The sequence below is a fragment of the Lepidochelys olivacea genome (genome assembly GCF_965140295.1).
Source record: "Lepidochelys olivacea isolate rLepOli2 genome assembly, chromosome: 7".
Taxonomy (NCBI): Eukaryota; Metazoa; Chordata; order Testudines; family Cheloniidae; genus Lepidochelys; species Lepidochelys olivacea.
The window spans coordinates 81,335,534-81,539,592 of record NC_140417.1 but is presented as its reverse complement, the minus strand read 5'-3'; the positions used below and the strand labels follow the sequence as shown (position 1 = coordinate 81,539,592).

The 204,059-nt window shown below is 40.3% G+C and overlaps 4 protein-coding genes across 11 annotated transcripts; 2 read left to right on the top strand and 2 right to left on the bottom strand.

Annotated features, from left to right (window-relative positions):
• The first annotated feature begins 48,537 nt into the window (after positions 1–48,537).
• Positions 48,538–123,018, top strand: HERC4 (HECT and RLD domain containing E3 ubiquitin protein ligase 4). Of its 4 annotated transcripts, none has more exons than XM_084635235.1 (26): positions 48,538–48,921; positions 50,364–50,464; positions 53,238–53,520; positions 61,883–62,042; positions 64,322–64,398; positions 71,455–71,676; positions 73,814–73,905; positions 76,138–76,268; positions 77,372–77,532; positions 78,001–78,077; positions 83,211–83,335; positions 85,681–85,740; positions 85,883–85,994; positions 86,623–86,812; positions 89,877–90,049; positions 90,897–91,016; positions 100,102–100,125; positions 101,816–101,914; positions 103,588–103,755; positions 103,930–104,073; positions 105,255–105,421; positions 106,184–106,250; positions 106,758–106,840; positions 110,575–110,758; positions 112,437–112,539; positions 122,126–123,018. In XM_084635235.1, exons 3-26 carry the CDS (start codon positions 53,295–53,297, stop codon positions 122,332–122,334), a joined length of 3,174 nt encoding a protein of 1,057 aa, XP_084491361.1. In that variant the 5' UTR covers positions 48,538–48,921; positions 50,364–50,464; positions 53,238–53,294; the 3' UTR covers positions 122,335–123,018. The 4 variants fall into 4 exon arrangements, with proteins under 4 accessions (XP_084491361.1, XP_084491363.1, XP_084491362.1 ...); XM_084635236.1 differs by lacking the exon at positions 48,538–48,921 and adding an exon at positions 49,438–49,616; XM_084635237.1 differs by lacking the exon at positions 100,102–100,125 and having other exon boundaries at positions 48,540–48,921.
• Positions 123,019–124,307: 1,289 nt separating this feature from the next.
• LOC311524292 (cytochrome c oxidase subunit 5B, mitochondrial-like) lies at positions 124,308–132,764 on the bottom strand. 2 transcript variants are annotated; one of them, XM_084635240.1, is made up of 4 exons: positions 132,716–132,764; positions 127,934–128,004; positions 126,091–126,190; positions 124,308–124,596 (listed from the first exon to the last, which is right to left on the bottom strand). In XM_084635240.1, exons 1-4 carry the CDS (start codon positions 132,747–132,749, stop codon positions 124,484–124,486), a joined length of 318 nt encoding a protein of 105 aa, XP_084491366.1. In that variant the 5' UTR covers positions 132,750–132,764; the 3' UTR covers positions 124,308–124,483. The 2 variants fall into 2 exon arrangements, with proteins under 2 accessions (XP_084491366.1, XP_084491365.1); XM_084635239.1 differs by lacking the exon at positions 132,716–132,764 and adding an exon at positions 132,269–132,425.
• A 17,234-nt stretch (positions 132,765–149,998) lies between these two features.
• SIRT1 (sirtuin 1) lies at positions 149,999–175,862 on the bottom strand. Of its 2 annotated transcripts, none has more exons than XM_084634821.1 (9): positions 175,365–175,862; positions 171,661–171,777; positions 170,640–170,881; positions 169,029–169,181; positions 165,353–165,500; positions 160,389–160,468; positions 154,638–154,824; positions 152,409–152,987; positions 149,999–150,468 (listed from the first exon to the last, which is right to left on the bottom strand). In XM_084634821.1, exons 1-9 carry the CDS (start codon positions 175,768–175,770, stop codon positions 150,152–150,154), a joined length of 2,229 nt encoding a protein of 742 aa, XP_084490947.1. In that variant the 5' UTR covers positions 175,771–175,862; the 3' UTR covers positions 149,999–150,151. The 2 variants fall into 2 exon arrangements, with proteins under 2 accessions (XP_084490947.1, XP_084490948.1); XM_084634822.1 differs by lacking the exon at positions 149,999–150,468 and adding an exon at positions 150,493–151,320.
• A 186-nt stretch (positions 175,863–176,048) lies between these two features.
• On the top strand, positions 176,049–199,675 carry DNAJC12 (DnaJ heat shock protein family (Hsp40) member C12). Of its 3 annotated transcripts, XM_084634824.1 has the most exons (6): positions 176,049–176,128; positions 180,292–180,323; positions 189,677–189,755; positions 192,848–192,987; positions 197,076–197,277; positions 198,404–199,675. In XM_084634824.1, the coding sequence occupies exons 2-6, from the start codon at positions 180,318–180,320 to the stop codon at positions 198,496–198,498; spliced, it is 522 nt and encodes a 173-aa protein (XP_084490950.1). In that variant the 5' UTR covers positions 176,049–176,128; positions 180,292–180,317; the 3' UTR covers positions 198,499–199,675. The 3 variants fall into 3 exon arrangements, with proteins under 3 accessions (XP_084490950.1, XP_084490951.1, XP_084490949.1); XM_084634825.1 differs by lacking the exons at positions 176,049–176,128; positions 180,292–180,323 and adding an exon at positions 186,306–186,547 and having other exon boundaries at positions 197,175–197,277; XM_084634823.1 differs by lacking the exons at positions 176,049–176,128; positions 180,292–180,323 and adding an exon at positions 186,306–186,547.
• The last annotated feature ends 4,384 nt before the right edge of the window (positions 199,676–204,059 follow it).

The following is a 204,059-nucleotide window of genomic DNA, read 5'->3' as shown; positions in this document are numbered from 1 at the left end:
AGCCAGCATTGCAAGCTATTTACGTGCCAGATATGCTAAACATATGCCCCTTCATGCTTTGGCCACTGTTCCAGAGGACATGCTTCTATGCTGATGAAACTTGTTAAAAAATGTGTTAATTAAATTTGTGACTGAACTACTTGGGGGAGAATTGTATGTTTGCTGCTGTGTGTTTTACCTGCATCCTGCCATATATTTCATGTTATATCAGTCTCCGATGATGACCCATCATGTTGTTCATTTTAAGAACACTTTCACTGCAGATTTGACAAAACACAAAGAAGGTATCCTAATGTGAGATTTCTAAAGATAACTACAGCTTTCAACCCAAGATTTAAGAATCTGAAGTGCCTTCCAAAATCTGATCGGGACGGGGTGTGAAGCATGCTTTTAGAAGCCTTAAAAGAGCAACACTCCGATGCGGAAACTACAGAACCCAAACCACCGAAAAAGAAAATCAACCTTCTGCTGGTGGCATCTGACTCAGATGATGAAAATGAACATACATTGGTCTGCACTGCTTTGGATCATTGAGCAGAACCCATAATCAGAATGGACGCATGTCCTCTGGAATGGTGGTTGAAGCATCAAGAGACATATGAATCTTTAGCTCATCTGGCATGTAAATATTTTGCAACACCGGCTACAACAATGCCATGAGAATGCCTATTCTCACTTTTAGGTGACATTGTAAACAAGAAGCGGGAAGCATTATCACCTTCAAATGTAAACAAACTTGTTTGTCTGTGATTGGCTGAACAAGAAGTAGGACTGAGTGGATTTGTAGGCTCTAAAGTTTTTCGTTGTTTTATTTTTGAATGCAGTTATTTTTTGTACATAAGTTGTAAGTTCAACTTTCATGATAAAGAGATTGCACTACAGTACTTGTATTAAGTGAATTGAAAAATACTATTACTTTTATTTTTACAGTCCAAATATTTATAATAAAAAAAATATAAAGTGAGCACTGTAAACTTTGCATTCTGTATTGTAATTGAAATCAATATATTTGAAAATGTGGAAAACATCCAAAATATTTAAGTAAATAATATTCTATTACTGTTTCACAGCACGATTAATCGTGATTAATTGCGATTAATTTTTTTAATTGCTTGACAGCCCTAATTCCTACCCTTTGTTTCCTATCTTTTTACTAGTTACTGATCCATGAGAGGACATTCCCTCTTATCCCATGACTGCTTACTTTGCTTAAGTACTTTTGGTGAGGGACCTTGTCAAGGGCTTTCTCAAAGTCCAAGTACACTATATTGACTGGCAATATATTGAGGGGCGCTGGAATGGGGTGGGAAGGAGGAAGTGGCCATGGCTCCATAACTTTTTTCCTGCCTTAAGGGCAAGTGATGGGGGGCAAGGGGGCGGAGAGGAGCAAGCAGTGTGCAGAGCCTCGGGAGAAGAGGCGCAGTGAGGGCAGGGTCTCAGAGGAAGAGGCAGAGTGGGGGCGGGGCCTCGGTGGAGCAGGGATGGGGGCGCAAGGGAAGAGGTGGAATGGAGCCTCACGTGGGAGGGGCAGATCAGGCTACAGTTCAAGCGTTAGTCACCTCCGCACTTTTAGAGAGCTTCCAACGCTCCTGCCTTGTCCACATGCTTGTTGGCACTCTCAAAGAATTCTAACAGATGAGTGAGGCATGATTTCCTTTTATAATAGCCATGTTGACTCCCAACATCATGTTTATCTATGCGTCTGATAATACTGTTCTTTACTATAGCTTCAACCATTACAAAAAACAAATTACGGCACAGCATGTACTGTACTTTACTTACTTTACATACTTAGAATATTATGAATTGTTTTATCCATTGATTAAGACACACAGTTCAGCACATTAACTTCACAATATGTATTTGAGTAAAGGTGGATATTGATTTTATACTTTGACAAGAATGCCATTTCTATAATTTCTATAATTGGACCATATAAAACTATTTGAGTCAAGTGAGCCAAGATGCAGTGAACCATTAAAGATGACAAGATGGTATTGGGAAGCCCAAATTTCAATTCTAAATGCCTTAATAAGAATTCGAAATCCTACATTTGGATGCTCAGATCAGCATTTCAGCACATAAATTCTTGTTTTATGCATATAAGGCCCAATATGAATATCCAAATGTGGGACTTGAATATCCTATTAAGGTGCTTATATTTTGAAAATTCAGCTTGAAGTTGTTTAGAAGAAAAGGAGAGATTCCATGCAGAGGACTAGGTAGTAGATGTGTGTGTGTATATATATAGTAAATGTTCTCTGAATGAAGTTAATACAGGTATGGCTAGTTACTGAGTTTACCAATACCAAAAGATGCAAAGTAGAGTACCTCTTTCTTACTTTATTTATTCCTTATCTTAGTGTTTGTTAAAAGGAAAGGTTCTTAAAGGTGAAACATCTATTTTATATTTATATAGGTTCCACCTTCCCCCAACAGACTTCTAGTGTCTAATAAATGTAAATCCCTCCTCTTTACATCATTTTCTCATCCATACCTTGAGACCTGAAACGTCCCCTGTCTAGCTAGCCCTGCTGATGGACTGTGCTATTATACTTCTCTTGCTGCCCTGTCACCTCCTAGCTATAATTCTGCAATAAGCAGCCCATTTCCCAAAGTGCTGCCCGAATCCCAGTCTTAATTTTATAGATTGGAACTACATCAGGCTTGAAGCCTTAAATTATCCAAAGTGGGTAAAAGGTGGTAGAAAGACCATTTTAGCTATACACATGTTATGTAAAGTTGTTGCGGAAAGAAGCACAGAAAGAAGTCAAAGAACAGTGTAAACTGAATTTTTCTGAACTAAAAGAACTGCTGATAAAGGATTTTCAGGATTACAGAATTGTTATAGCAACAGGCCCAAATGCAAGATCAGAGAAAGTGTGCATATGTGGACCATCAGACACTTGTTTTCATTAGCCAGTTTGGATGGGACAAGGTTGCCATCCCTTTTGTACACTCCCTTTCTGGGGAGTACTTGGCAACTGGTTTATGCCTGGAGGACGCATTAACAAGGATCACTGTCATCTTGGCCTTCATCATCACCAACCCATGCTGGGACTCAGAGACACCACTACATTTTATTTTTCCTGATCCTGTAAGATGTTCTCCACAGACCAGATGGAAGGAGGGGAACCAGACATTATCATTATTTCCATGGCTTTATCTTAAGCAACTCCTAAAATTGGAACCTAATGTTCTACTATTACTGCTTTCATAGTGGGTCAGTTTCCTCACAAAACTTATTGCTTCTGTCTCTTCTCTATCTTTCTCTTTTTGTCTTCTGTTCGTAAGAGTCAGGCTTAGCCAACCAGGACAAGTCAACGCTTGCATCCAGTACTGGGTTTACAATGGTGCCAATGGTGCCACTGCACCAGGCCTACACTCGGAAGGGGCCCATTATGGTTGCCAGCCTATCCAGTTTTCAACTGGAAAGTCCAGTGAAAAAGCAGACCTGGCAGTGTCCTGACACGAAAAGTCCAGTTACAGGAGTAACTGCAATCAACCTCCCCACCCGGAGGGCAGGGAGAGCAGCTGCTGCTGCCTGGAGGAGCTGCAGCTCAGCTGGAGAGAGAGAGAACTGGCTCCCAAGGACCTGTCTCCTGGGGAGAGAGATAGGTACCAGCTCTTGACCATACCCTCCTGCCCCGCTGTGCTTGGTTGACACAACGTTCCAGTGGAATTTTGGCACATAAAAGAACAGTGATTTGGGAGGCTCACAGCTTTGTAAATGACTGGACAGAGAAGGGAATATTACCTCTTAGAGGACAATGTCTTTCTAATACATAGGTCAATGCCAGTATAGATGCTACAATAATTTCTGGGCCAGCTTCTGATCTAGTTTACAACCATGCAATCTTACTGAAATATAATGGAGCTAAAGTAGAATATTGTATCTGCTGATAGCGTGCAAGATGCTGTACAAGCCACAAATAAAGACACAACCACTGCCCTAAGGAGATGACTATCAGAAAGGCAGATAACATCAAACAAGAAGTACTGGTAGACCCTCCAAGATTGTAATAACCTAACTTGTCAGCCAAGTTGTCCTTAGCATGTATATGTGTATGTAAATGGGAGGGCACAAGGAGACTTCTTCTCCTATTTATCTATATCACACCTGGGCCATGGACAATTTCAGTCCCTCTGTTGGGCTCACCAGGGGCATAAATAATTCCAGAGCAGGTGGGGAAGAAGAGGCAGAGCCATAGCCTAGTTCCTACTCCATACTATGGAGCTGGCTGGGCATGGGGAGGAAAGCACATTGCCTGTTTCCATTTAAGGCTGTCAGAGACACAATCCCTTACAGAGTGTCTCTGGACTGGGGCAGTTTCATATCACTCCATTTAAGGCTGAGGCTAAATGTTACAATCTGTCTCTTTGTGGTTTTATACATGGGAATGGTTTGAGATTTTACATGAATTGTACAAGTGTAACTAACAGCAGTATTTGTCCCACTGATTTGCCTGGGCACGTTTGTTATCCTGAAAAATTCATTATATTTAACCACAATGTCACTCCATTTCTGTGCTCTCTGTAAAACTAAATGCATTGTCCATCAAGACCTGAAGAGGAAGGATGCATTCCTGTACAAATATGAGCACAATGGGTGGTCACAGGAGGAGATACAAGTTGAAAAATAACTCGATGAGACCAAACCCTGGCATCTCCTGCAGAGAAATAAAGGTAAATGCTTCATAAATTGATTGGATGGAGAAGATATATGGACTCATCTATTGATGACTAATCCAGATTTCATTTATATAGATCTATTGGGATTACAAATTTCTCATTTCAGTGTGATGTCTATTCCCACGGTCCTCATTAATCATCATGCAGTTTTTCTGCACCTAGACAAAACAAACAGTTGTGTTTCTGTGTGTTTCTTCTGAATCTTTGTGCTAGGGCTTTGTTGTTCCTCTGGATTCTTCATAAAAAACATTGAAACACAAATAAAATTATCTCTAATTCCCTGAAGAAGTAAAATTCTGATGTCTGGTAGGTCACTGAAGCCAGTCATAAGGAGGAACATTTGGCTTAGCAAAGTAGTTGGAGAATGTACACTAGCAAAAGAGTACAATAAATAGGCATCTTTCAATAACAAAAAAAGGAGCATTACTTTGAAAATATAAAATAGCAGATATTTTATGCAAATTCTTATGGTCATGCAAATTCTTCAGAAAGGATCTTTAATAAAAATAACAAAAACCAAAACATGTATAACTGAAGCCTGATAACTTTAAAATACCAAGGGCTAGATTTTGACTAGTTATAACACAATCACATAGGGGAGTACAAAGTGTCTCCCCTCTCATGTGGCCAGACTAGGGCTGCTTGCCTGATGACTCAGACCTCAGACACTGGGGGAGAGCTGAGGCTCTGTACCTAACACTGACCCCTGTAAGCATGTGGGCAGGAAATAGGCAAAACTAAGGCTCCACCCAACTATGTGCCAGCCAGCAAATCTGGTCAGGCATGAGGTGGGAAAACAAACAGTACCCCAGAAAGGGGATGAGTTAACTTTCTTCCTCCTATCCATCAGAGCAGGAGTGGAGCACAGAGTTCCTCCTAGGAAAGTGCATCTAGGCATATCTTCATACTTAGGCTGAACATAAAAAGCTCAATCTAATCCTAGTTATGCTTACATATTTCTTTAGAGATCATTCCGGGTCAAATTGTTGTATCTAACTCTATTTTCAGCTTGCCTAGAAGATAATTCTTTTGTTCTATTTTTAGTAAGGTAGAAGTTGGCTGCTAGTCAAACATCACACTTTGAGACAGCATTTGGTTATCTAAAATCAGAAATATTGTGAACAATATGATAGCTAGAGTCAAATGAAAAAATGCTGAGTTTCACCAAGGACTTGCTTTGAGAAAATCGAACAACCAAATTACAAATAAGCCTTGAGAGATGTGCAATTTATTTTATTTTATTAAAAGAAGTTGTACTCTTCAAGGACTCCACAGAGCAAAGTGATAAAGAAGTACATAGAGAGTTCCTATATTGCAATGGTAGGGACTAAAGAGGAATGTGAAGTACATTTGGATAAGCTAAAACTGTCCTGATTTCAAATTGGTATCTGAACTGCAAAGTATCCAGATTTGGATCCAGTCTTTAACATCTCCTTTCTGGCTCAAATATCAGGATTTTGGTTTGGCCTAGTTATGTCTTTGGGATTTCCTCTTCATTTTTCTCATCAGAATGTTGGAACAGCCAAAGAAGAGTTTGCCCCACATAATCTATTCCATGCTTCACAGTGAATCCAATGCATAGCGGGATAGAAGTTTGGGAGATTAGTCAGTGATGTGTGAGATACCCATACAGTGCTGATGTGATCAATAAAGCTTATACAGAGTTATGCATCTCTCTATTTAGACTCTGTGACTTGACACCCTCCCACCCCAGTAAAGCGCTACTCAACAGAGACAGTCTCTAGCAAGGACACACTAGACTAGATTTTCTCAGATAAATCAAAGCACCAAAACCTTAGCCAAATTTTTTAGTGGAGATTGGAAAAAAGAGCATCTGTTTTAGTAAACCAAAAGTCAACAGGAGAAATTGTGAGCTATTTCTAAATAGCTTGTTAGTGATATTTAGGATGGAAAATGGGGAGATAAAACCTGATTTTCTCCACTGACACAAGGACAAAGTCTAGCAACATTGACTATACATGGTTCTTCTGTCCACCGTGCTAATTTGGGTTCAATTAACTGGATAAACACTGAGTTCCAAAAAGCCTACATTTCTGCCAATGTTCTGTTGTTAGCCAAATGTCCTTTAGGGTAAGATATACCACAATGCTCGAATTGGCTTCCACAAGTCGATTTTGGCAATGGCTTGACCTAAATGTCATATGTTGAAAGCAAGGGGATTCCTAAATGACAGAAGCTTGTCCCATGAGACTGTCACATGCCAATTCATTTTATATAGTATGGAGTCACTTAAATTCATTCTCTTCTTGTCACCGAAAGAATCTTGAGTCTTGTTGAGATAAATGATAGTGAAATCTTAGCAAATAGGGAGAATTCTTGGACACAAGTCAGCTCCTGTGTTTGGCTAGGGAAAAATTTGAATGCCTGATGTTACAAGCGATATAATAATAAAGTGGTAATCTGGAAGTGAAGCATTCAAACACCTTCTTTGGCATTCAGTCTGATTTTAAAATGAGTAGATTTAGTCAATATATATCATTTCTGCCTGCCACTTCTAACTCCCATTAATAGAATATGAAAGAAACTGAGGTTTAAAACCTCCAGCCATAGAATAACTAGCAAATTGCTAGTTTGACCTTTTTTCTTGCATATTGAAATTTGTGGGTCAGATGCTGAGAGGTTGCTCTGTTCATGTCACACGAGCTGAGGCCTTCTTCCTGTATTTCTACTGCTTCTGGTTAAAAATCTAAATCATTAGTGATATTAGACTATATCCATCTCCAATTAATTTCATTTAACATAAGTCATCCCTACCCAATTTATAAAATGTAACATTAATCAAACACAAACACTAAACAAATTAGTTTTTAATAATTAAAATGGTACATAGGCAATTAAAAAACAAGCACATAGATGTCACAAGTGATCTTTCAGATATCTAAAGATCACAATCACATTCCCACATGCTTGTGGGAATTGTCACATAACAGTTGTCCTAGTTTCTGTTTCCGGTTACTGCCTGTTGATATGACAGACTTTGAGACGCTCATGAAAGGTTAGGCTGGAGCTGGGGAGTTAAGTCAGCTGTGTTCTGTGTTCCTAAGGCTTTTTAAAAAAAATGTATTATGGAAAATTACTTACAAGAAAATGGTATATCACTTTTAGATACAGGTAGTAGTTTTTAGATACAGGTAGTAGTTTTTAATTCAGCTGCCCACACCAATTGCTGTTAACTTCATAATAGAAATCGCATTTCAAAATACTGGCATGAAAACAAAGAAAAATAAAGGAAGCTTCCCAGTTCTCAGAGAAAGGAACAGCCTCTGATAGGAAAAATACCTATAATAATAAGTGGGGTAAAATGCAAGTCTGTCTATTGCTTCAGATATATTTTTCTAGATAATTTACTTTTCAACATTCACATTTTAATATGCATCCTGCTTTGTTTAATCTATAATACATTTTAGAATCCCTAATAGTTACAAACATAATTTGATTGGGAGGCTAAGAAATTCTTACAAGTGTTTGCTCATTGTTACATAATTTTGTAAATAAGTAAAAATAATTTAAATATCTCCACATACTGTTATTCCAGCCTCTAGGTTGTATGTAAGTATCTAGTTTCTCATGGATTTTTTTAAAATTGTGGTTATAATTGATGTAAACTGAGGATCTATGGAGAAAACACTGACTCCCTTTGGGACTGCTACAGCTTCTACTGAAGTCAATGGGAATTTTGTCATTGACTTAGATTGGATCAGAACCAGGTCTTCTGTGTGAACAAAATCTAATGAACAAGGTAGAGTGTTGCTGAATTGTGGAGGACAATTACATTTTTATTAGTGAGTGTTGACATATTTCTGCAGAGGCCATTCTTATGAATATATATTTTAAGCCTTGCCCTTGAATATTTATTCACCTGACCCTCAATCTCAGAGTTACATCAATGGGATGTCGAAGAAAGAAGCAACATAGAACTTTCAAACCTTCATGAAATTAAAAAAACACATAGAAAATTTCCCTTTTCCTTTATATTGTTCTTTTTTAAAGCTTCTTTAATCTTGCCATATATTAGGAACTATATATATGGTATTGGAGTATGGTCACAATAAACCACTTTTGTGATTATCATGCACAACAGATATTATCCCTAGTTCAAAGTTTAGATGCATGGTGCTCTAATAAAATGAGACTAGTTAAGACCCTCTCTTACCCTGATTTTGAGTTGTTTTTGCCTTCTCAGCAGCTCTCTTTGGACTGCAAAGCAAACAATATCTTTGAGCAATACTAGCTGAAGTCAGATTGAAATTTAAATAAATTCAGGATTAATTTTAAAATATAAAACTGCTAAAGATGAACATGTTTTCTAAATTATCTATTACTTATCAGAAGTCAGCATTAGCGCTGTAGTCTTCGAGGGCTGACGTAGTTGCTTTTCCACAACCAGATGTCTTCCTCTCCTACTGGGATGTGAGGCTGGAACCAATGTCAATGGGCCCTAAATACAGTATTGTACACCCTGATACTGTAAGCCTTTTTTGACTCAAGTAGTCCTTAATCACATAGACCGTCCCATTTACATCAAGGATTACCCCCATAAGAAAGAGTTTGTATAACTGGGCCCAGAGATGATGCATAACTGTGGATAGTGGGGGGAGGGGCACCATTAAAACATTTGGGGGGGCGGGGATATGTGACCACCCCATGTGTTGCCTCTGCCTCCATCTCCGACTCACATCAGTCGGTCTGCAAGGCAGGCAGCAGAAAGTGCTGAGACTCCAGCAGCAGGGAGGAGAAGCAGCCCCGTGTAGCAGATGTGGGGAGCTTAGCCAGCCTCCCTGTTGCTTCCTCTCTCCCCATGCTGCATGGACACACGGCGAGTGCTGCCGCTAGGGGGACCCACATCCTTCTTGTTACTGGGTGTCCTGGTGAGAGGCATCCCGAGAAATCGGGGAGGGGGGTGGGGGTGTCACATGACCCCTGGGTGCTCCGCTCCCACACGCATCACCTCTGATTCTGGGCCCACAGTTTGTAGACTTTGAGATTTAGCTCTCTAGAGTTGTGTGAACAACTGATTTTTCTGTTTGCTGCCCAGCCCAAAATACCATAAAAAAATTCATTTTGGGTCTACCTAAAACAAACAAACAAACAAAAAAAATCAGTTTTCTCAGTGAAATGAAAAACAAACAAAAATAAGTTTCGGGTTGATTGAAACATTTTGTTCAACCTGAAACAAAAACGTTTAGTTTCATTTTTAGATTTTTTAACCCTTTAAAAATTAGTTTAAACAAGTTTCAAAACAAATATCAAAATGTAAAAAAAAATTTAAAATGTAAAAAAAATCAAAATGTTTTGTTTAGAAACTTGTATAAAAATGGTTTGAATTCTTCTACATTAAAACTAATTTTTTTCAGATGAAACTATTCACTGAATTCAACACAAATTTTTTAGTAGTTTTGCTCAACCCAAAAATGCACTCTTTGGCTAATAAAATATTTGTCCCAAAGATTTTGCACAGCACTGCTTTGGTAAACCCAAAGGGAGAACAGGATGTTATGTATAGATACAAAAAAGCCACAACTATAAAGCAAAGTAAGAGTGACAAAACTTTGTGCTCCTATTCTGGCTCCCATCCAAACATAAGGAGACTTGACTCGATGGGTCCTCCGTGCCCAGAACTATAGATAAGCTTTCCAGGCAGAAGTTAAAGATCAGAGATTGGGGCCCAAATGTTTTATGGAATATGTAGCCTGATTTAGCCTCAGTCTTATCCACCCCAATTCTTTATATTATTCTTGCTCGTATTAGGACTGATCAATGCATGGGAGCACTATGAATAGGACTGAGGACAGCTTGAATACAACCTTAGTTCATGTCTGAAGCCAAAACTTAAATGTTAGCGCTCAGATATAATTTTAATATATTTCATGTGTTCATTGTTAGGCTGACACATTAAGATACCCAACAAGGTACTGTGTGGTATTTTAAATTATTTAAACAATGAGCTATGTTCTGCTGTGTTATACCATGCACACGAGGGCATTACTTCAGTGGGGTTGTACTGGTATACCTGAAGCAGAATTCAGCTAACAGTCTGTATGATAGGGATGGACAAACTTAGTGGTATTTGAGATTTCTTGTTGGGTAGTCCTGGTGTTTGGGTGTGCAAACTTGCTTGAGATCACAAAACTTTTCCTCTTGTAATTTAAACCTATGATTTCTCAAAGGAGATTCAGTTTAAATAAAAACATTTTCTAGTGAAAAGGAAGCCTTTCCTCCTGCCAAGTACTGGGCTGTCACAGGTGGATGCCTTATTTACAATAGATAACCTGTATTTTTCCTCATTAGAATTTTTTTCTGACTACTTTTCTTCACTCTTTTTTCCCACAGTCCCGCTATATTTATTTTTCTCTCTGCCTGTTGTATGCTCCATTTTCACCCCAATTTTTTCACTACATTTTTCTTCCTTTTTTTTTTTTGCAGCCTCTCCTAAACAAAATGTGAAATCAATTAACACTGAAGTTATAAGACTTTCAAACTACGAGATTTGAGTGAGTATGAAATTAGGGAAAATGAGTTTGCCCATCCCTGCAGTACATTGGTTATTAAAACAAGTGAAATATTAATTAGTATAATGGACTGATTTGTACTGAGCGATACTGATTTACTAATCACTCAGACAATGGTTTATGATCTTTGACTGCATTATACAATTGTTCTTTATTGTTCTATGTAATTTTTAAAGCCCAAAATCTCACTATAGCATTACTTATAAAAATTTACTTACCCTGCTAATGCTAGCTGTTGGCAGGAAACATTGAAGGTCTGTATAATTCCTTCAGTCCCATAACAAAACTGTTGTAAAATTTTAAAAGAATATACAGGAATAGTACCTAAAAAGTCTGAACTATGTTGCGTCATGATCTTTAACTATGATAGACTATTGTCTATAAAAGCTTGCTCCTGAACTTATTGTAGAAGGAGTTTTTATTAGCTTAAATAAGTAATTACTTTTAATTATCAGTACAAATACATTTAATTTTATTTAATGTTGATAGCATTCTCTGAGGAAAAAAGAGGAAAGAAAATATATCCTGTACTCATGAACTTTTAGGAAGGCCAGGGGAAAGAGTAGAGTTGAAATATATGAAATTGGATCCTTTAATATTTGCTGATTTTTTATTTAGTTTACAAACCTAAGAGCTTCTAAGTAAATTTAAACCTAATGATGTGAACAAAAATCTACCAATATAGTGATCAATTTGCTTAACATGATCTGCATAATACTATCTTGACAAAGCAGATGAGCTCAAGAGCTACTCTATTCTCTTTTAAATTATGTATTATTTAATATAATTCAAGATGTGCTTCTGATTACTGCTTAATGTTGCAATATATTGGGCCAAACACTTGCCACTGGCAGTCAATGTCTTTCTGAGTGAGGTGGGGCCGGGGAGAGAGCAATGCCCTTCTATCTGGAGTGTTTCTGCAGCTGTTGTGTACATTAATCCAGAGAGCAGATCTCCCAACACTAAATATAGCCAGCAGTGTCATTTTACTTGAAAAAAAGAAAGAAAGTATTTAACCAAGGAGTCATATTAAATTAGGCTCGATTTTCTTGATGAAGGAAATGCAAATTACTGTATATTGGTGTAATTCTAGCAATTATAAAGTAATCATTTCGCTATATGGTAAAAGGGGGGAAAACAAAAGTAAAATTCCAGCAATGCAATTTTCATGTCATTGCTGCCTTCTGTTGATTCTTCCCTCAGGGGCAAACAGGCTGAGGGAATTTAGGAACCCCACCAATCCTATTCAAGCTCTTTACGATCCTACAGGACATTGTTTCTCTTTCACTCCTAACTCACATGCTTCAGTGTAATTTAAATCAGATGGTTTAAAAGCAATCTGCTCCCTGCATATTTCTGATCTGCAAAAAGTAGCACTGCGGTATACATTTTCATCGACCCTCTGTGCACCTGTGCAGTGTTATCAAAACACAGTAACAATCTAAAGTAAAGACATTACCTTTTTCAATTTCTCCAGAGGTTGATGTCCAACTCTGGCACTCAGCAACGATGCAATTATAAACTTAAAGTTATAGAAGCACAGGAATTCTTCAGGTTCTTAGGAACAGAAACAACTAGAAGTCCATAGGTGAAAGGAGTTAACCTTAGTTATAGTGAGGATGGCTGTAAGAAGCTGGACAACCTGTCACCACCGGAGCAATAGCATTTGTCAGTTTGCAGGTCCCAAGTTATTTTGAGCAGCATAAACCATGTGCCTTTGAAACATTCCACCTCATTGGACAGGAGAATATTGAGCAAAGGGATTCCACTATAACAGCACCTATGGACAGCTATTCAATCTTTCTACCCACAAAACTGCTTCTGCAGATGCTTCTGCAGTCTTTTGCTGATTCAACCATGGAATAATCCCAAATATATTTGCATTATATTAATTTCCTCTTGACAGAGAAGTTTATATTTGAAAATAGGAATGGCATAATTTAATCTTTTCATTTACTGTATTTGTTACAGGCAGAATCTATTAGAAGTGTAAGATTACACTCACAGGGAAATCCATCAGCATGTAACAACTTAAATGTTATGCAACTATATAGACATAATCCTACAATTTCAATAACAACTTGTGATAGAGACATTATTAAAAATAAGGTGCTCCTGAATTTTTCTGAATGCTCACGTGGCACAATCTTGCAAAAACCCCTAACAGTGGCCAGTAATTATAAATCCTCCAAAAGAAAAAAACAACATCCTGCTAATTTTAGAACTTCGGAAATGTTATATTGAAAATAAACTTTGGGAAACAAAAAACAAACAAACTAAAAGCCTAGTGGGGCGAACCAGTTTCAGCTGCAAATAAAACTGAAATGTCAAAATACATGTAGAAAAACTTCAAAATATTCAAAGCAAATGACAGACTAAGCAGCCATGCAACTCTTTATTAACATTATTACATGCAATATAGCATATAAGAAGTAATTATTGATTAAATTCATGTGACCAAACCCCAGCACATCACTTTGAAAATGCAAAGGATAGATTTTTTTCCTCACACTCATTCTAGATACTGGCAGGAAAGAGGTCTTTGGTTCCATCGTCTGTTAAAATATCCATCTTATCTAAGTGCTATTGGATTTCTAGCACATACAAAAAGTACTGAGCCATAACTCCATCTTTATATCTTCTGGACAGTAGATAGGTAGTATCTCCATAGCAGCTGGTTCAGCGGCATATTAACTCCTAGGCCGAGAAGGCCTAGGCCTAGGGTGGCAAATTTGCAGGGATGGCAAATTCATAATAACAGCCAGAGGCTGCTTCCCTTGGCGCCGGTTTGCGCCCTGCGCCTGTGGCCCCACCCCAACTCCACCCTTTCCCCGCCCCCATTCTCCACCCCCTCCCTGCCCCTATTGGTCCCCTTCCCCAAATCCTCGTCCTGGCCCCACCTCCTCTTCTGAGCACACTGCGTTCCCTCCTCTTTTCCCTCCTTCGCGAAGCTGTTTCGCGCATAAGCACTGGCAGGGAGCGGGGAGAAGCAGGACCCGGCGGTGCACTCGGGGAGGAGGCAGAGGCGGAGTTGGAGTGGAGGTGAGCTGCGGCGGGGGGGCCGGGAGCTGCTGGGGGAGGGGCAGCAATTATTTCAGGGCCCAGGGGCGGCAAAATCATTAATCTGCCACTGAGCTGGTTTAGCTTTCTGTTATAAATTAGATTTCAACCCCCTCCAGTTTCATCAAAACAGTAATAATCTGTCTGAAACTTATCCAGTGTGCTCCTCTGGCAGAGGAGAATTTTTAGGAAATGTACTTTTGAGGTGTAGTTATGAGACAAGGCATGATAATGTGAAAAGTCAGAAGTATTTCACTTTTGAAAAGTCTCCTAAACTTTTGGGGTGTTTTTTTTGGGAACATTGTGGCATGAACAGCTTGGACTCCAATATCAATTTATTTTGTTGCCTTCAATGATACTGAAAAGTTGAGTAGTGAATTCAGTCCATTTGTGGAGAATTTTGAGAGTTCCATGAGGTCAGATGTACACTTCATTATCTGTGATATCTGATGTGAATCTTACAGGATTGGCAAGAGCAGCCTACTAATAATGTAATCATGGGCATTATGACATCGACATGGACATTACAATACCTACAGCCTACAAATACTGCAAGCTCTGTGTGGTCTGTTGTGCCTCTTAATATGTCCATAAAACCTACATGGAGTTTGGCTGAGATTATAGTTATTATAAACTTTGCATGGGCTCTTGCAGAACTTTGAACTTCTGGCTGGACTACTGTAGAGCTTTTCAGTCCTGTAGAAAGGCCCATTATGATTTAGTCTGACCTCCAGAACACAAAGCATAGAATTTAAGCAAGTGATACCTGTATCAAATCAATATAGATTAAAATACACTCCAATTTTTGAAACAATAATGGACATCAAAGTGTCACAGAGTCATTCATCAAAACAGTAAAAAAACTTCCATAACAAAAATTAAGCTGGAAGTATACAGTTGTTAATATATATCAACAATGCAAAGTTAAAACCTTCAAAGAAAACTATAGTTGAAAGCCAGAGTTTTGCCTTACAAGACACTCCTCCTTTCTAATGCCATTTGGATAACCCAAATACAAATTATTCTGCCCCTTAGAATCATAGAATCATAGAATATCAGGGTTGGAAGGGACCCCAGAAGGTCATCTAGTCCAACCCCCTGCTCAAAGCAGGACCAATTCCCAGTTAAATCATCCCAGCCAGGGCTTTGTCAAGCCTGACCTTAAAAACCTCTAAGGAAGGAGATTCTACCACCTCCCTAGGTAACGCATTCCAGTGTTTCACCACCCTCTTAGTGAAAAAGTTTTTCCTAATATCCAATCTAAACCTCCCCCACTGCAACTTGAGACCATTACTCCTCGTTCTCTCATCTGCTACCATTGAGAACAGTCTAGAGCCATCCTCTTTGGAACCCCCTTTCAGGTAGTTGAAAGCAGCTATCAAATCCCCCCTCATTCTTCTCTTCTGCAGACTAAACAATCCCAGCTCCCTCAGCCTCTCCTCATAACTCATGTGTTCCAGTCCCCTAATCATTTTTGTTGCCCTTCGCTGGACTCTCTCCAATTTATCCACATCCTTCTTGAAGTGTGGGGCCCAAAACTGGACACAGTACTCCAGATGAGGCCTCACCAATGTCGAATAGAGGGGAACGATCACGTCCCTCGATCTGCTCGCTATGCCCCTACTTATACATCCCAAAATGCCATTGGCCTTCTTGGCAACAAGGGCACACTGCTGACTCATATCCAGCTTCTCGTCCACTGTCACCCCTAGGTCCTTTTCCGCAGAACTGCTGCCTAGCCATTCGGTCCCTAGTCTGTAGCTGTGCATTGGGTTCTTCCGTCCTAAGTGCAGGACCCTGCACTTATCCTTATTGAACCTCATCAGATTCCTTTTGGCCCAATCTTCCAATTGGTCTAGGTCCTTCTGTATCCTATCCCTCCCCTCCAGCGTATCTACCACTCCGCCCAGTTTAGTATCATCTTCTCAGTCCTCACAGCTGATATCATGTTAGCAGCCCCCATAACATTGACAGGCTGTAAAAGTAATCTAATGGATTTACTTCCATATGTGAAAAACTTCACTTTGAACCATAATTTGGACATATTATTTTAGTCAATGTAATTACTCAAAGCTGTATTTCTGGCTTTCAATTCTAAGATATTTTTACTGAAATACTTTTTTGGTAAATTCTCTCATAATCACAGATGGCTTTTGGAATTCTCTAATCTAAATTTGCTTAGACTTTTTTGTTTAGCAGTTTTATATGAAATAATATCTCTTATGAAACAATCCAGAAAACAAATAGTGTTTAAAATGCTTGCCCTGTGACCGGGGATGTTTATGAAATTGTTTACAAGAAACAGCCATATATAATCAAATTTTAAGTAAGTGATTATAAAAATGAATTACATTTTAAAAATGTAATCTTGAAAATGAATATACTCTTCTTTCAGTTACTTTCTTGTCAGTCTTGAAACTCCTGTCCAGGGCATTACTGATGATGGAGTCCAAATGCTGTCACAATAAGAACATAAGAATGGCCATACTGTGTCAGACCAATGGTCCATCTAGCCCAGTATCCTGTCTTCCGACAGTAGCCAATGCCAGGTGCTTCAGAGGGAATGAACAGAACAGGTAATCATCAAGTGGTTCATCCCCTGTCGCCCATTCCTAGCTTCTAGCAAACAGAGGTTAGGGACATTTCAGAGTATGGTTTGGCATCCCTGCCCATCCTGGCAAATAGCCATTGATGGACATAATCCTCCAGGAACTTAATATAACCACACAAAAGCAATCTAAATGGATCCAGTAATCTATTTTGTCCATGTGAAAGTACTCCATACTATTTATCTGACTATTTTTCATAATCAGTCATTTATGAATAAGATTACCATTTCAAATTAATGTTAAGAATCCTCCATCCAACAAATGTTGTTAAAGCACTATTTCCTTGGTACAGAATGAACAAAAAAAGTTTTGTGTGTGAGAAAGAAAGAGAAACCAATGAGCACAGCATCCAATATTAAATAGATACATAAAATAAACACCCAGAGCTATCAAGTGGGCACACAAAATTTGTTGTGACTAATGCCAAGATATTTTTAAAGAAATTCAAGTAGGAACTATTGGATACAAATGTAGTACAAATACGTAGTTTGCAACACAGGGCATCCTCATCATTATGAAACAGAAACTAATTCAGTATGAATTTATAGGTGAAATCCTGCCTGTACTGAAGCCATTGACTTCAGTGGGTCCAGGATTTCACATCCAATATCCATAACTACAAGTTTAAACAATTTATGTATTAAAATTGTCCCATCACAACTGTGAGAATTAAAGGAAGAAAACAAAACTTGATCTACTTACATTTCTTTGGGTTTAGTACAGTTTGTTTTCTACTGATTAAGATCCTGACTCAGCAAAGCTCTTAAACATGTACTTATCTTCAAGCACATCAGTCATTCCATTGATGTCAATGGCACTAGAGACATGCTTGAAGTTAAATATGTGCGTAAGTGCTTATGGGCATAGGTGAATTTCAAGGAGGAATACTATCTCAGCACCCCTTAACTCTGATCACTGATATTTCATCTGTATTGGAGTCTGTAGGCCCCTACACTCCAAACAAGACCTTAATATTTGTAATGAAATTGCAAAACAAGAAAGAATATCCATTCAGCAGAAGACATACCTCCCTTTTGAACCCATCTAACTAATATAACTAAGACACAGTAAGGAATTCTTACATCAAAGATTTAATACATTCCCAGTTGCTTTAACCCACTTGAGTACATCATAACATGTTCCAGGTGTTTAACTCACATGGGTATATCATAACATATTCCAAGAGTTATGTAATTCACCATAGCATACAAAACTAACCAGAATGCATAGTCCAAATAAGGACTACTCAACTAAAGAAAGTAAAAGGAAATCTAGAAAGAGGATATTCAAGCAATTTATATTCACTACAGTGTACAAAAATAACCTCCGGTAATTTGTCAAAGTGCATGACGCCAACTTCAATCTTAATGTACAATGAGACATGAAAAATGGACAACAGAAAAGAGGAAAACAAATACTCATGCACCAAGGCTGTGCCAGACTGAGAGTGTAATCTGAGTACACAACATTAGCTGCTAGGTTTTCTCATTTATATTCAATTAGATATAATTACCGGTATATTATCTCAAAGATACAGAAATTCCTCAGTGGAGATAAATGCACTATTTTACTAGAATAGTAATCCCAGGTTTGTCATATCAGTGGACTGTCCTTTTTTACTATTTAAAGGCCATCTTATAAATTTAAGTAGACAAACAACTACCTGCTGTTGTCAGCATCCCTCATGTTCTATTTTATAACGAGTCTCCAGCAACAAAATTGCACACATGTACTGAATACAGCTGCATTTCATTGAAAAGGTATAAATTCCATTACCTGTCTAGATGTGTGCATGTACTTTTCTAAATATGGATTGTAGGGATAATTGTGTGATCAGATGTAAGTAATTAAACTATAGGTTGGGCTCAAGAATGATTTTAATGGTTTCATCTTTTACTTCTATATAAGTTATTTTGTCCATACTGAAGTTGAGAGATAAATCAGTCCAATGTATCATTTATAAATTAATTAAAATATTAAATATGTCCCTAGGTAATTAAATTTATAGTCTTCCTACACTAATTGATTACATTAAATCAATGCAATAGTCAAATCAAGGTTATAATTGAAGTATAATCAATAAATCAGTGGTTCAATTTATCTGGTTCACCAATTACTACAATAAGTCATTAAATCCAATTATAATTTACAAGTTAAGGAAAACAATTCTTTTAATATTTCACAGGAAGATTATGGGGAGAAGCTGTTCCCTTTAAGCAATTTAACTAAGAGTTTGTTAAAAACAGAGGCTAGTCTTAGGTTGGTTTTAAAGAAGTACAGCTCTTAGAATGCTTTCCTAGTAACTTCCTACTTTGACTCTCTCTCCTATGAAGCTTCACAGTTCACACAAACCACATCAGATTTTTGTTTATTTAATCTATTTCCTCTCCCCACTTTAACACAGTGCCTGCATCTTTCTGGCAGTCTTGCACAGATACAAAATGATTTCTACAATCCTCACTCCTAGCAGATTTAGGATGACACGTGCTTAACCTTGAGATACTATTTAGATAACAGACTTAAGGCTATGGTTTATACCCTGAGGAACAGTTAGTGATGCACAAAGAGACACACATACAGAGACTCATGTTAATGGGCATTGGAGTGATTTGAACATCTTCCAATTGCTCTACAGAAGAATTTTCAAGCCTTCTTCTTAAAGTCCTTAACTTATGAGATTGATCTTAGTTTTGGAACTAAGTTAATATTTACCAGTATCTTTATCGACAATAGAATGAAATGAAGATTTTTTGCATGCAGGAGGAAAGTTTGGTTTCTTCTCTCTCAGTTGTAGGCTTCGGGCTTGGCTTAGCTAATGTTCAGTATCTTTCCCCTTTTCTTCTTTGTATGGCCAGTTCAGGGAAGACAGCAAGATACAACATTGGGTGGTGATGCTGTTGTGAGACAGGCCCTTCCCCTGCTTTCTGCATGGTTAGTCTTTTATAGGGGTCAGTGTCCCCTTATGCTGCATCAGGGGACACCCCAATATCTTCAAAGGCCTGGTACCTGTAATTTGACATGGACCAATGACCTGGCATCTTTGTCTTGAAATCACATAGACGATTCCAGAGTAGAGTGTACATGTTTTGCAACAATCCGTTAATAACCAAGACATTTCTTGAAAACAGGTCATAATGAGGAGCGGGAAGGCAAACTTCTACTTAGGCCCCAGACATATATGTCTCAATTGTTTAAACATAATTGGCAGTTCATCAGCATTGATACACATTCACTCATTCCCCCACATCCTCATGACAGTGAGTTAATTATGACACTGAAAATAACTCTAAGAGGTGGGGACAGAATCTAGGGCACGTGGATGACCTTACCCTGATAACCTTTTGCCCACAAGCCAGAAAGCTGTCTCACACATCTCCTTAGAATGCTAACTTTCATTAAACATTTGACCAACCAAATTTATTTAGGCCTAAATCCAAATATAGCTCATGTTCCCAGCAGGATGCCTTCTTGAACTGAGCCCTAAAAAAGAATACATTCTAAAATGTACAAACCAACCAACAAATTATTTTATTCCCTTCAGAGATGACATCAAGATATAAAGAGTTTAAGGGACTAGAAAGCGATACAAAGAGGTGACACAGACACGCAACAATCCTCCTCTTTTCCAGTGTTTTGATACATTTTTTTGCAATATTTGCTTTTTATTTGGGAAGAACTCAGTTTTATTTGGGAAGAACACAGAACTCAAACCTTGTGGGATATGCGGAGAAAATTAAGTTTAGGGCTGTCTTCTTCTATGCCTATGTTGAAGGAATTCTTCCCTGGCCATTTATAGAACTTGTAGGCCCTCTTTATGCCCTTTCATTCCTTTCATCTGGTGAAAGAGGGGAGGGAGCTGGGGTGAAGATCTCACTTTGTAAGTCTAAAAAGTCAAATTTTTGAAAGATGGCCATGTTTCTGATGTCATTTTATGTATGAACAGATTTTTGTCTGTGGTTTCAATTCAGTTCCAAATAAAAAGATTTCAGAATCACCAGAACTACCATCATAGTTGGTACCAGAGTTCTGATTGCCCATTCGATTTTAATGTGTTAGTTTTTAGCATTCACGTACAATAGTTCTGGTAACAATGATTCAGTTTTTATTTTATTTATTTATTTATTGTCAAGGCTTTGAGTCCCTTGTTAAATCCTTCACAGTCTTATTATATATCCTACTGAGGTCTAATGATTCAGGGATTTTTTTTAGTTGTCTGGTGTAACCAAGTAGGAGCACCATCACATACCCACTTTTGGGAACTGCTGATCTAGTTCATCCTCCTGATGAATATATTTATTTATGATTTGGAGAAGAAAGTAGACAGTGAATTAGTAATGTTTGCTGTTATGGGCTGGCGAACCAGCTTCAGAAGAGATGTATAACAGTTCTGTAACTGGCTTGCAGGTTGGACGTGAATTCCATCCCTGAAATCTCCATTTTAGTGCCTTGTACAAAGCCCAGTTAGTTACAGAGTTGGTGCAGGAGCTGTGAATTTCACCCTAGCTATGTTGTTTGGGTCATCTTTCCCTGACTAATCAGTTATTACCTGTTATTCGAGGTAGGATTCTCGATTTCATGATTTAGTATTCTGAACTGCTTTGGCAAGTCAGGTCTTTTTTTAATCCTGGATTTGTAATTATTTAACTCAAAGCCTTTGTTCTTTTTTAAATAAAAATGTTAATATTAATTTCCTGGATGTTGCCACTAAAGATGGGTCCATAGTAACTTTCAAGCAACATGTGAGATAATATCAGTTTGTATATTTTCCCTTCATAACATTACGCAGTGCATTTCTTAACACCAGCATGCAAGGCATTGGGTGACTGCACTCAGATACTATTATTAGAAAGTGTAGACATATCAGAAGGATTGAAAAAAACAGCGTACTGGTTTTTTTTTAAATATATGACACAAATAATCACACTGGCACAATCCTTCAGTCCTTACTGTTTTCTCACTCAGAGAAAGCTCCCAATAACTTTAATATTTAACATGACAAGGCTATTTTTGTGTTTCAATGCAAGTATTGCCTGAGTAAGGACTGCAGAATTTGCCCACTATCATTAGGTATATGAAACAGGAGTTAGGCAGGTCAGAGATAGTGTTCATTGACACGGTCTGATCCTATTTCCATTTAAATCAATGAGAGTTCTATTACTCATTTCAGGATCAGACCCTTTCTAAGGAGTCATAACTAAAGTCATAAAGGTAGTACTTGACTGAGTGATTAATTGAGCTGTAATCAGTTCTTCTATTCTCCTCTTCATCCAGTGTGTTCACGGTTTAATCCTATATTCGATGTGCTTTTCAATATGAAATAGCAAACTAAAAATGTATGAGTATTTTGCTTGCTTGTATCTGAGAGAGTCCAAAGAGAAAATCTTGTTGAATCCCCACTCCCAAACATAGAGAGAGTACCCATAAAATGTGGAGGGGAGGGAGTTTTTTTGGTAGATGGCAATTTGATAAAGAACAGGTAATCTTTTATTGTGTCATATAAACATGTATATTTTGAAACTATGGTGTATAATTATAATTCCTCAACTTTGAATTTTAAATATATATCCTTATTACCACTTAAATGAGAAATTGAACAGATCTCGACAGATTGCTAAACAAGATTCAGTAGTTACCTATTTTTAATTCCCAGTGAAGGTTTTCAAAAATACTGCATGAACAGCATCAGTCTCTGTGTAATCTTTTTGTTTCAGATTTTTTAAAGTGGTTCCTCTGGCTAAGAGCCAAAGAACATTGGGTTTTATTTTAAATTAGGATGTTTTCTTTTATAGGATTATTGGGTCCATTTAAAGGGATTGCTCAGCTTGAAACGATGACTGACTGAAAAAAAGATAGCAAAAATTATTTTTCTCTATTTTTGTTTGTTTACTTTGTGCATCACAGCAATTTTTATAATTTTCACTGTTTCCTCTGTATAGTCAGTATTTACTAAGGTTCTCTCTTATGCATTTAATTACTTTTTTTTTAAATATAGACATATAAAGAAAACTGGATTCTTACACTAGTTAATATCCAAAAATTCAAGTGGATAGTTTCTCTTTATCATTTTAACACTCAGTGCTATCTAAGGCTCCAATCCTGCAAGTAGCTCCATGTGAATGACTGCACCACACCTAAGGTGGGGCAGAGTTTGTCTGGGGCTTTCCCAGAAAGGACATCTCTGCTTTATGGTGGGGGGGAGGAGAGGAAGGACGTCAGAAACTGCTGTAAAAAAGGTGCTCAGCAGTCAGCTTTGCAGCAGTGACTCACCCTCCCCCACTCCCACCCCCAGGAATGTGAGGTCCGAAGGATATAAAGGTACAAAACCTGGGTGTGGCAAGTCTCTTTGTTCCATGCAGGGAGGAAGCCAGCACCCACCCACCCACCCTCCCTCCCCTAGTGGAGGCAAATGGCAGGCTAGGTTAGGACCTGCTGTGGGCATTACACTAGTTGCTTCTTTTAAAGCGGGGCTGGGAAGGAATTTTTCCTGTACCACCTGAACTGGCTTTGGTGGAGTGAGGTTTTTTCGCCTTCCCCACAGCAGGTGTGAGGGAGGGCCTTTTCTGGTGAGAAGAAAAGGTAATAGGCCATATGTCTTATTTTGTAAGGTTGGGCAGATGTCCAGTGCAGGTACTCCATAGGGAAATGGCCTGGTAAAAAGACTTAAAAGGAGGTACTAGATAAAGGAACAGAACAGGGGAAGGGGGTTGGGGACTCCTCTGATTGGTACAGCAGAGAGCCAACCCTCCCCCTGTTCTCATAGCCCACCTTAACCCTCTTACGAGGGTGGTGGATGGTAAGGTCCTAGCCATGGGTCGGCTGGGGGACCTGGATGGAAGCAAAGGGGGGCTGGTGGAAGCCCCGGAGAATTGATTTGAATAAACATGGATTTGCCTGCACTGTACACTTTATCTGCTGGGTAGTCCCAGACTTCTGTATAATATGTGACCTGCTTAAAATCCATAACAAGCGTCTCCTGTCCTTCTTGCAGTGTACCCAGACAATGGATTCCTGTGCCTGCACAGAACTCCATATGGCTGCAGAGGTCTGCTTATAGAGCTTCTGGCAGAATTTGGACCTAAGATAGAATCTCTGATTGACAAATATTGTAGGAATCAAAGAAAACTACTTGTTCTTCGTAAACAGCAAAATAAGCATAGAAAATACAAAAAGAAGATTAAGAGGTTCAAACATCCACTTGCTGCGGGGGGAGGGGCAATAGACCCTGTCTGATAACAAGGCACCTGAAAGTATTTAACTGGAATTCCTGACAAACAGTTAAACATTAAAGTCTTTGGTGTTGTACTGTGGTCTCTGCTGCAAAAGGAATTTTGCCAGAGTAAAGAATTCAGACTCAGGCCTTTTTATTTTCTCTTTAATCCTTTTGTTAAAAATAGTTTGAACTGAACATATGAAATATGGGTATTACATAATACAGGAAAACACTGATTAAAAACTGATATTTGTAGAAGGCAGAAATTGTGTCCTACAAAAGAAACATCTAATGCATAAATGAAAGAACATCTACATTACATATCTATCAATGTATGGCCTGTGGTTTTTGCTCATTCCAAGATAATTAACTGTGTCATTAGAAATAGGGGGTTCTACAACTGGTTTTTTAGTCTCTCATTCCTGATTGTAGTACTTTTTTTCTTTCACTCTTTACATTAGTGAAAATGGGAGTTATGTTATATCTCCAAGGAGGCGAGAATATATCCCTAACTATAGAGAATTTCAAAGAACTTTTTTTGAGCAAAAGGTGATAGAAATCTCAGAAATTCCTATTGTATAAATCCAAACTGCCAAAGAGCTACAACAAGACTAATTTCTTCTGCAATCCCCACAAACAAACACTATTATTTGTCACCTCTCCATTTCTAAAAATAATACAATGATACATGGCTCTCTAAGTTAACACCATCCTTTGGGTCTTCCAGGATATTTTGTATCAGCTCTTTGTCTGTTAGATTATGAACTTCATAGAGCAGAGTCTGAGGGTTAAACCGTGGTCCTAGTGATATCAGTGACAAAACTCCCACTTTCTACAATAGCGAAAGGATTGTATCCTGTATCTTCCTTTTTGGTGTACACAAGCGCTGATCACACTGATCATATACATCACTAAAATAAAAACTAGCACCAGCGATTTCCTTCACAGTCCTGCTTCACCCCTCAAACATCATTTCATATACTATGTTGTGTGATATCACCAAGATCCCCATGTTTCTTCAGCCAACTGGGTTTCTTTGAATAATTGAATCTTTGCATGCAATAGTAAATAAAATGTTGTCTGAAATGCTCTCATAAAAACTGGACAAGCTAGACAGCCATGTGGGTCACAAGAATAAAAGAATTAAGAGAAATTGAAAGACTTACGGCCTACATTAAATTAATAGTTGAACTATTTGGGTAAAGACTTAGCAATAGGATAAAGTGATTATAAACAAAGAATTGATTTAAATTTAATAATATGTATAATTAGAACTTATTCTGCTTTACCTTTGTGGTATTCTTTACCTAGCATATCTGCCACCCTCTCATTTACGCCATATGTAAGAAAGTAACTTTTACTGCCAACAGTTCTGTAATACAAAATAAGTAACTAAATACAGGGACCAAAGTACAGAATAGTGAGAAGCAGACTGTCTGGAACCCAATGTGACAGTAAAGCATAGTGGTTTTATGGACAGAAATATGGCGATATTTGAGAATTAGGTGAGTATTAAACATCTGCATTAATGTGGACTGAAGGCCTCAAGTCTCACAGAATTTATTTATAAATTCATCCTAAAGATGCTATATTTGAAAAGGAAGGATGACGCTATATACAAATAATTATTTTATAGAAAGAGTGAAATTTCCACATTGTACTCAGGAGACCAAAATGAAAGGGAGAGGTTAGGAAGATTGTGCTTTTATTTTTTTTATTGCAGTCCATGAACTAGAAGGGCCCCATTGTGCTATGCATCATTCAGACATATAGTAAATGACACTCCCTGCTCCCAAGAGGTCACAATCTAAAAAAACAAATAAAAGAAAACTATGTTATATGTTAGACTTCAGTGACAGTGGAGGCAGCTAAAGAAAAGTAGGAAACACCATTTTATAGAGGTTAGAAGCTTAACATGGTCAGCTGGATCCTTACTTCTACTTCCCTCTGAAAATCAACAGATTCTCCACTTTTCTGGTTTTTTAACATCCCCCTGAAGTTGGAATTGAAGTGATAGGAGCCACCAACTAATGGTTGTTGTACATTAGCTTATTGTTCCCCGTCACTATTTTTCTGCTCCATCACACATACTAGTTTTTGGAAGTATCTCAACTTTGTCTCGGTAATTTCCAGCTATATCTCAGCCACTTCTTTTCTTTTTTGTTATCATTTAAGGATTGGAAACTTTCTTGATGGTGCAATAAAAGATTGAGCCAGTTATATAGCTGCAATCAGGCTGAGCTCATCAATGGAGCTGAATTCAAGAAGGAGAGAGGGGATTGTTTGAATAATTTGCTCCCTGTAAAAATAAGCATCAGCCTAAGGACTTGGCATTTCCGTTTTACCAGACACAGTTGTTTGGCCAAGTATTGTATAATGGCTGAAGTACACAAGCCCCAGGATGATTAAACTGGATTCTTTTTAAAACGAGCTCAAAACTAAAGCACCTCTCCACTACATTACCTTTTTCTCCTTTCTTCCTCCTTACTTCCCAAGCTTCTCTAGTGTTCTCAAATATGTAATAAATGTAACCACTCTTCCAATCAATTGGCCTGAACACAATTTTGAGACCACGGAGAGAATCAGTTTAACAGCTGATAAATCTTCTATCAAAGAAAAGTATCTTGCTCTTGTTGGGCAATCTGTTCAATGACCAATAGGTCTTATCCATTAACTATACTAAGATCCAAAGCTTTTAAAATAACTAACAAGGGAAAAACAGTCGACAGAAGTGGGCAGTAGCAGCTGAGCAAAATTCAATATGTGGCTATCTTTCCTTCTCAACATGTGCTCTCGTTACCAAATCAATAAGTCATTTGAATAATGCCATAGAAAACACATTGATATTCCACATTTGACCATAGCTGATTATCATAGAATATATTGGAAATGGGCAATTTTTAGAAAACTATGGACCTCAAACAAGGTGTTTTAAAAGTCAGAAGTCCTGATTAAAAGCTCATTTAATAATGCATATCTTTCACCATTTATTTTACTATATACAACTATATATTTAGTCAAAAATATCACAATACATTCTTTACTGGTATGACTTAAGTGTAATTGCATATGTGTAATGGAGAGCAGAATTTGACCCAGTATATTTGAGCTGAAAACCTAAAGAATTTAGGAAAGGGTCTATCTACAACAGCTGCCTTTTTGAACTAAAACAGCGAAACAACTGTGGTGACTATTAGTACAAACGTGATGAATGTTAGCATATACTGTAATGAAGGAAAGATGCTCAGAGATTGCTGCCTGCTATCTGAGCTGATGTAACACTGCTGCACTGATTCCTAATGCACAATTTATATAGACTGGAGATGCCTTCAGCACTTGTGAACACTCATGTATCATTTTCTTATTATGTATGGTGACCTTGAAGGGTTTTTTAAGGGTTTGAAGCCCAGTATGAATTTATTTTGAAAGGATCACATAGCTAGTAGGAGCCTGAAGAACTGAAGCCAGTAGCGGAAGCCAACCCGTTCTGGAGTCTTAGAGCAACCAAAAATAGAATGAATGGCTAGAACTTTGGAGCATCAGAAACCTTGACACCAGCTGCAAACAGCAGAACTCTAGAGGAAGTTAATTCCAATAAGATATCCAATAGGACAAAAGATTTAATAACCCAGAAGTCAAAATGATATTTATTAAGTGTAACAGGATGATCTTCTCCTTTAATACCCTGGGGAGGTCAGGGTGGGTGGGACAGGGAGCAGCTGACAGTACCTCAGAGCAGCTTAGCAGACAGGTGCTGGGAATCAGCTGGCACAGCTGATCAGCACCTCATGACTGGCCCTCACTCACAGCTGGAATATAAAGGAGAGCTCAGGCTTGAAGGCAGAGAAAGTTAAGAAAGAGAATACTCTGATAAACAGAGTGGGAGGTGGCAGGCTGCCTAAGGTAGCTACTGAAGGCTAGGAGACCTCAATCTGAACTCCTGTTGTGAGTGTTGCTTTTTTGATAATTTTCTTGCTCTGTTTGGGAAGACACCAAACAGACCCCTAATAAAAGGGACAGAAACTTAACCTGGGTGTGGCTGTCTCTCTATCCCCAGTGTAGGGGCACTAGCCTACAGTAAGAATCACTCCTAACTAGAATGGTTTAACTACCAGTTTTGTTGATACAAGGGGATGGGGACATTAGTTTTCCAACCTATTTTTACAGCTTTTTACCATCACTTCCCTTCCAGTCATTCTCAAAGATTTTTCAGTGATAATTATGGGTTCTAGCTAGAACCCCTCAGACTTTGTGCTTAATAGATCTCATAAGATAAGCAGGTATGGGATAGAGTTCAGAGAAAAGCAACATAAATGATCGGTTAAGAAGCTGGAGGGATTAATTGAAGAGGAAAAATTAATTTGTATAGCTTTAAGAGATAAGGAGAGTAGCATGATAACAATTTACAAATATTTGAAGGATGTAAACACCAAGGAAAGAGATAATTTATTTAGCATGGTACAATAGGTATAATTGGATGAAATGGGAAATAGGCCTGCTTGAATGTTACAATGGGGCAGATCAAACATAATTTTCATATTTGTATAGAGCAAAAGGTCTCAACACCCTGGGCAAGTGGTACAAAGGGACTTCAGTCATTATACCAGCCAGTAAAGTGAACTAGTGGCTACATGTATGTGTGGCTCTGAGTTGAAGGTGTAGATTTCACCTTTCCAACCCATCTACACTTCTGCTGAGAATGACTGGTTACTCAGGCTTTACACAGGAGAAGTGACTTTCACTTGAACAAGAAAATGTAGGGTCTTTTAAAAGACAGACAAAGCTTTTACCTATGTTTAAATAATGAGCATCCATTCGCCAACACAGCGCAGTGCTCTAAAGACTCCTGAATCTGAGATGGACAGCACTGTAAAATGTGCCTGTTCAATTTAACTGTGTCTCATTATCAACCATCATAAAGTAGAACTCACATATAGGTGATAATACTTTCCAGAATCATGATACCTATAGTTATTGAAAACATTTAGTTTTCACTGTCATCCTCACAACATATCCTAGAGGAGGAACTAGTGGAGAATACTATTGTCTCTGGAGCGTGATCCAAAGCCTTCCAAAGTCAATGATGAGACTCCAGTTGACTTTGACTGCCTTTGAATCTGGCCCTTACTAACTAATTATATTGGAGAGTGAAGTGGGGGTAGAACAGAAGTTTTATGGAATTTAAAATTATCCTCCTTTTTTCCAAAACACTCTATGGACTTCCTTTACTTTGTAATAGTAGCTACTGGCTTCTACATAGTAGCATATCTGGGGCATTAACTTTCTGAAATCCTCACCCTTGTTAGGTGACTGGGTTGGGAAATAAATTTTAGGCTTTTACCTGCACTCCCGTGTGTCACATTATTTTATCAACTTACTTACTCTCCCCTGCCTGTGATTCTTCACTCTTTCCCTTGTACGGCCTCCTCTGTCTGAAATTCTCTTCTTCCTCCCTCAGGCCACTGAGCCATCTCCTTCTTTAAGTCACGTCTTTAAGCTTTACTTTTCATTTTAGTTTTAACTGACTTTCAGTATAAAGTAATTTGTGGTCATCTTGTAAAGTGCTTTCAGATCTACTTATCAAAAAGCACCATATAAGAGATAGGTATTATTATTATTATATGACAAATGTGGCACAAATTGTATGTTAACTAAATACAAACACATTTCAACCTTCTAGTTATTGACGACTCTTCAAGAAGAAACTGAAAATTTTGTTACGAGACACTACTTTTTTTTTTTTTGGATGATGATGATATAGTCAGGATTCACTTTAAAATACTGAGAAAGTAAATAAAAATTTAGAAAATACTTCAGGCAAACTTTTCAGAGTGTGAAAATGAAACTTCTTTAAATATATCTTTTCAAATGAATTTAGTACTTGTGAAAAGGTGTGCAAATTTGTGTAAAATTGATGGTAACTGAAGCTCTTTGTTTATCCAAGAGCAAGCATTGTGTGCGGAGTGCCAATGTAAGTGTACCCACTAATGTACCATAACTTTGACCAGAGGGAAATCATTTAAGAATAGTAGAAGACAGAACTTTTTGTCAGCCATTCACTCTATGCTGAGCAGCCCAACAAAGATGACATATGCACCAAGTGTGATTTGTGTGTATGTATGTTGTGGATATATGTCCTCTATTAGAAACTGACATGACATCATCAACAAATTTCAAACAACCCTCCAAACAATCGGCATATTTTAATGACTAGATTTAATCCAGTTGCTTTGTATATACAGTTCAGCCTCCTGAGCCATTGAGTTGACATATATAAGCTACCAACTCACCCAAAGCAAAGGATCAAAAGATATATCATAGCATTTAAAATATAGCCTGATCTGACAAACTGTGTAATTTACGAACTAACTTTAGACCGATTAGTTCATCAGTGACGTATACTAAATCCTTTTGCAATCATACTTGTTATAAAATTAATGTTCTTATTGTCTGGCATGCCTGTGATGCATTTTTAAATGTCTTGTGTCTGTTTGCTTAAAAGAGGAAGACCTTTAGAAGACTCCAGACCCCAAAATATACAAGGAAAAAAACATCTGTTTAGTTAAGTCGTTGTGGGCATCTAATTAGATTATCAGTAGTGATTTAAGGCCAGATGTATTTATGAGCCTGAATATGGATTAAAGGAGCTTAGTTTTAGATTCCCATTTTTGAAAATCTTGACCACAGTCTTTGTCACACATATATAGGATACATGAAAAATCTTTCCTATGAGTGGAGAGCATTAATATTGATCTTTCACTGTGCAACTGTCATGTTTCAGGGTACAATCCAGACAAATGATTACCTCCCCTGTAACCCTGGGTGCTTCAAATGCCCTGCTGCTGTGGCTCACAGCCTGGACACCAGCACTCAGTTGACAAACGTGTAGGTCATACCCTGAGCATCTGTGTGCTGTAGATCCCTGGATCAGCAGGTCTGATTCCAGCAGCCTGCCTACAGCACAACAGCCCTACCCTGGCTTCCACCAGCCGTCGTTACGATTTTAAGGGTGACCCCAACACAGTCCCAGTCCTGAATTTTCACAAAACCATCTGCCTAGCCCTCTCCTGGAGCCTGCAGAGAAATAACGTTTGTTTGCTCCTTTAAAGAGACTAAAGTACATTACAGCTTATTAACTTAACTGAGGTGAATACACCCTTTCCTTCAAACACAGCACTGAGTTGGTTTACAAAACCAGATAATTAGCAATAGGACATAGGTTAAGTGATGCCAAGTAAAAGAATTAAAAGCAGAGATGGTTACAAGCAAATGTGTGAAAACATATCTATAAGGCTAAAACTTAATCTAGCAAGGTACAGGCTGTGTTCAGGATGGTTTCTCTCACCAGTCATTCTTCTTTCCAGCCATGACTGACTTTCCCTCAGGCAGGACCTTCCACAGAAGTACAAGGTGTTGGCTTCCTAAGTGAAAGATCTTTGCCTCAGCATGTTTCTCACCTATATTCAGTTTCCAGATACTTGAACCCCCTCTTAGTTGAAGGCCCCATCTTTCTTAGCTTGAAAGAGCTCTGGCTCTTTGTCAGTCTAATGATGGGTGCCAAAATGGCTTTCTGTCTCTACTTATATCTCTCAAAGTTCAGTGACCTTTATTCAAGAGGCAGGATGACCTCATGCTGTTCTTCCTTTCCTGTGGTCTTGCCATCCCCCGGCTAATTTGAATGTAAATGCGGCTTTCATTGTTTGTGGTCACAGCTTGCTTAATTTTATTGGAGACAGATAGATAGATGTAATATTACCTCCTATCTTGGAGAGACCTGTTTCTCCGTTTGGTCACAGACTGTAAAGCATAATATTAATGAATATCCATAATTTCTTATGTAGTGTTAATACATACAATTCACAGGGATATTAATCACCTGTGTGTTAGAGCCTTTCACAAAACACCTCACTGGATACACTTTTATAGTACAGAAATATTGTATACAATCAGTTGATTCAATTGCTTATTGCTTGAGGTTCAGATCCCCGGTCTTTATAGCCCACATAAAGTTCCTCTAAACTGTCTCCTCTCATGCTTGTTAGGTCAGACCTGTTGACTAACTCCCCCTGATATGCCTGGTATAAATACACTTTAGTTATAATTCAAGCATATATCCGTAACTCTTAATACATACTGTATACATATATCACACAGCAATGTTAATGATCAGTGAGTTGTTAGTTTTCCAATGACATATTACATGATACCTTTTTAGATATAGATTATAACTATATTGAGTTGGGGTACACTGAATTCATCAGGCCAGCTGAAACTCATTACCTGATACCACGGATCCTCTTGCCCTCTGGGACTGGGATGCTCTTAGGGTCACAGCGACGTAATTAGGTTGACCTATCCCCTCCACTGTAAATGTAGCTAGGTTGACAGAAGAATTCTTCCATCAACCTAGCTACCACCTTTCGGAGAGGTGGATTAACTACGTCAATGGAAAAAACCTCTTCTGTCAATGTAGGAAGCATTTACACTATGATGTTATAGCAGCACAGCCGCAGTGGTGAAGCTGTGCCTCTGTAGTGTAGACATACCCTCAGATTTTCCCCTTTTTATGTTGATTACTGTATGTGCAAAGATATGGGGATAGAATTAAGTATTATGGTTGAATCTCCAGAGTTTCTATTGTTTAGGGTGTCTTTCAAACTATAATGCTCCTTTGATGTTTAAGTGAGATATGACTACAAACTTTACAATAACAACACTTTATCTACTAACGTCCTTAAATTTCTAATCTTAACCTAAAGAACCTAAAGTATGTAGATGTATGGCCTTATTTTTTATACAAATTTTGAATCCTTTAATCTATTTGTCAAATGATTTTTCTTTTAATTTGTTTCGAGGGGGGTAAGAAGGGGAAGTTTGTTTTGAGGGGGGGTTGGAAGAAATCATCAAAAAACGTAATATCATCATTAAAATGTATTTTAGACTTATTGGGTTAAATATGGATGTCCTTACTAAGTCAAAGCTCATAGTGAAGTCAATGGAATAGTAAGGACTACATTGGGGAGACTGCAAGATTTGGTCCATTGTAATTAAAAATTCTAACTAAATCTTATGTTAGGCAATATGTTTTTAAAAGTTAATGGTTATCATAAACTCTGTGTAAATATGCAGACAGTATAACTCTTAAGAACTCTGTATTCAGAGATCATAGCTAATATTAACTAATTTGACATGTTGACAGAGTTTATAATGGTTATAAACAGGCTATTTCTAGGTTCACATCTATTATAAATGCTGCACAGAAGCCAGTGGAGATTATTATAGTTATGAACAACTATTTCAATGCTCCTGGCTATTATAAACTCATTGGAGAAGCCAACTAGGCTTATAATGGTCGTGAACTGACTATTTAAAGGCCAATTTACAAACTCCACCAGGAGGCCAACTGGGTTTATAAAGTTCATAAAATGACTATTTTTCAGGAATTGGAACTCTAATTTCTAATATTATTTATTACAAAAATATTTATTATTACAAAAATCAGCCAAAAGGGCCAAATATCACTTGGTTTCAGCCCATGTATTTAAAACTGTGGAATTATACCAAAAATAAATTTGGTTCATTATGTTTACATCTGATAACAGTCTTGTCTGACTTTTGAGTTTATCCTGATTTCATCATCATACGGTATTTTCTGTATGGAAATGTTCACATTTATGAAAATTATTGTCAAGTTCTGGACACATTTTTTGCAAGTCTGGGTGGCTATCTAAGTCTCAAAGCATTTTTTGTGGCTTATTTAGAATGTTGAGTTTTAAGCTGAAATTGGTTGTATAGTATTTCTTCTGGTATATTGATTGGCTTTGCCTGCCACAGGTATTCAGGAGGGAGAGCAGAAACTGTTATGACTCAGTTTCACAGTGGGGAGAGGCTGCATTTTGTGGGTTTTCCGCTGAGACTGTCAGAAATATAGTGTCTCTTGTATTTCCAGGGTCCTAGGATTTTCCTCAAAAACATGCTTACAAAGGCTTACATCCGTGTCAAGAAGCAGGTAGCAGCTCTGTGTTGTCTGTGCTGCAAAGTGTGTGTGGTGGGGAGACGGAATTCTAAATTAGGGATCAGTGATCATGCTTGGTAGCTCCTTTGTGGAGATTGGAGTAAGCCACTGATACTTTCCTCCCCGTCGAATAAGAAGACACCAAGTACAGATGATGGGGGTTTGCCAAAGAAAACTGCTCTACTGCTGCTGTTTGAAAGTGATATATAGAATGGCTTTGACTTGTATTTCTGCAAACGTGAAATATTGAGTTGATGTAGCTTTTTGTATTTTCACATTTTCAAAGAAACATTGTCAAGATTTTCCAGAAAAATAAAATGTAGGAAGCCTCAAATCACCTGAATTTGATGTGAAAAATCAACAACAAAAATTGTCACCACTCTTGCATAATTCTTGTTTTAATGAACAGGGAGAAAAAAGATCGCTAGCTTGCAGCCATTCCAATCTCCTAAGGTTAAACTTCATGAGTATTTAGATATGAGACTTCCAGTGACATAAGGAGTCAGTGGAATAGCTGTGTACATTTTGTGCTGTAGATGGTAGTTGTGATTCCATTTTCTACAAATTCTCCCCTGTGGTTCTGGTTGGATTTATCACATAACCTCAAATTTCCCCCCTAAATCAAAGTAAATTATACAAAAAATACACCAGTACAGTGGTAAGGTTGAGTTTTTAATCACGGAAAATGAAGGAAATTAAGAGTAAAAGTTCAAAGAGGAGTCAAAACTCCCATCTGCTCACATATAGACTGTGGTGCTCCTCATGATCTGTAGGCCAAAAATGGTCCTATTCTCCTTTTAATCCCAGGACTCTCGTCCAACATGAACACTGCATTCAGTTAATTTCTGAAGTGGGAAATCTCCTGTGTTTAAACCAGATGCAAACAGCAGAGCCGCACTACATCCTTGATAATTCCCTTTCGGTCCATGTTCTACCAATAGGGTCATAGGAGCAACAAGATGGAATACAATGGGGGAATCTGATCAACATCTTAGATGTCTACACAGAAATGCAAGGACTATGGGAATGAACAGAAAGAACTGGAAGTCTTAGTACATAACTAAATTATGACTTAATTGTATCACCAAGACACAGTAGGATGAATCTTATGATTGCAATATCGCTACAGAGGGGTACAGCTTGTTCAGAAAGGAGAGGCAGGAAAAAAAGGGAGGAGGTGTTGCATTGAACATCAAGAATTTATATGCTTTTTCTAAGGTCCAGAAGGAGGTGAGATGCAGACCAGTTGAAAGTCTCTGGGTGAAGGGGGAAAAGAGGGGTGACATCATTGTAGGAGTCTACTATAGACCACTAAATCAGGAAGAGGAGGTGGATGAAGCATTTCTAGAACAAAACAGAAATACATAAAACACAAGACCTGGTAGTACTGGGGGGACTTTAACTACCCAGACACCTGTTAGAAAAGCAATATGTCTAAGCCCAAAATGTCCAGTATGTTATTGATATGTATTGGGAACAACTTTTCATTTCAGAAGGTGGAGGAAGTAACCAGGGAAGCAGCTGTTTTAGATTTGATTCTGACTAATGGAAGAATTGGTTGTGAATCTGAAGGTGGAAGGCAATGTGGGTGAAAGTGGTAGTGAAATGACAGATGTCATGTTTCTAAGTAAATGAAGGAGTTAGAGCAGCAGAATAAGGACATAGGATGTCAAAAAGGAGACATAGGGACATAGGATGTCAAAAAGGAGACAAACTCAGAGAACTGGTAGGTAAGTGCCCATGGGAAGCAAATTGAAGGGAAAAGGAGTTCAGGTGAGTTGCCAGTTTCTCAAGGAGACAGTATTAAAAGCACAACAGCAAACTATTCCAGTGCAAAGGAAAGATAGGAAGAATAGCAAGAGACCAATATGGCTGTATCAGGAGCTCTTTAATTACCTGAAAATCAAAAAGGAATCCTACAAAATATGGACAAATTGCTAAAGATGAGTACAAAACAATAGCACAAGCATGTAAGGACAAAATCAGAAAGTCTGAGGCACAAAATGAGTTACACCTGGCAAGGGACATAAAAGGGAATTAAAGAGGTTCTATAAGTACATTAGGAGCAAGAGAAAGACAAAGTGAAGATCCACTACTTAGCAGAGAAAGAGAGCTAATAACGGACAACACCATGAAGGATGAAGTGTTTAATGCCTATTTTGCTTCAGTCTTCACTAACAAGGTTAATTTTGACCAGATGCTTAACACAATTAATATTAACAATAAGGGGGAAGGAACACAAGCCAGAATACGGAAAGAACAGCTTAAAGACTATTGAGATAAGTTAGATATATTCATATTAGACCTGATGAAATTCAACCTAGGATACTTAAGGAACCAGCTGGAGCAATTTTGGGAAAGATGACTGAGGGTGGACCTGATAACAGTTTTCAAATATATGAAGAACTGTTATAAAGAAGATAGTAATCAATTGTTCTCCATGTCCACTGAAGGTAGGACAAAAAGTAATGGGTGTAATCGATACTAAGGGAGATTTAAGTTACCAAGGGAGATTGTGCAGTCCCCATCACTGGAGGCTTTTAAGAACAGGCTAGACAATCCTGGTTTAGGTATATTTGGTCCTGTCTCAGCACAGGGGTTGGACTAGATGACCTCTCAAGATGCCTTCCGGCAATATATATCTATAATTCTATATTCCGGGATGGTGCCAATTATACCAAAATAGTTCTTACTAGGTTTGAGTGGTACATGCAAAGTCCGGGGCCTTGTCCTTAATTTAATCATGAAAGGTGGGAAACTTTATTGACCATCAACCCTGCACTAATCAGAATGAACAGAAGACTAGATAGATAGATTCCTTGTTGGCAGACATCCCATCTTTTTGAGAGTTAACTACAGGAAAAACCAATGGGACTGAATTTAAATATTTTGTTCCTCCTACTTACTTTCTTTCTGCCTTTTCTCCCCTGCCTATTATTACAGGAATAGAGGAATGAATTAGCATGTCCAATAACCACCTGGGCAGAAGGTCTGAAGCTATTAGTTACCTAGGGGCTGAGATCCCCACCTCCTAGGACTATCTTGAACCCTCACACTCTGTGCTTCCTTCTTTTACCGTCAACCAGTCCAGCACCCATGTCACTCTGTGTCCATCCTGCCCTCTTGTAGTCAAACATTACCTCCTGGATTTTCTTCCCCACTTGCAGGTCCAGGGCTGCTCCCACTGGTCAGATGCTCCCCAGCTCCAAACCTCTTCCTGGTGCAGCGACCCCACTATCTACTTCAATTCTCTCTCTACCACTCTGCGTTGCTGCCCCCCTACTCACCAGATACACACCTTCCCACTTTCACAGAGAATCCTCTCTCTCCAACTGAGTACTCCTTGTAGAAATACAGACTTTATCTCCTGGAAAATGTTTTGCTGGGTGGGAGAGTGTTAGGAAAAAAGTCAGCCTGGGAAGTGGGAGAGAAGGGGTGTCTCCAGTTTCCACACAAGCATTATTTACTTCCCATAATCTCCCGTCCTGTCTCATCCAGTGCAGCCCTCCAGCCTGTTAACTCTTGCAGTTCAGCCCCACCCCCCTGAGAGAAGAAATCCATCCCTTTTGCTTTTCCGTGAGACTCTCCCTCCTCCTTGCCCCAATCCCTGGGAGAACAGACTCCTCCCTTCTGGGTTCACATTCAGACCTTTCCTTCTTCTTTCACAATGAGAGAACCTAGCTCCTCCTTAGAACATTTTAGGATAATTAATTACACTAAAACAATCCAGCACAGAAATTTATCAAAAAGCCAACTCTACTCACCATGAAGTGATGTGACCTGCCTGTAGTGTGAGCGAGCCTCGGTACAGTGTCCTTCCTGTCCTGTGCTTCTTTGCTTGTCTTAGTGCAGGCTGCTGCCTCCCTGGTTGCTCTTTACGAAGTAGTAAGGAGGCTAATTTTAGGGTGCTTCATCATCCTGCCATGGAAAGACATGGTGTCATGTCAGAATCAGCAGCATGTGGCACTACTTGGAGCTGCTATTTTATAAGCTAAGATTTGTGTTCTCAAATTAGCCTCTGTAGGACAGAAATGACTCAGTTATTGATATAAGATTTCTAGAGCAATGTACCTAAAGCATTAAAGATCAGTATTTCATCCTTAAAGAAGTAATCAAGAGAACATTTTAATTACACTAGGATTGCTGTTCTATTATCCAACACTTAAGACACTCTGGATACAAAGATTTGGGTCAAAAACTAGTGTATGGAAATTTTCTGGCATTTCTTTAGCACTTAGCCTATTGCCCCATTAATATAATTGAAACATTCTTACAACAGGGCAGTGGTCACCAACCAGTAGATCGCAGACCAGTCGATCACGATAGGGTTACCAATCCTCCTGCAGCCAAAGCGGGAGATTGGCTGCTAACAGTCCAGCAGTGCAGTGGGGCTAAGGCAGGCTCCCTGCCTGTCCTGGCCCTGTGCAGCTCCCGGAAGCAGCTGGCATGTCCAGCAGCGGCTCCTGCGGGGGAGGGGCAGGAGGGTCTCTGCGTGCTGCCCTTGCCTGCAGGCTCTGCCCCCACAGTTCCATTGGCCGGGAACAGGGTAAACAGCACCCGGCCGGAGCCCGCACCCCTGTCCCAGCCCTGATTATATGTCACAGAATCATAGAATATCAGGGTTGGAAGGGACCTCAGGAGGTCATCTAGTCCAACCCCCTGCTCAAAGCAGGACCAATCCCCAACTAAATCATCCCAGCCAGGGATGTCAAGCCTGACCTTAAAAACTTCTAAGGAAGGAGATTCCACCACCTCCCTAGGTAATGCATTCCAGTGTTTCACCACCCTCCTAGTGAAAAAGTTTTTCCTAATATCCAACCTAAACCTCCCCCACTGCAACTTGAGACCATTACTCCTTGTTCTGTCATCAGCTACCACTGAGAACAGTCTAGAGCCATCCTCTTTGGAACCCCCTTTCAGGTAGTTGAAAGCAGCTATCAAATCCCCCCTCATTCTTCTCTTCCGCGGACTATAGAATCCCAGTTCCCTCAGCCTCTCCTCATAACTCATGTGTTCCAGTCCCCTAATGATTTTTGTTGCCCTCCGCTGGACTCTTTCCAATTTTTCCACATCCTTCTTGTAGTGTGGGGCCCAAAACCGAACACAGTACTCCAGATGAGGCCTCACCAATGTCGAATAGAAGGGAACGATACGTCCCTCGATCTGCTGGCAATGCCCCTACATATTCATCCCAAAATGCCATTGGCCTTCTTGGCAACAAGAGCACACTGCTGAGTCATATCCAGCTTCTCGTCCACTGTAACTCCTAGGTCCTTTTCTGCAGAACTGCTGCCAAGCCATTCGGTCCCTAATCTGTAGCGGTGCGTGGGATTCTTCCGTCCTAAGTGCAGGACTCTGCACTTGTCCTTGTTGAACCTCATCAGATTTCTTTTGGCCCAATCCTCTAATTTGTCTGGGGCCCTCAGTATCCTATCCCTACCCTCCAGTGTATCTACCTCTCTTCCCAGTATAGTGTCATCTGCAAATTTGCTGAGGGTGCAATCCACACCATCCTCCAGATCATTTATGAAGATATTGAACAAAACTGGCCCGAGGACCAACCCTTGGGGCACTCCACTTGATACTGGCTGCCAACTAGACTTGGAGCCATTGATCACTACCCGTTGAGCCTGACAATCTAGCCAACTTTCCACCTTATAGTCCATTCATCCAGCCCATACTTCTTTAACTTGCTGGCAAGAATACTGTGGGAGACCGTGTCAAAAGCTTTGCTAAAGTCAAGGAACAACATGTCCACCGCTTTCCCCTCATCCACAGAGCAAAGAAGGCAAATCAAAGAAGGCAATTAGATTAGTCAGGCATGACTTGCCCTTGGTGAATCCACGCTGACTGTTCCTGATCACTTTCCTCTTCTCTAAGTGCTTCAGAATTGATTCTTTGAGGACCTGCTCCATGATTTTTCCAGGGACTGAGGTGAGGCTGACTGGCATGTAGTTCCCAGGATCCTCCTTCTTCCCTTTTTTAAAGATGGGCACTACATTTTTGTAAAAAATGTCATTCAGAGCTGGTTAAACAGATCTAGAGGCCCCAGTTGTTCTCCATTGTAGAAAACTCACACAGAGGACAGAAAATTCTGTGAGATTCCCATTGCAATTTCCACCAGATTGCTCCTATGGGGGGAGGTGAATTTGCCCTCTGTGCAGTAAACAACAGTGCTGGTCCAGTCATCCTAGAGATATATCAGAGGGCAGGGCCATGGGCTCAGAGGCGGGTACCTACAAGCTCCCATCTGGCTCTACCTGGCTCCCTCAAGCTTTGCAGCATCAATGGTTGTGTAAAAACCATGCTGCTAAAGGTTCTCCTGCCTATTGAAGCACCATCCTTGAACCACCCTTCTGAGAGGTTCCATAATGCAGAGTGACTCCACACTGTAGAATACAATAAATCCACTAACCAAGGATTTCCTGCAGGGGAGAGAGTGCATATCCCCTAGCCTCTCACCATGTATGGATCCCAGCCCAACAAATGGGCTTCCACAAGACCTGAAGAAAAGAGGGTATGATGCTACTTGTCTCCCAGCAAAGGCTCTTAGGGCTTTTAATCTCCTCTGCTTGCAAAAGTGAAATTTGACAAAGAGGTTGTGGAAGAATGCCTCTGAAAGGGCTAATAATATAGGGTCGTATTGAGTCCAACTGCTTATTACTCATGCAAAATTGCCATTGAGCAAGAAGTGTTGAACTGTAAGGCCCAAGAAAGGAAAATCTCCCAAGATAACAAGTGAAACAAACTCAAAATATTGCTTTGATTTTGATTTTGTTTAAATCTACCTCCGAATCATTACTTACTCATATTTCCTGATGGCACATTACATGGAAATTGTGGGATATACCAGCATTAAATTATAATTTCTGTTTAATGAATAATTACATGTATTGAAAAAGAGATGTGACATTTTGGGATAAATTAGTTAATGTATTTTCATACCCAACTCCTCCTTTTTCAGCACATTTAAGCAAATTACAGGGAAATATTTTTCCTTTCAGGAATTATACCAATGGTAATAATATGATCCGTTATCTTCAAATACATGTATACATCACCACACACTGGTCAGAGGTCATATTACATGTGAGTGTTAATATTTAAAATCTACTTCACATTGTGAGTCTTTACATTTAATATTCTGGTGCTCTCAGATATTGTACTGAAGCAAAAGAAACTTGACTAAAACCAGCAATACAGAAAATGAGAACATGATGAATAGACAAAATATATATATTTCATCTGAGTAAATACTTCCAGTTTTAGAATACTGAGAATGGTAAATGTGAATCAGTCACACTTTTTTTAAAATGAGACACCTATATCACTGTCACCATGAAAGTGCTAAATCATTGTGGCCTTAATCAAATTTGTCAATATATAATTTTCTTTACAAATGAACTGCATCTTTTTAGTTTTAACCCTCAATACTAAAACCAGAGGAACCCTCACTGCTAGAGAGAACCTGCTGAGTCCCTGCCTGGCTGGATGCATGAGGGAGATTTTAGTTGGGGCTGGAACAAGAATATTGACGAGAAAAGACCATACACTGATTTATATTTTCTGTTTTCTTATTTTTTTAGACCTTACATAAAAAAGCAAAACAAAAGTGTCAAATCCCACCAGTGGAGTCTTCCCCAATAGTTTAAGAAAGGCTGCTGTAAAGTGTATCTGTATGCTGGCCTTACTCACAGAGCCCTGAAGCATAGACCTGCTAACAAGAGATTTTTCAGACTTCTGGGAAAGAAAATTTGCTTTAGAGACACTGTTCCCTCATTCCATGCCCCTAATCTTAGTTGCAGTGGGTTTTTCTTCCATCTGCCTACATAAGAGGAAGAGACCATCATCATGGAAACCATGGAGTTTACCAAGCAAATCCTACAAAAACAAGGAGTATTTATGCTCAGTAACAATATATCACCTGAACACTTTGTTGCTTCCACTGAAAATGCAGTTGATATATCTGTTTAGTATAACAGAAGATTATTTTTAGCACTCTCAAACTAAATTTGCAAGCTCAGAGCTATGTGATTAACTGGAGGCCAAATTGTCCCTTAAATGTGAGAAAAAACAACTTAGGTATAAAAAACACTCTGTCTATTTCCACTTGCAGAATTTTCTCCAAGTAATCCCGTTAACAGGGTATAATTCTGCCCTTTTGGAACTGACTGTGGACTGAGCCTCCTAAATCTATGGCTCTCCCCAGATCCTAGAGCTCTCTGGAGATCCATGGAAGCCCAGAGTTTACACCAGGGGTGGGCAAACTACGACCCGGGGACCACATCCGGCTCTCCAGGTTCCTGCTGGGAAGCAGGGTCTGGGGCTTGCCCCACTCCGGTGCTCCATCCAGGAAGCGGGGTTGGGGTCTTGCCCCACTCTGCACAGCTCCCGGAAGCCGTGGCTTGTTCCCTCCCCGGCTCCTTCATGGAGGGGCAGCCAGGGAGCTCCTCATGCTGCCCCCGCCCCAAGCGCAGCCCCCGCAGCTCCCATTGGCTAGGAACCACAGCCAATGGGAGCTGCAGGGGCGGCGCCTATGGACAGGGCAATGTGCAGAGACGCCTGGCTGCACCTCTGCATAGGAGCCAGAGTGGGGACATGCCTCTGTTTCTGGGAGCTGCTTGAGGTAAGCACTGCCCGGAGCCTGCCCCCCGACCCACTCTCATGCCCCAACCCCCTATCCCAGCCCTGATCCCCCTCCCGCCCTCCAAACCCCTTATTCTCCAGCCCCACCCCAGTGCCTGTACCCGTAGCCCTCCTGCACCCCAACCCCCAATTTCGTGAGCATTCATGGCCCGCCATACAATTTCCATACCCAGATTTGGCCCTCAGGCCAAAAAGTTTGCCCGCCCCTGGCTTACACACTACCTCCTGCTACTGCGTAGTAGCTCAGACAAATGGAAATTAATGATAACTAATGATGTGAAAAAATCTAATTTTACCTTCTACTTCCATTTCTGCGGTCTTGGCCTGACCTTCTACCTACCTTTATAGTTCTGTGGAGAGACTTCCATGGATCACGAGAAAGGGGAAAATGCATAAAGCTGAGTCTCTTCCCACTTCTGCACCTGAGGGGAGATGCATTAGAGCTGAGTCCCCTCCACCTGTGGAAATAGAGTGTGATACAGCCCTTGAGAATTTATTTTTATTAGGATTAATTTATGATTGCTGATTTGGAAATATGACAACATAATAATGTACAATTATGGTAGCAGCATTTGTTTCCATGGTAGGTTTTTAGATCTCTTTGCAGTCAATTGGCTCAAAGACAGAATATTTCCATGGAATGCATTTACTGAGCTGGTTAATTGCATTGTGACTGACTAACATAACACATTTGCCAAATCCAGACAATTTTTGAGCATTTATTCCTCATCTTCCCTACCACTGATACTTCCTACAAGTACTGGGTGGGTTCATAACACAAATTGTCTGATAGACTTTCCTGAATAACTATGATTCCATCAACACACACTTCCGTTATCTCATAAGTACAAAATGGGTTGCCTGGATCCCTCTTTCACTTTTTTGATTGTGTGTCCCTAGGGTGGCTCAAATTAGACTATATGCCCAACTTTATACTTTTAATTACAAGTAATATATTCACTAGGTAAGATATATCATAAAATAGATTTATGTAAATTGGTATTTCAGTACCATAGACCTTCTACCAATTACTCAGACAGCAGATCTATAAATCAGTTCTTGCCTGTTGGGGAAATTACACAGACGCAAAGGGGTTCACTGATGTCCAGTCCACCTTCTCTATATCTCATTCCCCAAACTGAAGGCCAAGCCCAATCTTTGTTGGCTCAGATCAACTCCAGTATTTTTCGCTGTCATCAGATTCCCTGTAATCTGGCCTCACATCCCTTAGGTCTTTACGATCTCCTTGTGCTCATACTGACCACAATAATCTTTTTCACAGAACCTTATGGGGAAGAGATTGCTATCTCTTTCCCATGAACTGGTGCTTGGGACATTTTCTTTCCTGACAGCCTCTTTTGTCTTCAGAGCTCAGGTTTCTTCTCCAGGGCTCCTAACACTGCTTATGCTCACCAACAGTGTATACAGCCAGTATAGATAACATCACAAAATAAAGGTTAACCAGAATATAAACATAACTAGGCAAACATTGCTTAAAGTGTAGTTAAACAGCCTCTTGGTTTAGTTAATTGTGATATCGATCACACAGGCTGAAAACTAAAGCCTGACATTTATAAAGTCAGCTGTCTTTTCAGTATCCCAGGAAGGTGTGCCTGTTCTCCAGTCAGATTTTCATGTCCCCAAAAGTCTCTCAGGCCTTGTCCACACACACAGTTGCACTGGTTTAACTAAAGGTGTGATATTGAACCAGTTTCATGAAACTGGTGCAACTCTGTTGTGGTACTCTCCTCAGTGTACCCAGAACCATAAGTGTTACCTTTCTGCCTCAGGAAAAGTGATCTTTGCTGGGGCTTCAACTGTGTGTCACTCCCTGCCACACCAGTCCTGTTGGCCTTGCCAGCAAACTCCTTGAGAGTCTGCCAATTTTAACCTTGCCTTGCTGGTAACAATTAATGAACCCCAGTTCTCCAGAGACATCCCTCTGACTGGACATTCACAGAAATTATTAAGTTTGCTGCCTCCAAAGAGATAGCCTGTTAGTGTAGTTGAGGACTCTCACTTTAATTCAGTATAACAACACTGAAATGGTTTACTGTGAAATTAAGAATAAGTTTATTAATAAAGAACATAATTTAAATATTAAGCAAGAGAAAAGGACACTTATAGTTACAAACAAAACATACTTTCTAGCCTCCAAGCCTTAACTTTAGCAGCTACAGTCTTTTCCTAAACAGCTTTCTCACTGACATTAAGATACCAGCATTGCCAGTTCTTGCAGCAGGAAGATCCAATGTTCACAGAATCAGAAGGTTCTGTCTCCTTTCCCCCAAAGTGACAGATAACTAGAATGAATTTTTGCTCCTCTTATACTTCCTGAAGTCCATTGTTTTTGTCTCAAGAGCCAGGAAGACACCCCCCACCCCCATGTGCTCAGCCATGAGCCCTGAGCCCTGATACTGTTTCCTCTGCCACTTGTTAGTTTGATTGCTTTATTTACCTCATATGTAAATGTACTTTCATTGTTCTCTGCCTGTAATCAAGCCAGGCAGATAGGTAAAATCCACATTTCTTTGTCTAAGGCAGGCTAGTTTATCTACTGGCTCCAATATATATTTTAACAACATATTTCCAGCACACATGAGTCTAAAAAATAACCCGTACATACATCATGCAATGATATTCATGACGAGTGTGTCACCAGTTGTCATATGATACTTTACAAGACACTATTCGGCAAAATATTCTGACAACAGTGTGTTGAGTGTGCCCTTTGTCAACTGTCATAAGGGGGCTGTTAGGATCACGTACGTGTATGAACACTTTTACATCAGTTTAAATAACAGGGGCAAGCTAAACTGCTGTAAGTCATGTTTAAATTGATATGAGTGTTTATACACAAAGTGGCACTGTTTAACTAAACTGGTGCAACATGACACCTTTAGTTAACCTGATGCAACTTCTTTGGGCCGTAGACAAGCCTTAAATCCAGTGTCAAATCCCATTATATTTCCCTATATAACTGAAGACACTCTCCTTTTATAGTTCCCAGAGGGTTTGTGTGCCCAGGCATTAAAAGTAATTCATTCACATTAACTTCATCCCCCAGTTTAGAAATCAGTTCACAATTATAAATGTATTTTCAGGTCACAATATATTTGTTTAAGATCATTAAACAAACTTGTTTAATTTTCCCCCTGTTTTTATTCTCCTAATTTGCATGGATGCATATTGGGTGCACTTGAAAGATCTTTTGTCCGTTTCCAAGGACTCTTTTAAATGCACAAACCTTGTATATGCAAACCATTTAAGAAATCTTTAAGACATTGATGCCTGTGAAAGTGCCTGTGAAAGTGTCTCCATCTCACTTTACTTCTTTTAGCATATTAATGACATAAGCCTAGGGCTTTATGTTTTGTGGTTGATTATCAGATAGTAAAACAAATAGAACTCATTGAACAACCAAAGCATTATCATACTCTCATTCTAGAACTTCTCCATAGACCAAATGCACTGGGGGGAGGTGTTTACCATGGTGACCCTTGTTGCCTGCTCTGAGATATCTGAGAACTGTTGAGACATGGTCATGGCCCATCATAGCCGATGGTGGATCATCACCTCAACTCAAAGAGTAAATTGTCTGATTGATTTGTAATAGATTTTGCATACCAAAATAGATATTGGTATGAAATTAGTCTGACCTGTTGTCTTTTCTTAATGTTATTCTTGTAATTCTCTTCCTATTGCATGCAGGGGACAATAGAGGAATTCTCTTTTGGCTAATTTAACACCTGTTTATTTATACATACATGTTCACAGATTGTATAACCTATTGGAAAAATGTGTTGCATCATCTTTCAAAACCAGAGAGTTAAATTATGTACAAGATAGATATTTATCTGAGGATTATTAAATAGATTACTAATTATTTTTAATATTTAACATGATCTTGACCTCCTAGGTCAAGGGAAGTAGAAAGGGTTTCCTTACCTGCACCACAGACCTTTATATGATACTCACTGTGGGGGATCCCATCTAGGCCAGCAAATTATAGCTAGCTTTGTAAAATGCTGAGCTGCAACTGGCAAGCCTGAAAGGATCTGACACTACATATTGCAGCCTGGCTTAATGGATCTTGGAAGAAATTGCTGAAAGCTATAGTGCTACCAATACACTGTGATTCAGGGGATGGATTCATTTTAATATTTATACTAGAGGACCACAAACGTACTTCATTGCTTATGTAGGCCAAATTGTACACCCAGCCAGGTCCTTGCTCCCACTGTGGCCAGGCCCCTCGCTCAGCCCAACTCACAGAAAAGATTAAAGAACACTACTGATTTTGGTGAAAATCAGAAAAGCCTGATTTCTAATGATTTCCACCGGTATTACACCTCTGGGCATGAGTGGCTAGCCAATATTCAGGGGCTTGCAGATTGTTTCTATTAGGAGGAGAAACTGATGATAGATATTTCTTGTATGCAATCCTGTTTATTTATAAAGAAAGTACACAAAGTCCTGTTTCCCAGAACACAGTATGAATCAAACAGGGTGCAGTTTCTTTACTCACAGCTCCAAGCCTCTTTCCAAACAGCATTCTGCCCCAAAGTTCCCTATCCTTGCTTTCTCACAAGGCTTCATTTCCAGGCCTTCTTTTGTTGCGTCTAGGGCTCCCTTGCTGCCTTTTCTATGAACCTCTGTGATGTTTCTGCTGCTTCTCTCCCAAACAACAGTACAGGAAATTGACAATAAGTTAATTTTAATTTAATATAAGCCAAATAACACAGCATTACTTAATATTGATAGTTATATGGTTATCTAACTATATCAGTTATTTTCCTCTGTAATCTGGGCAATTTCAACCTTTTCTTTAGAGCATCTAGTGTCATGGGGCAAAGTTCATTTGAGTCCAGTGAGTATTTGCTTCCATGTTGACACATACTTTGAAAATCATAGGATATCGTGTAGTACATCTGATGCTGTTTATTTTCATGCGCTTCTACTGTTATCTACCTCAATAGCATCTTTAAATAAGTCTTGACACAGGGCGATTTTACATCAGCCTGACCACATGTTTCTCTCTAATCATGACAATCAGTTGACACTGGATAGTGTATCTTGAACATGGAGCAATCCCAGGTCTGGGACATTCACCAGGATCCCGTCTTCTACCTCCCCTTGTCCACTTTCACTGAGCCTGAACACGATGAACAAACGGTTTCAGAGTAACAGCCGTGTTAGTCTGTATTCGCAAAAAGAAAAGGAGTACTTGTGGCACCTTAGAGACTAACCAGTTTATTTGAGCATAAGCTTTCGTGAGCTACAGCTCACTTCATCGGATGCATACTGTGGAAAATACAGATGTTTTTATACACACAAACCATGAAAAAATGGGTGTTTATCACTACAAAAGGTTTTCTCTCCCCCCACCCCACTCTCCTGCTGGTAATAGCTTATGTAAAGTGATCACTCTCCTTACAATGTGTATGATAATCAAGGTGGGCCATTTCCAGCACTTGTAGTGATTAACACCCATTTTTTCATGGTTTGTGTGTATAAAAACATCTTCCATATTTTCCACAGTATGCATCCGATGAAGTGAGCTGTAGCTCACGAAAGCTTATGCTCAAATAAATTGGTTAGTCTCTAAGGTGCCACAAGTCCTCCTTTTCTTTTTGATGAACAAACCGTTGTTGGAAGGTAAAATCGTTTGACAGCCGGATACTGACAGCGCCCAGTGCAAGTGAGTATCGGGGGCTCGCGGAAGAGGCAGTCCCTGAGGTGCTGGGGGGCTCCCTCCGGGGCAGCGGCTCGATGATTTCCGGATACAGTTTGCTCACTGTACCAGCAGCTATTTATTCAAAAGGCCAACGCTGCAAACTCCGCTCCGGGGTCGCTCTTTCTGTGCGGGGCTGGGCCTGGCACCGGAAGCTGAGGGGGAGAGGGAGAGGGAGAGGGAGTCCTTGCCCCGAGTGGAAGCGGCGAGGCCGGTCTGAGCAGAGTCTCTCCGTGCTCGCCCCGCTGACTGGGGGCGGGAAGCAGGAGCAGATCCCGCCCGCACACGCGGGGCGCGGCGCCTGCGCAGTGCGGAAGCCTAGCCGGACCCGCGGTGCTAGAGGCCTGTCACTTCTTCCTGGTGCTCCCTCCTCGCTGCCTGGCCGGAGCAGGATCCCCTCTCTCGGGGCTCTCCCCGGCCCTTCGGTGAGTTCCACCGGGGCGTGAGGCTCGTTAGCCGGGGCCTGGCGCTGCCGCCGGGGCGAGGGGGCGCGGCGGGGCGGGGCCGGGCCGGCCTGGCGGTTGGGACCGGGCTCCGCTCTGTGAGGGTCGGGCGCCGGGCTGGCGTGTGGGCCCAGTGCCGGCCCCGGCGGGAGGGGCAGGGGCCGAGCCCTGCGGTGCCCCAGGGGCGGTAGTTACAGCGCAGTGGGGCCGGCGCCCTGCCCTGCGGCACGCACAGAGCGGGACGGCCACCCGCCCCTTCTGAGCTCTGCGCGGCCGGCGCCTGGCCCGGTACGGCCCGTGGGCGGGGCCCAGCCAGCTTCACTCGCCGCCCCAAATTGCTCTAAACCCTTGCCCCTGTCTGCTTGCGGGACCATGCTCCAGCGCGGCTTCCCTGCCCGCGGCCCGCTCCCCGGCGGTGGCTGGCGTTCCGCTCCTTCCCTTGTGCTGCGAGTGGGGGCGTGAGGTGCGGCGCAGTTTGTATGGGGGGGTGGTTTTGAACAGACCCGAAAGATCCAGACTTCTCTGTTCGAGCATTATAAGACCCCGGGGTGCTGTTTGGCAAGTAGGAGTTGGTATCAGCGGGCCAAAATTTGCGTGCACCGAGTTTTATCTACAGCAAAGGTGCATTTCATTGATCCGTTGAGTGTAAAGCAGCCTGGGATCTTTCAGGCTGAAAGGTATTGTATACGATAAATGTTAAATATTATTTATTCTGCATGGGATGTTTGAAAATGGGATTCAGAATTTGGCAGTGTTTCCTTGAATGCAGAACGTTGCCAACAATAATAATAATAATAATGGAGAATTATAGTCTATACTGTAGCCTTTGAAACTGCTAGGTTTATGCCATAGTTTTTCAGAGCTTTTCACTGTGTGTACAGCAAGTAAACCTAAATCACTAAAGCATACTGGAACTTTCCAGCCCCTTCCTTTGGCCCCCTCATTGTTTCTTGTTCTAAAAAAGTAGGAGGTTGTTTCCCTCATCTCTCCCATTTGTTCCTTGTCAGTATCACACTGTTTTTAGTGGGCGTCTCAATAAATAGTGACTCAGACTTGAAAATAAAATGCAGGGAGATTCATGATTACTTGCTAGAAAATAAAATGTCTTTCAGATCCTTGGCTGGAACCATAACAGAAGTGCAGAACACTACTGTTCGGTACTGAAAATCTCCAAAGTTCTTAAATATTTTCCTGCAGAATAATGAAGTTAGGGTTTAAATTAAATTTCTAGTTAAGTGAAAATATTAGAATTCCTTTTTCCATTAAATTAATGTTTTTAGATTTGATTGTTCTGTAGTCTGTTCTGCTAAAAAGTTAATTTATGGATTTTTTCCCCCCCTTTCCCATCAGCTGTGAAGAGTACTTGATTGTGGAAACCTTGGATCACTACAATTGTAGATCTCTTCTATTCTTCTGTGTTACAGGTTGAAACTTGTATGGCAGTCATGTATGTGGATCTGTGATGGAGCTATAACTATGTCCCAAGTCAAGCCAACATCATTTTGACCGTCCTCTTCTGAATGTGGTAGGATAATAATTACTTTTCCCATAGGGTAACCTATCTCTATCTGATAGGTTTCAGAATGGTAGCTGTTTGTCTGTATCAGCAAAAACAATAAGGGGTCCTTGTGGCACCTTAGAGACTAACAAATTTATTTGGGCATAAGCTTTCATGGGCTAGAACCTACTTCATCAGATGCATGGAGTGGAAAATACAGGAGCAGGAATAAATACATGAAAAGATGGGAGTTGCCTTACCAAGTGTGAGGTCAGTCTAATGACACAATTCAATTAACAGCAGAATACCATGGGAGAAAAAATAACTTTTGTAGTGGTAATGAGAGTGGCCCATTTTAAACAGTTGACAAGAAGGTGTGAGTAACATTAGGGGGAAACTAGTATAGGGGAAATTAAGTTTAGGTTTTGTAATAGCCCAACCACTCCCAGTCTTTTTTCAGGCCTAATTTGATGGTGTCCAGTTTGCAAATTAATTCCAGTTCTGCATTTTCATGTTGGAGTCTGTTTTTGAAGTTTTTTGTTGAAGAATTGCCACTTTTAGGTCTGTTATTGAGTGACCAGGGAGATTGAAGTATTCTCCTACTGGTTTTTGAATGTTATAATTCCTGAAGTCAGATTTGTGTCCATTTATTCTTTTGCATAACCCTCTGCCATATACACTGTCCAAACCAGACAGTCTCTAAGCAAAAGAATAAATGCTGTTAATTGAATTGTCTCATTAGACTGACCTCACACTCGGTAAGGCAACTCCCATCTTTTCGTGTATTTATACCTGCTCCTGTATTTTCCACTCCATGCATCTGATGAAGTGGGTTCTAGCCCACGAAAGTTTATGCCCAAATAAATTTTAGTCTCTAAGGTGCCACGAGGACTCCTCGTTATTTTATCTCTATCTGGTTATGCTTTAACCTTCTGAGACAGATGAATTGAGTTCCACAAAGGTTACTGCATTTGGGCTGTTTACAGTGAGACCATGAAAGTCGATGTACTGTCTTTTACACGCTGACTTTTGGTAAAAGAAATGGTTTGCTCTGTTATCCTTGCCCATAATTTCGCTCCTTTCACTATTATGCAGCCCTCAATGTGGTAGTTGGCGACAGTAAGTCTGTGTGTGATGTTGTATTTATATAGTTTGTAAAGCACATGAGGATCTTTCAGGATGTAGTATTGTTTAAATGTACTATATTTATGATACATTTATATTGAATATTCCCTTCTTCAGTCATGCTATTTTGATTAGTGTTAATTAATGAACAATTGCAGTAATTTTTCATCAAGAATATTTTTAGGTTCTGTTTTGAAAATATGGGGAAATTCCTCTTCCTGTGAAATCAGTTCTTTGTTTTTTTGGTGTTTTTTTTTTGTTTTTAAATCACAAGTACTTCACACAAAATTAGAAACCAAAAAGAAGAGAAATGTTCCATTGTGTCTTCTCAAAATCTAGCTGTAGTCTGTCAGTACAAACTTAAAAATGGGATCCAGGCATCAGGGAGCAGGGATGGATGAGTTTGTGTCCATGGATGTAACTTAACAAGGTGAATTCAAAGAAGTGGTTGCCCTCCTTGGGCCCCAGTTCACATTGTGATTTGCCTCCATGGACAGTTGTGTTGTGTGAAGCCGCAGAAAAGTGCACTGGAATGGAGCAGTCCATCTACCTGGATCAGAGTGCAGGATAAGACGAAGGTTTCTAACCATCAGAGGAGTGAAGTTTTGGAATAGCCTTCCGAGGGAAGTAGTGGGGGCAAAAGATCTATCTTGCTTTAAGATTAAACTCGATAAGTTTATGGAGGAGATGGTATGATGGGATAACATGGTTTTGGTAATTAAATATTCATGGTAAATAGGCCCAATGGCCTGTGATGGGTTTTTAGATGGGGTAAGATCCAAGTTACCCGGGAAAGAATTTTCTGTAGTATCTGGCTGATGAATCTTGCCCATATGCTCAGGGTTTAGCTGATCGCCATATTTGGGGTCGGGAAGGAATTTTCCTCCAGGGCAGATTGGAAGGCCCTGGAGGTTTTTCGCCTTCCTCTGTAGCATGGGGCACGGGTCACTTGCTGGAGGATTCTCTGCTCCTTGAGGTCTTCAAACTACAATTTGAGGACTTCAATAGCAGAGATATAGGTGTGAGGTCTTTTTTAGGAGTGGTGGGTGAAATTCTGTGGCCTGCATTGTGCAGGAGGTCAGACTAGATGATCATAATGGTCCCTTCTGACCTAAATATCTATGAATCTATGAATCATGGTCTAGGGTCTGATTAAAATGTCAAGTGTCAAGAGACTTGTACTTGGTAAATATTATAATTATTGGCATATCAGTTTGTATTATCAGTTATACAAGTTGATAGAACATCTTTTAAGTTTTTAAAGTGCATTGGCAATTTAAATGTAGCCCAAAAGAGTCTTTTATAAAACTGAAGACTAGAAAAATGTTAGAAACCTTTATAAATTTTCAAGAAAATACCAAAGGAAATAGTTATCTTTAAACCAATAAATGTTCCGGTGTGGTGACTGAAATCTAAATACTGCAACGCTTGGATCCTGATAGTAAAAGTGAAAATGATAGTGAAATTATCTGTCTCCAAGTTGAGAGTAATGCAGAAAGTTAACATAGAGCTTGAATAGTGACAAGTATGTTGGACTCTTAAAAGTGTTTCAGTTATCAAAGATTTTACTACAGAAAAAACAAATATTTGTTTACATATTTTTGAATGTATGGTGTTTCTTTAAGTATTCTTTATAACAGTACTTTATTTTTTTTTCCCCTGAACACTGTCACAGAAGGAACATTTTGAACAGTGAAGTTGCAAGATCTTACTCATCAAGACAACTGGAACCATGTTGTGCTGGGGAAATGCATCCTTTGGACAGCTTGGATTGGGTGGAATTGATGAAGAGATTGTATTAGAACCCAGAAAAAGTGACTTTTTCCTAAATAAAAAGGTCCGAGATGTAGGATGTGGACTCAGACACACTGTTTTTGTCCTGGATGATGGGACTGTGTATACATGTGGATGTAATGATCTAGGACAATTAGGGCATGAAAAATCCAGAAAGAGACCAGGTAAGTTAAAAGTAATGAAGAGTGGATTTTGTGTGGGTGTTGGTTTTTAACTTTAGTTACCACATTTAGGCCTCAGATCTGTAAATATTTTTACATGTGCCTATCTTTCTGAGTGTGAGTAGTCCCAAGCACATGCGTATTTGCAGAATTGGGACTTTAAAGATTTTCTTTTTATGGTTTTGATTTTTGTACTTCTGTTTCATTGTGTAGAAAGTAGTAAGCATATTAAATCCTATGAAGCTATACAATTACCCAACCCAGCCTAATTGATAGCATTTTATAAAAATGACATCTTACCACTTAGCTTAATTTTTCTTTTTTTAATTTCAGGCTATTATTGTACCTGAAGTGACTTTATTGGTTGTATATAGGTACATACAGTTATCATGTCAGTTCATAGCCTTTCTTCTCTAGATTGTACAAATCTAGTAAATATGTTATAATTTCAATAGATTATTTTAAAATATATAATTACCTGTGTCATGTTGCCATGTGATAGACTCATAGCCTTTAAGGCCAGAAGGGACCATCATGATCATCTAGTCTGACTCCTGCACATTTCAGGCCACAGAACTCTAGGCCTCAATCCTACAAATTGCTCTATATAGGTGGACCTCTGTCCCCGTCAGAGAGTCTGCATGTGAACGTGGGGGTCCCCTCTGAGAGAACAATTTTTAGGTTAAAGACCTTAGTTTGTACATCCCAGTGTAACCTTTAGTGCTTGATTTTTGTTGTTTTTTAGATGCATCATTTTGCCTGGCTAAGTTCCAGTTGTCTGTCATGCTTAGATCTTTCTGTAACATTCTCTAAATGAAAAACCTTTAATTTATTATAACTAAACCATTTTCTGTTGACTTCTGTTTCTCTAACAACTCTGTATCTTGTAGTTTTTAATTCTGTTTCACAATGCTTGCCGTTCCTCCTTTGTGTTTGCTGATATTGTTGGTACGTGCAAGCTATACTCTTTCCTCTAGGCAGGGCACACTAAATATTAGATTCAAGACTGACCCTGTAGAACCCTGCTTTTTACAGTTTCACACCACATGTAATCGCTGGTTTATAGTTCTTCAGTTATTTAAGTATTCATTTACAGTATATTTACCCAGATAACATATTAGCGAGATTACCTTGTGGAACTATACCATTATAAAAATTAATTTAATTTAATATATAGATAATTGCGTATACACTAAATAATTATCTCGCAGATCAGTGGATCATGGCTACAGCCTGCATGGATACACAATTTATAGCCGCAGAGTTGCAGGGCTCTAGCAGCAATGAGGGAGACCAGCATGGCCACGGCCAGCGACCAAGCCAGGAACTGCAGCTGGGCAGTTCCAGTGGGCAGGGCTGAGGGTGGAAAGCCACACTGGAGGAGCTGCCTGGGCTGGGCACTGGCTCCTTTGATGAATGGCCCAACATGCTGCTGCTTTCGCCACTGTAGTTTCTGCCCCAGTCGCTGACCATGGCCCTGCTGGTCTGGCTCGTTGTCACTAGAGCCCTGTAGCTATGCTTGTATCTGTGGATATAAACTGTGTATCTGCACAGGGCTCTCATCGTAGCATTATAATTTGCCAGTTACATGACAAACCATAATAATTTTCAGTGTCTTCCTCCACGAATAGTCCTGAATACCTAAAATCCCCTCGTTTGAATAGTTTCCTATTTTATGTTTCTAATTTGTTGCTGTTCTCAACTTAAATTATTTTATACTGTAGAGTGCCTAAGCACCATTGGCAAATTCTCAAAGTATGTTGATGGTGTCCATAGAAGAACCTTAGTTATATGTTTGAAAGTGAAAAATGTTTGATCTGAATCCTTTCAGGAATTAATTTTAGTGTAATTCACTGTACTTCCATTGGTTGGGCTTCATTCTTTTTTTTTTTTTTTTTAAATTGCATTAGGTTAAGGTCCAAATATACATAACATGCAACACTTCCCACACTACTTCCCCACACTCAAAGAAACCCAACAACACATCACAGTTTCAATTGTTGGAGGCAAAGGTGGTGGTAGTGCTGTTCTTCAGTATAGTTCAAACAGCAAACACAGAGCAACATCTGAAGATTGGTGTAATGTTTAATTAGATCTTCTTTCATGTAAGTTCGAAAGGTGTCCTAAATGATAAGCCTTCAAGTGGGAAACAGCCTGGACAGGCCATTGAATTCTGAGATGAGTCAGTAAGAGTTAAATCGCTCCTCTCTTTGATAGCTGAAGAAATCATAGAGTACAGCAGAACCAATGTGGTCTTCCTTGAGGCAGGCATGATCGTGGGACCCAGCACAGCTATCTGTGCCCCAGTGTGGAACCACTGTATCTGCAACTGTATGAATCCTTCAGTCATTTCATTGACATGCATGTAATAAAAGCTATTTGCCTCCTAAATAATTGCATGTTAACGGATTGTTGGACAAACCATCATTTTTGCCACAGTCTCAGTAACCCAGCTTCTCACAGTGGATATCAAGATGGGGGGAGGGGAAAGGGAATCTGCCTCCCACAAGTTAAGGAACATCTCTACATGATTTTCACACACCCCCCCCCACCTCCACTGTGAGCAGCTGGGTTACTGGGTCTGTGGCAAAAATGATAGTTTGTCTGACAGTCTGTAAACACGCAATTATTTAGGAGACAAATAGCTTTTTATTTTCTAACTAATCATTGTGATGGGAAGGTAGTTTGTTTAAAGCAACACTCTCTTGTTTTCGTTTAAAATAATCAGAAAAAATAAAATTTCTGAAAGCGTACTCTGAATAGTGTGTCCTCTCTATTTTTTTTTTTTTTTTTTTTTTTGGAGCTTTCAGCTTCCATACTGATGTTAGGAAGGGTCTTCTAGGTAAGCCTAAAAAGTCACAATGCCAAACAAATTCAGGCTCACTCCTTCCTCCTCCCCTGCTTATTATTTCTGCATTTTCATACCAGCTTTGCTGCTTCTGTTACTGGCAAACACCCTCTTGCAGGGATTGTGGAGGAGTAAACACGTGAGCTCTCTCCAGAGTAGTACATGTAAGTGATGTCTTCATTCTATTGCCATACAGTAAAATTGACTAAGCATAAAAAGCTGTCAAATGCAATAGGTAAACAAACTGGATAGAAAAAAGTATTTTGTTCCAATCTCTGTCAAGTTATAGTAATTTTGGAAGTTACTTGTAACAACGAGAGATTAAAAAAAACTTTCTCAAATGGTTATTTGATTTTCAAATAGATTAGGTCCATTTATTGGTTAGCGTCTTTATTTAGAACTTAGTTCTAAAGGGCTGCTTCCTAAGTTGCATTCTAGATGGTTGATATTTACTTCGTTTTAAAAAGCTAATTTTTTTATTTAAAAAAAAATTGGTAAGTTGATATTAAACTGATTAACTTAAGCTTCATTGTAATTTTAACACATGCCTCTCTAATTGTGAGCAAGCATTTGCTGGCGTGAACGTGCATGTTAATTAAGTTAGCAGGATCTGACTTTTGTAAATTTAAATAGCTATTAAGATCTGAATATGTTTATCTTGTCCAGTAAATGACACAATTTGAAGACCATTTTGAAGACTACAACTGTAAATAGCATGCTTCCAATAGACATTTTTGTTACCTTGGAAAAATAATTAACTGAGCTGGGGCCTTTATTACCTTTGTACGCAAACAGCAAAATGTGACAATTGTCTTTTAATATGATTAGAATTAATACAAAAGGAAGTTTCTATACCATGACCGACTTTTAAATTGTAGAATTTTAAAAAATGTGGCTTGTTGGAACCCCTATGCTGTTTTAAAATATTCGTGTGTTTTGTGTGACTTTCTGTGACACCCATCACTGTTTCATCTGAGGATGTTCATGCCTTTATTTAAACCCTATTATGTTATCATGGGATAAGAGGGAAGGTCCTCTCATGGATCAGTAACTGGCTAAAAGATAGGAAACAAAGGGTAGGAATAAATTGTTAGTGCTCAGAATGGAGAGAGATAAATAGTTGTGTCCCCCAGGAGTCTGTACTGGGACCAGTACTGTTCAACATATTCATAAATGATCTGGAGAAAGGGGGTAAACAGTGTGGTGGCAAAATTTTCAGATGATACAAAACTACTCAAGATAGTTAAGCCCAAAGCAGAGGGCAAAAGCGTTACAAAGCAATCTCTCAAAACTGGATGACTGGGCAACAATATGGCAGATGAAATTCAATGTTGATCAATGCAAAGTAATGCACATTGGAAAATATAAACCCAACTATACATATAAAATGATGGACTCTAAATTAGCTGTTACCACTCAAGAAAGAGATCTTGGAGTCGTTGTTGATAGTTCTTGTGAAAACATCCACTCAGTGTGCAGTGGCAGTCAAAAATGCTAACAGAATGCTGGGAATCATCAGGAAAGGGATAGATAATAAGACAGAAAATATCATTGCCTCTAAATAAATCCATGGTATGCTTACATCTTGAATACTGCATACAGATCTGGTCATCTCATCTCAAAAAAGATATATTGGAAAAAGTTCAGAAAAGGGCAACAAAAATTGTTAAGGGGTATGGAACAGCTTCCATATGAGGAGCAATGAATAAGACTGGGACTTTTCAGCTTGGAAAAAAGACGACTTAAGGGGGATATGATAGAGGTCTATTAAAATCATGTGGAAAAAAAATAAATAAGGAAGTGTTATTTACTCCTCCTCATAACACACAAACTAGGGGTCAGCAAGTGAAATTGATAGGCAGCAGGTTTAAAACAAAAACAACACACTGTCAAACTGTGGAATTCTTTGCCAGAGGATGTGAAGGCCAAGACTATAACAGGGTTCAAAAAAGAACTAAGTTCATGGAGGATAGGTCCATCAATGGCTATTAGTCAGAGGTGAAAAACCATGCTCTGAAGTGTTCCTAGCCTCTATTTGCCAGAAGTTGGGAATGGATGGATCACTGGATGATTACCTGTTCTGTTCATTCCCTCTGAAGCACCTGCCATTGGCCACTGTTGGAAGACAGGGTACTGGGCTAGATGGATCATTGGTCTGACCCAGTATGGCCATTCTTATATTTTTATCAATCCATAGATCACTGACAATAGTTTGTAAATGAGAGGTTGTATAACTAGATTATATGACGTACATTCTATTATGAGGTATATACATATAGATTCTTGTAAAATATAGTGTTCATGCTTTAACTATGACTTGTGTGCACAGTAGTTATTCACTGAACTTTCCGTATCTTTGTCAATTTAATTTGAAAATAAACCAAACTTAAAAGACAATGCACTGGTGCAAAAATTCTGTTTTTAAGAGCTGTAGTGGATTGCTTTAGACACCCAAATGTATCTATCTTAGGGGCTGCTGCATGACATTTTCCTCCTATGAAGAAAAGTGAATTTGTGAGGCTCTGTTTAACAAGCACCTGTTGGAGCTGAGAGAGGGTTTGAAAGCAAGCTGTTCCTAATTTTTTAAATAACTTAAATGTACCAAATTTCTAAGAGTATGAAGAGTGTATCAAGTTGTTTGTGTTTTGAAGTATTAAAAGAAGTTGGTCTGAAATTTTATGTGGTCTGAAGCCTTAAAGCCAAGTTATAATCTCCTCTTGTTGTTAGTATTTATAATAGAAATACTTACAGGTCCTGAATACTAGCATTTATTGCTATCTCAGTGGTTCCCAGCTGTGTGCTATGTAAAGGAAAAGCCATGTAGTGTGGGTAGCAGCGTCTCCTGCTCAAGTGGTTCATGGTGTAAGACATAGCTGTGTAGTAGTTGCATGATCTCCAAAAGTGATTCATCCTTCAAGGATTTAGGAGGGCTTTAAATAGATTAATTGATATTCTTCAGTTCTGTCTTTTTGTACCATAATCTTTCCTTATGTGGGGATGGGTGCTGCTGTGAGCTTCGGGAAGATCAGAGGACTCTTTCTCAGAAATAATTACTTACACCCAAATAACTAGTTCATTTTGCCTTCAGTGGTAGTGAAGCTGGGACACGAGACCAGCAGGAGAGTTTGACAGCATAATGGCTGCAAATTGTTCGTTCATTTCTGCAACGCTTTAGCATTTAGAGCTGCAAGCTCCTGGATTTGTCTGGAGTTATCAGAATAAAAGCCTTCCCTTTATTGACTGTCTTTTTTTGTGATTACTAGTGGGTTTAATCTTCTCACCAAACTGAACTTTTAAATTAGGAGCAAGCGTGAGCATGAAATTTACAAGCTATTTCTGTGTGGCAACATTTTTCTTCCTGAGCTCCTATTTTCTTTTTATCTTCTTCCCCCCCCCCCCCCATTTGACTTATTTATAAAATGACCAGATACGTGACATATTGGTCTGCCTCTTATTTGGCGGTACAGGGAATGCTTAGAGTAGAGCTACACTTACCGTTCAAGTTATTTTTATGTTCTGTAGATTGCCATGTGTGTGAGGGGAGGGCAAAAGAGTGGATTTCCTGTTTGCTTTCACTAAAGGGCTTCTGTGTACTTCTGTATGCTTGCCAACTGTTAACTTATCTATAAGAATTCTGTAACTGCTGCAGTCACTCAGTTGCCAACCTCGTGTTCAGAAATTATGTTTGGCTTAAAAATAAATTTTTAAGCCAAAGTTGTTGGGTGTGTTTGTTTTTATTAGCCTTCTGGCTTCTGAATCTTTATACTCAAGTCATGTTCTCAGACTTTTCCCAATAGCCATGGGGCATAGAAAGTATGTTGTAAAAAAAATGAAAGTTGAGAGTCAAAGGACTACAGGATCTGGGGCTTTAAGAAAAACATAACATGTTAGAAAACTACACTTCAGGTGTTCAATAATTTTGTGTGCTTCAATATTGGGGTGCCTAATTTGACATCTTGCACCTGATTTTTCAGAGGTGCTGAGGATTCATAGCTTTTATTTAACTCAACACTTTAGAAAATTGAACATAAACTGTCTGAAAATGGGCACATGATTCATGGAGACTTATGAAAATTTTGGTGTTAATGACAGGACTCTGATATTCCCCCATAACATTGTTGAAGTTGAAATAAAAATTTCTGGAGGTTTCTGAACACAAGAAGTTAAAGAGGAGGAAAATAGTTGTTTTTTAATACCACAAATGCTGTCAAAAGCAGTTTTTACTACCTTGGATTCCTTTTCTGACTATTACGGTTTTCCTTGAGTCTTCTCCTTTTAAGGGATGTTGAGAGATCTGTCATAAAACATGTGCCTTACCTGTACTACTACTAATACTACCATAAATTATTAAAGCATGAACAGTTTTTAAAAATATCATTTAGTCTTACTGGTTTGTGCTGTTTTACTTTTTTTGTTCTTCATTTTGCTTTGAAAATTAAAGGACAACTCAATTTCACTTTATGGTTCTCGTGCCAGTAGTACAGTGCTGCAGCTTTTGGATTATTAATGCTTGAACCCAATCAACTATTATAATTGAAATTTCAAAATAAAATTTAAAAAAATTTAACGTATAATAAATGACCTTTGAAAACATAGCTTTGATTCTAATAGGTTCTCTGTCCCATCACCTCCCAGAGTTTGGCCCTGAAACCATTCAGCAGTCGTCTCCTATTCAGCTGTTGCATTAGCTTATGTCCCAGTACATTCTTTCTCAGTCTATAACTAATTCCCAGTTTATGAAAACCACATCTTCAGATAAATATATATGTTTATAATTTTGCTCAACTGCCCAGTTTCTCAAGTTTTGCTATTGAGTGCATGGGGATGTAGCTTATTTGACCAGCACAAGAGCACACATTGAGTACAGGCAAACATAGCTGAAGATATGCACACACAGAGTACTGACAAACAAGAGGTTAACAATGGAGTCTTATGTCCTTAATTCACTACATGTCTTTCAGAGGTCTGCTGTGTGTATCTGTGCATCAAATTTAGCTTTTAGGCCCTGATTCTTCTGTGCATGCATGCAGAAGACCACCCATGTGGAGTCCAATAGCAAGGCACAATAAGGCCACCATCCGCAATGAAGGACGACTTAATGATGATGATAAATAGTGCATAGTGGAATGTTTTCCTCTTCTAGAATGGTTATACATTTAATCATTCAGTAATAATCACCTTAATGTTAATTGAGTCTGTGTAGTCATTTTCATGAATGAGATTAGAAGAGAACCATTACTGTTATCCTGCATTTTCTGTGTATTACAGTTGATAGAGTGCCCTCGTATTGTACCAATATTTTAATCCTGGTCACTTCTTATATGGGATAATAATGGGGTGAGATTTAACTTGCTCTTGTTGGGATTATGTCATTTCTAAAGGTATTTTGGCATGGTTTTGGTCTAATTTTCCATGATATTTCATTTAATATCTTAGTATACAATGGCAGGAATGGAAATTTTTTGTTTAACTGTAATATATTAGAACATAATTTCTTTCCTCTCTCACTTTTTTTAGAACATGTTGGTGCCCTGGATGCCCAAAATATTGTGTCTGTTTCATGTGGAGAAGCCCACACACTAGCATTAAATGACAAGGGCCAAGTGTATGCTTGGGGCCTTGCTAATGATGGACAGCTAGGCTTGCCTGGAACAGAGGAATGTATCCGAATACCCAGGTAAATAAAAAAGTGATCAAAGTAAAATTTGTGTATTTTTTTTTTAAAGTAAACTTGTTACATTGAAAGACATGTGTAAGTGAAACTGCTCAAACCATTCCATAATTAAAATATTTGTCAAGTAATTCTGTGAAGTATAGAAGGTTACTTTACAGCTGTGGAACATGATAATAATTTTTATTACCTTCTGCCCCGTCACTCAGTGGGTTCTTGCTAATAGGCACACTTGGTAGATGTTTAACAGTCCTTATTAACTTAAACAATATTTTTGGTATACCACCTTATGTTCCATTCCAGCACATGCTTCAACTTTACTACCATGAGTAGTTTTATTTAAATCAATGGAATGTTGAAATCATGGTGGTAAAGCTAAACACGTGTATGTATTTGCTGGATTGGATTCTTAATCATCACTGTTAAGCTGTCTAGCGTGGCTCAAGCGTGTGAGTACCAACTTCAGGACAGACTGTTAAGAAGCAGGGCACAAACCCCAAGCTGGCTGTAAATTCTGTACTTAGATTTCACCAGCCAAGTATCCCACGTTAATTCCACTTCAGAACTTACAACAAAGACAACGCTGGTAGCCAGTCCTATTATAAATGAACTGAAGATTTATTAACTAAGAAAAACAAATTTAGTTATTTACATGGTTAAAGAAGATAAACATACACATACTAATGAGTTAGCCTTAGGTTTCAAAAGGTGACAGAAGCTGCTGTATATGCAATCTCTATATGTCCTTTAGGGCCAACCCAGCCTAAGCAGCTGGGGATCTCTGATGTATGCTCAGAAATCTTGCCCACTCAAAGTCCAAGCAGCAGAGAGAGACCGTTTCTTCTTGTGGGGTATTTTTATTCCTTTTGCCCCAGAGTTGAAGCTCATGGGATGAGTTCACGAACATGGCTCTCTTCATGGGTGAGGGGAGGAATGCAATTAAACAAGTAATTGTTCTTTGACGTTTCACAGTGGCTCGTTTGGTTTCAGTGGGCCTCCTTGGTGGGTAGGAAGTAACACTTTCTGTAGGAAGCCAGCATTTTACATTAAGTAAGGCTCCTTTTGTGTTTGGTGACTGAGGGCTTGTTTACACTTACAGCACTCCAGGGGCCAATATAGCGTTTAGTGAAGATGCTGCCTATGCCAATGGGAGAGCGTTTCCTGTTGGAGTAGATACTCCACCTCTGGTAGTAGTTATGTCAACTGGAGAAGTCCTCCTGTCAACATAGCTCTGTCTGCACTGAGAATTAGGTTGGTGTATAACTATGTTGCTCAGGAGTATGGATTTTCCACACCCCTGAGCAACGTAGTTATAATGACATAAGTTTGTAGTGTAGACCAGGGCTCATATAATTACAGAGGATTACAATGCAAACCCTTACTATAAACTTATAACAGGAGGTGCAGATGTTCTAACTGAGATTACTACAAGCAGCGTCGTACAAACCTTTCATCAAGTCTGAACACATTCTTATCAACTTAACGTATATGGTAACAATACTAACACACAGGTGAGCCAGACTGGTTTCCAACTATATGCTGGTCTGTGCTCAGTTGAGGCATAGAGGTCTTGGCATGGGCTGACACCTGGTCTGCCAACGTCACAGTCACAGCATTAGTTTAAAACAAAATGCAATGACTGATTTCATGCATCTTTATATACACTTACAGGCTTTTGAGTAAGCTTGTCAAGTCAAACAGCTCACGTAAACTTGTTATATTCCTAGCGTGAAATTTTGGCCCCACTGAGTGCAGTTTCAAAACTCCCATTGACTGCAATGGAGTGAGAATTTAACCCTCACATTCAAATGTATGTGGCATAAGGAAAATCAATCTGATCCTTGTAAACCCATTGGAATTATTTGGCCAAAAAGTTGCATTACCATGGTGAAGAATAACTCATTTTAAAGCTTTTGTTAGATCTAGGAGGCTAGTCTCCTTTTGCATCTCCCGTTCAATGTTAGATCTTCAGGTGGATGACATCCTAGTGACCCTGAAACAAGAAAACACCAAACAAAAGTCCTAATTCTGTAGAGAAATTGCTGATTTATTAATAAAATTCAGTAACAAACTTCTTTGGGTTCCAGCTATCCAGAGTTTTGGATTAATATTTTGTAATTTACAAATTAAATTAAAAGATGTTTTATAATATTTAAAGTAGGTTTAGCTCTTCTTTTGTGGAAAGGTTTAACTTGCATTTCTGTATTATTCCTCCTTCAGATGTTGTACTCTTTCGTAGTGCCAAGATCTGGTGGTCTAATTCCTTCTCCATTTTAATCCCATAGAAATATCAAAAGCTTATCAGATATCCAAATAATGCAAGTTGCCTGTGGCTACTATCACTCACTTGCACTCTCAAAAGGTAAGTAAAGTTGTTCTGCAGTATTACTATTACATAATTCAAAAGGTTTTTTACAGAATATTTTTAAGAAGGAACCACATTTTAAAATATATCTCCACGGTGCCTTTGACACTTTTCCAAGTTCCACTGTCTATTGCCTTAGCTATGTAAAACTTCTTTTTTTTTTTTAAATAAAATTCTGAATTTTTTACTTGATATTTATTATAAAAACATAGCTGTATCCTGATAGCCCTAGGATTATTGTTCTCTGCTACTCTTTAATTGAAATAGGTTTAAAAGAAAATAATGAAATGTATGACAAGTCTCCAAAATACATAATTGTTTTACTGATGTTCCTTGAGAGTATTCTGGAAATCAAAATGTGAAAATCCAGTTTGTCACTTGATCTTGATGAATGAGAGCATTTTACAATGTTAATTATGGCCCTAATCCTGCAGACTTTTATGGATCTGCATAATGTCATGTGTATGAGTAGTCCCATTGATTTCAATAGGCCATTCATGTTCTCGTCATTTTTTCAGTTGTCCTGAACTGAGTCTTGCCACCTTTGTTAGTGATGATTGTAAAGTGCCTGGTCATTAGCTGATTGGTTCATACTAGGGCTGTTAAGCGATTAAAAAAATTAATCGTGCCATTAATCGCACTGTTAAACAATAGAATAGCATTTATTTTAAATATTTGTGGATGTTTACTGCATTTTCAAATATATTAATTTCAATTACTACACAGAATGCAAAGTGTACAGTGCTTACTTTATATTTTTATTACAGATATTTGCACTGTAAAACACACAAATTATTTTTCAATTCATCTCATACAAGTACTGTAGTGCAATCTCTTTATCATGAAAGTTGAACTTACAGATGAAGACAAACAAGGTTGGTTACAATTTGCAGGAGATAATACTGCCTGCTTCTTGGTTACAGTGTCACCTGAAAGTGAGAACAGGTGTTCACGTTGCACTTCTGTAGCCGGCGTTGCAAGGTATTTACATGCCAGATATGCGAAAGATTCAAATGTCCCTTCATGCTTCAACCACCATTCCAGAGGACATTCTTCCATGCTGATGATGGGTTCTGTTCAATAACAATCCAAAGCAGTGCAGACTGACACATGTTCATTTTCATCATCTGAGTCAGATGCCACCAGCAGAAGGTTGATTTTTCTTTTTTGGTGGTTTGTGTTCTGTAGCTTCTGCATCAGAGTGTTGCTCTTTTAAGACTTCTAAAAGCATGCTCCACACCTCATCCTTCTCAGATTTTGGACGGCACTTCAGAGTCTTAAACCTTGGGTTGAATGCTGTAGCTATTTTTAGAAATCTCACATCAGTACATTCTTTGCGTTTTGTCAAATCTGCTGTGGAAGTGTTCTTAAAATGAACATGTGCTGGGTCATCATCCGAGACTGCTATAACATGAAATATACGTAGAATGTGGGTAGAACAGAGCAGGAGACATACAGTCTGTCCCCCCCCCCCCCAAAGAAGTACAGTCACAAATTTAATTGACACTTCTTTTTTTTTTTTTTTTTAAACAAGCATCATTGGCATGGAAGGATGTCCTCTGGAATGGTGGCTGAAGCATGAAGGGGCATACAAATGTTTAGCATATCTGGCATACCTTGCAACGCCAGCTACAAAAGTGCCATGCGAACGCCTGTTCTCACTTTCAGGTGATGTAAATAAGAAGCAGGCAGCAGTATCTCTTATCAACGTAAACAAACTTGTTTGTCTTAGCGACTGGCAGAATAAGAAGTAGGACTGAGTGGACTTGTAAGCTCTAAAGTTTTACACTGTTTCGTTTTTGAGTGCAGTTATGTAAAAAAAAAATCTGCATTTGTAAGTTGCACTTTCACAATAAAGAGATTGTACTTTAGTACTTGTATGAGGTGAATTGAAAAATACTACTTCTTTTGTTTATCATTATTACAGTACATATATTTGTAATAAAAAATAATATAAAGTGAGGACTGTGCACTTTGTATTCTGTTATAATTGAAATCAATATTGAAAATGTAGGAAAACATCCAAAATATTTAATAAATTTCAATTAGTATTCTATTGTTATAAGTGCGATTAATCATTAATTTTTGTGAGTTAACTGCGATTAATTGACAGCCCTAGTTCATACAATATACAGTATCCACTGAAACTCAGCCTGATATTTAAAAAGTAGACTTTTTTGCACCTGTTTTTGCTTGTGAAAATTAAATATGCAAATGTGTATGCACTTGTTCATTTCTGAAAATTAGGACTCCCAATTTTTAACTTTCACAAGATCTCTGACTAATGGATTTAAGCAGACATTTGTGGAACTCACAGAGAATGAAAATTTCACCTTCCAGTGCCTATCTATTCAGAATGTCACTAGTTACAGCAGGTTTTTTTGTTTTTGTTTTTTGGTAGATGCATTTCTAGGTTTTTTTTCTCACTTTTCTTTTAATGCTACACTTGTCCCCCCCAAAAAACTTCTTATTATGAAAAGCACAAAGTCAGTGTTCATTATCTATACCTCTTCCTGGGGCAGACCATTAACTTAGAGTTAGAGCAGCATAGCCTTGTTTCATGTCTGACCAAAATTCACTTATTCTTGCCAAGGTACATATGATTTCTTTGTGGCATTACGGAGCACGATTATTTCCTTTTCAAGTCTATTACCTTCCAGAATAGGGATCACGTAAGTGATAGCTTTTTTAAAAGCATATTGAGTTGTCTTCTGCAAAATAGTGGTTTAGAACTGCAGAGTTGTAGAGAGGATGTTCAAATTCTTTATTCACCCTTGCATATTTGCTTGTCTTTGAACTTACTTCTACCCACGAAGATAGTTAGTTAATTCAAGTCAATATATATTTTATGCGCTTTAGGATAAATGTGCTTTCAAACATTATAAGATTTATTATTTTAGTCACATATCCATTCAAGTATTGTAATTCAGTTTTGACCATGAAAATGTAGTACCTGGTTTCAAATATGTAGTTCCACTTTCACTAGTGGAAAAATTCCTTTAGTTTTCTAGCTAGTTATTGTGAAATATAACAGTGTTAAATGTACTGCTCCACTGAATGGCTGATTCAGGAGGCTAGGGTACTGATTTCTGGCTACTACTTATAAATGGACATATTTTTTTCTGGCAGGACAAAGTGTAAAAGAATATCTTACAGTACCAGCTGCTTGGTTGAACACAATTGCTTCATCTAGGCTTTGAACACTAAGTTTAAAAAATAGATACAGCAAGTTATCTGCAGTTCTAGTTACATGTAAGATAATTACAGGGGATTACACATAAGTACTGTTGAGCAAGAAAGCATCTAATTTCTGAATATTTTCACTTGAGTATTGGAACAGCCAAAATATTAAGACCAAACATTGGCTGTCACTTTGTCACAGACAACACATTCAGTTGTCTCTGATCAGATTAATGTTGAAAGTTGAACTCCATAACCTTTAGGAAGTTAAATTCAGTGCAGATTGGTAATACGTTGCATAGTGCCTAGTGTGTGTCTCTAGGTATGAGAAGGAGGGGGAGTCTTGTACTAGAAGTAGAGTTCTGGATGCAAACAATTCCCCCTTCAAGGCAGGCAACATGGAAGCAGCACCAAATGACATTAGTTAGAGATGTCTTGGGGAAGGATGCATTATAGGGTTAGGCTTGGGTCTAGGCCACAGTGCATCCCAAAGTGATATTCCTGTATGATTCCCAAACAGGCCCGTCAGTCATGGTCTTCAATGGAACATTTCAAGCCCTGAACCTCCTCCACACTTTTATATGTGCCTCAGCAGCAGGGGATTTTGGCTAATTGCTCTAAATTCACTGGGCATTTCCTGGGACAGGAGACAGTGGCCTGAGCTGGCTAGACTGCACTGTGTTCAATGGAAGGAGTCTTTCTGGAGTTCACTTTAGGTGCTGCAGGTTTGCGTAGGCCAGAGTAGGGATGGAGTGAAATTAGGCAGGTGGACCTAGTGTCTGAAGATGGGAAATATCAAACTAGGCCTGGCATAAACACAGACATTGAACTGGTTTGACTAAATTTGTTTAAAAACTGGTGCAAATGCCTGTGTGGTCCCACTTACCCTAAATCAGCTGTAAACTGATGTATGTGTACACAGCAGTTGGGAATGTGCTCATCAGCACAAGTAGGCAGATGTGTGCCAGCTCTGCTCGAGCTAGGGCACTAAAAACAACAGTGTGTTCAAAGCAACACAGGCAGCAGCTTAGGCCAGCCACCCAAGTATATACCCAAGGGGTTGGGTGGGTGTCATTCGAGTGGCCACCCTGAGCTGCTGCCTGTCTTGCTGCAGCCAGACTCCTATTTTTAGTGCATTAATTCAGGTAGAGGTATGCATGTCTGTCTGCCCACACTGGGAAGCATACTCCCACACGTTGTGACCCAAACAGCATCCCAATGCAAGAGGGCAACGGGCTGACTGATTCTGGTAATAAGTGTCAACTGGCATGACCAATTCAGTATGTCACAACTCACGAATGTCATAACCTATATCGGAAGGTGTCATGTAAGATAACAATAGAAAGTTAATAACATACTGATCATTAATATTGTTGCATGGTGTATGTATGGAGGAAACATTCAAAATTACAAACATATAGGAAATTATGTTATCAAAGTGTGTCTGCTAGGCAGGGCTAAAGTTACCCCACCCCAGACAAAGTGGTTCTGCCACCTGGAAGATATTTCCAAGGTACATCAAGAGACAATGGGAATACAAATTACATAGAAGGTAAAACAGGACCATCAAGCCAACCAGGGGAGGAGATAATCACTCAGCATCACAGCAGGGGGAGAAGGTTGCAGGAAACAGCTCAGTTTGCATTTTAGTAAACACTGTGAGTGGTGGGGGAAGAAACGAGCAGGGAACTTCCTTCACCAACAGACTCCAGGTTGCCTTCTTTACAGCTTGAATGAATTTTACTTTGGGGGTAATGTTCAAAGGAATCCATTTCAAAGGTTTACTGGACTACTAAAAAAAAAGGGAGGGGGAGAAGAACCCCAAGTTATCTTTTAGAAGACAAAGGAACTGAGCACTTTGGCCTTTATGGGAGATCCTGACTGGAGGGGTTGGTCAGCTATCTTGCTGGAAGGTAGAGTGTTGAGAATCTTACCTTGAACCAATACTATAGTTTTGTTAAGTCTTAGTCTCTAGAAAGCGTTTTTCACTTTATTTGCTTGTAACCATTTCTAACTCTATCAGCTAGTCTAGAACTCACTTCAAATCCTATCTCCTTTTGTCAGTAGTCTTGTTTTACTTTTAATCTAAACCAACCCAGTGCTATGTTTGATTTAAGGTGAATGTTAACTCTAGTCAATGTGGCAAGCTGCCGCGTATTATATCTTTAAAAGAACAAATGAACCTTAATCTCTCTCTGAAGGGTCCAGGAGAGGGCTGGACACTGCAGAGAACATGGTTTTGGAAAAATTCCAGATGAGGGATGTTGGGGTCATCTTGCCAGGTGTAAACAAGGCTGGTGGAGGCCAGAGTGTGGCAGTGGTATAACACGCAGGCTGTTGGAATCAGGATTGCTGAGCCAGAGCCGCTTCTCTCTCGCGCGCGCGCTCACACTCTCTCTCTCTTTCTTTCTCTCTCTGCGCTTCCAGCCAGCATACAAGCTAGAGAGCTACAGGAGCAGTCAGGGTTACAGGGCAGCCAGTGACAACCCCTCGCTGGTCTGGAGCACACCTTATGTTGGGTTAGTGTGTATCTGCAAATTTATGTAAGGGCAGTTCTTGTTGCGCAATTGGTAGTATCCTTAGACATATGCTTCTTTCCATGATATGGAGGAAGTTTATATACCACAATGTGTTAAATCTTCTCCATTCTTTACTTTCCTCCATCATTGTTCTTCACATCCTACATAGTCAGCTTATATGAACCAAACCTTTATAACAGTTGTTGAATTTTTTTTGTTTGGTATATATTGAATTTAATAATTTGGGACAAGTACATTTGGTTTTTGCTATATGCTATTTGAGAGTCAATTTCTGACAGGCACAGCAAAAATAAAAAGTTGTATACCTACAAAGGGCTATTATTCTTACAGAATACTTAATTTTAAAAAAGAGCTCAACACAACTGCCGTGTTAGCTTTGTCTACATTAGGGAAATTTTAAAAAAATGTATGACCATTACTAGTGCTGACTCAGGTCCACCGGTGTTAGCAACATTGGGAGTCATAGTGTAGATGGGCCTCTAGTATCTTTAACGGTGTTATCTAAGTCTGCTCAGAGCAGGTCTAATCAATGCCTATGCTTAAAAAGCCAATGGCCCATTCATTGTAGGGCTTTGCAGTGTTGCTGACATGGGAGGAGTTGAAAAAATGTTAATAGTGAGTAATTTTTGTAAAACTTCCTTACTGTAGTGGACAAGGCTGCTATTTTTACAATTGTGTATAGATAAGTATTTCTAACTAAAGCCAATAAAAGTGTGAAGTAGTGATCTCTCTGAGTAACTGGATAAAATTTGAAACATTGTAACATTTACTGAAAAGGCTTCAAAACTTCATAATTCTTTTTTTAAACTATCCAGTAGGTGCCACCTATTGTGGATAGTAGAGTAAGTTACAGAATGGTTGTTCATGCTGTAAATAATCATTTCAGTTGCAAAATTATTAAATTTATTCAAGACTAATTACATCAATATTTGTGTTAATTTCAGTGGCATTTTTAATAAGTGATGGAAGCACGTACTGTTCCATTTCCATCTTAATTGGTAAGAGTAATAATTAGCTGGTGCTGCTGATGTGAAAAAGTTAAGTGCAGCCTTGAAGTTTTTGAATTGATTTAAATATTATTTTCAAATTGGTCTGACATCTGGGTTTGACTTCAGTCTCAAATTATAATCAGTTTTGAGTTTGAAAGAGCAAATCAATAAAAATCTCTGAACTACTGAAATTATTTGAATTCCCTGTACAAAATAGTCTAGCTGTTTAATTTTTGAAAGATCATGAATTTGTTCCTTTTGTTAAAGGGATTGAACACACTTTTAAATTATGTTTTTAAAGTATGTTGATCCTACTTCATCTTAAATCTTTTTCTCTTTAACAGGAAGTGAAGTTTATTCCTGGGGACAGAATAAATATGGTCAACTGGGTATAGGTTATGAATTTAAAAAGCAGACTTCACCTCAACTGATTAAATCTTTACTGGGAATCCCTTTTGCACAAATTGCAGCAGGAGGAGCACATAGTTTTGTACTAACTCTTTCCGGAGCCATTTTTGGATGGGGACGCAACAAATTTGGTCAACTTGGTCTTAATGATGAAAATGGTGAGTAGTTGTTACTTCAAAATATTTCGCACTGGAAGTCTTTATTGTGGCTCTGCCTTGTACTCAGTGTCTTGGAATAATCTTCAAATTGGAATTCTTGTCAGCATCATTGACTAGCAGAGTTATATAAACAGCCTGTCAAGTCAGTGTCTGGTTTTACATTCACCATTGCCTGGGCACCCTGGGATTGAGTTTGTAACTCAAAACCTAGGACAACTTCCCTCTTGACAGACTAAGGATGTATTGTAAATTAGCAAGTAAGGCCCTGACTGCAACATTTGCATTTGTGCTTAGCTTTTATCAAGTGGGACTAAAGTGTGTAACCTGTCTTTCTTTTGCCCACTCCAGAATGAGGTCAGGTATAACTGGGTCCCTGGAAATTGGACAGGATCATCCAGACAGTCCTGTCAGATACTGCTCATTGAGCTGTAGTCATAGTTACATACAAAAGAGAAAATAGAAAAGATATTGTCTTATTGCTTCATGGTAAAAGCTCTCACTGACAAAGTTGTCCTGTAATTCTGCTGAGTCCCTTTCACTTTCAATTTATGAATGAAAAATCATCTACTTTGAGCTCTCATTCTTTTCTTTTCAACCTTTCCTTTGCTCTTTTAAGTTAACTTAAAAGGAATCATTCTTGTTCAGTTACTTAGAACTTGAACAATCTACCTTTGTGATAAATGTTCACATTTTCTGAGACTGATTTTAACCCATAAAGTCTATTAGATAATAGTGTACACAGACAAATTTAACGTATCTTTTTCATTATATATTTGCCTTGTCTTCTGTCCTTCAGTGACTCTTTTTGGGGACTGTATTGATTATAAAATATTTCCTTTGTTTGGTCTGTTTAGTAGTAATTCAAAAACAAACTATGTTATGAGGAAAAATTAATGTCCCTTTCCTCTTAATGGGATTTGCCAAACAGTTTTGGACTAGTAGGTTCTCCCCCCCCCCACTGCCCCCAAGTTTCAGGGCTTGTAGTTATGCATGTATCGTGGCATATATATGCATATAGACAAGTTAGTGCTAATTATAGTGTGTAAATTAATCTACAGATGCAGAATTTATGAATTACCAAATTTCATCTCAGACATTTTGTTCTAATTTCATCTGATTGTGCTGGGAACTGGTTAATGAGGCAGTTAGTTATGGAAATGATGATGTGTATTGGTTCCATGTTAGGTGGAGAATGGGGAAAATGTATAATTATCTAAAATTTCTCAATAAAAATGCAATACAACTGAAACTTATTTCTGAAGTAATTGTTATAAATATGGTTGTCCTTTTTTTAATGAGAAAATTAGAAAAAATTAAACTGGTTTTAATGGCCATGTTTTCACAGTTAATCAGTCTGGTGGAAAATGAAAAATCATTGTTTTCAAATTTCATAGTCTTTGTAGATGCTCTTTAGAATCCACATTACCCCATTTTTATCAGACACTGATAAAGCGTACATTTTTAATGTACAGAAAATTATTTTTAAATAAAGTTATACAATTGTCAGTGTACATTAACAATACTAAAGAAATGTTAAAGTTTACAAATTTTCACTTTTGCAACTAGATGACAATGCTGTTTGATTCTGTTAATTTCCCTGTAGATATAACTTCTGTCTCTAAAACGAACATGAACTCTAACATGGTCTGTTGCTATAACAATATTTCATCTGCTGTGTATAAACATTTTTTTTTAACTCCTGGAGTGTACAAATTCAATATAATTTATCTCTGTACACTTTTTAAAAAAACAAAGACAAAACAGTTTTCATCATCTAAAACATATACATAGGATAGTCTCTCCTGCATTGTCCACCTTAGGTCTAATGTACTGCATTGTATTTCATGATTTGTGGGATAATGTTCATGAGCCAGTGCCTTTAATTTTAAAGAGTAATCCTTTGCTTATCAAAATTCAGGGTGAATTTTTTAATACAATTTTTCTGTTACCTCTCACTTAATGCCTCTGTATTTTGTGTTCTTGTAATTTTTGAATCCTATAGATTAATACATTTGGGCTAAACGATCGCTAATGTTGAAAGTTAAATCTGGAGACAGAGCTCGTTGATGCAACTTCTTTTTCCAAACACGTTAAATGTACTGACATAATGTGACCAACTTTTTATTAAAACTTTCAGACAGGTATGTTCCTAATCTGCTGAAGTCCCTAAGATCTCAGAAAATTATTCACATCTGTTGTGGAGAAGATCATACTGCTGCTCTTACAAAGGTACAGTACTTAAAGTATCATCTGATTTGTTAATTTAGTCACTTCATGTAGTAGTGAACAGTGCTCTTTTAAAGTCTCGAAATGCAATATTTCTATTTCTTAAAAGTTGGATAAAATATGGCCTGTGAAATCATGAAAATAGTAGAAGAAAGGTTAAACATTTAAATAAAGACCCACATTCTTCATAAGTTACATAAACCATGTTTATAGTATAGGCACTACAGTGGAACAGCTTTGGTCCTGCAGCTATGCTGCTGTAGCACCATAGTGTAGATGCTTCCTACAATGATGGAAGAGGTTTTACACGCTCCCGAGTGCCATAGCTATGTCAGCCTAACTTGTAAGTGTAGACCAGGCTTCAGTCTAAGTGTGTGTGTCAGCTTTACTAAAGATGAATTTGCAAGATTTTACATTATTAAAAACACTTTGTGACCACGACATCACTTATGGCATTATTTAAACTCTGTGATAGTTGAGCTTTGGTGTGTACTCTTCTAAATACCAACATAAACTTCTGAGCTGGATGGTTTTACTGCATTTGTCATAAAATTTTTCACTGACAAGGTTAGTTCCAAATTAGATTGTACAGTTGGTAGATTTTATTGTAATTTAGCAGCAGTATTATTTGTAAATAGTAAGTAATTAGCAATAGTGGAAATTGTCCAAAGTTATCCGCAGGGGTAGAGTGCAAGCAGTTAGAGTATGAGCTTCCTTCAGGGTTTTACCAATAGCTTCAACCCTCTCATGAGGGAAACACGCTTTATTTGAGGAGTTATTAGTTTTATGTCATTGTAGCTCAATCCTAAACAGAGGTGAATAGCTGAACCACAACTGACACTTACCCTTCAGTTGATATGTTTAAGTGCGTTATTTATTGTAGTCTCTCTTGTATTTTGTATAAATTAGTGTATAGAAAACGTTCAAATAATAGAAATCTCTCCGTAATTATAGGAAAAGATGTCCAATAGAAGCAATTATTTATGAACAAATATTACCCTGCAGTGTGTGTGAACCAAATATTTGCACCCCTATAATCCTGAAATTGAAACTGATTTCACTGATACTTATCATCCAAGTTGAGACATGCATAATATAAACAAAGTACATGTTTCAGAGTGGTGGCCGTGTTAGTCTGTATCAGCAAAAAGAACGAGGAGTACTTGTAAAGTAGTGATCAGTAAACTATATTTTAAACTTTTTTCCTTTTACTAAGGCTTTACTAGTAAAATAGTTAAATCAGATTTACAAGACGTTTAAGTTGACACTGTCACTTTAATTAAAGTGAATGGATTTAGATCTGTTAGTTTTAGTATTTACAGTAAAATTAACACGATTTTTCTGTAGCTCCTTCAAGCCCAGCAGTTCCTCTGCGTGTTGTACATTGCAAAATTAGTGTCTTAATATATTACTGTGTGTGGAGTAACTGGTTGTATGTGAGTATTTTAAAAGCCCTTCCAGAATTTAGAAGTACCTGGCACTGTTTATTCTAATTCAGTGAATGGGGCTGTTTTTCTTAGCGGATGCTGCCATTTTAATGACGATTTCCAGCAGAGATCCAGTCTGGTGCAGAGTAGAATTGAAAGAATCAGCTTTGCAATTTGAAAGCATTTGAATATGGAAATTTTCACAGTTATTGTAAGGTAAGTTGCGTAACTTCTAAAAACATTTCGATTAACATTCTTCTGTTACGGTTTTTGGTTAATTTCCTATTAAATTAATCAAAAACAATTTTTTAAAATAATTGAACTTGCCTTACAACCGTGTTGAAACTCTTTGATATCCTGTGCTCTCAAATGATGAGGCTAATGCTTTCAATCATACTCTGCATCATTTCTTTGAGGAGGGCAGCTTCCTATTGTGAAATATATTTATGAATTAAGTTTTAAGGTTTTCCTGGGTTTTTTTGAGTTTTTATGTGCAACTGTAGTTCATCTGTGGAAAAGAGGAAAAACAAGGTTTAGTATCCTATTAATGCCACAAGTTAATGGCAGAATTATTGTGTAATACTGTGGAAATTTCAAGAACATTATTTAACAATGATGTAATATATGATAGGTGTACTACATTTTTCATAAATGGAATTAACTTGTAATCCTTGTATCGATGAGTACCCTTATTTTTCTCTTCCACTATCTTGTTAAAATTATATAAACCAAGAAAGGAGTTCTGTACAATAGATGATTGTCTTACTGTTAAATGTATTCTAATTTTAATCCAAATATATGTGTTTAGGAAGGTGGGGTTTTTACATTTGGAGCTGGAGGCTATGGACAGTTGGGTCATAATTCTACCAGCCATGAGATAAACCCAAGGAAAGTTTTTGAACTTATGGGAAGCATTGTCACACAGATCGCTTGTGGGAGGTAAGATCCATTCTGTACTAGAGCTATAAATGGCAGATATATTTTGTACACTATACAACTGGACGCTTAGTAAAGTATCTGAACTCTGACCCTTACAGGTAAGGGGTGAGGACAAAATTGTTAGACTTGAAGTACTTAAATGTGTTATCTTAAACAGTATTAAATAAAAAAATAAAGAAAATTGTACCACCAACATGTATGACTGTCTACACAGAACAACTGCAATAATCCTTTATTTTTAACCTGTGTCCATCCCTGCCTCCCTGATTTTGGTCCTTGCATGTTAAGTGAAGGCAATAAACAGGATCTAACAAGCATTTAAAAACGAACAAACAAACCCCAAATCCCGAACAATTAAGATGTGTACATGCCTTACTGAGTGTAACACAAGGGCTAGAAACACATTTTTTATTTATTTAAAAAAAAAAAAAGTACAAGATGATGGCTTCAGGGAAGTGGGTGTCCAACATATATCTGTGTGTACTCCTAGTTCAAGCCAGGGAGGATATTTATCATTGTTCAGATTGTAATAGCACCCAAAATGTAGATGCTTCCCAGACACAGCTGAAGATATTGTCCTTGTCCCAAAGATTTGGTAATCTAAAAGGACAAGGACAAAGAATGGAAAAAAGATACACATAGGAGCAAAATGATCGTGCTGGTGATAGGGATGCTTTGTTTTTTTTAAATATAAACTGTTCTCAGTTACCATTCTGTCTATCCATGGTGACCGTGACTGGACCATTCCCTGTTAACAGTCTACATTAATTCATGGCTGTTTATCCCATGCTGTCCCCTCCCCAACCATGAATTTAGGGCTGAGAGGAAAAAGAATTGCACCAATCTGGCAGAAACTTTAAATTTTAAATGTCCAAGACCACCCTCCAGGTCAGGCTTTGGGTGGGAAGTGATGGCAGGCTCCACGTGGCTGTTCTGTCCCCTAATGTTCCAGGAAGGTCCTTTTATTTCGCTGCCTGGAACGCATGGTTTCTGGTAACATGCTGAAGGACATTAAATATACTGTTAACCGTCCTATTTTGACCTGCACATAGCATGTTACGATGCTTGCATAATTTATTTTAAATTTTGTATCTCTGCCATAGGCAGCACACCTCTGCATTTGTTCCATCATCTGGAAGAATTTACTCCTTTGGTCTTGGAGGTAATGGACAGTTAGGAACAGGATCAACAAGTAATAGGAAAAGTCCCTTCACAGTAAAAGGAAACTGGATTCCTTATAGTGGGCAGTGCCTGCCAAGCACAGGTAAATGTGTGACACTACATGTTAACTCTTTCGACTATTTCTGCATTGTTTGAGCTTCTGGAGATAGCCAGCTATGATTTCCCAGTGCAGCTTCTCTTCCGTCAAAATCTCTCTTCCTTAGAACATTGGGATATTGGTCTTTATATCAGAGAAAAACATTTCCAGCTCCCTAAAACCTTTTCTGCACTAGAAAGGTTTGCTAAAATCTTACAGATGATGCCACTCATTTAGCTCCTTTGGGCATAACAATAGTGAGTGTAGTGTAGACCAAGGTTTCTGTGGCTGCTGCTATTTTAAGCACTGTGTTGTGTAGACCAGCTTTGAGCAGGGGTGATAACATAGTGTTCCTGCAGAGAGACCCTTCTTGATTGCTTGATTAATAGACAAGCAGTCATTCTATCAATTGCAATGTGATATGCCATTTTCAAACTAAGAGATGGAATTAACTAAATTTTATTTTCATTGCAGACAGTGAAGAATATTATTGTGTAAAGAGACTTTTCTCTGGTGGGGATCAAAGTTTTGCACACTACTTTAATCCACAGGTAATAAATGAAAATACCGTGAATCAGATTCAAAGCCTGTAACCAAGGCTCTGTACCTATGTGGCATTTTAGACCTAAATTATACGACAGGAACCTTAGATTTATGTACCTCTGCCTCCCATATCTTCTTCCTATCCTAGCACTTGGTCTTGGTCCAGAACAGCGCAATCAGTATAATATGTTGTGTGTTGAATATAAGTTGAGTTTATTTTATGCTTATGTTCCCTGACTCCTGCCCCAATTTTTTTTTTTCCTATTTTTGACCTGCTGTTGGTTTTAGTATTGAAAATGCATAACTGCATAGTACAGGTTGTAGGGGGAATCTGGAGGCTTTCGTGGCTGGATTAGTTCACCGTTGGGATTTTGGACGCTCAGGAAAGTGAAAAGCCAGTTGTTGTTTTTTTGGCACCTAAAATGCACTTGAAGCTTTTGGTAATGGGATGCATGTCCTCTTTCCCTTTCAGGCAGGCTCAGACATGAGTGGGGTTTGAACTACTTGGTTTTTGCCACTTCTCAGCAACTCTTACCAGCAGCTAACTGCCCTATTGTTCCTTGCCCCAGTATCTGGTATTCCGTCCAGCAGTGATGGATAAGGATGTTTAGCTTGTCGTTTCTGCTACAGTGATTAGTAGCCAAATAGTTTGTTGCTGACATTTTAAATCGTCATTATTAGATTTCAGTACAGTCTTAGACACTGTGACATCAGCAGTTTGAGACCCCCTTACCCTCCTCTTTTTGTCCTATGACTGCAGAGGTGTTAGTCCCTCACAGCATGTGCTAACTGCGTGTGCTAAACAGTCTGTTCCACCTTGGGTTTTGTCGTGATGCTGGGAGTATCTTTCCCAGACCTGAAGAAGAGCTGTGTGTAGCTGGAAAGCTTTTGTCTCTCACCAACAGAAGTTGGTCCAATAAGAGATATTATCTCACCCATCTTGTCTCTAATCTCCTGGGACCAACCTAGCTACAACTGCACTGCATAAAACATTACCTCAGTTATTTTGCTTGCTTGTTGCCTCAGTTCACAATCAGTTTTTCTTCTGCTTAAACTGTGAGCTCTTTGGGCCTCAGACCTTCCTTCTTAAATGATTGTGAAGTGGCTAGCACAGTTCTCTGGGTATTATAGAAATAACAACACCCTGACTTAGATGAATGCGGGCCATTCATATGTTCCCTGGATTTACTGTTCCAGGCTGTCTGTCAACTCAGGCAGACAAAACTGCATTGGCTTACTTTTACTTAAGATTCTGAAGTTTTTTCTTCACAACCATAAAGGCTAAAAATGTAATTATTCTTAAATGAAAGCTTAGATTACAAGCATAGTTATATAGCAATTTTAAAAAAAGACAATGATGTATTCATGTACAGATCTACATTGTCTAAATATACACAGGGTCTTGCCTAAAACCTTAATTTTTTGTACAGTTTGATTAGTTCAAAACAATAGTTGCCCAGCAATCCAATTTAAAATGCCATACTCCAGACCTTGGCCACAAAATTGAACAAAACTTGCATATTACTTTTTTGTGATTAAGACTATGAATATTGTAGTATTTTTGGAATTCTGGAGTGAAGCAGTAGAAGAAGTTAGTTCCAGCATGAATTTTAACAAGTCTTTGTGATTTTTCTTATTTGTTGTTTTGCCTTCAGCACCTGGGAAGAATATTTCAAAATATTTTAAAACTGAAGCAATGTAGCTTACTCAGTATTTTAAATAGAACTGGAAAAGAAACAAAAAATTTATATGTAAAAATGCTCAGATGTCTTTGGTATTTATATAGTTGCAGTGCGGAGTTATTTTTTTTGTAGGTAACATATTAAGATCAGTTCCAATAAACTGCCAAAATAAGTTTTTAAGTACATTTTGACAAGAATTAGATGAGGTTAACTGGAGATTACTGATGCATGAGGGACCATTCTCTATCTTTATTTTGCTCTATAATAAATTCACGTATCCATAAAACTTTAGGTGCTGTAAGCAGGGCGCTACTTTAGTACTCTTAACAGTTTAACACTTTGTTGTTACATTATGCTTTTCAAGCATTTTTCAAATAAGCAGGAATTCACCTGTATAAGCATATAAGGCACTATTCCTGGTTTTTAGCAGAAAGCAACTTTACAGAAAATACTCTACTTGTCTCATTTTGTCCTGTTTCCTATGTGCAGGCACACAGATACTGTGCATGATTAACTCTGTGGCTTGGAGGGAAGCAAAAACTTATTTTTTAGTATATTATTTATCAGGCATCCAAAAGTGTGTTAGTACCCTCTCAGATATAGAATAAAGGTAGTTCCCTGTCCTTAAGAGCTAACAATCTAAATAGATAAAATGGACACAGGATAGGATAAAGGAATGACAACATACCAAATTTCAACTAAATCGTGTTGCTTTTTATGTGTCATTAGTTTCACAATTTTTTCTTTAATTTTCCTTTTTTAATTTAAATTTCTCCTCTCCCCTTTTTGTGCTCCCTCTTGTTGCCTCCAACCTTCTTCCTTTAAAACAGTGCCCTTCTTGCATACCACCTGTCTATGTCCCTTTTCCCTGACACAGACCTTGCACAGAGAATGAGAAGGTTTCAGTATGAGCAATTATAACAGGAGTTGAGGCAATGCCCTTAAGAGTTGAGAGTGTTAAAAGTTATAGGTGTGAGGTTTGATGGGAGCAGGAGTAGTAGGGTTGCCATGTTTCTAATTGTTGATAACTGGAACCTCAAGGCACTGCCCCATGCTCTGCCTCTTCCCCCAAGGACCCCCCTCCTCAACTCCCCCATTGCGTGCTGGATGCCCCCCCCCCCTCAGCTGGGCTCCCTCTGCTCCAGGGCTGCGGTGGGAGCTGCTGCAGCCTGACAAGGAGCCTGCCTGCATGTATGAGGCAGCCCTGGCTGAGCAGGGGCTGGCACAGGTTAATGACCCGGCACCTCCCTCTACCCCACAGTAACTGGACTTTTGGTGTTTGCTCAGTACATCTGACTGGACACTGCCACGTCCACTTTTTGACCATACTTTCATGTTACCTGGCAATCCTGGCACCAGGAAAACAGAAGTCAAAAACTGGACTGTCTGGGTAAAACATGGATGGGTGGCAACCCTAAGGAGTAGGAGCCACTGTTTATCAGGCAAAAATGGAGTTGGTCAGACAGGAAGTCAAGCTCTACTCTCACTACAGTCTCCTTTCACATAGTGTTTGAGGGAAGTTCTGCATAGCATTTGGATTGGGGAGGAGGTTAGTCAAAATAACTACTGAATGTGGTGACTAACGTTATCTGCATCTTCAGTTCCCATTGGAGGCTCGGAGCAGCTGGAAATATGAATTACTCCACTGAAGGAACCAATGGTAGCACAGCAATTTAGCAAGCCATTCTGCTAGTATCTGGTTTGAGATTGCATCTGGGAGACTCTTAGGAGAGTGGATATATAGAATAGGTTAGGTCAAGTTCTATGGAGTTTGCCCTGGGTTTTCCTTGTAGTGAATTTTCAGCCTCAAGAAGCCAACAGTGTTTAAAATGTTGTCCTGCCTCCCTTTTCTTCTTAATGCATATCTTGTGTGTAAGGAAGTTAATAGAATGCTTCCAGGTTTTCTGCAGAGTTCATTTCCCTGCAGTGGGGAAGCATGTAATGAAAAATGAAATAATCCCACTATCCTAGGGAGTTTCGGTTGAGCATGTATTAATCTGTTAAGAAGAGCACTCCCTTGTGAGTATTTGAGTTACTGCTCAGGAGTGGAAAGCTTTTTGAACTGTTTCTTAAATTTACCCATGATCAGATTTGCTCATGATACCAAAATGGGTGCTAATCACAGTAAGCCAAAAATAAATTGCAGTGACCTGTGGTGATTGAAATGGTGAGGACTGCAGACAATAAAAGGGATTTAGTAGTAGTAAATGTAAAATCCAGCACTAAGTGGGAGAGGAAGGGGGACAGCAAATGAGGTAGAGAGAGAACTTGACAAATATATATTTTTGTACTAAAGTGAGTTTATTTTCATCTTGCCTCCTTCTTCCTGTCCAAATATTACTTTTTGTCATGTTACCAAGCACTGTAGTTCATAGTCTTAGTGTTTTAATGTCATCTAGTCTTATCTCCTGTATATCGCAGGCCACCACCTGCAAATTAACCCAACAACTGAAATTAGACCGAAGTATTACAACCCAGAGGAGACAAGACTATTATATGCCACAGGCAGAGACTAGTAGGGACGGAGGTGCACCAAATCTGAGGCCCTTGCAATGGCAAGTCAGTGTTTAAGTGAGATATTGCCCCGATAATCCCAGCAAGTGACCTGTACCCACATGCTTCAGAGGACAGTGAAAAAACCCCCAAGTTTACTGCCAGTCTGATCTGGGGGACACTTCCTGACCCCACATATAGTGATCAGTTAGATCTTGAATGCATGAGCAAGAACCAGCCACCCAAGCACCAGAGAGAGAATGCTCAGTGTTACCTCAGAGCCCTGGTCCTCCCTATCTAATGTCCCCTCTCCATCTGTGGCCATCCCTGATGCAGAGGGAGACAATCCCCCCCACCCTCAGAGTGTGTGTGTGTGTGTGTGTAAGTTTAAAATCAGCGTTGGGAGGGGTGGGATGTGTAATCAGCGTTGGGAGGGGAGGTGCCCATAAGAGGATATCTTCCTCAAGAAATGACTCTCAGTATTAAAACATTTAAGAAATATTTATTTCACAGCAAGTAATATCATCTAGTCTTGCATAGTTAGTTATTCATTTGAAATTAATCAGTTTGTATTAAGCAAATTGAAAAAACTCATTGGTTTTCACTTGCATTTAACTTGTATATTACTCTGAAAACCTGCTGTTATTCTTTATGCTATTTCAGTAACATATTCTGTATGATTTGAATGTATATTACAGTGTAACTTAGATGTCAATTGCAGTCAACATTCAAAAATGTATTTCCCAGCTAAAGCTAAAAGACCTAACACAAAATATACTTTATTCAAATGAAAGTTGTATAATCTGGTTTCTGTCCTCTAACATGGTATTTCACTACGGTAATATTCTCATGGAACATGAATGTATGAATAAAGAGTTTTGCCAATTACATTTTAGGGGGTCGTTTTCCTCAGTAAGACTGATAAATGAGAAAATTATTCTGCTGACATGCCTCTTCTAAATTTAGAACATGATGCCACCAGATGACTTCAGATGTCCTGACTCTTCAAAGCAGATATGGACTGTGAATGAAGTATTTATTCAGAAATTGCTGACTTGTCCATCTGGAAGGCTTCCTGTGGAGATAGCTGAGTAAGAACAAATTAAATTGTTGAGAAAAATATCTTTGAAAACTAAACTGAATTATAATACATATACACAGTTATGAAAGTTTTTTACACACAGTTTTAATTACTGTCTTTGCTGTACACATCAGAGCTTTACTCTTGACTGTGCTGCTTGTAATGCAATTTAAAGCCTTATAGTAGTTCTACTTCCTTCCTGTTGAAGCAGCTAAAAAAAAAGTAATTACAAACATTCAAAATACAAAATGTGGACTCAAGGTAGGGATTATAAGATATTAGTGGGGTAAGGTGTGCATAGGGACTCAGGTTTCTATGGGTTGTCTAGGCTGGGAAAAGTGATTGTGGTTAGGTAACCGTGATCTTTTCCCTTGTTTAGATCGGGGTCCTCAAACTTCATTGCACTGCGACCCCCTTCTGACAACAAAAATTACTACATGACCCCAGGAGGGGGGACTGAAGCCTGAGCCCGCCTGAGCTCCACTGCCCTGGTTGGGGCGGCCAAAGCCTTAGTTCCACTGCCTTAGCTAGGGGGGAAAAAAGCAGAAGTCCAAAGACTTCAGCCCCAGGCAGGGGGCCTGCAACCTGAGCCCCACCATCCCAGGCTGAAGCCCTCAGGCTTCAGCTTCGGCCCCGGGCAGAGAGGCTCACGCTTCGGCCCCGGGCCCAACAGGTCTAAGCTAGCCCTGGCGACTCTATTAAAATGGGGTCATGACCCACGTTGGTTGGGTTTAGATCCATGTTAACTCCTTTTACCTCAGTACAGCTGGTTGAGATCTACCTTGATCACTTGTTATCACTTCTTATACAGACCTTTAAAGAACAGTAAAGTATTGGGAATTTGACATCAGGAGAGATGACTTGCGTGGGAGTATTGATAGAAAGTTGGCCATCAAAGTAACGGCCTCAATAACACAGGTGACGAACAGGTCAGGCTTTTGAGGGAGAGTGAACTGAGAATCTCAAAGGGAAGGAAGAGAAGGGTGAACCAGGCCATGTGCTACCAGCTACCTCCATACATAATGTAAAACTGTTTTTGTAAGTTTTTTGTGAATGTCAAGTTTGCTGCCATTCATAACTAATAAATGAGTTGGGACAAAAGAGATTCATCTATAAATGCTGCCTGTAATACAAAGTACTCTTCTGTTGTCAGCATCAGATTAGAGTGTTGAGCAGTGTTGGTTGTCTGGGTCTGCAATATACTCTCGCACGTGATTCAGAAGTGAGCTCATCAAAAAATAGTCACTGACTTTTGAATGAGGATCCTACAGGGGCTGCTCCTGGTGGGACAAAGCAAGTGAGAAACCTGCCCCTTTGATAGTTCTAAAGAGACAGACCTCTCAGCTAGAACACAGATTTTTTTTTTCAGTTGAGCTTCCCTGAGTTTCAGGTAATTTCCCTGTTCCCTGGTAGGCCAGGCTGACCATGTTTATTTCTGAGTGTAGATAGCCCTCCCTATTGGACTGAAATACCTATAGTTACAGTATAAAATAAAGAGAGATCCAAGCAACTAAAATATTATTTCCTCAAGCTTATTAATGCAGAGTTCTGTGGATTTATTATTGTATATGTGCAGTATATTCTGTAGTTATTCGTTGCGTGAGATAGTGAGATAGATACATAGTGCATGTAGTTTCCCACTTTTAACATTTTTTTAGTGAATGATACTAGCTATTCATTGATGTTCGTTGACTTTTTTAGCCCTCTGAACAAATTCATACTTTGTAAATTAGCAAAAATGTTTATATTCACAAACTTCACATCTAACAGTATGCATCTAGGAGTAGGTTGTAAGTGAATTTTATCTTCACACATTCACTTTGCTAGTCTGAAACGTGTATCTATAATATGTAATAAAATGACAGGCCGCTTGTAAGAGGGGATCTTGTACCACTAACTAATTTGTGTTTTGGTTGTGGATAAAGCCAGGGCCCATTATCAGTTTTCATAGAGCAGATATCTTTTTGCCAGTGCTATTAGACATCTATTCGCATTTAAGGTCCACTAAAGAAGCTGCCTAAAAAGCACTATATAAAAGTGATTGCCTGAATTCAGAAGTATTTTCCTGTAGAAAAGTACCAATTTTATACAGGTTTATTTTTCTTTGAGAAACATTGAGAACTTGGGGTCTGCTGTTTGTCAGTTCCTATACACAAAGCTGTCCAATGAAAATTGTTTTGTTTTGACTATCTCAAATTAGCATTTTGTCTTATCCAGTTTCATTTATTGAAATTGCAGATAGGCATGATTAGATATTATGTGAAGTGTCACTGGAGTATTTATTTATATAATTTATAGTAAACACAAACTTTCATTTGATATGTAAATCTAATGTTTCTTATGAATGTTTTTTAGTGAAATAGATGGAACATTTTCTTCAGCTGGCTGCCTAAACGGGAGTTTTTTAGCTGTCAGGTGAGTGGATAGTCTTGTAAATTTTAGATTTCAAGATATTTTTATTTCTGCTTCAATAAATTTGGGGTGGGGGGGAGAGGGTGAGGTGGGGATAGGAGGTGAATGCAAAATTCTTACTTTTTTTTTCTCCCCCCCCCTTCAGCAATGATGATCACTATAGAACTAGTGCTCGATTCTCGGGGGTTGATATGAACGCTGCTAGACTACTATTTCACAAACTTATAAGTCCTGACTATCCTCGTATATCACAACAGGTTTGTCCTGCAAATCTTCCTTAGATCTAGTTACACGGATTCATAAATTCTGTAGTGTTACACCTTGGTCTGGTTCTTTAGTATAAAAAAGTAACCTTTATACACCAGTTCTAAGTTAATGAGGAGTTTGTAAAAACATTTTGTAGTGGCAGCAGTAAACTACACCGTACATTTTCTGTGTCTAAATGTCTGTGATTTTAATTCCTTTTTTATTTTAATACTATAATACGTACATAGATAATAGAACATTATAATGTGTATAATAATCTAGGTCTGTTTTTTCTAAATTACTGTGGTTTGTGTTAAGTATTGTATATTATCTGCACTGTAACCTTCATCTTTCCACAAAGCACACTTTAAAGTGTTTTAACTGTGAAGGTTTTGCTGTGGAACAGTTACTGTTTTTATCTGAGGTAAACATTGGTACATGAAGTGAATAGCTTCACTGTTGTGCTTACGCACATACATGCAGTAATACTATTTTCAAATTACTATTCTGCACTGCACATCTGCTAGTATCATATTTGGATGAAGCCCTTTCATTAACTTTGTGTTTATATCTTCAGATGTTTGCTTATTCATTTTTTGTTTTAATATAAACTGACTTTACTTCTATGCAATGTTGTAGGTTGCAGCTAGTTTGGAGAAGAACCTTATTCCTAAATTGACTACTTCCTTACCTGATGTTGAAGCCCTAAGGCTGTATCTCACTCTACCAGAATGCCCACTGATGAGTGATGTGAACAATTTTACAACATTAGCTATTCCTTTTGGAACAGCTGTTGTAAATCTAGAAAAAGCTCCACTGAAAGTACTTGGTAAGAATTTTTTTAAAATCTTATATGTTGAAACTCTTTCACTACTGATTTTCAGCTAGAATATGGAAATTACAGAAATGAATTCATAGGATCTGCAAAAATTTCTCTCTGTATAGTTCTGTAGAATCCCTCAAAGAAAGAGTGAGGAATCTAGTTCTTTCTCTTCTTCTCTATTACTCCATCACCGAGCGGTATGTTCCTAATTGGGTAGGAAAGCGTATATCTTCCTTAATGTCTGGGTGAGCTACTTGCCAGTCCATAACATGGATCGGTTATCATTGTCTTCAGTCTGATTCCTTTTGAGAGTGAGAATCTCTGTAGTTCATGGATTTCTTTAAAGGATTTAGAGGGTTTTGTTGTGCTCCTGTTGTTAGACTGATATAATTAGCATTTACATTTTCTATGTCCTCTTCATACTCATGATTATAAGTAAAATTTAAATCTGCGTAATTAGGTGTGTTTTCACTCATCTTCACTCTTCAAAGGATGTGGGTAGAGAGAGGCGGTTGTTTTTCCAAGAAATCATATGGTTACACTGCTGTCATGCTAGAAGAGTCATAGCTCACCTCTCTTGCCAAGCAGCATCCTGTAGGCAGTTTCCAGGATTGTTAAAGAACAGACATTGAATTCACATCTTTGATTTACCTTGACAAAGCATTTTACCATTTTCTTCAATAGGTCTCACCAGGCCACACAGAGGGATATTGCCTCCCTATTCTGAGCCAGGATGTCAGTTCATTTTCAGGCTAAAACCACTCTAGCTTTCTTACCCTGTTGCATTACAATTTCATATCCTGTTAGCTGTCTTTATTGCTTCAAGATCTTTTTAGAGTAACAGCCGTGTTAGTCTGTATTCGCAAAAAGAAAAGGAGTACTTGTGGCACCTTAGAGACTAACCAATTTATTTGAGCATAAGCTTTTGTGAGCTACAGCTTCTGCTCAAATAAATTGGTTAGTCTCTAAGGTGCCACAAGTACTCCTTTTCTTTTTAAAATCTTTTTAGACAGTGCAGCTTTCACTATATTTTCCCATTGAATAGCTGTTTGACACGTTTTTCCCCACAGATTTTCTGGCTTTAATTTACATTTGAATTATATCTTATATTTTATTTCCTCTGTTTATAACAAAACTGATTCCGTTAGTGTCTTGCATTTAGGTAGCTGTTTGATTGTGCAGAGTTAATTTATAATGAAGGAAAGTTCTAATTAAAGACTTAACAAAGTGTTGTGCTAGGTACAGCTTGGTCCTTCAAAGGTTTGCTGCACTCCCATCATGTTACAACTGTTTCCATAGAAGGGGGCAGTGCTTTAGGGAGAGCTCTATAGCTCCTCTCCCCTGACATTTTTCTGTCTCCATACATAGCTGCATACTGACAAACATGCAGCTCTTTTGGAATCCCCTTTGTCTGCCTATTCAATCTGCTTACCTTGCTGCCTCTTAATTTCCCTTCAAAGTTGCCCCAGTGCAATAGATACTAGCATCCATATTTGCCAATAACTTCTATTTTTTTCAAAATTCCTGGATTAAAAAAACCCTAGAACATTTCAGCATAATGTCCCAATGTCCCTATTTTTAAGCCAAGTATCTGTAATTTCTTCAAGCGATTGCACCTGTCCATTCCACTGTAGGTATGTGTGTGTCTTGTACACAGAAGTCAGAGTTTTTTTCCCCGCAGCAGTACCTGTTGGGGTGACTTGAGTGCCCTCTGTCACCACATGCCATTGTGTGCTCGTATAAGAGGGTGAAACCACTTCAACTCCCCTCAGTTCCTTCTTACCGCCTGTGACCGTTATCAGAGCCATCTTGGTTTTGCTAACTCAAGTGCCTTCCCTCTCTCATAGATAGATGTAGTTATTGTTAGTTCTTAGATTTTTGTTTTCTTAGCTAAATTAGTGTTATGTTTCAGGGGTTTTTGGCGTCCTTTTGGACTGTTTGTCCTTTTTTTAGAACCAGGCTCAGTATCAGAAAGATGCCTTGCTCCCCGAGGTCTAAGTTCTGTGGGACTTGTTCAAAGCCTATGTTGGTTGGTGATTCACCATCTAACCTGCTTTAAGTGCTTGGGTGAGGCACACATTAGCGACAAGGGCTTCAGATCCTGGTCAAAAAACAGAACAGCAAGGTGTAAGTGCTTGCTTATGAAAGCAGCACTGAGACTCCCTTTGGAATCATCACATGGGGAGAGCACCCCAAATACTTCAGTGTCAGTACGGAGTGCTCCATCAAAAATATCTTTGGCTTCTCGATCACCATCACCGGTGCCAAAGAAGAGACACAGACCTTCCTTGGGCTCAGCATCTCGCCCACCAACCTTGGTACCAAGGCAAGACAGAGTCAAGGACTCTGCTAAGCATGTGGCAGAGAGAGCTGCTTCAGAAGCCTCGCCATCTAAAAGGGATTTGTTGCCTCCTAAGCTGATGCCAGGCCTGTCGGGGCTGTCCCTTGACAGACAGTTGAGGAACCGAGAGGGATATGCAGCTGCAAGGGACTTGCTCAGCCTCTCAGTATTAGTTTTACCAGCTCTCTGCCCCCCAGCTGCGGCCCTGGGGCCGGAGGAGCTGTCATCTCTCCCCCACTCACCCCCCCCCCCCCACACACACACACCTGGCAGCTCTGGGACTGGAGAAGCTGTCAGTTCCCCACCACAACCAGCAAGGCTGGAGGTGGGATGTTTGTTATAGCCCAAGGTTCGCGATTGCCAAGGGCATTATAGCAAGGATCTACTGTACCAGCATGTAGTGGCATGTGTCAACAGAGCATGCTTAAGCCACCCCAATGGGTAATGCTGAGGGGGGAAAAAAAATCTCCAGCGTCTGTGCAGGAGGCGTGAGCCTACACATCTTGAAGAATAACAGTTACGGAAAGGTAGATAACCATTTCCCATTCTAAACAGTTTTTCTACACCAGTTCATTTCAGTAGAAATGAAAACTTTGTTCCTATTTCTCCACCATAATCTCTTTATAGCTTTCAATCTCTGGGAGGTATAATTTTTAGGAAGAAGGGCCATATAATACTGACAGTTGTGATTGTAAGTTTTACGTATATATGCTCGCTCTTTATTGACAGAAAACTGGTGGTCTATACTTGAACCTCCATTGTTCCTCAAGATAGTGGAGCTGTACAAGGATGTTGTGGTCCACCTCCTAAAATTATACAAGATTGGTATCCCCAATTCTGAAAGAAGAATCTTTACCAGTTTTCTACACACTTCTCTCAAAGTTCTGGAAGTTTTACATAGGGTATGTCCTGAGCTGTTTTAAGCTAATTGTTGTTTCCAAATTGCTTATTTTGTCAACTGTTGTGCAGTGTTAATTAAGTCCCTTTTATTTTGTAATCCGTGAAGGAGTGAAAGTGCTCTGATTTAGAATTCTTCTATGAATTGACACTATATAGTTTTCTTGTTAGCAATGCCTTCTGGATGTCTAAATCACTGGAATACTAAATTTTAGTTTGGCGAGCATGCTCTCATTGGCTAGGACAGTTATCAGTTTTCATGGAAACACAAATTAAATGGAGTAATTATATTTGAGAGAATACAGTAAAATACATTAGAAGACTCAAACTTTCATTTACCATAATAAAATTGAGACTATAAATTGATGTGCAGTTATTTTAAGACTGCAGCTAAAAAAAGAGATCCTTGAACTTTTAAATGAGCAAATATGAGATGGCCATCCAGAATGTGTTTTCTAGTGGATCTCACAAGGCTTCATTCGCTCTTAAGTCTGCAGTAATTTTAAAATGACAGCACTGTACAGTATGTAACTATATGCTGCAGCTATCGTTGTTCCATTTTTCTTGCAATTTCATGGGATTTCTGAATAATCTGCATTTCAACCTCCCATATATCCTTTCTTCTGGTTTTGTGGGCATTGGACACCTTTAATGTTTACTCTGTTGGGAAGGAAAAGCTCTTTCCTACTTTTTGTTTGGTAAGGTATCTAAGTTCAGTTAGACTGACGTAGCTTAAATTGTTTGTTTAAAAAAAAAAAGACTTGTTATGGTAAACATTAGAGCAAACATTTTGTGGCAAGTAATAATGAAAAATAAAAATAATGAAAAGTAAACAATCATACTTTTCTTCAGGTAAATGAGAGAGGAGGACAAATTATACAGTATGACAAATTTTACATTCATGAAATACAAGACTTGATAGACATCAGAAATGACTACATCAACTGGATCCAGCAGCAGGCATATGGAATGGTGAGTTTCCTGTTTCCTTGCATTCCCTTTTAAAATATGGCTCTAGCTTCCCTCTAGTCTTTGGGTATTGCTTGTTCTTTGTAAAATGCCTTCAAAAATCATGGTGGCTCAACGGTGACTGTGTTAATAAGGAATAAAATTAAGGTTGTTCAATTTCATATTAATTAAATTTTTAGTATAGAAAGAGCCCTTACTGGTCTAGTGCCTCATCTGCCACAAGGACTTTCAAAGTCAAATACACAAGCAAATATACAAACACATCTCAAAAGGAAAGGAGTACTTGTGGCACCTTAGAGACTAACCAATTTATTAGAGCATAAGCTTTCGTGAGCTACAGCTCACTTCATCAGATGCATATCGTGGAAACTACAGCAGACTTTATATATACACAGAGAATATGAACCAATACCTCCTCCCACCCCACTGTCCTGCTGGTAATAGCTTATCTAAAGTGATCATCAGGTGGGCCATTTCCAGCACAAATCCAGGTTCTCTCACCCTCCACCCCCCCCCCCACAAATTCACTCTCCTGCTGGTGATAGCCCATCCAAAGTGACAACTCTTTACACAATGTGCATGACAATCAAGTTGGGCTATTGATTGTCATGCACATTGTGTAAAGAGTTGTAACTTTGGATGGGCTATCACCAGCAGGAGAGTGAATTTGTGGGGGGGGGGTGGAGGGTGAGAGAACCTGGATTTGTGCTGGAAATGACCCACCTGATGATCACTTTAGATAAGCTATTACCAGCAGGACAGTGGGGTGGGAGGAGGTATTGGTTCATATTCTCTGTGTGTATATATAGTCTGCTGCAGTTTCCACGATATGCATCTGATGAAGTGAGCTGTAGCTCACGAAAGCTTATGCTCTAATAAATTGGTTAGTCTCTAAGGTGCCACAAGTACTCCTTTTCTTTTTGCGAATACAGACTAACACGGCTGTTACTCTGAAACATCTCAAAAGGTAGTTGTTAATGAAAAACCAACGTAGTATTTTGAATGGAGTTCCACAGGGATCTGTACTAGGCCTGATATTATTCAACATTTTCATTAATAATCTGATTTAAAATTTTGTGGATGCAACAAAGATTGATGGAGTGGTAAATAATAAGGAAGACCAGGCAGTCACACCAGAGTGGTCTGGATCACTTGGTAAACTGGACCTATTCAAACAAACAAAATGTGCTTTAATAGTCAAAGACAAAGTCATCTTGGAACAAAGAATACAGGCCATACCTGCAGAATAGGGAACTGAATCCTGGAAATCAGTGACTCTAAAAATGATTAATGATAGTGGACAACCAACTGAACATGAGCTCCCAGTGCAATACTGTCAAAAGGGGCTAATGCAGTCCTTGGATGTGTAAACAGGAGGGTAGTGATGAGGAATATGGAGATGACTTGACCTCTGTATATAGCATTGGGAAGGCAGACATCTAGTTAAGGTATCTGTATTTTTAAGTATAATATTGCAAAATTAGAGAGGGTGCATAAAAACTATAAAAATTATTTGAGGGCTGGGAAAAAATGCCTTGCAGTTAAGACTTAATGAACTCAAAAGATTTAGACAATCAGAGAGAATAGTGAGAGATGACTTGATTATAATGTATAAGTACCTTCACCAAAGACAAAATACCAGATACTAACAGATTCTTTAACCTAGTGGGGAAAGACAGCAAGAACCATTGTATGTAAATTTAAAGCTAGACAAATTCAAATTAGAAATAAGATACGGATTATGGAGGTGATTAACTTTTGGAACAAACTACCAAGGGAAGTGATGTATTCTTCATCATTTGAAGCCTTCAGAATTGGATTTTTTTTCTGGATGACCTGCTTTAATCCAACACAAATTATTGGGCTCGTTATAGGGGTTATTGAGTGAAAGTCTGTGGCTTGTACTATGCCAGAGATCACACTGGATGATCTAACTGTCCTTTCTGGTCTTAAAAATCTGTGAATTTATTAAAACCTTCACTTACCGTGTATATGTTTTTTTATTATCTGACTGTCGAACCTGAAACTGTAAGTCTGAGTTCTTTATAATTGTTACTTCTCTTGTTAAAACTTTGCGGCATGATTGTTTGCTCAGTTCCTTGGTGAAGTTTGAAAAAAATGCCAATTGAAACTCTGAGAAATACCATATTTCGTCCATCACAGATCACATTTTTGTACAAACTGCTTGAGGTGAAGATGTGTTCCAAGGAAGTGAGTTTTGTTCTTACTTGACATATTGAACCAGTAAGTGAGGGAGACATATCTTTTATCTTTTGCTTATGGAAAATGCTAACCTTCATTCTTTGGACATGGTCCAAATTAAAACAGTTCTTTAGCACTGAGCTTCATACCAAAGAAATTCTTGATGGCCCTTTCAATGGGAGGAATTATTCTGTCAGCACTTCTAATGTGGCTCTTATTCACTTAGTGCTATTTTCAGCATATGCATTAATGGTAGGGAGTTCCCCAGGGTACAATGCCTGACAGTGGGGTCCCAGTTTATGACTATGGCTCCTACACACTACGGTAATACAAATAATAACGGGCTTTTTTTTAGCTGAGTGTCCAAAGTCTGGCTTATTGATGGATGGGCTGAATCCATTTCAGGTCATCCTCCCTGACTGTTCTTCCATTCCTGTGTCATTCTTTTAAGGTACTTTGAGGGAAAAGTTTCAGTACTGACACCTGGAAAATGATTTCTCTTACTGGTAGCTGAACAACTTCAATGGTGAAGAAGGAAATACAGTAAAGATTTTTCCCACTGTAAAGGTTTTGTCAAAAGTTGATAAAATCTCTTCTCCTTTCTGTACAATCTCAACTTTTTGGGACCTGTTTTTTATTTATCAGAAGAGCGTGTTCCTATCTTAGTCTCTTCACCCAATATGTATATCTGTATTCTAGATCTCATTGCAGGTGCATTTTTTCACCCTTTTGTCCAATTCAGATGAAACCTCTTCACTGGTGAATATGTTCTTTATTTTTGGATCTACAGAGGTTTCTTGATCAAACTTTTGTTAGCCTCAGCATAGGAGGATCTCATGCTTTTATGGTGGCTTGCTTGTTAGATTTACGGGATTGATATTTTTTGCCGCTATTGCTTTCATTGGTTTCTGGGCACAAATGCTCTATGAAAAGTTGAAAACACTTGTTGGGTACTCTATAGGCACATTCATTGTTGAGATTTTGAATATGAATTTCCGTGGAGAGGGGAGCCATTATGTGTCATGATTGTTTTTTTTTGGGGGGGTGAGGGTGGAGTGGGGATTGTCAGTTTGTCCATAACACAATGGACATCTTTGTCCTTTTTCTTTCCCTAAACTTTAGGGGACCTGATTCTAGAGTCTTGTTTCAAGAGGAATTTTTATTTATTTATTGATTGATTGCACGAGTCATTTGAGTTAGTCTGTTGAGCTACTTACCTGGCAAGCTCTGGTAGACCAATTCAGTCACTTACTGGATGAACTTTAACACAGTCCTTCATCTGGAACCACTTTCCCTCCAGTCACTATTCTAGCTCTGGAATCTACTTTGATTAATAAGATAACTCAGGGGATAAAACTTTTTATATGTATAATGTCTTGTTTGCTTCAGTTCTTCTTAGCTAAAATCTGATTGTAATATTCTTTTGCTAGACTTTAATTGAAAGTTTTAGTGGTCTTCCAGAATTCATTAGTACAGTTGTTTTTTTTACTCTTCTAGCGATGGAAGTGTGTGTTGTCTTAAAAATACCTTCTGGTGGTTCACTTGAGACCAAGTGAAATGTTCTATGAACACAAATAGCATATCATATCATAGCTTCTATTTGGGAAACACAGCTTGTCAGCTGTTTGGGCTCTGTTCCAAGTCACTGGAAGAGCTTTGCCAATGCCAGCCTTCAACCATGAGGTACACATAAATTGGAAAAAGACTATTACAGTCTAATAATAAAATACTAATATAAAGAGTTGTTTTAAAAACAGTTGAGATTTTATTTAAAGGACTTTACTGTAGTCTGAGTGATTTAGGGAAAAAATAACAGGTGCCATGTGTACAAAAAGCTCCATAAATGTGCACTTTCACATACATTATATTTGGTGAACTTCTAGGTCAGCTAGTGTTTCAGAGAAGGTAAGGTGCATGTGTGTGTGGAGTATGTGTGTTAAATAAACACCTTTGTAGTTCTCATTTTGGCCATTAACTTTTATAAGTGGGGGTTCTTCGAGTGATTGCTCATGTGTATTCCACAATAGGTGTGCGTGCTCGCCACATGTACCGGTGCCGGAAGCTTTTCTCCAGCGACCCCTGGAGCTGCGCGTTTCCCCCACCCTCAGTTCCTTCTTTCCGCCAGTGAAGGTGCATCGGAACTACTCTGCTCCAGCTTTGCTGTAGCTCATCCCCAGAACTGCTTGTTCGTTCAGTGTTAGTACCTCTAGTTAGTTAGCTGCTCAGTTAGTTTGAGCGCCTGGGTTGGGGCATGCCCTGGGTTTTAAGTCATGTGACACTTGTAGGCAATCTGTGCCAAGGAGTGACCTGCACACAGACTGTTTATGCTGTTTGGGAGAAACCCATATCTGCGATAGTTGCAAGATTTGCAAGTCGTTCAAACCTTGGACCAAGAGGGGAAAAAGACATAAGGCTCTGGACCATTCTGATGGAGCTGGCGCTGACTCTGACTCTGGCGTACCACTCCGAGCCGGCACCGCGGTGTCGGTGTGCGGCGACCTTCCAGAGCCTTCGACCAGTCAGCACCACTCCCTGTCCACAGGGCACAAGAAGGCAAAAAAGATGCTTTCTTCGCAGCGGCACCGAGGAAAACCCGGGGCAGAGGCTAGACCCATTTCAGGCAGTCCTTGATCCCCTCCGGCCTCTAGGCCTCCAACTCACGTAATGCGGAATAGCCCAGCCGCTTCAGACCAGTTGGCACCACTCCCCATCCACGGGGCACAAAAGGCAAAAATGACACCTTCTTCGCAGCGGCACCGAGGTAAACCCGGGGAGAGGCTAGACCTATGTCGGGCAGTCCTCGATCCCCTCCGGCCTCTAGGCCTCCGAGTCTCATAGAGCAGAGTAGCCCAGCCGCTTCGGACGAGGCCTGTCCAGATGCCCTCCACGCTGGAGGCCCTGCAGGCAGCCTGGGACATCCTGTCCATGCTGGTACCAGGAGCGCCGCTGATGTCGGTCCCGTGCTCCAGGGGCAAGCCACCGCTGGGATCTCCGCAGTCGCCCCTGGCTCGGTACCACTCTCGGTCCAGGGAACATTCCCGATGCCATTCGCTGCCCAGTGACTGTTCAGGGCAAAGTCCATGTGGATCGCCCTCGACTCCCACCAAGCTGTCTGGTTGGGTGCTATCCGACTGAGACTCTTGGCACCACTCCACTTCAAGGAGTGAGTACTGATGGGACAGAGGCAGACGTAGCCAGAGGCCCTTGTCTCGGAGGGGTTACTGGAGCCGGTCACGGCATGGACATCAATGCCGTTCCCGCTCAGAATCCCGCTCCAAGACCCCGCCAAGGCATCGCATCCACAGCCCCAGGCATGAATCGCCGGCATCTCGCTGTCGCGGGTCCGCCATTGGAGCCGATAGCAGAGCAGCTGCTACTGACGGGACCGATCCTCTACTTCGAGATTGTGGTCAGCATCACTCCCGGGACAGCGGCAGGTCGTTGGTCATCCTGGCTTCCGCTCGAAGTCATCCCTCCGTGGGCCAGGCCAGACAGGCCGAGTAACCTGGCCCGCCGGGGCTGCAGCAAGTGCAGTGGTTCCGGGCCCTGTGGCTGGCCCAGTGGGCACTGTGGCCCCTGACGCAGCCCTGGTGGGGGGCTCGCTCGGTAGCCAGAGCCTCAGAGACACCATTGGCCTCCCTCTCCAGACCTGCGAGGAAGGAGTTGGTGGGACGTACATCCCCGGCACTGTGCCCGGAGACCATCCAAGTGGTGGACGCTCTGGTGCCGGCGGACACCCAAAGTACCGCACCGGCCTCCTCGCACTCCCTGGATGAGGCAATTATGGCCCTGTGCCCCGCTCCCTTCAGTCCCGCAGGAGGACTTTAGGGCCCACTAGGAACTCCTAAAAAGGGTGGCATCAAGCCTCCACCTCCAGGCAGAGGAGATAGAGGAGCCCTCGGATTCCCCCCCCCCATCCCCATTCTCACTGATCAGCAAGGTCCTGGAAAAGGTAAAGATGGACAAGGCCTGGGTCCTCCTGATTGCCCCAGCATGGCCCAGGCAACATTGGTACGGGACCCTCAAGGGCCTGGCGGTTGCCATTCCACCCGGACCTGCTCTCCCAGGACTGGGGCTGCCTCCTCCACCCCAACATAGCGGCTCTCCATGTCACGACATGGCTGCTTAATAGTAAGGTAGGGAGCAGAGGACGCGCTCAGAAGGGGTCCAGCGCGTCCTCCTAGAAGGCAGGTAGCCCTCCATGCGCCACTCCTACTTGGCATCCGGTTCTCCAGATGGGCGGCTGAGTGGGGTGTCTCCCCGGTGGCTGCCCCCATCCAGCTTATCCCAGACTACCTTCTCCAACTTATAGCCCAGGGCCTAGTGCCCTCGTCAGTCAAGGTGCACCTGGCGGCCATATTGGCTTTCCATCCACCAGTGCAGGGTCACACGGTATTCTCCCGTGCTATGACTGGCCGGTTCCTCAAGGGATTGGACCACCTGTTCCCGTTTGCCAGGCCCCCGGTCCTGCAGTGGGACCTGAACCTGGTGTTGACCTGTCTTACAGGGCCCCTGTTTGAGCCACTAGCCACGTGCACCTGGTCCCACCTCTTGTGGAAGGTGGCCTTCCTGGTTGCAATCACGTCAGCCAGGCGGGTGTTGGAGCTCAGGACCCTTACCTCCAAGCCCCCATACACGGTGTTTCATTAGGACAAGGTCCAGCTCCTTCCACACGCTGCATTCCTCCGGAAGGTGGTCTCCTCCTATCACATGGGTCAGGACATTTTTCTGCTGGTCCTCTGCTCCAAGCCCCACACATTCAGTGAGGAGTGCCATCTCCACACGCTCTATGTGTGACGGGGTCTGGCTTTCTACTTTGAGCAGACCAAGCCATTCAACTGTTCATCGCCTAGGCTGAGCGCATGGGGGGTTGGTCGATCTCCACTTAGCAGCTTTCCAACTGGATCACTTCGTGCATCTGCACCTGTTATGATCTGGCGGGTATCCCTCCCGCCTCTGATTGTGAGGGTGGCCTCGTCAGCTGCCTTCTTGGCCCACGTCCCCATCCAGGACATTTGTAGGGCCGCCACGTGGTCTTCGGTTCACATGTTCACCTCGTACTATGTGATCGTCTCCCAAACCAGGGATGACGTCGTGTTCGGCAGGGCTGTCCTCCACCCTGAGAACTTGTGAACTCCTACCCATCTCCAACAGATATAGCTTGGAATCACCTATTGTGGAATACACATGAGCAGTCACTCGAAGAAGAAAAGACAGTTACATTTTCCATAACTGGTGTTCTTCGAGATTTGTTGCTCATGTCTATTCCACATCCTGCCCTCCATCACCTGTGTCAGTTGTCTGGCAAGAAGGAACTGAGGGTGGGGGGAGCACACAGCTCCCCTTATATCACGCCATGGAGGTGCCACTCCAGGGGTCGCTGGGGTGCGCTCCCCTCCGGGTACTGCTCTGGGGAAAAACTTCCAGCACCGGTGTACGTGGCAAGCACGCACACCTATTGTGGAATAGACATGAGCAACACATCTCAAAGAACACCAGTTACAGAAAAGGTAACTATCTTATTCAGATATCCTGGTCCCTTGAGATTTTTCTTTATAGTACTGTTTTTTTTAAAACTTTTTGGTGCTATTTAAATTTAATTTCCATGTTCTACCCTTGGGAAATGTCTGCCTTTGCGTTCAACAGAGGGTGACAGAGAAACATGCAGGAAAGAGAGAATTTGTGTTCCAGTAACATATGCCTCTTCTATCACTAAATTCCCCTCAAGTCCATCCAAAAAGTTGCACATTCCCTCTTAATCTTTGTGTACAATAAAATAGCTACAGATTATGGAAACAAATGATGATTTATCTCAACTCATGCTCTAAGTGGCTTTTGCACCTTGAAAATCAAAACATGTTGTACTAATGCTTTGTTGCATTTAACATATAATATGGTATAACAACTTGAAAAAAGGGAAGAAGCAAAAAGCTTGCTTTTTACATAAAGACTTAGTGAGCATTATATGTAGAATGCCAGGATTTTAAAAATTGATAATACTACTGTTAATATAACATTTATAATATGTTTCCCATAACTTAGCATTTATTATTTTAGTGCCGTCCATCCAAGAAGAAAACTTTATTGTAGCACCGCTTTTTAAAGACCCTAGATCAGGGGTGGGCAAACTTTTTGGCCCAAGGGTCACATCGAGGTTGCCAAACTGTATGGAGGGCTGGGTAGGGAAGGCTGTGCCCTCCCAAACAGCCTTGCCCCCACCCCCTGACTGCACCTCTCAGAACCCCCAACTCATCCAACCCCCACTTCTACTTGTCCTCTGGCCGCCTCCTCCTGGGACACCCCGCCCCTAACCACCACCCTTGGTCCCTGTCCCCCAACTGCCCCCTTCAGAACCCCCGACCCATCCAACCCCCCCGCTCCTTGTCCCCTGACCACCCCATCTCTGGACCCCTCCTGCTCCCTGCCCCCTGACTTCCCCGACCCCTGTCCACACCCCTGCCCCCTGACAGGCACCCAGGGGCTCCCACGCCTATCCAACCCCCCTCCCCCACTCCCATTCTCTGCCTCCTTTTAGGCTAGAGCCAGCCGTGCTGCCTGGCAGGAGCTCGCAGTGGGGGAGGGGGGAGGAGCCAGGGACTAGCCTCCCGGGCCAGGAGCTCAAGGGCCAGGCAGGACAGTCCCGTGGGCCAGAGGGGCCGTAGTTTTCCCACCTCTGCCCTAGATATAGTAATTAAGTGTCTGGTTATAGTCTGTGGATTAATTCTAAATGCAAAATTTTTATGTTTTTATTTGCTTCTCTAATCATTCAGTTTTTAAAAATACTGTAGCTAAATATTTTTGCTGGTTCAGAGAAGAATAATTAATGCAGACACTAATGCTGCTTTTTACTCTTAATTATTGCTACCTTTGTGCATTGCTGTCATAGGACATCAACCATGGATTAACTGAGGTAAGATTGGTTGTAATCTGGCTTCCTTTTCAGAGTGTAAGGAAATCAGAAATTTTGATTAAGATCTATTTCTGTCAAGGAGTAATTTTAGAGTATTAGATGTAAGTAAGACTTTACAATTTGTGTGGGTATAGTCAGAAAAATGTCTTCAGAAAATTGTTCTATATTAACTAATCAGGTTGGATATAGAAGTCATTGATGGAGTGTAAATATAAGGCCTTGTCTATACTACACAGTTTTGTTGGCAAAAGGCAGCTTTTGTCGACAAATCAATGGAGGTGTACACTCTACAATGCTACTTTTGGCAACAAAACACTCCCATTTTGCCGACAAAATAAAATCACCTCAACGAGAAGCATAGAGCTTTTTGCAGCAAAGTTAGAGCAACAAAACGTCAGTCTAGTCACTGTGTTCCTTATGTTGCCATAACTGGCCTCCAGGAGGTATCCCACGATGCCCACGGTGACCTCTGCTCTCTGTTTTGAACTCCACTACCCTGTATCCCGCTTCACAGGCATGCACTCCTCCCCTTTCAAAGCCTTAGGAAGTATTGAAATTCTTCAGCGTGGAGAGCTCACATAGCTACAGCCCAGCTGAGCATGCCAGCTTCCACAGCGAATGCAGTCCTGCCTGGACTACAGCGGAGGTGGGGGATCATTTTGACCTGTGGGGAGAGGAGGCTGGGGGAGTTCTCTGAGGGAATCACAGAATCAAAACGTTAACTCTGAATCCTGCTCTTCTTAGCACTAGGAACGCAGCATGCAGGCAGGGCAGGCTGCTGCTTGGGGGTGGGGGAAGAGACGCAGGGAGGCAGGGTCTGATACTGAGGATGTCCCATTCCCCCTGCCTCAGGATTCATTGCTTTCAGCTGCTGTCTGAATTTAGAGACAGGATGCTGACACATTCACCCTCCCCCAACACACACACTTCCTCAGCACATGCTCTGTCTCTCTCACATACACACTCCTCCTCTCTCACACTCTTCCAACATGCAGCCTCTCTTTCTCATACCCCCCACACTCCCTGTCTCTCACACTCCACCCCCCCCCTTACTTCAGTTGAAGAGGGGCTGGCAATCTAGTAGAATGCTCCTGGAATGATGAGATTGAGAAACCTGCATAATTTGATGCTGTACCTGCTCCATGAGGCATTGCAAACCCTTCCCAAAGCACCCTGCAGCAAGCTGCACAGTGGGATAGCTACCCACTGTGCACTGCTCTTTGTTGATGCAAGAGCTGCTATTGTGGATGCACTCTGCTGACAGAAGGAGCATAGTGTGGACATGCAACAGTGGTTTAATTAAAGCGGTGGCTGTATGTCGGGATAACTTGCATTGACAAAACTCTGTAGTGTAGACAAGGCCTAAAACACTTTTAAAACTGTAAGCAGTGCAAGCTCAAAGTTAGGGTCTGTAACCAAAATATCTTCTAACCTCATACCTATATCAATAATAAAGATTTAGAAATGATCTAACTGTTTTGTTGATGAAACATAAGAGAATTCAAAAATCCACTCCCTTTCTCACAGCGGTATTGGCCCTGCACTGACCAGTAAAATCTTTTGTCAATAAAGCAGATATATTGATTGAGAGAGAACCATGTTTACAGTCCTATTTTTTTCTGACTATAACCACGCTTTTTAAGTACGATATGATAACTCTGTGCACTAATATTTTACTTTTTGGTTCTAGCTAACAGAAAATCCAGTTACAATTTGCACATACCCTTTTGTGTTCGATGCACAGGCAAAGACTACACTCTTGCAAACAGATGCTGTCTTACAAATGCAGGTGAGTTTTTTAAAATACCCAAAAAGGACTAAAATCTATCAACTATTTTGAGATCTAGTTTTTTTCTTCCTACTTTTGTACAAGTAATTTGCATGATATAAATTTGGGGTAGTTTACTTTTCTCCCCCTTTTTAATGTTTTGAACCTGGTTGAAATTGTATTATTTGGTAATCTGTGTAAATTATTCTCTTTTGTAGCAACTTCTCTCCTTTTCAGTAGTTAAGTGGCACTTTTTTACCAACCAACTGATTGCTTATCTCAAACTGTAATAGGTATGGTCTTACCTACATCTGCAATGCAATGGGAGAGCCAAGGCTTGGAAATAGTTTTAAATGTATTTTTTGTGGAAAGGTGGGACTGAATTTCTAAATCAGGAAAAATTGTTGCAATATGGAGATTTCATTTTTTAATATTGATCATCATTGGTTCTTTCCCTATTTGCTGCCATCAAATTACATACTTGCTATTTTTAGTTATTTCCGTTTTGCAATAATATGGATAAAGCTAATTCATAAATATAATGGTTTGTAAAACGTACCCTATATTGTGTCCTTTTATTTCTAAGCATGAGTTATGTTCACCTAACCATATCAGTTAAGCATTGGAAGTCCTTATTTCTATCTGAACAACGCTGAAACGTGTGATGTGATGAAAAATTGTTCAACAATTGGTATTCTCTATAATACATACCTGCACAGCTGTTGTAAAGGAGTCATGAATTATGAAAATCACATGTATAAAGGGGACAGTGAGTGAAAGAAAAATAAAAGCAAATGACTGAAATAATAGTTCCAAACTCTCTGACTACTTGAACTGCTCCCCATCCTCCCCATGTCCATTTTCATATTGCCTGCTTACAGTGATAAGAGCCTATGTCTTGAAGCTGAAGATATTTCAACTCCTGCTGAAAAATACTAATGCCTGTAATCACAATAAGTTAATAAATACAATTTTGAATGTGTTGTCAAAGCTTGTATTCACCACTGATACTCAAAAAATCCACAATTGTTATGTGAACAGAAAAATAAATGGAAATTCAAGGAAAATGTTCATCCTATGTCTGTGTCCATTTACAGAATAGCTTATGTTAATGATCTCTTTTAGTAGATATTTGGCAAGCTTTTAGGAACTCTGTGCCATAATCAGAATACTTATGACAGTATTTTGTTTAATATGATTTTTCATGTTGAGGAGAAGGAGAGCAAATGAAAAGATTGTTAGACAGTGGAAGAAAATAAAACTGTAAACAAAACAGCTACGAGAAAAATATGAACAAATTTTACTCTGTGAAACCACTTCTTAATGCATATTTATGCCAGATTAATATTTACCTCCTCAACCTCCATTTGCCAGTTGTTTTCAATAGACCTTGGATGGGTTGTAGTGTGTGTTTGGCTTTTTCTGTTATGCAAAAGTTTTTAATTGTTTAAAAACAGTAATTTAACCCTTACGGAACTGTTGAACAGCACTGTTGAATTTCTTGGTGCTACAAGGAAGCATATTTGGTGAGGTTAAAGGGATGTAAAGTGTGCTAAACCTAAAATTATGGCTCCCAGGTATGTATGCTAAATAAATACATTGATAGAAGCTCTTAAATTTTGGCTTTTTCATGCACGCAGTGTTAGTTGTCGTCATTATTACTATTACTAAGGCTTTTACTTGGTTTTTCCCAGATGGCTGTTGACCAGGCTCACAGACAGAATTTCTCATCTATTTTTCTCCCTGTATTTGAATCTGTCAATCCTTGTCTAATATTAGTGGTGCGCAGAGACAATATTGTAGGAGATGCTATGGAAGTCCTAAGGAAAACGAAGAATGTAGATTACAAGAAACCACTCAAGGTATAGCCATTTTATACTGCTTAAATTCCCTTAATCTAACATTAAATCAGATCATAATTTTTATGTGAGTAGCTATTATACTTTTAAAAAAAGATTCAGTATATTTTTAGATTAAATGTAATTTGTTTTGCATATCCTTTCTATATTCTGTGCTAACTGAAGTGCCCATTTCAGGTTATTTTTGTAGGGGAAGAAGCTGTTGATGCAGGAGGTGTTCGCAAAGAATTTTTCTTGCTCATCATGAGAGAGTTGCTTGATCCCAAATATGGAATGTTTAGGTACTATGAAGAGTCCAGGCTCATCTGGTTCTCTGACAAGGTATGCTTTACTGTGCAGTGAATGAATCCTCTTTTGACTCATAGTGGACTGCACTAGATTTCTAAGGAAATATTTCTGGAGAAGCTGAATAAAATGGCCACAAAGGAGATTCACTCCTCTTACTATTGGGTTAAAAACCTCCCCCCTTCATCACACGTTTTGCTAAGATTCTGCCATTCCCCACTAATTCTCTCATAATCCTGACAAGTATAGAACCCAAAAATGCCAGGAAAAATAAGGTGGTACAAATAGCTGAAACTCCATAAAGCAGGATAGCAGAGAAAAGTAGGCAACATCATGTCTGACAAATTCCTTTCCCTTATGTAGCCTTGTGTATGGAGCTTATGTAGACAGTGAAGTCGAGAGACCTGGCTTGTGTTCCTGCTCTGTTGTTAACAAAGTGTGTGAGCAAGTCACTAAAGCCCAAATTTTCAAGTTTTCACCAGTTTGTTGCCTCTGTTTTTGGATATAGAAGTTGAAATCCAGTCACACCGCAATCAAAACATTAGGGTAATTGCCTTTTGATAGTAGGTCTAGAGAGGTCAGTAATGGACGTGGCTTATATTTTTAAGTGGAAATTTTATATCATGACCCTAATTTTCAAAGGATTGAGTAATCAAATTTCAGTCCATTAAAAGCACCGTTCTATTGGAATACTTCAACACATTTGACACTGCAAGAATCCCCCAGAAGCTCAATAAGTGCTGAGTGAAACAAACAAGTTGCTCATGTCCATTCCATTACCTGCTATCCTTCCCCCTCTTGGAGTTGCCGGGAAGAAGGAACTGAGAGGGCATAGGGCCAGTGGTGCCTGATATACCGATGCAGAACATGGCACTCAAGGAGGCGCCACAGCCAGCCTTACAGATACCGCTAAGGCAGAAGTCTCCCAACAACTGTGCACGTGGGCACGTACACACCTAGAATGGAATGGACATGAGCAACACACCTTGAACAGTTACAAAAGTTTAGGTAACCGTTTTTTCTCCTTGGATTTCAGTCTTTCTCGACTGGTTTAAAAACTTACCTGTTTTAACAATATCTATGAAATAAGATTATATTTTTATTTATAGGAAATGTAAATGAAATAGAATATAAACCTATTAAAAATCTGAACAGTTTTTCTTTTTTTAAGTTGACAAATGTTAACTCTTAACTCTTGTATTTTCTGTTCATCATAGACCTTTGAAGACAGTGACTTGTTCCATTTGATTGGTGTTGTCTGTGGGCTTGCAATATATAATTTTACTATTGTAGACCTTCATTTCCCCTTGGCTTTGTACAAGAAGCTGTTGAATAAGAAGCCTTCCCTAGATGACTTAAAAGAGTTAATGCCTGATGTTGGCAGGTGAGCTGATTATAAATAGAATGACAAGATAACCAGTGTATCATCTTTCTTATTAAATGCACGATGTAGCTTCCTGTAATGTACAAGGAATTGAATAAATAATATCTCAATAAATAGACAAAAAGCTCTAACTAGAATAATACAGTTAGGCTAAAAGTTGAGTTTGGATTTACACTACTGTTTTTTGACCCATAAACACATATTTCAGGTACTGAGATGAAGGATCAGGCTGCTATCATTCTGTTTCTCTCAGTACCCTGCCTCTTTTCTCATTCTGTGAGCCCTCTTGCTCCTTTCCAACTCCAAAATAAGAACCCTTTCACCTTGCTTCTAAAGTAGACAATTGGAAGCAATTTAGGCCGCCAGAAATGAAGGAAAAACAAGAAAATGTTCAATAAACTTTGTGCTGCATTACAACTGAAATGAAACATGAATCAGTGGAGGGTTTCTTAACTTTGCACTTCTGAATGCTAGTCATCTAAGTGAGAAATCCAAAGAAGATGACTGTAGACCAGTGGTTCCCACTGTAGACCAGTGGTTTCCGCCATTTGTGCAGGGAAAGCCCCTGGCGGGCCGGGCCGGTTGTTTACCGGCGTCTGCAGGTAAACAAACCAGCCGGGTCCACCAGGGGCTTTCCCTGCACGAGCGGTGGAACAAGTTTGGGAACCACTGCTGTAGAAAGATATAGGACTGAGAACACTTACTCAACATATGTTAATTTTTCAATGCATCAAGATGAAGACTAAATTCATTGTTTTGCAGAAGTATGCAGCAGTTACTGGACTACCCAGAAGATGACATAGAGGAGACATTTTGTCTCAACTTTACAGTAAGCTTTTGAATTTTTTTAAAGTATTTTACGTGTAGCTTTAACTATCCATTATGATTGCCTCTAGCAGAATATATGTTACCAAAACCACTAGATGCTCTCCTATTAGAAGTTTGCATTCAGTTGGTATTTTAATATTAAGCTGATAGTGAACCACTGCCCAGGGCTGAGGGCAGGTCTACACTACAGCACTACATTGGTGCAGCTGCGCCTCTGTAGGGTATCTGGTGAAGGCATGCTATGCTGACAGGAGAGTGCTCTCCCGTTGGCATAATTACTCCACCTCGTCAAGAAGCGTAAGCTACATCAGTGGGAGATCTCCTGCCAATATATCACCTGTGTGAGCAGCACAAAACTTGCGTCTTTCGGGGAGAGGGTGCTTTTTTTGCACCCCTGAGCAACATAAGTTAGATCGACTTAGGCGGTAGTGTAGACCTGCCCTGTGCTGAGGGAAATGGTCTTTTGGAACAGTAGATTAAGTGTACTCTGCATTTTACTTTTAAACAGATCACTGTGGAAAATTTTGGAACAACAGAAGTAAAAGAGCTGGTTCCCAAAGGTGCTGACGTTCCTGTGGTCAAACAAAATAGGTAAATGAATTATAATGGTGCAGGTGTAGTGGTCAGGTAGTGCTTCAATTTTAGCCTGTTTCAGAAAGGTATATCTAGACTGCTAAACATAACTTGCTCTGATCCAGAAATTAGCATATTTGGTGGGGGGGGGAAGCTTTTATTTAACGTGATTAATTCTTCCAGCTGCTGAGAACATAATTCTTTCTGTAATTTATTAGTTGCTATTTGAAGTATGTTGTTTCAACTCGAATTTTTAACTTGAAAGCTATGTAGGGCCCATTTAGACAGTTCTCTTCATTTTATAAGGTTAGGTTGTTTGCTAAATACACCTCCCTAGGGAAGACAACTCATCTCTCTTAATAATGGTCATAGACTGCTAAATGGTTAACGTAAACAAAACTGCACTGATCTGCAAGGAACTTGAGTATAATTAGAATTTGCTGAGTAGCAATCAAAGCCTCCTTTTTTATGCAGTCTTTTAGCCTCCCCCAATTTGGGAAAGGTAATTCTGGGGACATCTTTTCCCTTTGCAGAAAAGTTGAATGAGTCTGATGGTAAGGATCTTGTAACATTCTCAGGCAGAGATTTTTGTCATTGAAGTGATGGATTCTATTACTTCTCTTTAAAACAAACTTTTTTTTTATTAATTCCCATTCCACTCCTTTCAGTGTATTGGCAGATGGCGATGGCACCACTTTTCCCTTTGTTGAGGGCCCTGACTTAGTTACCAGTAATTTTTTTTTGCCCCCTGTCCATTCTCTCTCGCTCCTTCCCCTCGCACATATTTTTGTTTGTTCTTTTTTCCCCTTGGCTTTTTTGTGTATTTTCATTTTGCTTTAGTTTTTCTTTTTTGCATGCTCCTGTTTTTGCTTCCTTTTCACGGACAGGTGGAGCAGAGAACATGTTCCTTGAGACCATGACGTGCTTATAGCTGAACTGAGGTTGTGAGGACAGGGAAAATATGGTTGGCTGGGCAGATTGCTGCTTGAGCCTATAGTATTTAGTCCTTTCTGTGCCTGCTGACTCAGGAGAACAACAGTATCAGATATCCCATCCTGGACTCTCTTGACCTCATAGCTTGATATTTGGATGGGTGTCAGACTTAGAGCATTCATTCAAACTATTCATAATCACAGCAGAAAATGTTATCGAACCAAATAGAGGTGTCCCTCCACCCCCCGCCCCCCCCCCTCTCTGGGTGCAACAGAACCAATTATAATCAGGGCCAGCAGGTCTTGCTTCTTTTTTAGACTGTGTTGTCACTGTCAAGACAAATCTTTCCGTTAGCTTGCTGTGAATCCGGCTAGAAGTAATCAGTACATTCCATCTGCCAGTAGATGACTCTTCTATTTTTACTCACCCAGTAACAACCAAATTCCTAAAGAGTCTGACTAGAATTTCCCCACCAGTAGTGAAGCCAGCGCCACAGTGGGATCTTACTCTCATACTTTCAACACTTAACAGGCCATCTTTCAAACCGATGGCCATGTTCTTGATGTCCCATCTTCTATGAAGGGTGCCTTCCGGAAGACCATTACATTGGCCAGGAGAAAAGGGGACCTGGAGGCCCTCATGGTCTACCTGCCATACACATACATTTCATAAAGAGAAGGTATCCCTTTGACTCCTCCCAAATTCATCCTGTAGGTAACTTCTGAGGTCTGCATAAACCAGTTGATTTGCTTTACTGGTATTCTTTGCCTCATGCCTCCAGCAAGTAGAGGAGACTTGGTTCTCTCGACATCAGATGAGCATTGGCATTCTACCTGCAAAGAGCGAAATCATTTAGAAAATAACCTAGATTATTTGTTGCTATAGCAGAGTGAGCATGGGGACAAGCGATATCTGCGCAGAGACTCTTTAAGTGAATTTCTGGCTGTATCCTCCTCTGCTGTCAGTTGGTGCATCTCCCTCCTCCAGATGGGTTGAGGGCCCTTTCCACTAGAGCACAGACAACCTCAGTAGCATTTCTTTAAGAAGTCCCTCTGCTAGACATTTGTAAGGGAGCAACCTGGAATTCCATCTGCACTTTCAAGAAGTATTATGCGTTGCTACAAGCCTCTTCTGCTGATGCAGCCTCTGGAATTGCAGTGTTACAGGCATCTGTACTCCTGCATCCTCATACCTCCCTTCCTATTTGACTACTGCTTGCCAGTTACCCACCTGTGAAATACTCATAGGGACCAGCATTCTCACCTGTCACTAGAGGTTCTTTGAGATGTGTGGTCCAGATCCATATACCACTACTTGCCTTCCTTCCCCTCTGCTTCAGACACTACTGGATTTGTAGTAGAGAAGGAACTGGAGAGGTAGTTGCTCTGCACCTCCCCTTGTACCACTGGTATCGAGCACAAGGAGGTCCAGGGTGCAGGCACAGACCAACAGACATTATTTTCAAGATTTTCTGGTCTGAGATGCATGTGCTTGTATACCCATGCGTAGAATACAGATAGAGACCACACATTTTGAAAAAATCTCCAGTTACAGGTGAGTAGCCTCCTTCTTCTTCTTCTTTTTTTTTTTTCTTTAAATTCTTGGCTGATAGTAAAGGATCACTATGGTGCTGCCAGTATTTGTGGGATTTCATTGTTAAGGAAGTACCTGTTGTTTCATGAAGATGTCTATTCACTTTTTTTGTTTTCCTGCTTAATTGTTGTATATTTACATGAATTGGAAGCATGCCAAGAGATTCAGGTACTGCCTGAAGTGTACTGGGAAGGTGTGTGCCTTATCAATAATTGTTAGTACTGATTATCATCTGACACTGACAGTGTTTTAAGAGTTTTTTTTCAGTCCTGTATCATTTAGCACCCTTTATTTTCCTTTGTATGGCAATCTCAATTACAATCTTAATAATATTGTGAATATTGCAGCAACATTACCTAGCAAAAGGTAGCATTGTAAAAATTTGCATGGCAACCACCCAAACAAATGCCAGGCTGTTTGCAAGGTGCATTCAAATGATCCTTCTGAGATAAATGATGACCCTGATAAAACATAAAAATACTATGGATTTCCCTAAAGAAAATGTATTGGTAATCTGCTAACAGAAATAATGGCAGCATGATTGAACCACTTAATGCTGACTAGACTGGTGTAAAAATATTCTCAGTCAAAAGTAAACTAGTAAGTTATTGGGTTTTTGCCATGTGTACTTGAGTGCAAACATTTCAAGTATCTTGTCTGAAATGTTCATGCTCGTTAGTAACAAGGAGTAGTTCTCTTAGTCAAACTATTTTCCCTAACCGTAATTAACCCTTTCTGTCTGACCCAGACACTATACAGAACATAAGATGTCCATGAGAGTTATGAATTTGTCTTCCAACACTGAGCATACACAATCACTCCCTAAAACTGAAAATAATCCTTTTTAGTAAAGGAACAACAGTGACTTGAATAATTAGTTTCAGACCACTATACTGTGAATCAGCATTTTAAGAGGCAGTGCAAGTCTTCTGAAGAGCCAATTCATTGTGGAGGTACAAATAATTAAAAGGCTCATGTTGTCTGAAATTCATTATTTAATGTTCTTTGTCCAGTCCATACTGTCTCAGTTTTGGGAAGATTTGAATTCATGCTCTGCTCATGGTCAAAGGATCTTCATTGTGGCCATAGCAAAGACCATAGGCAGAAAACAGTATCTTAAAAATTAGAATTTTGTGCTAAGTTGACCATTGATTTATTTATAGAAGAATGGTGCTTAAATATCTTCAGTTTTTTAAAATGTGTTTGCTTTTGTCTTCACTCTACAGGCAAGAATTTGTAGATGCCTATGTGGATTATATCTTCAGTAAATCAGTGGCTTCCTTATTTGATGCATTCCATGCAGGCTTTCATAAGGTGTGTGGTGGTAAAGTTCTTCAGCTCTTCCAGCCCAGTGAGCTGCAGGCGATGGTGATTGGGAACACAAATTATGATTGGAAAGAACTGGAGAAGGTAAGTGCTAGTTTAGTTAGAGTACATTAAATTGGTATACATTTAAAATGCAAAAGCAAAACACTTGATGGTATTGCCTCTCCAGCACTTCCTGCCCCCACATTCCTATGCTGAAGTTAAGCTTTCCAGTTCCCCTAAAGATGAGGTAACAGAATTTTGCTAACAGTAAATGGAGTCTCTTTAATTTCTACAGATTCATCCTCACCCTTAATGTTTCATATCTGATCTCTCTAAAATCTCTTGGACAAACGTTGCGGAGAACTGAGAGAGAACCATATATATTAAATTTTTAAGGGGAAAAAGTTAACAAAAAATATGTTTAATACATGAACTTTTGTGTTCAAAGAATTTAAGTTTAAGGGTCTCTGGTGGTTTCACACATCTCTTGTTTGAATGATAGTTCCATCTACTCCAAAAACCATCACAGAGCTCCATTTACTGGCAGGTGACCTAGATGTGAGTTCTGTTGTTGGGGTTTTTTTTATAGTGCCCCTTATTATCTAGACACACAAACCATTAGGAATTTTCCTTATTATAATATGCAACGCATTAGTCAACAAGTGGCCAAATATATTTTAGTGCATGGGTGTGATGACAAGGTTTGTGTAGTCCAAAACAAGTTATATATTCTGAATTACTTTTGTGTGTTGCCTTATGAAGTCATGCAGGCAGAAAGGAACTTATAAAACACCTGGATAAACATTTTAAAATATTTTAAACTGAAAAAAGGTCCATTTCGTTTTTTGGACTATAAATCCTTAAAATATCTTCTGAACATTACACAAGTTCCATTTGTGTTGTTTGGTATCACAAGAACCCTGCTGTGTGGAATTTCCTTCCTATTCCAGTGCCATTCATTTTCTTTTCTTTCAAGTCTCTCCCTATAAATCCATAAATACTAATCCATGCCATTAATGAATGGGGACAGTAGTTTTGTAGTATTAAAAACAATAGCTCTAATATAGAACCTTCCACTAGGTCTCCTAGTTCATTTTGTGTTTTTTGGTGATGAAGAGGTGCCTATCCCTGAACTCTGTGTACCATGGCTGAGAACAGTAGATGTTAACAAGTAGTAATACACCTATATTTCATAGACTTCTCATGTGATGCTACAAATCCTGCTTATATTGATAAAGTAATAGAAAAAGACACCCAGTTTTAGTGTTCAGTGTAGTAGATGTATACTTTATTGGGAAGGCATTAGGATTTTTGTTTAGAAGCTAGGATTTTTCAGTAAATGCACACAAGAAATTTCTTAACTTTCAGAAGGATCCCAAAGTCCTTTGAGTCACTGTACATCCACTACTGAAATGCGGTGGTGATTAAACAATGTTACTGTGTACAGTCAATAAATAATAATGTATTCAACTGAAAGTGCAAGAGGCATTTATATAGGCAGAGTGTAAATACCCTGATTAGAATTTACTGGTGTTAGAATCATTTTAGTGGTAGGATGTTACCTGGTATCCAGTGTGGGGAAAAAACATTATCTTTAGAGGTAAAAACATAAAGTAAACTTTGGTGAAAAAAATAAAAATGCATATAGAACAATGACATTTGTAGTTTTGAATAACTCAGTAGCAATGTGTTGTCTCTTTCTACATACAGTATTTACATATTCACAGTGTCCTGATATTTTGTGAATTTGACTAATACTCACATGTTTTGGTCACTTCAGAACACAGAATATAAAGGAGAATACTGGGCAGACCATCCTACAATTAAAATCTTTTGGGATGTTTTTCACGAATTACCACTGGAAAAGAAAAAGCAGTTTCTGTGTAAGTATTTGAAACTAGTCTATGAAAATAGGAAACCTAGTAGGATTACTGTAGCTTGATGGTTTTCTAGAAGGGGACAAAACAAATTATACCTAATTTTAATAACTAATAATTATATCTACCTACTTTTTAAGGTGAATGCATCATGGGAGTTTTTGTCAATAACTTTGTGTGTGAGTCTTGTAAGGTCACAAAAGGGTTGAGTTGTGGGGCTCTGGGTTGGTATTTGGATGGCTGTGGTCACGTTTGGTTAGTTGTTGGGTAGTCACCAACGGCAACCAATCTATTGTACTTCATTAGTTGGTGAGTGGATGGTAGACAATGATAATCGTGTAGCTTGTTCTGGATTTCCTTATTTGAATGACCCTTTAATCACTTCATAGTGGCCAACAGGGTAGAGCAGCACTGCCATGCACTTTGGTATTTATTTATTTATTTATTTAATATGTAGGCCATGGCATTCACCACTGGATTCACCAAGTCTTGATAAGTGGTTTTATTTTGGATGGTGGATAGCCTGGTTAATTCAGACTGTTCTCATTGCTTTGCTGATGCAAGTACCTCCCCAGTGAAGAAATTTCAGGTTACTTTACAGAAAAAAATCAAGCACATTCCGATAGAACTGTTTACACACTTCTCTCTCCTCATGCAGTATTGCTACAGCTGTGACCAGTTGAAGTGCTCGCTCTGGAGCACCTGTGGTTTTGTAGCGGAGCTCTCAGCAGGACATTTTTCAAGAAAGCCCTTGTTGGTTTCCTCATTCACTTAATGATCTATAATAGTCCAGATTTGTTGCTCTTCATAATATGTTGCAGTGCTCAACTTTTTGAACAGGTTCTTGGGGAAATCTGAGGTGGCTGGATTATTATTCATGGCAGTCAGTAAACTTAAAATAATCGCAAACGGCTGAAATCCCCAATCTCATTTGTCCAATAAATCTAGGAATTTTGTACATCCCGGAATAGGCTCCTTTTCATTACCTCTAAGACTTAATTTTTTCTTAGGTGGAAATATAATTTGATATCACTTGATTGTAAACACTAAAAGATTGTAGCTATAGGCGAATAATGGAAAACCTATCCAATAATTTCCTTTCTGCTTGTAGTATCTGCCACAGTTTTGCTACGTGTTAGCTATTTCCCTCCGGTGTGCAGTTTTGGAGGTGGTTCAAAGCTGCAGCACAGCTTGTTCTGACCCTTTCTCTGGCTGCTGCCAGATGATTCTTTCTAAAGCTGGGTAAAAACTTGTGGAAAACGGTGACAATAATTCCAATGTCAACCAAGTAACGACACACAGAAGACCTTGCTTATAAGGTAATGTATACAAATAAAATGTTGATCATCAGCTGATGAGCAATCCAGGATGGGTAGAATTGTGCAGGAGACATAGCTAGCAGAAAGAAACTTACTGGATAAGAAACTTTCCATTCTGCAGCCCAGAATCTTCCGCAGTTCTGCTATGCAAGGGTAGGGGAGGGTAAGAAAACAAACAAAAGGAATGAGGGGGGGAAGCCCCTCCCTTTTTACAGCATTGCTCAAGCAGCAAGGTTATTACTGGAACACTGCCTCCAGCACCTTCCTGCCAAAGGAGGCCTCTTCAGAAGGTTAAATCCAGTCTACAACATCTGATAAAGATGTTAACCAGTGACCATGTTGCTGCTTTGGAGATCTCTGTGATGGAAGCATGTGCTCTTTCGGCCCACAAGGTTGCGATTGGTCTTGTGGAGTGCACCTTGGTTCTTTCTGGGACAGGAACATTGGCTGCCTTGTATGTCTCATCAATATGTAGTTTGATCCATCTAGCATGGAGAGCTTGGAGACTGAATCCTTGAGACTCTGGATGGAAGGAGATAAGCAGAACGCCTGACTTCCTTGTGGGTTCTGTATGCTTGATGTAAATTTTCAATGCTTTTCTGACATTTAAAGTGTGCCACAGCTTCTCAGTTAGGTACTGTGGCTTCAGACATAATGGGAGGGACATTTCCCTGCAAGGCATGGAAAAGAGAGTTTACCTTTGGCAAGACCATTTCTGAATCCTTAGCACCACCTTATCATGAAACATGCAGTAAGTTTCATGCACAGATAAGGTGCCCATTCTGAAACTTGTCAGGCATTTGTGATAGCCACCAGAAAATAGGTTTTGAGGGAGAGGTAAAATGGTTATGCAGAAATCAAGTCCAAAAGGATGAGTGGTTAGGGCTGTCAACACCCGGAGTAGATCCTATTCAGAAAAGATGAGTTTGACTGCTGGTTTGGCCAATATGACTGCTCTGAGGAACCTGGATACCTGAGGGTTCTTGACCAGGGAGCCTGAATATCCTGCGAACAGTAAAATACTGAGGCCTACACCTGGCACATAATGATGCTTGGCTGAAGTTCCTTTATCATTCCTTCTTGAAGGAAGTCTAGAATAAATTGAATCCTGGGATGCTGTGAGTTTGCTCTGTGCTCTTGACAACGAAAGGCTGAATTTACTCCAGATGGATGGGTAGGCTTTTAGAGTGGAAGTTCTCCTAGAAGAGAGTGAAGTCCCTATCACTTTGTAAGATAGGCTGAGTATGGCTAATACTTCCCTTTTCACTAGCCAGGCTGTTAGATGAAGATGGTCTGGTCTGGATGGAAGAATGGTCCTTGGTAAAGAATGGTAGTTGCAGTGGAGGTTCCAGCTGTAGTTCTGTTAGGTTGGAGAACCAGGGTATCCCTGGCCAGTGTGGGAGTTAACACTTATCACCTTTACATCCTCTGACCTTCTGTTTGGATCATTTTCCCTGTGAGAGGAAAGGGTGGGAAAGCATATAGCAGGGCCTGTGGCCATCTGTGTGACAGAGCATCTGTCCTCCTAGAAAGAAAAGGAGGACTTGTGGCACCTTAGAGACTAACCAATTTATTTGAGCATGAGCTTTCGTGAGCTACAGCTCACTTCATCGGATGCATACCGTGGAAACTGCAGCAGACATTATATACACACAGAGATCATGAAACAATACCTCCTCCCACCCCACTCTCCTGCTGGTAATAGCTTATCTAAAGTGATCATCAAGTTGGGTCATTTCCAGCACAAATCCAGGTTTTCTCACCCTCCACCCCACCACACACAAACTTACTCTCCTGCTGGTAATAGCCCACCCAAAGTGACAACTCTCTTCACAATGTGCATGATAATCAAGGTGGGCCATTTCCTGCACAAATCCAGGCTTTCTCACCCCCCCCCACCCCCATACATACACAAACTCACTCTCCTGTGTGTGCGGGGGTGGAGGGTGAGAGAACCTGGATTTGTGCTGGAAATGGCCCAACTTGATGATCACTTTAGATAAGCTATTACCAGCAGGAGAGTGGGGTGGGAGGAGGTATTGTTTCATGATCTCTGTGTGTATATAATGTCTGCTGCAGTTTCCACGGTATGCATCCGATGAAGTGAGCTGTAGCTCACGAAAGCTCATGCTCAAATAAATTGGTTAGTCTCTAAGGTGCCACAAGTACTGCTTTTCTTTTTGTGAATACAGACTAACACGGCTGTTACTCTGAAACCTGTCCTCCTAGACTTAGGGTCTGCTTCCCTGGTGAAGTATTTTGGCCGCTTTGTATTCTTGTGATTAGCCAACAGATCAACTGATTAAACTGAATGTCCTGTGAGATCAGGTTGAAGATTTCCTGGTTTTAGGCACAATTTTGAGTTGCTGACATTGTGCTGGCTGAGCCAGTCTGCCTTTTGGTTCAGTTCCCCTTGTATGTGGATTGCCTTTAGGGAGAGGAGAATCATTTCTGCCCATTCCATTTTCTCCACCACTTCTGCATGTAGAGCTGCAGCCCTTGTCCCTCCTTGGTTGTTTTATATATGCAGCTGTTGTCAGCCTGGGGACATGATTTCCATCCACGTGGTTCTTGAATCTTGGAAGAGTTAGTTTGACTGCCCTGAGTTCTAAGAGATAGATGCTGTAGTTCATTTGTCTGCGGTTTCAGATGCCTCATACCCTTCTAGGTCACAGATGTACTCCCCATCCCTTCATGCAGGCATCAGTGGTGAGAACCTACGGGTCTTGAAAGCATATGGAAAGAACCTTGAGGATGTTTCCCCAGACTTTCCACCATATCAGGGAGTTGAGGACCTGTTTTGGACATGTAAGTGAAGTTGCCTGAGTTTGGGGGCGTAGTCCCATGTTTTCAGAAGAAAAGTGTGAAGGCACCTGATGTGTGATTTTTGCCAGTGGGTAACTCCTATGCATGAGACCAGGAGGCTCAGTAGCTGAGGGCAGGGAACAGTAGGTGAGCTCTTTCACTTGGCCAGTGTGGATATCAGATTCTGAATCTTCTGGAATCTGTTTACTGATCGGTACAGCTGTGCTGTTGAAGTATCTATTTCCACACCCAGATGAATTATTCTTGTTAAGGGGTTCAAGGAACTTTACTTCATGTTTATTATGAATTCGTGTGCTTGCAGGAGATCCAGAGTCTGAAATGTGGTACTGTGCGCTACCGTCTGGGATGGGGCTCTGATTAAGGAGTCATCAAAAAGAGGGTACAGGTGAATACCCTGGGACCTGACTCTGGCTATGGTCACCACCAGCATCATCATAAATACCATGGGGGCTGATAAGACACCGATTGGAAGTGTTAGGTACTAATAGTGATTCGTGATATAAGCAGCAAATCTCAGAAGCCTGCAGGGGCACACCGGAATGTGAAGGAATGCATCTGCCAAATAGATTGAGGTTAGGAAGTGCCCTGACACAGGGATATAGCTATCAGTTAGTTAGTTTCCATCTGGAACTTAATTTTCCTTATTTGTTTGTTGAGCCTTTTGAAGTTGAGGATGGCCTTGACTCCTCTAATGTGTACTTCTGAGCAATGACGAAGGTGGAGTAAAACCCTAATCAATGCTCTCCTGTGGAAACTCCTCCTATTGCTGTATGGCCAGAAGTTGGGAGATCTTGTTCTGGACCAGCTTGCACTTTTGCAGGGTTGCGGGAGGTTGGATGAAGAAGGGATGGGGTGGAGCCCTTTGCTCAAGAGGGTATTCCTGGAACACACTTACCTTTCTTTGATTAAAACAAACCATTTATCTGGAAAATGGAAAATCCTGCTGCTCAGGTCTGGGTGGAGGCACATTTGCTTGTTGTCGTAAAGGGCTTTTGAAGGTTGCAGGAGCTCCTCTAGATTTTCCTCTTGTTCCTTGGTTCCAAGGTTTTCCCTTGACGTATCTGTATCTAGTTTTCTCTGAAACCTCCATGAGGAAGATGGATAAAAGGAGCGTATCTGGGGTTTGTAGTGGTTTGGAGTCCCTTCTTGGAATACTAAGTTGAGTAGGGAAGGACTATTCGGTTTTAGTCACATTTTCAGTCACTGTCTTGTCCAGTTTTTCTCTGAAGAAGAGAGATATTGTGAATGTAGAAGAGCCCGGGAAATGTTTGAAGTGTCTACTTTCAAGAGACAAAGCCATGTGTGTCTCCTGGCAGTGGAGCTAGATGCCACGATCCTGGCAGAAAACCTCATAGTATCCAATAACGCATCTGCCATTAATGCTGTTGCTTAAGAGATTTTCTTAAGTATAGACTTAGTAAGTTTGGTTTCTGATCTTAAAGGGCTTTCAGGTCATAGAATCATAGAATAGAATCATAGAATATCAGGGTTGGAAGGGACTTCAGGAGGTCATCTAGTCCAACCCCCTGCTCAAAGCAGGACCAATCCCCAACTAAATCGTCCCAGCCAGGGCTTTGTCAAGCCTGACCTTAAAAACTTCTAAGGAAGGAGATTCCACCACCGCCCTAGGTAACGCATTCCAGTATTTCACCACCCTCCTAGTGAAAAAGTTTTTCCTAATATCCAACCTAAACCTCCCCCACTGCAACTTGAGACCATTACTCCTTGTTCCATCATCAGCTACCACTGAGAACAGTCTAGATCCACCCTCTTTGGAACCCCCTTTCAGGTAGTTGAAAGCAGCTATCAAATCCCCCCTCATTCTTCTCTTCCGCAGACTAAACAATCCCAGTTCCCTCAGCCTCTCCTCATAAGTCATGTGTTCCAGTCCCCTAATCATTTTTGTTGCCCTCCGCTGGACTCTTTCCAATTTTTCCACATCCTTCTTGTAGTGTGGGGCCCAAAACTGGACACAGTACTCCAGATGAGGCCTCACCAATGTCGAATAGAGGGGAATGATCACGTCCCTCGATCTGCTGGCAATGCCCCTACATATAATCCCAAAATGCCATTGGCCTTCTTGGCAACAAGGGCACACTGACTCATATCCAGCTTCTCGTCCACTGTAACCCCTAGGTCCTTTTCTGCAGAACTGCTGCCGAGCCATTTGGTCCCTAGTCTGTAGCAGTGCATGGGATTCTTCCGTCCTAAGTGCAGGACTCTGCATTTGTCCTTGTTGAACCTCATCAGATTTCTTTTGGCCCAATCCTCTAATTTGTCTAGGGCCCTCTGTATCCTCTCCCTACCCTCCAGCGTATCTACCTCTCCTCCCAGTTTCGTGTCATCTGCAAACTTGCTGAGGGTGCAATCCACACCATCCTCCAGATCATTAATGAAGATATTGAACAAAACCGGCCCGAGGACCAACCCTTGGGGCACTCCACTTGATACCGGCTGCCAACTAGACATGGAGCCATTGATCACTACCCGTTGAGCCTGACAATCTAGTCAACTTTCTATCCACCTTATCGTCCATTCATCCAGCCCATACTTCTTTAACTTGCTGACAAGAATACTGTGGGAGACCATGTCAAAAGATTTGCTAAAGTCAAGGAACAACACGTCCACCGCTTTCCCCTCATCCACAGAGCCAGTTATCTCGTCGTAGAAGGCATTTAGATTAGTCAGGCATGACTTGCCCTTGGTGAATCCATGCTGACTCTTCCTGATCACTTTCCTCTCCTCTAAGTGCTTCAGAATTGATTCAGAATTGATGATTTTTTCCAGGGACTGAGGTGAGGCTGACTGGCCTGTAGTTCCCAGGATCCTCCTCCTTCCCTTTTTTAAAGATGGGCACTACATTAGCCTTTTTCCAGTCATCCGGGACTTCACCCGATCGCCATGAGTTTTCAAAGATAATGGCCAATGGCTCTGCAATCACATCTGCCAACTCCTTTTGCACTCTCGGATGCAGCGGCCCCATGGACTTGTGCTCGTCCAGCTTTTCTAAATCGTCCCGAACCACTTCTTTCTCCACAGAGGGCTGGTCACCTCCTCCCCATGCTGTGCTGCCCCATGCAGTAGTATGGGAGCTGACCTGGTTTGTGAAGACAGAGGCAAAAAAAGCATTGAGTACATTAGCTTTTTCCACATCCTCTGTCACTAGGTTGCCTGCCTCATTCAGTAAGGGGCCCACACTTTCCTTGACTTTCTTCTTGTTGCTAACATACCTGAAGAAACCCTTCTTGTTACTCTTAACATCTCTCACTAGCTGCAACTCCAGGTGTGATTTGGCCTTCCTGATTTCACTCCTGCATGCCCGAGCAATATTTTTATATTCTTCCCTGGTCATTTGTCCAATCTTTCACTTCTTGTAAGCTTCTTTTTTGTGTTTAAGATCAGCAAGGATTTCACTGTTAAGCCAAGCTGGTCGCCTGCCATATTTACTATTCTTTCTACACATCGGGATGGTTTGTCCCTGTAACCTCAATGAGGATTCTTTAAAATACAGCCAGCTCTCCTGCACTCCTTTCCCCCTCATGTTATTCTCCCAGCCCCATGACATTGTAACTTAAGGAAACCAATTGGCTGTCAGAAATACTCTGAAAGTTGGTGAGGAAGCATCAAAGTCCCTTCTGTGAGTAACTTTCACCTTATCCATTGGCTCCTTGGGAAAGAAGTATCCTTTGGATGGAATAATTATATAAGCTAGAGATGCTACTGCAGCATTGACCTTAAGCACATCAGTTATGACATTTTGGCTTCTGGAGCTTGTAGAATCTGAGTGTGTGCCTGTTAACGTGCTTGCCCGTTTCAGGAGCCTTCCCACTTCTCCCTGATTACCCTCTCAAAGAATGGTGCAGAATTGCTGCCTCTGGAGAGGATTTAGCAGGAAGTCATGTGCTCTGTGGCTTGTCCTCAAGGGACTGCTCAGTTTGGATGTGCATAGTTGATACAACCTTTATGCACTTCGTTTCAGAGTCCTCGGGGAAAAAGTCTATGCTGCATTTTGTCTGTTCTGCTCAGAATCAGTCTGGTGGCTTTCCTTCCTCGGTAAAGTATGAGTCTGAATTGGACTAACATCTTTTGGGCTTTTTCTTACCCTTTTTGTTCTTTTTGGATTTCATTTAAAAAAGATTCATACACTTTACTGGTGTGGCCACATGGCAAGCCTTGTACAGGGCCTGAACCCTCTGTAAAATTTCGCCCTTGAAGTCCTCGCCTGTAAATTCCCACTTTCCCGGGCTGGGGGATGGGGACTCACTGCAAGGAGGATCGGGGGGGGAGGGGTACTGATTATGAGCCCTGCTTCTTTCCCCAGATCATTTGGAACCAATTTCAGGACTTTGTGGTGAACTTGGTGCCCTCCTACGAACTTATCCTTGTGGTCTTGAATTGCTCCAGGACTCAGCCCCTTGCTGAATGAAATTTTCCTCAACCTTAGAGCCTCTCCAAGTTCTGCTCAATCTCCCTCTGTCAGGCTTTTCTGTAGTGGAGTTGCAGCTTTTTGTGGGGCAAATGGGTCCTAACATGTCTGTCCAACTCAAAGCGCTGTGTCATGGTGGTAGAATCAGCTGGCTGAGAAGCGAGGGCATAATTCACCCTCCATGCAGTCTTAGTGCTCTATCTGTAAGGCAGCCTTATTTGGGCTTATCCGTGTGCTTGTGTGGCTACTGTGCCATTCCTGAAAGTGGGCAGAGGAGCTCAGCCACTGAATTGCTGACTACCCGGACTGAGGAGTAGAAAACAAAGAATGCTGCTCACTACTACCCAAAAATAGAGACAAAGGAAAGGCCAGGAGCAAAGAGAACTGTGATTGACTGCTTCTGCAGAGGCAGCCAATCTGGCAGCAAGCTGGAGAAAAGGGAGTGTGGGCAGCAAGGGCTGTGCTGCAGCTTTAAACCACCGCTGGAAGTGCACAGGAGTGGAATAGCCCAGGCATAGCAGAATTGTGGGAGATGCTGGGCTGCAGGAACATATAAAAGGAGGACAATTGTGTACGAAATTCCCTTAGTCAGAAACAGAGTTGTTGGTAATGGCTCATGCAGTCATTTCAAATCCAGGGCAGACCCATGTAATTGATATTGAACAGATTAGTACCTGGTTACTTAGTTACCTGCAAATATGATAGTGTCCACAAAAATGATGTGTACTCACTGCTCTCTAAATAAGTAAACCTTGGCATAAGAGGGACTTTGTTCTATTTGACACACATTTGACAATATAAACAGAATAAGACGTACATTAATCAGAGTTTATATGTACAAAGCAGCATTCATTTACTATTTTTAATTAAAAATCATGCTTAATGTAAAAAGCTAGCCATGTAATAAAAGAATTGAAAAATGAAAATACTGATTTAGAAGTGTAATATTGCATGAAACTATCATTATGAAACAGAGTAGCTACTCTTTCTCCAGCTTTCATTCTTCTGTTTTTCTTGGCAGTGTTTTTAACAGGCAGTGATCGTATTCCTATTCTTGGAATGAAGTGTCTTAAACTAGTCATCCAGCCAACAGGAGGTGGAGAAGGGTATCTTCCAGTATCTCACACTTGCTTCAATCTTCTTGATCTTCCAAAATACACAGACAAAGAAACCCTAAAATCTAAGCTGATCCAGGCAATAGATCACAATGAAGGCTTCAGTTTAGTATAACTTTAGAAATGAGATATTGTAGTTGTTTAATGTGGGAGCATTAAACTAATTCATTCTGTCTTTCTTGTGGTGGTAAATTCAGTGGACAAGTTGACAATGTAACAACTGGTTATTTACAAAATGTTCAGTGATATGAATATTCATGGAGCCAAAAAGTCCTTACAAAAATGAACTGTTAATACACAGCTTGTATAGAACCATGTTTTTGTCATCTTAAAATAAAAATGAGACTGTGAATGAGACTCAAGTTTCACTAAGGTGAATTTCAGCATTTCACATGTTATAAAAACAATTTAGCGTATGAGTGCATGAAAGACTTGCTTAATTTTTTTCAATCACAGAGGTGAAAACACTTTTTCCTATTATGATAGTCCCCTTTGATTATTTTTCATTTTGTAAATAAAGCTTTGTAATAGAATAGTTTCAGTTCTGATAGCAGTATGGTTTCTATTGCGTGTAATTAAACTTGAGCTTATTCTATGGCTTTTAACAAAAGAAGTGTGATTCTGGAGATGTATTTTTCCAGTGGTGGGGTGTTTTTTTGGTTTGTTTCTTTTTGAAAACTTAATGAAAACAATGATGGTTGAAATGACGCTGCCCTTTATGATGTACAGTCCAATTTCTGTGGTGCAATCACTTATTTGTGCTGGTGCAAAACTGCAAATTTGGCTTCTGTTAAGATGGATGAGAAGACTCAATAGGTAATTTAATCTTATTACTGATGGTATAATTTGATAAAATTATGAGGGATTAATTTAGCATTGGGAATCCAACCTCCGCAATCATAGGTTAAAAACAAAGGAGGAGTAAGACAGTTGCTATCAAGAGTTCAAATATTTTATTTTTAAATGTTGAGTGTGTAGTTTATGGTCACCTTCTTCCAGCTAAAATGCATTTGAAATACCCTTTTAACCCTTTTTGGAACTTCTTTTGAATTTTAATATAAGTACTCTGAGATGACTGTGCTTAATGGCACGTTTTCAGATTTGACTTTCCTGGACTGGTTAAGTTCCAGCATACTTCGGTCTTATTGATACATATGTGACTTTCAGCTGTGAAACAAATATTTATTTTTTTTTAGATTTTTAAAATGCAGTGAAAACAAAGCTAAAATAAAATACTTGAGTGAAACAGTTTGTTGCTTCATGTACGTGTTCATATGTATGGATGCACATATCATGCATATTTCTTTAATCAGAATGTAACTTCATTAAGCAAAAGACTAGTTAGAATATTGAGACCATTCTGGCTGTGGCTGTTGTATTGACATAATTCAGCACAACACAGGGCAAATGTAATTAAGGCTATAACCATCTCCTGGTAGTATATGATTGTAATACATGTACATGCTTATAGCTCAGGTGTGACCTCTAACTTTCTTCACATACTACTGTTGGCAGGCATACTCCCACCATGTGAGAGTCAAGAAACCAACAAAAATGAAGTCATAAGTAGGGCCCTACCAAATTCAGTCCATTTTTGTAAATTTCACAATTGTAGCACTTTTAAAAACTTGAATTGCAAGGTTTCAGATATTTAAAGGTTAAATTTCATGGTGTTGTAACAAGCCATGAATATGTATTTTAAAAACAACATAAACACAAAGTCCTTAAGACTCAGCATTTCTCAAAGTGGGGAGCCTGACCCAACACGGGGTAACAAGGCTATTGTAGGGGGGGTTGTGGTATTGCCACCCTTACTTTGCTGCCTTCAGAGCTGAGCAGATATAGTATAGGGTAAAAAGTACACCAGACCAGATTTCACAGGGGAGACCAGATTTTTCATAGTCCATGATGTGTTTTTCATGGCTATGAATTTGGTAGGGCTTTAGTCATAAGACTAGAAATTTATTGGAAAGGGGAGAAAGAAAACCAGCCCACATTTATTAACCAGTACTGTTAGAACACTTCTTCCTACTCTGATTTATCCTCTGTTTTATGAAGGATGATAACCTATGACACACACTTCTACAATGTTGTGCATTTAGTTTTAATTAACCGAGGGTAAAACAAGATTGGCGTTTTTAAATGAAATCCAATAGAAACCAAATATGAAGGTAGTAAATATTTTGCATGCAGATTTAAGTGCACATCATATTGTGCAGTTTAGACAAAGTGAAATCCACTTTGGGTCAGTTTAACACAGATTTTCAATGTGGGACATCATGATGGACGAGCTTGTAGTGAGCACCACATGATGGGCAACGCTGGCTTTCTCCTGCATGCAACCAGAACCAAATGACAGCAGAGTTGTCCTCCTCACCTGGTGTGAGAAAAGAAAAGCAAAATTAAATGTTCATGCCTCTTTTGATTTGTCAGATTCAAGTCTTTTGTCACATGTGCAATGAAAGCATTGTGCATTCTACAGTGCCCTGTGGGCTAGAATTCTTAACCTAGTGGGCATCCTAAAGTTTCAGTGAAGGGTTCAATAATTGAATCAACATAGAAAATGAGCATCTCTGTCTCATAGTTCCTTTTCTGATGTTAGTGGCAATTTCCATCACTGTTAGTCTATATTTTAATGTGCCATGTATTGGATATTGTGGGGGGGGGTGAAACAACAAGCGATGAACATGAAGGCTTACTTGTGGCTGAATAAGTGCATGATGATCACTCTCCCGGGGGGTGGGGGGGGGTGAGCTTTTGGGAAAACTTACATACACCTTAAAATGCTCAATCTTGCACGGGGCTGGCACCAGAGAACTCAAATAGTGCAGTTGTAGCCCTAGAATGGTCTCATGATACTTCTGTTGTCTTACTTTTACTGATTCCTTAAAAGCAGATACTGTTCAGTAACAACCACCATGATTTCTATCATTTTTGAGATCCTAACCACTATTCAAAGTGGGACCATTTTTATAACTAATGGAAATAGAATAGGGTATCTTGATTTTCATTCAGTCATGCCTCAGACACTAATTATACTAATTTCTTTGTAAGCTGATCATTACAATATACCCTTACTGGTTTGTGTCTGGTAGTGGTAGACATCTTCATCCCTGCATATGCACTACAGCAGCTATGAAGTTCCAAGCCAAGCGAGCAACTTCCCTTAACTATGGCAATTCCTTTGCTAGTATCATATTGCAACTGCCGCCCCCATATTATTTGCAGTGAATGCTACTCTTCACTTACTGGTTTTCCAGCCTCAACTCAGTTTAATGTCTAAAACACACTGGTTGTTAATGCCAGTGCTTTGATTCTCCTTATGGATAACTAGCCCCAAATAAGTGCTCTTTTATAACTAAAAATGACATTTCAGGTTGTCATCTCTCAACTTCTAAGTAAATATGCTCCAAACCACTAACTCAACATGATTTCTCCCTGGCAATGATACATACATTCTAAAGTCCAAATTATGCCTTATCTTACACACAACCCGTACTGTTTTTAGATGGTGTGCTCAGTGGTACTTGTATGACCCTCTTTCCTTCAAGATGATTGCAAAGGTGTTAACCAATCCCGAAATCAGAACTTCTTTGATACACAAGAAAGAATAGAAGCCAGCCCACTCTTAGCTATATTCACTCTACCATGTTAGCAAAAGCATGAAAAAATGAAAATGTATTTTTGTCACTAAAATAGACAGATATGACTGTATACCTATAGAGAAAAGAGAGGATCAATTTTGAGAGAACTTTTTGGAAGTATTAATGTAGATGTATTAAAACAAAAACCTACTATAATACAATTCATGTTTTATAGCTTTAGATAGTATGTGAACTAAAAACATACACCAGGTTGTTCTGATACATACAGATACAGCCTACTAGCCTCTTCTTGTTGATGGATGGAACAATATGAGGATCCTCTCTAGTTCCTGCATATCCCTTGGGTTTGAGTATGCTATATGGATCCTTGAGAGAAGAACAAAACCTGGATCTTAGTTACTAGACCAAGAACATTGTTAACCAGTAGTATCAAAGATTGTGTCACATATATAAAATAAAGGTAATTAAATTGCTGCTGTTCTGTCAGCCGAACACAGATAGATCATCTTTAGAATACCAGCATACAGGTACATGAAACTAACAGAAGGGAAGATGAGGAATGTCAAATCTTATTGGGTTAGATACCGATTTGTCAAGTGGGAGAGAGTTAATCTGCCAAAGTTATTGTACAGGGTGTCAGTTCACCTGCAAGAATCAGTTTAGAGTATCAACAATTAGTGGCAGCTTTTGTGCCACTAAAAATACGTGCTGAAATCATGACAGCATACTAGCTGCCTAAAGCACAGGGTTGCTATGTGCTATTTATAGTGCCTTTTCATGAAGGCACATTAGTCTCTCCCTAGTCAGGGTTGAACGCAGTACTCCAATACATGATTATTTTGATTCCCCCTCCTGACATCCAATAAAGGCTAATCTGCCTGAACTTTCATGTGCAATATTATGCTAAAATAGAAATATTCTGAGAAACCTGAGAGAAATGAAAAAATATTTGAGAGAGTTTTCAAAAGAATTTTCTCCTTTTTGTAAACAGTTTTGTAACTTTTACTTCTGTGAGGGTGTTTTGGCTCATCACACATTAAAACCAGCTTACTCTAGAAACTCGGTTTGTCTTGTTCTGTTGGTCCGTCTTCAAATAGTGTGAAGGGTGAGGCTTATTATTTAGGGCCCAGTCATGCTCTGCACCGGTGCAGGTCTTAAAAACAGTTTGTGCATTCTTTACAAGTCTTACTATGTCCACTAACTAGATGCAAACTTCCTAAAGGACTCTAAGAATCACTGAAAAATTAAGTCAGTTAGGCCTTGTGGGAGAGAAGGAGACCTTTACAGAAATACAGAGGAAATAATGGAGAGGCAATGTGGTCCAGTGAATTGCATGGAGGGGTAGGAGCAAGGAACTTCTAAGTTTTATTTGCTACTCTGCCACACACAGTGGCTTTATAAATTCTTATTTTCTATAAAACAACCTTCATCCTATTGGGATCCAGGAAGTGCTTTAAAACATTGATGTTGCCTCAAACATCCCTGTGAGAGGCAAATATTACAGACCATAAAACAGACATAGTGAGAGTTAAGGAAATTGTCCAAGGCAACATAATGAGTCAGTGATCAATCTCGGTTTGAAACACAGGTGTAACACCTAGTCTCATATCTAATCCAACGTAGCACATCACAGCCAGATAGTTCACTTAGGTCCCAATCCTGCAACTGGAGCTGCATGTGTGGATCATTGACCAACACAGAGTCCTCCATGTGGATGTGTGGTGGCCCAAAGGGATCCAGTTGCAGAATCAGGGCCTTAGGCTCTCCTCAACAGAAAATGGTACTTTGTAGTTGTATTGAACTTTTCATACAAGAATCTCAAATGTATATTTAATTATGCTTCACAGCCTCCTTGTAAGGAGGTAAGAATGCAAAGTTAAGGTTTAAGGGACCTTACTTCTGCATTTCCCAAATGTTTTCATACTTACAGGGTGTGAGTTAGTGTATTCTTAACTTTGAATATCTTGCCTTACAGACTTTGGTTTGTTTTTAATTAACATATTCTATTCTGCATTTCCCTCCTTCAAGTTACTGATATATTTACAACCTTAGCTCTAACGTGATGCTTTTTATTTTGTCTGAATATTAATTATTCAATATTAAACTTACCTGTCCTTTTTTCATAGCCTCTAGAGTTTTCCGTTCAAGTCCAGTTGACTGTTCCTCATCACTGGGAATACCTAAATAGGAATAAAATACAAAAGTATTCTATATATTTATCTAAAATTCAGATTCAGCTAATGATTGAAGCAAACCATTAAACCCATGTCCTGGACAGCACCATAAATAAATGTCCATTCAATTTTTTAGTTGCAAAGCATTTTTGATTGAAATAAGACATTACATAGGAATTACCATACGGATCAGACAGAGGTCCATCTAGTCCTGTATCCTGTCTCCAGTACTTGTGGCACCTTAGAGACTAACCAATTTATTTGAGCATAAGCTTTCGTGAGCTACAGCTCACTTCATCGGATGCATACTGTGGAAAGTGTAGAAGATCTTTTTATACACACAAAGCATGAAAAAATACCTCCCCCCACCCCACTCTCCTGCTGGTAATAGCTTATCTAAAGTGATCACTCTCCTTACAATGTGTATTGTAATCAAGTTGGGCCATTTCCAGCAGAAATCCAGAGTTTAACAAGAACGTCGGGGGGGGCGGGGTAGGAAAAAACAAGGGGAAATAGGTTACCTTGCATAATGACTTAGCCACTCCCAGTCTCTATTCAAGCCTAAGTTAATTGTATCCAGTTTGCAAATGAATTCCAATTTATAACATTCATAAACCAGTCGGAGAACATTTCAATCTCTCTGGTCACACGATTACAAACATGAAAGTTGCAATATTACAACAAAAAAACTTCAAAACCAGACTCCAGCGAGAGACTGTTGAATTGGAATTCATTTGCAAATTGGACTCTGAAACCTATCTCCAGTAGTGATCAGTAGTATGAGAACCCTGTCAGAGGTAGATTTGGGATAATCTGGCCCCCACATTAGATGTTAGATATTGTACTATTTACAACCACTCCATCTGACTGTTCTTTGGACATTGGTTCTTTTCACATTGCCTGGGGCCTCTTCTGGTATAACAAAGGGATAGTTCAAAGTGATCAAATCAGGGCAGTCCAGGCTACAGCCTTTGCCATATAGAATCTCCTCACAATGACTGCTTCCACAAATGAGACCATGCACCAGTTCAGACACTTACTTTTTCATTAGAACAGGTGACGAAAAATGGAAGTTTCAGCCTTGGCTGATAGTGTCCAAAAGTTAACATTTAAGGTAGCACCAGTCTCATCCCTAGTGGACAACTGCACATCTAATAGAAACCACCACCACAGCTGGTCAATCATACAATTACAGAAGGATAGGGCTGAAAGTGACTTCAAGATTCATCTTCCTAGGTAGAGGCAGAATTAAGTATACCTAGGCCATTCTTGACAGATGCTTGTCTAATGTCTTCTTAAAAACCTCCCTGTTCTAGTGCTTAACTATCCTTATAGTTAGAAAGTTTTTCCTAATATCTAACCTAAATCTTGCTTGCTGCAAATTAAGCTGATTACCTCATTGTGGACATGGAGAACAACTGATCGTTGTCATCTTCAAATACATTAAGGGCTGTTATAAAGAGTTATTTCCTTTTTCCTTCTTCAGCCTTCTCTTTACATTAAACATGCCCAATTCTTTCAACTATACTTCATAGGTCATGTTTTCTAATCCTCTAATAATTTGTGTTGCTTTTCTCTGGACACTCCAATTTATCCACATCTTTTGTAAAGAGTGGCACCCAAAACTGGACAAGAGTAATCTAGCTGAGGTCTCTCACCAGTGCTCAGTACAGTAGAACCATTACCTACTGTGTTTTACATATAACCCACCTGTCAATGCAGCCCAGAATGACATTTGACTTTTTCACAACAGTATTGTATTGTTGACTCATGTTCAATTTGTAATCCATTATAACCCCCAGATCCTTTTCTGCAGTACTGCTGCTGATCCAATTAGTTCCCATTTTGTATTTGTGCATTTGATTTTTTTCTCCTAAGAGCAGTATGCTGCACTTGTCTGTATTGAATTTATCATATTAATTTCAGACCAGTTTTCCAATTTATTAAGATCATTTTGAAATCTAATACTGTTCTCCAAAGTGCTTGAAATCCCTTCCAGTTTGGTGTCATCCACCAATTTATACATATACATTCCACACCATCCGCTAATGAACTATCCTCCTACACTGAAGTATTGTTCTTTTACAAAAACTGAAAACAACACAGTTACAAATTGGTCACTAAAACACTCACCTTCTCCCTCTGCCCTCTAGAAAAATTCCAAACCTTTAAATTCCTCCCAATATCCCCCTGTGAAAATCCCATATGAATAGATGAATCTTGCACAGCACTTTAGAGGTCAACAACTAAGGCTTCCAGATCTACAAGCTGATTTATGCAGGCAGACTCCTGCACCTGTGTGTAGTCCCATCAAAAATTAATTTTACACTGTGTGTAGTTAGTGTGACTCAAGACAAGCCTAAGGGCACACCTAAGGGAGCAGCTTGCAGGATTGGAGCTTTAGTCTTTGTTGGACCAAGAGAGAGTTCCAGAGTAAAGGGCCTCTTGTTGAAAGCATCCTACCCCTGTTTGTTAATCATTAGTAAAAGCAGCCACATACACAAAGTTTAAGCAGGATTCTTGTTCTTCCATCACATTGGTGCAGTATCAACAATTTGGCTTCCTATGTGCATCAAAGAGTCCTAAAAGTCAGAAAATTCCACTGATATATTTCCATTTTCACTCTGTCTCCTAATTTAATTAAGGTTTGTCTACATTAAGGATTTTTGCCCCAACTACATCAGTGCAAAATCCCAAATGAAGACATGTCCCCAGAGAGCATGTCTGTTGGTTTTTGTTTTGATTTGTTTTGTTTGCTTTATAGTTTTAGCCCATTTTCCAGCTTAAATCGTCTGTGTGACAGTTTATAAATCAGTAACTGGATTTGAACCTTTCTCCTTTGATGGCACCACAATGAGCTCTGACTCCGCCACGAGGCACCATTGAGCTCAATGTCACTTGTGTGTGAATGAAGGGCTTTCAGGGCTCCTGTGGCTTGGCTGAATGGCAAATAAACATAAAGTCACATCCCTAAAGCACTGGATAAAAGATTTATTTCAGTTCCAACTTAGATTCAGCACCACAGACTAATTGGCTAGAACTGCGGTGGAGGAATTTCTCTTTTGCCAAGATTGTTCACCCTCTACACACCCCTAAGGGGCTGACACCTTATCCCTTGCCCCCAGCTTCTAATCTCTTGGTCACCCGCACTCACTCCTCATTCCCAGCCATCACTCCCCTGCCCTCATTCTGCCTGGCCCACTCCTATAACCCCTACCAGCCCTCACATGCCCCTATGCACTTATATTGCCCACCGTACCAACCCTCACAGGCCCCCATGCACATATCCCCCCGCCCATTTCCAGCCCTCACAGGCCCCCGTGCACCTATCCCCCCGCCCCCTACCAGCCCTCACACACTCCCATGCACCTATTTCCCCCGCCCCCTTCCAGCCCTCATAGGCCCCCATGCACCTGTCCTGCCTGTCCCCTACCAGCCTCACAGGCCCCCATGCACCTATCCCCCGCCCCTTCCAGCCCTCACAGACCCCCATGCACCTATCCCCCCAGCCCTCAGAGACCCCCATGCACCTATCCCCCCGTCCCCTGCCAGCCCTCACAGGCCCCCGTGCACCTATCCCCCCGGCCCCTGCCAGCCCTCACAGGCCCCCGTGCACCTATCCCCCCGGCCCCTGCCAGCCCTCACAGGCCCCCACGCACCTATCCCCCCGGCCCCTGCCAGCCCTCACAGGCCCCCACGCACCTATCCCCCCGGCCCCTGCCAGCCCTCACAGGCCCCCACGCACCTATCCCCCCGGCCCCTGCCAGCCCTCACAGGCCCCCACGCACCTATCCCCCCGGCCCCTGCCAGCCCTCACAGGCCCCCACGCACCTATCCCCCCGGCCCCTGCCAGCCCTCACAGGCCCCCACGCACCTATCCCCCCGGCCCCTACCAGCCCTCACAGGCCCCCATGCACCTGTCCCGCCTGCCCCCTACCAGCCCTCACACGCCCCCATGCACCTGTCCCGCCTGCCCCCTACCAGCCCTCACACGCCCCCATGCACCTGTCCCGCCTGTCCCCTACAGCCCTCACACACCCCCATGCACCTGTCCCGCCTGCCCCCTACCAGCCCTCACATGCCCCCATGCACCTGTCCCGCCTGTCCCCTACAGCCCCCACACGCCCCCATGCACCTGTCCCCCATCCCCCTCCCAGCCCCCACACGCCCCCATGCACCTGTCCCCCATCCCCCTCCCAGCCCCCACACGCCCCCATGCACCTGTCCCCCATCCCCCTCCCAGCCCTCACAGGCCCCCCCCTGTACGCACCCCCGACGCTCATGGCTCTGGCGGGGGCCGCGGTCCGCCCGCCGCCGGGCAGGGCGCGCCGGAGGACGCGGAGCAGCAGCCGGGACGCCATGGTGCCTTCTCCGGTGCAAGGTCAGAGTCCGGCAGCTGCCCAGCGCTCACCGCGCTGACATTCCCGGCCAGCCCGCGGGAGGGGCTGGAGGCGCTCAGCCCCGGCAGCCAACCCGGGCAGGGCGAGGGAGGGCTTCCCGCGGCAGGTCGCGGCGTGTGCGGGGACGGGGGGCTGAGGCGTCCGGGGTGGGGACGGGGTCCACAGGGAGCTGGCTGCCCTGGAGGGAAGGAAGCAGCACGGGGTGCTTGCTGTCTGTCGGGCACATGACAGCTGGGGAAAGTTACTACGGTTGAGAACCGCGTTGTTTGGGGGCAGGAAGAGCAATTTCTACGTACTTTCCCTCTGGCAAAACTCACCTTTAAATAATAAATTGCTGGCTGGACTCGGCATATCAGTCTTTGCTTCCCTGTCGAAGTAGCTACTCCCAACTTTCTCCTGGGGTAGCTTATTCTGAGGGATGGGCTATTCCTCCGTTCGAATGAGCTACCTCTTCCCTCCCCCCTCCCCCCAGTTTACTTTAGCTACCCATAACCCGCGCCTCCCACCCCAGGAACTTCCATAGAAGGTAGGAGCCTAAAGACCTTTGAGGATCTGGGCCACAGCATCCTAACCGAAATCAATTTCTCCTCCCCAATTCTTCTGTCCCTTTCTTTGGACTTATGAAAGAACAAAACAAAACACAACTGCAGTATAAGCATATGGGTTACATGTGTGGGGTGTGGGCTAAACGTTTTCTGGACAAGGCCCCAGTGATTGATAGTGTTTTGGGTTCAATGTGCATAGCTACACTGGGTGGATTAATTGTAATGCATGATCTTCTCCACGCTGGCTGCAAGCTTTCTCTGGTTGCAAAACAGGATCTAAAAATGCCAGGGTAGGGACTTCAGATTGCTTGAGCAAGATAGCGAATTCTGATGGGTAGCTGATTCTAACACTACAATTCATGCACAGTTTTGTTTGGTATGATGTATCTCAAGTTTGGTAACTTAATTTGATGTTACATCTTTCCTGGGCCAATGTTGGTGCACTGGGCAGAAATTAGTTTCCTCTTTGCTGCTGCTGCTTCCATCCGCTTTAAGGTGTAGAGATCGACTGCTCTGCTCCCCATGGTAAGGGTGGTTCTTAAGGTTTCTCTTGGGCACCCTCATTTGCTCGCATCAGTTTGTTTCCACTTGAAGCTTCATATGGGAGTCTGTGTTGGCATCCAAAATACATGCCCCAGGGCTTCCTTCTGATTCTGGCAATGAGCTGCTGGTTGATTATTTCTTGGCTCTCTTTGTTGGTGATGAAGGTTTTCCAACCAATGCCTAGAATCTTTTGTAGGCACTTATTTATGAAGGTTTCTGGTTTTCTGTCTGATGTTTTGGTAGATCTCCAGCTCTCATAGTTTCAGTGTTAACATACAGCTATCTTGGAGTTGAAAATTCTGTTTTGTTCTGATGCTAGATATCATTGATTTCCATTTGTTAAATTTAGTAAATGTTGTGGATGCAGTTCCTGTCCTTGATGTCTCTTCCTTCATGAGGTAGCCATTGGCTAATATGGTAACTTTGGCAAAAAATATTTTATCTGATTTGCTGTATGTAAGAAGCTCCATTTGAGGATAATGTCCTTATGGATTCAGAGATGAGTTTTTAACAGAACATTACAACTACCAAAATATAAACTTTTGGGATTACAGTTAATTTCAAAGAGAAGATGCCAACAGAAGTAGAACTCTCATTAGTGTTTATTACCAATAACATGTATAGCTGTAAAGAAATTTTTTTTAAAAGAAATAGTCACTGACAATTCTGAGAATTTTTAGCCGTTCTTCAACTTTGGGCTAGCATTGATGCAGCTCCTCCACAGGGTAGCAATGGTGGAAGCTGGGTGGGGGGAGGGGAGAGGAAAGAAATGCTGGGTTGTTTTTGCTGTGTTTATTGGGAAAGAAAATGGCACCATATTTAGGAGGAGCTATCAGAGAGAGATAAGAAATTGTGCACATGGACTAAATGGGAGAGGTCAGAGGAGAAGAGTATTCATATAAAGGTACTTGAAGGTTAGAGAAGCAGATAATATGATAAGTGGGAAAGAGGCCAACAAGGGAAAAGCCCTGGGGAGTACCAAAATAGGGGAGGAAATAATGAATATAATGCTGAGGGATCACATAGCAAGACAGATGATGACTCAGGAAAGGACAGAGATCTAGCAGTCCAAGTCGTGTCAAGATGAGCTGGCCAAAAATTTTGCACAATTTATTCCAGTTTTTCAGTAGAAAATTGAATCCTCTTCCCCAAAAATATCCAGTATTTGAAAATTTTTCACTAACTCTTTCAGATTTTTTGAAACAGGAAAGCCAACATTTTTTAACAAACCTTTTTTGATTTTCTGGTATTTCATCCACAAACTTGGAGAATTTTAAAATTTAAAAAATTTCCATTTGGATTTTAAAGCCAATTTTTTTTTTTTACAAAGAGTTTTTCAACAAAAACATTTTGCCCAGTGCTAGACTCAAGAAGTAGGTAGCTGATGTCAACAGTCGATGAAAGATTGAGAATGATGGAGAATATACCCTTACACTCTGAAAGGAAGAGGTTAGGGTGACTTAGGACTTGTCTACAAGATTGCTTTAATGGCAACTTTTCACATTAATCCACTTTGAAAATGCTTTCATATACACAGCGTAACTCACTGTAGTGTACTAACTCTGCATTTATCGCAAACTCTGGAGTCTCGTTTCAAGTGCAAACTTTTGTTTCAAAGTGACTCTGTTGTTTGCGGGCACACAATGTTGCTAAGAACTACTTTGGCAGTCTTCCACTGGCTGTCCTACACTGCTTTGCGGGTGACCGTTACTGACTTGTCTGTTTACCTGTGCCTCCTCTCCTGCTCTGGGGCCAAATTATCCCTGGCTGTCCTCTCCCCCATTTATACGCTGGTGCATAGTCAGATTTTGTCTATTTGGTCCTGGATTCCTGTTTAATCACAATACCTGCAATACTTCAGAAGCCTTATAATGTGCTTTGAGCAGCAGCTTGAAGTCTCACCGAGACCCTGGGTCTCACTGCCTTCTGGGGAGTTGTTGGGGCAGGAATCTTTTGTGGCCAGCCACTACAGTAAAGACCATTTTGTAGTTATTGATAGGCTGATGTCTGCTATGGTCCATGACTGATACACCAAATGGTGCTGGATAAAAAGCAAACCACTCAGGAACACCTATGTTAAAATGAGGGACAGGAGGAAAACATCTAGCAGGGGACAGGTAACCTGCCAATTTTTAGAGGAACTGGACAGGATTTTATCAAACTACTGGACCACCTACCCCAGGCAGAGTGTGGAAGCTGCTGCCTGCAATCTCACTCCACACACCCCTCCTCCCCAAGGATGACCAGCAAGACTCATGAGCATAAGGAGGCCAGTGAAGAGATCTCTCTGGAAAGTCTGATCTGTTGGGACTCAGGACCCTGCTGCCAGCCAGGCTGAAGACTGATTCCTGCCCTCCAGCAACTAACTTTGATTCCCAGGCAGCAACCCAAAACAGGATGGAGGAGGCTGATCCTATGGAGGGAACCTTGACACGTACATTTTAATTTTTAAAATTATTTTACTATTAAGTTTTATTATTATGTAAGCAGAGTCAGGATGAGCTCCACCCTGACATCTGGTGGTGAGGTGTGGCAAGTTGTGGAAAAGAACTTCAGGGGCTGATCTCATTTGCATAGGCACACACACCCCGCCTAGCATGAGGCCATAACTGCCCAAATGGTCACTTTGGCTGTTGTGGGATCCCCAGTGTCTCTGTTATTGGGGGGGAAGAATAAATTGTTATTACCCTGATTATGGGAACTGTGCTTGGAACTGTACTTGGCCTTTTGTTATGATGGAGGGACTCACCATCAACTAAGTAGCACTCGCTAGGCAAGGGACATGGGTTCCAAAATCCTGTGAATTGAGAGAGGCTTGAGACAGGTATTTGTACCTGGTAGTGTGGGCCCCTTTGTGAGGGCCTGAAACACCAGTTGTACCTCTGTCTCTCTCCACTGTGGAATGTCAGAGCTAATTTTGGGTCTATTAAGAATCTTGCTACAGGTACTGTGCTGAATTCACTTTGGCCTTATGGTGCACCAGCACTAAGGCTCCCACTACTATGAGCTGAAATCACTGAGAGCTGAAATCACTGAACACTGTGTCAAGTAGTGGGGAGCCGGAAGAACTAGTGTGCAGTGGTGCTGTTCATGGATAGGCTGGTGGAGTGTTTGTGAGACGGCGAGCTGTGCGGAGCGGAGCTGTTCGTGAGACAGCGGAGTGTTCATGAGACGGCCAGCTGAGCAGAGCCGTTCGTGAGACGGCGGAGTGAAGTGTTCGTGAGACGGCGAACTGTGCAGAGCGGAGCCGGTCGTGAGACAGCGGAGCAGAGCCCTGTGGGGCAGTCAGCTTCAGAACACGTAAGGTGCCCCTTACCTCTTTCCCACCACACACAGGCACGTTTTAGCCAGACTGGGGAGCAACACTCTGCAGATGAACTTTTGAACTCTGGGTCTGGACTTTTTGAACTTTGGGTGATTTGTGGATTGCTGGACTCAAGAGATGTTTGGGTTCTGGGACTCAAGAACCCGAGGGAAAGGATGTGGCCCAATTTGCTGGGGTGGGTCTTTGCTCATGGTTTGGTTAAAGAACACTAGTTGTGGTGTTTCCCCAATTTAATGCTGATGTCGTTTACCTCATGTTATTAAAGATTCTCTGCTACACCGAGACTGTGCTTGCGAGAGGGGAAGTATTGCCTCTTTGAGGCGCCCAGGGGGTGTGTAAGATTTTCCCAGGTCACTGGGTGGGGGCTTGAGCCAGTTTTGCATTTGCTTTGATGAGAGGGAACCCCTCTGTACTGAACCCGGCCCTTGCTGCTATCAACTTGGCCTGGCAGAAGGGTTACAATTAATTATTATTATAATGCTATACTATCATGCTAGCTTCTGTTCCGGGTGCCCCATGGCTGCAGCCATTGCAGATGAATGTCCATGTCCGTCCCTCGGCCCATGCTGTCCATTCTCCCACCTCTCTTCCTCCCACAGTGGTACCCCTTTCCAAAGTGATGGCTGCTCTGGCTGGACAGATGGTCTCGTCTTATGCTAAAGCCCCAACTACCAACTGTTCTCAGGCCCATGCTGAGAAAGGGACATGTCCATGTATCTATTTTTTCCCCCTTCCCTCAGCTGTTGTCCCTGGTTTTGCCTCTTGCCCCCCCAAAAAAACTTGCACCAAAACCATACACAACCAAAAATAAAATGTGTTCACCACCTCAATATGGCGGCCAGCATGACACAATGGCAGTCTTTTCCTCACCCGCTCCCATAAGAGATTCAAATAAGGAAAACATTATTTTGTGTGAAATGTAACGTTTATGCAGAAAGTGATAACAGGAAAAGAAGTTTGATTGGTGTTCTCATTTTACATGAGGTAGACATGGACATTGCATGCCTGTAAAGCCACAAAGAGTACAGCTCTTCTGTAAATGCCCTGGAACATGCATCGTTACAGACTGGTATCAGTGAATGCTTCAAGTAATCATCGCAGGACCCTATCTATTTTTCTCTGCACTTTCAACATGTCTGCGGGGGAGAGAAAGCAAAATTTAAGGCTAAGAAATTGCTTCGTTTTTGTTAGGAGATTATGAGGAAAAGCCACACAGCCTTTCCCTCCAGTATAGTTCATGACTCCCTTCCACTTTGCGGGGGAGGGGGAACCAACCATCTTGGTGAATCATTTCACAGTGTATCTTGCTGGAATGTTTTTTTTGAATAAGGCCAGTCACAGACTGCTAGTCACCCACCTCAATGTATCATCATCCAGAGTCAGAACAGCCTACAGGGGATGTAGAGTACTGTTAAGCTCACCCCCAGATTCACCTGATAACCCCTCCTATACCATATAAGCAGCTCCAAGGTAATGCAAATCCAGATGATGAAGATAATTCCCACCCCAGCCTCCAAGTCACAATGGCAAAACCACACAGCATGTACGGCATAGACAAAAATCCCAGTGCACACATCACTTACTGTCTCTGAGATTCCCCCAAGTCTGGGAGGAATCTCAGAATGGAAAAGCCAGAAATGCATGAAAAAAGAATGCTATTACAGCCTTCTTAGAATATAAACAAATAACAACTACTTGCCTTTAAAAATAAATAATAATAACCCCACAGCTATGGCACTGCACTGGCCAGATACTGAGGAGTAAGGCTGAGGGGGAGAAAATGGGAAAACTTGTGATAAAATGTTTGCAGACATCGTTACAGAGTCCAAAAAAAAAAAAAAAAGAAGAAGAAAAAGTGGAGAGGTGGAAGCAATAACTGAAGACAGGGAGGGAAACTGATAAGGAGCTTTCCAGGGAGATCATTGCAGTGGCAAAGGACAGCATGGCAGGTGCTAAAGAAAACGTTGCCATGGCCAAAGGCAGAATGGAGAAAGACACAAGATGCAGAGGCAATGCAAAGCCAAAAGGCCCTGTTGCAGTGCTTGTTACCAGCAATGCAGTACTGCAGACCAGCATCCAGCCATGTTATACAGCACAGACTACTGTAAACAAACACCCCCCACCCCATTCTTGCACCACTGCTCTCAGAGGACATTCCCTTCCTAGACCCCAGCCTAGGACACCAAGAACTATGGCACTTGGGACCCCAGCAGTCTTTTGATCCCTCTACCATTCTGGTAACTTTGACATGGCACTCCATGTCCGAAGTTCCACAAAACAGAAGAGAAAAAGCCAAGATGTATACTTGCCTGTGACTTTAAGCCCAACACCTCACTTGCATTGTGCCCTGCACGGCACTGTTACATTTTGTTGTTGTTGTTTTTTCACTGCTGGTTTGATGAAAGTGTTCTTTGTAATTAGACAAGATTGGTTCTTTTTTAGTATATCATTTCAGTGGAAGAACATAAGAATGGCCATACTGGGTCAGACCAAATGTCCGTCTAGCCCAATATCCTGTCTTCCGACAGTGGCCAATGCCAGCTGTCCCAGAGGGAATGAACAGAACAGGTAATCATCAAGTGATCCATCCTCTCTTGCCCATTCCCAGCTTCTGGCAAACAGGCTAGGGACACCATCTCTGGAAAGCTAATGTGGTCTTCGTATGCATCAGGCGAGGTATTTCCAGTAGAGATAAGGAGGTTTTAGTACCATTATACAAGGCTCTGGTGAGACCTCACCTGGTATACTGTGAGCAGTTCTGGTCTCCCATGTTTAAGAAGGATGAATTCAAACGAACAGGTACAGAGAAGGGCTACTAGGATGATCCGAGGAATGGAAAACCTGTCTTATGAAAGGAGACTCAAGGAGCTTGGCTTGTTTAGCCTAACTAAAAGAAGGTTGAGGGGAGATATGATTGCTCTCTATAAATATATCAGAGGGATAAATACCGGAGAGGGAGAGGAATTATTTAAGCTCAGTACCAATGTGGACATAAGAACAAATGGATATAAACTGGTCATTGGGAAGTTCAGACCTGAAATTAGACGAAGGTTTCTAATCATCAGGAGTGAAGTTTTGGAATAGCCTTCCAAGGGAAGCAGTGGGGGCAAAAGACCTATCTGGCTTTAAGATTAAACTCGATAATTTTATGGAGGAGATGGTATGATGGGATAACATGATTTTGACAATTAATTGATCTTTAAATATTCATGGTAAATAGGCTCAATGGCCTGTGATGGGATGTTAGATGGGGTGGGATCTGAGTTACTACAGAGAATTCTTTCCTGGGTATCTGGCTGGTGAATCTTGCCTATGTGCTCAGGGTTTAGCTGATCGCCATATTTGGGGTCTGGAAGGAATTTTCCTCCAGGGCAGATTGGAAGAGTCCCTGGAGGTTTTTCGCCTTCCTCTGTAGCATGGGGCACGGGTCACTTGCTGGAGGATTCTCTGCTCCTTGAAGTCTTTAAACCACGATTTCAGGACTTCAATAGCTCAGACATAGGTGAGAAGTTTTTCGCAGGAGTGGGTGGGTGAGATTCTGTGGCCTGCATTGTGCAGGAGGTCAGACTAGATTATCATAATGGTCCCTTCTGACCTTAATATCTATGAAATCTATAATAGCCATTGATGGACCTATTCTCTATGAATTTATCTAGTTCCTTTTTGAACCCTGTTATAGTCTTGGCCTTCACAACATCCCCTGGCAAGGCGTTCCATGGGTTGACTATGCATTGTGTGAAAAAATGTGTCCTTTTGTTTGTTTTAAGCCTGCTGCCTATTCATTTCATTTGGTGACCTCCTAGTGTTTGTGTTATGAGAAGTAAGTAACACTTATTTACTCTCTTTGCAGCAGTCATGATTTTATAGACCTCTATAATATCCCCCCTTAGTTGTCTTTTTTCCAAGCTGAAAAGTCCTAGTCTTATTAATTGCTCCTCATAGAGAAGCCATTCCACACCCTCTAATAATTTTTGCCCTTTTCTGAACATTTTCCAATTCCAGTATATCTTTTTTGAGATGGGGCGACCAGATCTGCATGCAGTATTCAAGATGTGGGCATACCATGGATTTATATAGAGGCAATATGATGATATTCTTCAAGTGATTGCTCATGTGTATTCCACAATAGGCATGCGTGCTCACCACATGCACCGATGTCAGAAGTTTTTCCCATAACAGTACCAGTAGGGGAGCGCCCCTAGCAACCCCTGGAGTGGTGCCTCCATGGCACGGTATAAGGGGCACTGCGCGCTCCCCCCAACTTCAGTTCCTTCTTGCCGCCAGTGAAAGTGCTTCCAAGTTGATCTACTCCAGCTTTGCTGCAGCTCTTCCCCAGAACTCTTGTTCGTTCAGAGTATGGTACCTGTAGTTAATAGTTTGATTAGTTTTAGTTTAGATTAGTTAGTGCGCCTGGGCTGGGACATGACCCGCGCCCCGGGTTTTAAGTCAAGCGACACTTGTAGGCGACCGATGCCAGTAATTCGTCCACGTGGACTGTTTACACTGTTTGGGTGAAACCCATCTCAGCGATTGCTGCAAGATTTGCAAATCGTTCAAGCCTCGGACTGAGAGAGAGAGAGACATTAGGCTCCAGGCCATCCTGATGGAGTCGGCGTTGACCCCAACTCAGCACACTGCTCCAAATTGGCACCGGGTACCACGATGTTGGTGTGCAGTGACCCCCCAGTGCCATCTACCAGTTGGCATCGCTCCCCATCCGTGGGGCATGCCAAGAAGGCTAAGAGGAGGCCTTCTCCACTGCAGCACCAGAGCAAGACTGATGGAGAGGCTAGACCCACGTTGGGCAGTCCTCGGTCCCCATCGGCCTCTAGGCCTCTGACTCAGGTCGAGCAGAGTAGCCCGGCCCATTTGGAGCAGGCTTCCCTGGATGTCCAGATGCCCTGCATGCCAGAGGCCCTGCAAGTGGCCCAGGAAGTTATGTGCATGCCGGTTCCAGCACTGCTAATGTTGGCCCCACAGTCCAGAGGCAAGCTGCCGCTGGGATCTCTGCATTCACCTCGACTTGGTATCGGTCGTGGGAATATTCCCAATGCTGTTCGCCGCTCAGCAACCATCCCATGTGTAGTCCATGCAGGTCGCTGTCGACCCCCACCAGGTTGTCTGGCTGGGTTCCGACTGACAGAGACTTCAGGCACTGCTCCACCTCGAGGAGCGGACACCGACGGGACTGAGGCAGATGACACTGAAGGTCCTCGTCTCAGAGGGGCTATAGTAGCCAGTCGCGACACAAACGTTGACGCCATTCCTGTTCGTCGTCTCGCTCCAGGACCCCGCCATGGCACTGCTCCCACAGCCCTGGGTGTCAATCGCCATTGCCTCCTGTCATGGATCCGCCCGCTGGAGCCAATCGCAGAGCAGCTACTATAGGCGGTATCATTCCTCCACGTCAGGATCACACTCTTGTGGTGGGCACTGCTCCTGGTGCCGCCACTTCTCCCGGTCTGGGGACAGCAGCAGGTCGTATGTCAGCCTGGCCTCCCTTCACAGTCATCCATCGATGGGTCAGGCCAGACAGCCTGCTCTGCCGGTGCCACAGAAGGCAGCCTCCATGGTGTCCATGAGAAGGGCGTTGTGGCTCCTGCTGTCTGGGCTGTCCAGTGAGGCACAGAGTTCCTTGCAGGACCTCCCATTTGATGGCAAGTCTCTTTTTGTGGAACAGACGGACATAAAATTGCATGGCCTGAAAGACTCCCACATGACCCTCCAGACATGAGCAACACATCTCGAAGAACACCAGTTATGGAAAAGGTAACTGTCTTTTTTCTGTCTTATTATCTATCCCTTTCTTAATATTTCCCAACATTCTGTTTGCTTTTTTGACTGCCCTTTTACATTGAGCGGATTTTTCAGAGAACTATCCATGACTCCAAGATCTCTTTCTTGAGTGCTAACAGATAATTTAGATCCCATCATTTTATATGTATAGTTGGGATTGTGTTTTCCAATATGCATTACTTTGCATTTCATCTGTTTGTAACATAATAGGTTGGTTAATAATTAAAAAAAATTAAAATTCATTCATAAGGAGTCAGTTAATTTTACACCTAAAATAATATTTGCACTAATTCATAAGGTTTTACAAACATGTTGGCAAAGACACAAGGTACAATAGGAATTGCCACAACATTGTACTTCCACCCACCATAAACAACACTGAACTACACAAAATACTTCCACCTCCCTCCAGGGGTTAACAGCTAGATGTCCAACTGCACAATTTCAGGCCTGAAACTCAAAATAAGAACAGGCACCACTGACAATATTGCCCCAGCTGTTTGCATTTTGTATTGGATGCCTTGCTGGCTGTTCAAACTGCTGAGCAAATCTTTGCACTTTAGCTCACACCCACTGCTTTCCTCCTTACTCTTACAAACACTGTGGAAAATACAACATGCTGGTATAATCTTTGGCATGTTTTTTTCTGCTGTGTCCAACCTGTTCCAGAGTGCCGTCTACCTTTCAAATAACCAAATGCACTGTTCACGGTCATCCTGCAACTACTGAGGTTGTAGTCAAACTGGTCCTTCCTTCTGTACAAGAGGCCTGTGAATAGTTCATTAGTCAGGGAAGCAGAGGGTAAGCTGAGTCCCCAAAGAGCAATGACCACACCATCAACGTCCATAGTGTTTCCAGGAATAAACAGTCCTTTCTCTGTTAATTTAAATAGAGCTGAGTTCTGAAAGATCCTAGCATTGTGGAACCTTCCTGACCACCCAGAATTTAACCAAGCCTTTGGAGCACCATGGAGAAATATGCCTGCTTGTTTATGAATTCTAAGCCCTAATGGTGGGGGGAGGGGTAAATAGTATGCATGGGTCCCATCAATTGCTTCGATACAGTTTGGGAATCCCCTATGTGCAAAGCCATCAATAACCTCCTGAGCATTACCAAACTTTGTAACTTTAAAATTGTGACTGGTGTGGAGAAAGTGAATAAGGAAGCGTTACTTACCCCTTCACATAACATAAGAACCAGAAGTCACCCAATTAATAGGCAGTAGATTTAAAACAAACAAAAGGAAGTACATCTTCACACAGTGCACAGTCAACTTGTGGAACTCATTGCCAGGCTATGTTGTGAAGGCCAAAACTATAAGAGGGTTCAAAAATGAACTAGATAAGTTCATGGAAGAATCAATGGCTATTCATCAAGATGGTTAGGTTTGTAACCCCATGAGCTGGGTGTCCCTAGCCTCTGATTGCCAGAAGCTGGGAGTGCATGATGGGATGGATCACTCGATGGTTGCCTCTTCTGTTCATTCCCTCTTAAGCAACTGGCATTTGCCACTGTCAGAAGACATGATACTTGGCTAGATGGACCAGTGGTCTGGCCCAGTATGGTCATTCTTATGTTCTAACCCAGTGCAACAGTACCTTTTCCATGGCATCACACACCTGCATGACAATGGTCCCAAAGCTGATTTCACCACACCAAATTGGTTCATACAGATCAACTGCATTCAGGAGTGGATAGCTTCTGGATGACAGTTGCAATCAGCTTGTTCTTGAGTATGGGGCACCGCATGTCAGTATACTGCTTCTGCAGCTCCCGGGTTAGTTCAGCTCATCGCAGGTAGTCATCCCAACTCTACAGAATGATCTTTTCCCACCAATCCATGCTGGTTTTCCAAACCCAGATATGGCACTGCATGCTGTGAAGATGCTTCAGGAACTGGTCCTCTGCTATGAATTGCTTGGGATCATCTTCTTCCTCATCCACATCCCAATTCCACTGCTACTGAAGACCCTCCTGATACTAAAGGAGCTGCTGCTGCCACCATATCATCTGCTCACTTGTGCAGATGGTGAAGTCCAAAGTCAAACTCATCTGGCTTTACGTGCTGAAATACATGCCAAGCAGCCTCTATATATTTGAGGTTGACAGCAATGTCATGGAGCAGTTGGGTCCATGCTGGCCAACAACAATTCAAAAATGGCACTAGCCCAACCATAAAGGAGGTAAAGGATGAAGACAGCTGAATCATGGCATTTTTAAAAATTTGAACTAGCCTGGCATCTACTATGCATCCCATAATGCACACTCAGCACCAAAGGCCCATGGGATATCCTCTAAGAATGCCATGCCGTCAGTCCATAGCACACCACATGTACTTACAGAGGACACACCAGCCCTAGTGCTGAGGCTTCCGTGTGGCATGTTATCTGATGTACAGCAAAAAGTTGGGTGTTGTGTAGACAAGCACTTAGTGAGGGCTGTTTCAGTGGAATGGATATAAAGGTGAGGGTTAGAGTAGGGGAAGTCAAGGCATTGGGCAAGAAAAACTGCACAAAGATCTTAAAAATAAAAAAGAAGAGGGAAATAGGTTGATAGAGATGTCAGGCTGAGTTAGGTCACATTAACAGCCCAAAGGTTAAAGTAACTGACATGCATATAGAAGAAGCTGGAGATCAGAAACTCTGTTTTAATTTGCCTGGATATACACATTAAGGACCCAATCTAAGTTGTTATAGGGTTCATATAAACTCCTAATAGACAGACAATGGGTAATGGCTGAGTTAAATTTAAGAGTATAAATTGTTGCTAAAAGTTACAAATGTATAGATAAGTACTCTGTTTTTCATTTGCATGTTGTGAAAAGATAAGGAAGGTCCTTAAAGTGGATTTGGAAAATAGTTAGCTCTTCAAAGAGTGACTTTTAAATCTTAAAATGGTAGAGAACAGAAAATGACAATCAGCAATATCTTTTGGATTTCTGGACATTAGAGTCATTAGAATGCTGATCACTCGGCAAACATGAAGAACTATGAGAATCAATATTTTTTTCCTGGAAATTTGTCCTGTAACTCTAGCTAAAATATGTGAACTTAATTCCATTGATAAAAATGTTTAATAATGTAGTCACATGCTATAGAAAAGTAGTGTGCAAAATGGAGGGAGAGGGTAGGATTTGTTTTGAGACTCAGCTTCTGCCAAAATATTGCTGGAACAGAGCCATTAAGGAGCAGAAGCAGCATTTGCTACTGAGTCAGAGATAAAAACAGATATGACAGCTCTAACTTAATTTTCCCCCATATCTATTATTAGTTCTCACTCTCATCTGTAAAGCACTTTCATAATTGTATGATTGATGTGTAAAAATCTCAGTGCCTTCTTATGCTTTTATTGCTACACTTCCAGATTAATGTTATTAATTTAATCTGGTTTGCAATAAATGGTGGTTGTATAATTTCAGGATGCCATAATTAAGTTCACAGATAGAATAGGATGGCTCAGGGAAGAACATTCCCTTCCCTCCACTCCCCCCACAAGCTGTTATTTACCAATATAATATATACATGCACTTGGCATCAATTTTCAGACTATATTTCATAGGATGGAGGAATCAAGGAGTTCAAATTCCCCATCTGCCAATTTCCACCTGAGATCACAAGAGCATTCAGCATAAACCAATGACGCTTATTCAGCATCCTAATTTTCCAACTGCTGCTTATGCTTTTCCCACCCTCCAGAAAGTGCAAGCCTTAGTTCAAGAATAACACAAAGACTGTTCACTTCAAATAAGAGTAAACAGGGCTGTGTTCTGGTAATACACTGTAATTTGCTAGTGTAGACAATCGTCATGAAGGTAGAGTGGAATGCTAGTCGTGAAATGAAAGGCTCTGAATTCAGATAGAAGCCCTTAGCCAGTCACAGTTGCTTCAGGCTTGTCAGTTTAAATGCTCTGACTTTACAGTACTTTTGAAGAACAATGTGCCTCTGTATTTGATCTTCTTACCACTGTCTTCTTTTATTTGGTCTCAGGATAGCAAGTCCCACACAAGGACTTGGACAAAATAGTAAGAGGTTACATGCAGTTACACTTCATCCAATATGTTAACACCTGCCTTGGGGTATACAGAAGTAAAAAAGCCCTTTAAAGGAAGAGTAAAACACTGGATCTTACCATTCCCTAACTTAAAAAACAAACCACCCAATACCATAAATCTGGGGTGAGTTATTGCTAACTTCTAATTGGCTAGATTGCTAGTCTACACAGTTACATACCTGTAGAGCAGTTACTTTGCAAAAAGCTGGTCTTGGGTACTGTGCTGAATGTAGTGACCAAAACAGATGTCTGCTAATGTAGGTGTGTTCATTTATTGATGCCCACCTTCAACTAAACGTTTTCATAGCTTGCTGTATGTGAAATAAGGCACAGGGAGGATGGTTCTGACAAAAAGCTACCACAGATTATGTTGGATCATATTAAAGAAGTTCTGTATTAAAATCACAAATGAGTTTGATGCCCCATAGTTCAAATTCCAGGGTATTACTAATTAAGGTCTCTTGGTTTTGGTACTGTTTCTCTCCCTCTATGTGTGAAACTTGCAAGCTGCTAACAGTGTTAGTACATTCTAAGACAGTCTGTTCTCAAAGCAATTCACAGAGAGAGAGACTCAAAACAATACTCTAACAGAAACAGCACCCAGAGACTCCCCGCCCTTTTGTTGTATTAACAATTGTGATTAAAATAGAGATAGAGGATGTATGTGGATGGATGCTTGGTGTGGATAATAACTGAATGATCAGGGAGGTGCCAGCCTAAGAATCCAGTGTCCATCGGCTGAAGAAGGCATCAAGTGGAAATAACCAGAGGACCCCCCGGAGGGCAGACTGGAATCCACCCAACAGCCTCAAGAATGGGAGAACCAAAGAACAAGATAGCACATTCCTGACAGCTCCAAGATGTTATCTGCTGATTGATTCAGCAACAGCATGATGAAGCAATTCCCATAGACTGGCATAGGAAGAAATTCCTATAAAAATAGACTCTAAAAAGTGAGAACTTTGGGGTCTGATTCTGCAAACCAACTTCCAGGAGCATCAGATGAGCATCTGACAAGGCCCTGCTCCCTCCTCATGTCCAGGCCACCTGGCCAGTGGCTTGGCATAAGCAACTCTAAGGCTGGTAACTATGATAACAACCTTGCAGAACCTGTGTGTGTGTGTGTGTTTGTATGAATGAATGTGTGAATAAATATGAGATTGAATGGAATGTTATAACTATAACTAACTGCTTACTATGATTCTTTCTGTATTCACAATAAATGTGGTATTTTGCCTTTTTCCCTTTAATAAGATCCTGCTGGTTTTTATTTTATTGGTACAACAGTAACAGCTGTCTTTACTGTTTAAGAGGTTAAAGATTTCATGGAAATTGACAGTAGGCTATTCAATCTCCACTCCTGCATTCTTTTCCAAGGGGCCACTCAAGGGGTAAGGGGAAAAAAATTCTTTGTCACGACTGTATCTCTTCTACACAGAGAAGCTCTTGCACCAGCACTTAGCTATCTTTTCACATTCACTGAAATAAACTGTAAGGGAGAAAAAGAGCCACAATAAATATGTTTCACAGCCTGCACTTGTAAATAGTTCATATGACATCAGTTGACAAATTTAGAACTTTTATAAGATACGTTAAAGCTCTGTACACAAATTCTTAACAGGGACAAAGTCAAATGACAATTTTAATAGACTTTAGAACAGAGAGTGTACGAGTATAAAACACTGGTTTGTATTTCAAAAGTTGCAGGAAGAGAACCAGTCATTTTAAACAGTCTTCTACAAAACATATGCCAGTAGATTACATAAAAGACACTATATACAATATAAAAGAGCAGAAAACAATCCTCACTGTAAAAATAATTTAAAACAAAATCTTTCAATTTAAAATATCTCCTATAACACAAACTAATACATTGTGACATGCAAGTGAAAATTAAACATACTGCATTCTTTAATGTAGCCAAATAAAATCTGACATAAAATTTGGACCATGAGACAACATGCCAACATTTTTTAGATGAACACGGAAGGCCATTCTTAATACATCTGAAAGTCTCTGAATTACTTAACTGATTTTATGTTTAAAGAACAGCTACTATACATATTCCAAAATGTAATAAATATTAAAGCAAAGTATGAATAATCTACAGCTGTAGAGTTCTTTTGGGTCAGTGTTGCAAGAAAGTGGTTTATAGAAAACAAATGCTTCACTTGCTACTATACTGTGCAATTTTGCAAAATATTTAATTCTAAAAGCATGGAAACAAATCTACAGTTGAAAAAAGTATGACATCCAGTTTTAAGGCAACCTAGCATTTGAAGATACACTGTAGGAGCCAATTTCAGTAGCTGATTTGCTTTCTAGTACAAAAACACTGAACTAGTAGGTAATAAGGTATCATTCTCCAGACAGGAGACAGAACCTCAAAGAGGCACGCTTTCTAGTTGAGTTATGGTTACACTGCATTTTACCAACTACTTTAGAAGTGTAAGCAGCTAATTGCCAACTTTTTGTGTAACAGAAAAGGGAGAAACTAGTTCAAATGATAAGCACTCAGATATTTGGGAAAAGATCTTCCCCTCCTTACATTCTCCTAGAAGTAAGATTTACAAATTCATAATAGTTTGCATTTTAACAGCTTGGCAGTTTATCAGAAAGGATTTATGCAAGCTGTACTACACTGATAGACCTTTTATACAAGAACTTGAAAAACTTCTGCAGTTAGAGAATCCAATTTGTTTCTTTAAATAGAAACAAATATTTTCATAGCATTTCTTATTGTCTTGTTATAGTTTTATGAGCCAATATAGACAACGCTTCATGTCCACAGGAAATATCAGTCATCCTTCAAAAATGCTAATTAAGCATGATGCTCTTCAGAGCACTTTATATAAGTCTCAGCAAGGCAAAAACATTTTCAAGTGCTCTCTGTCTTGTTTTATTTTTAACTATCTACTGACACTCTCAAATATTCAAAGTAACAAAGCAAAAAGTAGCTGCCACAGAAAGTCTTGAAAAATGCCAGTGTTTAATGACAGATTATAAAAGAATGAAAGAATTAGCAGAAGCACAAAGAGGTTATAAATAAACCAAACTGTTATAAGCCATGAGGCATAAAAATACCATTCTTTGGTCTAGATTAGCTGTTCCCTTTTTATTAGTTTAACATTCCAATGGCTTTTTCAAAACTGCTTAAAAATAATATATGATATTCATTAAGCAAAAATACTGTATGTGTGCATGTACATATACACACACAGATGCCTGATCACACAAATAAACTTAATAAAAGTGAACATAGTGACAATTACTTAAAGATACTCTTAGTACCTTTTTTAAAATAAAACAATTAGTGTTGAATGCAGTTACAAAATTTTATTGAAAAAAGTTTTAAAAAACTGCATGAAAATCTGTTTTAGTTGTTTATGAACATTACATCCTTATGGTTTCCTTGCTTTAAGTTCAGAAGTAAACATTCATTTCAACATGCTAAAGCTGGTGGAAAAGTTCCTGTAACCAGTCAATGATTACTTTACAATTTGTTTGATGGACGATCAATTCCTGCAGCTTCATTTATATAAGCTGGTTCACCAACTGCATCTTGAACCACTCCATCTTCCCCAAATCCAGTCTCCTCTTCTCTCTCTGGAGCATCCTCCTCCTCCATGCCATTATAGAATTCTTCAATCTCACTTTCATCTTCTACATCTAAGCTTGGACTATGACAAGAACCACTATCACTACTACTCCCACAAGAACTAGTTGATAGGACATCGTCTTCAGAGTCTGAGTATACCTCAGCCCCATGGAAAATGTAGCGATTTGGTGGTAAAAATAAGTATTGAGTACCTGGAAATACATTTAATCAATTAAGAGTAATCTGCTTAATTGTTAAGTAAAAATAAATTTTGATGCAGTACAATCTTTCTAACCACAAAACCTATTTCCAAATGTGCAATATTATGCAGAAATCTAACAGGAACAAGTTATAAGACCATTATAGTCCAGTATCCTGCATCTAGTAGTGACAAATACCAGATACAGCATAGGAAAGCAAGGCATTCCTTTCCTCAGTCTTCCCATAACATATACTTGTTAAATACAAATTATGCATTACTGTACAAGAAAGGGATAATGCTTTCCTGATTTCCACTTGTGATCAATTTCAGCCCTAAAGCATGAGGCTGAGTTATCCATAACAGTATTGGTTTTCAAGGCTTTCAACATTAATATTCATGATTACCCAGTTCTTTAAAAAAAAAAAAAACAACCCAACAATCTCACACACTTGCAGTAATGAATTCTACAGATAATGAAAAATATTTATATATTTAATGTTACATTCTAAACTTACTACGCTTTCATTTCAATGCCTCTGTTCTTGAAGTCTATTCCTTTTAGTGCACCAATGCATTTTGTTCACTTTTATTGAAGCAGCACCATATGCTTTCTTACAAATTATTCATGACTATCCCCTAAATCTCTTCTCTTCATTCAGAGAAGATGGGCATATTTAGGAAATTTCTTAAATGATGTGTACTTTATGTTTCAGACATCTTGTTTGCCAGCTTTCTATCTAATCTGTTTTAATCCAACTGAAGTTTCATATTCTGGTAGAGTGTGTTAATTTCATCAGTTCTCTTGCTTTGGTATACTGACCACCACTTCCATATCGATTCACTGGAGTACCTTTTCTTCACTCTGAGAAGCAATGATTAGATTCTAAACTCTTTAAAATAAGAAGTGTTGGTTTTAATGGAGGTAAAACATCATGTATGCATACTATACTGCATAGTTTAAAAACAAAAGAAAATTTCACAACAAAAGAATGGCAGTGTGTTTATAGCCCAGCTCTTTTCATTACTTTCTTACAGCAAGCACTTGTCTTTCCCAGCTCTAGAAATGTTTTCCTAGACTCTTATGCACTATTAAATATTACAATAGCACAAATCTGGACATTATACTGGGTGCTGTACAAATAGAGATAAAGACATAGTCTTTGCTGCGGAGAATTGACCATCTAAAAGCTTGTCAATGCCAATTCATTTTGTAACAGTGAAATGGTAATTTCTATGTATTTCATGTCACCAGAACATTCAACGGGCTATGCAACAGAATTACCATAGAGATTTGCAGAAACTCCAAAGTTTCTTCAAACTATTACAACTAAAAATGAGTAGGATGAAGTGCTGGTATTAATATCTCACAGCATCACTATTACTGCGTGTAATTACGGTGACAGTTTGAGAAATTAAATGTCACTTACGAGATTTGCTTCCCACTCAATATGATGCTTTTGTCACCCAAAATACTGCAATATAGCCATTATACTGAAATGTAAATAAAACTTCTGTTCAATGTTTTTATAATTTAGTGTGTGAAAAGATTAACAAATTAATGCTTCACCAAAAGTAACTTTGGCAGAGCAATTAAAAGCTTTGGCTTTTGATAATCTCCAACTCCCTGAATCTTGCTTTTCCCCCCACAGTACGCTTTAATAACTTAGTTGTTTATTTCATGTAGGAAAAAGAGAGAGGATTCTTCAGTTTCTCTTTAGATTCTTCCCATGGCTCTAGTCAAATCGTGCATTTTTCATTGTCACTGCACATAGACTACTTCCTGCTTGCTTCTCTAAAATAGACTTTACTTCATATATTACTGAAGTGTCTCCTGAAACAACGTTCTCTACTGCCTCAAACAAATTAAGAACATTTTACTGCTTTAAAATACTTAAGGTCTCATATCCTACATATGAAAATCAAGATGGTTGATTGTGAGTTTACACTTACCATCAAGCCGCTTGCTAATTTGTTCTTTTGCAAATTTGTTTGCCAAACATTTCCTCAATGTTTCAACAGATGAAGTTATTTCATTTTTCTCTTTATTTTCCTCCTTGTTAGATCTATTATCCTTCATATGTTCTGAGTTGATTAACTGGCCAGTAATACTTTCAGAGTTTTCTGAGCATGCTTGTGCTTCTTGCAATTTATCCTCCATGCAATTCCCTTTAGATTCTGAGGCAGGATCAGAATTTTCTGCCTTACTCTGAGAGCATCCAACTGAAGGTACCACTAAAGGATCTGGTGGTGTAATTCTGTTTGGTGAACTAGAGTCTTCAGAAATTTTTAAAGGGGTAGGTGGTAACTCAGCTGAATGCATTTCAAGTTCCTTGTGCATTCGTGAAGGTTTTTCTGTTATTTCTGAAAGTTTTACTGAGTTATAGCAAAGTTTTGTATATTCACCACCTAGCCTTTGACATAATTCATTAATAATGACATCACAGTCTCCAAGAAGTTCCACATCAAAGTGTAGATGAGGCAAAGGTTCCCTATTAATTAAGATCTGAGGCACTTCATGGGGGATGGAACCTACACACAGAAAAGATCAGTCACCACAAAACTTTAAAAATACTTATATTTCTGGTAAAGGTAAAATTCTTTAACAGCAGATAGAATGCACTAACATTACTGATAAAACAAAAGTTTGTTAGTTGGAGTTCTCCAAGTTCTCTCTATATGCCCACTAATGAGAGACTAAAACAAAGAAGTTTGAGAAGTAAACAATTAACTTAAAATCTAGTCAATTAAAAAACAGTAATTTCAGGTGTTATACCTGCCGTTAGTCTACCAACAATTTTGTGGCTTTATAGTAATTTCCTTTTATTTTTTAAACAAGTGTTCCTCTACTCTGTTACTATGTAAAAAACCTATGCAAACAGAAGAAACTGATTACAGTGAAAAAAGTTACTGTCAAATGATCCAAGTAAACAAATAGAAAAGAGACTTCTCTAATCTCTTCGAAAAGTTACAATAATTTATGAATTACTTGAAACAATGCAAAAATTTTCAGAAAGAATTGTGACTTTCAGTTAATGATATCCCTTTAACTAGAGCAACAGAAACGTTCTGAGACTGCAAACCACATTGCATGCAAAGGATTGCTTAACCTGCCTGCCTTTTCATATTTGGAACAAAAAACTTGCTGACCCATCTTTGGTTCTTCAGATAGCTGACTAAAGACATCCAACTTTATCCAAGGATGAAGTAAGGAGAGAAATGATCTGTGAGGCAAAGCTTTACTCTATGGTCATAATTTCATGCTCCCCATTCAGCCTAAATGACAACTTACCTATGGAGGAAAGAAGGCCCACAGATAAAACAACAGCAGACACTATAACAATGAACAACTGACCAGCAATTGTTCCAAACTGACATTTTTTAACTTGATAAGGCGTTAGTATCTCTTCACAAATTTGTACAAACGAACAGACAGTATTGGTAAACCCAGTGTACACCAGGCAAATAAACCATTGCTGACAATGATTTTCAGTACTTTCTGAAACAGTGATGGGGCTAGTTTTGTCCAGTCTACACTAGCACAAACAGTTTTACACACCAGTTCTGGGGAACTCAAGGATACTAAAACTTCTAAACAACCACCATACACATTGCCTAGTTTTGCACAGTGCTTAAAAACAAAGGCTTGAAAATAAAGATTACATTTAAAGCAGACCTTGACAAAATAGTCTTTTTTTTTTGTCAAGCCAGCACTCCCTATCAAACATCTGAGAGATTATAAATTTTTTTTTATTATCCAAGTGCAAGGGGAGAGGAAAATCTGTGAAAAGCAGAGATGGAGAACTAAAACGTATAATGAAGTCAGACAAACCACCCGTGAAGTATTTTTGTGAAGAAATTTAATATTTTAGATTTTTGTTGCTTTGATACATTCCTCATCACTTGTTTAAAAAAAAATTTAGATTTGTTTTGTCCCTCTTATCAGATTTGTATAGGAAAGTTTCCTTAATTATATGCTTGAATTAGAAAAAACAAGATAATCAGTCCAGCTTCCACACTGAACCAAAACCAAGGAAGATCTCAAACATTTGTTGGGATTGTGTGGAACAGAAGCTAGATGGTGTGCATTATCTTACATTTTTAAATTTGTCTTCACCAGAAACTTTTGCATCAGAATGCTTTCTTTGTTATTCCCCGAAATTATTAGCAATAGCCACTTACTTGGAATCAGTGCTACTGGTCTTACTTTCAGTGAAGACCCAATAACAATAAGGAGATCAACTTCATCTTTGTCATACTTCATGGCCCTATGGAACTGCTCAGGTAAGTTTTCTCCAAAGAACACTATTTCTGGCTTCATGATGGCAAGTGGTTCATCAGGTGGACACCTGGGACATCTTGGAACAACCTGCATTTTAAAGGTTTCAGAGTAGCAGCCGTGTTAGTCTGTATCCGCAAAAAGAAAAGGAGGACTTGTGGCACCTTAGAGACTTACAAATTTATTTGAGCATAAGCTTTCGTGAGCTACAGCTCACTTCATTGGATGCATTCAGTGGAAAATACAGTGGGGAGATTTATATACACAGAGAACATGAAACAATGGGTGTTACCATACACACTGTAAGGAGAGTGATCAGGTAAGATGAGCTATTACCAGCAGGAGGGGGGGATGCATTTCTACTGAATGCATCCAATGAAATGAGCTGCAGCTCACAAAAGCTTATGCTCAAATAAATTTGTTAGTCTCTAAGGTGCCACAAGTACTCCTTTTCTTTCTGCATTTTAAATTATTTCATTAATAATCATGGATCCAACTTTTTAACGAGAATCTCAAGTTTGAACAGTTCTTCATTGTCAAAATGTATATTGTGAAAGGTATTAAAAGTAGCTTCAGTAAGTTATGCAGTCTACTCAGTCTGTTTTTCTGCTCTATGCAGACCTCTTGTGCATCCCAAACTCTGCTGCTCTGCACACACAGTAGCATGTGAGTGACAGGGCAGTACTGGTTGGGTAGGAAGTACCCAAGAAAATATAACCTTTATTTAGCGACTTCTTTACTGAAGTCCAGAACTTAATTTCACACTTATCAAACATGGGCTTAGTCTACTACTACCCAGTACTAGCTAAATACATTACCATCAAGCAGAATTTATTCTAATATTGTTCTGACTAAACAAGAGTTATTAACTGCCAATTCCTGAAAGATGTCCCAGTATAAAGTAGCCTTCCCAATCAAAATGTGTACTGTAATAGTTTTACGTTTATATAACCTTTCATCCTGAAGTTTTTACAAATTACATGCATATAGCACCACTGAACTCTAGCAGATAGCCAGTTAACCACATCCTGCATAATAGTACAGGAATGATAAACTTTGCATTTTGACACCAGGGTAGACTCCCTTAATAAATTTTCAACTCCTGCACAGGACAGAAAAATGAAGCTCACTGGAAACTAGTTCTTTGAGAGTGTTGTCTCCATATCTACACTTGTGTAATGTCCACTCCATTGCAGCCATTGAGCTTTGGGAGCCTTCTGGATACTTGTGCATCCTCTCTCACAGCTCTGAATGTTTGGAATGGACTTTATAGAAAGTTGATGCACCCTTAACTGCCTCAGTTCTTTCTGCTAAACTACAGAGTGCTAAGACTTGAATTTAGGAAAAGAGGGGAAGGAGGGTGAGGAGTGTGAATATACAGAGACAACACTCTAAAAAAAACTACTTACTGCTGAATAATTTCTCTTTGAGATGGCCGCTGCAGGTTCCCATTTGTAGTCTTGCATGCAGTACAACTCCTAGGAAGGAGGGCTGAGGTGTTCTCATTAAACAGACTCAGAACTGCCCTCCCATAGCAAGCATTAGATCTCAATGGCAGATCAAGAGACTAGTGCTGCATAAAAGTGTGAAGAGATCTCCAGGCAGCACCTGCAGACTTTTAAGCCAAAAACTTTGAGAGCCAATCTGAAAGCTCTATGGAAAAAAGACATCTTTTAAGTAGAGAACCATGAACTAGTACTTTGGGTGAGAGGCAGAAATAATGGAAGCTGGTGTCAGTATGTGGAACTTGAATTTTCTGATTAAGCTGGCTGGTTTCTGGAGGTCCACAATAGGACAAAAGCCATCTCTGAAAAACCAAAAATAGATTTTTTTCCCCTTTGTATTGAGGCGTTCTCTCTGCAATTCCAGTCTTTACACAAGGAATCCACTTCTGCTCTGAACAGATTCTCACAAGAGGGATCCCAGAGAAGTGAGATGGCATGAGGGCTGGAAGATGGTATGGAGTGAGGTTGGATCACAAATCCAGACTAAATGGTCTCTAGTATCCCAAGCCAAAGGGAAATTAACCAAGTGCTCCCCAAAGGGGACAGAGGAGGAGGATGAAGTTGAAACTTGCTCTGGGCTCTCACAGAAAACTTCAGATCTGATGAACTGCTGATAAAGATGACGACAGAGCATTTAGCTGCTCTCTGCCTGAAGAGTTTTACATTGCTCTGACTCCTTCTGTTGATGCCAACAACAGCTCTCTGGAACTGCGGTTGGAAACTTAAGGATGTGTAAGGTAAAGTCTTTTTTGTGTAAGAAGGAAAAAGACATGGAGGCATTCCTTCTTTTGATCTAGATTAAGGAGTCCCAGAGACCAAGTAATGGTATCCTTCATTCTCTCCAGGTCTCATTCATCTTTAGGCTAAAAAACCCATTCTCATGGGCCCGAATCTCAGACAAAAGGCTCAATGACTTGTGACAAATATATTCTCTCAGTGAAACAGCTGACGCCACTATCCAGTCCAAAGTGTCTGAAACATAAGTAGCTATGCTTCAGTGTTATACATCTTTCTGTTATGAGCTTCTCCACTAATTCTCAGGAAGATGATTGTTAAGGGGGAGCATCTGTTTCAAAAGCTGATATTTGATATTGAGAAGTTAAAGGGGACTTTAAGGGGAGGGATAGCTCAGTGGTTTGAGCATTGGCCTGCTAAACCCAGGGTTGTGAGTTCAATCCTTGAGGGGGCCATTTAGGGATCGGGGCAAAAATTGGGGATTGGTCCTGCTTTGAGCAGGGGGTTGGATTAGATGACCTCTTGAGGTCCCTTCCAACCCTGATATTCGAGGATTCTATAGCTAGAATAGATAGTTGGTCACTCAAATTCCCAGGGTACCTCAGAGTAAACTTCTCCATACACCCATCCCCCCAAAATTATTCCTGCTGGCATCCTTGCTATTGGGAAGGAAGGTCCATCCTGACTTAGAGCTTTTTACTGGCCACTGACATTACTAATGGACCAGGGATAGGAGAGAAAAGAAAAATTCCTTTTTTTAAGTATGTCCAAAAGTTGGTGCATCTTTTTCTGGACTTATTTCTAATTCTAGAACCTCTGCCACATGTCCTAGTAACTCTTGAAATGGCCTGAAGTAATTAGAAGTAAAACAGAAATGATGTCCTCAGGAAAAGTTGAAGAGAAAACTATATCTTCTTCCTCAAGAGTTCATTCCAGGTCTACAGCTCCTTCTTCCTCTTACCTAGATAGGTGGTCATGGATACTGGACAGCAAAGAACACAGTGCCACTGGTGATGTTAAAGGTGGACGACAACACTCTAGCTGTTTTAGGAGAGGCAGAGAAGCAAAGGCAGAAGAATGAAGTAAAGCAGCAAAATTAAGAGATTTTTACAATGCTGTCTATCATAGGTTAAAAGGAGGTCTCTGCTGATAAGCTGTCTGGAATTTTCATTTCCTATCCAAACATCCCCCTTTGATTTAGAATGAAATCTGGTTGGAGAAGGAGCAAGGCTAAAAAAAATAGTCAAAATTTGTTAAGAATTAAAGGACTGAGGAAACTGGCAAACTCCAATTTTTTATCTAGTAGGAAGTTGGAAAGAAGGGAAAAGAAGAGTGGAAACAGTCTCCTATAAGGACTTAGGACTGAAAGCTATTTATCTGAAGGAATGGGGAGGGAAGTCCTTGTTAGAGGCAAAGGGGGTGCTGAAGCAGAGAACCACCTGGGGTTTCTGAGCTAGGTGAGAGTTTCCTCCTGTGGAGGGAGCCATTAACTAGCCCCTAAAATAAACATTTTGGGGGGGCAGTGGAGAACTAAGATACAGAACCAGACAGGATTGGGGACTGGAGAGATCGTTCCTCCCTAGGAAGAAGCTTGCTATTGGAGCAGTTTGAAGAACAGGAGGGGGTAAAACCAATTTTTGGGCATTTTCTTTTCCTCCGATTGACCTATTCTTTGCTCTTGGAAGCCACGTTCAGCAGTGGACACATTAAACTGCAATAGAAAACACACACCCACCAACTGTCTGGGATTATTTAAAAAGTCAGGTCCTGCCACAGGAAGATAGTCCTAAGTGGCTCCAAGTAGTTTTACAGCACTGCTGCAAATAGAAGGAACTGCAAGAGCATGGAGGTGAGCCAGAAAGAGAAGCCCTTTTGACCTTACTGCTAGGCACTGCACTTCTAAACATGCTGTAAAATTTCCTAGCAAAGAAAATGCGTGTCTTCCCTAAAGTTTTCTAGGACACTATCTACCAGAACTACTGCTAGAATACAAGGAGATGTTGCAGGGAGAGGAAGTGGAGGCAATAACTAAAATAATATTAATCCTGACTGGATAGAATAGGGAGAGCCCAAAGAAAAGTCTCTGTTTTTCTGGTACAAAGGCAGAAGACAAGGCTCTGGGCATCAGTGCAGTGATCCAAGTGGGCAGCAGAGGGAGAGCTGGCAACTAACAATCAAACAAACGAAGCCATGAGAAGCCTCAGTGATGTCAGATTTGGAGTTGAATACCCACTGATTCAGAGCTGAGGGAGCAACAGGTACCCAGGCAGGAGAAATAGTGCTTATATAGAACATTCCTAATAGCAATACAAATCACACTTTATTCATGGGCATTATTGCACACTTCAAATATTACAAATAACCCTCAGAGTGCTGCAGTCACCTCAAAAAGGCCTGTCACATTTCAACTGTAGTTCTATTTTTCAATTTAAACTTTACAGTAAACCTCTTATTTGTCAAATAACCTTCTTCCTCTTATATCATTATATTTGAGACTGAGTTTCAATGTTTATGGTCCTTGCTTTTTTAAATGAGAAATTAAGACTAATTGTGGATACACTAAGCATTTGTGGCAGAACCATCTGAGAAGTGGCCTCTAACTAGACAGGCAGAGACCCATCTCCTAGGCTAGGACTCCACTTGTGTAAACAAGTTCTCTTCCCTTCCCAGATCCTCCTGGCCAGCTAAGCACCTTCTTAGAAACCCCTCTGCTCCTTGAAGGGGAGGGAATAAAGAGGGGGGCTGAGGGTAGAGTCTGTCCAATACACTACTGCTCTACATTAGGAAGAGTAGTAGGAACTACTTGGCCTAAATCTGGAGCATGTCACACAACACAGAGGGCTAGAGAGATATGACAATAGCTTCAAACAAGCCTTTGAAAATGTGTGTCAAAGGGCCCATTTGAGTCCCCATCTTTTTAACAAAGGATGCAAGAACAGCTTTATAATTTTATCAGCTTTACTTACATATGTCGTGTGCTGTTTATCAAGTTTTACCCAGACTGAACAAAACTTCCTTGGAACATTTAAAGGAACACTCAGGTTAAAAATATTTGAAGAGTTCCTTACCTGCATTACTATCATCATCATCTTACATTAATAAAACCAAGACAGTGTTAAATCCACTTTATTTTTTTAACCATTTGTATTCTGTTCAACTAATTATATAGTGAAACTAGATAGTGAAATTAATTAGAAATGTATCCGGTTCCCATATAATAGTATTTGGATTGCAAGTGCTGCAGGAAAATCTTGAAATATAAATGTAAGTGTTTTGAATTTAATTCAACATTTCTAGTGCACGTTTAATACATATATTTAAAAAGCAGAAGCTGACAGTTGTCCTTGAAGTAATTGGGGACGTTTCTGTAATAACTTCTTGAGAGACTGTAATCAATTAAGTTTTTTTTTTTACCTGATTAAAAATGTCTCCTCGAACAGCTTCACAGTCAACTTTGTATTTACAGATGAGGCAGGAAGCTGTTGCAAAGGAACCTGAAAGAAAAAAAAAATATATATATATATATATATATGGATATGGATGAAGGCAGTGTGTGTTAAACTATACAATAGTGACAGTTTGACAAAAATATTATATGGTCTCACATGATGACTTACATGTGGAACAAATGTCTCAAAAAAAAGTCAGTTAACTGAACTGAAAGATGGAAACACTTATTTGGTAATATATTTTCTGAGAGAAACCCTCCATTTGAGGCATTTGGGCTATGCCTCTCTTCCTATAAATACCAAGAGCAGTTCAGGCTTGGTCATGTCATGCCCCTTCCACTCTTGTGTCACGTGAGTATTTCTAAAGCGTTAGGGGAAAAAACTATTTTTTAGTAGATTAGAATACAACTTACTCTACTACTTTTTTTTAAGCAGAGCTAGCTATATAAAGGAAACCTGAAGGATGCCTTCATATAGATAGCTGGAGAATTTCTTGTGGTGCAAACTAAGGTATGTGCACAAGGATTAGTTACTGAAAAGTACTCAGGAAACTAGTTTTCCATTTTGATTCTCCCTTTTTTCTAATCAGAAATACTTATTATGCAGCAAGCAGTCAGTAAAAGTTAGCAAGGAGAGAGAGAGACCAGAATAAAGTGTTCAATTTCCCCCCAAAGTAGTAGTTGTAAGTAGGGTCCTATCAAATTCACGACTGTGAAAAAACATGTCACAGACCATGAAATCTGGTCTTTTGTGTACTTTTACCCTATACTATACAGATTTCACAGGGGAGACTAACATTTCTCAAAGTGGGGATCCCAACCCAAAAGGAGGTTATGGGGGGTTGCAAGGTTATTGTAGGGCAGCTGTGGTATTGCCACCCTTACTTGTGGCCCAGAACCTTGGCTAGTGTAAACTGTCGTGGCCCCATTGACTTTGTTGGAGCTACATCAATTTACACCAGTTGAAGATACAAGCCAATGTTCAACTTCATTGATAAATTCTACTAAAGTATATTTCTACTACTCTTCACACATTTAGCACATACCATGCTTTTTCCTGTAGCTGTTGACACTTTGGGTAAAATGAGGGAAGAATAACTCTTCCTTTTACAACTCACAGAAATCAGCTTTGATTATGAGTTTTACTTCATTCAAGAGATTTGAGACTCTTCTTGTCATCCTAATTGTGGCCTGCAAGCTTGTCTTTATGAAGAGCAAATACAGGGAATTGGATTCCATAGGTTCAAATGTATGGGTTGCAAGAGCTTAATACGGAAGGGCAGATATACTTAACTGCTGATTTGGCATGGTGGTCTAGGAACTTAGGTAATCTACCAGACTTTTGTGAACCAATGTTTACAACACTGGGTTGCAAGATGTTTTAGGACCAAGTCTAGACCTTCTTGTAAGAAGTTCTGAAGAAGTAAAATGCTTAGTTTTGTGACACTAATGTTTTTACTTTGACACTAGTATGAAAACTTTCTCTAAACTCTTCCATAGGTCAAAAGGGTGGAAAGCTTAAATGAGTGTAGGAGAGCTTATTACTTTGAACAAGTATCCCATATTGTTTTGAACTTAGCTAGGCTGTCAGGCTCCAGTAGTGGTTTCTGGGACAGAAGATCCTGTTTTCTTGGAAGATGAAGTAGCAGTGTGCCAACTATATTATGTCCAACTACCACAGTCTTCTTGGCCAGTTGGAGGTGGACAGTAATTATTACTGGTGCCTCCATTTTCTGAATCACTCTTCATAGTGCAAGGAGGATGCAGTGGGAGGAGAAAAGGCGTATAGTGATCTTTAGTCTGCTTCCCTGTTCTAGTTCCCTTCCCTTTGTGTTGACTGGGTGCAATAAGATCCACTTCACTATGACCTAGTTCCCTGGATATCAGCTGTAATATTTCCTTTGGAGGAATGGTGGTCATGTGTCCTCTTATATAATGTTTTGGTCTTCTTGGGAGTAAGAAGAGAGGAAAGCTGAATGTTTGCACTTGCGTTCCTGCTGTTTATTATGAGAGGAGGAGTGCTGGAGTTAATGTAAAATCCAGGAGAACCAAAATCTTGCTCTTGGATAGGACAAGAATAGAAAGGATGCCAGACTCCTTGCCAAGTGACTCAGTTAATAACCTGAAACATTTCCCTTTAGAGCTTTGTCTACGGAATTAGGGGGATTTTTGGACATATTCCTGAAGTTTTTTTTATTGGCAAATATGGTTTTCAGTTTACTGAATCCTGACAGCTGAAGAGAGCTGCCCTAGCAGAGGTGCTTAGAGTAGTATTGGTGAGGGGAAAAGCACAGATCCCAGGAAGTCATCCAGATTCTCAGCCCCTTCCTCCAGCAGAGCACGGGTCTGGGAAATGGGACCTACTGTGGCACACCTCATGGTTCTTGAGAATCTTGATGAAGGCAGAGCACCTTTCTGCAACTGTTTTCCTTGACCCACCATAAAGAAGGGAGGGCAGAACAAGTACAGGCAAAAGTTTGTCAGGGAGCATGAGAGGAACAATGCCCTTGAAATTTCTGCCCCTTAGAGAAGAGAAGAGTTGGGGGAAGTTCTTGGTCCCTGCTCCTCCAAAATTTAGCTTTAGAAGTTCAGACTGCAATATATTGTACTGAATTGTTATTCTGTTTGCACTAGCTAAGTCTATCTGGCTGGAGGACAGAAGCCTTATGGAGAAGTCTGAACTGCCAATTCTATTGGAAGAGAGGCATAGACCCACTGTCTCAGAATGGGAGAAAGACCAAAATCTGGAAACTAATTCATGTATGACCTCAAGAAAGAGTAAACAGGCTCACAGGCTTTATTATAAATTCAGTTGTTCCTTTATTTAAAAAAACTGAAAATATATTGAACTAAACAAGTGAATATGGACAGTGTTTTAAAAAAAAATGCAAAGTTGAAGTTGTCTGACTTATTCTGTCAGTAATCTTTCACAAAGAAACAGTACCAGTAAGTACAGGAGGTAACAAGACAGAAAAGCACATCCAGAGAAACATCATTTTTTCCATCTGACATCTAAAGTGGATTCAGATTCTTCTACCAACACACACACACACACACAGTGTTAGAAGCCCCTGTGAGCAAAAATTCTGCTGAGAAGATAGAGATGAAGGTTATGGTGCCAAAAGACTGCTTTCTTTTCTCTCCTGCTGAGGGAAGTGAGGTAAGGAATACACACCAACTTAACTTCCTTTAGCAGAGATCCTGACAGCAATTTACAGCTGCTCCCTCCTTAGATCAAGCAGAAATCCAAAGGGAAGGCAGGCAGCAGATGTAGCAGCTGCCCTTTCTAGAAGTGACTCTCCAATGAGAAACAGAGGGCCACGCTAATGCAGAGAGATGCAATTTAAATCTCCATGTGGCAGCTTGGGTGAATCCAACCTCTGAAGTTAGAATCTGTACATGGCCTTTTCCCCCCCATCCCCATTTTGTTGGGTGTGATAGTGTACAGTGAATAGGTAGAAAAGAAACAGGCTTCCTCTTTTCCAAAATCTAAACTGGATATTAGTTTATTCACTTCTACAACCTATGGCACAAGTATAAAATGATTTACCAGTTGGTTTTAGTCAAATATTTAAGTGCAAAATAATATAAAAACAGTAAAAAGGAGATTAATATTAAAGATCTATTTAAAACAAATGAAAAGTTACTGTATTTTTTCTTTAAAGTTGATGTATACCTTCCTTAAAAACAGTTAGCCATCTGCAAAATTCAAATCTGGGTTTAACTGGTAAGTGAAAAATCCCTACAGTTTCCCCAATGTTTTTTGTCCCAAAAAGTTTTCATTCAGCTTTTTGGGGCTTAACAGGGGAAAAAGGGGTAGTTAAAATTTACCAACAGATTAAAAAATATAATAAAAACAAATATGCATATAGGCTTCTTTCCCCCCCTTAGCCAATAGTCCAGGGTTCAAATTAAAATAAAAAATTGTATTCATCTTATGAAACAGAATATAAAATGGTACTGGCTACAACTCGAAATTAGAGATTTTTCATTTTTTCTTCCAGACATTTGGTTCTGTTTTTCAGAATTATGCCTTCTAGTAACTTGATTTTTTTTTAGTTCAAGATTTTAAGATGTGGAACCATCCATGCTAGAAAAGACCATATGACTCTTACCATTTAGGGAAACCACACAGGACACACTATCAGTTTTATGGTTCACCATTTTGTTGTTCTTGTTTATAACCTCTTATGATGCCCTTGTGTATTTTTAATACTGATTTAGCCACTGTACTGCAAGCTTCAGAGTAACAGCCGTGTTAGTCTGTATTCGCAAAAAGAAAAGGAGTACTTGTGGCACCTTAGAGACTAACCAATTTATTTGAGCATGAGCTTTCGTGAGCTACATGCATGCATCCGATGAAGTGAGCTGTAGCTCACGAAAGCTCATGCTCAAATAAATTGGTTAGTCTCTAAGGTGCCACAAGTACTCCTTTTCTTTGTACTGCAAGCCTAGCTTGAACAATATAACCGACAAGTTAATCATATCATTCAGCTCTTTTCTCACAACCTTAACTTTGCCCTGTAGTGTCACAATGAAGAAATGCCCCCCCCGCCAAAAAAACCAAAGAAACAAAACAAAAAGCCACCTTAGCTTCTATAAAAATCAGTTTAATCTAATATGGGACTACAAACACTAAAATGGCTTTAACATAATCATATGGGCATTACAGCATGGAGTCATTACAGGGCAGACCTAAGATAGTGTGGGTGCCTCAACTAAACATTTCAATACTTTAACATAGTTGGATTTCTTTTAAGTTTAACCTTTACTCTGGATTTCCTGAGTTTAACACACATTGTTTTGGGTTAATTGCATCATCTTATGTTTTACTTCAAGTAGGAAAGGAAAACACTGAGAGATTACTTGTATTATATCATCTGAGTGTACATTATCTAGAAAAATGCAGTAGTTTTAAAGTTTCACTGACCATGACATTGAATTATCCTTTGGATTCCTGCAACCTGTTCCAGTGTGTCTATGTTCTGAGTATAGTTGCGAAGTAGTTTTCCTTCTTTGTCCATCAAAGCTATGAACTTATGACAGAGAGATGGTTGGAACTGTCCAGGATATATTTCCTGCAGAAGTGAGAATTACATTAGGATGTGTAAATAAATGCTAGAGCAACATTTTCAGTTCGTGATCCAGCATCATACAGAAAGATATACAATAAACCATTGCAAGTACAGAAACTCCTTATTTAGAGAACAAAATATCAGTGCCAGTCAATCAACTAGTTATTGTAATTATTCCCTTCCCATGGTCCTATTTCTTTCAAATTCAACCCTTATTTCAATTGCTGCATTTTGACCATTGTTCACCACTCCCAGGTTTCTGCTAAAATCAGGAATACTAGTTTCTGATACAGACCAAAAGGAGATATGGGGTGGATTTGTTTTTTTGAAAAATTATGAACAAGGGAAAACATGACTTTTGAAATGTCACATAACATTTACTACCACAAATGCTACCATTAAGGTTATCAGATTGTTTAAGGTTTCAGAGTAGCAACCACCACCACAGAGTAGTTAGTCTGTATCCGCAAAAAGAAAAAAGGAATACTTGTGGCACCTTAGAGACTAACAAATTTATTTGAGCATAAGCTTTCGTGAGCTACAGCTCACTTCATCGGATGCATTCAGTGGAAATTCACTGAACAAACTGGAGAGAGTCCAAAGAAGAGCAACAAAAATGATTAAAGGTTTAGAAAATATGACCTATGGAGGGAAGATTGAAAAAAATTGGGTTTGTTTCGTCTAGAGAAAGAGAGGGGGACATAACAGTTTTCAAGTTCATAAAAGGTTGTTACAAGAAGGAGGGAGAAGAATTGTTCTTCTTAACCTCTGAGGATAGGACAAGAAGCAATGGGCTTAAATTGCAGCAAGGGAGGTTAACTTCCTAATTGTCAGGATGGTTAAGCCCTGGAATAAATTGCCTAGAGGGGTTGTGGAATCTCCATCATTGGAGATTTTTAAGAGCAGATTAGACAAACACCTGTCAGGGATGATCTAGATAATACTTAGTCCTGCCATGAGAGCAAGGGACTGGACTAAACCTCTTGCGGTCCCTTCCAGTCCTAAGATTCTATGCTTTTTAGATTTTCCTTTTCATTCCTAGTGTCTGAAGTCTCATTCTAAGATTTTGTACTGTGGTACTGAAAACTATACAAAAGAGATCTACATCTACAAGTACGTTTTCACTGATAGTTGATTTGTCACCATAATTGTTTTTATTCTTACATAAAAGTTTGATAAGACAAAAAAGAAAAAAAAAAAAGAAAAAACAAAACCACCACCAAACAGACCCTGCCAGGTAGTTTGTATTCTACATTTAAATTTTATTGAAAGGTTTTTGTCTTGACTATTTTAATTCTCCAAGCTGAATGAAATATGAATAAAAAACAGCAGTACCAATTAAACAGATTTTTTTAAATGTGTCCAGTTTTAATAGGCTAAAGTGTTATTAGTAACACAGCTATGTAAACATTTAAAGTTATTTTAATCAAACGATGTCCACTGGAAACTCCCCATATACACTAGAGAAGACAGTCTTTTCCCTCAAAAAAATAAGGAAGATATATTTCATGGTAAACACTGACCATAATTTCAGATTTTTACTAAAAGAAATTAGTTTAAACAGAAAACCGGAAGTTCTGTAAATATGTCAGTAAACCGCTAAATTAACTTCTCCCTGTGCCAGTTCTACCTTTGGTATGGAAGGTTACATACCAAAGGCAAATCAGTAAGCAGGGAAAGCAATTCATAAAATGGATACCCATCAGAAAGGGCATCTGCATCTAAATTGCAGCAGTGGGTACTGATGACCTTAAGTTACATCACAGATTATGATCAGGCTACGATAGCTGCTATTAAACGTTTATCTAGTGCAGTTAATTCACATCGCTCTTTACAAGCTTAGATGAGATCCCCTGCCCCCAAATATTTATAATCCAAATAAAATACAGACAAACAGTTTAGGGGAAAGGAGCATGTTGAGATTATTAATGAGAAAAAAGGAATAAATGTTTGAGATGATTTTAAAGAAGTGATATGAGGAGAGAGAAACAGAAGCAGAATGATATAAAAGGCACAAAGCCAATAGGCAGAAGGAGATAGAGAAGGTAGAAAAGCAAGAAAACTAGGCGTGATTGTATTAGGATGAATATAGGAAAAAATAGGGTGAGTGGAGCATAGTAAGACCAGAAATGTAGGTTGGTGGAAGACTATACAAGACCCTAATGACAGAATATAGAAAGCCCATGGATAGAGTGAAGAAAAGGGAAAAAAAAGGTGACACAGGCAAAAGTGTGGCAGGAGTAGGGAGTGATTATTTTGCTACCAAAATATTGAGCAGACTGGAGGTAAAGAGGCAATGAAGAAAAAAAGGGGGAAAATTACAGTAATTGTTCTGAGAGATGCACAGACGGATTTTAGCAGTGGGGCAGAGGTGAATTTTGTAGATACTGAAGGAATCAGTGAGCTCCGGGTATCTAAAGCACATGATTGGATTAGTATTTGGATGGGAGACTTCAGGAAAACCAAGATGCTGCAGGATGCGATGTTTCTTCCCCAACCTCTGAGTTAGTACTAAACAGTGCTTTAGTGAGTGAGATGCACCATGTTAGCGATGGTGCTGTTTCCAAGGTTCTTACCACTCCTCTAGAGGTCCCATAGTATTTCATTTTGTTTTTGATGGAATAGTTAATGTTCTGAGGAAATTCCAAATTGGATATAATTGCATTTTGCTTCTGCATCTGAGTTTTCATATTATCTCAATTAGATAGTTTTAGGAAAAAGGGAGGCTATTTAGCTTCACTGGCATTGTTCTAAAAAGCTACTGCATCCCATCCAATACGTGACAGAAGTGATCCCTATATACAGTTTGTACTGTTTAAATTCTTTAAGACATCTTTATGCATGCAAAAGGAGCTATATAAAAAACCCAAACAAACAACTCTGCCAGTGTATGAAGACTTCCTCCCCCACCGGATTTTATGTCCCCTGGTTGAGTCTGAATGCATGCTATGAACTTGTTAAGTTGCCAGGTGTAATAAGCATGTCAAACAGGTCTCTGAATACATGTTCATTACACTCATGTGCTGCCAAGAGTCCCTCATGCTCCTTGTTTCTCTTCAGAAGACAACATCATCTACTAAGAATTTCTGTGCCATTACTTGATAATGGAACATCATGCCACCTAGATAATCACATCCTTGGCAAACATTTTCCAATACCTTCCCTGAAATGAGAGCCCAAATTAGAAAGGTTGTGTTAGCATCCCCATTACAAAAACAAACAAAGTATTTTTTTAATTATAAATACTCCTATTGAAGATAACATATGGCTTTACCTAGGATGAGATACACAATACTGAGAAGAGTGAAATTTGTTAACTCTGTAATACTTGCTTTTTACTTTATCTTAATGAGGGATGGCCTTAGTTTCACTTCATTGCTGATGACTAAGGCCATTCCTCATTAAAGTTAAATTCAGTAGCTTTAGGAGTTGTCCTCGTTCATGAAGAAAAAGTGAAGGCAGAACTATCTTCTGTCTGACGGAGGCATATTTTTACTGTCCAAAATAATAAAAGCAATTGGAACACAGTACCTTTGCAAACTTAAAAAATGGTCTTGGATCCTTTCTGAAGTATTCTATATCAAACATTGCTTGAGGATCTGGAAGGTCTGGGAAATCTACTGCAAGGCGTGCATAGATGCCATCTCTTGATCGAAAGTCAGGTATTCCACAAGAAACAGACACCTGAAATACAGGTTTACAATTTGTAGCCTGAAATCAACTGCATATTTGGATATGATGGCTTGCTAGCATATGCTATATTTGAGAACTAAACTTGTGTGTGCTATCAACTTTTAATACCAAAGAATGAGAACAAAGGCAATTTGAATAACCCATGTCTACTTTGATAGACTTTTTGACAGAGCAATGTAAAGTTCTCCATGAATATGCAGGAAAAGGGAGGGGGAACATTAATTTAGCTTTGAGGTCACAAACACCTGTACAGCAATCTACATGTCACGGACCAGTTGTTTAACAGAACACTGTTTATATATATTTTTAGTACTGCATTAAAAATTTTGTAAATATGAGTACCCAGACACCTAAAAACAAGAACACTAAATTTGGTTTCCTAAAATGAAATTCACTGATCTCCCATAGTAGTTGTAACAAGAAAAGTCATCCTTATACATTTTTAAAAGTATAGTAGCAGATCAGCTTATTAACATAACATTTATTTGCCTAGCATAAATAAAGTAAGGTTTAAAAAAACAAGACCACCACCATCCAAAAAAGCCCCCACACCTTTTGAGCACCAAATTAAGATATTATGTATGCTATTACTTTAATAAGTATAACCATGATTTCTCTAGCCAAATGTTTTCAATTTAAAGGCTTAACAGCAATTACAGAATGAATGAAACTAGGCAGTACCAGGGCTGTATCCTTCTCTTATGGGCACAATGGTTTGTCTCAAATTGCTCATCTCTTACTTCTTATCACACTCCATTTTAGGGGTGAAGAGGTAACAATCTATCACATCTGTTCTCTCTTGAGCCAGTCACGTTACAACAGGAATGAAACAAAGCAAGCAACTATTCCTTGACTTCTGTGCCATGACATGGTTGGTATGCAGAAAGACAAATGTAAGAACTTTTGACTGTAGCAATATGTACTGTGTTTGATTACTTCTAAGAGTGCAACCGAATGACCAGATACAATGTTCTATCAAAGAAAGCTCAGTCCAACTCTCATCTAAGTTAACAGTAGTTTTTCGTCCAATGGAAGTTATATCAGGCCCAAAGTAATTAGACAGAAAAATCTCAGTATCTATTTCAGCAAACACAAAGATGGGGATAGAAAATTAGTATTGTGGAACAGGTACCTAGGGATAAAAAAAAATTACATCTTGCCTTTAGATGCTAGACAAGTTAGGATACAGTTGTCTAAGCTAAGGCATAACAATATCAAGCTAATTTTATTTCTCCCATATACAAGATCTGTAAAATTAAATTTCTGATCAATTCTAAGGTTAGGCCCTGATCCTGCGATTTATAGTGTCCAGGTGGACTGCTGCACCCATTCAGAGCACCACTGACTTCAGGGTGGCTCTGCATGGACGCAGCCTGCTGTAAATTGTTGGATCGGGACCTAGGTAGTTATTCATTTATTTTCACACTAACATATTTTAGATGTACATACCCCAGCTCCAGTCAAGACAATTATTTTTTTGCACTCTTGTAAAAGTTTCACAGCATCCTCAATAGTATTAATATCTTTTCGTTTTTTCCTTTTTGGTGGTTCTGAAAGAATGTTTATAACAATCTGCCACAGAGTCATATCATCCAGTTCAGGAGGAGGAATTGTTTCTGGTAGCAAATCCTTCAGAATTGTCCGTGGGTCTGTGCCTATCATGAGATGTTGTTGAACAAAAGTGTAGGGACCTATTATAGAAAAACAAAGTATATAAAATCTAACTTAACATTCTGAATCAAGGAAAATTCTTTAGACATTTTAGCTGACTGTTACTACTTTATCTTACTAACCCAATTAAGACCCTTTTCATCAACAGCCCTTATCTATATAACAGACTATTAGACTCCGATGTAGTGGTGCCGTTTGTTCACTAAAGATAGATACACTCTTAGTGAGTTATCTAGAAAAACCTACCAGGCAGATTTGCCAGGGCAGGACTTCTGTTGACATAAGATCCCATCTCTTATTATGCTTGAAGACTGCACAAAATCACATATTAGAAACCTAATTCCCAAAGTATGTTTCCTTTTAAGAACTCTCATTCTGTATAATGCTTCCAACATTTTGGACCATGCTTTCAGGAAATAAGAAGTACTAGAATCTTGATTTGGAAGTGCTGGTAGACAGGATTTGGCAATAAATCTAACATTTTGTGACATGTTAAATTTGGTGAAGTGCATGATATTTTTATATAGTGGTGTGATGTTTGAAAGATGCCAAATAATATATTTTAGCTGCTTTATAGTAAGAAGGTGAAGGAATTTCTTCTGTTCACCTTTAACCATCCAGACTGGATACAATATACTTCCCACAACTGTAATCTCCAGAAAAGTAGTAATATGGTAGTGTCAAAATAGCCTAGTGGACTCTTGCAACAGGAAGAGGATAATCAGTATTAAAAGGTCAGATATTAAGTAACAATTAAAAGTAAAGAATCTTGGAAATGATACATTATATAAACTTCTACCTATACGTGGTCTTGGAGTCCAGTCACTAGAGCTTGCATGTGAGGCTCGGTCATCTTCATCACTATCACAGGAATGGAAACCATTGGCTACGATTTCATCACTAAAAAGGATGTCATCTGCAAGATAGTATAACAAAGCAGTATTATTCTTGAATCACAACATTATAAAGAGGCTAAAATGTTACTATAGCTTTAGAGATGACCTGCAAAAGGATTTTTTTTAATCTGGCCTTTTACGGAGAAGTTGAGAGGTTTTGCTAGTAAGAAAAAGAGGTGCAGGGGACAAGTTCCCACTTGCTTCCCCCCCCCTTTTTTTTTAAAAAAAAGCTTAAATATCAAGTTTGCTCCTCCCTAATTTTACTGGATATTTCAGAGGATTTATTTTGTTAAATTTCAGATCTCCATGGGGTGGTGGTGGGTCATGAATCTAATACAGTTTTTTTTTTTAAATAAACATTAATCACTGAAGATACATAGGTGTTAATTCTCACTCTCAAAAAAAGTAAAAAAACCCAACCAAACAAAAAAACACACAATCCCACACACCAAAACCAAAGATGTGGCGTTTTAGAACACTCTTACTAAAAATCCCTTCCTCTCAACTCCCACTTCAACTGCTCAACTTTTGTTGTTTTCCTGAATCCTAGGAGGTCAACATTGCATTAGTTCACAAACTGTCCTTATCTAGACTAGGATTTAAAAGTATGTCAGAATGCTTTAGCAAACATGTAAGAACAGTTCAGTGAAGACAAGGTATGCTGACTTTAACAGTGCTAACTGGGTTGAGTTAAAACCTAAGGGGGCAGCGAGACTTTCCAAATACGTTAGAACCTCAGATCTCCAACAAAACCAGGGGAAGACCAGATCTAACAGGTCTGGTTATTACGTTGAAGAACAAAGGGAGATAAGTGGAACTCGGTCCTCACTACCCGTTCCTTAAAAAAGAAAAACCAAAAACTTTTCAGTTTCATTATCCTATTCTGGATAAGGCTATATTCTTTCAAACTAGATAAATCCTCATTTTCTTATGTTAAAAAAACCCCAACACACACAAGCAGAAAACACAGCAGGTACCCTTTATACAGGATAAAAAAGTAGTAAAAACTCTAACCCCATCCTCCCTGAGAGATTACTTTAAAGCTCTGTTGTGAATAGGAACAAGGAATGGGAGAAGAGACAAATTTCAAATTCTAACTTGTAAAAGTTTTAAAACATACGAGTGCTATTTTGTAATCTCTCCCCTCACAGTGTCTTTTCTTATGTATTTGGACAGTTTCCACTCTCACCTGAAATCTTTATACATAAATCAGAGTATAAATCCCATAAAGAAACAAAAACAGAATTGATAGTTGGTACACATTAGCGTACACAAGATGTAGGCTTTAGTACACATTCCTTAATGTCCACCAAGGGGCAGATTAATTTCAAGGAGACGTTTCACATGAATAAAGTTAATGAAGTGTTCGAAGGATCAGGTCCTACATTGTTAACAGTTTGGACCCTCTGTAGACCCTCAACAATGCTTCTCATTATAGACAGTTTAAACAACTGTTTAACTATGCTCCCCTTGCATAGTCAGGGGATTACTCAAGCAGGGCAGTTTCCAGAAAGGTATGTATGCTTATTTAATCATGGATTCTCAGCCATAGCTCTCAGCACTGGGGGTAATTACAGAAAGAGCTGGCATGACACATGCTCAATGGATAACATCTCATATGAAACAGAAGTTATTGAAAGTAAGCCAAATACAAGAAGGAAACAAAATAAAAATAGTGACAAGAAAACTGAATTTTTAAAACTTTCACTTCTAATAACTAAAGACGGTGCTACTAAGAAATTTGTTTACAACAATACTTGAATCAGTCTCCTTTTAGAAGTCCAGGAAATAAAACTGAGAAAATTATTATGTGAACTTAAGAGGGTAAACTGAAATTGTTAGTAATGGATGCATACTATACACAATACTTGAAAAATTGTCTAGCAATAAGTAGCTTAGAAATTACCGTATATACTTGTTCATTTGCCCATTCGTTTATAAGCCAACCCCCCCCCCCCCCCCAAGATGGATAGGTAAAAATAGTAAAAACTGCATGACCCTTTCATAAGCCGACCCTATATTTCAGGGGTTGGCAAACTTTGGCTCCCAGGCCATCAGGGTAAGCTGCTGGCGGGTCGGGACGTTTTGTTTACCTGGAGCATTCACAGGCACGGAGCTACTCAGCTCCCTGTGGCCGTGGTTCGCTGTTCCCAGCCAATGGGAGCTGTGGGAAATGGTGCCTGCGAACGCTCCAGGTAAACAAAACAACAGCGTATTAGATATTCAATTGAATGATTTCATAGAGTTTAAAATCATCAAATTTTAGACCGGTTTATAAGCTGACCCCCGCTTTTTGATGGGTCACTTTTACCAAAAATATTCAGCTTATGAACGAGTATGTGTGTGTTTGTGTGTGTGTATATATATATATGCTGAGAATTACTAGTAAGTTTGATATACACCTCTACCTCGATATAGCGCTGTCCTCGGGAGCCAAAAAAAAAACAAAAAAACCCACTTACTGCATTATAGGTGAAATCGTGTTATATCAAACTTGCTTTGATCCACCAGAGCTCGCAGCCCCCCCCCCCCCAGAGTACTGCTTTACCGCGTTATATCCAAATTCGTGTTATATCGGGTCATATTATATCAGGGTAGAGGTGTATATTGTTTAACAGGTCCACAAGCAATGTAGTAATTTGTAAGTCTATTGAGCTTTGTTTGTTGTATAGCCCATAAAAATTATAGAAGTTGAAAAAAAGAATCTTTCACAATCCCCAAACATTGTAGGGGACCCTTTTACACAGGAGTACAAACCAGAGGCCAACTACACCACTTTTCTACATCTACAAGCCTAAGTAGATGAACAAGAATGGAGCAGAAAATGTTTGTGTAATAATACACATGCTTAGCACACACACTTAACCATGTAAAAAGCATGTGCAAAATGTCCATTTTAAGTTCAATATCCACATCTGGGGATCAGCATGTAACAATAAGGACACTCAAAGGGCATTTGGCAAGCATATATGTGCAAAGAGGTGAAACTGGGCAAGAGCCCATTGAGCACGCACCCAAAAAGATTTGGAAGGGTTAGTGAGCAAGAACTTAGCACCACTATCCTTAATAAGGTTTGGTAGCAATTATACAACTGAATAAGCAATGCAAAAGGATAGGATGCTAAGCATGGCTGGCTCCTCTCTGTACCTCCAATCACGGAGGGAGTTCATGACGCTTGACCTTCCCGCCACCCAACACCTGTGTTTAGCAGGTGATTCAGTGGCGGTTGAGGAATTCATTTGCTTCTCAGCAAGCCCAGGCTGTGTTACACTTGGAGGCTAGGAGAGGCTGGAGATTAACTGCACCTCTCCAGGCCGGGGAAGACGGCTAATTACGCCCCCGGCCCCGAATGGGCGTGGCAGATGGCGTGGGCAGGTTGCTCGTCCCCCCAGGTGCGTGTGTGGGGGGTGCGGATATCGCTGACTAGTGTCACACAAAAGCAGAGGAGGCTCGAAGCGTCCCCGCCTCCCCAGTGAGCAGGCAGTGCTAGGCTAGGCCCGCCTGGCCGTACGCAGCGATTGAGGGCGGGGACAGCACTGCCCCAGGCAACGGGAGGGGGCAGGAAGGGTACCGCTCCCCACTGCGAGGGCAGGCCAAGGATCCTCACCGGGATGCAGGGCAGCCGCGTCGGCCGCCCCGTGTGAGCACTGCGACCGTCTGCAGCCAATGGCCGTCTCCACCGCGTCTCCACTGGGCGCCGTCTCCGCCCCCTCCTCCTGCTGCTGCGGGGGCGGCTCCTCGCGGGGCAGGCCCCGCAGCCCGGCCCCGTTCTCCGCGCCACTCCAGTCCGCCGCCGCCGCTACCTCCGCCTGCAGCCTCGCCGCCGCCCCAGCCGCGGAGCCCGAGGTGGGCGCCGTCCCATCTCCTCGTTCTGGGCCTGGGCCCTTCCCCGAGCCCCGCCCGCCACCGCCTTCCGAGTCCAGGCGCTGGCGCTTAGGTAGGGGCTCGGCACTCTCAGCAGCAGCGCAGAGGCCGCTACGCGGTTGGAGGAGCAGAGTCTCCTCATCCGCCATCTTGGAGCAGCAACCGCCGCCTCCCCCAGTCCGGCGCAACAGCGCCCCTTTCCCGACCCCCCCTCCCTCCAGGGAGAGATTTAAACCCTGCACGTGACCTCGCCACCGCCCACGCGGACACCCTCTCCGCGGAGGCCGCAACAACAACAAACCGGGTCACGTGAGGGAAGGTGGGGTGGGGGGTGCCGCCGTCACGTGACCCTGTACTCGGGCCTAGCGCACCAAGTAGATGCCCTCCCCGGTTCTCCCCCTCACGTGACCTACCTCCCAGCCACCCACAAGCCTTGGCCGTTGCGCGTGCAAGGCGTTATGTGAGGGGAGCGGACGCGGGCGGGTCTGAGGTGGGGCCATTGGAGGGGTGAGCAGCTGAGGCGCTGTGGTTTCGTGAAGGGCGCGGGGCTTGAGGAAGGAGGCCGTGCAATAAGGGCATGGACGGGGCAGTAGCTAAATGTACGGGTGGGATTACATGGAAAGAGGAAAGGGTCACACATATAGTAGGTTAGAGGGGCTGGGTTGTGTTCCTTGGAAGGACAGGGAGCAACCCAAAGATCTCAGCTCCGGTGAGGAGGGCTGTACCATTTTAACGAATGGTGCGTGTTAAAACTAATTTAGTTAAATCAATGGAAGTTTATATTTTAGATGCTTAGTTCAGATGAGTAGTTCTGTTTAACTTAATCTGTGTTTTGCATGATTTAAACTAAACCCCAGATAAGCCACCTTTAAATAGAAAGAAGTATGTATGCATGTGAAAACTTGCACAGGTTTAACTAAATCAGTTTAAAAACACACCTTTTAATTAAACTGGAACCAGTTTGTGTAGACAAGCCTAAAATCACTGGGATTCCTGTTTGTTTTTTTTTAATCCCATCAGAGTAGGAGAAAAAGGAAATCACTCCTGTCTGAGCAGCCAGGTTGGAGATGGGAAGAGAGAAATGGAGATATTACACATTACTGCCAACCACAAGTATTCAAAAATCTGAAATGGCTTAAAAATGAGACTTTAAAAAAGCCCAAATTTATTAAATTTTAATTTGCCTTTTGCTTTTGAGCCTCATGTTTTCAACCCTTTCTCTGCATTCTTTAGGGCTAGAAATTCACTTAATTTTTTTTTAAATGAAAGTTAAGATTCTCGCAATATATCTGCAGGAGATGACCAAGTATTATGAGTCTTGTTATAAAATCATGAGCTGGCAACACTATTAAATGTTACACTGTTCAAAAGGCAGTGGAATGGCCATCTCCAAATAGTAACAGATATTGCTATTGGTGTACGTTGGGCGTGTCTACATTATGTGGCATAGCATAGCTATAATGCCCATAGTGTAGACAATTCCTAGGTTGATGGAAAGAGGTTTTCTATTGATGTAGGTAATCCACCTTCCTGAGCAGGTTGATAGAATAATTCTTCTGTCGGTTATGCAACCACCGGGGGGGTTAGGTGGTCTTTACTAAAGTGCTTAGCATAAGAGCCAGCTTCTTCTGGAACTGGTGGGTGCTCAACCCCCCCCTCTGCCCTGGCCCCACCCCAACTCCACCCTTGCCCTGCCCCCTCCCGCCCTCATTCCAACCCCTTCCCCAAAGTCCCTGCCCCAACTGCGCCCCCTCCTGCCACCATTCCAACCCCTTCCCCAAAGTCCCTGCCCCTTCCTTGACCGTATTTGACTCCTTGCCCAAATCCCTGCCCCAGCCCCGCCTCTTCCCTGCCTCTTCCCTTGAGAGCGCCATGTTCCCGCTCCCTCCTGGCACTTGCTACAGCTGTTTGGCAGTGGCAAGGGCTGGAAGGGAGGAGCAGAGACTCGGTGTGCTGGGAGGAGGCGGGGGAGAAGGTGAGGCGAGGCAGGGGGGCACGGAGCTTGGCTGCCAGTGGGTGCAGAGCACCCACTAATTTTTCCCCCTGAAGTGTTATGCGTACATAATTAATGAGCTGCACATTTTTAATTTTTGTGCAGAAAAAAGCTGCTGCTGAAAAGTTGCCGCAGTTCTGCCTTTTGTCCACCAGAGGGTACTGTGGCACTAGAACACAGCAGCAGTTCCCAGTCAGCTAGGGAAGAGAAAGAGCCTGCCTTTTTCACAGTGCCTGTTGGGCCAGGTCAGGAGACAGGGGTTATGGGGCTGCTGGGGGGGTCAGACAGGGGTTCATAAGGGCTAGTGAGGGAGGACAGACTAGGGCAGGGGCTAAATAGGACTGGAGGCATAAGGCCACAGCGGGCAGGGAGGTGTGGGGCCACATGGTGATGGGGGAGGAGGTGCAGAGACACATAGGGACGGGGGCTGGCTGAGTGTGGGCACAGAGATGCATAAGGAGAGGGGGTGCAGGGCCACATGAGTATGGGAGAGTGGGTGTCTGAGTGGAGGTGGAGGGACACATATGGACAGGGGGTGCAAGGACACATGGGGATGAGGGGGAATAGGTGTCTGAGTGGGGATGGAGGGACACATGTGCCTGACTGAATGGGAGAGGCTAGGGATCAGCAAGGGTCTGCATGGGGGAAGCTCCCTAGCAGTCCCTCCCCCCAAAACCTGTTCCACACTTCCCCCCCCCCAATACCCAACAACCCTCCAAGTTCACACCCAGGCTCCTTCCCAGCAATTATTTCCCTCTCCCTCAGCTGCTTCATTACTCCTGACCTCCCCCCAGCCTTTGCACTGCTTTTGGAGGGTGCGGGAAATATGGTTCTGTATTGTAGTTTAAATGAATTATTACTCAAAGTTCTGTATTAATATTTCTAGTAAGGAATCTATTTGTTAAAAAACATTTTCTGAATCTTTTTTGTTGTCTGTATTGTTAGACATACTTGCCGATAGGTATTTTGAAATAAATGATCAAAATAATTGAAACTGGTGTGATTATATTATGTTATGTTGACAAATAAAATATGCAGAATTATGCAGAATTATTAATTTTTTGATGCAGAATTCCCCCAAGAGCAGTTTGTACAGTGCCTAGCACAGTGGGGACTTGGTCCTTGACTAGGGCTCCTAGACGCTGTGATAATACAAATAATAAATGCTGACAGCAACATAGACAACAGATTTACTTCAATTTTACTCCCATATCACCTAGGGACATGAATGTTATTAAATAGCTGTTCTGTCCTAACTAAACCCACTTCCTTTATCTTACTTATTGGATTCTGTGCAAAATCCTGCTATCTGAATTCAAAGTAGTGTAGGGGGAACAACAGAGAAATGACATTTTTACCTCTACTTCTTGTTTGCGTTTTACAAGCCAACTTTTTCTAACAAGGGCAAGTTAGCAACCAGAATGTCTATGTTCATGATCCTAAGTTCATACTACATTGTCCAGCTGTTGGGTCCCATTAAGATTCTGATGCCAATAATTGTAGGCGAGAAGCTAGGACACTGGACTGGGACTCAAGATACCTGGATTCTATTCCCAGCTTTGCCGCCAACCTGTTCTGTGACCTTGGGCAAACTATTTCACCACTCTGTTCGTCTCCCTGGCCACCCTTTGTCTGCCTTGTCTATTTAGATTGAGTTCCTCAGGGCAGGAACTGTTTCTTACTATGTTGGTATGGTGTCTACCATAATGCAGCCCAATCTTGGAGGTGATACTACTAATTGACATTTTCTGGTGCGAGAGAGAGAGTGGGAAGCAGATAGAAGAAGAACATGAGAGAAAAGTTACTTAGAATATTAGTGGATTCATAGATTCATAGATACTAAGGTCAGAAGGGACAATTATGATCATCTAGTGGATCTTTGTTTCTATATAAGGAGACGCTTAGTGGTCTAAAATATTAGATCTTCAAATATCTGATGTCTCAGACCTGCATCAATAGGATATATAAACTGAGTTCCCTGCAGTTTTCTGTGTGAATTTTGCAGAGCAGAACTTAACAATGGAGATGTCACACATTAAAGAGCTCATAATTTATTTTGTAAGAGTAGGGATTTGTTCTGGTGATATGTGCCACTTTACCCTGGTTCCTACCATTATGCAAAAATACATACACTATTGCATTGCACTACGTTGGTTACAGAAGCTGGTGTTTTGAGTTTTCATGATCTGATGTCTTTTTTTTTTTTTTTTTTTTTGGATAGCTGTACATAGGAGGATCGCTCCTAGTACTAGGTTGTGAACGACCGTTGGATGTTCAGTAGCAAAATTATTTTTCCATCTTTGCTTAGGCACCAATTCAGGAAAGCAATGTAGCATGTGCTTAAGTCATTTTAATTCAGGAAAGCTCTTATAGTTAGCTTCACTACAGTGTGACTTTAAGCATACGTTTAAGTTAAGCATGTGCTTTAGTGCCCTTCCTGAATAGAAACACTTCTCTGAATCAGAGCCTTAGTTTGAAGGCTTTTTGGATTAGGAACTTTTTTTTTTTCAAGATGTGTTTACAGACCTAGCATACTGGAGACCCGATCCCTTACTGGAATCTCTCTGTTCTTCCGCAATGCAAATATTTATAAATTAAATTATAACAGACTTTACACTGTATATTTGTGTGGATACATGATATTGTGTCTATGTTAACTTTGTTCTTGTCTCTACAGGTGAAAGCCTCTTCAGTTCTTAGACTATGAGGGTAAGCATGCACAGATTCAAATTGCATTGTGCATGTGTATTTTTGTTTATATATTTCCATAGACAGATGCCCTGTGTTCAGAATATCTGAAATTCAGATAATCAGAATTTTGGAAAAACAAAATTTTGGGTTTGGGGCACACTTGTAAAATTTGGACAGCTGGGGTTTGGTTAATCACAGTTGAAATAGAACAGAGGCTGTGAGAATATTGTAATTGAAAACACAGTCAGTGCTATCTTTAATTGTTGCACAATGCTTGGGCACAACAGAGATACCACTGTGAAGGGCACCTTAAAAACCGCTGTTGCTGTTGATTTGTTACTTTAAAATGTATTATATATATTCTGAAATGTTAAAGTATTTCTTCTTTGTATTTTCCTTCTGCAAATGTTAATCTATATAAAACCAAAACCTGTACAGAGGAGTCAGCAAATGGTGATCAAATCAGTGGCTTGACGTCATCTTCCAGTTTGTTTAGCTGTTTGTGAAATGAGCTGAAGACTGATACGATGCAAACAGTGTTTGCTTTTGAAAAATCAACTCCTGAATTTTTAAAGACGCAGCATTGCATTTTTCCAGCAGCCTGGCTCCCTCCATTCTGGTATTGGCCCATAGTAGTCTTCATGTAAATGGCTAAATCTAGGCGGTGAAGGTTGATATAGTTAATCTTTGTGATTGTAAACAGAAATAGAGTTTGTTTAAAATATGTACACACACGCATGCACATATATTACTGCCTAATATCACAAGCTATTAATAGAATATCTATGTTAACGTAAACATTAATTTTTACTAAATAAGACAATTACAACTCCTGGGTTGGGCACCTAGAATCTGGCCTTTTGTTTTCAGGTGTTGTTAAAGATCAGTTTTAAAAAAATAAACTTTAAGCCAAAATTTCTCCTGTTCCTCCTTAGCCTGAAAAGTGACCTTTCTGGGTGTAACTCAGGTAGAATTCCAATTGGTCATTTGAGTTGTCTTAGAAAGAAAAAGGGTTTCTCATGCTCTAAAGATTATTTTCCCCCTGTCATTTTTCAGAAAACTGAGAAATGGGTCCTTTCCAAAATTTTACATTCCCTTGACTAAGGACTTGTTACATGTACCGAAATAACTAAATCTGTTTTAATTCATACCTTTTTATTTTGGTGCATGCTTGTGTGTGGACACTCTTATTTTGGATTAAGAGACTCCTATTTTGTTTTAGTCATATTTAAATTTAGTTGAAATAATAAGGGGGAAAATAGCTGTACAGGGCTTGTCTAGTATATTTTAAAAGAATTAAAACTAGAGCAGTTATATTGGAGCATATTTGTGTGTAAGACAAGACCTTAGTGTTTGAGTGGAACAAGTGTCTGACATATTCAAGGACACTTAGGTTCTAAGGCTACATTCAAAAAATGGGTGCAAAAAATTAGGTTCCTAAATCCAAATTTAGGTCACAGTCCTTCTGTGTAAAGTTAAGTATTTGTGTGTGAGTAGTCCTACAGAAATCGTTGGTTCTGATTCAGGAAAGAATGTACTTAAATCCATCCCTATTCAGGACATCACTAACTTGAAGCATGTGCTTAAATACTATCCTGAATAGATAGCCTTTCCTGAATCTGGGCTATATTTTGTAAACACACTTCGACCTAAAGTCAGTGAAAGTGATCAAACTTCATACAGTTACTGTGGAAGTTCTCTACCATATGAGGGCAACCAAAACACAGAGAAAATATGTAAATAAAGGCAATACAAAATTAAAGCTAGCAAATACAGTGCATGACATTAAAAATTCTTTCATATCACACTTCTTGTGCCTTGTTTTGGGTTTTTTTGGTTTGTTTTAAATATATCCACAGTTAAAGATTTCAGTCCTCCTCCTCCTCCTCCGCTGCTCCTTGTTTAAGAAAAATAGCCACTGAAGTTCAGTATTTCCTGAGACAGGCTCAGTTCACGAGTCTTATTTGGTAAATGAATGGAAATAAACTATTTGGAAACTACAAAGTACGGAATTACACATACTAGATTTTCTTGTTTGTGCATGAAAGGCCAAATCATGGCAAAACTCCCATTGCATTCACTGGAACCAGGATTGGACCCTGTTAATTCACGTATAAGTAATACTGTGTAAACAATATTGGAGATAACATTCTGTTCGTAAGTGGCGAGTACAGAATTACAAATATGAGACTTCGTCATCTGTGCTAAATATGTACACTTATTTAGAAGTGTAAACAGATTTGTAGGTAACATTTTGTAACTGAATGGCAAAACTTCATTTAGATCTTGCCATTTCCTGGTCTGTGTTGTTTCTCTTTCAGATAACACTGTGTACATCTTAACAATATTTTCCTCTTTCATATCCTTTTTATTCATTATCCCTGGGACAGATTCTGCCATCCTTACTTATGTTGAGTAGTACCTTACTCCAGGAGTAGCCCTACTGAAATCTGGGACTACTTGTCGAGTAAGATACTACTTATCCTGAGTGGGATATTTCCACCTATATGTATGTGTGTTAATATGTTAGGATGAACTATCTTAAAGGGGTAGATTATACCTATCTCTAATGTAGCCATATGGGGAGAGGGTGAGAGTAAGGATTTTCCCCCACCCCCATACATGGCTGCAAAATGAGTAGTTATATAAGGAAACTCAGAGCAGCTGGAAGCTGCGCATCAGAAGCAGACATCCCCTAAGGTAGAAGTGAGTCAGGCAGGAGTAGGTAGAGTCATAGCTGTCTCCTGACCCCAATGTGCTGACCAGCAGAACTGACAGGTCACAGGATGGGCATATTGATCAAGTCTCCCATTATGTCAGGGAGATTGCTGTTTACAACCAATAAATGTTATCTCCAGCATAAAGCTATTGGGTACTTTTGGCCAGGCCAAGCCAAACCAAACCTGAGTGCCGCTGTGACCCTGTGCACCTAGTTGCAACCTCACTTAGATTTGAAGGGGATGGGTGTAGGGGCTTATGGGCCACTGCGATGATCATGCTAAATGGGGAGGGAGTGCCTGAGAGGGGAGGAGGAGGGTCAGGTGTAGGGGGAAAATCTATAGCCCCCCATCTTACATGGCTCTCTGCAGCCCCTAATCAGCTTCTCTTTAGGCTTTATTAGTAAATTGAGTACTACCACAACTCTCCTTTAAATTAATTTGAAAATGTTGTTGGTCAGTATGATGGTGGGAAGTATGCTACAGGTTTATAAAGAGATGCTGTAAATTACTGTTCACAGTGGAAACTTGAGAGAGAGGGTGCTTTTTCTGTGGCGTGATGGTTTCCGGGCGCTACTGCACCTATGCATTGCCCCTCACAGATTGCACAGTTAGTCCTCAATAATTACTAATGTGTGCAGCATTCCATATTTAAACATTTACTAAAGATTTTCACCAAGAGAGCCTTTTCTTTATTATTACTGTTTGGTTCTCTACATCAGCAGTTCTCAACCAGGGGTCTGAGGCCCCCTGACGGGCGGTGAGCAGGTTTCAGGGGGTCCGCCAAGCAGTGCCAGCACTTGACCCACTGGGGCCCAGGACAGAAAGGCAAAGCTCCACTTCTCCGAGCCCCACCACCAGGGCCTGAAGCTGAAGCCTGAGCAGCTTAGCTATGCAGGGCCCACTGTGGCATAGGGCCCTGGGCAATTGCCCTGCTTGCTACCCCTTAATGCCGGCCCTGCTTGTTATATTCAGAAAAACAGTTCTTGTGGCACAGGTGGGCCATGGAGTTTTTATAGTATGTTGGAGTGCCTCAGAAAGAAAAAGGTTGAGAACCCCTGCTCTACATCCTTCATTTGGGAACTGGGAAGCAATTTTTCAGAACTGTTGATTTCTTCCAACTATTTTTAAAAAACCAAAAAACAAAGCAGATAGAGTTTTCAGACTTCTCCTGAGGAGCCATATTTGTGATTTTAACACACTCAAATGTTTTCAGTATTGATTCATGATTTGAAATTAATGTTGTGTTGTAACTGAATTAATATTTCCTTCTCTCTATACCATATCTACAATTCTCTATCCTAATAAACTTTCTGAATATACAATAAAAACCTCAGGAAACTCTAACAATAAAACCACCTTTAGTAAGTTATGGTTGTAGAAGAACATCTATTAATTTATAGTATGACAATTTTACTTCTATAGTTATAAAATACCATTCGCTAAGGGCAGAAATCGTAGTTAAGGTTTCATAAACAACACTAAATCTGCCTCTGGATCCTTTGCCATCCTCTACCTAGACATTTATATTTACATTTCTAGCATGGGCTGCTAAGCCTACTAAGGAACCATATGCAAAAACAAAGTACATAAAATAATGACTACATTAATTTATTTCACAGCAATTGTGTGTTTTAAAAGCAATATTTAATGCCATTAAACATCTTGGGATACAAAGTTCTTACAGAAAAAGGGACAAATGAAACAAAAAAGGAAAAATGAGGTTCTTAGTTCACCCAATCTTGCAAAGACTCATGCTTATATAGAGAGTCCAGTGGAGGTCAATGAAAATGATTGGGGGCTGGGGCACATGACTTATGAGGAGAGGCTGAGGGAACTGGGGTTATTTAGTCTGCAGAAGAGAAGAGTGAAGGGGGATTTGATAACAGCCTTCAACTATCTGAAGGGGGGTTCCAAATAGGATGGAGCTAGGCTGCTCTCAGTGGTGGCAGATGACAGAACAAGGAGCAATGGTCTCAAGTTGCAGTGGGCGAGGTCTAGGTTTGATATAAAGAAAAACTACAGTATTTCAGTAGCAGATGGTGAGGCACTGGAATGGGTTACCTAGGGAGGTGGTGGAATCTCCATCTCTAGAGGTTTCTAAGGCCCAGCTTGGATGATTTAGTTGGGGTTGGTCCAGCTTTGAGCAGGGGGTTGGACTAGATGACCTCCCGAGGTAAGGTGACCAGATGTCCCAATTTTATAGGGACAGTCCTGATTTTTGGGTCTTTTTCTTATATAGGCTCCTATTACTCCCCCACCCTGTCCCGATTTTTCACACTTGCTGTCTGGTCACCCTATCCTGAGGTCTCTTCCAACCCTAATAATCTATGATTCTATCACATGCTTAATTTTACATATGAAATCAATGGGCCTTATTACATGTATAAAGTTGGGCACATATCTGTGAGTCTTTGTCAGATGGAGGCCTTGATCATTAATCATATTTTAAACCTGAAGAATTTAATAACACTTGACAGTAAAATGGGTTAAAAGAAAAGTATATGCATTTAACTCCCAAGAAACACAACTTGCAAGATATTCTCAATTAGAGGTTTAAAGATCTCCACCAAGAATCTCTTTATTACTCACTCTTGAGAAATCAGAAAGTCCCAACAGTCACCATAATCAAAGAGTGAGTACTTCATATTGTCTTCAAAGAGTCTTAACATTATGGAATACAGAATTGACACAAAAAAGCCTAAAACTGTGAATGCGATGGTAGTTAATTAATTTTTCTAGCCTGTGTGTTCTGAGAAATATCAAGATGAAATCCTGGCCCTACTGAAGTCAGTGGCAAAACTCTTAATGAATACAATGGGTCTGGGATTTCATTCTGAGAAAGTTAGCAATCCTGTGATCATAATTTAAAGTAATTGCTATGGTTTTCCATGCTTGATGCATGTTTTTGCCTTGCTAAAATTGAGGCAAAATTTACAATTTATAGCAGAAGAAAAATTTGTTTTAGGAGATTTAGGGCCCACTCCAGCAAAACACTTAAGCATGTACATAGTCTCACTGAAATCAGCAGAAGTACTCCTGCTTAAAATTAAGCCTATGCATAAATCATAGCATGATCCAGGCCTAAAATGATAGTGAGATTTTATTTGGTATCCTGAATGCTTTTCAGTCTGAAGAGGCAGATCATACAGTTGAATAATATTTAAATTACCTTGAAAACTACAAATCCCAGAGAACATTGCAGACACCAGGGTTGTGCAATGTTACAGTCCTCCTGTAAAGAACCAATGACAAACAGAGAATTCAGGAATCTCAGATGACATCTCAGTGTATTAAAAAGCACTGTAGGGAGCCCTAAACCAGACTGCAAAAAGCAGTTTTCCCTGAACTACATTTAAACAATCCTATAAGCTTTCTATTGATAGTTTATACTTTCCTCTTGGTGCGCATCAGCTGTTGGGGAAAAAAGCTGTTTGACTAGTCCAAATGGATGCAATTTTGAACTGCAATCTGGATGATATGGAAGATTATTACATCTTGCTAGGATGTGATGAACTATCCACGGTAAAACAATAATTCTGTTTTCTTTGCCATGTTAATGATAGTTTGTTTTGGGTTTGTATGTTTTCAAGGGGAGTTTGAAGTTAATGTTTATCTGTGAATGTATGATTATTTGAAATGCAACATGTACCTGCTCTCTTACCTACATAATACCTTTGAATTTCTCTTCCTCTATTAATCTCAGTAACTGATTTCTTTGACACAATTAAGCTTTTAGAATATAGTTCATAGTAAAGATGCTCTATAATACAAGCTGTATTTTAACATCTTGAATAGCTTATTTTTAATGTAAATAATATTTTGTTTATTAAGTTAGTTCCATTGTGATGTCAGAATGCACTTTGAAACACTTGTAAAATATTAATTGTAGGCTGTTACACAATATATTGATGTTCTTAAAAGGTGGCAGCAGATAAGTATTGTCAGTGCAACTAGTATAAGAAAGGTGAAAATGTTCTCCTCTTTGTCAGTAATTGGTAATGATATTCAGTTTCTAAGATAATCATGTATCACTTTTGGAAATATATAGCCATTGCTTGGGAGAAAAATATGAATGTGTTTAAAACAAACAAACCCCACCCTAGCCCCTCCTGTCCTATCCCAAAATACTGATGTTCAAATGCTAGTTTTCTACACTCACTTGGGTAGCAGTTGCATGTCATCTCATACCTTAGGATAAAATCTATCTCAAAAGCTGTTGGATGATTGTAACTAAAACAAGAGTTCCTCTACTTCCTAAAGTTGTCCTAAATTACATTTTCTAATTATGTACATTCAGGAACATGCTAAAATTTTAAAACTAGCTTCTGTGTCAATTGAAGTAATACTGGGTGTTAGGCTTTTTGCTTTCTAATATTTCTGCTACAATTGTTAATATATATGGGTTAAATGCTTTGTTCTGCAAATGTAATTAAATACTCTACCAATGTGTTATCACTAATATAGACAAAAGTCCTTGATATGCACCTAAATACATTTGTAAATATAATCAGAAAAATATAGAATTCTTAATCTATTATTGAAAACAAGTTTAAGTATTTTTTGAGAGGAATTTTAATACATCCCAGCAGGTGGCAGTACTAATTTTTTTTATTTTAGCTTTTTTCCAGCTTTTTTTTTTAACAGATGAAAAAAGTTAATGCATTAATTCTGTTTTATAGTCTTAGGAAGAGATGCATATTTCAAGCACATACTGTAAACCCTTTTTAAAGTTACTTTGAAGTGAAAAATAATGTGTTGTAATAACTGCTTACTGGTTCTGAAAAGTAATCTGTTACATATTATTTATTCAGAGAAGCAACCAATACTCTTTGTTTACTGTTGCCCTGTGAGTATGACTTGTATATGTGAGAGTGTGACGCTTTTGAGTACCACTGTTACATGCCTATAGGAAAAACATATTTTTTTGTATTTTTAAAACATGGCAATATTTTCAAGATTTAAAATATAATTTGTATAATAAAATTGTCACCTAATGAAAACTTATTGAAAATATGGTTTAAATATTTATAGCAATATAGGCTCCTGTGCTTTCTCTTTCATGCATGTACAGTGGCAAGCCTACTCCTGCAGATCCCAGCTTGGGCCTTGATCCTGAAAGATGCTGAGTACTCTGATTCCAATTTAGCAAAGCACTTGAGCACATGAGTAGTTCCATTCATTTCAGTGGAATTGCTCATGTAGTTAAAGTTGACTATGTGCTTTGCTGGATCAGGCCCAGCGTACTCAGCCCTTTGCAGTATCAATCCTCAAGGGAGTGGAGGAACTGAAGGGGGCAGAGGCATGACAGGGCAGTGCAGCAAAGAGCTTCCATCAAGAAGCCCCTTGCATCTCATGAATCTGCAGGTTTGAGAGAAAGGGATGGTCAAATCTATAGCCTCCTACATCAGGAAGTATTTCTTATTTCAGTTTAGAGGAGTCCCAGACTCCTTACTTGGTAAAATCTATTACTCTCTTTCTGTATCTTGATATTTTTCCTTAGCTTATTTTTATTATCTTATTTTTTATATTAATAATTCATGTTATATTTAGGTCTGAAAAGTAATGAGATGACATTTTCAAAAAGTAATGTTACTGTAAACAGTGTCATTTAAAATCCCTGCATATAAATAGTTTTTAGAGATGTATTGGTAACTAGTCTCTCTGCTGAGTACCTAGTTCCAACAATCTGTATGTAATTGCTGGTTTTTTTAAAATTCATAATTTATTAGATTTAAAAACTGAAGACACCATACTAATGTGTATACCTACAAAGAGTAATAGAGTGCAACAATGCAAAGTGTAAAATCTGTAAAAGCACCATAGCTGTCTGTTGTTTTTCAGGCAACTTGCTCAGTGAAATTGGACTGACTAGTTGAATGACACAATACTTTGCTTTAAAATAAAATCACATAATTCTTAATTCTCAATAATTCTCAGTTGTTAAAGGGAATGAAGGGGTGGGCTAGGGATTTTCACAAACTGCCAAACTGAGTAATTAGTAATTATATATATATATATATATATATATATATATATATATATATATATATATATATATATATATAATTACTCAGAATATATATATGGTTAAATAGTAACTTGCTACAAGATGTTATCAGAGTTTGAGTTTCACTGGTATAGCATGTTTTAGCTGCCTGGAGCTCAGTTGAGGATGCGCTAAAAGCCTTAAATTGGTCCCCAATTCCAGTTTGTTGCTGAATGAATCGTTAGTCAGCCTGTTTCTTAAGAGTTGAACTATCATTAAAATGCTGCATTGGCACAGCTGCACCGATATAGCTGCGCTGCTGTAGCACTTTAATGAATTCTCCTGTCAGCATAGTTAATCCACCTCCCCACAAGTCTTGCAAGTGTGAACCTTTACTTATAGTTTTCTGAAAACCAAAGCGTACAGCTATGGAAAAATATATGTTCATGAAGAAAAGGGTAAAGACGGGAGTACAGAGAACAAAATTAAATTAGCGACACAGCTGTCAGATGGTTCTTGTTATATATTTTGATTATACAGGATCTTGTAAAATCAAGGGAGCTAACACCCCTCCTCCCAGTTTCCCCCCGCCCAAAAGCCCAATCTCCAAAACCTTTGTATGTGTGTATGTATTTATGTATTTTAAATGTTGATATTCTATTTAGGTTGAACAAATTCTTGCAGAGTTTAAGGTTAAAGCCCTTGAGTGTCACCCTGACAAACATCCTGGAAACCCTAAAGCTGGTATGTAGTCTTTCCTATTTAAAAACAATCTATTGTCTTAAATTATAATTAAGGCATTGAATGCAGCCTAAAAGCCATCAGTAAATACTGTTTCCCATTTTAATATTCTATAATTTTTACAGATATGGAATGTACTCTCTTAAATGTCAAGCCTTAATATTTTGCTGTAATGCTTACATAATCATGGATATTAGAACATGAAGACAATTGTTAGATTATCTAGTCCAGGAGTTGTCAAATTTTTTATAGGATGATGCACATTTTAAACCAGAGATTGTCTTGTGGACCACATCCCCTCCCATGCATGATTGCATGCACTATCTCCTCTCCAAGTGGGAATCAAATGACATATTTGGGTTAACTACAATAATTGCTCACATGAAAAGTAACATTAGGAAAATATTTAATGTATTTTAGCTTTTTTTAATGTAAGTTAGCAGCTGGAAATAAGGAGGACCCAGCACCATGTGACAGGCCAGCTCTCCGCAGACTAACAACAAACATCAGAAATTGTGGAAATGCTGTCAGTCACGCAAATACACCTCTACCCTGATATAACGCTGTCCTCGGGAGTCAAAAAATCTTACCGCGTTATAGGTGAAGCCGCATTATATTGAACTTGCTTTGATCCACCGGAGCGTGCAGCCCCGCCGTCCCGAAGCGCTGCTTTACCACGTTATATCCAAATTCATGTTATATTGGGTAGTGTTACATCGGGGCAGAGGTGTAACCTGGCCCCCATAGCAGTGCCTTGAGGAAAAAACGGATACTCTGAGACAGATTTATCTATCCATAGCCAACAGGGTCACTGTCATCAATGACCACAAACAATTTGAATACTTACTCTGGCCTTCTTTATGTCTATACAAAATGCACAGAAAAAAATAAGATAAACAGTATATTGAAGGTGATCATTCCCTACTCTTCATTAAGTTTCCATGTATCACCAAATGTGTTGATTTGTTGTTGAACACTGAACTAGTGCATCTGTGTGTACAAACATCATAGGCCCAGATCATGGAAATTATAGTACATGGAAAAACTCCCAAAACAAAGATTAATTTGATGACAGAGTGCAACACTTAATATTGGACATGTTTGTATTAAACCAGTTATAACAAGACAGTGCTCTGTGATGCACATTTCTGATACTCCACCCAAAAACTTTGAGGCTGATTCTGCCTTCTGCTACTCATATTGAAATCAGTGGGACTATTCTTAGAGTGAGGGACTACATGATGACTGGGATTTTCAGAGTGGTTTAAGGAAATTAGGCACCCAAAATCCTTTTGAAATTTCCACTCCCTTAGGCCCCTTTGAAAATTCCAGCCCATATGAGGAAGGGGAGCAGAAGCAGGACCTCTTCTCCCAGTTTAAAATATTCTCAGCTATAGACTACTGAGTTCTTAAAGCCCTTTGAAAGTATTATTGCAGAATAACTAAATCAAATGTTCCATTTCAGTTAATGCACAAAAATACCTATACAAATTTTCTCTCAGTTTAATTGGAGGCACACTGACAAACATAGTGTGGTAGCAACCACACAGGAGATTAAAGTTCGGGATTCTTGCTTGCACCCTTCTCCCGGAATAGTAGAGGCACTACACCCAAGAGGATGAAAGAGTATTCACTGTCCACTGACACCTTCAGATGTCTTGAGAGTGATATTAAGTTGCACTTAGCTCTTTTTGGCTTTCTGAAATGAGTCAAGGCCCCCATCAAATTGATGGGGGAATAAAAAATAAAATGGAGTGTGATTCTTCATTTTGAGAGAGCCAGAGACGGATCCCTCCAAAATCTGTTGAAGAGTCCACCTTTTACAAAATGATTTTAAATCCTACTTTCCAAAATATATTTAAACATGCTTGAAAGAGCAACTGGATAACAGGACCAAATTCTTCTGTAAACAAACTGAGGCTACCCCATTGACTTCAGTGAGGAGGCAGGGGCATAAGTGAGATTCAAATCTGGTCCATTGCTTGTAATTTTTAGTGTTAAATTGAAGTAAAAATAAATCACTTTTAAAAAAGGGAGCCCAAGACCCAAATAGTGGAGCAGTCTTATGTATTAAGAGCAAACAGTTTATGCTTCATTTACTTGAACAGTCTACTAAATGCCTTACATTTTCACAGTAGAGTAAACATTTAATTTGTCTGATTCATTTCAATTCCACGTATTAAAAATAATTATCAAACCAGACTGCTTTTTATCCCCCCAAAATTGGTCACACCGGAAAAAAGAAACAGAATTAAGAAAAAAAAATCCTGTGTGTTGTTTGATTTATGCTTATCAGCTTTGGTTAGTGTTTGAGTTCAGCATATTTCAAAAGAAGACTCTACTATGAATAATAATAGTAAGCCACTCTAATAAGGGTGACTCATAGATAAAATGTAAATTTGTAACCTTTACACAAATAGTAACACACAGCTGCATCCTTAACAACCATTTTCTAAAGAATTTTTACTCCTGCAAGAGAAATGAGAGATCTTATTCACACAATCTGGAATTTAAGTTAATATCTTATTATACCCACAAAATTTGTGAGGTTAAGCAATGCCGTTAGCTAATCTGTACTATGCTATGTTAAGATTCTTCTGCTTGCTGCTCATATAATGTAATTATGCTTCCTTCTTACTGTCCCTTGGTGGTATGTTCTGCTCTAACTTCCTTGCTGCTTTGGATCATACTGTGTTCCGTGTGAAATGCTGTCATGCTATTGCAATGTTGGTTTTTAAATGGGGTGACACCTCATGTGTTTTGCTTTGAATACCACATAATTTTGATAGCCCTCAAGTGTATAAAGCTTCTAAACCAAGAGACAAAAAGGATCCACATTTTGACATTTGCATTGAATTGTTCATCTGAAAGAGGGCATCAATTGTCCACTAAAGGTGTTACTGTTGAGTCAGCTAAGACTTCCTCAAAGCAGTGAGCAGAACTGCCACATCCCTTCATCACTCTTTTATTCTCTTTTTCTGCCCCAACCTGTATTGCTGTTACATAGCTATTTATTGGTCATTCCTGTTCCACAGAGGAATTAATTTATTTAAAAATAAGTATTTGATGTAACATCCTTTTGGTTTGTGTTTTAGTGGAGAATTTTCAGAAGCTGCAGCAGGCTAAGGAGATTCTTACTAACGAAGAGAGTCGAGCTTGTTATGATTACTGGCGACGAAGCAAAATTACCATTCCATTCCAGCAGTGGGAGGCTCTGAGCAACTCCATAAAAACGGTTGTTTTTTGTTTACCTAAATTTCCTGGGTATACATTAGCATTAGGAGATTAGGTAGGTCTATGGGAAGGGAAATTCTCCCATGGGCAAGACAGGATGGGTCAGAGATTGAGGACTGTTCATTATATCAGCCTTCTATTGTTTTTTAATCAGTTTCCCAGTGTTGATCTGATGGAGGAAAGGACACTAATTAGAAACGGTGCTGCTGTGTGACCAGAAATACTCCCCCAAAATTGCTGCATAGCAATATGTAACAAGAGTGCAGAAAAATACCCCTGAATTCATAAAAAAAACAAATGCCACAAACTGGAAGGCAGTCAGCTGATATAGACATTTATGAACACATACGTGACAAAACTCTGATAGCTGTTTTTGTTCTCAGGGACAATATAGGTTTTATCTTGTATTTCTGTTAGTCCCATAGCAACTTTCTCAACATTTCAAAAAACTTCAGTCATTTAAAAATAATTTACTTGGGATTGAAAGTGGCTATATGATCTAGGTTAATCAAAGGAATGTACTATGATAAAAGACTCGTGGTATATTTTAAGTTAGTTTTTAGAATGATTACTGGGAGTGAAATCCTGGCCTCATTAAAGTCAATGGCATACTGTCATTGACTTCAGTGGGGCCAGGATTTCATCCTAGGAAAATAAATCTTCAGTAATTTCTTTAATGAGAATATTGAATAGATTTTTGATGTAACCAGCATACCAACAAAAAATGTAATCCCATAGTATCTGAAGTTGTTATGGTTTTTTCCTGTTGGCTGTGAGGATTTATATGACAAACTGGAAATACCTGTATATCTGTAATATAACCAGTTGTTTTTCCTAACAGTTGATAGATTCTGACCTAATAAATAATCATGATAAATGATATTTACATAAATATTTTTCTAGTTCATAAACAAATGATCCTTTCTGGTCATTTCTTTATTTTTCAGAACAGATTTTTGTTTACTTTCTAGTCTATATCAACTTCTGTTGATTTATATTTTTATTGATGCTTGTGAAAATGAGTGAGTCATTGCTGTGTATTAATTCTGTTGATGTCACCACTGCCCTGAACACTGAGTACAGCAATTCATTTTGAGAAGATATACTCTATGAAGATAAATAATCTGGAAGATGCTAATTATGTCTGAGCAAACCACACTATTTAGAAGTTTTGATATTTTGTCTTTGATGTGACTGCCAGGTATCAGAGGTATTAATTTATTGTGTTCAGGCACCTTAGATGTTTTTTCCACAAACTTTATTTCCGGCTAATTATATGTAGCTATTCGTGATTTTTTTAAACCATCTTCCTGGAATGCAAGCTAGGAAAACAGGTAGAAATATAGTGGTTTATAGTAGCAGTAGATGGCATTCATTTATGATTACATAACACACAATTACATTAGTGTAGGTGTACATGCAAATTTATTTTTGTACAGTGAGTGAAGCTTTTTAAACATTGTTTTTATGATCAGTGTGTAACTTCGAATAACATGGAGTAATACAGTGTGGGAGATCTTTCCAGCATAATTTACAAGCCTCTAAATGTCAGAATTAGCAGCATCTGTCCTGGTCCCTCTACTTACATCAGTCTGGAAAAGGGGAAAAGTGCCAGATGAGTGGACCAATGGAGTTATAGTGAAGACACCAAAGAAAGGAACTCTCAGTGATTGTAATAACTGGCGTGGTATCACACTTTTATCTGTGCCAAGCAAAGTATTGTGTAAGATCATAGTTCAGCGTATATCAGAGGCAGCTGATAGCGTTCTCAGAAAAGAGCAAGCTGGTTTTCAGAAAGGGCGCAGATCCACAGACCAGATCTTCACTCTACAAAGCATAATAGAACAGTGCTTAGAATGGCAATGGCAACTTTACATAAATTTCATAGACTTTGAGAAGGCTTTTGATAGCATTTCAGGACCAGACTATGGTACATTCTGCCGGCATATAGAATTCCTTTTCCTATAATCAGTGTCATCAAAAGCTTCTATTTCAACTTTACATGCAGTGTTGATCACAAGTGAGCTCAGTTTTGAAGTCAAAACAGGAGTACATCAGGGGTGTGTCATGTCTGCAACCCTCTTCAACATTGCCATCGACTAGGTAATGTGGTGTACAACAGAAGACATGCCAAAAGGCATCCCTTGAAGACTTGGACTTTGCAGATGATGTCGCTCTCCTATCACATACCCAACACCATATACAAGAAAAAACAACTCGACTCAACTCTTTCAGCTAGCAAAGTGGACTGAAAATCAACCACAATAAGACATATATCATGACCTTTAATATCACCGTCACCAGTATGGATAGAGGATTAAGTTCTCACTAATGCAGAAACATTCACATACTTGGACAGCACCATCAGCCAGGACAGTGGAACAAGCCAGGACATCCAGAACAAAATCAATAAAGCCAGGAACACCTTCAGGAATGTCCCGTTCTTGTCAACTGCTAGAAATGGCCCACCTTGATTATCACTACAAAAGGTTTTCACCCCCCCACAGTAATTGTAATTCAGCTCCATCCTAGGAAGACCAGTTGGCTCAGCAACAGTACAAGTTACTTTATTCATCCATCAGAGACTTGGTGGAGTGTCTGAAAGGGCCAGAAGAAAACCAGGATTTAGATCCACCAAGAGGAGGAAATTTTGCCATTGACTTCAGTGGATCTAGGATTTCACCTGGTGTGGCTGCTTTTTCTCTTTTTTTAACGAAGCAGAGAGCAAAATATCACCATTTTCCTTGAAAGGTCTTGTGCAGACACCCCCTCTGCCCCAAACTCTGGAAAGAAAACTGTATCCATGAAAGACTATCTTTAAGTTTTCCTTGTAAGTTGAGGAAAACCTACACTTTTTTAAAAAATTATGTATGCTTGAATGAATATATGTATATAAAGCTGTTGATATGCTTGGTGCTTTGCAAACAGATGTTCTCAGGATTTTTCCACTAATTTTGCTGGTGGGAAATTTTTTTTTGCATACATCTACTAGGTCCCAATCGTGCAATATCACGATCACCCTCAATTCAATTAAAATGAATGTGAATTGAGAATATACAGTACCATGCACAATTGGGCCCTACTAGAGGTGAGCAAACAAATTGTCCTGCAAACAAATGTGAAAAAATGTCTGAGATCATTTGCCTATAAAGCACCATACATAAGGATTGGAGGATCAGTCCCTCCAAGCTTGATTCAGTTCCAGTTAAAGTCAATAGGAGTATTTCCATTGACTGCAGTGGGAGTTAGACCTAGGTAACACTTCCAGAAATGCTTAAGTCCCATTTTCAAAAGTGGCTAAGCTCTGAAATGCTTGTGTGACTTTTGAAAATGGAAATAAGCTTCTAAATCTCATAGGTGCTCTTGAAAATTTTACTGAGCAGATGGTGGGCAAAATATATTAATACCTTAGAATTATTTGCTGCATCTCCACTTGTCCTCCTTTATCCCCATCCAAATTTAACTATAGATGAACATCACCCAAACTACTCAACTGTTAATTCCAAAATTCAATTTCATTTTCCTAATGATCTGTAATTTCCAGAAAGCATTCTAGAGTAGTGGTTCTCAACCAGGGGTCCAGGGTCCCCTGCGGGGGGGGGGGGGGGGGCGAGAGCAGGTTTCAGGGGGTCTGCCAAGCAGGGCCAGCATTAAACTTGCTGGGACCCAGGGTAGAAACCCGAAACCCCACCACATGAGTGTGAATCCTGGGGCCCTGAGCCCTGCCACCCAGGGATGAAGCTGAAGCTTGAGCAATGTAGCTTCCTGGGGGGCCCTGTGGCATGGGGCCCCAGGCAATTGTCCTGCTTGCTACCCCCTAACACTGGCCCTGACTTTTATATGCAGAAAACCAGTTATTGTGGCACAGGTGGGCCATGGAGTTTTTATAGCATGTTGGGGGCGGGGGGGAGAGGCTCCGAAAGGAAAAGGTTGAGAACCCCTGTCCTAGAGCATACTTCTGTTAGTTAAAAAGAATAAACCTGAGTAACTGCACACTGACTCCTTTAAAGTAGAAAACTAGCCTATGTTATGTTTAAAATTTAATGTACAACTTAGATTTGTCCATTTGTTATTTTTTGATTTATTTAGTCAATGCACTGGGCTGTCAGAAGTAAAAAAGAGCCAATGCTGGAAGCACCTGAGCTAAATAATAGCAACAACATAACTAATGACACTTGGGCCCAACAGGCTGAAAACAGTAAAGATGGATTGTCAGATGAGAGAAGGGAACAAGACGATGCTGAGACTTTTGGTGAGAAGCCACAATCACCAAAGAGTCCAGACTCTCCAAGTAAGTGGAACAGTGATGTGACAGATTTCAGTGTTTAGACATTTTTACTGAACTTTTTAGTCATGGAAAACTCCCATCTAATTAAGTGGAAGATTTGCTTGAGTATGATATTCAGGATTGGTCCTTAAAGGATAAACTGGATAAGAAATGGGTGACTACATAATTTTTTCAATAATTCCCATTTCCTTAGTTTCCTGTACATTTGCATATGTCTTATTACTTGCTGTGCACATGTAAGAATATTAGACAGAGAACATGATTTTCAGAACTGTGAGTACAATTAATGTGATCGCTCATGCAGTTGGCCACTTGTATGCATAGAGTATAACTAAGATGACTTCACATTCAAGTAACTGCATATGTACAGTTTTGAAAATCAGGGCCTGAGAGGTGCAAATTGCAATACTAAGGATTCCAATAGCTGTAGGCTCTTAATTTAACTAGCTATCTCAATTAGGGCCCAGTTTTATACCACTCGTGTCCTGGATTTTGATCACTCTCCTTACAGTGTGTATGGTAATGTCCATTGTTTCATGTTCTCTGTGTATATAAATCTCCCCACTGTATTTTCCACTGAATGCATCCAATGAAGTGAGCTGTAGCTCATGAAAGCTTATGCTCAAATAAATTTGTTAGTCTCTAAGGTGCCTCAAATCCTCCTTTTTTTTTTGCGGATACAGACTAACGCGGCTGCTGCTCTGAAACCTGTCTTCTGACAGTGGCCAGTGCTAGGTGCTTCAGAGAGAATGAATGTTGCCCATATTTGATCAGTTTGTTAATAGTTTTTGTTCAGATGACACCTTTGTTCAGACGTTCTCTCTCTCCTCCTCCCTCTCCATCCCGACCAAGGATTGAAACTTCATGCTAAAGACCTACATTTGACTTATATTTCAGTCACAATAATCAAGACCTACTTTAGCCAAAGTGGGTGAGGTAATATCTTTTATTGGACCAATTTCTGTTGGCGAGAGAGAGTCCAATAAAAGATACTACCTCGCACACATTTTCTCTCTGATATCCTGCTACTGACACAGCTACAACAACACTATAACTACTTTAGCCTAATCAGTTTTAAATGTTTCTTTGTAATAATTCATTTCCTCTCCCTTTTTTTCTTTTTTCATAGGATTTTTAGATTCAAATTGCTTGCACTTGCGTTTCCGCTGGTCAGGTGATGCCCCTTCAGAGCTTCTGAGGAAGTTCAGAAACTACGAAATATAAAGTGCGAGCCCAAGACACATGACAGCATGGAATTGTCTGCTCAACAGTGCAGTATTTTTTGTCCATGGTTAAAACTTGTTTGTATCTTGTGCCTGTTCACCATTATTTGAATGTTCAGTTATGTGGCTTTGTAATACTGATCTGTTATCACACTTTGTATAAGTATTTTAGGTGGAAGAATTTTGAGGGCCAGCCACTATCTTTATTCAGTATTAGCATAAGTAACAATTATATGCATAAAGTGGTCCAGTGTTTTATATCAGTTTCCTGTGTTCTTCTTTAGTATACAATCAGATGGCTTTTCTGTCCGCATTAAACATATAAGAATGTATTGTGCATATATATTTCTTGCAGGATGAAGAACTCATGGTATTAAAAAATAATCTCCCAAATCTGAATGACAATGAATTTTAAATACAGCTGTGTATATTTCTAAATTAGATATTTTGGGCCTGATACTCCACTGCCTTGCACATTGTGTAGTCATTCAGACCTATGCACAGTGCGTGCAAAACAAGTGTAAATAATTGGAGAGTTCCGACTTGGTAATGTTTTGCACTGGTGTTAGTGACTAAATGAGATAGTGGAAAATCAGGCTCATTAAGTTTTAACATGAGCAACAATTAACATGAAACACTTTGATTCTTTGGGCAATGTTACAAATTTTTAACACTGTATAACCTACATATAGGATATAATGATAGTGCTAAAATGGATTTGTGGCTTGAAGGCGTTTTGTTTCTTGGGTGGCCAGCTAACTTTACAGCAGCAAAGTTAAGTTACTGCAGAATATATACATAAATATTGACTGTTCTTTTAATTTCTTGGATCCAGATCATCCCCTGAAGTTTCCTGCCTACCATCTCTTCAAATGGGAGAGATTTGAGGGGGGCCATGCAGAAGAGAAAGTGTGAAGCCTCCCTAAAACCCATGAATATTTGGGAGCTTCAGGGTAGGTTAACCCAGATCAACAGAGACAAAGATGTCTCCTGTCTCTGTGCTTATACAGGGAAACTATGCTATCACTAGCTCAGTTACCATGTGGTTAGCAGCTGCCAAGGAAACCTTACCTAAATATTATGATTATTGTATCAGATAATTCTTTGGCCAATAGTTGCCATACAACTGTGGAGTTATTTTTGTGTTATGCAAAATAAAATACCGTTAATACCATTCACATTGTAGCTCTGTAATCCTGGCACAAATGAAAAAACGTATATGAAACTGGGAACATGCTGATAGTCCCAGAGCTTTTTAGATATAAATGGCAAATTAATAGTTAAAAAATGTCACCTGATGAACAGATTAAAGCTGAATGCAAATAATGTCATTAAAAATTCCAGTCTCAGTAAAATTGAAGGGTGAGCACAATTGTTTCCTGTTTGCTTATTTTGTTCTCAGAATATGACGATAGCTACAGGTTCAATAATAGTAGAAAGTGGCACTGATGACTAATACGGTTATTGAGAAGCTTTAATTTCCTGAAGTCAAACACTGTTACCTTCCACTTTCATATCCATAAATGAGAAGAAACCAAGATTGCTGGGGATGCAGTGAGTGAAGATGTTATAAAGCTGATGCAATGACATAGCAAATGATAAAATGACTCATAATAAAAGTTTCAGTCTTTCAGATGCTGTGATATGCATCAGTTAGTTGTGTGTTGGGTATTATTATTGCTTCTCAGCATCGATACTATCTGTGTCATCAGAGCCATTAAGAATCTCATCTGTAACAGGAGTGGCATAAATTTAGCCCATTTCCTCTTCTTCCTTGTCCGTTACCTCTTCTGTGTTGACATGGACCAGACTAGCTGCTCTGTTTTTCCCCTCTCACTTCATGGAGGTGTGTCTCTTGGCTACTGCAGTGGTGACCAGCTGGCTGAGTCCTCCTCCCTTCACTGCTTCCTGACATTCCTGGGCCTGATTTTCCACTGCCTTACACCTTGTGTAGTTATTTACCACCACATCAACAACATGTTAATGACTACAGAAGGAGTAAGTCAACAGAGAATCAGGATTGCAATCTGCAAGACCAGGGGTGGGCAAACTTTTTGGCCCGAGGGCCACATCAGGGTTCCAAAACTGTATGGAGGGCTGGGTAGGAAAGGCTGTGCCTCCCCAACAGCCTGGCTCCCGCCCCCTATCTGCCCCTCCCACTTTCCGCCCACTGACTGCCCCCCTTAGAACTCCTGACCCATCCAACCCCCTCTGCTCCTTGTCCCCTGACTGCCCCCTCCCGGGACACCTCCCCACCATCCACTCCCTGTCCCCTGACTGCCCCGACCCCATCCACACCCCTGACCCCTGTTAGGCCCCCCAGGACTCCCACACCTATCCAACCCCCCCGTTCCCTGTCCTCTGACCCCCACCCCCAGAACTTCTGCCCTATCCAACCACTCCCTGTCCCCTGGCTGCCCCCCGGGGTCTCCTGCCCCTTATCCAACCCCCCAGCCCCGGCCCCCTTCGTATGTAGCTCAGAGCAGCATGTCTGGCAGCCGTGCCGCCCGGCTGGAGCCAGACACACTGCCATGCTGCCCTGCATGATCGGCAGCCCTGCTGCCCAGAGTGCTGCCCTTGTGGCGGCGTGGCTCCGGAAGAGGAGAAACTGCGGGGGAGGGGTTGGGGGCTAGCCTCCCAGACCAGGAGCTCAGGGGCCAGGCAGTTCCTGCGGGCCGGATGTGGCCCACAGGTTGTAGTTTGCCCACCTCTCCTCTATAGTGAAAGAGACACTATAGTCAGGACTTGTTTACACTACAAAATTAGGTCAACTTAATTTAGGTTGACCTACAGCCACCACAGTAATTCAATCAGCTGTTGGTGTCCCCACAACCCTGCTGCCGGTGGTGTGTCTTCACCAGGAGCACTTGTACCAACTTAAACGGGGCATTGTGGGGAACCTACAGCTGAGTGTGGGGCACTGTCAGCCACATAGAGCTGACAGTGGGTGCTCCCTACCCATCCTGGGTGATAGCTCAAGCTCTGAGCCCAGGGCAGGCTCAATTTCACAGCACCTAGCCTACCAGGAGTGAAATTGACTTTCTTGTCAGTGTCATGGCTCCAGCTGTGAGCCCCCTGCTGCTCTGAGACAGAAACTGCCCTGAAAATGAGAAGAATGACCCCAACAGTCAATGTAAGTAATGCAGTTTCTACATGGACAGGGCATCACTTTAATTACAGCAACATTAGCGCTACACTTCTTATGGAGGTGGAGTTATGTCAGTAGGTGTCCACTTAGGTGGAAGCAGCATTCTCATGTAGCCACTGATGTAATTAGTGTAGACCAAACCTCTGTGCAGAATTCAAATAGAATCATAGAATCATAGAATATCAGGGTTGGAAGGGACCCCAGAAGGTCATCTAGTCCAACCCCCTGCTCAAAGCAGGACCAATTCCCAGTTAAATAATCCCAGCCAGGGCTTTGTCAAGCCTGACCTTAAAAACCTCTAAGGAAGGAGATTCTACCACCTCCCTAGGTAACGCATTCCAGTGTTTCACCACCCTCTTAGTGAAAAAGTTTTTCCTAATATCCAATCTAAACCTCCCCCACTGCAACTTGAGACCATTACTCCTCGTTCTGTCATCTGCTACCATTGAGAACAGTCTAGAGCCATCCTCTTTGGAACCCCCTTTCAGGTAGTTGAAAGCAGCTATCAAATCCCCCGTCATTCTTCTCTTCTGCAGGCTAAACAATCCCAGCTCCCTCAGCCTCTCCTCATAACTCATGTGTTCCAGTCCCCTAATCATTTTTGTTGCCCTTCGCTGGACTCTCTCCAATTTATCCACATCCTTCTTGAAGTGTGGGGCCCAAAACTGGACACAGTACTCCAGATGAGGCCTCACCAATGTCGAATAGAGGGGAACGATCACGTCCCTCGATCTGCTCGCTATGCCCCTACTTATACATCCCAAAATGCCATTGGCCTTCTTGGCAACAAGGGCACACTGCTGACTCATATCCAGCTTCTCGTCCACTGTCACCCCTAGGTCCTTTTCCGCAGAACTGCTGCCTAGCCATTCGGTCCCTAGTCTGTAGCTGTGCATTGGGTTCTTCCGTCCTAAGTGCAGGACCCTGCACTTATCCTTATTGAACCTCATCAGATTCCTTTTGGCCCAATCTTCCAATTGGTCTAGGTCCTTCTGTAACCTATCCCTCCCCTCCAGCGTATCTACCACTCCTCCCAGTTTAGTATCATCCGCAAATTTGCTGAGAGTGCAATCCACACCATCCTCCAGATCATTTATGAAGATATTGAATAAAACCGGCCCCAGGACCGACCCTTGGGGCACTCCACTTGATACCACTTGATGTTTTAAATCCTTTGTCTGTCTCTGAGTCTCAAATGTATTTCTTCCTTTGATGACTTTAAACAACTTGAAGAATCTCAGTGTTTGTTACACAAATATCAACAGGTTGGTAAACTCAAGCTGAGCGCTGATAGCTGGGTGTGTGCTCCAGAGAACACCACTATTGTTGGAACTCCCTGTGTCATTTTTTTTCCCTCCAAGATGAAATTTTAGCCAAATTCAAGGGCGTTTGCAAAGCATTTGGATTTCAGCAGAACTGCATTTTGAAAATCTTGGAAAATGCAGTATCCCCACAGGTTTCCTGTCCAGCTCTAGTGCTCTATCACCCCCATCTACTGTATCCAAGCATTTATATCAGGGAGGGCAAACTACGGGCATTGGGCCAGATCCAGCCTGTCAGGGCTTTCAGTGCAGCCCGTGGGATTGCCAGCCCCCTCGTGCAGTGGGGCTAAGGCAGACTCCCTGCCTGCCCTGGCCCCGCCACGCTCCTGGAAGTGGCTGGCATGACATCCCTGTGGCCCCTGGGGCTGGGGTGGGGGCAGAGGGCTCTGTGTGCTGACCTTGTCTGCAGGCACTTCCCCTGCAGCTCCTATTGGCTGGGAACGGGGAACCGTGGCCAATGAGAGCTTCGGGGGTGGTACCTGCAGGCGAGGGCAGTATGCGGCGGATCTGCCCGCCCCACCCCACCCCACCCCCAGGAGCCACTGCTAGACATGCTGGCCACTTCTGGGAGCAGTGTGCGCCTAGCCCCACTGTGCACTGCTGCCACCCCAGAGCTGCTCGAGGTAAGTGGCGCTGGCCTGGAGCCTGCACCCCGCACCCCAACCTGCTGCCTTTAGCCCTCTGCTGCACTGAGCCCCAGCCCTCTGCCCTGAGCCCCTTCCTGCACATCACACCCCTCCCACACCCCGCACTCCCTCCTGCACCCCAACCCCCTGCCCCAGCCCAATCTTCATGGCCCTGCATGCAATTTCCCCACACAGAGGTGGCCCGAGGGCCAAAAAGTTTGCCCACCCCTGGTTTATATCCCTGGTCATCAAGGTAGCCAAGTAGTGACCAGTTCATACTTAGCACCTGGCCTGATGGTACCCTTCCTCTCCGTCTGGGGGCAGTATTTCAGCTTCCTTCCATTGCTTGCTTAATTGTTTAATTCATTTTAATATTTGTAGACCCCTAAATTCAGGGCAGCAGGCGGGTGAAGGAGTTGGGGCACTGCTAACATCTCAGTAGCGATCCTGTAGCCACTTACCTGTC

Coding starts and splice junctions, on each gene's coding strand:
- HERC4 (XM_084635235.1), top strand. CDS start 53,295: ATGTTGTGCTGGGGAAATGCATCCTTTGGACAGCTTGGATTGGGTGGA. Junction 71,677..73,813: donor TGGTCTTAATGATGAAAATG/GTGAGTAGTTGT, acceptor TAAAACTTTCAG/ACAGGTATGTTCCTAATCTG. Junction 103,756..103,929: donor ATTACAAGAAACCACTCAAG/GTATAGCCATTT, acceptor TGCCCATTTCAG/GTTATTTTTGTAGGGGAAGA.
- LOC311524292 (XM_084635239.1), bottom strand. CDS start 132,359: ATGGCGTCCCGGCTGCTGCTCCGCGTCCTCCGGCGCGCCCTGCCCGGC. Junction 128,005..132,268: donor CAGAGCCATGAGCGTCGGGG/GTGCGTACAGGG, acceptor ATTCCTATTTAG/GTATTCCCAGTGATGAGGAA. Junction 126,191..127,933: donor AGGCTATGAAAAAAGGACAG/GTAAGTTTAATA, acceptor TCTTCTCTCAAG/GATCCATATAGCATACTCAA.
- SIRT1 (XM_084634821.1), bottom strand. CDS start 175,770: ATGGCGGATGAGGAGACTCTGCTCCTCCAACCGCGTAGCGGCCTCTGC. Junction 152,988..154,637: donor ACCAGTAGCACTGATTCCAA/GTAAGTGGCTAT, acceptor TTCTGTGTGTAG/GTTCCATCCCCCATGAAGTG. Junction 150,469..152,408: donor AATTAGCAAGCGGCTTGATG/GTAAGTGTAAAC, acceptor ATGTATTTCCAG/GTACTCAATACTTATTTTTA.
- DNAJC12 (XM_084634823.1), top strand. CDS start 186,470: ATGGATGCAATTTTGAACTGCAATCTGGATGATATGGAAGATTATTAC. Junction 186,548..189,676: donor GATGTGATGAACTATCCACG/GTAAAACAATAA, acceptor TATTCTATTTAG/GTTGAACAAATTCTTGCAGA. Junction 189,756..192,847: donor TCCTGGAAACCCTAAAGCTG/GTATGTAGTCTT, acceptor TTTGTGTTTTAG/TGGAGAATTTTCAGAAGCTG.